This window comes from Urocampus carinirostris, chromosome 4 (genome assembly GCF_059441175.1).
Source record: "Urocampus carinirostris isolate Australia breed hairy pipefish chromosome 4, RoL_Ucar_1.0, whole genome shotgun sequence".
Lineage (NCBI taxonomy): Eukaryota > Metazoa > Chordata > Actinopteri > Syngnathiformes > Syngnathidae > Urocampus > Urocampus carinirostris.
Genome location: NC_142352.1, coordinates 47828405 through 48116762, shown reverse-complemented (window position 1 = coordinate 48116762; position 288358 = coordinate 47828405). Strand labels below are relative to the sequence as shown.

General features: G+C 40.6%; 3 protein-coding genes and 1 pseudogene across 6 annotated transcripts in view; 2 read left to right on the top strand and 2 right to left on the bottom strand.

Annotated features, from left to right (window-relative positions):
• Positions 1 to 63793, top strand: part of kif26ba (kinesin family member 26Ba) — a 234885-nt gene extending 171092 nt beyond the window's left edge. The window contains exons 6-28 of the mRNA XM_088334902.1: positions 6913 to 7128; positions 8695 to 8788; positions 14713 to 14858; positions 20896 to 21012; positions 22457 to 22643; positions 24007 to 24193; positions 35128 to 35299; positions 38880 to 39196; positions 39252 to 39426; positions 39702 to 39831; positions 39945 to 40176; positions 40244 to 40345; positions 40481 to 40608; positions 40815 to 40994; positions 41064 to 41329; positions 41610 to 42165; positions 42552 to 43414; positions 43494 to 43726; positions 43809 to 43958; positions 44102 to 44328; positions 46594 to 46850; positions 51641 to 51791; positions 54790 to 63793. Of these exons, the coding sequence (XP_088191028.1) occupies positions 6913 to 7128; positions 8695 to 8788; positions 14713 to 14858; positions 20896 to 21012; positions 22457 to 22643; positions 24007 to 24193; positions 35128 to 35299; positions 38880 to 39196; positions 39252 to 39426; positions 39702 to 39831; positions 39945 to 40176; positions 40244 to 40345; positions 40481 to 40608; positions 40815 to 40994; positions 41064 to 41329; positions 41610 to 42165; positions 42552 to 43414; positions 43494 to 43726; positions 43809 to 43958; positions 44102 to 44328; positions 46594 to 46850; positions 51641 to 51791; positions 54790 to 54938 (5235 nt within the window). The 3' untranslated portion in view covers positions 54939 to 63793. The remainder of the gene's footprint in view (positions 1 to 6912; positions 7129 to 8694; positions 8789 to 14712; positions 14859 to 20895; positions 21013 to 22456; positions 22644 to 24006; positions 24194 to 35127; positions 35300 to 38879; positions 39197 to 39251; positions 39427 to 39701; positions 39832 to 39944; positions 40177 to 40243; positions 40346 to 40480; positions 40609 to 40814; positions 40995 to 41063; positions 41330 to 41609; positions 42166 to 42551; positions 43415 to 43493; positions 43727 to 43808; positions 43959 to 44101; positions 44329 to 46593; positions 46851 to 51640; positions 51792 to 54789) is intronic.
• An 11343-nt stretch (positions 63794 to 75136) lies between these two features.
• smyd3 (SET and MYND domain containing 3) lies at positions 75137 to 241685 on the bottom strand. Its single transcript, XM_088334760.1, has 12 exons — positions 241489 to 241685; positions 200390 to 200453; positions 200205 to 200312; positions 199341 to 199389; positions 199110 to 199264; positions 99280 to 99347; positions 89829 to 89931; positions 89637 to 89747; positions 84628 to 84715; positions 82051 to 82225; positions 75326 to 75434; positions 75137 to 75254 (listed from the first exon to the last, which is right to left on the bottom strand). The coding sequence occupies exons 1-12, from the start codon at positions 241647 to 241649 to the stop codon at positions 75156 to 75158; spliced, it is 1290 nt and encodes a 429-aa protein (XP_088190886.1). The 5' UTR covers positions 241650 to 241685; the 3' UTR covers positions 75137 to 75155.
• On the bottom strand, positions 186795 to 186886 carry LOC148368052 (U2 spliceosomal RNA; annotated as a pseudogene).
• Positions 241686 to 241692: 7 nt separating the features above from the next.
• il4r.1 (interleukin 4 receptor, tandem duplicate 1) lies at positions 241693 to 278282 on the top strand. 4 transcript variants are annotated; one of them, XM_088334757.1, is made up of 10 exons: positions 241693 to 241834; positions 242978 to 243090; positions 250049 to 250157; positions 261057 to 261205; positions 264007 to 264152; positions 264237 to 264414; positions 267953 to 268046; positions 268130 to 268205; positions 268296 to 268369; positions 274352 to 278282. In XM_088334757.1, the coding sequence occupies exons 2-10, from the start codon at positions 243069 to 243071 to the stop codon at positions 276201 to 276203; spliced, it is 2700 nt and encodes an 899-aa protein (XP_088190883.1). In that variant the 5' UTR covers positions 241693 to 241834; positions 242978 to 243068; the 3' UTR covers positions 276204 to 278282. The 4 variants fall into 4 exon arrangements, with proteins under 4 accessions (XP_088190883.1, XP_088190884.1, XP_088190882.1 ...); XM_088334758.1 differs by lacking the exon at positions 242978 to 243090; XM_088334756.1 differs by lacking the exons at positions 241693 to 241834; positions 242978 to 243090 and adding an exon at positions 245148 to 245357.
• The last annotated feature ends 10076 nt before the right edge of the window (positions 278283 to 288358 follow it).

The window sequence follows — 288358 nt, the reverse complement described above, 5'->3', positions numbered from 1 at the left end:
CATGCTATTACCATGCTCCACCCACGATTACCCGCTGAAATTTCCCGTCCTACCCATGTGTAACCACGCCCTGGCCGCGGCCAGAGCACGTCGTTCCGCGTCATTTCCGCGTCATTACTTCGTGTTGACCACGTGTGCGGCACGCGGTTTAACACGAGCTCAAACTTTTGAGCAGCTCAAAAGTTTTGAACGCGGCCAACCACGTGAAAATTTCCTACCGCGAGTAAAGCACTGCTCTATCTCGTCTATATGGCGGTCTCAAAACGTCCAACAGCGCCCAACAGCATCTGCTTCACGGTCAGAAATTTCTGGCCGTGGTTCAGCCTCAATACGCTCGTGAAAGGCTGTGTACCCGCGCTCTGAAGAATTGAACAGCGAAAAACTTTTTCGCGCTGCCACCCGCGCGCGAATTTCCGACCTCGTGTTAAGCACCGCTGTATCTCGTCTGAATGGCGAACTCAATGCGTTCAATAGCGTCCGCCTCAAAGGCAGAAATTTCTGGCCGTGATTCAGCCGTAAATGTCTGTGTGACCGGCCCCTAAGCGCCGTCGGGATGAAGGTGAAGTAAACATTATTATACGGGACGGGAAAATTATTGTCAAGCCGGGAAATGCCTAAGGTCGCCTTCGCCTTTATTGAACAGCCCCTTGATTCATCTCATTAATGCCCAATGTTTGACTTCTAAAGCAGATGACTTGGTCTCGTACATCAATTTCTACACCCCTGATATTTTGGCAATTACAGAAACTTGGTACTCCGCTGGTGACACAGGGCCAACTATAGAGAAATATCAGTCCATTAGAACTGACCGTAAAAATGCCCAACATGGAGGAGTTTTGCTCATGGTTTCTCATGGTATAACTGTGTTTTCTGTCGCTAATTATCAATTCGATAGAATTGAGTTATTGAGATGTGATATTCTTATTTCTGGGGTGAAGCTGAGAATAGTGCTTGTATATCGCTCTGGTCTGAGCTCTTTTCAGGCCAACGTCGCTATGTTCGAACATCTGAATTCTATTTTTGATACTAAATTGCAAATTCATAAGTAGATGGGTGATTTTAACTTTCCTGACCTTCACCACAGTTTTCTTCAAAAATCTAACTTCAATGTTCAAAAACTTGGTTTCAAATGCAGGTTTCTTTCAGCATGTCGATAAACCAACCAGGGGGTCCAACGTATTAGACCTTGTGTTTTCCACTGACAGATATCGGATTAAAAACATTGACGTTGGGCCGAGTTTCTCTACCAGTGATCACGATTCTGTTACTTTCCAACTTAACCTGGCTCTTAAAAAAGACACCGCTGCTCAGAATTACATAAATTTTAAAGACTGTGATCTACATGGCATGAGATACTTTCTGTCTAGTGTCAACTGGTACCTCTTATTTGATAATTGTGGGAATATTGAAGAAATGTGGGCAATATTTAAATCTGTTGTTTACACTTTGATATCTGTATACGTACCCTCAGTTGCTGTTACACCTCACGTCAACCGTGATATAGCTGAATTGCATAGGCGAAAGCAGTTTATTCACAAGCTTTATAAACGTGATCAGTTGGCATACTTGGAAAGTTATCAAGATGCTTCAAGGGAACTGCGGAGGGCCATAAGGCGGGAAAGGGTGGCTGAGGAAAATAAAGTTTTAGAGGCTAATAATACTCGTAAATTCTTTTCATACATCAACCGTAAACTAATTTCTAGGGCATCTATTCCCAACCTGAAGGCATCTGACGGTACCGTTGCTACAGATAATGCTGACAATGTCCATATATTAAATGATCAGTATGCCAGTGTTTTTGGTCGTGACAATGGTGTTTCACCCGACTTTCCCAGCAGAACTTCAGCTGTTCTAAATTCTGTGGAACTTTCAAAGGAGTTAATTCATAGATACTTGATAAAAATTCCCAGCAAATTTTCAGCCGGCGCTGACAAAATTCCAAATTTCTTGCTTAAAAAGCTAGCTGACTTTTTATGTGAACCATTATATTACCCGTTCTCTAGATCTTTTAAGGATTCACAGCTGCCTGAGGACTGGCTTAGTGCTATTGTCATACCGATTTTTAAAGGGGGGAGCACAACAAGTGCAGCCAACTATAGACCAGTTAGCTTGACTAGCTGCGTCTGTAAAGTGTTTGAGAAAATTATCTCAGATGCCATATGGAAATTTATACAGGAGCACAATCTTTTTACGTTTAAACATCATGGGTTTAGGTCCGGACATTCTACCATGACTAACTTAATAGCTCATTTGAATAATATTACCAGTATGTTTTTTGTTCACAATATGGCTGGTCATGTTGTTTACTTAGACTTTTGCAAGGCTTTTGATAAAGTGTCTCATAACAAGCTTTTACAAAAACTGAAATGCTATGGTATTAGTGGAAAACTGCTTGAATGGATAACAGCATATTTGTCAAATCGTAAACAATGCGTAAAAATTGATGATGTTCTTTCAGCGTGGTCAGAAGTTTGTAGTGGGGTACCGCAGGGCTCAGTACTAGGACCATTATTATTTCTGTTTTTTGTGAACGACCTACCTGAGGCCATTCAAAGTAGTGACATCTCAATTTTTGCCGATGATGCTAAACTGTCGGCTTTTTTACCAAAAACCCAGGTCACAGGAACAATTGATTCTCTCCAAAATTACATTAAATCAGTTTTTCTTTGGTCCGAAAAGTGGCAACTGCAATTGTCATCTCATAAATGCTTAGCACAGTCGTTTTTACATAGTTCTGTTCCGCTGTATAACATTAATGATCATGATTTGCATGTTGTTACTGAACATAAGGATCTGGGTGTCACTTCAAACTTAAAGTTTATCACGCATATCGCCAAAATTACCAACAAAGCCAATAACATAGCATCAAACATTTACAGAAACTTTTACAACAAGAACCCAGCATTCTTAATTCGAATGTTTTGCGTTTATGTTAGACCCGGGTTAGAATATAATTGCGTTGTGTGGAACCCTTACTTACTCAAGGACATTAACCTACTGGAAGGAGTTCAACGACGGTATACGAAGCGGATACCTGGGATGCACAGCTTGTCATATCCGGAAAGACTACAAAGACTGAACTTGGACTTTTTGGAGCTCCGTAGAATTCGATTTGATTTAATTTTTGTGTTCAAAGTACTGCATGGAATGATCGATGTGCCTTTTGATCAATTTTTTTTAATTCTGTCGTGTTGATGGTTTACGTGGTCACAGATATAAGTTACGGGTGCCTAGACCTACCAGCAACTTGCATGGAAACTTTATTTCTTTCAGGATACCAAAAATTTGGATTTTTTTGCCTGACCGGGTTATTAGTGCAAATACGGTGCAAACCTTTAAGCAAAGGTTGGCAGAAACAGATCTGTCAAATTTCCTTAGGGGAGGGGGCGTAAGGTGACCATATTTGGCCATGCTCACTCTCAGCATTAGTTTTTTCTTTGTGTCATGTTTTGATTAATGTATCCAACAATACCTTCAATAAACATTTCATTTCATTTCAATGAAGATTGGACTCTGAATAATGTCTTGAGCATAGTCAATATGAATACAGTATATTAATAATATTTTTAAACATGAAGTTATATAGTGCAAGCCAGATGGCTCAAGTTTTTCATGACCCAATGCAATGGACACTACCTAACTGGTGTGAAGGGCTTCCATTTTGATCATTATTAAAATAACAATGTATGTTATAAGTATTTTGTTACTATGTTATAACTTGTGATTTTTAGAAATAGAGTTAAAATAGGTTTAATCATCTTCAAAAACATCTCAGTTAGAAAAATTCAATTACCGTAAAATCCAGACTATAGAGCGCACCTGATTATATGCCGCACCCACCACTTTTTATGTGAATTTCCACTTTTGTACTTACACAAGCCGCACCTGTGTATAAGCCGCGTGCGCCCGCATTAAAACTTGTGACACGATCACAAGTTTAACCCAGACCAGGCTGTAAGTTCCACGATTGTGATTTTGTAGAGATTTATTATTCTATATTCTTCATCAATTATCCATTGACCGTCAAATCATAATTCACTACAAAGCCAATAGGCTGAGACACTTGCTCACAGCCAAGAGGCTGAGTCAAGGTTCTAGCCTCCTAGCCTCCTACCGACCCAATCCAAAAGTCAATAGTACACAATCCTAGAACCACAGTCGGCATCATGAATGGAAAATGATACCCGTAATAAACGTATGATGCAGACTTGTAAAGTCCGTGTCCCGTTGAAAGTAATCCAAGGAGACAAAATGTATATTTCCAAAGTTAAGGGTGGGAAAAATATATATATACACTATTGTCCGCTGCGACAACAGACTGATCTACCGGTAACTCAGCTTTACCCCACTTCCCAACAGCCCGTATTTGCTACGCCCCTTCTTTTTGATTCGCCAGTAGAACACATAACAGAATAAATCTCTAAAATAAATACATTACAAAAATATACAGTTGCAAATACATATTATACATGGTTACACATATTTACGAAGAAAGACGGTACACCGAGAGAGTTTTCAAAGCTTTAATAATAATAATATAACTTTCATCCCAAACCGTGCCTTTGAAAGGTACCAACACGCTAGTAGGATCACGCTCGCAATGCATCAAACGTGCCTGTCAAAAAAAAAGCATCCCGTAATTGTGAAATCCACAGTAGATCGTCCTCAACTTCCTCCTCATTACTATCGCCATCAAGGGCGTCTTCCTCATTATCGGAACGTACATTTACTTAACAGACAATGTATGCATAAACTTAGAGGTTGCAGTCTCTTGGCGCACATATTCTACTGGTCTTAATCTTACCTTTTATACTCCAGCGCCGCTGGTGGCCGTTAGAAAAATTACATAAATTGGCCGCTTCACTGAATAAGCCGCAGGGCTGAACATTTGGGAAAAAGTAGCGGCTTATAGTCCGCAATTTACAGTACCTAGAGAATCACATTGATCCATCACTCGTGACCTATTAACAGAAACTGTCAGCAGGCGACTCGGATGTTCTTGGGGGATACCTGTTGCCCACAGGCTGGAGACCCCTGGCCAAATTATACAGTGGGCCTGATACATAGATTAAAAAATTGCCGCCTCCCTCAAAAATGATTTAATAAGGAAACTCACACTGTGATCTTCATCGAAGGTTCTCCATTTTCTATCACATACATTGGGAACTTTTTGAGACGGCAGGGTTGTGGAATGTCTTGGGCAAGCTGAAGTGATGACGCAGTGTATTGCGCCCCAGCTATCAAAGCAAACAAAGGCAGCTGTCAACGGCCTAAATTGAGGCTCTTAACAGTTTGCGATGCGAGTGGGAGGAATGGAAAAGCTGCTTAAAGAGGATTCTGATGATTAGGAAAGTGGGGAATTTGGAAAGGGAGCAGGGGTCGAAGAATAATTACTGGATGTATTAAATTTATAAGCAAACTGTGGCAACTAATAACTTGTTGTGTACAACCCTAACCCTAACTCAAAAACAAAAAAGGACGTAGTTTCCTATACAATATGAATAATCTGGCAGATCGCCAGGGTTTAATTGGTCCTGCCAGAGTCTCAAAAACTTGTATTATTAAAATGTCTAATAATACATTTTTGAATACATACATGTGTAAATTTGAATTGATTCAAAACAACCTCTAGATTTTTCATTATAAGGATGATTGCAAACGCCATGGTGTGTATTTGGTCAGTCAGCCCCACCGTGCTAAAGCATGCACTCTGTGTTTGTCCCCACCCCGCCTGCCCTCTGATTAGATGGCTTGGTAATATGTGACATTGACGAGTGTCACATTTTCCGCAAGTAGCAAATTTTTCAGGAAAAAAAAGGTTTAGTGCTGAGCCTTCAATGCAGAAAAACTGCGGAGCGCTTTGACGCACTGCCATTTTTTTAACAGAGCAAAAAAAAAGCGAGAGATGCAATTGTAAGGAACTCGAAAAACACACTCAGAGCGGGAAATAGAAGTTGTCCTTCATAGTTTACTGGTTGCACTGAAAATTAAATATTTTAACATTTTGTTGTGTAGTTTGATTTTCAGGGATTCGGTGTCTCTAGACTTTAAAGTTGCATATTATCATTAAGTTAAAAGTTTAAAAAAGACAATGGTTCACTGCAGGGTAATAAAAATGGAGGCTATAATAATGATTATGGTAAAATGATAGTTAAAGCAACAAAAAAATCTGAATACCCTTTTGGGAGCCCAAAGACCTTGCTCTTTTCAGTGAACCGATCCAAAAGCTAGTTCCCTAAAAAGAGTTTCCATTACTATCACGAAAACGTTTTGGTGGACACGGGCTCTAACTGTAGCTAATAAGTTGTGCGTTACAGTAAATTTCTGTAAAACATCAAAGAAGAACTGACATCCGTTCATAGGAACAATCACAAAAGTAGTTGTACTGTACCTCTGATTGGAGTATTAAATTTCATTAAATTTAAAACTCAAATTGGTGATTTGGACTAGCTGATACGATACCTTAAAATTACACAGCATCGGCATCGGAACAAAATTATTTTTAGTCTAATTAGATGTAAAGCAGATTTTTTTTTTGTACTAAACTCCTGTCTTATTCACCATGCTTTGTGGATGTGACTTGTTTGCTTTGTCATTGCCTTTCATAACTAGCTTATTTCTTATTCAACTGTTTACAAGGGCACAGATTTATCATAGATCTAGCTTCTTGATTTTACTTTAAGATGCACCAGATCAATCCATTTTAATTTCAAATGTACACCATATGCTTCCAGGAGGGCATGTCCTCTGACCCACCTAGACTGACAACATTCTACGGTAAACAAAGGGATATAATTATTAAAAATCTTAATAAAGGCAATATTTTGTGTAAGTGTTTGGATATATTGCTTGAGAGTGCACTTACAGAATAGTTTTATGTTTGTAACACGTAATGACGTTTGTGGCCCTCAGGTGAAAGTGATGGTGCGTGTGTGTCCAGCGTCTCAGTCTGATGCGGCGGAGTCCAGTTCTTTCTTAAAAGTGGACCCAAGAAAAAAGCAGATTACTATCATGGAACCATCATCCAATCAAACACCAAATGTTGCCTCTCAGAAGAGAGCTGGGGCAGGACACGTCCCTCCCAAAATGTTCACCTTCGATGCTGCCTTCCCTTCTGATTCATCGCAGGTCAGCGAGCGGGCTTATCCATTTACCATATCTACCTACAATGTCTATCTACCATATTTACCAGCTGTCTACCTTATCAATACCATGTATATATTTTTGTAATGCATCTTATTTAACTTCTTATAAATCATCACTGTATCTATGACGGCACCTACACTATGGCCATTGTACCTTGCCTAAGCAGGCTAGCTGTTAAATTCCGGATTTTAGATGTAGTGTGAGCACGGCATGTAACTTTAGTTGGGCAGGATTCTGCAACAAGGACCAGAGCTCGGTACTATTGTCGGAAAAATTGCACATTTTCAGTTATTGTTTTATGTTATCATATGCATCATGTAAAATATCATTATTTTATTTTAATTTCATTTTTGTTTATCTTTAGTTACTGAATCTATCGCTTAAATCTAACTAATAGTATTTACCTTATGTACCTTGTATAGAGTGACATGGGATAAGGTTTATGTCTGGCAAGGCAAAGTCAGAGTTACAAATTAATGAACCTACTGTACGTATTTTTGTCATTTGGCAGAACAAGAAAGCAATACTGGTATAATAACTGTAACATAGGAAAAAATGTTTCATTGTCTTACGTTAAAGCCCCAACGTGTCATGTTTGACCATTTGAGAGCACTGTTGTCTAATGCGAAGGAAAACCACTGTTAAATGATCACTGCGTAGCAGCTAATTGCCAGACAAACATGGCGCTGACTATTGGGTATGGATTTCAATATGTAAAAAAAAAAAAAAAAAATTCTCGACCTATGCTTATTATAAAAATTACCATTGGTCATTGTTTTGTTTTACTGAATGAAAGTTTTGTACCACTATGAGTCACTAAATATTAAACACAGTCAATTTAATTTATGAACAAAGTCTATGTGCTGCTGTTTTTTAATAAAAGCATCGAGTAGATAGGTAATCCTCCTTATAAAGAAAAGTCCATGCAACGTCAAAATAATTCTGGAGCCTTAGCATGCTGTCAGCTTGTTAGTATTATCACAAATTCCATTGTTGGGAGCTGATGTGTGCGCCAAATCAGAATCCTTGGGCTCACTATCGCCCTCTGCCAAGAGGAAAGAGAATTGCGTTCTTTGCTCTGCATCTCAGCAAAATAATGTTGTTACGTATTAAACATATTTATAATATAATGTAAAAAGTCTGGAATTTTGAAAAAGAAGATCGAAATACTGTGAATTTGAATACCAGTGAATTTTAATACTGAATGAAAATAAGGATTTAATATATTTTAATTAAATATTTCCATGATGACAGGTGAGGCACAGCTTATAAAATACTTTTGTAACTGTGTACCACTATATTTATCTCAAGTACAACTGTATCTAAAATTATTTAAACAAATGTATTTTATCAATCTACCCAATCTATTACATCTATCTATTGAATGTACAATATTACCCAACATTTATCCCTCTTTCTTCATCTTCTAACATAATGTTGCAACATGAGAGAGTTAAATAGGAAAAACACACAACATTAGATTTTGTCAGACTCTTGACCTCAGCTATAATTGGTTCTTGATGACTGTACTGCCTTACCTGTTGCTAGGCGGAAGTGTGCGCAGGAACGGTTGCCGAGGTGATCCAGTCAGTAGTGAATGGAGCAGATGGATGCGTCTTCTGCTTTGGACACTCCAAACTGGGTAAGACACACTTTCGCAAGCACACGTACGCTAGACAAAATAGAGAGTGTGTCTCGGCTGGCTGTCATTGATCAGCGCGAGAAGGAAAAGGATTAGTGTGTCATTTTGAGCTTTCTCTGTCTTCTGTTTTCCTAATCCTCCTAAAGGCAATCTTAAAAGGTTTGGGACCTCTTTCTGCACACTAAAACAAATAAAAAACAACATGTCCCTTCACTATCAAAGTGTGTAATCTCCTAGGACGGGGGCCAGGGACCTACGGCTCGTGAACCTGATATGGCTCTTTTCATTAGTTTATATGGCTCGGAGATAAAATTTGAGTCGTGCAATTTTCATTCAAAGCGGTCCAATATTGGTAAGCGTAGAGTCAAGTTTAAAATGTGAATAACCAACGTAATACAAGTACCTTAAGTGGTTCGGTCCGATATATAAAGGGCACAGTACCAACTAAAGTTTAAATTGTACTTTGCATTTTGTTTTCCCTTCTTTTGTCTTCTGGTTTAGGTATCTTACTCATTTTTGTTCTATTTTTACATGTTTTTGTTTTGAGAAATTAGGCGCGCCACACGTTTTGAAGAAAATTTGATACTTAACTCATTCAGGACCATAACGTATAAAGAAGCATTATCCCTAAGTGCCAAAACGTAAAAAATTGTTTTTGTTTCATTTAAAAAGAATATATTACACAGGCATTGGCACAGCTCATGAGTAGGTATTAAGCATCAGGGAACAATTTCAGTATGAAAAATCCCCTTAAACTGATAGGAGTGGTTTTGATCAGAACTTTGTCCAAACATCAAGGAAGCACCCACTTCCTTGTATTTCTTTCTGTATCCAACGTGTGACAGTTTGTGGTGAGAAAAGCGAGTCAAGACAGCTAACGCTTATAAGTTTTTTTATTTAGAAAAACAGAAATGAGAAAATCCCATTGTTGTGCACATCTGTGATCGCCATAAGGACCGAAATTGCGTGATCACGTCACCGGAAACATAGGGCGCTAAATTTTTCTTGCAAAGTTCATGCATAAGTTCAGTGTTCTTGCATTAAACTGTTATTTTGCAATTAATGTTCCCTTGTGTTTATGGAAAGCACTGTTTAGATATTGGAGGTATCATAAATGCAAAAACTACATGTGCTTGCGTGGGTTTCCTCGGGGCACTCCAGTTTCCTCCCACATTCCAAAAACATGCATGTTAGGTTAATTGGCCGGTCCGAATTGTCCTTGGTGTGAATGAGCAAGCGAATTGCCTGTCCCTGTGCGCCCTGCAACTGGCTGGTAACCAGTTAAGGGTGTCCCCTGCCCACTGCCCGAAGATAGCTGGTTTGGGCTCCAGCACCCCTGCGAACCTACCGAGGATAAGCAGTGCAGATAATGGATGGATGGATGGATAAATGCAAAAAAAAAAGCACTAAAGTGTAAGTGCTGCTTGAAATGCATCCTTTTACAAAAATCCGTTTTTCTCAGAAGCTTTCTTGGAAATTAGTATTTTCAAGCAACTTAAAATTATTTGGCACTTTCCCATTTGAATGGCATTGAATGAGTAAAATGTACGCATTATGGCTATGAAAATCCGGTAGCAGTGGGGTTCTACAGGGTTTGAACACTAAATGTAACTGTTGGAACTTGTGAATATGATTCCAACTTGATTCCTTGTTTCCTACCACATTGACACGCTTTAACTGTCAAGGTCAGGTCAATTCCTGACATGTTTAGAACCCTATAAAACGGTATCTGGTATTTTTACCTGTATTCCTGAAAAGGTGCACCCAAAGTAAAACTGAATCATTTGGAGTATCAGAATAGTTTTGGTCTCTTTTTGAAAACAACACTTTGAGGTTGTCTTCTACAGTCAAAATCTATTTAAGTACTACTGGCACTGAATTATAGAAGTTTGAATTAAATAAAAAAAAATCTGGTTTTGTGTCCTCTCATTTATTTCTCTCCACCCACTCTCCATTCGCCTGGGGTTGTGCGACTGAATAACACAATATGAGTAAAGCCCAATACTACAGAAAAATGAGCATTTTACACAAGCTTTTCTAATGAGACGTCCATGTGAACCAAAAGTGCCATTTGAGAGACCCTTTGGAACTCTATTCTGGAATGCTTCAAAAGACAAAAATTATCTTGGGCTCTAATAAAAGGTATGACTTGCGTATTCGAAAAATGTATAGGGGTCAGGCTTGTTTGGACCAACTATATTACTGGAATACTTTTACTGGACCCTTGTCAGCGTAATATGAGTATTGATAATGGATTATGAAATTGTGTCGGGCGTTTATGGGGCTAATTAATTTTTTTAGCCATTAGTTGCCTGCAAATATGATTTTATCTTATAATAGTACCATTCAAATCTGCGGAAACTCAACATTCTAACACAATATATTTTCAAATTGTTCTGTAAATACTGACTTTTCCTGAGCTATGACACCACTGGCCCACTGGTGGTTTATAGGAATAGGAACAGTTTAATCCGGGGGCTCAAACCGAGAATATTGCTTTTGTCATTGCTCAATTGCACTTGATAAATGATGAGTGAGTCGTTTTAAATCACGGTCGCATCTATCAAACCACAGACACCGTTGCTCTTTCAATCAATATTTCTGTTCTACGAGGTGAGATTGAGCCGTTCCGACCTTCACAGTTCGAACGGCTATAACAACTCATGAGCACTGATGTAGTCCCCCGACGGGCATTCATAGTAATGAGGCTGCATTACAAGGGCATTAAGTTTTTCGCTAATTAAAAATCGAGAAAGTAACACAAAGAGGGTTTGTGGCGAGCTCTTTGGCTGTCGGCTGTAGACTTATGCTAGCTGACATTGTCTACTTTCATAAAATTTTCAATGAAGCAGAAGAAACGGCTAAGTCCAAATGTGACTGAAATTAGTGGTGGACCTTTAGGAATGCAAATCATTCTCTCTTGCAGAAAATATTTTAAAGTCCCAGTAGTTGTGGTGCAGGGGTGGCCATCTGTTTGGATTCACGTTGGGTTAAAAATGTGACCAAGGAGCTAATACTGGATACCTATCCCTTTTATATGAATACATATAAAAGCAGACACCTACGTGTTATATCTTTTATATTTGTTTTTAAATGGGTTTTAAAATGCTCACAGTTACAGTAAAGAAATACATTGGGTCCATGTTTTAAGCTCTAAATTTGATATTTAGTTTTATAGTATTACTTTAGTTGTATTTATTTTAGTATTTCCGTAGTATTTCTGTAGTATATCTGTAGTATTACTGTTGTTTAATTTCTGTAGAATTTCTGCAGTCGTATTTTTTGTTATATTTTTGTAATATTTCTATTACATTTTGGAGCATTTCTGTTTTAAGATTTCTGTGGTAAATATTTGTGTAGTATTTTTGTATTATACTATTACTGTAGTAGTGTTTTGATAATATTTCTACAGTATTTATTTCTATTCAGAATAAAAGCAACATGACACAGTTTTTAAGCACTAATATTGTTTCTAAATATCACTATAGTAATTTTGTAGTATTTTTTAGTACTTCTGTAGTAGTATTTTGGAGGGACAATGGGGTTACCAAAAACATCGTAATTAGTAGTACTTTATTTAATATTATATATATCTGTCATTATATGTTGACCATTTTCATTTTGCAGGCCAGATGAAAGAGCCTGCCAGGCTAATACGGCCCACGGGCCATAGTTTGCCCACATCTATTTTAGGGTAATATTGGACAGTGTATGGTTATTGCCATTTTAGTATGGAATAATGTGACACTTTTTGGAATTTTACTGAGAAGTGGTTATTCCTATTTAGTCTTACACTAGAAATGGTTGCAGTTGCTTTCTATGCTACAACAGCTATTACTAACATGATGATAGTCACATTTGCTGAAACAACCAAACCAGAGTCAAGTTTTAACTTTGTGAAGAGATAATCTTACATTGAATATTTTGGACTGGTTCCAAAACATTATAAAAATTGTTTGGAAGCTACAGTTCCGAACTGGACTAGTTTATGTCTACATGAGAAAGAAAACAGGAAATGCAACGACACACTATAAAAAACATACAGACATCTAGGGCAGGCATGTCCAGAGTTCGGCCCGGGATCAAATTTTTACTGTCCCGCAGCCTCTGTGAAAAGGTGAAGCAACTGGAAGCTTTTTTTAATGGCACAGCAGTGCTTTTTCACAAATGAAAATGCTACAGAAGCCAAGCCCTGCAAACGAATGTTTATAGAATGCCAGGATGAATAGTCGGCCCACACACATTTTCAGCTTACCAAATCTGGCCCGCTTTCTGAAAAGTTTGGACACAACTGGTCTAGAGTAATTTTAATGGAATTTCCTCAATACAAAGTTTTGTTATCAATAAATCCTAGCATGAAAACACAGGGGTGTATATCATCGAACAAAAGCATGCTTTGCGTAGTTAGAAACAACAAAACCAAACTGTTCAATATTTGATTTACAAACCCATTTTTGAAAAACGTTCTCCCAAATGTTCTATCTTTCTCCAAAATCCAGTGCATTTGTTTGTTGATGAGAACCCATTTAGTTTATTTACACTTAAAATCCATCATAATTACATCGAAGTGGATAAGTTATGGTTGAATAAATCTCAATTTCTTGCAGTATTTAATCAAATCCACACAAAATTTAGCAATATATGATTTCATAAAAAGGTAAAGAAGTTATCCTTGAAGCCTTGGATTTTCAGGGTGGTCACCATAGCAGCAGTCGAGGCCCTGTTTTAGCCCAGACAGAATGGGATGAATCTGTCAAACTACAGACGTTAATAAATATTCAAATGGGGATGTTGCACAAGGATTTCACACTTTTTTTTTGAACAGACAACTGCAAGTGTAGTACTTATGTTTTTGAAGGTTACAGCCTGCAAGGTCTGACAACTTTGTATCAATATAAATGACTAAAAAATGTTCATAAATTGAAATGAACATTCTCACATCTGCAATCATCTTCTTTAAGTCATCCAATGCCATACATTTCTTTTAAATAAGAAGTGCGGGTGGCCGCCAATTTTTGCCATTTTGACTCATTTTTCAAGGCCCACAAAAAATTGAGTTTTATAGCTATATAGGCATATATGAAAATACAAGAAAACTGAGAATAACGGCTTTTTGTTAAAGGATGCATTTCAAGAAGAATTTTCACTTTGGGGCTTTTTATTTTTATTTTTTGGGATTGTGATACCTCCAACAATGTTAAGTCAAGTCATGTTTATTTGTACAGTATAGCCCTTAATCACAAAGAGTCTCAAAGGGCTGCACAGACCACAGATTATTGCAAACCACAGACTATTATTACACTATCCCCTGATCTAAAACCTAGAGGGCAAGGAAAAACTCAAAAACCTCACCATGAGGAGAATGAGGAAACCTTGAGAAGGATGACCAGGCTGCAATGGATGTTGCAATCACAAACAATACACAGATATTGTCAACATAAAATATAGGTTATTCATATGCTATAGAATAGAAGTATGTTTTAAGCTTAGACTTAAACATTTCCACTGAGGTAGTAGACCAGCATTTTCAGAGCGAAGGCTCCGGACCGTAACATAGGGGGAAATTAAATCTGAAAGATATGAGGGAGCAAGTCCATGCATGATTTTGTATACTACCAACAGAACCTTAAAATCACATCTTAAGCTAACAGGGAGCCAATGCAGGTTATCTAAAATCGGGGTAATGTGATCAAACTTTCCTGTCTTAATTAAAAGCCTCGCTGTTGTGATTGTATATTCAGTGCTTCTGGCTAGGACTTTATCTTTCATGGTGTCAACTGAACAAATAACACATTTCACATTGTTCATGTTGGGGTGTCACATTTTTTGGAGGTAGATTTTGATCTGACTGTAACATTTGAAGAGTGTTATTGTGCCCAAGGGGTAAAATTTACAAAATTTCACTGACTGTCTGTCTGATCTAGGCAAATCTTACACAATGATTGGCTGCCACGATTCCCTGCAGACACTTGGAATCATCCCCTGTGCCATCTCGTGGCTCTTTAAGCTCATTAATGAGAAGAGGGAAAAAACAGGGGCACGCTTCTCGGTTCGTGTCTCTGCAGTGGAGGTAAGTGTTGCTCGGGCCTGACACACTGCAGTCTCTTAGCTTGGATGTACTGTATTTCCCAGACTATATGTCTCACTGGAGTATAAATTGCACCAGCCAAAAAAATGCAGAATTAAGAAGGAAAAAACACATATAAATTGCACCTGGAGTATAAGTTGCATTTTAGGGGGATATGTATTTGATAGAATCCACTACCAAATACATTCATCTCATCTTGAAATGCAATTTAAAAAATAGAGACGAACTAGCTCAACTCGTTTGTACGTCATACGAATGTAACGTTACATGATTGGCATACCTGTTACTATCAGCAATGACATAACATATTCAGTAAACTCTAGCATAAAGAACATGCTTACTAAACTATCAGTGTCACTCCAAATCACAAAATCCGAATACAATTTAATCCTCTGTGTCACAGTAGATGATGCGCCGCTTCCTCTATCCGCCTCTATGTCACTTACGTCAGATGTCCGTTCCGCTTCTCGCCAAAAGCTTACAAGCGTTACAAACTTTCTTTCTTATTTTCGGCTGCACATTTCACGACTTGCAGCTTGTAATCTGCAGAATATGATTTTCTTTTCGGTGCCATTTTTATTCACTTGTTTTTATAACCAGTGTTGCGCCTGCTTGAAATGTAGCGTGCATACGTCACTAGCGCAAATGTCGCCAGCGCAAACTTCACTAAAACAATTTTGTATCTCATTAGTTGGGGAAATGTAATGTGACAGTAAAGCACAGAATATTTGTTCCCTGTAAAGAAATACATTTTGAGCAAGTTGTAAAATATTTACTTTGGCGAATTGACTCTGTATCTTCTGAATGATCTTGTCCCAATTGGTGAGAAAAGGGAAACAACATGGCAAGGTTGAAATTATTAACACAGGCCTAGAAAGCCTGCTTGCGGTTTAGTGTGCAAATAACGTGTGAAGTTATATAGCTGGTAAAGATGTGTAATAACTTTACAGATAAGTCGTCTGCCAGACTATGCAAAAAATGCGACTTATAGTCCAGGTATATGCAGTATATGTCACTTTTCTAATTTTACTGGACCACATCTTGAGTTACGTGACTTTTTCTCCCCAAGAAACAAATTTATAAAGCAGCTGGCAGATAAATGTATTCGGTCTTTTGGCCAACAATCGGAGCTCCTTTTCTGTACACCTCTAAGAAATCAACTGTGACATAATAATAATAAAAAAAGAGAAAGTTATGCAAGGTGTTTGGTCCTAAAATTTTCTTTTTAATGCTTAACGCGCTCGGCACTCTTATGAAATATGGAAAATATAACATAATAGGCTAAATTATATCACATAGCGGATGGTACACAGCATTGTTAAAGTGTTTTAACCCCTCGAGTGTTCTTCCAACAATGGACGGAGTAAAAGGGAACAAAACAACCTCCATAGTGTGTAAAAAAAACAAACAAACAAAAAAAAACACGTAGACATAAGTTGAATTTATATCATTCCAACATATTAATTTTAGAGTTAATGCAAAAACAATTGGGGCAAAATACAACTCCAGTGTAGAAAATAATCAACTCTTTAAAGTGTACAAGTCAAGTCAAGTCATTTTTATTTGTATAGCCCTTAATCACAAAGAGTCTCAAAGGGCTTCATTCACAGGTTATTACGCAGACTATTTTTTCAGACTATTATTACACCATCCCCTGATCTGGAACCTACATGAGGGCAAGGAAAAACTCAATAACCTCAACATGAGGAAAATGAAGAAGCCTTGAGAAGGGACCGCACATGTGGCATCCCCCTTTCAGGATTACCAGACAGCATAGGATGTTGCAATCATGAAATAATACAGGGAGTGCAGAATTATTAGGCAAGTTGTATTTTTGAGGATTAATTTTATTATTGAACAACAACCATGTTCTTAATGAACCCAAAAGTCTCATTAATATCAAAGCTGAATATTTTGGAAGTTGGAGTGGGGCTTTTTTAGTTTTAGCTATTTTAGGAGGATATCTGTGTGTGCAGGTGACTATTACTGTGCATAATTATTAGGCAACTTAACAAAAAACAAATGTATACCCATTTCAATTATTTATTTTCATCAGGGAAACCAATATAACAGCTCAACATTCACAAATATACATTTCTGACATTCAAAAACAAAACAAAAACAAATCAGTGACCAATATAGCCACCTTTCTTTGCAAGGACACTCAAAAGCCTGCCATCCATGGATTCTGTCAGTGCTTTGATCTGTTCACGATCAACATTGCGTGCAGCAGCAACCACAGCCTCCCAGACACTGTTCAGAGAGGTGTACCGTTTTCCCTCCTTGTAAATCTCACATTTGATGAGGGACCACAGGTTCTCTATGGGGTTCTGATCAGGTGAGCAAGGAGGCCATGTCATTAGTTTTTCTTCTTTTAGACCCTTTCTTGCCAGCCACGCTGTGGAGTACTTGGATGCGTGTGATGGAGCGTTGTCCTGCATGAAAATCATGTTTTTCTTGAAGGATGCGGACTTCTTCCTGTACCACTGCTTGAAGAAGGTGTCTTCCAGAAACTGGCAGTAGGACTGGGAGTTGAGCTTGAGTCCATCCTCAACCCGAAAATGCCCCACAAGCTCATCTTTGATGATACCAGCCCACACCAGTACCCCACCTCCACCTTGCTGGCGTCTGAGGCGGACTGGAGCTCTCTGCCCTTTACCGATCCAGCCACGGGCCCATCCATCTGGCCCATCAAGACTCACTCTCATTTCATCAGTCCATAAAACCTTAGAAAAATCAGTCTTGAGATTTTTCTTGGCCCAGTCTTGACGTTTCAGCTTGTGTGTCTTGTTCAGTGGTGGTCGTTTTTCAGCCTTTCTTACCTTGGCCATGTCTCTGAGTATTGCACACCTTGTGCTTTTGGGCACTCCAGTGATGTTGCAGCTCTGAAATATGGCAAAACTGGTGGCAAGTGGCATCTTGGCAGTTGTACGCTTGACTTTTCTCAGTTCACGGGCAGTTATTTTGCGCCTTGGTTTTTCTACACGCTTCTTGCGACCCTGTTGACTATTTTGAATGTAACGCTTGATTGTTCGATGATCACGCTTCAGAAGCTTGGCGATTTTAAGAGTGCTGCATCCCTCTGCAAGATATCTCACTATTTTTGACTTTTCAGAGCCTGTCAAGTCCCTCTTCTGACCCATTTTGCCAAAGGAAAGGAAGTTGCCTAATAATTATGCACACCTGATATAGGGTGTTGATGTCATTAGACCACACCCCTTCTCATTACAGAGATGCACATCACCTGATATGCTTAATTGGTAGTAGGCTTTCGAGCCTATACAGCTTGGAGTAAGACAACATGCATAAAGAGGATGATGTGGTCAAAATACTCATTTGCCTAATAATTCTGCACTCCCTGTACAGAGATATTGTCCAAGAAAAGTATAGGTAATTCATATGCTATAGAGTAGAAGTGTGTTTTGAGCTTAGATTTAAACATTTCCACTGAGGTTGCAAAACGGATCTCAGGGGAAAGAGCATTCCACAGCACCGGTGCCCGGATGGAGAACGCTCTCGAACCAGCGGAACACTTCTGGGCTCTTGGGATCACCAGAAGACCGGCGCTCTCAGAACGAAGGCTTCGGACCGGAACATAGGGGGAAACCAGCTCAGTAGCCTAGATGGTAGTGTGCCCGCTTTGAGACTGGGAGGTCGCTGGTTCGCGCCTCGACCGAGACATACCTAATTGGTATAATGGCGGCGCCCTCTGGCTGCGGCTGCATCGACCCGCTACAACGGGTCAGGTGTATCGACATTTCGTTCTGTGTACATTGTTACAAAGAATGACAAAACAAAGGAAATTATTATTATTATTATTATTATCAGATCTGAAAGATATGAGGGAGCAAGTTCATGTATTATTTTGTATAATACTAAGAGAACCTTGAAATCACATCTGAGGCTAACAGGGAGCCCATGCAGGTTAGCCAAAATCGGCGTGATGTGATCGGACTTTTTGGTCTTAGTTAAAAGCCTCGCTGCAGCATTTTGTACCAGCTGAAGACTCTTAATTCTGGACTTCGGGAGACCGGAGAGTAGTGCATCACAGTAATCGAGACGGGAGGTAACAAACGCGTGAATTATAATCTCTGCATCCGACTGAGACAGTATAGGACGAATTTTAGCAATGTTGCGAAGATGGAAGAAAGCGGTTCTAGTAATTTTCCTCACATGTGTTTGAAAGGACAGAACGGGGTCAAATATGACACCTAAATTTTTAACCGAGTCACACAAACTGTGTGATGTGACATTTGTCAATGTTCACAGCAGTTTTTGAGAATAAGTCACGGCATATAACGACCAATAACTAACATTTCGGTTTTTTTAGAGTTAAGACGCAAAAAATTGAGTGACATCCACTCTTTTATCTCAGTAAGGCAGGCCTCCAAATTTCCACAATTTAGTGTGGCAGATTCCTCCAACGGAAGATGTAGTTGAGTGTCATCTGCGTAGCAGTGGAAATTGATATTATACTTGCGAATAATATCACCTAATGGAAGCATGTAGATGCTGAAAAGAAGGGGGCCAAGCACTGAACCCTGCGGAACACCACAGGTAACACTAACACGCTCAGATGTTATTTTGCCATATCTAACACAGTGCATCCTATCTGAGAAGTAGGATCTGAACCATGAGATAGATAGATAGATAGATAGATAGATAGATAGATAGATAGTTTATTCATCCCCGTAGGGAAATTCACACTTCCAGCAGTCTACCCCGTTGTTTATTAACAGGTGAACATGATGCCCTAGGGGTGCTTGTAGCGGAGTGGATGACGTCACGCCAGTCCAAAAGTTCGACATCCCTGCGGCAGATGGAAAACTTTTCTTTGTGAAAATCAAGGGATACACCACCTCGTGTTAGCAAGTCCGCCTCCTCTCCGATTCCCCCCGGCTTTCGTGTCTCTGTTTAGCGGCGTTGAAGCCGGATTGCTCCGGGTAGCTCCGGGTGGCTACACGTTAGCGTCCGGAATGCTAAACGTGAGCCACGTTTCCGCAACTGCGCTCCCTGTGCGCTTCGATGTTTTCCACCAGCACTCGATGATCTTATTTGGTCGTGAGTTCGCATTTACCATGATTACGGATGGTACCGGAGACTTATAACGCCGCTAGCCGCTTCGCTAGCTCCGGCTCTTCTTCCACGATAGGCCCCTTCATCACGCCGGCACGAGAATTCTTCAGGGCAAGGAGTTGAAATTCCTTGAATACACGCATTTTTTGTGCCTGGACGGTTCCTGAGAGACCAATCCATTTTTCCAGCCGTTCTAGTAGGATATTATGGTCCACTGTGTCAAAAGCAGCACTAAGGTCCAGCAGCAGCAAAACAAACAATTGACTCTTCGAAGAGAAGAACATATTTGACTGTAAAAAGTTTTACCCTGCTCTCTTAATTCTGAAGTCTTGGGTGGGACTTTTCACCGAGTTTAAACTTGACTAACACTCCTTATTGCAGTTTAATGTAAAAAAATTAATTTTATCAGAGTAAGATTAAAACTCCGAAAAGCTCTAACTTTAGTGTAAATTTTATACTGTGTAGAAAGGAACATTCGTTCACTGGGGCTGTTTCAAAATGTACTCTTTAGGTGTTAAATCAACACTAGTTATTTTTTAAAATACATTCTACTAGAATTTGATAAGAAATAAGCAAAAGTAAGAAAATGAGTGAGCTATTGGATCAGTCAATTTTGCCTGTTTTAAGTATGATGTTCTCACTTTACTAAAAAAAAGAAAGAAATACTTTAAAATTAGAAAAAAAATGCACTAAATTGTATTAAACTAATTTTCCGCCAGTGGGTAATTTTTTTTTTTTTGCAGTTCTGGCAGGGCTGACTGCAGATGAAAAGCACATTTTACCTTAGTTTGAAACATAAGCCTACACAACACCTTATGTGACATGATTATGGTCTGTGTGCGTACAGTAAATATACAATTTAAAATTAAGCATTATTGTATGGTATGGTAAATCCAATGCACGACTGTTCTTTCATTTTTCCCTGTGGGTGTGTTTGTTACAGGTTTGGGGCAAAGAGGAGAACTTGAAAGACTTACTTTCTGAGGTGGCGACTGGCAGCTTGCAGGATGGACAGTCGCCCGGCGTCTACTTGTGTGAGGATCCCATTTGTGGCATGCAGGTAGAAACTCCAAACAATAAAATCTATCCAGTGCATCAATGTGTGACAGATAGCATCTCAATCAGTTGATTGCAAGGCCCATGTAAACAATGAAGCCTTTAAAATGAATTATATATACTCATTTACGCAATCAAAATTTTATTTTTTTAGCCTTTCGTGTATATTTTTAGAACTGCTTGTAAAAATCAAAGACAACTACTATAAACTATATAAACTATATAATAATCTTTATTTAGGGGGTATCTTCATTATTTCTGTAAGTGCAGGGTTGGCATCCCAAAATGTTGAAAGAGCCATATTGGATACAAAAAAGAAAAATATAAATTTGTCTGCAGTTGCAAAAAATTACAAGCCTTAAATAAGCCTTGTAATGAATGCAAGACAAGCCGGGGAGAGCAGCACTCATACAAGCTGATCTTCTCTCTCTCATCTCATAGTTACCCCTTGTCTAAATGTATTATTCATTCTGCGCATTTTTACAGCAAGGGAAAAGTTTACAGGTGTTGTAAGTCCTTCTACAGAAACTATATTATAACAAAAATATATTAGCATCCACCATCTTTTTCAATTTTTAGAAAAGTGTCAGGGAGCCACTCGGCAGCGTTAAAGAGCTGTATGCGACTCCTTAGCCGTAGGATGCTGACCACCTCTGTAGGAAAACTGAATTCAGATTAAATTGTGGGTCCGATATGATATCGTTATTGGATTAGGGAATGTGATACAGGCACATTTAATTAATCCCCCACTAATCTGACATAATCTCATCAGGATTGATACGGCATCATAAAGCAAGCGTGCACACACACTAACACAGACACAAAAAGCACCTCGTAAAATCAGGTGATGATTCAATATGCCATCATATTAGCGCTTATTAGGTGGTGTCTGCCATGCATCGGCATTAAAATGTTACACGCACTTTTTGTTCTGGCAAATTAAAAGCATTTTTCCCTTACATCTAAGACAGGGATCTCAAGATCGCGGCCCGGGGGCCAATTGCAGCCCCCAGGATGACAGATTGAGCTCCCTGCCTTCATATGAAAGGTTTAAGGACAGTGTGTATTATTTGACAGCTGCATTGTGTCGTGCAACTTGTCTTTCAGATATCTCTTCTTCTTTCATTTTTTCCTTTATGTTTTAGTTTGAGCTCTTATTTTAAAAAATATATAGTTATAAAATAAGTAATTTCGTCGTATTTCCTAAAATAGACCCACCTGTAAGCATTGTTGAGTTTTAATGTTTCATCACAATTAAAAATAATGATGATAATAATAATAATAGGTAGCAATGCACAGAAAAACAGAGTGTGACAAAAGGAAACATGATGGATTGCGGTCAATGCTTCAAAATTCTCATTATGAAAACATGAAAAAGGGAGGGGGGCTGTGGAAAAGAAAAGGACTGAAAGCTGTCCTCCTTTAAGCTCATGCTAATGCCACTGCAGCTCCAAAACCAGTCTGAACTGCGTGCACCAACACCAGAGAAGGCCGCCTGGTTCCTGGACGCCGCAATTGCGGCTCGTCACAGCACCCAACGTGCCGATACCACCGAAGAAGACCACAGGAACTCCCACATGCTGTTTACCTTGCACATATACCAATACCGCATGGAGAAGACCGGCAAGGGAGGAAGTAAGTTCTGAAATGTCTATAGACCTTTAGCCAGGCATGTCAATCATACAGCCCATGGGACGGACCTGGCCCGTTGATTTCATTCGGCCTAACATCAATTTCTGAATACTGGGATGTCTCAATTATTGGGTTAATAATGACTAGAACCACCCACAAAAAGTGAAGAGCCACGCAGTAATGTCGTACCTTTGTAAAAGCCCCAGGGCCAGACTTACTGGGAGATGACGTGGTGACGGACTGAGAGTATACGACTGTAACAGAACAACGATAGATCTACAAATCCAAACAAAGAACAAATAATTGCAGTTTAATGAATGGCCTTTTTTGTCATTACACAAACCTCACCTTTCCTGTAAGAAAGCAATGTAGATAGTGATTGGTCAGCTGCCTGCTCGCATCGGATATCCTCAAGTGTAGCCAGGCCTCGAATGTAGCGGTTTACCACAAGTTCTAGCTCCCTGTCATCTGTTTCATGGATAATGGATCTGGCATTGGTGAGATACAGGCTGCAGGGGTAGCTATTGAGGGTTCTTATGTAGCTTAGTTAGTCAGGGCAAAACATTTGTTTTTGCATTGCTCCTGCTTGAGTTTGTACAGCGTGGTGAGTTAGTTCAGGTATAAAATTGCATTAACTATCAAACTATTAAAATAATCCCAGATGACGCATTCAGTGCCAAACATTGAAATCGCTTTTTGTCAATTGTTTAGAAAAGAATGTGTAAGAAAAGGTCCCTTGTCATCCATGTTATAATATTTAGGGTAGGCTAGTAAAGTAGTCTGAATGATAAAACAGTTGAGGTTTGTAAAGCGTGTAGAGCGTGGTGAGTTGCTTCAGGTGTAAGACTGCATTCATTAAACCAGTTAGGACATTCATTGCCAACCAGAATCCCCCCCTATTGTTTGTAAAAAAATGTTTTATGCTTAGAAAAGATCCTTTGTCATCTAGGATTATAATATGTAGGGTAGGCTACTAAAGTAGTCTTAATGATAAATGTAAATGCTCTGCATTTATAGAACGCTTTTCAAGTCAATCAAAACCTCCTAAAGCGCTTTGCAATGTGCTTCACACTTTTACCTTTTACACGCTAACTAACCGATAGCAGCGTCCGCCATGCAAGGCACTTACCTGCTATCGGGGGTATTAGGGATTCAGTGTCTTGCCCAAGGACACTTCCACACATAACACAGAGGAGCTGGGAATCGAACATGCGACCTCTTGATCCCAAAGCGAGCGCTCTACCTCCTGATCCAATGCCAAGCATAGTACTACAGTATATATATCGTGTTTAACCTGGTTCTGGTGTTAAACTTCACATCATTGCCTTAAATGATTGTTTTCAAATTTCTTTCCCCACCTCGCAAGTGTCGGGAGGCCGAAGTCGCCTCCATCTGCTGGACCTGGGCAGCTGCCATGTTGGCGTCCTTGACGGAGGGATAAGCGGGAAAGGCAGAGAAAATTTGTCGCCCAGCTCGCCTCAGTGCCTATCTTTGTCAGCTCTCGGCAATGTGATCCTGGCCCTGGTCAACGGGAGTAAACACATCCCTTACAAGTAAGCTTCAGTGCGTAGTATAGCGTTTATTATGGGTAACCAAGTCGGAAGAGATGGGTTTTGAGTCCAAATTTGAAGATGGACAGGAAGTGGAATTTCATACATCATGTGGTAATGATTTCCAGAAGGGGGGAGGGGGAGGTGGTTGCAGAACCGCTGAAAGCTCTGCTCCCCATGGAGCTTAGACGGGCAACGGGTACGGTGAGTTGGAGAAAAGAGGTCTGATACTATTCTTGCCCATCAACCAATAACAGTAGTAACATAACAAGAACAATCATAATAAGCCTAAATCTGCTGTGTTATCACTAGATCAGTATTTGTCAACTTTTTGGGGGTTTTGGCACACGTTTTTCCTCAGAGAGATCTCAATTTCGTCAAAAATTAATATTCAATTCGGGGTATTGAGTTTCATGTTTGTTTTTCATTGCTTATATTATTAAGATGCCTAAATTCACAGTTTAGATTTTCCCATCATTTGTGGTCACATTAGTTCAGGAAGGAATAATAGAATAGAATAGAATAGAATAGAATAGAATAGAATAGAATAGAATAGAATAGAATAGAATAGAATAGAATAGAATATACCTTTATTGTCATTGTTACAAAATGGGTTGAACATATTGTGACAACGAAATTGCGCGTGCCACGCCAGGTTCACATTTGACAGTGAGGATAAAAGAAAGCAAAGAAGATAAAGGAACAAAGAAGACAAGGTTATAATTTACACAATATAAAGGAACAAAGAAGACAAGGTTATAATTTACACAATATTTACATAAGAAATGTGGGCATGTAGGATGTTACATACAGTTTGGGGATCGTATTAATGCAATATGCGTTAAGTGCAAAAATAGTCAACATTGTGCAAAAAAATAGTCAACGGTTATTTTGGCAATAATTTTGCTGTAGATTTTGAATTTACTATATTTTTTTAATCGTTTTTTTCAACAATCTATGTTTTTATCCTGTTTTTCCAAATTTTCTGTTTATAATCTATTTTTTCATATTTTTCATATTTCTACCTCTTTAACTTGTTATTCTAGAAAAGAAAATCACAAAAGTAATACTTAAAATTAGCAAAACTCATCTCTTAGTGGAATACATTTTTTTTAGTACACTCTAAATGTTCTTTTTTTTTAATCGCTGGTTAATCCCAAAAAAAGTAACCCGTTTATGGGTCCATCAATTGATATGTCACGAGGCGAGGTGGGGGGAAGGAGGGGTGACCGGACCAGAACGGAGGCAGGAGGCAGGAAGGGAGAACTCAATTGCGTAACGATCCAAAAGTTTTATTTAACAAAATAAAAGTTGTCCAAAACTCTGGGACATGACGAAACAAACAGTTGATTCTTCCAACTCAACTAAACAGGACAAGGCATAACAGAACGGACAATGTTTTAAACTAAAACAGGACAAGGCATAACAGACCGGGAGTGTGTATATGTAATGAGCCCGCACCCGCAAAGCCCAAAATCCAGCCTTAAATAGCAGACACTCGATTAGTTGAACTGCTTCAGCTGGGTCCAGGGGGCGGGGCAGACCGGTCGCCAAGGCGACCATGACAGAGCCCCCCCTTTAAGGGACGGCTCCCGAGGTCCCAAAAAGAAAAAAAAAAAGAAAAAAAAAAATTACTACCTCGCGCCCCGGAATGGTTCGACGCTCACGATTGGGGCAACCCCGCTCCCTCCTCCGAACACGCAGGAACGGGGAGAGGCAGGCGCCATCTGCGTCGGGCGGATCGGAATCGGCGCTCGGCAGGGGGGGTCCGGCGGGCAAACTGGACAGGCGAAAACAGACAGACAAACAAGGGAGTCGAACAGGCAGGCAGGCCGGAGAGTCGAACAGGCAGGCAGGCCGGAGAGTCGAACAGGCAGGCAGGCCGGAGAGTCGAACAGGCAGGCAGGCCGGAGAGTCGAACAGGCAGGCAGGCCGGAGAGTCAAACAGGCAGGCAGGCCGGAGAGTCGAACAGGCAGGCAGGCCGGAGAGTCGAACAGGCAGGCAGGCCGGAGAGTCGAACAGGCAGGCAGGCCGGAGAGTCGAACAGGCAGGCAGGCCGGAGAGTCGAACAGGCAGGCAGGCCGGAGAGTCGAACAGGCAGGCAGGCCGGAGAGTCGAACAGGCAGGCAGGCCGGAGAGTCGAACAGGCAGGCAGGCCGGAGAGTCGAACAGGCAGGCAGGCCGGAGAGTCGAACAGGCAGGCAGGCCGGAGAGTCGAGCAGGCAGGCAGGCCGGAGAGTCGAGCAGGCAGGCAGGCCGTAGAGTCGAACAGGCAGGCAGGCCGGAGAGTCGAACAGGCAGGCAGACCGCGGAGTCGGAGTCGGACTGGCAGGCCGCAGAGTCGGAGTCGGACTGCCAGGCCGCAGAGTCGGAGTCGGACTGGCAGGCGGCAGAGTCGGAGTCGGACTGGCAGGCGGCAGAGTCGGAGTCGGACTGGCAGGCGGCAGAGTCGGAGTCGGACTGGCAGGCGGCAGAGTCGGAGTCGGACTGGCAGGCGGCGGAGTCGGAGTCCGACTGGCAGGCCGCGGAGTCGGAGTCGGACTGGCAGGCCGCGGAGTCGGAGTCGGACTGGCAGGCCGCGGAGTCGGAGTCGGACTGGCAGGCCGCGGAGTCGGACTGGCAGGCCGCGGAGTCGGAGTCGGACTGGCAGGCCGCGGAGTCGGAGTCGGACTGGCAGGCCGCGGAGTCGGAGTCGGACTGACAGGCCGCGGAGTCGGACTGACAGGCCGCGGAGTCGGAGTCGGACTGACAGGCCGCGGAGTCGGACTGACAGGCCGCGGAGTCGGAGTCGGACTGGCAGGCCGCGGAGTCGGAGTCGGACTGGCAGGCCGCGGAGTCGGAGTCGGACTGGCAGGCCGCGGAGTCGGACTGGCACGCAGGGGAGACGGAATAGCAGGCAATCGGCACGGGAGTCGGGCAGGCAGGCATGAGAGTCGAACAGGCAGGCGTCAATTCTTCCCGGGACCCCATTCGAGGCACAGCGATGGCCACGACGGGCGGGGCCGTGGTTCGAACGGGCAGGGAAGGTTACCTCTGCTTGCCAAACGGCGTCCTCCAGCTCTCCCCAAATCGCGCAGGGATCGTTCGCTGAGTTCAAATGTTGGCGGGCTCATTCTGTCACGAGGCGAGGTGGGGGGAAGGAGGGGTGACCGGACCAGAACGGAGGCAGGAGGCAGGAAGGGAGAACTCAATTGCGTAACGATCCAAAAGTTTTATTTAACTAAATAAAAGTTGTCCAAAACTCTGGGACATGACGAGACAAACAGTTGATTCTTCCAACTCAACTAAACAGGACAAGGCATAACAGAACGGACAATGTTTTAAACTAAAACAGGACAAGGCATAACAGACCGGGAGTGTGTATATGTAATGAGCCCGCACCCGCAAAGCCCAAAATCCAGCCTTAAATAGCAGACACTCGATTAGTTGAACTGCTTCAGCTGGGTCCAGGGGGCGGGGCAGACCGGTCGCCAAGGCGACCATGACATGATAAGAAAGGGTGAACTCCTTTTTCGAAAATAAGCATCATCAAATTCCTCAAAAGTGATTTCTATACAAGGCGCAAAAGGTCTGTGCTTTACTGGTCCATTACTTTTCCCAAAACGAGATACTAGTTATCTTAGTGTCGTTTGCACGAGTGACGTATGCTAAAGGAGGGCATTTTACACGAAGGACATTTTTTGGCACAGGACTGGCGATGTGCAAATTCTTGTGCTTGGGTCTGAAAATAACATATGAAATGATACAGCCGGTAATAATGTGTTAATAATTTCACACATAAGCCTCACTAGAGTATAAACCGCAACCCAGGCCAAACAATGAAAAAAAAACCTGCGATTTATAATCCGAACAATGTCGTCGTTTCTTTGCCCAAGGTTTACGGGAGTCACTGTCAAAAACAACACCTGCTGTTGCATATTCATCTCTGTGGATTAGTGATGAGAGCTAGAAGGAGCTAAAAAGACCAACTAAAGGGGGAGGACAAATTATAAAAGAGCAAAAAGGCAAACATTTTTCAGTAGGCGTTAGCGGTGTAAACTATGCAAATCCTTCTTTGTCTGTACGGGGTCCTTGTTCTACCTTCCTTCCTGCTTTTTTTCTGGCGGCTATGTGGCTGCGTGCGCTGTGCTGGGTTAATTAAATCACCAGTGCTTATATTTACATATTAAAACTAGCTCACTGAAGCCAGAGTTTTACTTTGGTGGCTCCAGATTATGTGGGATCAAGAGGGGATATGGACTCCACAAGACTCAAGTGGGAGGATTTCATTTCAGGGTTTGACATTTCGTTCTTACAAAGAAGACAATACAAAGGAAATTATTATTATTATTATAGCATGGGATTACTTGATGGCAATTCGGATTCTGTTTGGTGAATCTTTGGCCATAACCGTCAGAAAGCCACAAGCTGTACATGGAATAACTACTCTCACTAGACATTTAGGTAGCGTTGCTACTTGGCCAATTATATGTGTATTAAAAAACTTAGTAAAATATTTATCCTATCACTACAGAAAGTGGTGCCCAGGCGATTCAAGCCAAAGGCAGACAGAAAGAGTGTACATGACTATCTCAGAAATTTGAATATTGTCATAAAGTTTCCTCTATTTTCTGTAATATAAAGTAGGAAAACAAGTCATACACTCTGGATTTATTAGACATTAACTGGAATATAGCAGGTAGTTTACTATTTTAATATTGCTGATTATGGTAAAAACTCAAATATGCCATCTATTGTTACAATGTACTTTTTTTCTATTGCCTTATTAGTGCAATTTAGGTCACTCTCCAGGCACTAGCTTATAAATATTTGTATTACTATTCATCCTGACTTTTTTTCTCCCATTTTTGTCTTTTAAGTGTTTATTACGTGTTTCTCCTGGCGTGCCTTGTCTAATTATGTTGCAAATAATGTCCCTACCTTGTTATCTCGGACGATAAAGACAATTCCTTCCATCCATTTTTTCACGCTTATCCGAGGTCGGGTCGAAGGGGCAGCAGCCTCAGCAGGGAAGCCCATAACTCCCTATCCTGAACCACTTCATCCAACTAATCTAGCGGGATTCTGAGGCGTTCCCAGCCTAGAGACATAGGCCCAATCCCATTTCTCTCACTCGGCCCTGAGGACCCTCCAGTGAGGTCCCTCGAAGAGGAGTGCCCTCCGCGAGTGAAGTGCAAAGCGGAAAAGGTTTGGACAAGACTTGCAAGGTTCCACCCCTGTCCAGGAGATGGCGGTAATATTAATTGGCTGTAGACCTCAGTGACGTATTGGTCTACGTCACATGTAAACAACTCGAGTCTCAACTTGTAGTGTGTCAGTTGGAGAGTTCGTGCAATGTTAAAAATGCCCGCTACTGCTGTGTTATTACCGATTGCCTGAAAGCTCATCATCTTTTCCGTGTCTCCAATAAACGGAGGAGAAATGTGCTATACTGAAGACAGCTTCGGCGCTATGTAGTGCTGATTCATCTTTACAAGGTACGTACACTCATTAAAAAAATGACCCGTTCGGTCAAATACAGTAAAAGTTAACATACAATGCACGTTCACATAATACCTTATGTTTGTGTAGACATAAATGGCAATCTACTTATTAGTATCTTAATGCCATTTTATGACATATAGTAGGGGTCTTTAGTGTGTGACATGATGAAAAGTAAACAAACACAAGAACAGTCCACCTGACCCTTAAGCTGACATAATATCGTCACCAAACTTCCCTGTACGACCCAAAAACCTTGGTTCATAAGGAATTTAATCCAAAAGAGTTGTCATTGGATATAAAAAAGCTCATTTCAACATGTTTTCATGATGCTTACATCATCTATGCCCACATTTATGTCTAAATTGTCTGTTATCTATTGTGTTCCAGAGTGGCTGTCCCATAAGCGTGGACAGGTTGGACAGGAATGTTCCCATCCTGTGCTTATGGTTCGATGTGAAGTCAAAACTCATTCAGGACTTAAGGTTGAGCAAGAAGGTCATGTGGGCCCTGCAGGAGCTGCTAAAGAGGGAACAGGGCCATGGCTGGAGGGCCTATACTGGCTGGCCCACGGTCTGTCCTACCGTGTGGTGTCACGGGTCTTCAGGGTTCCCAGGTCCACGATACACAGAATTGTCCACAGTTAATATGGAATAAATTGCCCAAAAGCCATGTTTTAGGCTTTGGAAGTCAGACCCACATTTGCATTCCGTGCTTTTCTGCATTACTATTCAATAAACATCTTTATTTTGAGTAACACCTTGGTGGTTTATTTCATAATGATGTGAGATACTGTGTGTGAACTATGTGACTGTTGGACAGAAAACAACTACAAATCACTCCAGTTTAAATAATAGTTTACTTTCAGAAAAACAAAATCACATTGGGCCGAAATACATAATAGTAAATAAATAATATGTCACAAATTGTAACAAAAATATACCAATACTTCCATAAAGCTGGAAAACACAAACTGGAACTTCATTGAGTTCTTAATAAAATAAAATATTTTCCTTTTATAAAACAAAGGGAAACATTGCAGGGATGTCACTGTTCTGGAAATTTGTCCACGAGCTTCCCAAAAAGGACGGGAACCGCTCAGTTTTGGCCACAGTTTCCTCGAGCCTTTTCCTCACTCCGGCAGACTCCGCTTTCAAAAAGTCAAGGAGTGTATCGTGCTTCCTTTTTTTTCTGGGTGATTTGGGGTTTGGCGCCGGATTAGAAGATGCCAACGACGTGCCCGTCGGTGTGGATGGCGTGGTACCTGTGATGGTGGCCAGCTCTTCCACGGGACGTTCTACATTGGCCTTTAGGTTGGGTGGAAAAAACAAGAATTACTTAATGCTTGTGTATTGCACAAAAACAACTGTGTATAGGATGCTCAACAAGTTGATGTGAGAAATTATAGGATGTGTTCTGGATAATTATTTGATAGTGAATAGATACACAAAATTGACATGTTATTCTTATGGCTGTAAGAGCCTTCTATTGGCCAGCATCACATATGCTTTAGAATTGTCTCCACATTTGGACAACATTTTGAAAAGGTAATTAGTTTACTTAATATGTGTTTACAGAGAAGGCAGTGGACTGTGTGATAGTAATTTGTTTCAACTGTATTTCCACGTGAAATTCGGAGACATTACTCATAATGCATGATGAAAACTAATGCATTCTGATCTCACATGAAATAATCATATTGTAAATAAAACACGACACCCGAAATTGTGTGCAGTAAACAAGCGCGTATGTCCAGAACGTTATTCTGACTATGCTCCTTTAGCGACTGGCCATGTACATGTAAAAGCACGACTCGTTTAAGATACAAACAGGGATGGGCTGAACCGTGATTTTCTGCAGTTATCCTACTTTAGAGTTTGTAGCGTGAAGATTATTTTTTGGCAGCTCCCTTGGTAGATTTGTGCACTTCGTAAAGTAGCGATTTTGCAATGTTCATGTTTTAACGCAAAAATACGATTTTCTATTGCATTTACGTCCAACTAAGATATCTCAATACATTTTGTTGCAAATACATGCGTGGTTGTGGAAAACTACTTACATTTGTGCGGTTCCTTTCCGGGCATGTTTGTTGATATTGAGAATTCGCAAAGCCTTCTGGGTAGTCACTTCGCTGCCAAGGGAGGTCGAGAGCCCCCTCGGTCTTGAAGTGGCTACGACATGGTTTGAGGGCACTTCTGCCTCGGTCTTGAGAGTATCGGGACACACCCCATTTTCACGTGAACGCGCAAACCGAGTGACTAGGGCACATAGCGAGTGAAAGTGCGAAGAATGGGACTCAGCCATAGTCTCTCCACCGTGTCCTGGATCATCCCCGGGGCCTCCTGCCAGCAGGACAGGCCCTGAACACCTCTCGAGGAGAGCGTCCCGGAGGCATCCTTATCAGATGCCCGAGCCACCTCAATAGGGTCCTCTTAATGCGTCCCTACGCTGAGTACCTCTCTGATATCTGAGCTTCTCACCTTATTTTTAAGGTATAGCCCAGCCACCTTGAGGGGGAAACTCATTTAAGTTGCTTGTATCCAGGATCTTGTTTTTTTACTCATGACCCACACTTCACCCACAGGGCTCAACCCTTTCTTCACCACAATAGACCAGTACAGGGTCTGCATGACGGCAGACGCTGCTTCGATCCGTCTGTCGATACCCGTACCATCCTAACCTCACTCGTGAACAAGACGAGATAATTAAGTTCCTCCACTTGGGGCTGTATCTCATCCCCAATGTTGTGAATTGGTGGGCAGAATACATCGGAGACATCCTCAATCCGACCAACATTTCTTCCTCTGAGGAAGCAGAGCCAGGGGACTCTAAGGTGGGTTGCCATATCTCTTGGGTTAAAGTCACTGAGGTGTTTAGAGAGCTCCTTTGTGGCAAGGCCCCAGGGGTTGATGAGATCCGCCCAGAGTTCATTAAGGCTCTATATGTTGTGGCCAGTGGGGACAGTACCTCTGGGGTGGCAGTTCCCCTTTTCAATAAGTGGGACAGGAGATTGTGTTCCAACTACTTAGTGAGGTCTATTCGGGGGTACTGGAGAGGAGGGTCCATCAGGAAGTCGAATCACGGATTGAAGAGGAAAAGTGTGTTTTTTGTCCTAGCCAGTGGACAAGCTTTACACCCTAGCAGGGTCCTTGAGGGTGTTTGAGAGTTTGCCCATCCGGTCTACATGCTTTTTATGGACTAGAAGAAGACTTTTGACTGTGTTCCTCAGGAAGCCCTGTGTGGGGTGCTTCGGGAGTTTGGGGTACCGCGCATGCCCTCTATGCCTGGTGCCAGAGTTTGGTCCGCATTGCCGGCAGTAAGTCGGATTTGTTTCCAGTGGGAGTTGGACTCCGCCAGGGCTGCCCTTTGTCACAGATTCTGTTCATAACTTTTATGTAAAGAATATTTAGGCGCAGCCTTGGTAGGGAAGGGGTATCGGTTTGGGGAGGTTTAGCATCGTATATCTGCTCTTTCCAGATGATGTGGTGCTGTTGGTATTCTAAGGGCATGATCTTTAGCTCTTACTAGAGCCAATCACAGCCGAGTTTGAACCGGCCCGGATGAGGATCAGCACCTCCAAGTCTGAGACCATGATACTCAGCAGGAAAAGAAGGAAATAATCTCCCAGGTTGGGGATGAAATCCTGCCCCAAGTGAAGGAGTTTAGGTATCTTGGGGTCTTGTTCACGACTAAAGGTAAGAAGGAGCAGGAGATCAGGCGGACAGATCAGTGCAGCATCTGCCGTCATGCGGACCGTCGTGGTAAAGAAGAAGCTGAGCCGAAAGTAAAAGCTCTTTATTTACCAGTCGATCTACATTCCTACCTTCACCTATGGTCATGAACTGTGTGTCATGACCAAAAGAACACAATCCCGGATAAAATAAATTATTACACATCTACCGTAAATTTCGGACTAATAATATAATAAAATCTATATATTCATTCAGTTTTAATCATCAAATTATTAATTCATTTTCTGCATCAAATTATTGTTAGTAATATACTGATTAAAGGAATAACCACAAACCTGTCTTTTTTTCATTTTCTTCTTTTATACTTCCTTTTTTTCTTAACTTCTTTATACAACATCATCATTCGTAACATAATGCATCAAAGCAAGTGAGCCGTTTGAGAGCTGGCTCTCTTGAATGAGTTGGGCCGAAAAAGCCGGTTCTCTAAAAAGAGACGGACTTTTCACTACACAACTCGAGATCGGCGTGTAGACGAAAACTCGAACCGCGAGACCAAAACAACATCTGCCGGATCTGCCTGACGAAAAGTTTGGAGTGCGGTAAATCTTTGTTTAAAAAAAAAATTTAATTGGGTAATAATGTCAAAAAAAGTTGCGTCTTGAGGACGCACGTTGTTTTGAGACTATGCGTCCCCAGCAAAAATGATGCGTCTAGGACGCAGGGACACGGGCAAACGAAAACACTGTAACACGAGTATTGTATGTACACACAAAAAAAATGATTGATGGCCTCAGTAGCATCACAATCTAATTTCCAGTCAGCAGATCAAATTCCTTTAATAGATATGAAATGTCTAATATAAGTTTAAGTAATTCCTACAGTGCTTTCCTTAAAGGATTTGTGCTTGCCTCTACTGATTCTTACCTGAATGAAAATCACAGGGTTCGTGTTGTTGCTTGAAATACTTGAAAATGCTCAAATTTTAATCTTGGATTTTCAAGGATTGAAAGGTGCACGAATTATGCGTGGAGTGCTTGCAAATGCTTGGAATTGTTGCCATGTTTCTCAACGAGTCTGCTTGAAAATGACGCCGACACTCTCTCGTGGCTTCACTTAGCCATTGTGTTTCCTCTTCCCTAGTAGTTGACGGCAGCTGGTATTTATTTTTTTGGTATTTTCCTATGAAATGTCATTGTCCCCTACGGGTCATGCCCAATTGGAAAGGTGCATGCTACACTTGGACAGTGCATGAAGAAATGTGTATTAGTGAAAGGATTCCGAATCAAAAATCTACATTTATTATGGGCTATGCAATAAATCATGTTTCCCCAGTGGTAATTTGTAATGGGAAGAATAAATGTAAGCTATTTTTACCCAAAGTATTTTATTTTTACCCGTTTTTACCCAACAAATTTGTGGGGAGCGATTTGTCTCAAAAATATCCACACACGTATTGTTTACTCAAGATTTAAAAATAATTTGTCTTGATAAATGTATAAATTGCATATATAAATCACAAATGTATATGTGGCTTTCAAAATATGCGGTTCACACCGGATTTCTTCTTTTAACAGTACAGGAGAAATTGGAAATTTGGCTTAGAAAGTCCTTGAAAAGTGCTTGAATTTGCCCATGAAAAAGGTGTACGAATCCTGAGCTCTGCATAACTAGCTTATAGTTTGCCTGTGCAATGATGGTATTGATTTCATCAAAGAATGTGTATCTATACATTTTTGTGTGCTGTTGTCTGTGTGTGTCACAAGGGACAGCAAGCTAACCATGTTGCTGAGGGAGTCGCTAGGCAACATGAACTGCCGCACCACCATGATCGCTCACATCTCGGCCTCGCCGGGGGATTTTTCGGAAAGCCTCTCCACCATCCAGATCGCTTCTCGTGTCCTACGTATGAAGAAGAAAAAAACCAAGGTCACAGTGGTGAGTCAATAAAATCTTTGCCTCTTTCCTGCATTTCAAATTGAACCTGGTTCACCTCCAGAAGGCGACTCAGTGATTAAAAAGCTTCCAGCATTATCCAGCGGAATCAGAATCACCTTTATTATCATTGCATTGCCACAACGCAATTACGGTTGCGCTAGAGTTCACAAAAATACACTATTTAAAGACTCATGAATAGAAAAATATAAAGTGTTCATCTTTATTATAAAATATTAACATCTGAAATAAAAAACATAGACAACTGGGATATTGCACTTGGAACCAGTATATTGCACATAAAACTGTAACAAGTCAATATGACAACTGAAAAATATTCAATTTAATTTAAAATTTTGCAAATGAAGTGAAGTGTACATAAAGTAAAACGTACAATGTAAAACATACAACAGTACTATAACAAAATAAAGTACTTCTTCTGCCATAAAATACTTCGCCACAACAGTTTTAAAATCAAGTCAAGAACATCTAAAATAACAAAACTGTACATAACCGGAATATTGCACTTAAAAACCTGGGTATTGCACTTTAAACCGGGGTATTGCACTTAGAACAGGGACAGGAAGTGGGGTTGTTGCTCGGCCTTCTTTATCACCACCGCGATATTGCCCTACTAGGAAATTTCCTCAAGATCTGCATGCTGCTATGTGAAACCATCAGCCCCGAATTGCTAATGAACTAGTGACAGTCATGTGTTTTTGATGTAAAAACTGACACATTGACTAAATATGGCAAACAACTCCACTGATGAATAAGTCAAGCACTTTTTATGTTTAAACTCACGTTGCAATTTTGTGACATAAATTAGACTAGACTTTAGACCAGGGTAAACTAGGTCTAATTAGGGGCCTTGAATGTGTAGGGCAAGGGTCCGAAACCTATGGCTCGTGAGGCGTACATTGGTCTTTTCATGAGTGCATAAGGCTCGGAGATAAAAATGGAATTTGCATAATTACTCAATGTTATGTTCCATATGGCGCGGATTGTCGCACGCGCGAAGCTGAGACAATACTGACTACAAAAAGGGTTTGGTTCAGTATATATAGGACATAATTTTAACGACAGCTGGAGAAATGGGCGGAGCTGTCTGCACTGAAAGTAAATACGTTGGTATCCTTGTTTGCAGTATTGTGTGACATTGTGTGAAAAACTTTTCTTTCACTTTGTTTTGCAACTATTATTTAGGACAAAAATGACAGTCAAAATAAGCCTGAACGAATTAACACAGGCAACCAATTCAGGGTGTCCCCTGCCCACTGCCCGGAGATGGCTGGGATGGGCTTCAGCACCCCCCGCGACCCTACTGAGGATAAGAGGTGCAGATGATGGATGGATGGATGGATGAATTAACACAGGCTTTGGCATCATTATTATTTCATGAATTTTATCAAATCTTCAAATGTCACACAGTGAAACAAATTGTGCTGAAGGATTAGCTTTTGTCTGGAGAGCGGGTTTGGCGATTTTGTTGAATTTTGTTTTACGATTTTGTGCGTGTGGTTCTCTAAAAATAGATCAAAATACTTTGCTTTCATGGCTCTTTGGGTCCAAAAAGTTCACGACCCCCGGTGTAGGGAAATGTCCATAACTTTAATCCATTTGCGTGGCAAATGCTGTTTTGATATAAATGTATAGCAAAACAGCATGGATTTAAATCACAATACATACACAAACATCGGCACGCTACAGTTTAACTGTACGGGTCAGGTGTATCGACATTTCGTTCTGTGTGCATGGTTACAAAGAATGACAATAAAAGTAAATTCTATTCTATTCTATTCTATATTAAATCCCTCAAATAATTACCATCTTCATTAATTATAATTAAATACATACTAGAGTGATCTGGATTAAAGGATTTCTCTACTACCCCACTTTCACAACGGTGAGATCTGCTTTAAGTCCCTCATAAACCAAGCACAAGATCTTTCCATAAATGTGTACTTCCACAGTGCCACAAACTATGCAGAGCCTTCCTGTGCTCAACTTAGAAGAGATTTACAGGTTGGTTTTGCCTGCCAGGCGATGAATTGGTTCACTCATACAACAGTACATCAAAATGGTATCGGCTGTTATGACCTTGATAAAAGTGTAGAATTACACTGTTTTATCTTGCCCCAAAAACGCTCAAAGAAGCGAGGGTGAAAGCAGAAGCTTTTTCTGTTCTCAAAATAAATACAATAGACAATCATTGTCATTAGAATAACAATCTTTCATTGTTCCTTAATACAAATCATAAAATGAGCTATGAAGCGTTAACAGTAAGTAAATATTCTTACCAGTTACTTGGATAAATATTGGAAATAGAATTGCTCATTCGTTTCCTGTGACTTCTCTGTGAAGTACAAATGCAATCCAAAATCTGTCAAACTCATTTTAGCTTGGGGGCTATATGGTAAAAAAACATTCTCAGGAGGGCCAGACTTGTAAATTAATGACATAGATACTGTGCCTTAGCTGGACAGCTGGGGGTCATTTCGGAGGCTCACAATCAAATTATAATTCTGGTTGTAGGATTTCATTATAAAAGGATTATTGAGGGTTTTTTCCTTAATATATTTTCCTTCAATGAGACTTAATCTGTAGTAGTGTTTTATCAACTGTGCATTTGTTAAAAGAAAAAGAAAAAAGAAGCAAAACAAAGATTACATTCATTTCCAATGACAGTTTTATTCAACTCATGCAGACTAAACAGGGCATAAAAACAATCATTTTAAATGTTGATTTAATGGTTAAAAAGTCTTTCTGCTTATTTTTTATTATTATTCTTTCTTATAAATGTTTACCTGAATAGAGGAACTTTGCTGCTGTTACTTTGCTGTTTCATATTCTAAATCTAAAATGCTAAATAAACCCAGATAAATATGTGTGTGTGCGTGTGCATGTGCGTTTGTGTGTGTGTCCATGTGTATGCCTTCGTATGAGATTTCGGCTCTGAATAGGTTTAACCGATCTTCTTGAAAATATACACAGTTGTACTGTAGGCCTCTGAAAGTTTCTTTAGCGAGGTTTCGTATTCAGGCAACCCCAATAAATACCAACAAATTCGATAAACATCTGCTTTCATGTAGAAGCAGCTCTGGAGCTGCATGTGACCGTTTGGCGTATCCTAGTGGCTCCCTGGAACTTTTTCAACAAACCACGGCCACAACAACCTCACCTTTCTAGAAGAGCCGGCAATGCTGGGCCATTATGCTTGTCTCTTTTAGAAAGGACCTGGAGCTTCTTTAAACTTCTGCAAAGACACCCAGATGTCATTTTTTTCATTTTGTATTTTTTGTATTGCCTTTAACAGCTTATTTTATTTCAAGTAAAATATAATGGGTGGGTCTCCTCAATGCTCTCTAGTTAATTCATTTTAGTCAGCAAATACCGCATTGGTTCTTTGCAAGTGGGGTATGTCATTGTTTGACATTTACATCTTGTGTTGCTCTCTGCATTGTCTGGCGGGCCATATAAAATTATGTTGTGGGACACATTTGGCCTGCGACTCTTGAGTTTGCCACATGTGTTGTAGAAGAATAACCCACTTTTAGTGCCTGTCATGATCATCTGCCATCAGCAGTACACCTCCAGCTCCTCTGGAGGCGAGAGCTCCTGCGAAGAGGGTCGCATGCGTCGGCCAACCCATCTGCGGTCTTTCCATCACCGCGGCGACCCCAACTCGGACCTTCCACACCTGCGCCTGTCCGTAGACCAGGAAGAGCAATACTCGAGCAGTGAGCAGTCGTGTGACACTGTTATCTATGTGGGTCCCAACGGCGCTTCAGTGTCAGACCGAGAGCTGACAGACAACGAAGGGCCGCCAGAGGTCGTTCCGATAATTCCCGCCCTGCTGAGAGCAAAATCAGAGATGCCGCAAAGTCAGGCAGTACAGAAGGTATATAACATTGGACATAAATGATCTGATAATTTATTCCTCAAGTTTTTCTTTGCGTGTGCAGCCCGAAGCTGAAAGCCAGAACCAGCAAGGCGGCCAGGCCCACGCTGCTCAGTCAATAATAGGACAGCCGTTAGCTCCCGTGCCAGAGGAGGGGGCTGAGTGTCTAAAATGTAACACCTTTGCTGAGCTGCAGGAGAGACTGGACTGCATTGATGGCAGTGAAGAGGTAAGGAGTACCACTGAGTTACACAGATGCAACCCAAATTATGAACAGTTGAAAAAAAATTGGGAAAGAGAGCATCCGTTTGAGGATTATGAGGAAGATATGTTTGGAAAAAAATGGTCATATCAACTCTTGGTGCCGAGCTAACTAGATAATTGCTAAAACAGATTTTTTTTTTGTACCTTTGTCTGTTTTTTGACAGACTCTAAATTTGTATACAAAAACTAACAGCACTGGCTATCTAACATGAAAATGAATTTTTCCTTTATTCTTTTCAGGTGGTCAAGTTTCCTTTTGAAGAAATTCCCACCTTCAAACAAGGATCCAAAAATCCATGTTTACTTTCTGAAAACTCTGTCACTACTGAGAATGGATGTGTAACTCCAGTAAATATAGAGGCTAAGACAGGTTAGATATTTTCATTAAAATACTAATATTGCCATTACGGTACCGGTATTCTTTTTCTCTGGGTGCATGATATATTTCATGAGCACATTAATTCTTGAAAAATATTTCTGCAGGTGGTATAGTCCAGCTATCATCGTCATCAACAGAAACTTTCAGAAGGAAGACTAATGAAGAGCAGTTGCAAGATATCAATGAGGTGGTAGAAGAAGCAGAGTTGGCTCAGACCATGATCCAAAGTCTGGCACAGAGTTCTGGTTCCATCCTTATATCTGGGAATAAGAATGTTACAGGAAGCAATGCCTCGAACCTTCTGCAAATGACCAAAATCACACATCAGCATGACAGGTGAGATAGGACTTTTCATTTTACAGTATTTTGTTATCGACTCAAGAATTTCTTCTCATCTTGACAGTCGCGAGAGTCTGAACATGGGGGTTATCAATGAAGGGAAGACTCGACCACTTGGATCCCCTCGCCTTGGCATCGCTAGCTTGACAAAAACCTCAGAATACAGGTGATGTTCAATATGAAACAAGTAAAATTCCTTCTTGATAATACAAAACTTGTTTTCAGTTTTCTGTGATTCTAAGAAGCATTTGCATGTGGACTTAAATAAATAACTATGATTTAAAACTTGGGGTGTCAACAGACCTCCGTCTTCACCATCACAGCGGTGTAAGGTCTACACTCAGAAGGGAGTGATACCAGCAACATCACCACTGTCTTCACATACATTGGTTCAGGATGGACAAGCTACCGAAGCATTAACCTCTGACAGTAAGTATTTGTGCAAATCCTTTTAATTATCTATCATCACAATGTACATTTTAAAGTTATTTCTCTGTGATTGGTTGCTCACATGTCTAGGGTAGAGCTTGCATCCTGTCCCAAATCAACTGAAATTGGAGAAGTGGCATAAAAAGCCACAAGTGGTTCTTGGACCATTAATGAATTCTAAAAAAAAAATTTTTTCTGCAATGCAGACAGCCTGGCTGCAGACAGTGGTCGCTCCTCTACTGAGTGTCCACTATCCAGAACATCTCCTCTTGGTATGAGTCCTCAAGTTAAAGATCCAACTCAATCCCTGTCTGCCAGCTTGGGCTCAGCTGAGACACTCTGCGATGATGACGTTCCTCAGATCCCCTTGGATACACAAAGGGAGGGTGAGCAAAATGTTGCTCGATGAATTGATACTTAAGTGTTCGTAACTGATACACTTTTTACTGGTGCAGGACTAGCTGCACATCACTTGCAATGTTATGATTCTTCAGCATATACTGAGGCTGCAGAGGAAGAAGCTCTTGATGACAAGGCCTTTATGACGACTCAGCATCTAACCTGTCGCCCACCAAGCATTATCAGCTTCAATAGTGACTGCTGCTTAGTGGGCGCTCAGCCAAGTAGAGTTTACACAAGCCCTATTGAGGACGGACCTGCAGAGAACTATCACGTAATTGCAACAAGCTCTGCGGTTACAGAGGTTGTCGCCATGGCAGAGGTTGGTGTGGATGACCTTTTAATGACCTTAATATTGTTTTTGATTAAAAATGGAGGAGGTTCGCGGCCAGTTCTCCTCCTTGATTATACTCTGTGTCTGATTTTGTAGCTTGAACAGATCAATTATTCTTATTTACTACAATAAACTCAACTTATTTACTACGATACATGTATGATATAATCCCTTCACATGTGTTTGTGTTCAAAATGTTAATCAAACCCAATACATTACACATAAGGACTCACACATATTTATTTTTGTCAATGAATTTATTTTACAGGTGGCCATGGCCAAGCTGCGCATGGAAGGGGATACGATAGTCTCTGTTGTGACCCCAATTTCTTCTTGGATGAGTGATCTGAGTGGGAGCAGTGAGGGTGAGCACTCCCTTCACAGCTTCAGCCAATCCCAAAGTCATCTGGGGGAAGCTTTAGCTGAACCCAACCAAATGTCCTTGGGATCTGATGCATCAGGAGACAGTGTAAGCAATGGACATTCTAGAATAAAGAGTCAGAAGGAATCACTGACAGAGAATAGAGCGGAAAAGGTAACACCAACCAAGGACAGATTGAGAAAAACGCCTCCATCTATGGCTAAAACGAACATCCAGTCTTTGACCGTCATTGGGAATTTCCCTGCCTTCAAGACCCCAATCAACCTATTTATACCTACAAAAACTCATATGTGCTCCTCACCAACAAAATTCAACACGGAACAATTAGCTTCCATATCAAGTAAGATGATCTTTGAGGATCCATGGCTGATGCGTGGTACAGACAATGGAAGGCTCAGTGAAGCAACTGGAAATGGAAACCTTGAGAATTACTCCCAGGATGGTAAGAAAATACTACTTTGCCTACACCAAGCATATTATGAAACCTTTATTTTCTTCTTATGGTTTGAAATACCGCACAAAAGTCATGGGAGGAATGGTACAATCAGTTTTTCTATGCACATTTTCCTGGCTAGCTTTAGGAAATTCAGGTCCTCCGGAACTATTGTCTTGCCTTTTTTTCATGCTTTCCACTTTAATTCTGCTCATGAAATCAACTTTTTTGTGCATGGGAGACATGAAAAACGGGCATTCCACTGAGAGACACATAGTATCATTGACTTTCATAGGAAAATTAAGTGCCACAGTAGCTATGCTTGATTATGCATAATATTAACAATGTAGATTGTCTGTGGAATGTTGATTACACATTTCTAATTATTTCATCAGCAGCCGGTATTGGTGGTTCTAATCCAGGTGGAGAGGTTGTGTCATCTCCAGACTCCTTCAACAGAGTGGTGGACAGTTGTGAGATGATCACTGGCATGAGCCAAGGACAACACTTGACTGAGAACTACAACCCAGAAATCCACCGAACTGCCAGTCTCCCTCGTGCTTGGCATTGTCTGAATCGTCAAAATGGCTTGGATAGCACAACGGAGTACAAAAAAATCAATTCTCCCTCTTCAACTCCCTGCAGTCCACGTGCCACACTTGATCGCCGGGGATGGACTGGAAAACAAGGATTTTTCTCCCATAAGAAAGGAGGGGTACCGCCTTTACCACCTGTACGCAAGTCAAGCCTCGACCTGTGCAACAGGGCATCAAGTCCACTGCACCAGCCCATCCATGAGGTGGACAGCTGTACAGATGATACATGTGGCACCAGGCAACGTGTTTTCAGTATAGACAGTAGTAAACTCTTTAGCGCCAAGCTGGAGCAACTTGCAGGTCGAACTAATTCTCTTGGGCGAGCCCACAACGGCTCCCACCACTACGACTGCTTCTCGCCTGAAAGGGCCGAGAGTAGTCGAAGGGGAGTCTCAAAAGGAGATGGCACTATACCTCGTACGGGTCGCAGCCTAACTCGTGCCGGGAATGGCTGTGGGGGGAGTCCCGGTACGAGCAGTGCTCCGCAGTCGCCTGCCAAATCGAGCACTCAGTCAAAGATTTCAGCTGTCAGCAAGCTGCTGATGGCCAGCAGTCCCAAATCCAGGAGTCTGTCTGCCTCAAGTACCAAGACTCTCAGCTTTTCAAACAAGTCTCTGAGCCAAGCCTCGAGTAGAAGCTCAAGTCTTCCGCCAAATGGGAAGGTACTGCTTATCATCCATACAATCATACCTTGACTCATAATTGCCTCAACTCGTTAAATTATGCTGTTGGTTTCCATAGCCACAAAGCACTATCCAGGGCCCTGTGCAGCACTTGGCACCTTCTCCACCATCATTTTCTACACAGTCTCTGAGCCGCAGCCAAAGAGGAAGTTTGGCTGCAAAGCTGCCTCTACGGGCAGTCAACGGTCGCATATCAGAACTCCTCCAAGGAAGCAACAGTTCACGTTCCAGGAATCATGTTCAGGGAGGAGCTGCAGATCCAACAGAGGACAAAGGGCCTGGAGGAGCAAGGTTGGCTTGTTTTGACCATTCCAAAGTTACCTTTAAAATAACAATGAAAACATTTTACAACCATGTTTTTGTCATTTGGCAGTGGAGGGCCACTCATGGCAGGAGGTGTTACTGGGAGTGGACCAGGAGAGGAAAGAACAGCATCGGCTCAAAGCCTTCCCTCTCCTTACAGCAAGATCACGGCTCCGCGACGACCACATCGATGTAGTAGTGGCCATGCCAGTGATAACAGGTATTCGCATAGCTGCATATACCAACATTTAGTAAGGTTATTGATTGTTTAAAGAAACCAGACATTTTTCCGCCTTGGCTCTATCTTGTTCCCTAAAATGATCTAATCTAATATGCAAAATACTTTTTTTCTTACTTTAACAGTAGTGTACTCAGCGGCGAACTACCTCCAGCCATGGGGAAAACGACCTTGTTCTACCACAGCGGTGGCAGCAGCGGCTACGAGAGCATGCTAAGAGACAGCAGCGAAAACACGGGAAGTACTTCCTCGGCACAAGACTCACTCAGCGAGCACAGCTCAGCCACTGCCTCCTCTAGACGCAGCATCAAAAGCAACAAAAAGAGCAGGAGCAACATTGGTCACTTTGGAGGTGAGTTGTGCATTTCATTAGCGCACTAATTGAATTATTGCTTGACCCTAGTTAATTTTAATAGACAGTTGGGGTGGCAATCTTAGTTTATGATTGCATGAAGGGCTTTCCTTTATGAATTTAAATAGTAATTAAAAATAACTCATATTGTAAAAATAGGAAATAAGCCATGAATTTGCACTGAGCATTAATAAATAAAATGGCCTGAATCCAATTCACGAGACTTCCTTATTACTATCCTTGCTCGCATGTATTGCTGTAAAGATCAAATTTACCCCCGATTTATCATATTCTATCTATTCCAGGCATTTGTCTCACAAAGACAGATGAGGTGCCCTTCGACCTGTTCTGTAAATAGCTCACCAGTGGTGGGTCATCATGATTTTCTAATAAAATAATTGTATTAGTGATTGACTGAGTCTATTTAATTCTACTTCCAAAATACTAATACTAAACTAATAACATAGACCACAACCAAGTAATAACAATTATAGATAAGTGCTGTATAAAACTGTTTGTACAATAACACAATTAAACAAAATAAATCCCTTTCTTTATCCCCACCCAACAACCCAAAACACCACATACACTGACACACACAATGGTTAAAATGCAATAAAAACAAAATAAATATGAATAGAAACAAAATATGATGATCCTCATTCTCTGAACACAGCTGGTTATTTTTTGTATTGCAATTATTCATCATTTCACTTGTTAAATAATAATAATCATCTTTATTTTATACACTTATGAAAATTAGCATTTTAATATTCTTTCAATTTTAGTGCAAGGCTAGCATGCTCACTCAGCATTTCCTTCAGCATAAAGGATTGTGCTTCTGTCCGGTATCTCAGAAGATCGATTGGAAGCTGTAAAAGTCCACACAGTGACAAAGTGTAGTGTGGTGTGTTGAAAAGCAGTGGAAATAGAAATAAAAAGAAGTGTACTTGGTGTGTGTGTGTGTGTGTGTGTGTGTGTGTGTGTGTGTGTGTGTGTGTGTGTGTGTGTGTGTGTGTGTGTGTGTGTGTGTGTGTGTGTGTGTGTGTGTGTGTGTGTGTGTGTGTGTGTGTGGCGTTGAGCAGTGAATGAATGTGCTTGCACCAGAAGTCAGGTAGGAAAGGTGACCTCAACTAACCATGTGTGAAATGGTCGAGGGAAGCTGCTGCTGCTGCTGGCTATAATGAATCCACATTCCCCAGCACATTACCAAGGAGTTTTAATACGGCTGCTGAGGCGCACGCTGCTGCTTGAGCATGACAATGGATATGTGCATCAAATCAGCTTGGACACGGGCAGTTCAGCACATTGTGGGCCTGATTATTGATTTAAAATGGAATAACCTTTTGGGTGAGGTACTGACGTACTGAATCGCCTCTTCCAGTTTGGGTTTTGTATGGACTTGCTGACCTTTTCCAAAGCTTGCTCACTGTCATCGTGATAATGCCTAAGTGAGGTTTAGCTAGCGTAGGGTTAGTTACTGAAAAAGGGCAATTAGTTGCAGTTACTTCATTTAAAAAGTAAATATGTTACGCCCCCAGATTACTGACCCCAAAAAGTAGCGTGCCACTCTGAAATTTATAATCTAGTTACAAATTACTGTATACACTCAAATTGAAGCAGACAATCTACATGTGACACAATCAAATATGCACATATTAACTAGCCCTCTAATTTCATTTTATTCTATAGTTGCTAATAGATAGATAGATAGATAGATAGATAGATAGATAGAGAGAGAGAGAGAGAGAGAGAGAGAGAGAGAGAGAGAGAGATAGATAGATAGATAGATAGATAGATAGATAGATAGATAGATAGATACCATATTCATCCCCATAGGGAAATTCACACTTCCAGCAGTATACTTGTGTTGAAAATAAAACAATAATAAAGTAAAAGGAATATAATACATAAATACCCAATATAACGTGTTGCTATAGAGTATTTAAATAGTGCTATATAAAATACACACTGTAATAAAGATAGAGTAATATGCAATGTGGGCTTGGATGCGAGTATACACGGTAGAAAACGCATCAGAATATTAATAGGGGTAAGTTACGCGTTCTTGTACTGTGCTTAAGACAGCGCCACCATAACTGTCTTTAATTGTATTCTGTACGTAGATATGAACACGCCCACCCCTTCTAAATCCAAGTGTGATTTTCTTTTTTTTTCTAATAAAGAAAGTACTTGAGGCAAAACTGAAAACCACCTAACAATACCTATCTTTTAATACTTTTTCCTGAATTTAAACATTTTTAGGTCTTCAACGTCGTCGGCTGATGCCAGCCCTTATTTTGGACTCCTCCACACCTCCTCACAACTCTGCCAAACAAGCCGCCACGTGCTCCTCTTCTTCTTCCTCCAGCCTAAGTGCATGCTGGGTAGACGGACCGCTCGGCCCGCCTGCCTCCACAAACACGCGCGGTTCCGGAACCGCGACAGAGTTTGAGATCAAAGTCTATGAGATTGATGATGTTGAAGGCTTGCAGAAGAGGAGGGACAAGGTGGGGACAAAGGTGAGATTGTCCGGGCCCCACTCGGTGGTGCAGAAGTACAATGTAGAAACACGGGTTAGTACAGTGGTCTTTATTTCAGGCTGGGGTAGGTACACATGGAATCAGATATCGGGGCAACGATATCTGCATCACGAGAATTAGCAGTTGTGATCCAAAAGCCACACGAGGGGTCGGTGATCGAGCAGGCAGCAAAGGTGGCAGTCCAAGAGTTCAGCAGGAAGTTCTCGTGAGCCAGAAGGCCAAAAGAGGGGCAATACATTGTATTGGCAAGGTCTGTGGAAATAAAACTTGGAAAGTGACAAAAAAGACAACGAACTAGCACGGAGGCATGGATATAAAGTGTTCAAAAAGTGAAGAGGGAGAGGTGTGATTAGAGGGTAATCGGGACAAGTGACACCAGGTGTGAGGAGTAAATCAGAGCTAGTAATTAAATGACCAAACGAGGTAAAGGCAAGCAAGTGGGGGGGGGGGGACCAAACCTGAGTGCAGGATTTTGTCAGAAACAGATGTGTATTTTTACATCTTGAAACATTTAATGTTTCAATTCAGTGGAACAGTGCATTTTTATTTTTATTTTTTTCCAATTGATTATTTCTTTAACATCAATGATATTGCAGCATAGGTTACACAGCTGAGGCTACTGCACGCCAAAGCGTCATCAGGTCGCTCTCCAGCACATGTTTGAAAATCTGTCCAGGCACTGAGATTACAAAGCAGCCCCCATCATAATGTCACCCTGCACCATAGTTCAACGAAGGGTGTCGGCTCTGATGGACAGGGGCTGTTGAACTTTTTTTTCAATTAGGTTTTGAGATACTTCTGTGACTCCTTCAATATTTTATGCAGGTTATGTTTTTGTGATACTAACCGCCTGATTATCAGGCACAACACGATTTCATAAAAACTTCTGAGGACATTTTTGGGAAAAAAGATACATTTCAAGCTGAAGTCTTACTTCTGTGCTTTTATTTTTGCATTTGTGATACATCCAATATCTATACTGCGTTCCATAAACAGAGAGCGACTTTGCTTGCAAAAAAAAAAAACACATTTTATTGCAAGAACACTGAAACTGAGTAATGACTTTGCATGGACTTTGCTCGAACTTTTCAGCGCCTGATGTTTTCATTGAAGTGAATGATGGTCAAAATGAGCCTCAACACTTAAATCCCCAGTGTGTAATATTTGACCGCTAGATAGCACTGTTGTCTAATGCAAATGAAAACCAATGCCACTACAAGCAAAAAAAAAAACACCAGAGAAACATGCCTGACTACTATGAATAGGATTCCACTATGATTTTTTTTATTACGTTGGTATACTAATTCGTGTTCAGTGGTACCTGTACTTTTGAATTTAATTTGTTCTGGGAGTAGCTTCATAACTTGAAACATTTGTAAGTACAGAAGGCTTTTGAATGGAAATGATCTAATCCATTCCAAGCCCCGCAAAGGTATGATATTTTTGTTCATAAATTTTAAAAGAGATCAGAACATGCAACAAATACGTAATAAAATTAAATTACCGCACAACATAAAACGAGAGGCACATCATAAAAAAACAATAACAAAAATAAAAGAAATAATAAAAATATGAATTTACCATTTGTCTACTGGTCCTCAGCCATGCTTTTTGCCATGCGTTTCTAGAAACGCTGACAATGACGTCTGCTTTTGCCAGCTTTTGAGAATCCGGCAGAAACGTGCGAGGCAGACGTCATCATAATGAGCAATAGCCCGACCTGTCAACACTTTTTTGGGTGATTCCTTTCCACAAATTCTTAAACTTCATGGAATTTTGCCAAAATGTCTTTAATTTGGGCTGGTGGAATGATGGCTGCACACCTCTTCCCTTCTCCTTGTCGTCTCTGAACTTCTCCTGCCTGCCGATGTGTGTTTTCGTACCTTTCTATTATCGCTTGCTTTGTTTTGATTGCCAGAAAAAGTATCTTCCTCTTCTTTTCTCCTTTTCCACTTTATTGCATGTCTTTCGTAGGGTTCATTGTGAATGATAGCTCTTCGTACCAGTACCATACAGTAGGCGGTTTACAGAGCAGGAAGGGGACACCAAGCGCATTAACAAATTCACGTCTACGGACCGGTTTGCCATGTAGAATTCTGGGAGCAGAAAATGGCAGCGCGTACTGTACTGTATTTTTGACTAAGTATCCAGAAACGCCTTTGTAACTATATTTTCCGGTTCAGGTAGTTTGTAACCTGAAACTTTAGTATATCGAGACTTTTGTAAGAGGTACCACTGTATTTTGCCTAGTATTCAAATCAATGTTTTTTTTAACTGAATAAAGGTTTTTTTTGCACCACTAGGAGGGAGTAAATATTGCACACTGTTCCTTTACGTACATGAGAGAAAGAGACAAATTTTAAGTGGTATCTTTGTATTGATACGGTACATAGGCTCTGGTATTATTGTTGTTTTATAAATTTAATCAAATTATCAAATGTCACACAGTGAAATGAAATGTAATGAAGAATTAGCTTTTGTCTGGAGTGCGGGTTTTGCAGTTTTGTTGAATTTTGTCTTAACTTTAACGGTGTGGCTCACTCCCCTAAAATTATCAAAATATATTTGCTTTTATAGCTCTTTGGGTCAAAAAGGTTTCCGACCTCTGCATTAGACCATATCTCATTATCACACTATTGTTTTTTTCACAGTTATTGACGCTCAGGAGAAGAAGTACATGTTATTTACCCCAGTTTCTATTTCCATTGCATACATTTTTTTTAAGATTTGGGTTAGCAGCACATATTAATGCATTACTGTAGTTCTTACTGTAGTCTCGATTTAATGCGATTTACAGTCCAGTGCACTGGAAGTATGAAAAAATATGACAAAAGACTGCTTTTGGGGGGGCAGCACGGCGGCGCAGTGGTTAGCGTGTGTGCGGCACAGTTCTAATGTCTTGGGAACCTCCTGTGTGGGTTCAAATCCAGCTACCGGACTTACTGTGCGGAGTTTGTATGTTCTCCCCGTGCTTGCGTGGGTTTCCTCCGGGCACTCCGGTTTCCTCCTACATTCCAAAGACATGCATTTCAGGTGGATTGGCCGGTCCAGATTGTCCCTAGGTGTGAATGAGCGAGCGAGTTGTCTGTCCCTGTGTGCCCTGCGATTGGCTGGCAACCAGTTCAGGGTGTCCCCTGCCCACTGCCCGATGAGTGCTGGGATGGGCTCCAGCACCCCCGTGACCCTACTGAGGATAAGCGGTGCAGCTAATGAGATGAGATGAGACTGTTTGTGGGGGTGCGCCCTTTAATTGTATAGCGCGGAAAATACAGTACATTAAAGAACAAAACTATGGAGAAAAAAAAGAGTTAAGCTATCCACAAGAGTTGTCCATCCATATGCACGTGAAGTTGCGAAAAACACACAGCTTGGACAATCCACTTTTTTTCGCCTTTTGAACCTGTAATTTATTTCGTACATGGATTCAATATCCTTCAAAAATTGACCTTTTTGTTTGCTGGAAATTGCATTTATAGAAACGTTCATAAGTAAAGACACCACTTTATGTTTTCCCCACCACACTTAATGTGATGTGAAAACATTTGATTCGTGATTAGTATTGTTCAAATCAGTGTTGGAAATAAGACTCTTAAAAATAACGCCGTTTCGTAATGGCTTTATTTTTTTCAGTATCGGTGTAATCTACCTAATTATTTTTTCTGCCATTACAACGTCGTTATTATTACTGTCAGTCAAAAGCAGTGCGTTACATTGAGACAAGTCGTGTTGGCGTTGACGGGTGTTTAATTTCGTGTCACTCGCAAGAAAACCGTAAGATACAACTGTTAACATTACCAACACACCAAACATGCTCAGTAACAATGTGGTATTAGTAGTGTAGTTATTTTGTTACTAAGCAAAAAAAACATCACATAGGGATAGGGATTGGAGAGTCACTTTATAGTGTTTTATTGTTGACTTTTTTGTAAACAAAGTATTTGATGTGCAGTTGGCCATTTCTACTTATATAGTGTTTCAGGTTGTGAGAGTTTTGATTTATTTTACACTGCAGTGTTAAACAAATACTTAAAGTACAGTGGCATATGTTTACTTGACCAGTTGTCTGACTAGAGATTTTGATTTATTCCATAAAGTGAAACACACTTTATATTTTTTACAGTTACTTTTGTTTTGAACAAAATATTTGAGGAACAGTAGAATATGTCTACTTGACCAGTTTTCTCAGGTTGTGAGAGTTAAGATTAAATTTATTAAACCCACTTTATATTGTTAACTGCTGATTGTTATTTTATTATATTGTGTGCTGTTTATTTTTGTTGCACTTCAAGTGTATGATAAATATGTTACGGGTGAGGAGTTAGAGGTGTTCTTTTCGATTTAACTGACTCGAATACTGCTCAAAAATTTTCAAATTCTTTGACGTACGACAACTTATTTTTAAAGTATTGAAAATAGTTACTTTCCCTGGTAACTAGTTACTTTTACAATGGACTAATTAATGCATAAGTAACTATTTGGAATAAGTAGTGAGTAACTATAACCAATTACTTTTTCAAAGTAACATACCCAACACTAGTCAGAATGTGATTGCACAGATTGGTTCGATAGGTTCCAAAACATGAAATAAGAGTCAGTTTTTTAAGAGGAACACACTTTAGCTACTCATGTTCAGCTGCTCACTACCTCTCAATTGCCACTGCAGCTAAAAAACACTGTCTGAAAAGTATGATTGTGTGGAAGTCTGCGAGTACGGAAGTACAAAGGCTGTTGGTCTTCCCAAACACTTATACACTCAATTTTTGTATCAGGAGGCGGTGTTCGTCAGTGGCAAGCTTCGCCTGCTAGAGCATCGTCAGCAGCGCATCTGTGAAGTCCGAGCCAAATACCAGTGTTTGAAGAAAGAGTTGGAACAGACCAAACAGCATTTGATGCTGAAGCCTCAAACGTGGACCGCTGAGTGTAAGTGAAATTTTCAGAGTACGTACAGTATACACCAGTGTTTATCAACCAGCGTGCCAGGGCACACTAGTGTGCCATGAGACCTATTCTAGTGTGTCACATGAAATTTCCCAATTACGGCATCTTTTGTAACCATTCCATGTCAGTTACTTCCAAGCATTACATTTTTAGTTGTCTCTGTTTTGAATGCTGTAAAGTGATTTAGCACTCGCACAAATGCATCATTAAAAAGCTGAATGCAGGAATAATATTCATTTCTAAATAAAACATGTCCAGGACAATGAAGGCATTACAAGCACAGAGTACCAGATAGCTGAATTTCTCCTCAATTAAATATTCTGACTCCAGCATGAACTCTTATTTAGGCTTAACTATAAATTAAAATACTTAAATCAGGGGGTCAGCTTGGTTACTTTTGTGTTGGACCTAGGGTTAGGATTATGTTTTTTGTTGGAGAGAGTGGTAGGCTTCTAAGCAAGCACACCTGTTGCTACCTCAACTGGTAAGAAACCTGATTTCTGCACAGGGTTGTGCGTTTAATCCGCAGTGAAGCCAGGAAAAATTCTAGGGTTAGGTTGTTGTTTTGGAGCCATGTTTAGTGGCTTAGTGTTGGAGTTAGGATTTCACCGTTAACTGAGGTTATCGTGTTGGTTGGAATTAGGGTACGAGTTTTGGTTTGAGTCAGACACAGTTTTGGTAACTCAACTGGTTATGGTTTTGATTGGAGCTAGGGTTTGGGTTAAAATTTTGGTTTGGAATCAGATGACGTACCGGTAGCTCTACTGTTAAGATGCCTGTACCACTCTTGCAAGCTAGTGGGTTAATCCGCAGTCAAGCCAGTATAAATTTGGGATTAAGGTTTTGGTTGGGTTAGGATTTTGGTTGGAGCTTAGTTTAAGTTTATGGATGAAGCTAGGATTCAGGTTTTAATTGGATTTAGGGGTTTTGTTGTGTTTAAGTGTGGAGCCATTGTTAGTTGGTAAGTGATATTTAGAGTGTTAGTTGGAGCGAGGGATAGGGTTGTGTAAGGTGATCAGATCATTAGGGAAATCACTGGTATATCAATTGGTAAAATGCCTGTCTTCCACACAGGAACAAGTTTGGAGCAAAGTTTATGTTTCAGGTTTTAGTTGGCGTTAGGGTTAGGGGTTTTGCTGTAACTGGGATTGAGCTGTTGAACACTGGTAGCTCAACTGCTGAAGCAGTACATATTCCAGTGTTTTGGTTGGAGCTAAAGTTACGGTTTTATTTCTTTTTTACTGGTAGTTCAACTGCCTGATATCCGCAGGCATAATTGTTGTATCAACTCACTAGTAATTCTAGTTTTACTTGGTTAGTATCAAAGTTAGGGTTTTGGTTCAACCTAAAGTTATGGTTTTGGTTGGAGCGAGGGTTACGGTTTTATTCTGGAGAAAGGGTTAGGGTTTTGGCTGGAGCTGGAGTCTTCCAAGCATTCATCATCACTGGTAGCTCAACTGGTAAGCTGCCTACTTTCCATCCATATCTGCTGTGGGTTGTATCCCCAAGCTCACAAACAATTTGGAATTATTTGACATGTATTCATGATCAAAATGTGATTAACATGAGATGAAACAGATATTCTTTGGCCAGCCGAGAAGGCTTTGATGTACCAGTGTCACATAGATAATGTGACAGCAAATGTATATATGAAATAGTCATAATGCAGAATACATTTCTAAGATAGTGGTGCATAGAAAAAGTACATTGTGATGTACGTACGATCATTAAATAAGATTAAAAGCATCAGCATCCTAGATAGCCGACATCAAGGATAACAACTCAATAGGGAAGCTTGATTAGAATCCCTTGGGCAGAGAAGCGTGATGAATGCTTCTCCAGATGCCCTTGCTTGAGGGTTACAGCGAGGGCAACAATATCATGGTTCGCCAACTGGATGTGCTGCATTATTTTGAGCGACAAAGAAGATACAAAAACGTGATCTGACTTAGCCAGAACAGCGCGATCAAATCAAAAGGGACGTTACAGTGCATTAGAACCTCATTAAAAATATCAAATGGTTGAAAAGAAAACATAAACTGGAGCTTCTACTGATAGTAAAGCAAATCGAGGGTGTAGTTTTGGCATGGACGGAGGGAACGTGTCCACACTAATATCAAGCAATCATTGTTTTGTCCCCATTAATACTACATGACGAATTTAAAATAAAAATGGTGTGTCCAATTCAAAGACCGAGGGCCTGCATCCCAAAATGTTGCAAGAGCCATATTGGACCCCCCCCAAAAAATTGTCTTGAGCCCCAAAAATGTAACAGCCTCCTACTTTTTGCATTTTCGATAGTAAATCTTCATTCTGCATTGTGTTCTACAGCAGACAACACACAGTAAATGCTATTACAGAGGCAGGTTATGGAGGGCTGTTTATTTTTGTATGTGTGTGTGTATGCAGGGTGGGTGGGGGTCACAGCTGCTGAGTGGTAAGCGCATCCGCGTCACAGTTCTGAGGTCATGAGTTCAAATCCAGCTACCAGCCTTCCTTTGCAGAGCTTGCATGTTCTCCCCGTGCTTGCGTGGGTTTCCTCCGGGCACTCGTTTCCTCCCACATTTCAAAAACATGCATGTCTGGTTAATTGGCCGGTCCAAATTGTCCCTAGGTGTGAATAAGCAATTGTGATGTATGACTCTTTGTGCCCTGTGACTGACTGGCAACCAGTCCAGCGTGTCCTCTGCCCCCTGCCTGAAGATAGCCGGGATGGGTTCCAACTATGTATTTATTAAATTACTATGTGGTTACTATGTTATTACCAGGTAATTATTGGAAGGAGGATTAAATAGACTTAGTCAACGACTAAAAAAACATTTTACTAGAAAATCACAAAGACCCAGCACTGGTAGCCTATTTTCATAACAAGTCACCTCAGCTGTACTGAGGGGCACCCTGGTGCCCGCAAGCACCAGGTTGGAGATCCTTGCACCATAACTACTTCGCTTTCATGATGTTCTTCTCTTCTTTCATGCAGTTGAGTTGCAGCAAGTATATGAGGTGGATTCTCTGGAGTATCTACAAGCTCTGGAGTCGGTGACGTACAAACTAGAGAATCGGGTCAACTTCTGCAAAGCTCACCTCATGATGATCACGTGCTTCGACGTCTCATCCAGACATCGGTAGACGTAACTGTCAATATGGAAAAATCTTCCAAATAAACGTTTCTCATTTGGGCTTCTGGCGATGGATTGAGCCAATGATCCTTTTCAAAGCGGTTCTTCTTTGCTTGTGGGTAAACAGGACAGGTGACGGATGAATCAATTAGATGGCCCCAGATATCTAACCGGACATTGGGGAGATGGTGTCTGTTTCATCTGGAGGCACGGAACAGCTGAACAGTCAGTTTACGAGGAAGCTTTCTGGCCACACAGAATCTTACGGCCTTTTCCAAAACAAGAAACTGGGGCCCACAGCATGCCCTATCGGGCAGTTATTAACAAAGACCAGTCAGTCAGACGGACGAATAAACAGGAGGAGAAAAAAGTGCCTTGTTAACATTTCAACCACACAAACACCCCTTGGCTTTGTCTACATAGAATATGGTGCTAGTATACAGAAGTTAAACAATAGCAATGTGTCTGTGATGGGTTCCTCGCCATCTAATAATGGGACGTAAAGTCTGTCACAGTTTCCATTTACAATCAAAAATCCTTTGTGCAGGGTTCAAATAGGGAGCTGGGAAACGGTGTTGTCTTCGGATAGTAATTGACTTCACAACTTCAAAATATAATAATACAATTTATTTAGTCCCGGGAGGGAAAATCATTTACACCAACCGTATCGAGGGGTACAGTCAGTGCTGTGGCAGCAGTGCGTGCGCTAAGTTAACTATTACAAAGTGGTCTTCCATCCAAGTACTAACCAGGCCTGACCCTGCTTAGCTTCCCGAGATCAGGTGATCTTAGGTTGGTATAGTCGTTAACAGGTAAGGTATTTATTTTTCAAATCCACTTATCTTAGAGAAATGAGTGGAAACAACGAATCTGTTTTCATATCCAACCCAAAAAGTACAAAATAAGGTAGTACGAAATAAAGTAGTACTTAGTGTACATATTTTTCCACTTAATAAAGTCTAAGTAAACAGTGTGTGTACTATGATATCCTTTTTGCTGATTTGTGAGGCACTCTGTTTCTGCAATATTTGCAACGTTAACAGTTAAAATGAAAAAATTAGTCTTGTCATATTACCAGTAAAGGGTGTTTGTGGGGAGTTTATGTAGTAATTTGTAACTCAAAATGTAATACTTGAGCACTACCAGTTGAGGCCATAAATTGGCCTTTTTGCATTTACCATTATGTGTTAGCAGTAATGTGCATTTAGGGGAGGCACGGAAGTGAAACATTAAAAATATATTAAATGGTTACGTTTATTCAGCGTTATTTTTCTCATTTATCTTTTCAACTTTGGATTTTCTCTTTTAAAATACCAGAATATTCACATTTCTGATATTATTAATACAATTAAAATGTAAAGTATTACTGTGCTGAGCGTCTGTGGATGCAGTGTGAGGCACAGAGGTCTCTAACCTCATGGCAGAGGGCGATAGTGAGACCACAGATTTTGATTTGGCGCTCATCCCAGCCCCAAACTATGCTTTTATGGATGCTTTTATTCAAAAGGAGCTGCGCATAGACTTTCATTCATAAGTTAAGGTGAGACAATAACATATTTTTTCCTATGGTACAGTTTATAGATTGCTTATTTGCTTTGCCAATCAAATGATGAATAAGATATACCGGTAGGTTCACTTATAAGTAAAACTCAGCTGTGCCTCACCATATAAACATAAATGCACCTAACTTGCTCATGAGTTTATAAGTAAAATTATGTGGATGTCTCTGTACAGAACTATATTTTCACTGTGCAAGGCTCACATGTAAATGTGCTGTTATCATTAAAGGAAAAAGGGAAAAACATGTTCCTAACTCATTCAATGCCAGACGTTTCTCTCAGATGGAAAGTGCAGGTGCCAGCCAACTTTTGTAATTTTGACTCATTTTTGAAGGCCTACAGAGAAGTTAGTTCTGTAGCCATATACACATAGGACATATCAAAAGAAAGCTTGAACCCTAATCTTTTCTTAGAAAGAAGTATATTTTTAGCCATTACCATCTAAACAATGGTTTCCATTAACACAAGGGCACTTTGCTTTAATGATAACGTTTTATTGCAACAACACTGAATTGATGAATGATGCCTGATCTTTGCAAGAACTTTTAGCATCAGCTGTTTCCGGTGACGTGATAACATGATTTCGGTCAATTGGGGGCCGCCCACACACTCTCAATCGCTGGATAGAGGAAGCAAAATAACACGAAAAAGTGGGGCTCCTCAATGTGTGGACAAAGATCGGACTAATGCCATTCCTGCCATCTAGTGGTGATTTAGCATACTGAACTCATTCTCAGGGGCTTGCTACTTACTTGTGAGCATCTCCAGAGCCTTTAGAATAGTTTTTCTAAATTAAATCAAACCGAAACGTTTTGGCACTCAGGGACAATATTGATATGTTATTGCACTGAATGAGTTAAAAAACACCTAAAAAATCTGGTGGGGTCACTTGTATTTAAAGGCAACATCATGTGTTAAAACAAAATGGGTTGGTTTGTTTTACGCTATCCCATCAAGCTCGATCATGCCCTTACTTGAACCCTGCTCAAGGAAGACAAAACCTTAATTTAGCAGCTAGAAATAAACTGGAAAAAAATGAACGGAATCAGGTTATTTATAAAACGGGACCAAATATGTGATGAAACCGTCCAAAAAAATCTGGTTGATGTTTGTGTCGTTTCAAACTCGACTTTCTACTCTCAAACGTTCCTCGGCTGCTCACTGATGTCGTGAGGATGTGATTGCATTGTCGTGTCCGCAAAGCAGCTTGGGACAATTTTTTCCGCAGAGCATCCGTCGGTCGATGCTTGTCTGTTATTTGTATCCGTGTTCGCTTTTTGTAAAGAAACTCGATAAATTGTTGATGTGCGTGTTTTTCTAATAACCAAAGGCAATGGGACCTCGTAGAGATTATCGCCACATTCTTCTTGCTCTTGGGGGAGATTATTTCTTCTTCTTGGTTTCTGCGTTTGAATCCAGATGACGGTTTTCTCTTCGTATTTGTCACAGATAGGCTAATGAAGATTTCACACAGACATAAATTTCACATTTGGTGAACGCCTCAGAGGCCGTCAATTGGAGTAAGCCGTAAAGGAGCTATTAGTCATGGAAAATAGAGCTTGGGTTTAATTGAAAAATGTCTTGTGGAGTGCCTAGTGAAAGTATTGCCTCCCCCAGGAACTTTTTGTCAAATTTCTATATTTCCAGCTTTGATACTAAAGCTAAGAAAATAAATACTGTATATTTTCTAAGATTCAACATCATGAGAGACACAATAGTTAGGTAACCAAATTATTTTCATCCATTTTCTGCTCCACTTTTCCTCAATAGGGTCACAGGGGGAGCTGGAGTCCATCTCAGCCCTCTTTGAAATAATACCATAACAATGCCCATTTGGTGTTCGCAAGATGCCCCATTAGAGACACAAATAACGTGGAAGAAGGTGCTCTTGTCAGATGAAACCAAAATTGGACTTTTTAGTACAAATGCAAAGCTTTACATTTGGCGTAAGAGTAACACTGCACATAACGCACATCCACTGTCAAACATGGTGGTGGTAGCATTATGCTCTGGGGTTACTTTTTTTCAGAAGAAACTAGGATAGTTGGAGTTGATGTGAAAATGGATGAAGCCAAAAACAGGGTGATTCTGGCAGAAAATCTGTTGGAGTCCGCACGAAAACCGAGAATGGAGGACTGTTTTATCTTCCAACAGGAAAACGACCCTAAACATAAAGCAAGGCAATACTTTTGAAAGGCACTGTATATTATCACCGGGACAAAGATTTTAGTCTAGAAATGCAGAATGCGAAGGAATTACAGCCAAAACAAAATGTTATATACAGCAACGTAGATGAGTTGCAAAAAAGAGAATCTGATGAGAAAATGAATATATGAATATATAAATAAGAGGATTAAAGTTGGGCATTGATCTCTGCTGGGTTCCATGTCTTTTACTTGATTTTATATCCTCTATCGTGCTTGGGATGTTTATGCTCTAAATGTTTGTACAGATATAAATTTATCAGAGTGGTTTGTGTCAGAAATAACCATTAAAGAGAGGGAAAAACTTGATTACTTTAGCACAGTGGTGGGCAAACTTCAGGTGGTGGACCAGATTGGGTGAAAAGAATTGGCATGGGTTTGACCAGGAGGGGGAAAAAAATGATCGATTTTTTTTTGTGTGTGTGTCTGCCAATACAGTCTCGATCTGATTGCTTTGCATTGCATGAGGGGAATTAATATTTATCAATGAATAGATTTATTTGATCAAATTCATTTTCAAACATTCACAAACAAAGTAATATACTTGCATTTTTCATCTTAATTTAGATTGTTTTCACATGTTTTTATTATCATGGATACTGGTAATGTATATCTTAAGCACTAAATTTGGCAATATGCATTTAAAAATCTCAAAGCAAAAGTGTTTTATTTTGCATGACATTTTGAATAAGGATCTTGACAAATAAACAAAAATATCTCATTCAGAAAAACGCAAACATAGAAAAATGCACATTTAAAAATGTTCCATTTACATGATTTACGTTAGGGCTGTAACAAAAAATCGATAAAAATCAATTGTTATAAGAGTTGGATCTGAATTTCATCAATTTGTTGTGTCCTGCGATTTATGCACCACTGAGCACGTTCACTCAATGCAAATAAGAGCGAAGTTGAGGGGAAATGCCTGTAGTAGCAGTTTGGTGCAGCAGAGGCCACCTCAAGACTAGTTATATATATATAAAAAAGTATTTGCAGGTGAATAGAAAACATTTAATATTGTGTTTATGATTAAAGCCCCACTGTGTAATATTTGACTATTAAATGACACTTGTCTAATGCGAACGAAAACCAGTGCCAAGAGCACAGCGTAGCAGTAAGATGCAAAACAAACATGGCGGTGTCTTGCAGGTAGGGATTCCACTATGTAAAAAGAATACAAATTCCCCGACCTATGATTTTTTTTGTTGTATAAAAATTAACATTAGGTATAATAGTTCATGTATTTTTGCTTAATATTAATATCATAGTTTTTTTTTACTTCATTAGTTTTTTGTAACACTAGGAGGCACTAAATATTACACATTGTCCTTTTAAGTCAACCACTTTGACACTCTCATTGTTTTATACGACAGAGCATTCTGTTGTTTTATTCACTAATTTTCTATCTGTCCAAAAATGTCAATATTTGAATAGAGGAGTAACGCAAAAGGTGATTTTTAAAAATCCGAGTCATCGATTAAATGAAAAAAAAAAAAGTTGTAGCGATTATTACAATAATCTTTAGTTGCAGCCCTAATTTGAACGTATGCAATGTGGGAAAAAAATATTCTTATGGATGGGGCCACAAATGTTAAATGGACTCCAAGTCAATAAAGACCTTTTAAAGCACTTTACAATGTACTTCACACTTACCCTTTCACACACACACTCACACACCATTAGGGAGACAGCCATGCACGCCACATACCTGCTTATTGGGAGAGAAAGGCACACTGGGGACAAGACTGGCACCAAAACTTTTTTTTTTCGGTCCAATTTTTTCTAATAAAATCTTTTAGCTCAGTGGTCCTGATTGAAAAGCCTGACTGGCCAGTTGTGGCCCATAGGCTGGAGTTTGCCCACCCCTGCTTTAGCATCTTTGGTAGGTCGCATCTCTCATATTCCTGAGGCGATTTGTTCCACAGTGTACTACGTATGCCAAATCGGAAATGGGCTTAAAAATACTTAAGCAGGAAATAAAGTGTGTGCAGTTTTGGACCTTTTGGTGGCGGGCAGAAAGAATGAAACGGGACTGTGAAATACTCGAGTATGTTTGATCAACCAGCCTGCAGATGTGTTTATATAACATTGGAATGGTTCGCATTTCCTTTCTTGTTTTGGATCAAAGTCTATTTATTTCTGCTTTTATGTGTATTTATTTAAGCCTTATCATATTTTACTATGCATTTAAGAGAGTAAAAATGAGACATGAATCTGTAAATACTTTGCCAAACACATGAAATATACTGAATGAGATGTAAAACCCCAAAAATATTCCTAAACTGGCCATATTCCTGGTGCGGTGATGGAGATTTTTTTTTCCTTCTGAATATTATATGATAAAGGTAACTACTTTAAGTGCAGTACTACCAAAGGTAAACGTAACAATATTCCAGTGTAAAGGGACAGTGTGTATTACTTAGTGCCCCTTAGCGATAAAATCTTCATTCATAGGGGGAAAAACAATAATAGAATTAGAATTGTCTTCGATGTCATTGACATCAACGTTGTGAAACATTGTTATGCAACAAGATTAGACATGGCACTCAGGGTAAAACATGTAATTTTGAAGAGAAAAATGATAAAAGACTATCAGGATGAAAAAGCAAAAAGTAGTAATAGTTACAACATAGTGCTTAGAAAAACTTGCCTTAGTTATAACAATAATAATGCAATGAAGAAGAATAGTGCATTGTAACAATAGAGAAATAGGGCAATGGAAATAAGTGCAATAACATTTTGCAGCAGCAATTTGAAAAAAAAACCCAATATATTCACAAGGTTTGTTTTTATATACATTTTAAGCAAAAATACTTAACAAGCATTGTTTTAACCAAAAACATAACAACGTTTGGGTAGTGTAATATCGTAATTAGTTACAAAAAATTATAGTTACAAAGATAAATGAAAACAAAACTCATCAAAGCTTGTCCAGTTTGGGACTTTTCCTTCTTTTTAAATCCCACCGTAACCGGCAAGTCAAAAAAGAAAAAGAAATATTTGGTTTTCCAACTCCAAGCAATGTTTGGTAAAGATTGATATAAAAATGGCAGCTTCTGCCTGTTGTCTAGGATGGCGTGTGTGTTCTGACCGCAGTAAGCAATGATGAAAGACTGGCTATCAGCACTTGCTATGATGTTTTTAATTTATATGTCACTCGCTTTTTAGGTGGTTTACACATAATAATAATAATAATAATTTCCTTTGTATTGTCATACTTTGTAACAATGTACACAGAACGAAATGTCGATACACCTGACCCGTTGTAGCGAGCCGATGCAGCCGCAGCCAACAGAGGGCGCCGCCATTTTTACCAATGTTAGAAGTCTTAGGTATGACTCGGCCGAGTCATATGAATGAAAACCAAAACATACGATGCGGTAAAGGTCTCTTTGGTGTATCTAATGATAAATCGGATGTTGAATGAGATTAGATAAATAGTAGCTGCGTATATACAACGTTTGTCACTTACAATGCTTAGGTTGAACGGAGATAAAAGAAAAGACATTTTTATACAGATTTTAAATAAAAAATTAGGAGTGCTTGTTATACACGAGTGAGCGAAATACACAAATAAATATGGTAAACGTGCATTTTTTTTAATACTTGTATGTCAAGAAATTTGCATTAACTTTACATATCATGAGCTTCACCAGGAGGGAGCTGACATGTCTGCCATCTTGCTGCTACGGGTACCCCCAAAAGACAAAATCCTTGCAAAAGGCTGTGCAGAAAATTGAGACGAAATGATGCGGTTTGGTCATTTTGAGCGTCTGGATACTCTTCCTTGTGCTTTTGAGCACTCGTTTTTGGTTGTACTACACAATCAGCAACATCTATTGGGCAAATAATACACACTGCTTCTTTAAGAATGAAATAAAAAGAAATATGGAAAGAAATTTTTGACTGTCTTTAAACATGATGTTTTCACATTTTTTTGTGTGATTTCTTGTAAAAATATGCCCAGGATACAGAAAAACTGAGACTTAACCGTGAACACGTATCTTTTAGCACATTTTGACATGAGGATTTTTGATGCCTAAAATGAAAAAGTTGAAAATGCATTCTATAATTTTTGAATATTTGAAACCGTTATCTAGAGCAGTCTTGTCAACTGGTCTGACCAGAGAACGCACCATTCTACCATGATGACAAGATGCAACCCCAAACCAAGAATCGAATTCTACTTTATGGAATGAAAGGATTGTGTAGTTTAAAACAGAGATAGAACACGTTCTCCTTTTTTTCTCAAAAAAACAAAATAACCAACAAAACCAAAACGACTTCAAATACCATACTCGAAATAAAGTCCACATCGTATATAAGTGACCGAGTGAAACGGCAAAAAACATCACATACGAAAAGAAATATGTACTCAAATGTGAACCCAAGCAACAAATTTATTTATGTTAATACAGTAGATATTAATGATTATTACGGTGGTTAAAAAAAAAAAAAACATTTACTGTACCTTCAAGCAGGGCTTTAATGGCAGACACCGTTTTTGTATTTCACAATCGTTTCCTTCGACTCGATTGTTATCACTGTTTTCCAATTTTCGGTTCCCTTATCAATAACCTTCTTGGGAGGAAATAAAACAAACTAAATCACAATAAAATAAGATCTGTTCCTTCTCAAACACAATTGGGATTGCACCAACTGACTGAACAAGAATAAGAGATCGAGCAAGGCATTATCGCCATCTACTGTTGAGGAGTGTAATCTACACTCTTTTTTATTAGCATTAAGCTTGCCAAGGCAAAGGCCTGCAACCCACAGAAAAAAGGTCCCAAACATGGGTTGCGACCCACCAGTTGAGAAATAATGATCTAGTAGAGGACAGTCAGGATTGTTAATGGACAAATCTGATGTAAGTGAATATTAAATTGGATTACCCATTAATTTCCAAAACAAGAAAACATTAACTTTTATTTGTACAAGTCTTTTTTTTTTTTCAGACGTTAAGTGCCAATCTGCTGACCATATAAGTCAACAATGTCATAACGGGCGCTCAGTGTGATTGTTCATATGTGTGTCTAATGTGATATCCTACATGCATGATTTGAAGTTGGAACTCTCATTTGATGAATAAAATGGCCGAATGTAAATAAAGGAATGTATTTGACAAATCTGAGGTGTGTTTGCTTCACTCTAAAAGAAATTCACTGACCTTTCTTAAGCTTAAAGCTACTTTTTAGTTACAGTTTAGTGCAAAGTGTTACCAGTTTAATATGGATTTATAAAATAACATGTTATTACTAAGTTCCTACTATGTCATTACCAGTTTATAATTACCGTATTTTCCGCACTATAAGGCGCACATAAAATCAGTTTTTTTTTTTAAAAAAGCTTACTATGCACCTTATAATCCGGTGCGCCTTATATATGGATCAATATTGAATTACAAGGTCTCGCAATTTATGGTAAGCAGCCACCGACTCCATTTTTCGCGTAGAAGAAGTGCGCTGTGCATACTGGGAAATATTAAACAAATGTCGATTCTCTTTTATTTGTGCGTCTGTATAAAGACCCTGAAATGGCTCCTATTAAGAGACACGCTTACAACGCAGAGTTTAAACTCAAGGCGATCAGTCACGCAGTAGAACACGGGAATAGAGCAGCAGCGAGAGAGTTCAACATTAATGAATCGAACACGAGAGTGGCTCGAGCCGGCAGAATTAAGAGTCCCCCTAGGAACTCGCTAACTGAACAATGGTTCCATGGGTGAATTATGTAAAACCCACTACAACGTTTTACATTTTACAGTTATAGTGTTATTGCTTTACTGTTATTGTTTTGCACTTGTTGTTTTTGCACATTACAAGTGTCAATATATTGCGATTGCACTAACGTTTAATTTACCATCACAGTATCAGACGTTTCATTTTGGGAGTGAATGGAGTAGTGGAAAGCTTGTTTGTTATCTGTTAATAAAGTTTGACTGACCTATCTGACTGTTTTGTTAGCACGGCACCATCTAACGGTTGCATAACGTAACTACATCCTCTACTGTAGCAAAGTCAAGTTAAGTCACATTTATTTATGACGCCCTTAATCACAAAAATGTCTCGAAGGACTGCACAGGATTACAATTACAAAATTGCACAATTACCTGATCTTAAACCAGCATGCACTTATAGCGCCTTATAAAGGGGTGCGCCTTATGTATGGAAAAAGTTTAAAAATATATCATTCATTGAAGGTGCGCCTTATAGTGCGGAAAATACGGTATGCTAACTCTGGCAGTGAGCTGTCGCGAGCACTCAGCCCTCAAGTGGTTGGATTTGGAAATTCTTGTAACTTTTTTCCTTTGTATTTCGTGCAAGGTGGCTCAGGCATCTGATGAGGATGCCTCACTCCGGTGGTGTTCAGGTCATGTGCCACTGGAAGGAGGTCCCGGGGACGACCCTGTGACTATTATGTCTTCAGACTGGCCCAGGAACGCCTCGGGATTCCGTCAGATGAGCTTGACGAAGTGGCTGGAGATAGAGAGGTATAGGCTTCCCTGCTGAGGCTTCAACCCCCTGACCCCGGATAAGCGGAACATAATGAAGGGATGGATATCCGGCAGAAACGGTACTTTCACTACGCTGTGTTAGGCTTAATCGAACCCGTTAATTAAGAAAATACGCCCATTCCCTCTTTGTCGGTTTTCTTCCGTGTCTACTGTGTGAGAGCCAGCTTTTCTGCCCAGGAGCCCCACCATTATTCTAAAGTAACAGTAATTGAGTAACATTTTGGCTACTATAACCACCTCTCATACACAGATATCATTTTTTCACTTTGTCTACCCCTTGATTTGCAATTTCTTCTTCATCTCACTCACAGTATCAACTTTTGGTACCGAAAGTATAATAAAAAAAAAGAGTTAATCAGCATTTGATTAACCTGGTAAGCCGGTTTGTCAGTCACTCTTGACCCTTTTGATCTTGAAGACTGATCTTGTTGAACATGTGGACTTTCAGTTTGTTCAAGGTGTTCTCAATTGTGGTTATCCGTTAGGCAAGGCGCTCGGCCAAGTTAGCATCCAAGCACTGAAGCAGGATCTCAATAATGCCAGCCAACACTCCCATCAGCTCGTCCGTCATTTTTATCAACCATGGCAACACATTCCTACACTGACAAGTGTCACTTGATGCATAATGACGATCAGTAAATAAACATCTTCTGCATCTTTAATATTTAAATATATTTCCAAATTATTAAACGGGCCAAATGTGAGGAAATAGTAGTTTTTTTATTTTCATAAAATCAGTACATTCCAATTACTTTATGAGATAATGCATTTTGAAAACAGCATGTCTTGCCATTGCCATCCTCATCTGTGACGTCATCAGAGGAACCCCCGGAACCCAAGTAAGCCAGTCGCCATATTTTTTCAGTGTTAATCAGTCAAAGAAGTTATTGAGGGTTATCGAGGGAAAGTTTTTGTAGTTTTGCTGGGCATTGTGTAGTAAGTGGATGCAGTAACGGTACAAAAAAGGCAGGCAGCTAAAAGGAGGATAACTGGCAAAAAATACACAGAAAGCTGCCAATGGGTGGGTTAACCAACTGCTACACACGTGGCAAAAAACAGAAACAAAAAGCCATAATCCACAATATGCATTGGAGGAACACCAGCACCCTATCAAGCCAGTCGCCAAATTATTTTAAATGTTTTTGAGTCAGAAAAGTTATTGGTGTTTTACAGAAGTTTTAGTAGTTTTGCTAGGCCTTGTGTCGCAGGTGAATGGAACAACAGAGGGCGAACAGCCAAAAAGAGGCTAAATGGCAAAAAAAAAAAAAAAACACAAGGAGAGCTGCCAACGGGGGGCTAACTGGGACCAATAATAAAAGGCAGTCGCACCTTTGGCAGAAAAACGCAAGGCTGGCCACCCAAAAAAAACACGCAGTAAGCAGCCAGGCTAACCGGGAACCAACAACAAAATGCAGCAACAGCTATGGCGATAAACGCAAAGCTGGCCGGGTATAAACCAAGGGACACGGTAAAACTGGAGCTAACACAAACAAAAACCTACAATCGCCTACTTCCAAGCAGAAATTAGCAGTTTGCAATCCTTATTTACTACAATCACTGCTGTTTCAGAGCTGCCTCACCTATTGTGTTAATGGGATTTGCCATTTTTAATGTGTTCTTCAACGACATAACAGCTCGAGACGAAACAAACCAGATGTGTCAACTTTGGGACTAATTTTCTCAAGTATGTGGAATATTTTGCAACATATCTGAACATTTGCGGGAACACTACATTTGCTGTGCTTAATTGACAAAAAAAATCGTTTTGGGAATATAATAATATAAGGGGGCTGAGCACAATCCCCTTCATTTGTCCCATGAGTCCAAAACAGCCAGATAGAAATGGTTTGTAGGACAGGCCTTCTCATTATTTTCAATTCCTCTGGTAGCAAATCCATCAAATGCTTAATTCCCAATTTATAAATTTTATCGTGAGTGTCAGAAGTTTACTCCACAAGTTTGAAGTAAATTAACAATTTCTAATTTAAATTCCCTTAAGCTTGTATGTTACTGTACATCATTCTAAAAATTGGTGCAAATGAAAAAAGAATAAATGCCAACCACATACTTTTTAATCAATTTCTTCTTAATAGTGAGTACAGCTACAGTGCAGTGAAAAAGTATTTTCCCCCTTCTTGATTTCTGTGTTTGCAGATCTCTCACTCACATAAGGTTTCAGATAATCAAACCAATTTTAATATCACACAGAAACAACACAAGTAAATACAAAATACAGTTTTGACAGGTAAGTTCAATTTATTAAGGCCACCTTTGGCAGCAATAACAGAAATCAAATGTTTATGATAATTTGTTATGAATCTTTCACAACAGCCCCTGACAATCGTACTGCCACAACCATTCTTTTCTGTTGGCATGAGGTTATTTTTGTCAAATACTGTGCCATTTTTACGCCAGGTGTAGCGGAATTTTTTTTTCGACTCATCTGTCCACAGAATGTTTCTCCAAAAGTCTTGAGGGTGATCAAGATACTTTTTGAAAAATGTGAGACAACTCTTGTGTCTTTCTTATAGTGAATTAATTAAAAGTAAATGGTCTGTGGCTGCTTTGCGGCACTGTACTAGTAAAATATTTTAGCAAACATTGGAATAAACAAGAATGATCAGAAAATTCAGATGAATTGCAAATTGCCTCCTGACAAATAGCTCAGTCTTCTGTGTTCCAGATAAAAAAGTGTCAGAAAAGCAAAACCTTTGGTTTGTAAGAGCAGGCACAATGTCACTGTAATCCTTTCATAAACCTTAAAAACACACTTTACCCTCCCAGAGGAAATGTTGTCATCCTTTTTAGAGAGGCAACAATCTAACTGTGTGTTTTGTGTGAATCCTGACCACATTCCACCACAGACAACTTTAACACACATTGACAGATTCAGTCACAATAGAAGGGATTACCACGGGAAGTCCGTGTGATGGATATGTGGTGAAGGGAACATAGATGTTTAAACACATACACACACACACACACACACGCAAGTCAGATTTACTGCAACGGAATTCAAAGATTACAAATAAGACAAGAGACTTCAGTTGTTTTTAGTTTTGGCCCCGTGACATCACACGTTCTGTATTTTCCACACTATAAGGCTCACTGAATTATAAAATTAACCCCCAAAAAGTCTTTGGGGTGAAAAATTCATACAAGAACCCTTACATTTGTTTGTAAACATTGTGACGTATCTGGTGGGTGGGGCTTAGCCTGGAGGCAAAACAATACTTGCGCGGGTCAGTTGTGTGCCGAAATCGGAGATGAAATCTCAGTGATCGCAAATTTAAGTTTTACAGGATCCCAGAGGACACTCATGATCAAAGCTAAAGAATCAAAGCCACTCGCACGCTTCATTTCAGGTAATAGACATCAAACGTTTATGATTGTTGCTATCAAGTCCATATTCCTTCTCATATCAGAAACATATTTTATTTTCTTAGCTTCAAAATGCCAATGGTAACCTTGTAAACACCGCGTGGGTTAAACATGAAAACATGCACGCATTGCAAACAATGGCTGAGCACATAATCCAAGTATTTCATTAGACACACAAATAATTAAACATATTTTAAAATTTTATTTAGCAGAAGCATCTCTTGGTGTAGGGCAGCACGGCGGCGCAGTGGTTAGCGCATGTGCGGCACAGTTCAAGTCAACCTCCTGCGTGGGTTCAAATCCAGCTCCAGACTTCCTGTGCGGAGTTTGTATGTTCTCCCCGTGCTTGCGTGGGTTTCCTCCGGGCACTCCGGTTTCCTCCCACATTCCAAAAACATGCATTTCAGGTGAATTGGCCGGTCCAAATTGTCCCTAGATGTGAATGAGCGAGTGAGTTGTCTGTCCCTGTGTGCCCTGCGATTGGCTGGCAAACAGTTCAGGGTGTCCCCTGCCCACAGCCCGATGATTGCTGGGATGGGCTCCAGCACCCCCGCGACCCTACTGAGGATAAGCGGTGCAGCTGATGAGATCTCTTGATGTCATTTAGGCTACACGCCAACAGTCGTCTTAAGCTAAAAAAAAATAACAAGATACTTTTGCTATAATAACAGTGTGAACTCAATAGCAACGATCAAAAACTTTTTTTCTCTTATCTGATATGAAGTGTGCGTTGCAAACATGAGCATTTTTGATGGGTGCCTTGGTCCAAACTCTCTCTTTATGTATACATACATACACTATATATATATATATATATATATATATATATATATACAGGGAGTGCAGAATTATTAGGCAAATGAGTATTTTGACCACATCATCCTCTTTATGCATGTTGTCTTACTCCAAGCTGTATAGGCTCGAAAGCCTACTACCAATTAAGCATATCAGGTGATGTGCATCTCTGTAATGAGAAGGGGTGTGGTCTAATGACATCAACACCCTATATCAGGTGTGCATAATTATTAGGCGAACTTCCTTTCCTTTGGCAAAATGGGTCAGAAGAGGGACTTGACAGGCTCTGAAAAGTCAAAAATAGTGAGATATCTTGCAGAGGGATGCAGCACTCTTAAAATTGCCAAGCTTCTGAAGCGTGATCATCGAACAATCAAGCGTTACATTCAAAATAGTCAACAGGGTCGCAAGAAGCGTGTAGAAAAACCAAGGCGCAAAATAACTGCCCGTGAACTGAGAAAAGTCAAGCGTACAGCTGCCAAGATGCCACTTGCCACCAGTTTTGCCATATTTCAGAGCTGCAACATCACTGGAGTGCCCAAAAGCACAAGGTGTGCAATGCTCAGAGACATGGCCAAGGTAAGAAAGGCTGAAAAACGACCACCACTGAACAAGACACACAAGCTGAAACGTCAAGACTGGGCCAAGAAAAATCTCAAGACGGATTTTTCTAAGGTTTTATGGACTGATGAAATGAGAGTGAGTCTTGATGGGCCAGATGGATGGGCCCGTGGCTGGATCGGTAAAGGGCAAAGAGCTCCAGTCCGCCTCAGACGCCAGCAAGGTGGAGGTGGGGTACTGGTATGGGCTGGTATCATCAAAGATGAGCTTGTGGGGCCTTTTCGGGTTGAGGATGGACTCAAGCTCAACTCCCAGTCCTACTGCCAGTTTCTGGAAGACACCTTCTTCAAGCAGTGGTACAGGAAGAAGTCCGCATCCTTCAAGAAAAACATGATTTTCATGCAGGACAACGCTCCATCACACGCATCCAAGTACTCCACAGCGTGGCTGGCAAGAAAGGGTCTAAAAGAAGAAAAACTAATGACATGGCCTCCTTGTTCACCTGATCTGAACCCCATAGAGAACCTGTGGTCCCTCATCAAATGTGAGATTTACAAGGAGGGAAAACAGTACACCTCTCTGAACAGTGTCTGGGAGGCTGTGGTTGCTGCTGCACGCAATGTTGATCGTGAACAGTTCAAAGCACTGACAGAATCCATGGATGGCAGGCTTTTGAGTGTCCTTGCAAAGAAAGGTGGCTATATTGGTCACTGATTTGTTTTTGTTTTGTTTTTGAATGTCAGAAATGTATATTTGTGAATGTTGAGCTGTTATATTGGTTTCCCTGATGAAAATAAATAATTGAAATGGGTATACATTTGTTTTTTGTTAAGTTGCCTAATAATTAAGCACAGTAATAGTCACCTGCACACACAGATATCCTCCTAAAATAGCTAAAACTAAAAAAGCCCCACTCCAACTTCCAAAATATTCAGCTTTGATATTAATGAGACTTTTGGGTTTATTAAGAACATGGTTGTTGTTCAATAATAAAATTAATCCTCAAAAATACAACTTGCCTAATAATTCTATATATATATATATATATATATATATATATATATATACTTTTTTCCAAAACCATCAACCCTGTGGCTTATTCAGTGATGCAGCCAATTTATGTAATTTTTCTAACAGCCTCCAGCGGCGCTCGAGTACAAAAGGTAAAACTTAGACCGGGTGGAATATGAGCGCAGAGGAAAAGGCACATCACGTAACTTTCATGCTAAAAGCAAATGAGCAGTCCGATAAAGACGGGAACAGGGCTACTGCACGTAAACTTCACTCTGCCAGTGTATTCTTGAATAAGGGAGCTCGGAACGACGTCTCATGACAATGTCTCTTTCCCATATTGGGGAAGACGACTTTGATGACGTCAGTTGTGAGAAGGAAGATGGGGACGGTTTACCGTGGTTTCTACAAGTACGGTATGTTTGTTTTAACAGATTCGTTTGCTGTGTTGCGAGCGTGTTTCTAGTAGCGTTTTGCTACCCTTCACAGGCACGGTTTGGGATAAAAGTTTTAATATTATAATTAAAGCTTTGAAAACTCTCTCTTTCTTTCTTTGTAAATATGTGTAACCGATGTATAATATGTATTTGCACATGTATATTTTTGTAATGTATTTATATGAGACACTTATTCTGATAAGTTTTGCGAATTAAAAAAGAGGGGCGTAGCAAACGCGGGCTGACGGGAAGTGCGGTAAAGGTGAGTGAGACATGTTGTCGCGGCGGACAATAGTGGATATATATTTTTCCCACCCATACCTTTGGAAATATAGACTTTTTTTCCTTGGATTAGCTTCAACGGGCACCCAGACTCTGCAGGTCTGCTTCCAACTAAGTACCGGTATCATTTTCTGATAATTTTGCCGCCTGTAATTTGAGGACTGTGTACTTTACATTCAGTTACAATCGGGGGTAAGCCGGTTTTGAGCCAATTTTGCGATTGTATCACATGTTTTAATGTGGCAATTTTGCGATCGTATCACATGTTTTAATGTGGGCGCATGCGGCTTATATACAGGTGCGGCTTGTGTAAGTACAAAATAGGTTTTCCCCTTAAAATGTGGTGGGTGCGGCTTATCACGTGCGTTCTATAGTCCGGAATTTACGGTATATATATATATATATATATATATATATATATATATATATATACATATATATACAAATACTGTACATGTTTACTTATACCGTATTTTCACAACTATAAGGTGCACGTAAAAGCTTTTATTTTTTTCAAAGGCTGACCATGCAGCTTATAATTCAGTGCGCTTTACATATGGATCAGTATTGAGTTAGAAGGTCTCGCAACTAAGGCAAGCAGCCGCGGACTAGATTTTCCTCCGTATAAGTAGTCCGCGGTGTATGCTGGGATATATATACACCGCTGTTACATTTCCTAACCAATGTGTCAATCATCATTTGAATTGGTCACTATTGGCTAAAGTTATTCGAAGGTAAAGGAGGAGGGTCCTTTTTAGCATTTACATGCTCGCATAGGCTAAAGTGGGGGAAAACAAAGCCTGCAATTGGCTAAAAATATGAATTATATGTTTGGTTGCTCTATGGCCTGGAGAAAACATTTTTTACTACTGTAGTCATTTGTAAACAGGAATTGTCGGGCTAAACAGACAGCTAGCAACAAGCAACGTCCATCGATGGAGATGATTCTTGACGGATTTTTTCTTTTATTTGTCGGCATCATTGCTTGTTTTGAAGTGTGTAAAACTTTTACATGGTTCGATGTACTACACTCGGATGTAAGAGGACCATGGTTGGTTGCGTATTATTATTGAACGTAATGGCTGCAAGACGACTTTGGTGAGCTACCCGGCTTTATATTTTCCCAGTATCGTGTTTCAGACGGGTCTTGATGTTTCTGTGATGAGTCTATTTTTAAATTCAATTCAATTCAAAGTGTTTACTGCAACAACAAAGTACCACGTTTCCCTGCACAATTAAATTGTTACTTTGCTGTCCACACAGTTGCCAAAAGAAAATAGAAACTAAGAAATGGTTGGCATTTCTTTAATCAAGAGATCAACCTTCCTAATGATATGTGGAATGACGCATTTGAATGATTGGTGACATTGAACTTGCTTCTTTGCAGGCCGTCAGAATGATAGGGGGTTAATAAGTTTGACTGAACTATCTGACTGATTTGTTGACGTTCCCACTGTAGTGTCTTATGTATAGAAAATATATCACAAAAAACTATTTTTTGTCACTATTTTTATACACACATACATATACACACATACATATACACACATATATATATATATATATATATATATATATATATATATATACATATATACTGGACTGTCTCAGAAAATTTGAATATTGTGATAAAGTTCTTTATTTTCTGTAATGCAATTAAAAAAACAAAAATGTCATACATTCTGGATTCATTACACATCAACTGAACTATTTCAAGCCTTTTATTATTTGAATATTGCTGATTTTGGCTTACAGCTGAAAAAAACTCAAAAATCCTATCTCAAAATATTAGAATACTTCCTCAGACCAAGTAAAAAAATGGTTTTATAACAGCAAAACTAAATCAAACATTTGAAAATGTCCATTGATGCACTCAGTACTTGGTTGGGAATCCTTTTGCACGGATTACTGCATCAATCCGGCGTGGCATGGAGGCAATCAGCCTGTGGCATTGCTGAGGTGTTATTGATGCCCAGGATGCTTCGATAGCGGCCTTCAGCTCATTTGCATTTGTAGGTCTGGTGTCTTTCATCTTCTTCTTAACTATACCCCACAAATTCTCAATGGGGTTCAGGTCAGGGGAATTAGCAGGCCAATCAAGGACAGTGATGCCATGGTCAGTGCACCAGTTACTGGTGGTTTTGGCACTGTGGGCAGGTGCCAGATCATGCTGGAAAATGAAATCCTCATCTCCATAGAGCTTTTCAGCAGATGGAAGCATGTAGTGCTCTAAAATCTCTTGGTACACAGTTGCATTTACTCTGGACTTGATGAAACATAGTGGACCAACACCAGCAGCTGACATGGCTCCCCAAACCATTGCTGACTGTGGGAACTTCACACTGGATTTCAAGCAACTTGGATTTTGCTCCTCTCCAGCCTTTCTCCAGGCTCTGGCGCCTTGACTTCCAAATGAAATGCAAAACTTGCTTTCGTCTGAAAAGAGGACTTTGGACCACTCTGCAACTGTCCAGTGCTTCTTCTCCATAGCCCAAGTCAGACGCTTCTTCCGTTGTCTTGAGTTCAGAAGGGGCTTGACCATGGGAATACGGCTATTGTAGCCCATTTCCCGGACACGTCTGTGAACTGTGGCTTTTGATACCTGGACTCCAGCTTCAGCCCACTGTCTTTGAAGCTCCCCCAAATTCTGGAAGCGGCTCTTCTTCACAATTTTGTTAAGGCTGCGGTCATCTCTCTTGGTTGTGCAGCGTTTCCGGCCACATTTTTCCCTTCCAACAGACTTTTTGTGGATATGCTTTGAAACTGCACTCTGTGAACAGCCTGCTCTTTGAGAAATTTCTTTTTGTCTTACCCTCCTGATGGAGGGTATCAATGATGGTCCTCTGGACAGCAGACAGATCAGCAGTCTTCCCCATACTTGTGATTTAGTTTACTGAACCAAGATGAGTGTTTTTAAGGCTCAGGAAACCCTCGCATGGTGTTTCGAGTTAATTAGATGATTCAGGTGATTAGTTGAATAGCCTACTTGTATACTTTTTCATGATATTCTAATATTTTGAGATAGGATTTTTGAGTTTTCTTAAGCTGTAAGCCAAATTCAGCAATATTCAAATAATAAAAGGCTTGAAATAGTTCAGTTGATGTGTAATGAATCCAGAATGTATGACATTTTTGTTTTTTTAATTGCATTACAGAAAATAAAGAACTTTATCACAATATTCTAATTTTCTGAGACAGTCCAGTATACACACATATGTACATACATATACATACATATACATGCCCGAAGACAGCTTGCAAAACTACTGACGATGAGCGGTGCAGATAATGGATGGATGAAATGAATATATATAGTTTATTCCCTCCGGAAAAAACTTTTACAAAATCACTTATTTTGAACATTTTTTTAAAATTATGATAGCTTATGAACTTAGAATTTCAATGGCACTTTTTTATGCTCTGACCAATTCAACTCAATGAAAAAAACTATTACAGCCACATTGAATATATCAAAATTATTTATTGATCCATCTCAGAGTGACATTCTTCTACCTTGACCAGCAAATCAGCCACCAAGGGATGCTCAACACCATGCGTGAGCTTGAGGATCTCCAAGGCCTGGCAGTTAAATAACAGAAAAATGTATTTATTATGTTAAAATTTGAGGTGAAATATTTTTACATATTTACCTGCTTGAAGCTGTCCAGGGCATCTTTATGACGCTCTAAAAAATGCTGCACCTTTGCAACTCTCATCAGCTGGATTCCGTGGACGGGATGAGGATCAGGATAGTAACGTCTTCAGAACCACAAGAACAAAAGGTTAGACACATTCGGTCTCTCATGCAGTGATTGAGAAGGATGGAAGTGAATGCATTTTCTCAACCTTTTTTTGAGGAAAAGCACACCAACAAAAAATAATTCAAGAGACACAAGCGAAAATGTTAAACCCCTTAACATTCGAGTGAAGTCCCAATCCTTTTTTCCCCCAACAAGTATTATACAATTAAATATTCTACTACAAATTGAAATCAAAGAACAAACCCTATTTAAAGGGTCCATGTTTTTGTCTCATAAATAATTACTTTATAAATGTGTTCTTTTTTTTAACAAAAAAAATCTGTCAGGTTAGAATTTTGATCATATGTAAAACGGCGGTTTCAAATTCCGGAGTTTAGACCACCCACCGCAACCAGAGAAATTGGATTGAACGGGAGGAAATTAAATATGATTCTGAAAAATATACTAACTAAAGTCAGACAAATTCAGATCCATTTCACGGCTTTTCCGAATGAGACGGATGTTATTGTTACTCGACTAATCACTGAAAAAAGAGGTAATTGCACGTTTTTGTCATGATTACTGATGTGAATCACCTGTGCTCGCTCCTTTGGCGCTATCTGCCTCGGACTCTGATTGGCTCCCTGTCCCAATTTAAACCCACTCCTTTCTGTCACCTGTTGTCAGTCCGTCTGCGAACCTCAGTTTACTATAGGCAAGCTTTTTGACCCTGACTCACTCCTGTTTTTGCTCCAGTCTGTTTCCCAGCTTCGACCCTTTTTTTGATCTTGACCACATCTACTCTCCTCTCCTGGCTTTCGATTCTTTGCTGATCCCAACCACGTTTTTTGTTCTCCTGACCCGTTTTTTCCGTTCCTGACACCGCCATCCCTCGCCACAGAAGTGCCACTTCCACGTTCAGAGCAACCTGCTTCCCGCTACCAGCGATCACCGGATCGTGTGTGCAATCCTTTCCTTTCCTCCCAATAAAACTGAGAGAAACGTAATGCAAGTGGGTCCTGTCTCCGTTCTGGTCTTGACAGTTTTTTTGTCAAGCTAAAATTGGGACATTTCCTGCCGAGAACACTGAGTCAATACCTGCCGAAACAAATACGTGATAAAATAATACGCAACAAGAAATAGTGTTTAGCCCTTTTCGAATTAGTGCATAGTTTTTTTCGCTTCATTAAATTTAACAAGTGTCAAGAACATTTTTGGGTTTTCTTAAAATGTCAGAGAAAGTAAACAAAATATTCAGGCTATTTCAACACTTCAGACTATTTAAAATTTGTACGATTCAATCAAAAACAAAGGCATTCCATCTTAATGTTAAATTTTTGGGGGAATAAATATGAACAATGACCATATTTAGACATTGGAAGTGTTAGTACTTCCAGCACAAGCTTGCAGAAATTATGACACAGCGTTTATATGTATTAATATTTAATAAGATTATGATATTTAATCATATTAATATATAATCATATTAATTTGCAATTACATATTTATACATAATATCTTTATAATATTTTTTGGAGGTCCCCCTCAATTGGCTGACCTAATCTCTCTTCTCTAATCTCCTTTAATTCTTTGAGCTATTATGATGCTTGCCTTCAGGGCACAAGGATTAAAGCTGTGGACACTCTGTTCTCCCTTCTTAAGCCTTCCTATCCGTTTTCTTGACTTTCTGAGCTAAATGCTTCAATGTAACCTTGCTTGAGCCACAAGAAACATCTCAAGCAGAGTGAGACTAAAACCATTCTCAAGTGGCCGGAACAATCGCTGCTATTGTTGAATAGATCAGGGTCCCTCCTGGATTTTTCAAACTTTTTAAGACTTTTTGAAGGCCACATTCAATGAAGTTTAAGACCAAAATGGCACTTATTTGGCATACAGATAGGATTGTCTTCAGGTAAATAAAATGAAATGATGAAATGAAATGATCTGCATTTACATAGCGCTTTTCAAGTCAATGACTTCCCAAAGCGCTTTACAATGTGCTCCACATTTCCCAATAGCGGCCTTGCAGCCATGTAAGGCGCTAACCTGCTTATTGGGGGCATTAGGGGTTCAGTGTCTTACCCAAGGACACTTCGACATGTAACACGGACGAGTCGGGATTCGAACTGGGATCTCTTGATCCCAAGACGAGCGCTCTACCTCCTGAGCTACTGCCGCCCAGGTAGCGGCTGGCGTTTAGTTTGCAAGGGCGGCCGGACAGCGCTGGCACAAAGGACGGACTGGCCTCCGACCCAACCACGGACAGGCCTGCACTATGTTTGGGACTGAGACCTCGGGGTCGAGGACGGACCAACACAGGCGCCGGGACGACTTACGAGCCTCCGCAGAATGCAGAGAGACAGGATGACCCATGTGGTGGAACCTAATCGAGCCAGCGACGACCCCGCCGAGCCAGCCCCTAAGTCCCGCGTGTGCTCCCGGTCCTCTTAGGCTCCGGGCAACAGTTACCGGTCGACTATGTGACGGCAAACTGTAACCGTTTGGTATGTCAAACAGACAAGCTTGTGACAGAGGTCTGAACACGACTGCCGCTATTACCACGCCGCGGCAGCAAAAGGTTTCGGCGTCAGCTGAGTGATCCCTCCCACTCATTCCCCATTACATCCAGAACCCAGTTCTACTTGAAATCACTCAAGCACAATGGGTTAAAAGGTACACGTTCCCATTCCATAGTTACTCCGACCACTGTACGTAAATCTCCAACGTAATGCCGCTTTTTTTAAGTCCTCGGGGGAACCTTGATAAATGTAGTGCAGCGGTTTGGTTTGAATGAATACCGTTCACAGTAAACCTTAGTTTTTTGAAGGGTTGTGTTCCAAAAAAGTCCTGCGAAAGTAGAAACTTTTACTTATTAATTGATTGATTGACTCTCTTGTACATTAAAACCAAAGAACGAACACAATTCACAGGCTCGTGCCTTTGTTTAACAAAAAGTACTGTACTCCAGTTTCGGTTTTGTTAATGAGCATCTCTTACCTATCTTTATAAACACATTTCAACATTTCACTAGATATCAAAGTATTATGCATTGTGTTCTGCATCAGACAGCACACAGCAAATGCAACCACGGAGCATGTGTGTGTGTGTCCCGACGGATCACCACCTTATCGTGGTGGGGCACTTTGCGCGTCTCCATGACCCCTAGAGCTACGTCGGCGGGAGTCTCGTACTCCTGGTAGGGTTACCCAAGCCGAACAGGTCGAAGGGTAGAGTCCAGACTAAGAGTGATCCCAAAAGCTGGTGGCGGCACGCTTTGAGGCAGTTACCTACAGACCTGGATCCCATTAGCCGCCTGCAGTTGTAGAAAGATGCCGGTCTTCTAGGGTCTCCCTTGCCACTGGAACCATCTTCTTTACAATCAAGATAGTGGCGTTGGGGAAAGCGCACCCGTTACGCCACTTTAAAAACCATCATTGCGCAGGTATCCTCTTTTACCTGAGTCTCCGACCAAAATCCAGGATCGGACTGTTCAAACATCAGCAGACTCACAAATAAAAGAAGATGGTCATCATCGAATCGATGGACAACCCCAACGTGTGTGTGTGTGTGTGTTGGGTGGGCGTGACCGTCTGTGTGCGTGACTGTGATAGGCTGGTGTATGCTGTCAGATAAACAGTGGGGTGGGCGGACACACAAGTCAACGTGTCCACTAAAACGAACTGCAAAGCACGACAACAGCTAGTTGCTTTAGCGGTTTGTCACATTGAAAATAAATTAAAACTCTAAAGAAAGTCAGAAGAGCGCCAAGATATTCTGATAGACCGTAAATTCAACTGCAATTCTGTGTTCTATGTTTACATTTGTGGATCCATGGATGTAATTTCTGTACAGTCGTCCACTCTCAGTTGGTAATGACGTCATCTCGAGGTAAACTTGACCCTTGGGGGCTTATATGCGGGGGCTACTTCACGGATTTTCTTTTTTTGCATGGGGTTCTGGTCCCTATTAACCCAAGGGATTATTGTAGTGGAAGAAAAAATGACTTATCAACTAATTCCTGATTGATGATGGAATCCCATTGTATTCTCCACCAATTGGTTTCATCTTCAAAAATCCCCAAAACATGAATATTAAAATGTTAATTGAACACTGGAACGTAATTCACTCTATTGACTAACGTCTGTGCCCCATAGTGCCTAAAGGAACTTTTTTCCCTTGGTGAAATTGTGTTTTTAATTTGTAATTGAATACTGTCAGAGTAAACGCTTTATACTGTAATTGAAAACCGCAACAGTGTTTGATATTATTTTCACTAACTGGCCAATTGTTATTACCTCCGAGGCTAACTGGCTAATTGCGCAGCCAAGCAATGATTAAAAAAAAAGCCCCCTGTCCCTGTTAAGAACATCGGCATTAAACAGAAATTTCTATCGATGTTTGTGCAGAATGAATAATAACGAGTTAAAATATTGATTTAATTAGCTAGGCGGCTAGTCAAGCGGCCACATCGCGCAAATAAACACAAACGAGGAAGCGGTTCCAATTATGTTTCATCTTTGTATGAACACATTGGCAGTAATTACAATTGTTCCATTACGTTACTGCCGTCCTGCAGAGCAAAAGAGTCCCAGCTCCGAGAAGGAGAAGAGGGCACAGAGGAGACGTAAACGCTCGTGCAAGAAGGCAAAGCGAGCCTTTCCAGGGAAATCCTATGGAAAAAAATATTCCAGTCAAGCCGTTTGTTAGAGGAAGGCAAGGATTATTCCTGAATGCAAACGTGGAGGAGAGATTAGTTACAGTCTTCTTAATTGTCTTCTTTATTCTGGCCAAAGCTATAATGTATGCAGACTTTGTTCAATTAACAGGGTTTGCACGCCTTCTTCATGGCCAAATTCAAGCACTTTTCAAGCACTTTAAAGGCAGATTTTTTTAATGTTTCCCGTACCCTAAAGGTAGGAATCCAGCGCCGATCGAAACGTTTTTTTTTAAAGGCCTTGACTTTGTCGAATAAAATAAGATAAAATCTTGCTGCTAGCACATACTTTGTGCTATTTTGAGCTGTTCCTTTGTATGATCTACAATCTTTTAGTGTCAATGGGCTCCTGTAAACTGACACGAGTTCTGACATTCAGCTTCAACAATGCACATGTATTGCTCCATTTGTAGGATTGTCTTCAGAGTGGGAAATAATATGAAATGTAACTAAAATGTAAAAAAGTAAAAGTATTTTCTTTCTTTTTTTTCTTAGCGGACAGGCAGAGAAGACACAATTTAGATGAACAACAACATCAACAGTGAGGGCAAAATACAAATTGATAGAAAGGAATACTAAATGAGGGGAAAGATGCTTGGAGCAGAACAAACTCTTAATAACAATATACAGAGAGCCCTCGTTTTTCGCAGTTAATGGGGACCAGAACCAATCGAGAAGTGAAACTCCGTAAAGCCCCCGAAGAATTAAACTTACCTCGAGATGGCATCATTACCGACTCAGAGTATATGACTAATAAATAACAATTAGAGATCTACAAATAATAATAACACTCGACACATAATTGCAGTTGAATGAATATTTTTTTGTCAGTATACAAAAGTAAAACAAAATGTGAGGGCTTCCTCTTTCATTGAAAGACCGAGATTTAGAGAGTGGCTGGCTAGCTGCACGCTAGCATTAGGTCTCCTCAAATTGAGCCAGATCTCTGCGATACTTCAAATAAAATTGTCCTGAATGTAGCCATTTCCCACAAATTGTAGCTCCAGGTCATCCGTCTTATGGCTAAAGGACCTGGCATTGGCAAGATACAGGATTAGCAGTAATGGCTTTGAAGATTTGTTAGCCTAGCCGTAGCAATAAGCTGGACCAACATCACCGATCTTGCCTTATATCCAACGCCGCCCCAATCCACAGAGCACCCGCTAGTGATCACCATTTCGGTGCACTTTAGACTTTACTCCGAGTCAGATTTAATCAACAATCTTTTTAATGTGGCGAGACGCTAAAAGCTATCTTGCGCTAAACTGCAGTTTGTTTTGGGATGCAGCAGCTCTTGGCCCGCCCACTGTTTGAGTGACAACATACGCCAGCCTATCACAGTTGCAAAAACAGTCACATTCACTCAGCACAAAACGCCTTTCTTAATCTGTCTTCACTGTCTGTCTATCAGAACACAATGCACGATATGTTGATATCAATGACAATAAATAAAAGTTCAAACAATTAAATATCTGCAAGGGAGTGAAACGCGAAGTAACAAGGCATTATAAAATGTGTACTTACGCAAAACCTGCCTTCCGGGTGAACTTTACAGCACTTGTAATAGTTTTTCATACACTTTAGTGCTTTTTTATACTATTTTATAATGTTATATGCTTTTTATACTTAGAATACACTTTTTACTTTTTTTACATTTCATTTTTTGTTCGTACTTTTCAATACATTCTCATACTTTACACTAGTTTTTGTATGTTTTAGATGCTTTTTTTTAGTACCTTTTCATATTTTTTAGTTTTCTTCTATCTTATTTTGCTTTGCAATACTTTTCATATTTTTCTGATTTTTTTTTAACCATCTGGCCCTGAGGAAAAATTACTTTTACACCCCTAAATTATGTTATTTGGCACTTGATATCTCGTTTCACATCTGCACATTTTATGTTCGAGCATAATAAACCTACCTGTAAATTGGAAGAGTCTTCTTCCCGTGTTTTGCCGCCTCCTCCCACTTCCCAAGGTGAACAGCGGAATCCAGCACCATATCAGTCAGTCGAAGCTTATAGAGGTTTTCATCGGGCACAGCAGCACTTTCAGTCCGTAAAAGACGTGTACAATTATCGTAAAGGGTCTGCCAATCTGTGGAGTTATGTGAGAAAAAGAATGTATTACCTACATTTAACTGTATAAAATTTAATGAGGATACAGTGCCCCCAAAAAACGTTGTCAAATATCTATATTTCAGGATTAAAATCAATTTATGTATTAAAAAAAAAAAACTCAAAATATTTATTAGGAATCAGCAACATGCCAGACACACACATAAGAATGAATCAAATGTATTCAACCTTTAGATAGATAGATACTTTATTCATCCCCGCAGGGAAATTCACATTTATTATTGTGCTAACAAATAAAAAAATGAATAGGTGTTGCAAAAATAGAGGCCTTCATTAACTTAATACTTCATACAACCTTCTTTTGCACCGATCACAGTCTTTTGGGTATGTCGCACATAAGTTTTGGACATCTTGAAACCAAATACACTATACACCTGTTCTTCCTTACAAAATAGCTCAAGATCCCTAAGGTTTGATGGTGATCAATTGTGCAAAGTGTTTTTCAGAACTCCTCACAAATTCTCAATAGGAAAGAGGTCTGGGCTTTGGCCTGGTCATAATCTAACACTTTCATATTGTTAGTTTTAAATAATTCCAAGATTTTGGGTCATTGTCCTCTTGGAAAGTGAACTTGCGCCCCATTCTCAGAACTCTTGCAGATTCCAACAGATTATCTGCAAGAATCGCCCTGTATTCGGCTCCATCCATCTTCCCATTAATTCTAACGATTTTCCCAGTCCCTGCTGAAGAAAGGACATGATGCTGCTTCCCCTTCACAGTGGGGATGCTGTTTTCAGGGTGATGTACAGTGTTACTGTTACACCAAACAAAAAGCTTTGCATTCAGCCCAAAAAGTTTAATTTTGGACCCATCTGACCAAAACACCTTGTTCCACGTTATTTCTGTCTCCCATGTGGCTTTTTGCAAACACAAAACGGGCCTTTTTAAGGTGTTTCAGAAAGGACTTTCTTCTTTCCACTCTCCCATAAAGGGCAGTTTTATGCAAAGTAAAACTAATAGTTTTCTTATGCACAGATTGTCCAATTTTAGCTGTGTATACTTGTAGGCCATTCAATGTGATCATGGGACCTTTGGTTGCTTCTCTGTGTAGTGTTCTCCTTGTTTGGACCAAAAGTAGGGTGGCTAAGTCTCTGTTGGTTCGCAGTGGTTTCATGCTCTCTCCATTTTCATATTGGTGTTCAAACAGATCCATGAGATGTGTAAATGTTGTGAAATCTCCTCATATCTCATTCATGCTTTGAACTTTTCCATAACTTAATCCCACACCAATCTGGTGTGTTCTTTGGTCCTCGCAGTGCTCAGGTGCATTTAAAGTAAGAAAAAATAAAACACAGTTGCACTCTGTCATTATTAATCATTTAGGTCAACAGTGAATCATTCAGAAGTCACCAGGAAATTTCTGGAGTCAGTTGGCTACACAGAGAGAACCGGGAACAAGAATTTTTGCAACACCTACTTTTCAGTTTTTCGTAGTAAATATAATATTAAATGTTGAAATAATTTGGTTCCACTTCACAATGGTGTCTCACAAGTTGATTCTGAGACAATGCCCCCAGCCGACTACACCAACTACAAATGGCCATGCACAGGAAGTGACCAGACCATCTAGCTGTGTGATAAAGATTTGAAACAGCAAAGTGTTCATTTGTAATCAAAAGAGTAATGATCTGTATCTGTGAGTCATGTACATGCCAATAATTAGTTCACCGCAAGGTCAAAGTGAATTTTTGCCTATTATCAACACCTCTAACTATTATAATAATAATAATCAACCAGTTAGAAAACCTTTTTTGGAAAGCATCAACAGGAACTCACCGGTGACTAAGACCGCACCTCTTGACTGGAACATTCTAGAACATTCTTTTTATGTAGGTATTTTTTATTACTTCCCACACATACTGGGACTTCTAGGCTAACTTGACACATTCTTGGAGGAGGGGACCATGGCGACCAACAAGGCTGAAAGCTACAGCCTTGTCCCCCCAGCCAGAAAACATGGAAAAACCAAGCCATGGTTCTCCTTTTCCCTATCCCTTGGCTGAGGGATTCGCAAAAGGATGGAGAGAACTTTCTGAGGAAAGGGGGTTTTAACTATGCGGCCAGTTGCACAACCCCCCACCAAAACCCCCCACCCACCTAGGCTGAATCGGTAACCACCGAATTAGACTCTGAATTAACTTAAGATAATATAAAGCAATTACTGCGACTGCCTGGCAACCAGTTCAGGGTGTTCCTTGCCTACGGCCCGAAGACGGCTGGGATTGGCTCCTGCACCCCCACAACCCAACTGAGGATAAGCATTGCAGATAATGAATGGATGGATAAAGCAATTAATCTAAACTTCTTCATATGTGGCAAAAGATTTTTGGGGGTGCCCAATACTTTTGCTAGGCACTGTACCCGAGGCTGCTTTGAGTTCTTCAAATTTTGGCAATGCCTGCATCAATCTGTGCCACGATGCCCGTTCACCTGACAGCATCAGTTTGTCCTGGAAAAAAGCAAAGTTTTCAGAAAGTGAAACAAATGTTGTTGCATTAAAAAAAGAACATGTACAGCAAAAGACCCAATTAGTTTAAATTTGTTTGGAGAAAAAAATGTTGTCGGTAGGGCGACCACTTTGCCCAAATGTCTCATTTAATTATATCCTGAATTAATGTTTATGTCTCAATTAACCAGAAAAAAATATGAAATAACAGCAACATAGGAAATACAATACTTGAAATTAGAGTGATTACCGACACCAAGTATCTTACCTTATGCTATCAGTATTCATATTTGCTGTTGTCTAGTGGTCTTTTCATAATCAGGAACTATAAATTGACAAATGATTGGCTTTGATTTTGTGATATTTTAAGAAACAAATGATGGGAATAAAAGTATATATTTGATCACATCAGCATTTCCTCAGGGGTTTTGGGACCAATGATATCTTGTGTTGATACATAGATGCATTGCAGTATCATTAGGACCATTATCAAATAAAATATCTTAATTTAAGACCTACTAGATTTCAAATATTTGATACATTTATCAAATGTCTTTTTTTTGGTGAATTGAATGAAATAAAATGATCTGCATTTATATAGCGCTTTTCAAGTCAATGACTTCCCAAAGCGCTTTACAGTGTGCTTCACATTTCCCAATAGCAGCCTTGTATTGCAGCCATGTAAGACGCTGACCTGCTTATTGGGGGTATTAGGGGTTCAGTGTCTTACCCAAGGACACTTCGACATGTAACACGGACAAGACGGGATTCGAACTGGGATCCCTTGATCCCAAGACGAGCACTCTACCTCCTGAGCTACTGCCGCCCCGGTGAATCACTTTTTTTTAAAAGTATTTTAAGACTTAATCTAAGATTTTTTTTTTGTGGTTAAAAAAAAAAAGACTACGATTAATGTTATGCATTTTTAGCAATAGAATATTATTTTCCTATTTTACAGTTAAGAATGAAAAATTTTTATTTTATATTATTTTTTGTTTGTATACTATACTATTTAAAATGACAAGTATTATCCTGCCAGTGGAATAAGAATATTTATATTGAAAATATAATTATTATTTTTATTTGACTACATTTTTCTGGCTCAATAGTTCTTCATCCACTGCCAACGTGTATCAATGTTAGTTTTTTTAAGGATTATTTTTACTAATAGAACATTCTTTTTATGTAAGTATTTCTTATTATGTTTAGTAGTTTAAAATTGTCTTCATGTTTACAGTTTAAGAAAGATACTGTTATATATCATTTATTAGCCTATTTTTTTCTTAAAATTATATTCAAAAGACCCAATATTATATTATTATAATATAATAGTAATATATAAAAAGTAAATGTTCTTGAAAAAGACTACTTAGTTTCTGCCTTTTTTTCTGCCTCAATAGTTTTCAGTGTAAGTCATGACAAGCATGTAGCTATTTTTGTTTATTTTAGTAACAGAACAATATATTCATGTAGGATTAATACTTTATCCTAAAGAAGCAAGTGTTTGCAGCCAACATCCCAATGCCAACCCAGCCATTTTCCTTTCATAACAAACAACGGCACATTGGATGAACTGCATGGTTGGAAGGAACCTTTAAAGGGACAAGGTGTAACATTTAGTGCCTCCAGTGGTACAAAAAACTTTCATTCAGTTAAAAAAAAATGGAATACTAGGCAAAAATAATTGATCATACAAATATAAGATTTTATTAAAAAAAATAAAAGGTTGAAAAATTCATATTTCTTTCACATAGTGGAATCCCTACCTATGGTCGCAGCCACGTTTATCTGGCAACTTCCTACCATGCTGTGCTCGCATTAGACAATACAGTGCCATCTAGTCGTCAAATGTTTCATACTGGGGCTTAAACCCTCTTATTACGTCTGACAAGCGCTATTTAAATTACCGCAACTCCACGACAGTTATGAAAGAAATATCAAAGTCAGTCAAAGTAGTTCTCCAAACACCGACAAGGTGGAAGCAAATTCCTTCAATGGCTTCTCACAGGCACGTAGCAACAGACCAATCACAGATTATATAATATATATATATATATATATATATATATATATATATAGACATGACACAATAAGTAATGCATATTGTAAACGTTTTTTGTTATCTGTAAACAATTTAAAGAATAATTTCTGATTTCTGACTCTTTCTTGGCAAAATAACGAAAAATTCCAGATACCCTGTATGATATTTGGTCAAAAAAGGGATAAAAACTGCACGAATACCATAAAACTGCAAAAATCTATTTTACAAGCGCTGTGGCTTACTGTATTTTATGTGCACATGCAGACACAAGCAGAAGCACCTCAAGCGTATAAGCGAATGTTTGATGTCAACTCGGGGTCGCAACCCAGCAAGCAGCCTGCCATCGTCATCATCATCACAAGATTAAAGAGAGGGGCGCAGCAACAAAAAAAGTCACAGACTGCTGTACTCCGGAACAAAGGTTGCTTGGATAAAATCAAGTCAGCGGAATATAAAAGATGCATCAAAAGTGCATGCATGTCGCCTGAGAGTACAAAAGATAAACGCACAAGTAGTCAGGAGTCAGACTACAATGCTTACCTAGTGTAAGTATTTTTAGGAATCGACAACATGTGAGACACAATAGTGAAGTGGAACCAAATTATTTTAACATTCCATATTGTATTTACGGTGAAAAACTGAAAAGCAGGTGTTGCAAAAATATTGGTCCCCTGTTCTCTCGGCTCAGCCAACTGACTCCAGAAGTTCACTGAAGACTTCTGAATGATCCAATGTCGACCCAGATGACGAAGAATGTGCAGGTTCACCTTTCAACAGGAAAACGACCTCCCCAAAAAGGAAGACTACAATGGTGTGGTTTAAAACTACTAGTATAAAAGGTGTTAAAATGGCCAAGCCAAAGTCCAGACCTCAATCCTGTAGAGCATTTGTGGAAAGCTCTGAAAGATACAGTGCACAAATCATATTTTTGTTTCAAGATGTGCAAAACGTATAGAGACATACCCAAAAACACGTGTGGCTGTGATCGCAGAAAAAGTAGGTTGTACCAAAAATCAACTCAAAGGGGGAACATTTTTTTGCAATGCCTACTTAATTTTTTTTTGTTAAAGCACAACATAAAAAGTTAAATAAATGTGGATTCATTTCACGATTGTGTCTCCTATGTTGTTGATTCTTAGAAAATTTTGAATTTTTTTAACTAGGATTTTAAAGCCTGTAAAATTGCAATGTGTCAAAAAGCTATTTTGCATGGCACTGTAGTACAAAACTTGGCAAGACATTGAGTGGATTGGATCAAGATAAATGAAAAGAAAAATACAGGTGAGAAAAAAAAATGCTCCACCGCGAGGCAGTCAGTCGGAAGAGGAAGCACATGGCACGATTAGGTTGTGAAAAAAGAGTGACAGAGAGGAAAATGGGAGTGTTCTGCCTGGATACACTCGGATGAGAACAACACAGCAAGTGGGTTTTTCCTCTACACTCAACACATCAACGATGGTTGATTTATTGTTTTATTTTATTTTTGTTATAGTAAAATAGATACAGTACCTGTATTTGTGGGAGTTCCAAAATAAAAGTGAAGGCACAAAAGCAGGAGTCTACGGAAATATGAAAACATATCTGGAAAAATCTTTTCGACAAAAGGAACTGCAAAATTGAGTGAGGACCAATCAAGTAAATAGTCAGCCTTATTTTGAAGTATTGTTACCCGCATGGCAATTTGGAATCAAGATTCATTTATGTGTCTGGTACAAATATGGAATAGTTATACATTTCAGTAATTTTCTGCAATTTTAATGAAAAATGCACAAGTTGTTTTACTTAAAGCAGGCATATCCAAATTGAGGCCTGGGGGCCAGTTACAGCCTGTGATCATATTTTTACTGGACCGCGGCCTCTGTCATTAAATTAATATGTTGTCTGCCAGTAATGTTGACCGCAGTTTAAAATTATTTTGTACCCAAAAAAAAAACATAAAAAATAAAAATTAAAAAATTAAAAAATCATAATTTCACCAGATGATGGCAGTAGCCCTTTGGCAACCTATGCCTTTGTTATCTGAAATAATTTTAGCCCACCCCATTTCCGACATGGAGGATTTAAATGACAAAGATATGAAAGTTGACCGTGAGGGCCATCGCTTTCGGGAAAAGTGGAAATTGGAGTATATTTTCAAATTGGAGAGCAGGAGTGTCCAAACTTTTTAGAAATATTGTATTATTATTTCACACTAGTTCAGTGTTCTTGCAATAAAATTGCGTTTAGCAAACGAAGTGCCCTTGTGTTTATGCAAAGCATTGTTCAGATATTATCACAAATATATTTTTTTTAAAAAGTACCTAAGCGAAAGATGCCTCCTTTTTCCATGCCGTTTTTTCTCAGAAGCTTTCTTCGAAACGAGTATTTTCAAGAAACTTTGTTTAGAGATATAGAGAGAGAGATATAGAGAGAGATAGAGAGAGAGATAGAGAGAGAGAGAGAGATAGAGGGATAGAGAGAGAAAGAGATAGATAGATAGATACTTTATTCATCCCCGAAGGGAAATTCACTACACAATGGTAAAAGCTAGTAGCCCTTTTTTCCTAATGAAAGATGAGGGTCGAAGCTTTCTCTCGATGTGTCCCTATGCCCATATAGCCACAGAGCTAAATTTTCTATAGGCCTTCAAAAATGAGCCAAACTGGCAAAAATTGGATGGCACCTGCCCTTCCCATATGGCACTGAATGAGTTAATTAAAAATACATTTATCACAAAAACGATAGTAATCGAACTGCTGTGTTTGGAAAGTTAGGGTGGACAGTTATAGTCAGGAAATAATTTTGGTTGCCTTTAAGAAATAAAAAATAAAAAAGAGATAATTTCATCGGGACAGCAGATGAGTGGTGAGCACATCCGTGTCATTTGTGTCTTTGAAGTCTTACTGTGTCTTGGGATTCACATTTGTGGCAGCGGCAAGTGAAATGGTACTGGTCCTCTAGCTGCTTTTGACGTTCTTCCTTCAACGATAGCGTCTCAATGTAGCTGATTGTGAGCTGCACACCATAATAATATTTTTTTTAATTGTAATTTAAACATACAGAACAACTGTTTCTATATTCTCACGCACACAGTACCTCCTCCCCCGGCTTGATATCACGAACAGCTCTCAGGTGTAGCTTTGTTCCCTGAAACGTCGGCACACAGTTTGGCCTGCAGTCGTGGTTCAATAGGGATAAACTGAGATGACATCACGAAGAGTGAGGCGGGGAAGTGCCGCAGGGCGGGAGTGGGCCGCAAAGAGTGAGAAGAGACAAGATAATAAGTTAACTTGGAACAGACACTAAGGCAATTGAAAAAGTTCATGACTTAGAAACCAACTGCTTCTGGGTAGATATCGTATGAGTATATAGTGGTACCTCTTCTTACGAGCTTGATTCGTTCCAGAATCATGCTCCTAGCTTGAGTTACCTATGTAACGAGTGGAATTTCTGAATATGGAATAATTAAAAACTATTTGGTCCACTCTTGTCCTCCCAAAAGCATACAAGTGAACCCTAAATTGCTATAAAATACGTCTTACTGATCACTTAAAATAAATTCAAATAGTAATTGAAGAAAACAAACACAGTAATGTGATAAAAAAAAAAAAAAAGATTATAATGAGCGCCATAACGAATGATTGCTCGTCCTGCAGATAAAGGGGCAGTGGGCGTAAAATAGATTTTTGCAGTTTTATGGTATTTGTGCAGTAACTGGGATCGCATAACAACTTATAGGTTTTACCATATTTTATACGTTTTTTTTTTAATTTCATATTGTGTATGCCGCAAAGGAGAGTTTGGATGGGGGATTTTTTTTTTTAAAAAAGATCAATATCGCCTTGCCCATTTCCATTCTAATCCAGATCACCTTTGTCCAATGGTTGCAGATGACCACGTCATTGTAGATTGCTACTTTTGTCGCCGTATTCTACATAATCTTTATTGCTGTGAGTAAATGGGTGTTGCCTTGTTGCAAGGGTTATCTTCGTTTAATATAGAAGATTTGCAATCTTTAATAAAGAGAGTACTTGGCGGAGGTTGATGGCTATGAGATCGAAACACTGTTGATGATACGCAAGCACTTAAAATTGCTGTAACCATAAATAAAAATAAAAACGAAAACATTTACATCATTTTTTTAAATTTTTGAGCTGTCGTAGTTTAAATGCGCTAAATGAAGGAGCTAATGCTGGCGGTAAACAATCACGAGCGGTCTCGAGCGGTCTCTGGTGGTAGCCTTTAGGACTGCTTCAGTGTTCATTTTACCTCTGAAAAGTGATGGGTCCCGGGGACTCGCATGCTCAAAAATATATGGGTCCCAACAGAGATCTATGGGTCCCCAAAATTTAGTGTGCTCCATGCCCTTACAAACTGTCGTATTTTCCCTTACAAAATACATAAAAATCTTTTTTTTTTTCAAACATGTTTATTTATGTAGTTTAACATGTTATATTGTACATGTGTTTCCTTATATCATATATATTGTTAATGAACATTTAGTTGTGAGACACCGAGTTGCTCGACATGAATGAGGTTTATTATAAAAAAGTTCAAAAATTAAGTTGCTTGAACGTTCACTGTAGAAGGAAAAAATACATGCAAATATAATTTAGTAGAATAGTACACTTTCTTATTCAAATATTTAATTCATTTTCTGCATTAAATTATTGTTGGTAATATACTGATTAAAAGGGCTAACCACAAACCTGTGTTTTTTCATTTTCTCCTTTTATGCTTCCTTTTTTTTCTTAACTTCTTTATACAACCTAATTATTCGTAATATAATGCATCAAAGCAAGTGAGCCGTTTGAGAGCCGGCTCTTTAATGAGTTCAGCCGAAAAGCCGGTTCTCTAAAAAGTGATGGACTTTCACTACTCAACTCGAGATCGGCGTGCAGACCAAAACAACAATGGCGGATCAGCCTGACGAAAAGTTTGGAGTGCGGTATATCTTTGTTAAAAAATTATAATGACAATTTCGTGTCAAAAAAGTTGCGTCCCGGGGACGCACGTGGATTTGACACGATGTGTCCCCAGCAAAAATAATGCGTCTAGCACGCAGGGACGCGGGCAAACGAGAACATTGCTGCTTGTGAACTGGAAATTTACTTTGTATAGTGAGGTAAATTTTGATTTGAAAAAAAAAAAAAAAAAAAAAAAAAAAAAAACCCTATACCATAATATGAAATGGGTAACACTGTATATTTAAATTTGTGGCTGTTATATTTACCCAGGATGCGCCATGAACAAAGAGTTGATTGTGACAGTGAGTCACAGTTAATGGTTGTGACCAGAGTCGTGTGGTCTCTTTATTGGGTGTATAAATGTCCAGTAAAAAGGCTAGTCTCAATGAAGTGCACCGACCTTTAATGTAGGCTATCTATTTCCACTTCTGTGAAAAACTGCCCTTGTTTTATTATCCCTTTCACCCTGCATGTGCCCATAATGTCATAAAATTTGCTACTGAAGGGAAAAATGGAATCAAAGGCTCTTTTAGACAATACCAACCAAAGTCAGCATGAACCTCTTAGTTGTTTACTCTGACAACAATCGATAAATCGCATTATAAGGCATTTCTGTGTTTGGTGTATTCACAATTCTGATTAGATGTCAGAATCATCGAGCTCCGATTGATAAATAAAGGAGTTGAGGACATGCACACCAATGCACAATTGGGACAAGATTCTTGCTTCTACCACGGCGCATGTCATTTCTTATTTTTCCTTCTGTCAATTAGAACTGACTATTAGCACACACAAGCAAGCCGAGAGACAGCTACTCCATTTCTGTCAAAACAAAATATATTTCCCAAATGCAGATTCCCATTTCAAAACTGTGTCAACAAACAAAAAAAGGATCGACTGCCAAAGGAGTTTTATGATGTTACGATTTATTTATTCTAAAAGGATAAACAAGGACAAGGACAAATAGATAAGCAATGCCATGGACATATTTTACAAAACAAATCTAGTTTTTGGGGCTTTTAAAATCCCTATTATTCACTAAAATTGCAATAAATTCAGTGTACTGCTATAATCAATTGTTTTGGAGAAATCGAGCAATAAAGTCAAGCTTAATCAAATCACAGAGACTGTGTCTTTTTTGGAGACAAAATTATAGTGCCACACTTGGACTCATCTTCTTTCAAATGACTTAAGACTGGATTCTGGACCTGCGCTTTGATAATTTTGAGACAATGGAAGCTCCCAGATAACCCAGCCATAAATATTTTGAAAACGCTAATGATGGTTAAATTTCTTGTGAAAAAATGCTTGGGAGTGTGAACCGCTAGAATGGGACTAATAAGCTTTGGGAGGACTTTGGGAACGTTTTATCTACAACCACAATCTGCAACGCCCCATAGCGCATAACACCACACTTCTTGGTAAGTGTACTGTTTATTTATTTTTATTTTATTCTACATGATCAACTATTCCTTTGCCAGTAAGTCTTTAGTTTTGCTTGGGGTGGGATTTTTACTTTATTTTTGTATGGAAAACTGTTAAAAACTCAATAAAAATTGTGAATTATGAAAAAAATGTCAAGCTAGTTTGAAGGGGGGTCACCAACATGGTGCCCTCTAGGGACAGCTAAGGTTCCTGCGGGGCCTTGTAATTTTCTAGTAAAAAAAAAATTGGGGGTTATAGATTTTTTTTTAACCCTACTTCCAATAACAATTGTTTGAAGTGTCCTTAAAAAGTTAAATTACTTCTCCATTAAAAATGTGTTACACAATGACCAACATAATTCAAATAGCCCTTATGCTTTATTTTCTATTGCGCCCATCTTATATCATCTTACTTGTATGACACCCCATTAGGTTCGGAGCAGACCACATTAGGTTTAAGGTTCTATTTGTCAGTGGAGCATAAAAATGATAAAAGCAAGAAAAAGCCTGCTTCTAGTAGAGTCTAAATACCAACCCAAACTCCAAATGAAAATAATAAGACTTCATTCGAGTGCGTATAAGAAACACATGTACTTGGACGCATATCATGAACAGGCTGCATTCATAACTTGAAGCCAGGAGATGGCGATAGAAAGTAACAAACTTTTCAAATCCCGCACCCCAACTTTTACCTGGTAATGACAGTAACAACATAGTTATAATATGATAGGTTGTTAGTTCAGAAATACATATCAAACTGGGTGCCCTTTTTTGCCAATTTGTAACAAAAAGTAGCCCCTGGCTTAAAAAGGTGAGAACCATCGGACTTAGACCGTACCTAGATGTCAAACATCTGGAAGATAACTGGAAAATAATATAATAATAATACTCAGATACCAAAGCTTTTTCTTTAGATATTTGAAAATACTATGACAGAATTAGTTCAAAAGAAATACTACCAAAATACAACAAAGATTTTTTACAAAAACAGATACAGATACAGATGTATTACAAAAATACTGTTATGGAAGTACTACAAAATACTACAACAGATATATTACGAAAGAAATACGACTACAGCAATACAAAAATTCTAAAGTTGTACTAAATAAATACTACAATGGGAAAATTACAAAAATACTATTACAGAAACATTATGAAAAAAAATACAAAAAACTTCAATGAAAATTCTACCAAAATAATATTGCAGAAATGCTACAAAAATACAAAAATACTTCAGAAAAAATATAAAGATCTGACTGTAGACATAGTAAAAATATAAAATAAAGTACAATTGCGCTGATACTACAAAACTAAATATCATATTTAGTGCTTAAAAAGGGTCCCGAATTATAATTTTGCTTTAATTCTGAGCGTTTCAAAACCAATTTGATGAAACAACTCTGTTCAGAAATAAATATTACATGTAGATGTCTGCATGTACATTTGTAATAAATAAAAAATGGTAAAATCTTTCTCCAGGATTAGCCCCCTGGCCAAATTTTTTAACCCAATTCCAAATAGTTGCCCACACCTGGCTTAGAATGACAGAATATTTCTCTCTAATGCATTAAGGTAAAACTTGCCTAAACTACAACTTAGGTTTCCCACCATTTCATGGTGGAGGTAACAACAACAAAAAAGGTAAAAATTGGTCATGAGTAAAAGCACAACATGAATGCACAAATAAAAGAAGTGTGGTTCATTTCTGAGACATGACATTCTATTAGTCCTTGCTCGTTTATTGTGAAGTGCAAAAAACACCCAGATAGGCATTTTAGGAGCTGGCCATAAACAGGGGATCCTTTCAGTATTGTATTCACTGTGTTTGCAAGTGTGAGCGCACGGTGGCTTTGTAAAACCATCTGCAGCCCGCTGGCTCTGTTATGTAAACTACAATACCAATGTTCCAGGTTGAATATACACGAGGAATAAAGGCCTCCGCACAATAATTTTATCTGATGGAGAAGCAGCTCATTTGCATAATAATTAGATTAATGAACTTAACGGCAACTATTGCCAAGAATGTCGACTGGCGGGCTTTCAAAGCTAGTTTGAAGGACCATTTTACAAATACAGTTAATCCCTTGTGTATGTGGGGTTGCGTTGCAAAAAATCCAGCGATAGTAATAACACGTAGTATAATAAACATTTTTGACTGTAACAAAACAACAACTATAGATGTACAAATAAAACCACATCACACAAAACTGCAGTAAAATGAAAAACCTTTATTGTCAACAATAGTATAAGAAAATTGAGGGGTTCTCCTTTCAGTGTAAGAAAGCAATAAAGAGAGCGGCTGGGTAGCTGCACACTAGTATCGGGTATCCTCCAATTGTGCCAGGTCTCCGGGATAATTAAACGACAAAAGTAACACATGGAGCGGTCTCCCATGAGTTGTAGCTCCAGGTCATCCGTTTTATGGGTAATGGATCTGCCATTGGTGAGATACAGGACCCTCGCAGAAGTGGCTTGTGAGAGTTGTGTCTTTTGTCTCACAGGAGTGGGCCGGACTTACAGCTCCCAAAGACGCCTAAGAATCTTCCTGGACCGGATAACAATCCACGGAGCACTCACTGGCGATCAGTGGGTTTTTTTGCGCTCTTCTGACTTTCTTCAGATTTTGATTTTATTGATGAATTTCTTTTTAATGTAACAACCTGCTAAAATACTAGCTTTCTCCGTCCTTTGCAGTTTAAGGTGGATACATTGACTTGAGCGCCCGCCCAGCTCTTAGAATCACAGCAAACACCACACAGTCATGCCCATCCAACACATACAGAGCCATGAAAAAGTAATTGCCCCTTCCTGAATTCTGTTTTTTGCCTATTTATCACACCGAAAGGTTTTAGATTATCAAACCAATTTTGATATCCCACCAAGACAACCCAAGGAAATTAAAAATGTAGATTTGAAATCTTGATACCATTAAATAAAATAATTCAATTATGCAAAACCAAGCATTTTGCAAAAAAGTCTTTCATGTTGGCGCTTACCGTTATTATTACGTCTGATGATTTCACAATACTTTACATACCAAAACATTCAATATAAGATCATGTCAGCACAATTTGAAAGCCTCATCATCATCAGATGCCAAGTCGCAGCTGTGCAAAATATTCTGTTGTTGAAATGTTCTTTTTTTTTTAAAGTGTGATATTCTTGTCGCCATCTTTGGACCTATAGTGCTGCTAAAACTAGCCCCTCCGCGACTTCTGTGTTTTTTTTGCATATTTATCAATCACAAAGGTTTTCAGACCATCAAACCAATTTTAATGTCACACAGGGAAACCAAGTGAGATACAAAAGGCAGTTGTAAAATGCTGATTCCAATAATCAAGGCACACACAATTTAAAGCCTACCTGGCCGGTGTGAAAAAAGTAATTGTCTCCTCTAGTTAAATGACAAAGTAACAGTGACGAACCACAGTTTTGAGAAAACGGAGTTCAATTCCACAGGCCACGCCCAAAATTCATTGCCACCACCTGTGTTGAATCAATAAATTACGTAAATTGAATATGTTAGACAAAGTGAAGTAGGCTACATAATCTTAAGAACACAGTTGACATGCTATGATCCTAAAAAATCCAGATGAAATTAGATAAAAGGTGATTTAAATCTATCAGTGTGGAAAAGGTCACAAAGCTATTTCCAAGACTGTATGGGTCCAGCAAACCAATGTCAGAACCATTATCAATTAATGGAGAACAATGGGAACAGTGGCAAACCTTCCAAGGAGTGGTTGACTAAGTAATGTTACTACAAGAGTGTAACGATATATAAAAAAAAATAATTTTTGGGAAGGTGTGCAGCCCGTTACATCTGGTGTAAAAACGGCACAGTATTTGACTAAAAGACTATTTACCAACAGTACAGCATGTTGGTTGCAGTGTGATGGTCTCCGGCTGCTTTACTGCCTAAGGACCAAGATAACTTGCTGTGGTTCAAGGAAAAATGAATTTTGGTGTTTACTAGAATATCCTGAAGGAGAACATTCAGCCACCAGTTCATGCCCTTTAACTCAAGTGATCATGCAGCAGGACAAAGATCCGACCTCTGGCTCCAAAAAACAAAACGAAGGTCCTGGAGTCAAAGTCTCAGTGTGATATTAAAATTGGTTTGATGATTTGAAACTTTTGTGAGTGATAATATGCACAAAATACAGCAATACAGCGAGGGATTACAGTATAGAGAAATCGGTAGGAATGTAAAGGCCATTCTTCAACAGCGTTTTCAATTGATATTTAAAGGTTAAAGATACCCAAGGTTAAATTTGGACTTTTTTTGCGATGGTATTTAAACATGTCTGGAACGATTTCATTTTGCTCGAGGGACATAAAAATAATCAAGAGGCAGTAAGTACAAATCGTACCAGGGCAATGTACTTGAGTTTGACTGCCGGTTTAGCGGGAGGTCGTAGACTCAAGGATAAAGTACATGTTTTTTTTAAATACCAGCACAGTAATAAACGGGAAAAGCTACACACAATAGCACCTCACCTTCACAGATTGGGCTCATCGTGATAGTGAAGCTCCTCATACAATATGTTGTAGTCCTTCACTCTTATTTATTCAATTTATTAACCCTGTTTTTAAACCCTTTTAGAGGCAGGGCACACTTTTTCATTGAAAAATCTCAAAGCAATGTGCTCAACGTCTGTTGAAAATGGTTCCTGGCACCAGTTTATGTTTTTTTTCGTACAATGTAAGCAGGGGGAATTTTAGGTTCAGAGCGTTTAGGGGTGCCGAGACCCCAGATCAGGGGTCAGCAACTTACGGCCTGCAGGCCTTATGTAATAATTATGTAATAATTTCAGAGTAACCTGTTTTGGTATAGCATGCACTTGTCTGTCCTTTTGGGCACAACCCGTAAGGGTGATGACACTTCATAAGACAATGCCGAACAAACTAATGGCAGCTGCAATGCAACCCGGGAAAGAGAAGGACAACATTTACAACTCTTTCACAATGTCTAAAAATTCATGGTTGCGGAGGTTTGATAGCTGTGGATTCCACTTTTGGGAAACACCTCGACATACCCTTAGAAAAATGTGAAAAACACTATGTTTAGTTTTACAGATTGTGATCAAATTTGACCTAGGACCAGGTAAATCTTCACGCCAGGTGTTTCCCAACTGAGATGCCCATGCTACACTCTTCTGCAGGCATGTGATTGCAAAAGAAATTCAGGCAAGAATAAAAACCTTCTATTCTGTGTGTTCCAACTTAGATTACTCAATATTAGTCGCACTTGCACCGATGAATTCAGTTGGGGACAAAACCTTTAGAGTCATTCAAAATAGACCAAAACAGTCCATATTCTCCAAATGGTTTGAGAACAGTATTTAATTTACTTCAGGTACGTCTTGGATTGGGATTTTAGGCAAATTTTATAGTATTGTTAAGTGGTTAAAAAAATGAGAAAAAGCGATGGAAATATTTAACGATGAGTTTCGGGGTACAGAAGGGATGGAAAAATGAACAGCGCATCACCCATGTAATCCCTCTTCCCTTGGCAAAACCACGGTTGCTAAGCAACACAAAATATAAGTAGGCAGGGGACCATCCTGGGTAAAGGCCCATTTTTAATGGACAACACACACACGTACCGACACACATGCGGTGGCTGTGATTGAGCTACTGTGACCATCTGACATCTCAAAGCTGGCCAGATGAACTGGCTGCGCTACCTGCAGCGTGCATGAGTGAGTGTGCAACACAACCGACAACATGCAACAGAGGGCCAATTTCCATTCTATTCATCCCAGTCTTCAAACTTGGGATTACAGTAGATCCTGCCTTTCCCAAACAATCTGCACAATCTGTCCAATATGAGTTTTCAACTTTTCTCTTCGAATCCAAACAGGAAAAACACACCCTCGCTACTGAGCACTTCAAAGGGCTGTCAGCATAACGTTGAGATCGGGACGAGACGAATTTCTGCAAGTGAGTGGGTTAAGGATACGTAGGGTTGTTTTTGTTTGCCGTGATTTGGCACCCAAGCTGCATTTGAATTTGATGCTAATATTTTGTGCCTGATGTGAAATAGAGCGCTACTAAAATTAGGAGTTATATTAGAGCTGAAGCTATTTAGTTATGCATTCTACACAAGGGGCTCTGAGTGTACATGTGTGCGTGTATGTGTGGATATACCTGGGATACAGCCCAACTCCAATCTCTTGAAGTTCCCCGTCACTTATGGTGAAGCAATTACACGTCACCTGAAGGACAAAAACAGGGAGGGAAATAAACAAGATAAACAGAAGAAACTGCTTCAAAGAAAAACACCTTTTATGATCTGCTTTGATTATTTTAAGACAGATGTACGCACTTCTCAAAATCTTAACATTTATTGGACTTGACTTGTCAAGAGGAATAAATCTCACCTCTAGTAAAATGGCACGTGCAGATAAACAACATTCATGGTGGCATTTGTTAATTCAAAAAAATATTTTCAATCTAAAAAAAAAAAAAAAAATCAACAATCTACCTTCGAAGTAGTATTGGAACGAGAAGTAATAACTGGCTTGAAAAAATCCTACCCGACCTGGGCTGCAAGTATTAAAACATGACCCAAACCCGACTAGTTAACTTGACTGGCAGGAAAGTGCCAAGAGCAAACCTGAAATTTCATATTTTTGTCGGGACGCCACCGGACCAATTAACTTGATTTTACAGGGCTGAGCCTGAATGAAGTTAAATTAAATGATCTGCATTTACATGCCCAGAGAGTTCGGAAACGCCATTGATGTTATTGTTTACATCCCACCGCCGCTGATGCGGAAGTAGCGTGTGACGTCATCCACTCCGTGGTGGCAAAGCTACAAACACAACACCCGGAGGCTGCAATGTTAATCTCTGGGGACTTCAACCACGTGACTATTGATAAGACATTGCCCTCTTTCGTCCAGTATGTGGACTGCAAGACCAGGGGAAATAGGACTATTGACCTTCTGTATGCAAACATCAAAAATGCATACAGTGCAAAACCACTGCCTGCCCTTGGAAAAGGAGACCACAACCTCATTCTGCTTAAACCACAGTACAAACCAAAAGTGAGGAGGCTACCAACAACCACACGCTCTTTTAGAAAATGGTCCACCGAGGCAGAGCAGGCTCTGAGAGACTGCTTTGGACGTACGGACTGGGATGTCCTGCTAGGGTCCAGCAGTGGGGACATTGAGGAGATGGCAAACTGCACGACTGACTACATTAACTTCTGCATGGACAATGTTGTTCCTATAAAGACTGTACGCTGCTATGCCAACAACAAGACCTGGATCACGAGCGACATCAAGTGCCTTCTGAACCAAAAGAAGAGGGCCTTTAAAAATGGTGATCAGCAGGAGCTAAAACGAGTACAGAAGGAGCTCAGAGTCCAGCTCCGGAAAGGGAAGGAGCAGTACAGGAGGAAGTTGGAGAAAAATCTGCAGAACAACAACATGAAGGAGGTGTGGGAAGGGATGAAAACAATTACTGGCTGCAGCACCAAGCAGGGTGAGGCTGTGGATGTAGATGTGGGGCGAGTCAACCAGTTGAACAACTTTTTCAACAGGATTGACCACTCCACCTCATCCTCACCCCTGAGTACTGCAGCTGTCCTTCCCCCTCCCCCTCTGGACACTAGCATGGAAGACATCCCCCCACTAAAAATAACTGCAGCCCAGGTGTGTGGAGAGCTGAGAAGGCTGCGAACCAGCAAGGCAGCTGGTCCAGATGGAGTATCCCCCCGACTGCTGAAAGCCTGTGCGTCTGAGCTGGGAGACCCTCTACAGCGCATCTTCAACCTGAGCCTTGAACAAGGGAGGGTCCCTAAGCTGTGGAAAACATTGTGCATCATCCCAGTCCCAAAGAAATCAAGACCTGAGGAACTCAACGACTTCAGGCCGGTTGCCCTGACGTCACATGTGATGAAAACCATGGAGCGGTTGCTGCTGCACCACCTGAGGCTACAGGTCCGTCACGCCATCGACCCTCTGCAATTTGCTTACCAGGAGAAGGTGGGAGTGGAGGATGCTATAGTATACATGTTACACCGATCCCTCTCTCACCTGGATAGGGCTAAGGGGGCTGTGAGGATTACATTTTTGGACTTCTCCAGTTCCTTCAATACCATACAGCCTCTGCTACTGAGTAGGAAACTGACGGGAGTTAGCTCACACCTTGTAGAATGGATTACTGACTACCTGACAGGCAGGCCCCAGTATGTGAAACAGGGGGGCTGTACATCGGACACGGTGGTTAGCAGCACAGGATCTCCGCAGGGGACCGTGCTCTCTCCGTTCCTATTCACTCTGTATACATCGGACTTTAAGTACAACTCTGAGTCCTGCCATGTGCAAAAGTTTGCCGACGACACTGCGATCATGGGATGTATCAGAAATGGGAAGGAGGAGGAGTACAGGAAATTGATTCCGGACTTTGTCCGATGGAGCGACGCAAACCACCTGCACCTGAACACCACCAAGACCAGGGAGATGGTGGTGGACTTCAGGAGAACTAAAACTCACCGGGTTCCTGTAACCATCAAAGGAGAATTTTTTTATTATTGTATTGTTCTCAGGTCAGGGATGCTGCTGGAAATGTGAAATTCCCTTCGGGGATGAATAAAGTATCTATCTATCTATCTATTTATATAGCGCTTTTCAAGTCAAGACTTCCCAAAGCGCTTTACAGTGTGCTTCACATTTCCCAATAGTGGCCATGCAGCCATTTAAGGGGGTATTAGGGGTTCAGTGTCTTACCCAAGGACATTTTGACATGTAACACGGAGGAGCCGGGATTCGAACTGCGATCTCTTGATCCCAAGACGAGCGCTCTACCTCCTGAGCCACTACCACCCCTGAAGAAAAACCCAATTTCATATTTTATTTGTGAGTACTCGGGATGTAAACACTTTTCTTTTATGAACAGCTTATGGAATGTCTTTGCTTATCAAATCACAAGCAGAATGGTCCGGCGTTGCCGGGCACTCTCCTTGAGCGAAGTACCGTATTTTCCGCACTATAAGGCGCACCTAAAAGCCTTTATTTTTTTCAAAAGATGACCATGCGCCTTATAATACAATGCGCCTTATTTATGGATCAACATTAAGTTTTCCAACTAACTTGCAGCCGCCGACTCGATTTTCCCCCGAACGCCAAGTAGTACGCGGTGGATGGTGGGATTTATTTACCGGCGTTTCATTGGCTAACCAATGTGTCAATCATCAGTTGAATCGATCACTATTGGCTAAAGTTATTCGGAGGTCAAGAGGCGGATCCTTCTTATCATTTACAGACTGCCATTGGCTCAAACGGCAAACAAAGCCTGCAATTGGCCGAAAAAGATGTGTCAATCATCAGTTGAATCGATCACTATTGGCTAAAGTTATTCGGAGGTCAAAAGGCGGATCCTTTTTATCATTTACAGACTGCCATTGGCTCAAACGGCAAACAAAGCCTGCAATTGGCCGAAAAAGATGTGTCAATCATCAGTTGAATCGATCACTATTGGCTAAAGTTATTCGGAGGTCAAGAGGCGGATCCTTTTTATAATGTACAGGCTGCCATTGGCTTAAACAGCGAAACAAAGCCTGCAATTGGCCGAAAAAGATGAATGCGTATAGCATGTGGCCGATGGCATAGAGAAAGCATTTTTTTCTATTCTGTATTTGTAAATATTGTATTCTCCTGGATTTACTACCCTAACGGATATAAGAGGACATTGCCTGCACATTATTATGAACACAATGACTTCGGTGAGCTATTCCCGGTTTTATATTGTCTTGTTTCAGACTGAACTCAATGTTTCTGTGATAAGCGGTGCAGATAATGGATGGAATGGAGTGTCTATTTTTAAATTAAACTCAATTCCAAGTGTTTATTGTCATATGCACAGTAAAGTTGCGAGCGAAAAAGAAAATAGATACGAAGGAATGGTTATCATTTCTTGAATCCCAAGACTTTAACCTTCCGAATGATGGAACGATGCATTTGAGTGACATCTTACGGACACCGCATTCGCACGTGTTCTCGACACGTATTTGCGTCTTTGCAAGCTTTCGGAATGTTAAGGGGGTAATAAGTTGGACTGAACTATCTGACTGTTTTGTCCACGTTCCCATTGTAGCGCCGTATAATCCGGTGCGTCTTATATATGTCAAAAATAGGACCAAAAACTATTTTTTCGGGGTGCGCCCTATGACCCGGTGCGCCTTATAGTGCGGAAAATACGGTAGTTGAGGTTGTTACTGAGCCGAGCCAAAAGTGCCGCTTCCTGAGAAAGAGCCAGAATTCTAATCACTAATCGCTCGTACAAAAAGGACCCAGCGTAACTAACTGAACAACTCGAACGACCTGCTTGCGATTCGTATCACTTTTTGGACCAGCAACAGCTTGCAGAAGTATGGCTTCCCCCTCCACTAAAAAATAAGCGCAGCATGGAGCAAATGGCTAACAAAACAAACAGATGCCTTGTTTTTGCCTACAATTAACCACACATAACCAGTGGGTTGAAAAACTATTTGGCCCCCTTGAACTTTGTGACCTTATGCCACATTTCAGACTTCAAACATCAAGATATAAAACTGTAATTTCTTCTGAAGAATCAACAATACTGTAAGTGGGACACAATCATGAAGTGGAACACACTATTGGATATTTTAAACTTTTTTAACAAATAAAAAACGAAAAAGTGGGTGTGCAAAATTATTCTGCCCCATTCGGTTAATACTTTGTAGTGCCATCTTTTGATGCGATTACAGCAGCAAATCACTCTGGTTATGTCTCTATCAGTTTTGCTCATGGAGAAACTGATATTTTTGCCCATTCCTCCTTGCAAAACAGCTCGAGCTCAGTGAGGTTGAATGGAAAGCATTTGTAAACAGCAGTTTTCAGTTCTTTCCACAGATTCTCAATTGGATTGAGGTCTGGACTTTGACTTGGCCATTCTAACACCTTGATGTTTTTTGGTGAACCATTCCATTGTAGCTTTTGCTGTTTCTTGTTGGAAGACAAATCCCCGTCCCAGTCTCAGGTCTTCTTCCAGAATGGCTCAATCCATCTTCCCATCAATTTTGACCATCATCCCTGTCCCTGCTAAAAAAAAGCAGGCCAAAACCATGGTGCTGCCACCACCATGTGACTGTAGGGATGGTGTGTTGAGGGTGATGAGCTGTGCTGCTTTTACGCCAAACATGTCTTGGATTGTTGCCAAAAAGTTTGATTTTGGTCTCATCTGACCAGAGCTCCTTCTTCCACATGTTTGATGTGTCTCCCAGGTGGCTTGTGGCAAACTTCAAACAACACTTTTTATGGATATCTTTAAGAAATGGCTTCCTTCTTCCCACTCTTCCATAAAGGCCAGATTTGTGCAGTATACGACTGATTTTTATCTTATGGACAGATTCTCCCACCTGAGCTGTAGACCTCTGCAGTTCATCCAGAGTGATCATGGGCCTCTTGGCTGCCTCTCTGATCAGTTTCTCCTTGTATGAGCTGAAAGTTTAGGGGGACGGCCTAGTCTTGGTAGATTTGCAGTGGTTCTTCATGATGCTCTCTGTGCTTTAAACAGACCTCTGAGACCATCACAGTGCAGGTGCATTTATACAGAGACTTGAATACACACACGTGGAATCCATTCATCTTCATTAGTCATTTAGATCAACATTGAATCATTCAGAGATCCTCACTGAACATAGTTTGCTGCACTGAAAGTAAAGGGGCTGAAAAATTTTGCACACCCACCTTTTCATTTTCTATTTGTTAAAAAAGTTTAAAATATCCAATAAAGTGTGTCCCACTTCATGATTGTGTCCAACTTATTGTTGATGCTTCACAAGAAATTAGTTTTATATCTTGATGTTTGAAGTCTGAAATGTGGCAAAAGGTCACAAAGTTCAAGTTTCGCAAGCCACTGTACGTGCACCAGCTCGGTCCGATGGCCAATTGTAACAAATACGTTTCAGCAAACCACAGCTACCAAGTAGAATGCCCGGGAATGACAGGATACGTTTATCACTTTTGTTGTTGTTTATTGGGGTTGCCTAGACACGTAAACTAGCTAAAAACACTCCCAGAGGCTTAAGGTACAATTTTCTTGTCCAGAAATCGGGGCCTTTAAGTCACCTACGAATACACACATACACACACCAATCGGGACTTATAGACAGGTTTAGATATATAGCATGTATGCAATGCAACATAACGTCTTGTATCTATTGTTATTATATATTATAATTGTTTCTTAATGAGGTAAATGGTCTGCATTTATATAGCACTTTTAGAGTCACTCGAGACAAAGCAGTTTACAATGTTTTTCACACTTACCCACTCACATATACACACTCACACACCAATAAAGGAAACAGTTAAGTCGGGGCATTAGGGGTTTAGTGTCTTGCCTAAAGACACTTCGACATTTAACTCAGAGGAGCCAGGAATCGAACCTGCGACCTCTCAGTCCCAAGAATATAATCAATTAAAAATCAGGTTTTGCTTAATTTACTTTTATTAACCGTACTGAAAAATCTTTTGATAATATAGCAATGCAGACAAAAGCTACAAATATAGTAAAAAAGTAAAATCTGCTTAAAAGAAATATAAATGTACATTTACTCATGGATTTATTCTTGTTTTCAGTGCATGAATATTTTGATAAGCAAGGAACCAAAAACATTTAGAAAACCAGACAGTTGACATTTCTTGTTACGCCAGAAAACTTTTGTTCCGTTACACTCGTCGGTCCCTCCAACCTCTTGCCTTTTCATCCTAAACTTACACGATGATAATAAAGAACCATCAGAATAGCAGATCCTTGAAGGCATTTTGCTTTCAATCAATCTTAACTCAATAAATTGAAATTCTTTATAATGAATAAAAGGATACCCGAGAAAACAATACAAAAAAATACACCTTTACTGCAGCCAGTTTTCATTGCATTTTACTGTGCCTGATGGAATTTGTGCTTCTGTACACACAACTCTATTATACAGTCTCTCCACTATCACAGCTTTTGTGTTTGGAAGGCTTTTTCTTCCAAAGGAGGCTTTAAATCTTAGCGCCTGAACCAGCTCATTGCGTCGCCTATCCTTTGTGATGTCGGCCACACATAATGTACTTTATGTGCTCTTGATGTTGGGTGAAGAGATGATGGATGAAGGAGGAACAAGGACGGACGAGTAACTGAGCGGAGGGTGGGGCGAGCAGCTCGTGGTTTCAAAATGCGTGTCTGGGGCTTTAACAACTAACTACTTTGAAAATGTCACACACTGAGGGCGGAAGAAAACACAAAATGTCACATTTCCTTTCGCTTTTTATGCATTTTTAACCTTAATTTAGCAGTTTCTTGTAAAGTAAGCTACTTTTAGTTATTGTGCGTTTCTCAGACTCCTATGTTACAAATTAACTTAATATGAAAATAGCTTTTTTTAACCTGTTTTTTAATTTTTTAATACACAAGTAATTATTCACACACGCACACGCACACACACACGCACACACACACACATACACACACACACACACACACACACACGGCGCATGCGTGACTTTTCAATAAATGCAGCTACTGAAACCGGAAGTGGTCAGAGAGATCTGGTCAGATGAACGGGCCACGTTGCTCCGGCTGGCGAATCGTTCTCCTACAACACTAGCCTTTTTAAACTTCAATTCCTGCCTCTGCCTGAATTCTTTGGTCAGCCATGGGTTTATATCTTTATAGACTCGACATTTTTGGTGCCGAAAGCCGGGGAGAGTGTTTTTTTTCTGGGCAGATGGTCGCGGATTGAAGATGCACACGCGGCCCGATTGGAGAAAAAACAAAATGGCTGCGCCTCCATGTTAAGGGAGACGGACCTTCTCATCTGACCCCGGTCGTCGGCCCAGACCAACACCTCTCACCGAAACAGGTTGACCTCGGCATTCAGGTATAGTGCATTTATTGATCTAAAATTAGAATAATAATATTAAGAGAAGCCATTTAAAGTAAAACAACATTAACGAGTGGGACAGTGAGTGGGACAGGGCGCGCCACAGAAAAAAAAAATTCCTAGGTATATATTACCCGTTCACCCAAGAAAGTACGAATTAAAGGTACTTTTAATTTTTGAACTATGCTAGTAGTTTAAACGGGATCTGGTGTCCGGGTTGAGGAAATTAAAAGTTATGTAAGTATGGAGTAACTTGCACCAAGAGAAAGAGAGTCCGCTCACTGGCCCAAAATACACATTTTTGAAACAGTTAAGTTCCGCGGGAGGGTAGACTCCCCTAATTTAAAGAAATTAGATAAGTTGCGGTTGATGGTGGACGCATCAGGTTAGCACTGCTCGTTCTATGCGTTTATACTGTCATTGGCGTCGGTTTTAAGAGTATTGTTAATTATTAATTTTACAATTCTAACCATTTTAACATAGTTAGAAGTAAAGCAGCCGAGTCCTGCCATGGCCGGGCATTATACCGGCGGGCGGAGACGTAACTGCGTGAGATTCTTGCTCAAAGATGTTGTGGCAATTTCGGAGGGAATGTCAAGGACGGATTTTATTAACAAGTTTGTTGAAAAGATTCTGAAGTTTAAAAAGGAGGAGTTACATGCTGTCATAAAAATGACTTCTGGCAAAGGCTTTGATGTGAGTTTAGAAACGGCAGCTCTTTATCAAGAGTTTTGGAATCGCTTTGAGGGAGTGAGGTCCCAGTTTTCAGGATTTACAGTGGAGAAGCTGACTGATAATGCTAACAAGATTGTCGTTGTTAGAATGTTTAGTGAAATAATCAGTGCTGATGACGTCTGTTATTGGTTGAGTAGATACTGCTCAGTAAAAGGCCAGGCTATGAAGGTGAGGTGTGAGAAAGGCTATTGGACTGGTGCCTGGAGGGTACCAGTCCAACTACGGCAAGATCCTCAGGGCTTTCAGGGACTGAAACAAATCCCGTCGACTATATTCCTGGGGGAAAACCGTGGCTTTATCCACTATCAAGGGCAACCGAAACTCTGTCGCAAATGTGGTGAGCATGGGCATCTGGCTGAGGTATGTGATCGAATTTTTTGTGGAAAGTGCAGAACAATTGGACATTCCTTTGAGGAATGTATCAATAGCAGAAAATGCAATCTCTGTGGAGAAACGAATCACCTCTTTAGAAACTGCCCGAATTCGTTTGCTAACAAATTGAAAGCTAGGAAGGCAGTTAACAAAGACAACAAAGACAATGAAATGATGTCAGACAACATAGATAATGAAATGAATAAATGTCACAAAGACAATGAAGTGAATAAAGATAACAAAGACAATGAAATTAATAAAGTCATGGAAATACAAAATGAAAATGAACAAGAAATTAATGAAGTTATAGAAATACCCAATGAAGATGAACAGGAAATGAATAAAGTTATGGAAATACCCAATGAAATTGATCAAGAAATGCACAAAGAAATTGGACAAGACAAACAAATTGAAAAAACAGATGTACCTACCAAAACCCCTGGAGCAGAGACCAGAGAATCAAAATTGAAACAGGAAGAACCTGGAAATTCTAATTCGATTTCTCATAAAATACCTGAATTTGGACATGACAAACGAATAGAAAAAGCAACTGCCACTCCGAAAACACATATTAATCAGGAAGGGCCTGGAAGAGAGTTCAAATTAGCAAATTTGTTTGCTACGCCATTGCCGGGATTTGGAGAAGACAAACAAATCGAAAAGGCGAATGACTCTCCAAAAACCCATACGGGCACTGGAAAGAGGAGTAAAAGTAAGACAAAATTGGGAGTGGTGAAAAAAACAGAAACAAAGATAAGAGATTTAGAAGAAAGCCGATTGCCAGTGAATAAGCCCACAAGGGAACTGTATGAAGTTGAGACGGAGGAAGTCGGGGAGGGAAAAAATCTGACCCTTTGTGGGCAAGGAAGTAAGAGACCCCTTGATAGGTCCTCTGGCTCACCCCCTAACCCAGAAAAAAGGGGAAGACCTGGAACCACAGACAGAGAGTCAGAGGGTCCCAGAGTTTTCCCCGGTGAGTCTCAAAATGAGGTACTACTCTTAAGTGATGTGTCTGACACAGGTGACACTCTCGATGATCTCGATGATCACCAAAGAATGGACTCAGATCCCCCGGTTTTGTCTAACTAGTTTAAATACTTTAACAACAATTATGAACATTACATTCTCTACTATCAATGTGAGAAGTGTGAGATCAAAGGTTAAGGCTCACAGTGTTTTATCGTTCTTAAAAACTATCAGAACAGATGTGTTTTTACTACAGGAATGCTGCATCCCCTTTCTGAAAAATGATAAACAGTGGGAAGAGATTTGGCCATATCCGTCATTATGGAGTGGCTCAAATGAAAACCGTAACGATGGGGTAGCCATTTTAATAAACAACCCTCAACTCATCATAAAGGGGAGTACTGTGATGAAAGACGGACGCGCAATCTTAGCAAGACTTTCTTATATAGGCTTCACCTGGTTCAGTAGTGACAATGCCAGAGCCTCTCGAATAGACTACATATTTACGAGGGGTTTAGCACAGAGTGATGCAAGATTAATTCCAGTTTTTTTTTCGGATCACTTGCTACTGTCCTGCTCTTTCTCATTTCCTTCAGGTATGACTGTTGGGAAGGGTTTGTGGAAGTTAAACTGCTCCCTGCTGGAGGATGAGGCTCTAGCCGCACAATACAGGGAGCTGTACAAAGACTGGCAGACCCTTCAAGACTCGTATGATTCACGAGCACAATGGTGGGAAATGACAAAGAAACGAACACAGACCTTTTTTAAAAATGCAGGGAAAAACAAGAAACTTAAAGAGATGAAACGCATGTCGGGACTACAAAGAAGACTTCAACGCTATTTCATCCTAACAGAAAAGGGGATGGACTTTAATGATGAAATCAAAGAGACCAAACAAGAACTAAACGCTTTGGCGGAAATAAAGAGCAAAGGCATCATAATAAGAAGCAGAGAAAGAGAAATAAAAGAAGGGGAAAAATGTACACGCTACTTTTTAAAAAAAAATATGGGCAAAAATGAGGGGATTTTTAAACTTCAAAACGAAAACGGGCAAATAACAAAGGAAAGTAGTAAAATAACCAGATTGGTCGAAGACTACTACAAAAAATTATTTGAAAAGAAAGAAACATATGAGAATGAAATGGGGCATGTATTAGATCATACTTCAAGATCAGTGCGTCAAGACCCCTTTTTAACATCGGACTTTACCCAAGACCAACTGAATGATTGCATAAAGACTATGAAAAAAGGCAAATCACCCGGGGAGGACGGACTCAACCTCGAATTTTACCGGACTTTTTGGGATATTTTAGCACCAGATCTGTTAACTGTTTTTAACGAATTTTCCAGTCGAGACAATATGCCAGACAGTTTCAGAATAGGGATAGTTACTCTATTGCACAAAAAAGGAGACAAAATTGACTTAAAAAACTGGCGACCCATAACGCTTTTAAACGTGGACTGTAAAATTTTCAGCAAGCTTCTAGCAACACGAATGTCTGTTGTCTTGGGAGACTTGGTAAATCCAGACCAAACCTGTGCCATTGTGGGAAGGAAGATCAGCGACAGTCTCATGCTGATCCGTGACACCATTTGTTATGCAAGAGACAGAAACATGCGACTAGCGGTCCTAAACCTAGACTTTGAAAAAGCCTTTGATCGAGTCTCGCACCAATACCTCTTCAGGGTATTGCAAAAATGTGGTTTTCCCCAAAAATACATCAAGTGGGTAGGACTGCTATACCGAGACATCTACAGCAAATTCATGATTAACGGGAATTTATCGGAAGCAATCGAGATCAACTGCGGTGTACGTCAAGGTTGCCCTATGTCTCCCCTTCTCTATGTTCTTTGCATTGAACCTTTGGCACAAATGTTAAGAAAAGATAGATTTGTCGAAGGCATCAATATCCCAGGAAGTGGGGGACAAATTACCAAGTGTGTTTTGTACATGGATGATTTTAATATTTTGTGTACTGACCGCGCATCTGTTGAAAGAGCCCTTGACTTGACTGACCTGTTTGGGAGGGCGTCTGGGTCAAGGCTAAATAGAGAAAAATCACAAGTGAAGTTTTATGGAATGTGGAAAGAGACAGAAAAGGCAGGACTCCCGCTGACGGTGATAAAGACAGACCAGAAAATCCTAGGGATAAAATTCAATGCGGATGGAGGAGGCGAGACCAACTGGGATGACGTGACAAGGAAAGTTAAGCAAAAACTTGTTTTTTGGTCACTAAGAAAACTGACAATAGAGGGGAAGGTCCTAATCATCAAAGCGATCATCCTCCCAATGCTTTTGTCAATCAGTTTAATTTTTATGCCTAAAAGAAACGTGCTGTTACAACTGGACCGAGCCATCTTTCGCTTTGTCTGGGGCTCAAAGTGGGAAAGGATAAAAAGAGATACAATGAAAAAGAAAAAGGAAAAAGGGGGGAAAGGAGTGCCTGACCTCCAGCTTTTCCTGGGAAGCAAATATGTCTCTCTCCACTTCCAAAACGCTGTGGGCCCACCCAACAACCCGAAAAGTCAAGCAATGACCCGTTTTTGGATGGGCTCATATTTGCGGAAGCTAAAGCTTGTACCAGACAATCGTTTGATTCCAGTTTCGTTTAACTTACCACCAACACATCTCTTTATTCGGGATTTTTTGAAGAAGTTTGATTTGGAAACACAAGAATGTCACACTTTACAAAACCACAGGGCCCTTATTGCTATTGTGCAAGAGCTACAGTAAGCCCTGTGCGGGGGCTTGCGTTTGGCGAATCCACAACGGTTTGGAGCAACGTCAATCATCCTGCCCTCCCAAACAGACTACGAGACTTGTCATGGATGGTGGCTCATGAAGTTCTCCCAGTCAGAGCTGTAATGCACCACCGAGGAATGTCAGCGACTTCGACGTGCCCTCGACCTGGCTGTGGCGCCCAGGAGTCGGTGAGGCACCTTTTTTGTGAGTGCAGCGCTGCCCAGGTCTTGTGGACAATGGCCGAACAACTAGGAAAGTTCCCGGACTTGCCAGCAGGAGAGGTCCCTGATGCACAGTACGTGCTTTACGGGGTGAGTCGGTCGAGGAGGCCTCGGAACGACTTTGCCAGGGACTGGCTCACTCTCGCCGCCATCAAGGACGCCATCTGGACCTCCAGAAACCTGCTGGTATGGAGGTGCAGGCAGATACCCCCGTGGCTGTGCTCCAAATGGCTGCAGATACCATACAATCTGCGAGCGGCGGGCCTAGGACGCAGCCATAAAGAAGACTCGTCTGCACCCACCCGGAGGGGGGAGCCGGAGCTACACTGTGGGAGTCCCGGCAGCAACGGCCTGGGTTGTGGAACCCAGAAGGGAGAGGACCCACGCAGAAGGGAAAGGACCCACACAGAGGACTGGAAGAATGCTGCTTGGGAGGGTGGGATGGCAGAGCTATGCCCTTGCACAATAGTATTGCCTTTTACACGCTGGTTAACTACTGTTAAAAGAAAATAACTCTGAAATTGTTTAATTGATGTTGAAAATGTCAGGAAAAAATGTTAAAACGTCATATCGTCACGTCATATTGTCAAATATAAAAAAAATGTGAATATGCTTGATGGCTGTGTTTTGCTGCTGTTGGTGTCGGTGGATTTGTTCAGACCGAGGACAATCGACTTTGGCCTGGACGGATCTATTGACACTAACAAAAATGTTATATAATGAAATTGTGAATATGTTTGATTTTCGAGAAGGTTTGTTCAAACCTCACTTTGTGTTTGCTGTTAAAATCGTAATATTGGAATATAATATTGTGAATGTGCTTAATTGCTGTTGAGATTGTCATGATTGTTTTCTGTTTTTAGTGTCAATAAATTTGTTCAAACCAAAAAAAAAAAAAGATAAGTTCTACAAGGGAGGGCGGAGTCCTCTGAAACAGTTAAGTTCCGCGGACGGCGGAGTCCCCTGTTGAAATAGTGTACGAATAAAAAACGATTAAAATAAAGCACGTAACTTCAGTGGAGAGAAAGTTAAGTCAGTGTGCACGTTTCAATTTAAACACAGAGTTAAAAGAAATTATAGGGAAACCTAAATCACTAAATTTTGTTAAAATTAATTAGAAGTTTGTTTGTCTGGGTCCCGTGTATGTCTTATTCGTTGGCATGTGAATTGTCCATGTCGACTTTCCTATAAATCTTTTTCCTCCATCTGTGTGTGTTTTGTGTCGCGCATGCGCTTAGAAAAAACGGCTCAAACAAAGTACTCCTGAGAGGTGCAAAACATTTTTAAAAATAGCGGGGATTGTTTAAAAAAGTGATGTTTTAAGAGGAATTGATAGAACATATCATAAGGAGTTGAAAAAATTGACTTTTTGAGAAATTGGTGTTCAACGCGGACTGTGCGCAAAATAGGGAACGCGGGCTACAGATGGCCCCGGACATTTTTGTTGGGGTTCGAATTTTTTTTTATTGAAATTCGATAAATTAAAGAGTGAGAAGTTTAGGAAAAATATGAGTGAGTGATTTTAGATGCGTTAAATCAAGATAATGCCATAATAATACCGAGAAAGATAAAATATTCCTGTTGTTAGTTTAAAATTGGAAAATTAAGGACTGGGAAGACTAGGAAAAATCTATTTGAGTGAATTGAAATAGATTTATTTTAGGTAAAGAAATTTTTATAGAAAAATATTATAAATCGCGAATACTTTCTTTTCAAAAAAAAATATGGAATGAAAATGAGTAAGATAACTTGTTGCATTAAATAGGTGAAGCTAAAATAGTAGATTTAATTGGTTTGAAGGAAAATTAAAATTAAGTGAGATGATTATACGTCATTTTCGCATTAAATTGATGAGCTAAAGAGCCCGTATGAGAGGGCGCGTAAGGAAGGAATTTTATGAAGAAAATGGATTGTTGGCAAAGAAGGTAGAACGAGAGGGGAAAGTAAAGTAAAAATTAATGAAAAGAGAGGCAAATAGGATACAAGAAAAAAAGAGAGAGAGAGAAATTTACAGGGGAAACATTTAAAAAGATAATTTGTTGAAAATTAAGTGACACTAACCGTAATACCATAGATGTTAAATATTATCTGTTAAATATTAGATCGCTTGCTCCTAAAGCTTTACTTGTTGATAATATTATTCGTGATTACAAACTTAACTTGATTGGTCTATGTAAAACTTGGTTGAGACCGGATGAGTTTTTACCGTTAAATATAATAATATAAGGACTGGCACAGTTTCTGAGCTCTCTGATCTTCTTTCAGGAGCAGTTGCGTCCTTTCCTTCATACAAAGGCTCTATCGACTCACTCATGAGTTTAATGCTACCCTGGCTAGTGTCCTGGATTCAGTAGCGCCCATACGGCTTAAATTACACTAAAAGACGCACGCCTTGGTTTACTGATGAAACTAGATCCCTTAAACAAGAATGCAGGAAATCTGAAAGAAAATGGCACGCTACCAAGCTAGAGGTTTTCCATCAAACCTGGTGTGACAGCTTGTTAAAGTATAAAGCGGCCCTTGCCTCTGCAAAATCAGCCTACCTTTCGAAGGTGATTGCGTCACAAAAGAACAACCCCAAAATCCTTTTCGACACTGTAGCATCGCTTACTAGGCAACAGATTATCCAAGATAGTTCTACCCATTCAGCCCATGACTTTGTGGTCTTCTTTAATAAGAAGATTCAATGCATACAGGAAGAAATTTCTAAAGACAGTATTAATACAACACATACTAAAGGGCTGAAATCTATAGATGCAGGACATGGTGGCTGTCCAGGGAATTTGTCCCGATTTAGTGAACTGTCACTCGATAATCTTAAACAGGTGGTGAATACGGCCAAACCGACGACTTGCCTGTTCGACCTGCTTCCAGGTTCGCTTATTAAAGGTCTTTTTGGGGTCCTTGGACCTTCAGTTCTAAATATTATAAACATATCACTCTCCTCAGGTGTAGTTGCAGCGGCTTTTAAGTCCGCTGTTATTAAACCTACACTGAAACGACCCAACCCTCGATCCAGAAAGCTTATGTAATTATAGACCTGTGTCAAACCTACCGTTTCTTTCTAAAGTACTTGAAAAAGTAGTGGCACAGCAGCTGAACGTTCATTTCGAATCAATGCAATCAGGATTCAGGGCTAACCACTCTACTGAGACAGCTCTGATTAAAGTAACCAATGATCTCCTACTGGCAATGGACTCTGGCGCTTCATCACTTTTGCTGCTGCTGGACCTTAGTGCTGCTTTTGACACTGTGGACCATAATATCCTACTAGAACGGTTGGAAAAATGGATTGGTCTCTCAGGAACCGTCCTCTCATGGTTCAGATCCTACCTCTCAGATAGGACTCACTGTGTTAAATATGGCGAAATGACATCTGAGCCCTTTAGTGTTACCTGTGGTGTTCCGCAGGGTTCAGTGCTTGGCCCCCTTCTTTTCAGCATTTACATGCTTCCATTAGGTGATATTATTCGCAAGTATAATATCAGTTACCACTGCTACGCAGATGACACTCAACTATATCTTCCGTTGGAGGAATCTGCCACACTAAATTGTGGAAATTTCGAGGCCTGCCTCACGGAGATAAAAGAGTGGATGTCACTCAATTTCTTGCGTCTTAACTCTGAAAAGACCGAAATGTTAGTTATTGGACCATCTAAATGCCGTGACTTATTCTCAAAAACTGCTGTGAACATTGACAAATGTCACATCACACAGAGTGACTCAGTTAAAAATTTAGGTGTCATATTTGACCCCGATCTGTCCTTTCAAACACATGTAAAGAAAATTACTAGAACCGCTTTCTTCCATCTTCAAAACATTGCTAAAATTCGTCCTATACTGTCTCAGTCGGATGCGGAGATCATAATTCACGTGTTTGTTACCTCCCGTCTCGATTACTGTAATGCACTACTCTCCGGTCTCCCGAAGTCCAGAATCAAGAGTCTTCAGCTGGTAACAAATGCTGCAGCGAGGCTTTTAACTAGGACAAAAAAGTCAGATCACAGCAAGCCGATTTTGGCTAACCTGCATTGGCTCCCTGTTAGCCTAAGTTGTGATATCAAGGATCTTTTAATATTATACAAAATCATACATGGACTTGCTCCCTCATATTTTTCAGATCTGATTTCCCCCTATGTTCCGGTCTGAAGCCTTCGTTCTGAGAGCGCCGGTCTTTTGGTGATCCCTAAGCCAAGAAGTGTTCCGCTGGTTCGAGAGCGTTCTCCATCCGGGCACCGGTGCTGTGGAATGCTCTCCCCCCTGAGATCCGATCTGCAACCTCAGTGGAAATGTTTAAATCTAAGCTTAAAACACACTTCTACTCTATAGCATATGAATAACCTATACTTTTTGTGGACAATATCTCTGTATTATTTGTGATTGCAACATCCTTGGCGGTCTCGTAATCCTGAAAGAGGGATTGCTACATGTGCGGTCCTTTCTCAGGGTTTCTTAATTTTCCTCATGTTGAGGTTTTTGAGTTTTTCCTTGCCCTCATGTTGGTTCCAGATCAGGGGATGATGTAATAATAGTCTGAAAAATAGTCTGTGTAATAACCTGTGCAGCCATTTGAGACTCTGTGTGATTTAGGGCTATACAAATAAAAATGACTTGACTTGACTACCATGGAAATACTTCAAAATTAAGTCTACAGTAACACTACTTCACGAGCACTACTTATAAGTCCTAGAGGTGGAGCCAGATAACAATGAGATGCGGCCCCTCCTGTCTCATTTGGACTCCACATGGTGACCCCCATGGCCAGACCAAGGAGGTACATAAAAAGAAAAACAAGATGTAGGAGGTAAGAAAGTCGATATCAATTTTGAAGATAATCAATATATTAACAGAATCACAGAAGATAGGAGAACCAGGAAATGGAACGAAGAGAAAAGTAACAATAATACAGGTAAGTAAATAACAATGATGACAAAATTAAATGAGTATGACAATGACTAAGGGTGTTAATAGGTGAAAAACAAAAAAAAATGTTTAATCTGTTTGTATTCAGCCAGTATGAACCATAAACATGATACATATATATACATATATATACATATATATATATATATATATATATATATATATATATATATATATATATAAGAAATCATTTGACACCCGAACTTTCAAAAATGATAATATGATAGATGTAAAATAATAGAGTAATAGAGATATTGTAGTGTATAATACAAAGTACCGTATTTTCCGCACTATAAGGTGCACCGTGTTATAAGGCGCACCTTCAATGAATTATATATTTTAAAACATTTTCCATACATAAGGCGCACCCCACTATAAGGCGCTATAAGTGCATGCTGGTTTAAGATCAGGTAATTGTGCAATTTTGTAATTGTAATCCTGTGCAGTCCTTCGAGACATTTTTGTGATTAAGGGCGTCATAAATAAATGTGACTTAACTTGACTTGGCTACAGTAAAGGATGTAGTTACATTATGCAACTGTTAGATGGTGCCGCGCTAAAGGGAATGTCAACAAAACAGTCAGATAGGACAGTCAAACTTTATTAATAGATAACAAACAAGCTTTCCACAACTCAATTCACTCCCAAAATGAATAAACAGCCATTTTATTATTTTCTCTGAGGTAAAGCATTTTCGTGACAGATCTTTGAACAACAGCAAGGCATAACATTGTACTTTTCCTCCATTTAGTCAACACGCAAAAAAACGTCTGATACTGTTATGGTAAATTAAACGTTAGTGCAATCGCAATATAGTGACACTCGTAATGTGCAAAAAAAACAAGTGCAAAACAATAACAGTAAAGCAATAACATAATAACTGTAAAATGTAAAACGTTGGAGTGGGTTTTACATAATTCACCCATGGAACCATTGTTCAGTTAGCGAGTTCCTAGGGGGACTCTTAATTCTGCCGGCTCGAGCCACTCTCAGCTTTTGTTGGCACCTTTGTTTGACACTCCGCCTACGACTCCCGTCTCTGCCCGCTACAACGTAAACACACACCAAGTAGGACCACCTCTGAATTCTTTAATTAAGTTCCCATGCCAGCGCTGTTGCCTTCATTCTACAGGGAGTGCAGAATTATTAGGCAAATGAGTATTTTGACCACATCATCCTCTTTATGCATGTTGTCTTACTCCAAGCTGTATAGGCTCGAAAGCCTACTACCAATTAAGCATATCAGGTGATGTGCATCTCTGTAATGAGAAGGGGTGTGGTCTAATGACATCAACACCCTATATCAGGTGTGCATAATTATTAGGCAACTTCCTTTCCTTTGGCAAAATGGGTCAGAAGAGGGACTTGACAGGCTCTGAAAAGTCAAAAATAGTGAGATATCTTGCAGAGGGATGCAGCACTCTTAAAATTGCCAAGCTTCTGAAGCGTGATCATCGAACAATCAAGCGTTACATTCAAAATAGTCAACAGGGTCGCAAGAAGCGTGTAGAAAAACCAAGGCGCAAAATAACTGCCCGTGAACTGAGAAAAGTCAAGCGTACAGCTGCCAAGATGCTACTTGCCACCAGTTTTGCCATATTTCAGAGCTGCAACATCACTGGAGTGCCCAAAAGCACAAGGTGTGCAATACTCAGAGACATGGCCAAGGTAAGAAAGGCTGAAAAACGACCACCACTGAACAAGACACACAAGCTGAAACGTCAAGACTGGGCCAAGAAAAATCTCAAGACGGATTTTTCTAAGGTTTTATGGACTGATGAAATGAGAGTGAGTCTTGATGGGCCAGATGGATGGGCCCGTGGCTGGATCGGTAAAGGGCAGAGAGCTCCAGTCCGCCTCAGACGCCAGCAAAGTGGAGGTGGGGTACTGGTATGGGCTGGTATCATCAAAGATGAGCTTGTGGGGCCTTTTCGGGTTGAGGATGGACTCAAGCTCAACTCCCAGTCCTACTGCCAGTTTCTGGAAGACACCTTCTTCAAGCAGTGGTACAGGAAGAAGTCCGCATCCTTCAAGAAAAACATGATTTTCATGCAGGACAACGCTCCATCACACGCATCCAAGTACTCCACAGCGTGGCTGGCAAGAAAGGGTCTAAAAGAAGAAAAACTAATGACATGGCCTCCTTGTTCACCTGATCTGAACCCCATAGAGAACCTGTGGTCCCTCATCAAATGTGAGATTTACAAGGAGGGAAAACAGTACACCTCTCTGAACAGTGTCTGGGAGGCTGTGGTTGCTGCTGCACGCAATGTTGATCGTGAACAGATCAAAGCACTGACAGAATCCATGGATGGCAGGCTTTTGAGTGTCCTTGCAAAGAAAGGTGGCTATATTGGTCACTGATTTGTTTTTGTTTTGTTTTTGAATGTCAGAAATGTATATTTGTGAATGTTGAGCTGTTATATTGGTTTCCCTGATGAAAATAAATAATTGAAATGGGTATACATTTGTTTTTTGTTAAGTTGCCTAATAATTATGCACAGTAATAGTCACCTGCACACACAGATATCCTCCTAAAATAGCTAAAACTAAAAAAGCCCCACTCCAACTTCCAAAATATTCAGCTTTGATATTAATGAGACTTTTGGGTTCATTAAGAACATGGTTGTTGTTCAATAATAAAATTAATCCTCAAAAATACAACTTGCCTAATAATTCTGCACTCCCTGTAATAGTTATTGTACTGACACTTGCTGCTCTTTGTTCAACAACCCACTGTTCAAGTGTGTCCTCTAACTGTGGCCATCTCGCTTTTATTGCCACGGAAACTTTTTTTATTCTTCCTTACTTGGCCATCGAATCATTAATGTTGAACTCTCTCCCGTGTTCTACTGCGTGACTGATCGCCTTGAGTTTAAACTCTGCGTTGTAAGCGTGTCTCTTAATAGGAGCCATTTTAGGGTATTTATACAAACGCACAAATAAAAGAGAATCGTTGTTTAATATTTCCCAGTATGCACAGCGCACTTCTTCTTCTACGCGAAAAATGGAGTCGGTGGCTGCTTACTGTACCAAAAATATTTATCAAGACATGATTTTTAGATATTGAGAAAATCACAAATATATTTGTGGATCTGAAAAATACATGTGTGAATATCTTTATGAAGATTATCTCCCCATATAGGTGTTGGGTAAAAATAACGGTAAAATGTAGCTTACATTTTCAGTTGCAGCAAGTTCTTCCCATTACAATCAACCACAGAGAAACAGTACCTTAATTTTTTTGCCTGGACCATTAGGAATGTTCCTAATTGATCAAAATTCTTGGACTACTACACATTTAGTAGTGGATTGTTTAGGTGTAGCATGCACCTGTCATCTTAGGGGTGATAACGTTTCATAGGACAATGCTGTACAAACTAATGTAAGCTACAGTTAATCTCAAGGGAAGAATAAATGCCATGGCAAAGCAAAGCCACCAGAGAGCAGTGATGGCGTCATTTTATGAAGACTTTTTGAGAAACATGGCAACAACTTCAAGCATTTAAGAGCACTTCACCCTAAACTATTCCAATTGATGAAAACACAACTTTAAAATTCAAGCAGTTTCAAGGATTTCAAGCACCAGTACGAACCCAGACAATGGCATGGTGCACCTGCACACCTGTTTTCAGCTCTACTCCAAGCTGTTAATGTCACCTTTTAAGATTATGATAGCATTCAAAATAGTGGCTACAACAGAGTCCAATAGCGATTATGAAGACGAACAAATAGTTCTACTGCATTGAAAGAAAAAGCGGATTGGGGATGTGTCGCATAAAATACAAGCCATTTATTTCTAGACAATTTCTTGAAAAGTTCTTTCAAAGTCTTGAATGGAAACATCTGGAAAACATCTGGTAAATTTAGAGACATAGTAATCTGTAAAGTCTGCAGGAGTTTAGATCTAGTTCAGACTATTTTTCCAAATCTTATTGTTGATAGTTAGGAATCATATATGGGTGTCAGACTTGGATTGGAGCGGTGACAAGCGATAAGACCGGTCTCGTATCGAATTCGCTTGGCTCGCTTCTGTCATGTCATTTCAAAGACATTGTGAGATGATAGTTTATGTCAGTAATGGGAATGGAATCGGGTAGCAGACCCACTTCCTGTCAATCTGACAAGCACTACAAAGGCCATTAGATACCATCAGCACTTGTGTGTGGGAGTGCTCTGATAAAGTATTTATGATTTAATCGTTGCTTTCTGTTTTCTCTAAAGACTAACAAACAAACCCATAAAAGACTAAACAGATCATCGTCAAGCCGTCCTTCTCGTAAACAGCACGTCCAATTAGGCATTTTATTTAATTTTTTTTTGTATATATCTTTGTTGTCTCTTGTCTCCCTTACAGGGTTTAGACACCATTTACACAACCAAGTTCAAGTCAAGTCATGTTTATTTGTATAGCCCTTTATCACAAGAAGTCTCAAAGGGCTGTACAGACCACAGAATATTATTACAACATAAGACAATGCTGTACAAACTAATGCCAGCTACACTTAATCAAAAGGTAAAATCAAAAGAAAAAATGCAATGCCAAAGCAAAGCAACCAGAGAAACATGGGAACAATTTCAAGAATTTACTAGCACTTCACCCAAAATCCAATCACTTTTCCATCCTTGAAAAACACAGTGTTACAATTTTCAAGGATTTCAAAAACCCATACAAACTCTACCTTTATGAGTTGTGTTGACTTTCTGTCACTGTTCCAAAATTATCACAAAGTATTTTTTTTTTCATGTTTGTAAAAATAACAGAATCCTGCTTTTGCTCCTTGAAACAGTAGCTGTTCACTTCCTTTTTCTGACAATCTGGGAAAAAAAGCTATCATCCACCTAGCTCCAGGGTCGGCAACTGGCGGCACAGGAGCGGCAGGAGCTTTTTGGCGCTGCCAAGTGGCTTCCTGGGGCTTTTACAAAAATGTTTACAAAGATGAGGGAGTGAAATATAGTTTTGTCTTAATAATCTTACGTTTTCCAATGTAGTAAAAATGTGTACGTATTATAATTCAACTATGAGTGTAATTATGAGATGAAAGGGAAGATGAGTTGGTACCAATTTACGTCATGGGTTTGACTGCAACTCTCTCACTGTGGCCGGGTTGTAAAAACACAGGATACAGGTTGTCGTCTCTATCTAGTCCTTTATTGTGATGTGAAGTGGTGACTCTTGGGATTGAACTCCTGCCTGGAGAGCTTAGCTGCAAAGCAAAAACTCAGAAGAATTTCTTCTTCGGATGTTTTCCTCTCTCCTGTATTAGAGCTGAGCCATGTGGGCCCAAGCACCGCCCCTTTTAAAGGAGCAGAGGTACAATGTAGGTCTGCCTCTTGCTACACCCCTAATTTAAATATAGAGGTCACATTGAATGGGTGAGAACAGAATCCTGTCGTAGGCGATTGTTTAGTAACAAAGAAGCCGTTTTATTAAGTGACTTATGATTTTTGTCAGTACAGACGCTGCCCTACTTACAAACGAGACGATCGTTCGTAAGTTGAATTCATTCGGAAGTTGCTTCAGTGCTACCTTTTGTATGAATTGTATGTTTAAGGTTTATATAAGTATGTTTAAGGTTTATAAAGGTATGTTTAAGGTAAATATAAGTATGTTTGAGGCTTGTATAAGTAACCTTTATTGTTTTGTAATCAAAAATAAACATTCAAAGATAAAGATAAATACAGTTAAGTTTAATTAATTTTGGAAGATAAGCTTCAAGAGTTAGGCAACTTTCTCCTCCGTGGTAAAAAGCGATTCAACCATTTTCTCAACAGCATCAAGCTTTCATATTCCACTTTCATTTCAAATGAAACGGCTCACATCTTTACATTTTACACCAACCATATTGAATAGATGCACGAGATATTAAACAATAAAAATGTCAAAGTTCTTAGCGCGCTGGAGATACAGTATAGAATGTTTACAGTAAGAGGAAGCCGGATTTCTTCTTCGGGGTGGATGCTCGGTGACCTCTCACAGCGCCACGTGCCGGTAGCGATGGAAAGAAGCACTACAGTACTGTCCTTTACCCGGAAAAGGGTGCACACAATACAAAATCTAACAGCAATGTCCGGATATTTGTCGACATCCCCCCAAAAATGTTCGTATCTACCATTTTTCGTGAGTCGAATGGTTGTAAGTATGGGAGTGTCTGTACAAATTTAGAATGACACTTTTTGTGTTTTGTTGCGCAGGCCCGGGCAGCACGGCGGCGCAGCGGTTAGCGCGTGTGCGGCACAGTTCTGTGGTCATGAGATCGAACCTCCTGTGTGGAGTTTGCATGTTCTCCCCATACTCGCATGGGTTTCCTCCAGGCACTCCGGTTTCCTCCCACATCCCAGAAACATCCATTTCAGGTTCATTGGCCAGTCCAAATTGTCCCTAGGTGTGAATGAGCGAGCGAATTTTCTGTCTCTGTGTGCCCTGCCATTGGCTGGCAACCAGTTGAGCGTGTCCCCTGCCCACTGCCCGAAGATAGCTGGGATGGGCTTCAGCAACCCCGCGACCCTACTGAGGATAAGCGGTGCAGATAATGGATGCTCAGGCCCGAGGATGGAGCGTTTATTATGTATCATGCACTGAGTTTTTTTACATTTCAAACTTAAACTGTCTAAATTTGATTTTATTTCTCTTTTCAAAATATTTATGTCTTATTTGTATGAATGCACGCTGCATTTTATTGCCCTGTTTTTCTTACCCAAATAGTGGGAACGATATGCTTTTTTCTATGTCCTCAAAATTAAAATGACATGAAAATTGGATTTCTTTCTTTGTTTCTTAATTGCATTTCTTTAAATTAATCAACGCAAGTGAACATACCATAATTTATTTATATATCAACAAAGTTAAACTTGAGGCAGTAAACAAAACAGAGTAGTCACTTGGTGCATTATTCTCCACTTGCGCTGCATCCAAATGAGTCATTTGGATGTTATGCAATTATACTGTAACTATTATGGATACAGTACATACAAAATGTGTTGCATTCATTAAAAGCTTTGAGGAAAGCTTTTAATTTTTTGCGGCTTTAGAGAAATTTGTTTTTCTGGTCCAATATAGCCTATTTTGAGTTGCCGACCACTGACCTAACTTTACATTCGAACTAACAAGACATTATTCTCTCAATTGCAGGCAAGATACTAATGCAGTAATGTAAAAGGACACAAACATACCGTGCATTAAACTTCACCTTACGGCCAAGTACACAAATATGTACTTTAAGTGAAATGCATGCATCAAGAAAGACGATCTAATAGAAATATCTTGGCCTGGAGCTTAAGTGGCAGAGCACATGGTTGCATCTCTAGTGACTCATTCTTATGTTGAAAGTGAATCATCTCAACAATATGAAAGGAAAGGAAAACTGTCATGTTTTGTCAACTGGAAAAACATATGAATACATTTGAAAATATTAAAAATGGAAATCAGCAAGAGCAGGAGTCAGGAGCCTATGGCTCGCAAGCCATATATGGCTCTTTTCATTAAGTCATCAGGCTCGGAGATAAAATGGAAAATGCGCATTGGTATACTGTTTTGATGCATGCGGAGCAGATAGTGGCACTTGCGATGCCGAGACGTCACGGACTACCCTTTAGGTTTGGTCCACTATATCCAGTATACGGCACAGTCTTGACAACAATTCACAGTCAGGGCGTCACAACAACAGAACCAGTGTTTTGGCTGTAAATTACTTAATATTACTTTATACAGAAGCTCATTAAACAATCAATGTTTATTGTTGAGAAACTTTATTATGAAAAGCTGTAGACTTTGGTCACCCAAAAGCTCTATTGAAGCATCCAGAACAATTTCATTGGGTCAACGGTAGGAATAAGCAGAGCTATACACACAGCCCGCGTGTTCCTTCTCCTTGTCCAGCACCGTCTGCACTGAAGGTAAATACGTTGGTATCCTCGTTTGCTGTATTTTGTGACATTTTTAGAAAATAAATATGCTCCTAACTTGCTTTGAAAACAAAATTTAGGACAAAAATGATCCTATAAAAGCAATTCTGTCAAATCACAAACGTCTCACAGAGAAATAAAATGTGCTGAAGAATCAGCTTTTGTTTCAAACATGTTTGGCTAGCAAAATGAGTCACAGTGAGGCAAATAGCAAATATTCCGTTTGCTATCAATGGAAAGTAGAAGAAATAAGCTTTAAAATGATACCATAGTCAAACATTTATGATGAACTCAGTGTTCATTTTACCTCTGAAAAGTGATGGGTCCCGGGGACTCGCATGCTCAAAAATCTATGGGTCCCAACAGAGATCTATGGGTCCCCAAAATTTAGTGTTATCGAGAAATATATAACATAAATCTATGTATTAATTCAGTTTTAATCATCACAATTATTGGGAACACAAATCAGTTATCACTTCAAGATTTTCCTCGAAGCCGTTCGGAAGTCGGCTTCCATGGCCTCGCCAAACTCCTCCCATGGCCGAGTTTTTGACTCGGCAACCGCCAAAGCCGCATTCCGCTTGGCCAGCCGATACCTGCCAGCTGCTTCCAGAGTCCCACGGGCCAGGAAGGCCCGATAAGACTCCTTCTTCAGCTTAACGGCATCCCTCACCGCCGGTGACCACCAACGGGTCTGAGGGTTGCCGCCGCGTCCACCATCCGACGTCTTAGGGGGGGGGAGCGGTGTGCCATCGACACTGTGTATAGTGCCGATGGGGCGCTGCTGACCTCGACCCGGGACGTTGTGAATCGGTGGGCGGAGTACTTCGAAGACCTCCTCAATCCCACCGGCACGCCTTCCTCTGGGGAAGCAGAGCCTGAGGACTCTGGGTTGGGCTCTCGTATCACTGGGGTTGAAGTCACCGAAGTTGTCAAAAAACTCCTCGGTGGCAGGGCCCCAGGGGTCGATGAGATCCGCCCGGACTTCATTAAGGCTCTGGATGATGTGGGCGTGTCATGGTTGACGCGCCTCTGCAACATCGCGTGGACATCGGGGACAGTGCCTCTGGACTGGCAGACTGGGGTGGTGGTTCCCGTCTTTAAGAAGGGGGACCGGAGAGTGTGTTCCAACTACAGGGGAATCGCACTTCTCAGCCTCCCTGGTAAGGTCTATTCAGGGGTACTGGAGAGGAGGGTCCGCCAGGAAGTCGAATCTCGGATTCAGGAGGAACAGTGTGGTTTTCGTCCTGGCCGTGGAACACTGGACCAGCTCTATACACTCTTCAGGGTCTTTGAGGGTGCATGGGAGTTTGCCTGTCCGGTCTACATGTGTTTTGTGGACTTGGAGAAGGCATTCGACCGTGCTCCTCGGGAGGCCCTGTGGGGGGTGCTTCGGGAGTATGGGGTACCGCACAGTCTTATCCGGGCTGTGCGGTCCCTGTATGCCCGGTGCCAGAGTCTGGTCCGCATTGCCGGCACTAAGTCGGATTCGTTCCCGGTGAGGGTTGGGCTCAACCAGGGCTGCCCTTTGTCACCGATTCTGTTCATAACTTTTATGGACAGAATTTCTAGGCGCAGCCTTGGCGGGGATGGAGTCCGGTTTGGGGGCCTCAGCATTGCATCACTGCTTTTTGCAGATGACGTGGTGCTGTTGGCTTCCTCAGGCCGTGATCTTCAGCTCTCGCTGGAGCGGTTCGCAGCCGAGTGTGAAGCGGCCGGGATGGGGATCAGCACCTCCAAGTCCGAGGCCATGGTTCTCAGTCGGAAAAGGGTGGTATGCTCCCTCCGGGTCGGGGAGGAGGTCTTGGCCCAAGTGGAGGAGTTCAAGTATCTTGGGGTCTTGTTCACGAGTGAGGGTAGGATGGAACGGGAGATCGACAGACGGGTCGGTGCAGCGTCTGCCGTCAGTCGGACCCTGTACCGGTCCGTCGTGGTGAAGAGGGAGCTGAGCCGAAAGGCAAAGCTCTCGATCTACCGGTCGATCTACGTTCCTACCCTCACCTATGGTCATGAACTTTGGGTCATGACCGAAAGAACTCGATCCCGGATACAAGTGGCCGAAATGAGTTTCCTCCGCAGGGTGGCTGGGTTCTCCCTTAGAGATAAGGTGAGAAGCTCAGTCATCCGGGAGGGACTCTGTGTAGAGCCACTGCTCCTCCGCGTTGAGAGGAGCCAGTTGAGGTGGCTCGGGCATCTAATAAGGATGCCTCCTGGACGCCTCCCTCGGGAGGTGTTCCGGGCATGTCCCACCGGCAGGAGGCCCCGGGGGCGGCCCAGGACACGTTGGAGAGACTATGTCTCTCGGCTGGCTTGGGAACGCCTCGGGGTCCCGCCGGATGAGCTGGAGGAGGTGGCTGGGGATAGGGACGTCTGGGCTTCCCTTTTAACGCTGCTGCCCCCGCGACCCGACCTCGGATAAGCGGAAGACAATGGATGGATGGATATATTTTCATTGAGTTTTAATCATCACAGTTAATTGGTAATACAAAGCAGTTATATCTTCAGATTTTTCAGTTCATATATTCTTTGTGGTTTTCTGTCCCGCCACAGTTGTAATGCTTTCTCAAGGTCCAATCCATTATCATCCCCCTCATATCGTCACCAGGAATATAATTTAGTCCATTTTGGCAGAAAAGTCCTTTTCTTGCTGGGAGTATTCTTTTGTTTATTATCTTTCGTCGAATTGTTCGCTTCAACACACGTGTTTTCCTTGCCTCCGCGATCTTCGGAAGAATTTCTCCGACGTTTTTTTTCGTGCCGGAATTATTGCCGTTCTTATCACTTTCTGCATTATGTTTCGACTTATTACTGACACTGAAGAAATGACCAATTTTTGTTGATTTTCACCTAATACTAACTGTCTTACTTGACATGAATGAGGTTTATTATAAAAAAAAAGTTCAAAAATTAAGTAGCTTGGACGATCACAGTAGAAGGAAAAAAATACATGCAAATATAAATAAGTAGAATAATACATTTTCTTATTCAAATTATTGATTCATTTTCTGCATTAAATTATTTTTGGTGATATACTGATTAACGGGATAACTACAAACCTGTCTTTTTTTCATTTTCTCCTTTTATACTTTCTTTTGTTCTTAACTTCTTTATACAACATCATAATTCGTAATATATTGCATCAAAGCAAGTGAACCGTTTGAGAGCCAGCTCTCTTTAATGAGTTGAGCCGAAAAAGCCGCTTCTCTAAAAAGAGACGGACCACACAGCTTGAACTGGTTTGACTTGATTGATTTGCCGTTTGGTGATAGTCGGTGTATACCTAATGGTACCCATCATTGAAAATTTGCATTTTTCTGTACAGATTTTCTTGTACGTCGTACACGTCTTAAAATGCAAAATAAACGTACTTTGTGCGGCAAAAACGTACAGGTTAACAGGTATGCATACTTGACCTTCACTCAACGACAAGCACCACAACAATGACGTAATCTCGAAGCAACGAGATCTCGTTGGCCGAGATCGGCGTGCAGACGAAAACTCGAACCGCGAGACCAAAACAACAATGGCGGATCTGCCTGATGAAAAGTTTGGAGTGCGGTAAATCTTTGTTTAAAAAAAATGTAATCGGGTTATGACAATTTTGTGTCAAAAAAGTTGCGTCCCAGGGACGCACGTTGATTTGACACGATGCGTCCCCAGCAAAAACGATGAGTTTAGGACGCGGGGACGCGTGCAAACAAGAACATAGCGAACTATTTTTAAGATATAGCCATTTGAATTACAGAAATCCATCCACCTTATTCCGATCAAAATCGTGAGAAGTTTTCTTTGCCTTTTTAGCACATATTTATTCAACTAAACATTTTCTAAAATCGCAAATATTGAACGCAATAGCTGTTTTGGTATTCTCTTCCCCGAATGCCATATCTTTAAAAAATAAAAAATTACAATTTTCATGGTTTTTCTATTTTTTTTTCTAAGTTATAGACCTGTGGTTAAAAATAGAATGTTGCTACTTGCGACTCATATGTTGGCGACCCTGAAGTCAGTCCAGGAAAGATACAAATCAGGGGTATGAAGTGTGACTGAAGATAATGTAAATGTGATATTGTTTTGAGAGTAGTGTTCTATTAGAGGTAATCTTATTGTTCTGCATGACCACTACCGTCTAGTCAGAATGAAAAGCCCTTTCATTAAATGTGAAGGCGGCACTCGCTCTCACTACCGCATCATGCATCCATCGCCTGAGGTGAGCCCCGTTACAACTGAATTGCTACTCAACTATACAGAATGTGTCAAGCGTCTCTGTTTGATTGAATTCAGGATGATATACTGTATGAAGTACAAACAGCGTGCTCTTCTACCACTTTCAATAAGGTGGATTTGTGGCAGAGGCTGAAACTGGGAAGAGAATTTTCAGGATATATCTAAAAATACATGAGATAACCCCAAGGCATGTGTGGTTAATGTTAAAAATATTCATCTTTTTAATTATTAAATCCCTTCTCCCTTAAGTATGTGTTAAAATACAGTGTATTTTTGTTTGTTAAGATCAATTTTGCTTGGCAACATCCACACAGATCTTAGGGGCCGGTCACACAGACATTTGCGGCTGAATCACGGCCAGAAATTTTTGCCTGTGAGGCGGACGCTATTGGACGCTTTTGAGATCGCCATACAGACGAGATACAGCAGTGCTTTACTCGCGGGTACACAGCCTTTCACGAGCGTATCGAGGCTGAACCACGGCCAGAACTTTCTGGCCGTGAAACAGACACTGTTGGGCGCTGTTGGACGTTTTGAGACCGCCATATAGACGAGATACAGCAGTGCTTTACTCGCGGTCGGAAATTCACACGCGGTTGGCCGCGCGAAAAAGTTTTGAGCTGCTCAAAGGTTTGAGCACGTGTTAAACCATGTGCCGCACACATGGTCAACACGAGGTAATGACGCGGAAATGACGCGGAACGACGTGCTCTGGCCGCGGCCAGGGCGTGGTTACACATGGGTAGGACGGGAAATTTCAGCGGGTAATCGTGGGTGGAGCATGGTAATAGCATGTTCTGCGCCTGTATCGCGGTGTTATTACGTGAAATTAGCGTGTTACGCGTGTGACAGTCAAACGCCTTTCTCCGCGTATATACAGCGAGATTTGCCGAGCACACGTCAGTTGTGCTTGAGACGTCAAGGGGGTGAACATGGATCCCCGTCAGCGTAGTGACCTCGTCTTAATCCATTTTTATTTCTTGACATTTCTTTTCAAGATAATAAAATAAAAATGATGCCATAGCTTGAAATCTTGATCTTCACGGGACTGTGTCTTGAGTGGTTATGATTTCTACAGCCCGGTGTTATCCGAGAAATGCATCCCTGCCGAGATTTGCATCCCCTCGCTACTACAACCACTTTTACCTCGTTTTATCTCACTTTTAGAGAATGTAATGGCGAACATATAACCAAAACCACTTTGTCTTGCATTTGTTGGGAATGTAATACAACTTAAACCATTCCGTCTTTGTTTTTGTTGTGAACGTAATCGAACGGTAAATCCTCCCCCCCTCGCGTGAACGCGCATTCTGCTGCGCTTCCAACAAAAGCGATCGTATTCTATCTAAAACGCTTATTAAAACAATAAAGCGAGCTAATTATAACAACTGGGAGATCCTAGTCTATATAACGCGTTTATTTAAACAATAAAGTGCGATCGTATTCTACAAAATGTGTTTAACGCGGATGAAAAAGTCAAAAGCGATCGCAGCAGAATGTGCGTTCACGCGAGGGGGTGGGGGGTGGGGGTGTTGCGTAGGAGTCGGATTTGGGAACAACACCGGCTCGGGAGCTTTTATACCCGTGGTCCACACGAGAAAATGACGCAGAAATGACGCGATGAGGAAGCGGAACAGTCGCCGGCGTCTGTTTTGCGGGCATACCACCGATGAACCGCGGGTTGGCCAATTTTGCGCATTTTCCATCGCGGGCAACCACGGGCAAAAAAAAAAACGCAAAATTTTAGCCGTGATTCAGCCGCAAACGGCTGTGTGACCGGCCCCTTAGCTATCAAGTACTACAAGATCTTCCACAGCGATCTAGAATCGATAACTAGGCTCCTTGGCAGCAAGATCCCAGAAAGAATCCCAAATAAGTAGAAAGATATATTTTTCATCGTTTTGCCCTCTTGTTTAGGGTGACAATGGCCATCAGAGGTGGCTAGTAGCCAAAAAATGTACTCAAGTAAAAGTACTGTTACTTCAGAAAAATATTAGTCAACCAGAACTAAACATAGCCATCCAAATACTTTCTTTAGTAAAAGTAAAAAAGTACCTGGTGAAAAAATTTACTCAACGTCATAATTATTGACATCAGATTGGTCTGGAAAATTAAGATAGTCTGCTCACAGGCCCAAAAGATACACATTTCTAAAACTAGATAGCCCATGAATTCGAACAAAGGTCACATTGCATATTGTAGGTTGTGTTTGGCCCCCTTTTCAAGAGGAACATGCTTTTGATGTGTGGCCACGGGTGCTCCTCCTCTTCTGTGTATTCATAGTCTGTATTGCTATGCGACGTTTTTGATCTGTTTCATCCGTAAACAACTTTTCCCCCCGCTGAAGTTGAATAAAGTCACGTGATGAGGCTGCTACGTTTGATTGGTTAAACATGGTAGAGACTGGCGGAGTTCTGCGTCAAAATAAATGCGCTTTAGCGGAGACACACAAACGCGTACATACACGGAGGGGATTTATTAAGTAACGAAGTAACGACTTCATTGTTGCCTAATGTAGCAGAGTAAAAGTAACGTTTATTCTTCACAAATTTACTCAAGTAAAAGTATAAGAATTTAAAATTACTCCTAGAATTACAAAATTTCCCAAAATGTACTCAAGAAAATGTAACGGAGTAAATGTACTCCGTGACTATCCACCTCTGATGGCCATATATGGTTACAAAGTGAAGTTTGACAAAACTTCTTACGGAAGGCATTGAAAATATGTCTTGACTTAAAATACTTTTTAAATTTTTGACAAAACATAAACTACATTGAACAAGATAAACACAACAATTACTATTTTTTGAACAAAATTTGGTTTGTGATGGATAGTCTACACACAAACCAGATTCAGATTCAGATATACTTTATTGTCATTCGTGTATACGTGTATACAACACAACTATAGATGTTTGTTTTGGTCTAAATTAAAAGAGCAATTTAGATTTTGGGAACAGATTTTCTGAACGTAATTCTTAACGTGTTCAGGTTTTGAACAGTTAAAAGGTTTTCCATGCCCTGATGCGGCAGTTCATAGCAAAAAATAATGTATTTTTCCATCAAATTAATGGGTTAAGTGGTTTGCTTCACTATGTCAAAAAAATGACTCCTCGAATGCATAGACTGTTATCTTTATGACGTGTGACGATATACTAGAGACTTGAAAAGGGTGTGTTCAATGTGGAAGCACCTCATGATTAGCTGACCTCTTATTTGATAGCAGCAATTTGCAGTGGTGTATTCCCGTCAATCAAAAGGTCGACAAACCCCCGATTCATCTGTAATCTCCTTAATTTGAAATAGGCCAATGGACATTAAAAGGAACACCATGCTGCATGAGAAAGACATGAAAACTAGCGACTGAGACCAAAAACTCATTACAAACCTGTCAAACAGAGTAATGTATTCAAAGACAGGGTCTTTCTCCTCTGGGTTTTTACAGTAACACTGCTGTGAAAAAGTATTTGCCTCCTTTCTGATTTCTGTGTGTTTATCATATTTATCACTTCAAATGTTTTCCATAATTTACAACACTTTAGGGGAATTTTGGACCACTCTTCTTTGCAAAATTGTTTCAAATCTGCCATAGTGTTTTCTAGCATGAACTGCCCGTTTAAGGTCCCACCACAGCATCTCATTTAGATTTAAATCCGGATTTTGACTTGGACACTCCAAAACCTTGATTTTGTAATTTTGTTTTTTTTTTAGCCTTTCAGATGTGGAATGCTGAAGTGTTTCTAACTGTTGTCCTGTTACATGTTCTAAGAGCTCTGTTGTGGGCAAAGAGCTGGACAGCCTAACAACAGTAGCTGAGAGACGAGCACTGAAAAAGCTGAGGTCAATCATGGACAATCCATCGCATCCACTACACAGCATTATCTCCAGACAGAAGAGCAGTTTCAGCGACAGACTGCTGTCACTGTCTTGTACTACGGACAGACTGAAGAGATCTTTTCTTCCTCATGCCATGAGGCTCTTTAACTCCACCCGGCAGAGTAAAGGCCCACATTAAACCACACCACCTACATTGGATATTACCGAATCTTACTGCAATATGTATTCTGTGTAGCACTATTTAGTTACTCTATATAAAACACTGGGTATTTGTATATTGCATTCTTTTGGCTTTATTATTGTACTGTTCTCAGCTCAGGGATGCTGCTGGAAATGTGAATTTCCCTTCGGGAATGAATAAAGTATCTATCTATCTATCTATCTATCTAAGAGCGCTTGAGACTGGGAGGTCGGTGGTTCGCGCCTCGGCCGAGTCATTCCTAAGACTTAAAAAGTGGTCGGCGGCGCCCTCTGTTGGCTGCGGCGGCTTGCTACAACGGGTCAGGTGCAATCGACATTTCGTTCTGTGTACATTGTTACACAGAATGACAATACAAGGAAATTATTATAATTATTATTATTGAGTTTGAGGGCACAAACTAATGGTCGGACATTCTTCTTCAAGATATTCTAAAAAAAAACACCAGGTTTTATTACTCCGTCAACACAGAAATTTGTCCTTGTCCTGAAGCATTAAAGCAGCCCCAGACCGTCATAATTACACCACAATGCTTTACTGTTGGCGTCGTGTTCTATTTTTTTCAAATGCTGTGCCATTTTTTCCCCAAATGTAATGGGCTGCACACCTTCCAAAAAGTTCAATTTTTGAATTAACAGTCCACAAATGTCTTGAGGATAATCAAGATGCTTTTCGGAAAATGAGAGACAACTCGTTGTTTTTTTTGTAACAGTGTTTTTTGACTGAGGAAATGGATGCCATTTTTGGCCAATGTCCTTCTTATAGTGAAATCATTAAAACTGACCGAAACTGAGGGCAGCAAGGCCTGCAGTTACTTGCATTTTTATCAAGCTTCTTTTGTTCCCTCCTGGATGAGCTGTCATTGCATTCTTGGAGTAATCTTAGTTAGTCAACCACTCCCGGTAAAGTTTGCTACTGTTCCCAGTTTTCTCCATTCGTGGATAATGGGTCTGACAGTGGTGCACTGGAGACCTACAGCCGTGGAAATGACTTTGTGACCTTTTCCTGACTGATAAATTTTAATCACATTTTTTCAAATTACTTCTGAGATTTCGTTGGATTGTGGCATGCCAATTGTGTTCTTTGGACTTTGTCGAACAGAATTAATTTAGGGGGTTTCTAAATTCCAAACAGGTGGTGGCAGTTAATTGGTGATCAAATCCACTTTAACACAGCTTTCCCAAAACTGTGATTAGTCCGTTACTTTGTGATTTAAAAAGGGGGTTAATTGGTGAAGGCAATCAATTCGAATTTAACTCAGCTTTCCCAAAACTGTGATTAGTCAGTTACTTTGTGATTTAACAAGGGGATTAATTATCATATTTTCACGACTATAAGGCGCACCGAGAAGCTTTAATTTTTTCAAAAGCTGACCATGCGCCTTATAATACGGTCAACTTATATATGGAACAATATTGAGTTTCAACAGGTCATAATAATAATAATAATAATAATAATAATAATTTCCTTGTATTGTCATTCTGTGTAACAATGTACACAGAACGAAATGTCGATTGCACCTGACCCGTTGTAGCGAGCCGATGCAGCCGCAGCCAACAGAGGGCGCCGCCGACCACTTTTTAAGTCTTAGGAATGACTCGGCCGGGGCGCGAACCACCGACCTCCCAGTCTCAAAGCGGGCGCCTTACCATCTAGGCTACTGAGCTGGTATGCAACTATGGTAAGCAGCCGCCGACACGATTTTTCCCCTGTAGAAGCGGTGCATGCTAGGATATATACATGTATATATTATATATATATACACACTGGCAATTCATTTCCCAATTAATGTGTCAATCTTTATCTGAATCGGTCACTCATGCCTACAGTTATTGGGAGGTAAAGGAAGCGGGTGCTTTTTAGCATTTAGAGGCTTAAATAGGCTTAAGTGGGGTAAAACAAAATATACAATTGGCCGAAAAAGATGTGAACCACAATTTAGCATGGTCTACTGCGTAGAGGAAAATAATTATATGGGGCTAAACAAACAGCTAGCAACAAACAACGTCCATCGATGCAGAGATGCTTTTCAGCAATTTTTAATTTATTTTTTTGTCAGCATTATTGCATATTTAGGAGTATGTAAATATTTTACACGGTTGGATTCACTACATTCACAGATGTAAGGAGACCATGGTTGCGTATTATCATCAAATGTGGTGAGCTACCCCAGCGTTATATTTTTCTGGTATCTTGTTTGGTGCATCTGCAGCACAACCTTAGCAGTGATGAATCTACTATTATAAGGATGGGTGAGAACTGACACCAGTTATTGGTCCCAGTACAGGTAACATCATGTAACATCATTTTTTTCAAAGCAAAATGCTACTTTTTTTTAGCGGAAGCTCTTCATTCTCTTAATTCAACGTGTGGCACTACTTTGGGTAGCAGCCTGGCAACATCCATCCATCCATTATCTGCACCACTTATCTTCAGTAGGGACACGGGGGTGCTGGAGCCCATCCCAGCTGTCTTCGAGCAGCAGGCAGGCGAAACCCTAAACACTGCTTTTATTTACCATCATCATTGATATGCGACATCAAATGTCTTCATTGTATTGGTTTACACTCTGTGACACTTACCATGCAGATTGCCCTTTACACCAGAGAAAATCAAATTGCTGTCATTAGCGTAAAGACGTACAACCAGAGATTTAGCTTAGGATGGAGTAGTGTAAATACGAACAACATTAAAACTCATTCATTGCCATAACCTAAAAATATGTTTTCAAAACGTAATTTTTTTTTTTTTAAATGAAACTATTTTAAAGGCTTTGACGCGTCTAATCAGTAAGTATCAAGCCTCTGGGAATGATTTAAGTATGATAAATCACCACTTGATGGCAGGAATGGCTTTGATCAGATCTCAGTCAACACATTGAGATTTCCTTGTGTTGCTTTGCTTCCTCTATCCTGCGATTTAGAAACATCGAAACCGGAAATGTTCTTTCAAAGTTCATGCATCGTTCATCCATAAATTCAGTGTTCCTGCAATAAAACTATATTTTGCAAGCAAAGTGCCCTTGTTTTTGTGAGAAGCATTGTATAGACTATCACAAAGGCAATAAAAAGCACAGAAGAGAAAGTTGTGAATAAAATAAATCCACAAAGACGTGATAGATGTTTCTTAGGTCTTACGCAATTATTCAATATATATACAGGGTGTCTCAAAAAAATGTACTCACTCTTAGAATGACGAGAAAACCTTTATTTATGAACATAGAGTGAAGTGAAATAGCATCGAATACATGAGACAAATGTAATTGAAGAATCATGTTCGCAAATGTTCAAAGTGATTACCATTATTGTCCAGACAACGCTGATAACGCGCACCAAGGGATTCGCAAACGTCGCGAAACATGTCATTAGGAATATCATGACATTGTCTTTCAATTTCCAATTTCAATACAATTCCAATAGCATTTCAGGACAAACTTTCTCTCTTCGAAACTAAGTTGATTTCCTGCCAGTAATTCAGGAAATCTGCAACACATAAAAAGAGTGAGTACATTTTTTGAGACACCCCGTATATGAACCTAAATGTAGTTTTTCTCAGTTTTTTTAAAACCAGTATTTACAAGAAACTTTCCTTGAAAAAGCCACACCATATATTTAGAGGCAAAATTCAATAACATGCCAGACCCGCTCTTCAGAAAAAAAGCTAATTCTTCAGCACATTTTATTCCGCTGTGTGACATTTGAGGGTTTCATAAACTATATGAAACAATAATAATGCCAGGCCTCGTGTCTCATATTATTATACATATACCACTCAAAATTTTTCTCCCTCCCACAGTTACTTAAGAGTGTTAATGCTCATTTTGACAGTCATTTTTGTCCTAAATAATGGTTTCAAAACAAGGTGCAAGTAACGTTCTTTTGTAAAAATGTCACCAAAATACTGAAACGAAGATATTGTTGTGGAAAATAGACTTGCATTTGTAGAATAGAGTTGCATACATTTAGAAATGTAGAAAGACTTGCTTACATTGCTTACAGTAGTGAGGGAATGTTGACATCATTCAAGAAGATCCTTGGCAAGACAGTTGAGTTTCCCTAAAAGGGCATGAGACCTGCAAGGCCTTTCTTCAAGGACTCTCTGAGCGAACTGAGGCGAACAACATGTCCTAATAAGGGTACGACAGCATCTTCCTTGTTGATTACTGAGGACTAGGGACCTGGGTTGTACTCAAACTGAAGCTATAAAAGCATTGTTATGTCTGGAGTTCTCTGAGTTCTTTTGGGATGACGAAATAAAAGGCTCCCCCTCATGGCTGGTTCCCGATGTACTTAATTCAATCACGAAAGAAGACTTAAAAGATTATCGAACCTACATTTTCTCCTACAATATCAACCTATAAACTTTCAGTCCAGACGGCGCTGGGCGAGAATAAGTGCGTGTGTCCTGTCCTATGTACAGCTCCAGCCATTCCTACCGCTCAACAAATCAAACTGCTTTAGATGCTTTGCTAGAGCTTCTGGAAAAAAAAGTTTGTTTTGGGTTACAGTATGCCTATATGTACTGCTTGTATCTATATATTGAATAATTGCATAGGTTTGATTCTATCTCTGAGCAATATTTACTCATGAAAAGAGCCATAGGTTCTGACCTCTGCTATATAGCTACAGAACTTAATTTTTTGTTAAGCCTTCAAAAATGAGTCGAAGTGGCAAAAATTGGCTGGCACCCGCACTTCCCATTTGAGAGAAAAGTCTGGCATTGAATGAGTTGATGTAAATCTTACTAGAGAAAATGATCATGGAGTGCATTGAGCCCTGGCCAAGATCAGAGAAACCTGATGGTTATAATGGGATGTTGTGTGCTGAAATAGTGACCGCAGTGGCTGCAGATTAAAATAGTACAAATGTCTTGAATTGACATGAGAGACTGCCCACTTTGGAAGAGGAAAAAAAGATGTGAATCCAGCACAAAGAAAATGACTCTCGTTAATCTCTGAAGTGCATGGAACTTCTCATGAAACTGATGTTGGAGTCACATCAAAGCAAGACAACTGTAACATTTTGGTTTATCCTGGCTATAACCACAAAAACAATTGTTGAATGTCTTCATTCAACATCAAAAAAACAGCTCGTGAGTGTTTTACTCTTACTTCACAAGACTATTGTGCAGTTAAGTAAATAAGCATGGGTGCATAATTCATTAGTACGCATTGCAATGTTGGTTCAATGGTGGTGCTAGGCCATTCAAAATTCATGGCAATCAATAATTCATTTATCTATTCAAACTTGGCTTATTTAACTCCAACGAACAAATGCAACAAATACAACTAAGCTCTTGCTGACTGTTACCCTAGGAGGGACGCACACAAGCGCATCTTCACACATGCACAATTGTTAATTAGTGGAAAGTCGCAAATGATATTTTTGTCACAGGAACAAATGGTGAAGCCCGTGGGCAGAGGGGAGAAAACAGATGCAGGCTGTGATGAGCAGAAACGGGTGAGCTAGGGAGGCACCAAGGAGAAAAAAGTGATGCATAAAATGTATTTAAGAGTGTCAATAACAAAGACCAGTTGGGACAGTCTATGATTAGAATGAAAACTTTGTTAATTTTGTAAAGTGTCGTTGGATTTGAGTTGTGTGACATTTTCCCAGCCTTTGTGTTTTGTTAACGTTTGATATTTTGCATTAAAATTGTATCCAGATAAAATTTTACAATTCAGTAAATTCAACGCAAACTATTATTGCAAAATTGAAACGTGACACTTATATACAACCGTTCCCCGGCAGAATGAGAGCCATGACGGACGGCAAAAGTCACTTGAGCGCACGGCACTTGAATAGGCAGTTGAGTTGAAACATTAACCAATAACCACGACAGAAGAATATAATCATGACCTTTTACATTGGTAATCAGATAGGGGAGACAATTAAAACCCCCCTGCATTAAATTGCCAAATGGTTTAGTCTATTCAGCCATCATGGCTCAGTCCGTTTTTCATCATTGCGCCTTGTTTATGTTTCCAGCCATGGGTCCTAAAAAAAGAGGAGAGGATAAGAGCTTATGATCGAAAACAAGCAAAATATTATCGGAAAATCTTAAATGGGGACGGCAACAAATACAGAAATGAAAAATCTTCTTATGATTTGGAAACGAGAAAAAGACCTTGCTGGGGACACGATCACGTTATTGGCAGAAACTAAGGAAGCATTCGCCTACTGGGAAAATTGCAGGCTTTTAACACAAAACGACATCCTGATGAAGCCAAAAACGAACGGGCAATGAGGTGTTTGATGAAAACTGTTTGAAACATTTTGAAAACATAAGATCTAGAAAGAAACAACAATTGCTGGATCGCTATTTCATGCCTCCAGCGACTGAACTGGCACAGTGAGTCTGTAAAGTTAGCTATTTTTAGTTGTGTATTTCTCAGACTCCCATGCTATGAAATTAACCTGTTTTTATATTCCTAATGTACAAGTAATCATCACACACACACATAGTCACATTTCAAAGATCAGTCTAAGTAATCATCACACACACACACACACAGTCAAGTTACAAAGATCTAGCTATTTTTATTATTTGTAATACGTTTTCAGTCTAATTTCCATTTTAATGTACCGTGAAATCCGGACTATAGAGCGCACCTGATTATAAGCCGCCCCCACCACTTTTTAAGTGATTTGCCACTTTTGTACTTACACAAGCCGCACCTCTGTACAAGCCGCGTGCGCACGCATTAAAACTTGTGACACAATCATAAGTTTGACCCAGACCAGGCTGTAAGTTCCACGACTGTAATTAAATGAATAGTAGACAATCTTAGAACCACAATCAACATCATGAATGGAAATTGACACCCATAATTAACGTATGATGCAGACTTGTAAAGTCCGGGTCCCGTTGAAAGTAACCCAAGGAAACAAAATGTATATTTCCAAAGTTAAGGGTGGGAAAAATATATATCCACTATTGTCCGCTGCGACAACAGACAGATCTACAGGTAACGCAGCTTTACCCCACTTCCCATCAGCCCGCGTTTGCTCCGCCCCTTCTTTTTGATTCGCTCGCAGAACACATAACAGAATAAATCTCTAAAATAAATACATTACAAAAATATACAGTTGCAAATACATATTATACATGGTTACACATATTTACGAAGAAAGACGGTACACAGAGAGAGCTTTCAAAGCTTTAATAATAATAATATAACTTTCATCCCAAACCGTTCCTTTGAAAGGTACCAACACGCTAGTAGGCTCACGCTTGCAATGCATCAAACGTGTCTGTCAAAAGAAAGCATCCCGTAATTGTGATATCGTCACGTCATATTGTCAAATATAAAAAAATTGTGAATATGCTTGATGGCTGAGTTTTGCTGCTGTTGGTGTCGGTGGATTTGTTCAGACCGAGGACAATCGACTTTGGCCTGGACGGATCTATTGACACTAACAAAGATGTTATATAATGAAATTGTGAATATGTTTGATTTTCGAGAAGGTTTGTTCAAACCTCACTTTGTGTTTGCTGTTAAAAACGTAATATTGGAATATAATATTGTGAATGTGCTTAATTGCTGTTGAGATTGTCATGATTGTTTTCTGTTCTTAGTGTCAATAAATTTGTTCAAACCAAAAATTCACTGTAGTTCGCCAGTACCTCCGGGAACGGTGCATTCGCAATGATCGCAGCAAGGCTTTAGGGCTAGGACCTTAGCTTAGCTTTTTGGCTGAGAGTAAGTGTCCCGGCTCCTAGGCTTTGTAGCGTATTATGAACTGACGGATAATGGATAATGAATAACGAAGATAGAACAATAACCCTTAAAAACCCCAAACCCCCCCTCAACTTCATCCCCATAACTATCGCCATCAAGGGCGTCTTCCTCATTATCGGAACGTACCTTTCCTTTACAGACAATGTATGCAAAATCTTAGAGGTTGCAGTCTTTCTTGGCGCACATAGTCTACTGGTCTTAATCTTACCTTTTATACTCCAACGCCGCTGGTGGCCGTTAGAAAATTACATAAATTGGCCACGTCACTGAATAAGCCGCAGGGCTGAACATTTGGGAAAAAAGTAGCGGCTTATAGTCCGGAATTTACGGTAATATGACACTCATTTGTGACTCCATTTCCTGCTTATGTGTGACGTCAATAAACCACGCCTACTGACCGGATGTGTCAGTACATTGTACATTTCATCCTTTTTATTTTGTGATTGTTGTTTTTTTAACTGCTCTTGGCTAATAAAGCTTTGAATACAGCAACATTACCTTTTTCATTTCTTTAAGACCTATTTCTTGTTTTATTTATATGATGTGGTATATTCATGAACATTGACTCAACATTAGTGCAGCTAAAGGGCAGTTGCTGTTGATTTAATGGAGGTTTGGTTGCATTTGATGACCTTGGGACGTATTAATCCAGTTTAAATTTAATTAAATGGGAAAACATGTCTTGATTTACAATGGTTTCAATATACAATGCCATTGCTGGAACCAATTGAATCCGTGAGTTTTTCAGTAATTTAAATAACATATTTTTCCAAACCTTCTATTCTCAATACTTAAAAGACACACTAGCCATCAAGTTGCCGCATCGATAAAAGAGGTCACAAAGTAAAGCAGGGCTAAAGGAAGAAGAATAAAGAAAAAAATACAACTCGAAGGTCTTGCTTAAGGCTGCATGAGTATATCACCAGCTGGCAATACAGCTCTCTAACACACACACACACACACACACACACACACACACACACACACACACACACACACACACACACACACACACACACACACACACACACACACACACACACACACACACACACACACACACACACACACACACACACACACACACACACACACACACACACACACACACACCTGCAGGGTGAGCTTAGAACTTTTGCTGGCAGAGGTTAGAAGAATAATCCTTCGCTCTTAGCATCAGAGACACAGCCTCAATCCTCTCCTGGAAATTAAAGACTAAGTGTGATTCACCAAGCTGCCTCCTTTGTCAACGTAATAACACTGCCTGTCAAGTGCTTGAGCTCCCAATGCAGACTCACAGCGATACAACTTGAGGACAGAGCCCACACAGGAGCAACTGGTGCAAGCGTGTTGTCGGTTGGACCTCATCCTAGGAGATCCCCTTCCTTTGCTTTTCAGTAGCGTTTACATGCCACAGCTGTACAATTTTCTCGGCAAGTTTATCCTGTCAACAGCAAGAATGTCAAGTTAGAGTGTGTGAATGTGTCTACAGCAGGGCTCTCCAACCTTTTACAAGTGTCAAGCTACTTTTTGTTACTCACCAGCACAAAGGGGATCCAGTTTGATATGAAAATTTATAATAACAACTTAGCTAGATGGATTGCCTAATAGCTAAGAAGGTACCCGGATAGTTCACCAGAAAGGTAAACAGGTAAAGGACTAAGAGAAAAACAGGTCGATGGCCGGGACGGAGGAGCAGAAACGTAAACGGGTTCAGAAAAGAGGTCGGCGCCGGGAATCAAACGAGATACAGGACAGGATTGAGTCAGGAGTCAAAAAGTGCTTGCCAAGTGTGGGGTTGAGGTTCGCAGACGAACCGACACGCGATGACAGGAAGACGGGGGTTTGAAAAGCGATCAGCAGCCAATCAGCGTCTGTGGCTGTTGGCGACCAAGGAGCCGACTCAGGTGCCTCGCATCAGTAATCATGACAGAATTTGAATTTCTAAAAAAATTGTATGAAAACTATTATTAAGAGATAATGTCAAATAGACTTAATAAAATAGACCAAAAAAAAATAATTTAACTGGAAAATCAAAATGACCCAGCACTGGTGAGCTATTTTCAGAACACTCAAGACAGCTGAGGTGCCCGCGGGCACTATGTCAGAAACCCCTGCCCTATAGCACGCCCCATTTTGTCTGGATGGATTGTTATTGTTTATTTATTTTTAGATTGCCTTAGGAACTGATGGTTTGACGAGATGCAAGAAGAATGAGAAACAGTCGGAAAAAAAGGAGCAAAAATCCCTTTGACATTGTGAAGGTGTGTGCTTTCTAGGTTATTGATTCATAGCTCCCCCCAAGGAATAGGATATTGATGCTGACCTCTACAAGAAATCAGCATGAAGAAAAAAAAAGGTTGGTAAGTGCTCAGGATGGGCAATGAAGAATACGTTTAGGCAACTCGGTAATGTAATTTTCAGGAAAGATGTGTTAAGAGTGGGGTGCGGCGTTTGAAGTGTCCTTAATAGATTTGGGGCGGCAGTAGCTCAGGAGGTAGAGCGCTCTTGGGATCAAGGGATCCCAGTTCGAATCCCGGCTTGTCCGTGTTACATGTCGAAGTGTCCTTGGGTAAGACACTGAACCCCTAATACCCCCAATAAGCAGGTTAGCGTCTTACATGGCTGCAATACAAGGCCGCTATTGGGAAATGTGAAGCACACTGTAAAGCGCTTTGGGAAGTCATTGACTTGAAAAGCGCTATATAAATGCAGATCATTTCATTTCATTTCATTGATAGTCAAATATTTTGTCTATTAAGTATGTGTTAACAAACCCATCTTAGTTTAAAGAGCACTTGAAGATCTTTCCCACCATGCCCATTTGCCTTTAACGTACTTTTAGCAGTGCTGTTCGGGCCACTGAATGGGGTCAAGGTGGGAAGGGTTTGAAAAGTGACCTGATGATCGTCAGCAAGTGAGAAAGTTACAGAATTTGTACAGAACCTTTAAAGACAGATTGGAGTTTGGTATTCTTTTTTAGGGTTTAAATACAATATTGTTATGGTTGTGTTTCTGGTGAAGCCTTGCATACCTCAAGCCTTTACACATACCTCTACAACTAGCGGCCAAATATCTGCTAGCCAGAGGTTACTGTGCCACACACCGTTGTCAAGTGATACATTTAGTATATCATTACAGTATGACACTGTCAAGATTGTGGCAAACTTAACATAGGAACGAGGCATACCTCAATACAGAGATTCCGGTTAGTGGGGACCAGAACCACCCGCGAAAAGTGAAAATCCACAAAGTAGCGTCGCACCTTAATTAACCCCCAAAAGGGTTAAACTTACATCGCAATGACGTCAACAACAACTGAGTGTATACGACTATAACAAAAACAACAACTTTAGATAAACAGTACAAATAAAAACACAGAACAAATAATCAGTTTAATTTATGATTTTTATTGTCATTATAAAAGTGCAGCCAAATAGGAGGGCTTCTCATTTCAGTGCAAGAAAGTGACTTAGAGAGTGGCTGGCTAGCTGTACACTGGCATTGCTGAAATACAGGCTCAGCAGGGGTAGCTTGTAAAGGTTGCCCCATAGCTTAGCCAATAGCAGTTGGACGGACCTGCCTCTTCTCTCCCAACACAGCCACAATTGTTTCCTGAACCAGATAATAATCCACAGCACAACCGCTGGTGATCGCAGCAATCCTTCGCGCTCTTCTCACTTTTCTCAGAGTCCTGTTTAATTGATGAATTTATTTTAAATGTAACAAGCCACTTCGAACACATTGATTTGTGCCAGCCCGCTGTTTGACTGACAGCATAAAGCAGCCTGTCACAGGCATGGACACAGACAGTTTCACCCACTCAAAATACACACGTACAACCTCCCCCATGATATCTGTGTGCTCTCTGTCTGAACAAAATGAACCATATTTTGATATCAATGATAATAAAGATCATTCAATTCAAAATCCATGAAATAGTGTACTAGATATAAAAGATATAGAAGCGAGGGGTCTCTGTACATGAATATTAATAACAATAGTAAGAATATGCATGCTAGACAGACCGATTATCATTCAGGCCCTTTATTATGGGAACTGATATTTAGCATTATAATCGTCACATGTGTTGAGTTTTAGGGGTGATGGACCCATGTGGGGAAACTGGATCTGTAGGCAGCGGTGGTTTAAAAGAGGAAATGCCTTTAGTAATGGAAAAAGTACAATGTGACAAACAAACATTCACAAAACAACTAAATGTCCAATGTACAAACAAAACAAAACCTTATAAGGTCCAAATCAGAAAAAAAACTGAAAATGGAAACGGAGCAAAGTAACAAAGAAACCAGAAACAACCTCATCATGTGATGTTCAAAATGTACTTATAAAGGGTTTGGGATAAATGGGCAGAGGTGTGAGGTGATTTGACATACCTGTGCCCAGGGTTGGGACCCTCTTGTGGTAGGAGGCCTATCAGACCCTAACAACATGTCCACATCAGTCATTTTATGAAAATGGATTGAGGCAAGTCCTTGACCCAGGGTATTCTGATTAGTTTCCAGATGCATGTAGAAATTTCCTCAGTCACATTTCTTTTAATTACAACAAATACAATTTAAATAATCATGATCGATTCACAATCGCATTTTGAGACAGTATTAAAATTGTTTTGATGCCTGAAAATAAAAACACACTATCATTGGCTTAAATGAGAACTTAAAAAGATTAAATCATACTGAAAACTTTGTCTACTTTAGAAAAGTGAGGTTTTCATGTGATGTTATAAGCCACTTCCTGCAATTTTTGATACCCCTTTTTGAAATTGCAATTGTACATTTACACATTTCAAAACAATACGTTGCAAATTTGGAAAGGAAGATGACCTACAAAAAGTGTATCAGTCCATTGCTTCAAATGCCAAGCATGTTAGGTAAATGGATTATACAGGGAGTGCAGAATTATTAGGCAAATGAGTATTTTGACCACATCATCCTCTTTATGCATGTTGTCTTACTCCAAGCTGTATAGGCTCGAAAGCCTACTACCAATTAAGCATATCAGGTGATGTGCATCTCTGTAATGAGAAGGGGTGTGGTCTAATGACATCAACACCCTATATCAGGTGTGCATAATTATTAGGCAACTTCCTTTCCTTTGGCAAAATGGGTCAGAAGAGGGACTTGACAGGCTCTGAAAAGTCAAAAATAGTGAGATATCTTGCAGAGGGATGCAGCACTCTTAAAATTGCCAAGCTTCTGAAGCGTGATCATCGAACAATCAAGCGTTACATTCAAAATACTCAACAGGGTCGCAAGAAGCGTGTAGAAAAACCAAGGCGCAAAATAACTGCCCGTGAACTGAGAAAAGTCAAGCGTACAACTGCCAAGATGCCACTTGCCACCAGTTTTGCCATATTTCAGAGCTGCAACATCACTGGAGTGCCCAAAAGCACAAGGTGTGCAATACTCAGAGACATGGCCAAGGTAAGAAAGGCTGAAAAACGACCACCACTGAACAAGACACACAAGCTGAAACGTCAAGACTGGGCCAAGAAAAATCTCAAGACGGATTTTTCTAAGGTTTTATGGACTGATGAAATGAGAGTGAGTCTTGATGGGCCAGATGGATGGGCCCGTGGCTGGATCGGTAAAGGGCAGAGAGCTCCAGTCCCCCTCAGACGCCAGCAAGGTGGAGGTGGGGTACTGGTATGGGCTGGTATCATCAAAGATGAGCTTGTGGGGCCTTTTCGGGTTGAGGATGGACTCAAGCTCAACTCCCAGTCCTACTGCCAGTTTCTGGAAGACACCTTCTTCAAGCAGTGGTACAGGAAGAAGTCCGCATCCTTCAAGAAAAACATGATTTTCATGCAGGACAACGCTCCATCACACGCATCCAAGTACTCCACAGCGTGGCTGGCAAGAAAGGGTCTAAAAGAAGAAAAACTAATGACATGGCCTCCTTGTTCAACTGATCTGAACCCCATAGAGAACCTGTGGTCCCTCAATAAATGTGAGATTTACAAGGAGGGAAAACAGTACACCTCTCTGAACAGTGTCTGGGAGGCTGTGGTTGCTGCTGCACGCAATGTTGATCGTGAACAGATCAAAGCACTGACAGAATCCATGGATGGCAGGCTTTTGAGTGTCCTTGCAAAGAAAGGTGGCTATATTGGTCACTGATTTGTTTTTCTTTTGTTTTTGAATGTCAGAAATGTATATTTGTGAATGTTGAGCTGTTATATTGGTTTCCCTGATGAAAATAAATAATTGAAATGGGTATACATTTGTTTTTTGTTAAGTTGCCTAATAATTATGCACAGTAATAGTCACCTGCACACACAGATATCCTCCTAAAATAGCTAAAACTAAAAAAGCCCCACTCCAACTTCCAAAATATTCAGCTTTGATATTAATGAGACTTTTGGGTTCATTAAGAACATGGTTGTTGTTCAATAATAAAATTAATCGTCAAAAATACAACTTGCCTAATAATTCTGCACTCCCTGTAATATATAAAAAATATAATTTCCTTGTATTGTCATTCTGTGTAACAATGTACACAGAACGAAATGTCGATTGCACCTGACCCGTTGTAGCGAGCCGATGCAGCCGCAGCCAACAGAGGGCGCCGCCGACCACTTTTTAAGTCTTAGGAATGACTCGGCCGGGGCGCGAACCACCGACCTCCCAGTCTCAAAGCGGGCGCCTTACCATCTAGGCTACTGAGCTGGATTATCTCACTAAACAAGTGTTTACTAACAAAGATGAAGACATTTGGGAACCATATTTAAGATAAATTAGCCTTTTCTTAAATCTTTGTGAAAAAGGGAGACTTAAAAAACTTTCTGTTAACGTATGTGGTAATGACGAATATTAAATACACTTACTCGACAGACACCTATTAAAGTTCTATCATGTATCATGAACTGCATCATACTGCATCTGCTCAGCATGCTAGAACCTGATATTTTTTCTTAAAAAAAAAGCGTCAATAGCCAATTTGCTCACGTTTCTGATTCTCTCCCCTTCCCCTCGAGCTCTTCGTCGGCTCATTGCAGATTCCTTTGGAGAGGTGGATGCCTTCAATAAGCACTCTGCGCACAATGATGAAAGGACGAAGGAGAGGAGGAGGGGAAGCAAGGACCTTGGGGGATGGGCGTGGTGAGCAGAAATTGTGACTGGGAATAAACGATCACAATTTAATCTGGGAGATGTCAGATAAATGGCGGAGTGCGGGCAACCACCCCCACACTGGAAAGGAGGCTTTTAATTTTACATCAGCATGTTAGAAAAAAAGATTACATAAGGTTCAGGTGGATTTTGTTTTTCCATATTCCTTTAGATCTTTTATCACGATAAATGATCTGGATTGATGAGAGCCAGAGTTGTATTTTATTATATTAATTCAGAGGTCACTTTGTTATGTAGAGCAGTGTCAAAAATTTGCTAATCATTAAAATCATAAATTTAAGTATTTCAAATCGCTACTCTGTAGTTCCTCCTCCATTTTTCCCAACCTTGGGAGAAAAATAAGTTTTTTATCCTTCACCTATAAAGCTAGACGCCCTTGACCTGAAAAGACAACGTAACACTACTAAAATATGTTGGTGTGGTCATGTTCTGTCAATGAAAAACTAGTTCATAACCCACAAAGCAGAACCTCCTTCTCAATCTGTCATTCTGCTCATATGTGCCCATGCCATCACAGTCTGAAAGTCATCATCATGAGGTTGAAAATTGGTTCGCCTCTGGCCTATGGCTGATGACATTCACACCACAGGTCATGCATTTGAATATTTCAAAACATTTGATGATTGGAGGCTCATGTTCTAAAGAGGGTCATCAAAAATTTTGCATTGCTAGCTAAAAGAAAACAAGAAATTAGTAGGGATATTTGTATGGCTTTATGTGTTAGGGTTACAGGACAAACCTTGTTTATTGACTCAAAAAGCAAAAAGTGCGGTTTGTACACGTTCTTCATGGGCAAATTCACTTTTAAAGCACTTTTAAAGCCAATTTTTCCATTTTTCCAGTAACTTAAAAAGGAAGAAATTCAGCACCAATCAAAAAAACGTTTTGTTTTTTTAAATTGCTTTGATGGCTGAAATAAAATTGTTATCTTGCTGCTACACATACTTTGTGCTACTTCAGTCTGTTTCAATCTATGATTCATTATCTTTTTGTGTCAATGAGCTGCTATAAACTGAAATGAACAATGTGCAACATGCGCTTCATGTCCCGCGCTGCATGTTCAATTCAACATCCGAGATTCCGCGAGATATTGGGACCAAGAAACAAGACCTTAAGAGAGCATTTCTGTTGAATACTTGAAACAAAATATGAAATAAACAGAATATTCTAGAATTGTACTTCCCAAACAGGCATCGGCAAAAGGGGGGAAAGGCGCGTGGTTTGAAAAACGAAACTTAAGTGAAGTGTGATTTACCAAGTCGGGAAGTCCAAGCTTTACAACAGACCTTTGTTAAGACTCGGTCTGGATTTTGCAGGTGATCTCCTGACTCGAGTAAGAACACTGGTTGTTCTAACTCAACTAATGTTGAGAAAGTATAACCACTGAATGATGTCAAGTGAATATAAAAATATAAGTAAATAATTCATTCAAGTATATGGATATGCATAAGGTGCATTTATTACAATAAATGAAGAATGTGATCAAAATGATGTGGTGATTAAACAATAAATCCAAGATAGATGAAAACTCATGCAATCATGACCACATATTTAGTGACACATTTTAATAATTTAACAGCGTCTATCAAAGAACACTGTGTTGTCAAGGAGTTGCTGAAAAAGGAAAAAAAAGATGTCCAAAGACATTATAAAAAGGGAGCATACCCAGCTAAAAAGTATTTCATGGCGTGAATTCAAAGACCAGAGGAGATTTCTGGGTGACGCTGCCTTTAAGGACTATAAAGTGTTTTTTTTGTGCTCAAAACAATATTATAATGCTTTGAGTGCTATTTATTAAAAATTCATTGTACTGTATTGATAGTTCAGCTTTACAGTGGAATTGCCTGCAGTGCAAAAACATTAGTATTGGACTGTGACCCCTAATCTTTTTACTGAGATCGTTTTTCCGAGTGCTTTTGAATGCATCGCAGCAAGGACAGGAGAACGCAGTGTAATGGAGTTGGGTGAAAGGGGTGAATGTTGACTGTAGCCCTGTCCTATTCGTTTAAAAACATGCCCATTATCTAATTGTAATTGCATCGGGTCAGATGCAATCGACATTTCGTTCTGTGTACATTGTTACACAGAATGACAATACAAGGAAATTATTATATTATTATTATATTATTAATTCATCTTGCACACAGCCACAGGATACAGAAATGAACAGTATTTTAATCTAACTGCTGAGATTTGACAATAATATGCACTGATCCTTATGAGGAATTAGATCATCAGCCTAAATAATGCCAATATTGTTCATTTGGTGCTGTTACAAATAACGCGGACTGAAAGTTGCTAAATGGAGCTTTAAAGAGGGACTCTTATTGCCTGATACAAGATGTTTTACCTGGTATGGTTTGTAGAGTCCAACAACACTGAGGAACTAGCCTAGCCCCTGCTCAAGGTATGAGATGCCTAATAGAGTAAGAACATCTTAACAGAAACACACTACAATTGCTTCACAAAACAGATTTTCGGAGAAGCAGCAATTGTTTATTAAAGTATCTCCAGGGGGATTATCTCGCTCCCTCTCACACAAACACACTGCAGACTCAGGGGCTTTGCGGCTGGAGTCAATTAGAAGCGCTCCCTACTGTAATTACACCGTGTTACATATCCCGGACCATAGGGACGCTGGTTTTAGTGTTTGTCCTTCCTCTTGACATCTTCCCGAGTAATGGTGAATGGAGTTCCATAAAAGTTATACGTGTTTATCAAGCAAATAGTGCACAGGAAATAAAAATCTTCAATTGCACACATACTCACAAACAAGGTCATAGCATAAGTACCTATTCATTCATTTGTTACACCAGGGTTCGGGAACCTATGGTACATGAGCCATATATGGTTCTTTTCATTAGTACGTATGGCACAGAGATAAAATGCTAATTGAAAAAATGTTCAATACAGCAGTCAATATTGATAAGCTAAAAGTGAAGTTAGGTGACTTCATAGCCAGAGTAACGCAAATAATGGGAACTGTTCCTTTATATGGAAGCTCATTGAATAATGTATGCTAATTGTTGAGACACTATGATAAAAACCCACAAAAAAAAGTGTAATTACCCATAAACGCTAGCCAGTCACAGAGAACAATTCGTTTGTGTGAGCAGTAGGGAAGAGCACTCCGCCCACTCTCTCACACACTCCCACTGTGCTGAAGGGAAATACAGTGCATCTGGAAAGTATTCACAGCGCTTCTCTTTTTCCATATTTTGTTATGTTACAGCCTCATTCCAAATTGTATTAATTTAATCTCTTATCTCAAAATTCTACACAAAATACTCCATCATGACAATGTGAAAAAGTTTTTTGTTTTTTTTACTTTTTTTGAATTTATTAAAAATAGAAAACTAAGAAATCACATTTACATAAGTATTCACAGCCTTTGCTTAATACTTTGTTGATCCACCTTTGGCAGCAAATACAGCCTCAAGTCTTTTTGAATATGATCCCACAAGTTTAGCACACCTATTTTTAGGCAGTTTTGCCCATTCTTCTTTGCAATAAGTCTCAAGCTCAATCAGGTTGGATGGGAAACGTTTGTGCACAGCCATTTTCAGATCTCTCCAGAGATGTTCGATCTGATTCAAGTCTGAACTCTGGCTGGGCCACTACAGGACATTCACGGAGCGGTTCTGAAGCCAATCTTTTGAGATCTTGGCTGCGTGCTTTAGGTCGTTGTCCTGCTGAAAAATGAACCTTCGCCCCAGCCTGAGGTCACGAGCGCTCTGGAGCAGGTTTTCATCCAGGATATCTGCATTCATTTTTTCTTCTATCCTGACTAGTCTGCCAGTTCCTGCTGCTGAAAAACATCCCCACAGCATGATGCTGCCACCACCCTGCTTCACTGTAGAGATGGTATTGGCCTGGTGATGAGCAGTGCCTGGTTTCCTCCAAACATGGCGCCTGGCATTCACACCAAAGAGTTCAATCTTTGTCTCATCAGACCAGAGAATTTTGTTTCTCATGGTCTGAGAGTCATTCAGGTGCTTTTTGGCAAATTCCAGACGGGCTTCCATGTTCCTTTTACTAAGGAGTGGCTTTCATCTGGCCACTCTACCATACAGGCCTGATTGGTTGATTGCTGCAGAGATGGTTGTCCTTCTGAAAGGCTCTCCTCTCTCCACAGAGGAACGCTGGAGCTCTGACAGAGTGACCATCGGGTCCTTGGTCACCTCCCTGACTAAGGCCCTTCTTCCCCGATCGCTCAGTTTAGAAGGCCGGCCAGCTCTAGGAAGAGTCCTGGTGGTTCCAAATGTCTTCCATTTACGAATAATGGAGGCCACTGTGCTCATTGGGACCTTCAAAGCAGCAGAATTTTTTTCTGTATCCTTCCCCAGATTTGTGCCTCAAGACAATCCTGTCTCGCAGGTCTACAGACAGTTCTTTTGACTTCATGCTTGGTGTTTTTGCTCTGACATGCACACTCAACTGTGGGACCTTATATAGACAGGTGTGTGCCTTTCCAAATCATGTCCAATCAACTGAATTTACTGCAGGTGGACTCCAATTAAGCTGTAGAAAGATCTCAAGGATGATCAGTGGAAAAAAGATGCACCTGAGCTCAATTTTGAGCTTCATGGCAAAGGCTGTGAATACTTATGTAAATGTGATTTTTTTAGTTTTCTATTTTTAATAAATTTAAAAAAAGTTCAAAAAAACGTTTTCACATTGTCATAATGGGGTATTTTGTGTAGAATTTTGAGATAAGAGATTAGATTAATACAATTTGGAATGAGGCTGTATCATAACAAAATGTGGAAAAAGTGAAGCGCTGTGAATACTTTCCGGATGCACTGTACATCCCAAAACATTTCTTTTGCAGTTTTTTGTGACATTTTTACCAAAAAAAACTCTGCTTGCACCTTATTTTGAAACCATTATTTCGGAAAAAGATGAAGGTCAAAATGAGCCTCAATGATCTTAACCCCTTGAAGATCTGACGGTGAGAAACAAAGTCACCAGTCACTTGAATATGTCATGCCACATATCAAAAAGCTTTTAACTCTTGGGATTCAAGATATGATGACCATTTCAGAATATACTCATCACAGAAACATCACGATCAGTCTAAAACAAGATACCCAAAAACTATAAGGCCGCTACTGCTCACCTATAACGTCTCCTGGGAGTCAGTTCATGATACAATTCCCCGTAAATATGGCGTGGTTACATTCACAAAAGTCCAGTGGATCGAACAGTGTAAAATATTTACTCCAAAACAAACAATAATGCCGGCAGATTAAAAAAAAAATGTTCGTTTCCAAATGGCAGCTTTCGGGACCACCTAGACCTACCAGTAGATAAATGTGTACAGTACAATGTTTAGTTTTTCCGATTGTGTTAAAATTTGACAAGGTACTAGGTAAGGCTTCACGCTCTTGTCTCACCTCTTTTCCAGCTAAGACTCCCATGCTACACTCTTTTGCAGACCTCTGATTGCAAAAAAAAAAAAAAAAATCTGCACGTTCCAACACGGATTACTTAATGTTGGTTACCCTTAAAAGGGACAAAAAGCATCCATATATTCCAAAAAATTCAAGAACCGCATTCAATTTACTTTGGGTACGTCTTAGATAGGGATTTTAGGCAAATTTTACAGGAATGGTGTGGGGTTAAGTAACTTTGGGAGGCAGACAAGTTTTAAGTGGTATATTTGTTGATAAGGGATTTTATAAAATCATCCAACGTCACACAGAAAAATTAGCTTTTGTATGTTGAGTGGGTTTGGCGGTTTGGCTGAATTTTGTCTTACAATATATTTTGTGGCCCTCTCTCAAAAAAAGGCAAAATATGTTTGCTTTTATGGCTCTTTGGGTTCAAAAAGGTTACAGACCCCTATGTTACACTATCGTGTTCTGATGGCCTTGGGTGAGAAGAAAAGTGCTGGCGACATCAAACGTGTGTTTTAAGAGGCGATCAATACCAAGGAACAAAACAAGAACTCCCACACGTATGCACTTTTAAAACAAGCAGCATTGTAAGTAAGAGAAGATTCCCATTGGGTGATCATTGCACAGAACAGTGAGATATGAGCAAATTTAAGATTTGAAAAGGTTTTTGGGGGGGAGACCTTATGCATAGATTTTATTTTCTGTATCATTTACATCCACAATATCCAAATAGCTAACAAATGCTTCTCCTCATAAAAGTGCCAAAACATATAGGGGTGGGTGATACTGAAAAACTATAATTTCAAAATTTATTTTAAAAAGACATTGTGTATTAGTGTCTTTTTTTGGTAAAAAAAAAAAAAAACAACCTCATTCATAAAAATGTTTTAAATAATAAGCATGAATACAAGAACTGTCATACAAACGTGCATTTATTTAAGAATACTCGTAGGTTGAGATTTTTGTATTCATTTTACATAAAATTAGCCTCACCTAGAAAGAGCTGACTTAATTGTCAGCCATCTTCTTGCTACAGTGACTCAAATTCTTTCAAAATAAATGGGCAAAAATTAGAGGTAAAATACTGCTTTTTGGTCACTGTAAGTCACTGTAATTTGTCTTACTTGTGCGTTTTGCTCTACACAATACAGTGACATCTAGTGGTCAAATAATACACATTGTGTCTTGAAAACAAAATCTCCATTTAACAAAAATTCTTTGGGGAAGAAAAACATTTTTGATACCAATTAGCATATTTTTGATCGTTTTCCTGGATGGAAAAGTTTAATATTTTAGAATATGTACTATAAGGACTGCACGATTTTGGAAAAAGCAAACCTAATTGCGATTTTTCAGACTAGTAATGGAGTTTTGATGTGATTTTCAATTTTATAAGGAAAGTGTGTTTTCTTTGCTAGTTTTGTTTTTGTGAGTACTTAACCCTTAGATTCATGACCTACAAGTTTTTTTTTTGTGTAGAGTAGGGCTTCTCTCTCTGTGACCTTTTTTCCGTTTTTTTTTTAATTATCCATCCAGGCTCTACACGTTTGCGTGCTCATGTTGCGTTGCCCGAAAGAGGGACAGAATCAATCGTATCCTCCACAGAGGGGGTAAAAAAAACTAAGAACAATGACAGAATGATGAAATGGGCCGTTTTTTTTAAAAAGTCACCGGAAGAGAAGTCCAGCCCGCCCGAACACTAGGTAATGATTGACATTTTAGGCCTGAGCTCGGGCTTGAGGTCTTATGACAAGGTCTACATTCTCTTCAGGGTTAAGTGCAATTTTTTAAATCAAAATTTGGATGATTAAACTTCAGGCATTGACACCAACATTAGCGATTATCAACCATGTCTACAACGCTAGCAATAGTTGTTAAGATCCGTGACATTAGTCTTATCTGCTAAATTTATTCGAATTAACTTATATGTATATTGATGGCAGGATTTAAGCTAGCCAACAAAGCGATGCTCTTAGTAGCGGTTTTCTTTAGTAAAGTCTGTGTTATGTCCAGGTTGATAAAGCTACCACACTTTCCATTTTTTGTTATTACAATCTTGTTTTTTTTCCCTTCACGATTTTATCTAGCTATATTGCCCACATTTAGTTACAGGTGAGCCTGAGGATGACATATTGTTTGACAGAAAGAGCCAAATCTGTGGGCTCCCACACAGTTTGATGTTGGAATATACCATAATGCATGAATTGTCTCAGGTCTGACTCAAGGACAATTTCATATAGTAATATACAATAAAGAACATAGGGAGAGCCTAGCTGTAAACTAGAATCTGAACAAACCAATTTAGCAGCAAATCTAATAGCATGCAAATGAAAGAGTAATAAATTGGTTGAGAAGAGTCTTTGTCATCACCCTGAGGTTGCCAGGCGACCTGCCACAATAGAAATTGGCATCACCATTCTACATAAAACCAAAAACTCACATTTATGCGATTTGAATTATGTATTTATCAAACAAATGAGATGAAATACGGCCAATTAGTTTTTATTCATTGGTGTAGCGCGAGGACGGCTTTCCATTTGGATTTGTTGGGTATAGTCTGGTTAAGTGCATTGCCAAATTAGGTGACTGTGCCAAAAGGAACATGCAAATGGAAATTTCACTATTGGATAAGTGCTTGGAGTTTTACTGTATTACTGTAAAATGTAAAAGGGAGTCATTTCTGGCATTGTGTATGAGACAGAATGAATATATTTGGAGAAAATCCCAACATGTAATATTAGGGTATGTGATACTGGCTGACTTTGCTATTATTTTGCTGGGGTTTTGAGTTTATCCTCGGCCTAATGTACCGTACCGGGCGCACCGGGTTATAGGGCGCACCCCCCAAAAATAGTTTTTGATCCTATATCTTCCTTAGATAAGGCGCACCGGATTATAAGGCGCTACAATGGGATCGTCGACAAAACAGTCAGATGATTCAGTCAAACTTATTACCCCCTTAACATTCCCAAAGCTTGCAAAGAAGCAAATACGTGTCGTAGTTAGTGCGGATGCGGTGTCCGTACAATGTCACTCAAATGCATCGTTTCAAATATCATTCGGAAGGTTAAAGTCTTGGGATTCAAGAAATACCAACCATTCCTTAGTTTCTATTTTCTTTTTCGCTCGCAACTTTACTGTGCATATGACAATAAACACTTGGAATTGAGTTTAATTCACTCAACTCATCACAGCAACATCAAGCTCGTTCTAAAACAAGAAACCGGGAAAATATAAAGCCGCATAGCTCACCTAAGTTCTCACGTTCAATAATGATACGCAACCATGGTCTTCTTACAACCGTGAGTGAAGTAAATCCAGGAGAGTAAATTATTTACAAATACAGACTAATGAAACATGTTTCTTTATGGCGTACTTTAGCAAGCTTGCTATTCACAGTCATCTTTTTCGGCCAATTGCAGGGTTTGTTTTGGCCTTCTAGCCTATCCGAGGCTCCGAATAACTTCAGCCAATAGCAATCGATTTAACTGATGATTGACACATCTTTTTCGGCCAATTGCAGGGTTTGTTTTGGCCCTCTAGCCCATCCGAGGCTCCAAATAACTTCAGCCAATAGCGATCGATTCAAATGATGATTGACACATTGGTTAGCCAATGAAACGCCGGTATATAAATCCCAGCATACACCGCGGACTACTCCACGTTCGGGGGAAAATCGAGTCGGCGGCTGTTGCGTAAGTTGCGAGACCTTGCCACTTAATATTGAGCCATATATAAGGCGCACTGTATTATAAGGCGCATGGTCAGCTTTTGAAAAAAATTAAGACTTTTAGGTGCGTCTTATAGTGCGGAAAATACGGTAGGTTTTAGATCAGAGGATTGTGTAATAACAGCCTGTAGTCTGTACAGTACTTTGAGATTTCTTGTGATTGAGGGATATACGAATAAATATGACCTGAATGTTTTCAATAACACAATAATTTGTCATAAAAAATTGCTTGCTCCCAGAGCCAAGGAGTTGTAGTGATAAAACATTGCGCTGCCGCAGAGGTGTCAAACTCGTTTGAGCTTGGGGGCCACGTAGTAGAAAAAACACTCTCACGGGGGCTGGAATATTAGATTTGAGAGAAAGAGACAAAGGGAGAACATAGAACAAGAGTAACAAAGGAATAGAGGGAGAGAGAGAGGGAAAGGGAGAGGAGAAAAAGAAAGAAAGAGAGAGGAAAAGAGCCAAAGAAAGAGGGGGGTAAATAAAAACAGAAAGTAACAGAGAGTCAAAGAAAGAGAAAGAGGAAGAAAGAGAAAGAAAAAAGTGGATATAGAATGTAAGAGAGAAAGAAAGGGTGAGAGGAAATATGAGAAAGAGAGCAAGGCAGTGAAAGAGAGAAAAAGAGAGAGAAAACAAAACAAAAGACAAAAAGGAAGAGAGGAAGAAGAGAAGAAAATGGAGAAAAATAAAATTAAAAAAATAGAGAAAGAGAGAGAGAGGCAGAGAAAGAAAAAAATGAAGAGAGACAGGGAAAGAGAAGAAGAGAGAAAGAAAGCGAGAGAGAAAGAAAGAGAGCTACAATTGCTATGCGAGAGGCGCCTGGCTCTGGCAAAAAAAAATTCTTGAGCTTCTCTCACTGTTGCCTCACAGGCCAAATTAAAGCTGTTTGCAGGCCTGGTACGACGTTTCACACCTATGCGCTACAGTTAACATTTTAAAATCTACAGCTGCCAAATAAAAAAGAAAACAACAATTGCGGTTCGAGTCTACCAGTGTGTCATCTGCTAGGAGGATGAAAGTTAACATCAGCATCCTCATTGATGAGCTGCTGATTTTTAACAAGGGAAAGCTTAGTGTGAAACGATCATTAGAATGGCTAGAAGAGAAGTGGCCAGTGCAGACAGCAACTGGGTTCAGCATCACCACCGTGGGAGGAAATTCACTCAACACCAGAAAAGGGACTTTTTCATTCAGTGTTGAGGTAATAGGATTTGTATAGGATGGCATTCAGTTTTTTGAGAAAATTTTTAAATGAGTCAGGATATTTGAATAGGTTGTGAATAAATGTTTCACTGTGGTTATGCAAACGAAAAAAGGGAGATGAGAAGCAGCCAACCCTGAGGAATCTCATTTATATTCTTGACGGGAATCAATGGCAATGGGAGATCTTTGTTGCTTGATGCTTTCCAGGCAAGTTTCGTTTCTATAACTCGTTAATGAAAAGCGGATAGTAAGAGGTCAGGAGGCAGACGTGAGTATGTATGAAAATCCTCAGATGAGACAAGTGAAGCAACCATTAAAATGTAGAGTACAACAACACATGTGTATTTTTACAACTATAAGGCGCACCTATAAGCCTTTTTTTTTTTCAAAAGCTGACCATGCGCCTTATAATACAGTGCGCTTTATCTATCTATGTATCTATCTACCTTGGTCATATCCCTCAAGAGGAGTGACCGACAGCAAGACACACACATACAATAACAAATAAAATAAAAGGGAAATGAATAGCATAAAAAAAAAAAAAACACTAAAATTTTTGGACCATGGCCAACCCAATTGCCCAAACAAGTTAGGCACCTCGGCACCCAAGTTGGTCATGCTTTCGTCCCTCCAGATGAAATGGGACACCAGAAAGCGGCCATGTCACTCGAGTCAGGGTGACACAACACACTCTTTTGTTCAACAGCAGGGCCCGACAGCTTTCACTGGTTTACCCCTGCCGCATCATACGGGTGCCCAGCCCATCCTTAAGAACGCGTCCACAATCCCACTATCCTTTCACAATACCTCTCCACTCCTTTCGCTTTATAAATGGATCAATATTGCGTTGCAACTAAGGCAAGCAGCCGCCGACTTGATACTCCCCCATAGGCAAAATAGTCCGTGGTGTATGCTGGGATATATTTATACCGGCTTTTAATTTCCTAACCAATGTGTCAATCATCATTTAAATCGGTAACTATTGGCTAAAGTTATTATGAGGTAAAGGAAGCGGGTCCTTTTTAGCATTTACAGGGTCGTATAGCTAAAGCGGGGAAAAACAAAGCCTGCAATTGGCCAGGTTGCTCTACAGCAAGAAGAAAACATTTTTTCTAGTCTGTATTTGTAAAAATTAATTATGGGACTAAATAGACAGCTAGCAACAAGCAACATCCATCGATGCAGATGCTTCTTGGCGGATTTTTTTCTTTTATTTGTTGGCATTATTGCGTGTTTTGGAGTGCGTAAATATTTTACACGGTTGGATTTACTACACTCACGGATGTGTAAGAGGACAATGGTTGCGTATTATTATTAAACCTGATGGCTGCAAGACGATTTTGGTGAGCTACCCCGGCTTTATATTTTCCCAGTATCTTGTTTCAGACTGATCTTGATGTTTCTGTGATGAGTCTATTCTTCAATTAAATTCAAAGTGTTTATTGTTATACGCACAGTAAAGAACCAAGTTTCCCTGCACAATGAAAATCTTACTTTTCTGTCCACAAAATCGCCAGCGAAAAATAAAAAAAATAAAAATTAAGAAATGGTTAGCATTTTTTGAATCCCAAGAGTTTAACCTTCCCATTGATATGGGGAGTGACGCATTTGAAAGATTGGTGACATCGTCTTATAGTCCGGTGCGCCGTATGTATGGAAAATAGGACAAAAAATATTTTTGGGGGGTGCACCTAATAACCCGGTGGGCCTCATAAACCTGTGCGCCTTAAAGTCGTGAAAATACGGTACATAAGCTCAAAATTCCTTCTATTTTATACACAGCCCATTGTCAGTTCACTAGTGTGCCGGAGCTATCCCCAGCTGACATAAAATAAGAAGGGTTGAACTAACATTGCACCTACACATAAGCCCACAAGATTCTGCTCGTATGATAACCATGAGAAAAAAAACTCACGGTATTAAAATTACAGCAACAATATATTTTCTGAAAGGACCACAGTAAACAAAAACAGCCCATTTTTGCTTAATGTTCTTCGTTTGATTGCAATATTGTTACAATGCACTACAGACGCTCCCCTACTTACGACCATTCGACTTACGAAAAATGGTAAATACGAACATTTTTTTCGGGATGTCGAAAAATATTCGGACATTGCTGTAAGTAGAATTTTGTATTTTGTGCACCTATTTCTGAGTAGGGGGCATTACTGTAGTGCTTCTTTCCGACGCATGGCCCTGTAAGAGTTTAACCAGCATCCACCAGAAGAAATCTGGTTTCTACTTCCTTGTTCGTGTTTAAACATACTGAACCTCACTTTTAACTTCACTATATTTGTCTTAATAGAGCATATTATTTCATTTAATGTTCATTTTTTAGTACAAAACAATACAGGTTACTCATACAAGCCTTAAACATACTTACATAAACCTTAAACATACAAAATGTAGCACCGAAGCAACTTATGAACAAATTCAAATTACGAACGACCATCTTGTTCGAAAGTAGGGCAGCATCTGCATTCTTTTTCATTGCACGGTTATTATTACACAGGCCAGCCTCCAAGCACTACGTTGTGAAGTTTTTTTTGCAGTTTATCCTAACAGCCTTATCTTTTTCTCTTTAGTGCATGTTTACGCTGGAGTCTCATGTATAATCTTGTTGCATGCAAAGTTTTCACAACATTGATATAAAAAACAATGAAGATTCAAATCAAATCAATTTCCCAATGGCACACAACCAATTTAAAAAAAAATCAGTACATTAATAATCATGAACTACAGGGGTCAGGAACCTTTGTGACTCAAAGAGCCATAAAAGCAAAATATTTTTATTGTTTTTTTGTTGGTTTTTTTTCGGGGTGAAAGAGCCACACCATATATTTTAGGACAAAATGCAACAAAATAGCTAAACCAGCTCTCCAGACAAAAGCTTAATCTCCAGTACATTTTATTTCACTATGTGGAGGTTGATGATTTGATAAAATCTATGAAATATTAATAAGAATAATAATGCCAGAGCCTGTGCCCTATATAAATCTACCACTTAAACCCCGAAACCCTCCCACAGTTACTTAAGAGTGCTAAGGCTTATTTTGTTTGTCATTTTTCTCATACTGGATTCACGTGCGAGCAAAGTTATTTTGTAAAAAGAAAAAAGGGAGTGCTTAAGCTCTGTGTATAGCTCCGGCCATCCCAACAAAACCTTCAATCACATTTCTCTTGTGGTTTGCTGGCGATTTAGGATGTTTACAGTTTGATTAGTGGGTTTTCATCATAAAGTATCCCAAGAATCAACATACAGCATTTTATAGGAAGGAATTCACTTTTTGCATTGGTCAGGTATAGATAGCAGCGTAAATAAAATCAATGTTGATAATGTTAACCTAAATTGTCTTTAGGAACCAAAATTGTCCAAATAAAATTATAGTGTGCCCAATTCCTATGGCTGTCATATCTGTAGTGTATCGGAAGTGAAAAAGTTGTGGTACTCACATTCTTATTTTATTTCTTAAGTACAATGGAAACTGCAAGGGTGTGCCTCCTTCACCTTACCGCATTTGAACAATTGTAGGGTTCCTTATAAAGGCTCTTAATTTGAAACAAAGCCTTCTCAAATAGTAGTAAATCACATGCTGCTGCCCGGCAATACTGAGGTCCGGCTCATCTCTGAACAACAGAATGATACTCTACACCGAAAAACAACGGCGACCAGATTATGAAGGTAGTGCATCCGAGTCAGATCAGGAGGCTTCTCCTGGTACAGGTAACCACGGAAACAAGTACTCTCCGTTTCATGTAGGGGAGAAACCCCTACCACAAAAAACATCCTGTAGAGGGGATGGGCTTCGCCAGGCTATACTCGCCCAAGACACACCACTGGAAATGGTGCCCTGATAATCCTGACAGTTAAGGGATCTTTAAAGCTTGAATTTGATATTGTGAAATCAGTTATTATTTCAATAACAAAGAATTGGAAAGAAAATGACACCGGAGGCAATAAAATGCATTTATGGCAAAAACCCTCCGGAGAACATTGAGGAAATTAGAGATAACACAAACATAACAAATATGCACACATCGGTATTATTATAACAGCCTCTCTCCCTGTTTCGATCTACCAGAGCAAACTAGCACAAAACAGTAATCACGTAAATGCCGCAATGGCATACAATGCAAGCATGAATACAAGCATGCCGAGAACGTGTGTGGGAGGACAATAGATACAAGGCGGTAGATGTCGCAGTCGGAGTCAAAAGTTGTCTATTTAGAGAGACCCTGCACTCAGACACAGCATAATCATCCAAACCCAGGAGGAAGGAACCTTGGAATTAAAAAGGAACATCCCTATATGCTTTTTCAATTCACTTTCCAAAAAATAACAAACAAACCCTTTTGGCGGGATGTCACATCGTGAATCTAAATCAATTAACACCTGATTTTTATCCTCCTTTCCAATAAAAGTCTGACTTGATTCATGATGGACAGGCAGCGTTAAGCTGTGCGTGTGGCTAAGACCATGCACAATTATGTAAAGCCGTAGCTAATTAGACAGACAGCCACATCGGCAAGCGGAGGAAAGGTTGGTGAGATAAGGATGAATTCACACCGAGATTATTGTAATGAGTTTGCACACTCGCATACAAGGAGACATTGGGACCAAAGACTTTGGTTTAGTAGTGTGCTGATACAATACTTTTTCACTTACGATACCAAAAAGCAGGGGTGTCCAAACTTTTCAGAAAGCGAGAATGATATTGTAAGATGAAATTGTGTGAGGGCCAACTATTTAGCCTAGTATTCTTTCAACAGTCTTTAATAATCTCACCCTCGTGAAAGGTTTGCAGTGCTTGGCAATCAGTGTCACAACCTCATAGCTAACTTTTGTAGCATTGTCATTTGACTCAAAGGATCTTGAAAAAGTGCTGCTGTGCCATTAAAAGTTACCAGTTGCTTCACCTTTTCACAGTGTTGGTTTACAGTTTTGTAGTCGGAATTTTTCCGTCTGACAGTGCCTTCTTTTTAAAAGAGCCGACAACTTATGGCAAATTATGCAGACGCAGATGTTTCGGATTTCTGTGAAAAAAATACTCAAATTTCCACTTGTCCTGGAAGCAGTGGCCCTCAGAGTCAACTTTCCTTTTATTTATTTTTTACAGTCGCCATGTCAGAAATGGGGCGACTAAAATTTTCAGAGAAAGCCAAGGGCAAGTGGCCAATGAGCGACTTCGCACATGACCGCTATAGTGATTCACGGTTCACGGTTCCGTCGGGTTTTCGGGGCCCTACATTCTGTGACCTGTCTCGGGCAAGTGCATCCTGGCAACGCCGATCCATCTCCAGGCTGGTTTTTGGGTAGGGCTTAAGGCACTCTAAAATATTGTGCGATACAAGTTTATCTTCAGAAACTATATAGTAATATGTTTTATTTTAACCCTTCTGGTATCATATAAATACATAAAACATCATACACATTTTACAAAAATTGTAGACGTATTTTACGTGTGATAACCAAGTTTTTCTTGATATTTTTTTACTTTCAACTTCTCATGGTGTTCAGTGGCATCAGGCTATTTATATACATACTTTTTTTTCTTTGTACTTAAGCCCTCTTTTGACAGTAAAAGTAGTCCTGTGCTATGACCAAAACCAGCTTTTTTTGATATACAGTATGTAACTAAAGTGAGAACACCCCTCACATATCTGCAGAGATGTCATTATAATGTTCAAAATAACTGAAGAAACATCGCTCAGGAGGTAGAGCGATCGTTTTAGGATTAAGAAATCCCAGTTCGAATCCCGGCTTGTCCGTGTAACATGCCGAAGTGTCCTTGGGTAAGACACTATACCCCCAATAAGCAGGTTGGCGCCTTACATGGCTGCACAGATCAAGGCCGCTATTGGGAAATGTGAAGCACAATGCAAAGCGCTTTGGGAAGTCATTGACTTGAAAAGCGCTATATAAATGCAGATCATTTCATTTCATTAATTTTACATTTTTTGAGGAACAATAACTAAGTCATTACTGATTATTTTTATTAAATTTCAACCACTAAAAAAGGTCAGTAGGATCGGAGCTATCCGTAAATAAGCTTGATTTTTTTCAGTTTTGCTGCAAAGGAGTACTGATGCGAATAAGTTGTCCACTGTTATTGTATGCTTTTCCAGCGTGTCAGTGAGTCCAAGCACCACAATCGGTTGATCTCTATAAACCTCCAATGAGTCATTGCGTTTGGGAACATGAACAACTACTCTTGACGCCCCACAAGCTACTCATCACCTCATGTTTGGACTGGTATATTCTAGGCAGGATCAGCTGCCTGTTATGCGCCTGCAGCTCTTGGGGTGTTATGTTAGACTAGTTTTTTCTTATTCTGAGTCCTTGGAGGTTGGTCATTTAGACTATTTTGGCAAAGAGCTCCTAAACGACCAAAATGCTGTCTCCAGGCTGCTTATCCTGGCTGCTGCATAAAACGTAGGGCCACGGGTGGAAAGTCATGACATAATTTCCAGCCACTTTGTTAATTGGATTCCACATCACTTTTTTCATTTTTCGAGCTCCAAACTGAAAGATAAGCACTGCCCGATTATCTTTTTGTGAAGGCAGTTGCCTTAAGTTTCTTTAATACATTTAACGGCTCTGCAGCTAGCAAATTATGGAGGGAATAAATTACTCCTACACACCAACATTAAGTCACACGTAAAGATCTCCACATCTGTCCACGGAGTGTATCACACCTACGCATTTATTTGCGCATGGTATACGACTAGAACAATGCCAACACGCTAAGAATTAGACTGTAAAATGCTGTGTATGTGCTTTTGATACATTTTTTGTGTTGGATATGGATACTGGTCCTTCCCGACCACATCATCTGAGGCTCCCTCCTCTTCTTCCCATTTGGAGCTGTCTTAGTCGGTGTTGTTGTCAGCATCAGGCTGATAATTGGGCAAAACAGGAGAAAACAGGACTTGGATGTTTTATACCACTTTAGAAATCAACTTGTTGATAAAGATCATAAATACATACGGTATTTTGAATATGAGGAGAAACAAAGGCCCAACACAATGTACACTGGATATCAAAATTAGGCTAAGCGGCTAGCAGCGAAGTAGCGATATGAGCCCACGGTACCGTCCATAATCATGGGGAATGTCAACTCCCTACCAAATAAGATCGACGAACTGGCTGTGCTTGTGAAAGACATCAAAGCATACAGGGAGTGCTGCTTGCTTTGCTTTACGGAAACGTGGCTCACGTCTAGCATCCCAGACGCTAACATCGCGCTAACCGGCTTCTGCGCTGTTCGGGCTGACAGAGTCACAAAAGTCAGTGGGAAGAGCAAAGGAGGGGGACTGGCTATCTACCTGAACACGGGGTGGTGTAACCCCGGGCATGTGAAAACAAAGCTTTCTATCTGCTGCCGTGATGTCGAACTTTTGGCCGTAAGTCTGCGTCCCTATTACATGCCCAGAGAGTTCGGACACGCCATTGCTGTCATTGTTTACATCCCACCGAGACTGCTTTGGACGTATGGACTGGGATATCCTGCTAGGGTCCAGCAGTGGGGACATTGAGGAGATGGCAAACTGCACTACTGACTACATTAACTTCTGCATGGACAATGTTGTTCCTATAAAGACTGTACGCTGCTATACCAACAACAAGCCCTGGATCACGAGCGACATCAAGTGCCTTCTGAACCAAAAGAAGAGGGCCTTTAAAAATGGTGATCAGCAGGAGCCAAAACGAGTACAGAAGGAGCTCAAAGTCCAGCTCCGGAAAGGGAAGGAGCAGTACAGGAGGAAGTTGGAGAAAAAGCTGCAGAACAACAACATGAAGGAGGTGTGGGAAGGGATGAAAACAATTACTGGCTGAAGCACCAAGAAGGGTGTGGCTGTGGATGTAGATGTGGGGTGAGTCAACCAGTTGAACAACTTTTTCAACAGGTTTGACCACTCCGCCTCATCCTCACCCCTGAGTACTGCAGCTGTCCTTCCCCCTCCCCCTCTGGACACTAGCATGGAAGACATCCCCCCACTAAAAATAACTGCAGCCCAGGTGTGTGGAGAGCTGGGAAGGCTGCGAACCAGCAAGGCAGCTGGTCCAGATGGCGTATCCCCCCGACTGCTGAAAGCCTGTGCGTCTGAGCTGGGAGACCCTCTACAGCACATCTTCAACCTGAGCCTTGAACAGGGGAGGGTCCCTCAGCTGTGGAAAACATCCTGCATCATCCCAGTCCCAAAGAAATCAAGACCTGAGGAACTCAACGACTTCAGGCCGGTCGCCCTGACATCACATGTGATGAAAACCATGGAGCGGTTGCTGCTGCACCACCTGAGGCTACAGGTCCATCACGCCATCGACCCACTGCAATTTGCTTACCAAGAGAAGGTGGGAGTGGAGGATGCTAAGTATACATGTTACACCGATCCCTCTCTCACCTGGATAGGGCTAAGGGGGCTGTGAGGATTACATTTTTGGACTTCTCCAGTGCCTTCAATACCATACAGCCTCTGCTACTGAGTAGGAAACTGACAGAGATGGGAGTTAGCTCACACCTTGTAGAATGGATTACTGACTACCTGACAGGCAGACCCCAGTATGTGAAACAGGGGGGCTGAACATCGGACACTGTGGTTAGCAGCAAAGGATCTCCGCAGGGGACCGTGCTCTCTCCGTTCCTATTCACTCTATGTACATCAGACTTTAAGTACAACTCTGAGTCCTGCCATGTGCAAAAGTTTGCCGACGACACTGCGATCGTGGGATGTATCAGAAATGGGCAGGAGGAGGAGTAAAGGAAATTGATTCAGGACTTTGTCCGATGGAGCGACGCAAACCACCTGCACCTGAACACCACCAAGACCAGGGAGATGGTGGTGGACTTCAGGAGAACCAGAACTCACCCGGTTCCTGTAACCATCAAAGGAGAATGTGTAGAATTCGTCCAGACCTACAAATACCTGGGTGTGCAGCTGGACAACAAACTGGACTGGACTGCCAACACAGAAGCTCTATGTAGGAAAGGGCAAAGCCGACTTTACTTCCTCAGAAGGCTGGCCTCCTTCAAAATCTGCAAAAAGCTCCTGAAAATATTCTATGAGACAGTTGTGGCAAGCGCCCTCTTCTATGCAACAGCGTGTTGGGGAGGCAGCGTCAAGAAGAAGGATGCCTCTCGTCTCAATAAACTGGCTAGGAAAGCGAGCTCTGTTGTGGGCAAAGAGCTGGATAGCCTAACAACAGTAGCCGAGAGACGGACACTGGAAAAGCTGCGGTCAATCATGAACAATCCATCGCATCCACTACACAGCATTATCTCCAGACAGAAGAGCAGTTTCAGCGACAGACTGCTGTCACTGTCTTGTACTACGGACAGACTGAAGAGATCTTTTCTTCCTCATGCCATGAGGCTCTTTAACTCTACCCGGCAGAGTAAAAGCCCACAGTAAACCACACCACCTACATTGCATATTACCGAATCTTATTGCAATATGTATTCTGTGTAGCACTATTTAGTTATTCTAAATAACACGCTACAGTGGGCATTTGCACGTCACACTGGGTATTTGTATACTGTATTCTTTTTGCTTTATTATTGTATTGTTCTCAGCTCAGGGATGCTGCTGGAAATGTGAATTTCCCTTCGGGGATTAATAAAGTATCTATCTATCTATCTGTCTATCTAGTCTCACACACTGCTCTGGTTTGATTTTGGTCCGTTCTTATTCCAGCCTCCTGCACACTTCGGTAAATGTAGTGGGTTTATTCACCATAACTTTGTCGCCAAGGATTTTCCAGAGGCTCTCTATGGGGTTGAGATCAGGACACTGGGCAGGCCATGCAACTAATTCAATGTTTTCACCCTCAACATAAATGCTTTACCCGTTTTGCTGTGTGACATGAAGCATTGTCCTGGATGAAGACTGCAGGCTGATAAACACAAACGAAGAACCACGTGCTGTTGAAGGTTCTGATACACATTTGCCTTCACTCTGCCATGTAGCTGTAGAAGAAGCCCAACTTCTGCTGTAGAAAAAAATGCCCCAAACCATGACACTTCCTCCTCTCCACCTTTCACTGACATTTTTACACACTATGGGTTTCGTCTTTTTCCAATGTGGTGCCGACCATGCTTCCTATCAGACCCTAATAAATTAAATTTGCTTTCATCACTGAAGTAAAGTCTGGACCAGGTCTCCTGTGTCCACACAACATGCTCCTCAGGGAATCTCAGTCTAGATTTTTTTTTTTTTTTTCCTGGTGAGAGGTTTGGTCACTGCACTGTGGACCTTCAGTCCAAATGCTCTTAAACGGCGAGACACTCACTGTATGGCGAGACATAGCCTTATAATGTTCAGCCCTGAACTAGCGAGCAATTCCAGCTGCAGTGTGGAAATGAATTACCAATTGACATTTCAAAGTCAGTGAAACTGGCAGTTACAATGCCAGTTTAATTCGAGTTGACAAATAATCAAATAAATCAGCACCATGTCCTGGATTATCACCATTAAGTTGGAGGCACCTAAAAGTGTTATCCAATTTTGTTTAGTGGATTTTTGGTAAAATACAGGTTTTTCGTTGAAATGCCTTATCGTTTTGTGAAGAAAAAAAAAAGTGTTTAGTATCATGGTAGGGACACAATAGACATAGACGTGTCCTTTAACTATTAATTGTTCAATTTTTTTAAAGGTTGTTCTCCAATTTTGATCTCCAGTGTATGTTTAGGTTCAGTCAATAGAAGTAGAAAATATCATCCATCCATCCACTATCTGCACCGCTTATCCTCATTAGGGTCGCAGGGGTGCTGGAGTCCATACATGCTATCTTCAGGCAGTGGGCAGGGGACACCCTGAACTGGACGCCAGCCAGTCACAGGGCACATAGGGACATACAACTCACTCGCTCATTCACACCTCAGGACAATTTATTTTTGGAACTTGAAAGACAAACATTTAATGGTGGGCATAACCCACTATTTTTTCAATTCATTTGTAATATTGCAAGGAAATCCAAACTTTTTTTTCAATAAGGCGAGTGTTTGCACCAGGAATCAGAAACCTTTTTAGCTCAACGAGCCTCCTCCTATTTGAGCACGTCATTCTCGTTCACTCCTGGTCTGTCTGTCTGTGAACCTCAGCACATGAAATGCAAGCACTTTAGAGTCTGACTCCCGTTTCGATCCAGACATGTGTCCTGTATTGATCCCCGATCCAAGCTCCGTTCTCCTGTCCCGGCTACCCGTATCCTGATTCTGTTTCCTGTATCGATCCCGATCCAAGTTCCCTTCTCCTGTCCCGGTTACCCGTATCCTGATTCTGTTTCCTGTATTGATCCCCGATCCAAGCTCTATTCTCCTGTTCCAGCTACCCGCATCCTGCCCGATTCTGTTTCCTGTATCGATCCCTGACTTCCCGTTGGTCCCGGCTGCCCAAATTATTCCGATCTCCCACCACACTCCGTTCTCCCGTCCCAGCTGCCCGACTTGTTCCGATCCCCGACCACGCTTCATTCGCGAGGGCTTCCCGCTCCTACTGGCCAGCGAACACCAGATCGCTGTCTTTTTCCTCTCGCACTGACTTCCCCGATCCCTTCATAAAGCATTGTGTGAAACGTTACGCATTTGGGTCCCTTGCATGTACCGGTCGTGAAGCACTGTGTTAGATGATTTTATCGAATTTATAAAATAATAATAAAGCCAGACCATGTGTCCCATATCAACGAATATACAGTGGAACCTCGGTTCTCGACCATAATCCGTTCCAGAACCCTGTTCGAAAACTGATTTGTTCGATGACCGAAATCATTTTTCCCATTAAAAATAATGTAAATCATTTTAATCCCTGAACGTTTACCTTGAATGTTTAACGTAATCTTAAAGCTAACCCAGGCTAATCGTACGTTCGTGTTATCGTAATCTTCCGTACGAAAGATTACTTTAACATGAACGTGTAAAAATAAAAAAATCAGGTCGTTTACAAGTCATTTAGTACCCAGGTCTCCACAACAAGCGGTGAGCGGTTCATTGGAAAGGGGGCTCCGTTCCAACACCCTCAATGTTGGGCTCTGTTCCAACACCCTGAATGTTTACTGAATGTTTAACGTAAACTTAAAGCTAACCCAGGCTAATCGTAAGTTCGCGTTATCGTAATCTTCCATACGAAAGATTACGCTAACATGAACGTGTAAAAATTTAAATAAAGCATAAAGAAAAGAATTATGAATAGGATTTCTTACCTTTGTGGTGGTCAGCAGAAGGCGCAGACAAGATCAGCAATAGTTGTACACACTACTTTTCTTTTTTCACCTGTAGCAACTTTGCTGCTTGCACTGACTTTCTTCGGAGGTATAATTAGGGGCTAAAACACCCGTACGCCGCTAGGCATCGCACCCTAGCGTACGCACTCACGCATTACCGGCGTTCGAACTCCGATTTTTTGACCGAACAGCGAAGCAAGAATTTATCTAAATTTTTGGTTGGACTCCGATTTGTTCGAACTGAGAGGCGTTCGAAAACCAAGGTTCCACTGTACCACTTTAAACATGTCTCCCTCTCACAGTTACACAGGATAATCGGTACTCATTTCGACCTTCATTTTTTGCTAATAGTGGTTTCAAAACGAGGTGCAAGCAGAGTTCTTTTGTAAACATGTTGCAAAAAACTGTGAAAAAAAAGGTGGATGTGTTTCCCTTCAGCGGAGTGAGTGCATGTGAGAGAGAGGGGAGCGTGCTATGTGAGATCCACCCACCCATACTGCCTACCCAATCAAATTGTTCTGTGTGATTGAATAGCATTTGTGGGTAATTACAGTTCGTTGTGTGCATTTCTATCATAAAGGGTCCAAACAGTGAACATACATTAATTAATGAGCTTCCATATAAACAATTAATTAGTGATGTGCAGCCAAAATGGGGTCTGTTGTTGTGACACCTTGACTTTGAACTGTGTGTAAAACTGTGGACCCATTATGAATTCAGTGCCACTCTGGATATGCAGGCACCACACCAGACATTGTGCTTACTAAAGTTGGAATGCTGTTGAGGAATTTGAGCAAGTACCATCACATTGATCACCGAGCCATATGTACCGATGACATGAGCCATATATGGTTCGCAAACCATGGATTCCCAACCCCTGGTTTACGCACTCCAAAAATTAAATACAGTCCAAAACGTTAATAACAATATCACTTCGGATCCGGATATATTGAGTCTCAAAACTAGATGTCAACGGTAAAACCCAAACATCCACCACCCTTAATAATAGCTTTAACCCATTCTTTCATCAGTCTTTGTCAGAGATGTGACTGCAGCCTCCCGGTTGCAGTTTAAAGCTGTTTAAGCCACAGGGAGAAGGTAAGTGATGGAATGTCAGTGTCGTAGATTAATGATAGCCGGACGTAAAAGAGCAGAGCAGACAAAGGGAAAGCAGAGGAGCACATGGAGTCGTTTATATGTTTGCTGATTTTATGAGGCGACATGTCGGTCCAGCGAGCTGCATGAGCAATGCCTTAGCACTGTGGGGGCGGTTGCACCATAACAACAAGTTAACAAACAATAGCTTGCACCACAGACAAAAATATTTGCCAATTTAGTTGAAATGGAATTTTACTATTTTGGGGATGGCCTTTGTTATTCTATTTGATGAATCAAATAAAATTTTATTGTGTAATTATATATATATATATATATATATATATATAATAATAATAATAATTTCCTTGTATTGTCATTCTGTGTAACAATGTACACAGAACGAAATGTCGATTGCACCTGACCCGTTGTAGCGAGCCGATGCAGCCGCAGCCAACAGAGGGCGCCGCCGACCACTTTTTAAGTCTTAGGAATGACTCGGCCGGGGCGCGAACCCGAACCTCCCAGTCTCAAAGCGGGCGCCTTACCATCTAGGCTACATTGATATTTAGATTATATATACACGAGTATAGTATTTCTATAAAAAAATCATGATTTAGGGTTGGTTGGCGAAATACCACTTCCTACCTGAAATTCCACTGGCAATTTCACAAAGCAGAAAGTGCTAAAACGGCACAAATAATACAAACTGGCCATTTCAACAGGTTTAAAGCTTTTAAAGCGGCGCTGCCACGAGCAGCTGCCTTTTCCAGCAGCTGCCCTATTGTTTTATTGTCTGCTCCTATCTTGGTGTTTTTTCTTCCCGTTTTAAAACCACACTACGGATTACTCCTATCCTATGGACATGGGTTTTAGCGCACAAAAAATGCGTGTATTCAAGGAATTTCAACTCCTTGCCCTGAAGAATTCTCGTGCCGGCGTGATGAAGGGGCCTATCGTGGAAGAAGAGCCGGAGCTAGCGAAGCGGCTAGCGGCGTTATAAGTCTTCGGTACCATCCGTAATCATGGTTAATGCGAACTCACGACCAAATAAGATAATCGAGTGCTGGTGGAAAACATCGAAGCGCACAGGGAGCGCAGTTGCTGTGTTTTGCGGAAACGTGGCTCACGTTTAGCATTCCGGACGCTAACGTGTAGCCACCCGGAGCTACCCGGAGCAATCCGGCTTCAACGCCGCTAAACAGAGACACGAAAGCCGGGGGGAATCGGAGAGGAGGCGGACTTGCTAACACGAGGTGGTGTATCCCTGGATTTTCACAAAGAAAAGTTTTCCATCTGCCGCAGGGATGTCGAACTTTTGGACTGGCGTGACGTCATCCACTCCGCTACAAGCACCCCTAGGGCATCATGTTCATCTGTTAATAAACAACGGGGTAGACTGCTGGAAGTGTGAATTTCCCTACGGGGATGAATAAAGTATCTATCTATCTAATATTGTGCCACTACTATGACGGGACTGTCTAATATTGCTCCTTGAATACTTTAACAAACACCTACAACTGAAACATAAAACAAGCTGTTCACATTGGCTTCATTCATAAGCATGCATGATTACAGGTGGACCAGAAACTGATGCAAATCCTACAGAGCATGAATTGCAGTCTGTAGCACAAAGCATCGTTGCAGACAAAACGCCGGTCTACACTGCCAACGTCCAAAGCACACAAGAAAATCCCTCTCTCCCTCATTAGTCATCTGGGATTACAAAGAGCAGTAATAATGCAGTTGCATTAATCCATTCCACATGTCAGGAGTGTTTTCCATGCACTGCAAGACTATTGGTAAGGTGGCGACCATTAGCATAATGAATGATGTTATGGCACAAAACCCTGCCAGTCAAACATTACTCACCGTAACGACCGGCATGGTTAAGCACAGGGAACAGTTCATGTATACAATATTAAACTCCTCATTTGTTGGCAGAGGCAAAGGTGTGTGAGCAGCAAAAAGGAATGTAAATGTAAATCGTTGTGATGCACTTGGAAGGGATTTTTTTTTACACAGTGATAATCAGCAAAGACTCCCAGCCTTCATTCCTCAGGCAGAACAGATCGATGCATGCAATCACAGTGCCCTCTAAAGGTGGCCAAACACCATTTACAACTCCCACTAAACACATTATTGAACACAGCTAGACTATAAACATGGCATTTGAAATAGCTCAAGCAAATGTCCCTGAAGTAATTGTTTTTTAATCGGTTACCATGGAAACCCCACATTCATCCCATCTTGAGCACACACAGCCCCATCACAAAACCACCTCTAGAGATGCATGACGCCATTGGCGTCATGCATTGTGTAATTACTTAATTCTACCGCACTAAGTTGTGATGCATGTATGCATGCCAGCCACTGCAGTTAATTTGGAAAACACCGGAAGCGGCTCCCAGCAGGGTACTTCGCAATCTGCACAGCTGAAAATCACAGGCTCCATCAATATTTGAAAGGAGACACATGTACTGACTGTGCACAGAACAGGCAGCCAGATATCGCAACATTTTGAACCAAGGAACCATAGAAGCAAAATATTTCTATTTTGTTTTTGAGAGAAAGAGCCATACCATATGGTCCAAGAAAATATTCAGCAAAACCGCCAAACCGCTCTCCAGACCAGAGCAAATATTTCAGTGCATATTGTGTGATGTTAGCTGATTTGAAAAAAAAATTGTAACAAGTATAATGCTAGAGCCCTAAAACTTATACCACATTAAACTTGTCTCTCCCTCGAAATTACTTCGTCGAGGCCCTTTTGACCTTCATTTTTTTTCGGAAATAGTGGTTTCAACACAAGGTGCAAGCAGAGTTATTTTGTAAATATGTCACAAAAATCTGAAAACAAAGTTTATAAATGCATTTCGCTTCAGGCACGTGTGAGAGAGAGAGGGAAGCGTGCTGTGTTGCATAGCTCCGACTACCCCTAACGCTCACCCAAACAAATAGTCCTGTGTGCTTGGCTAGTGTTTGTGGGTAAATACAGTTTGTTCTGTGGAGTTTCATCATAAAGTGTCAATAGTGAACATAGATTATTTAAAGAGTTTTAATATAAATAGAATAGAATAGAATATACCTTTATTGTCATTGTTACAAAATGGGTTAGCATATTGTGACAACGAAATTGGGCATGGCACTCCAGTTCACATATTCACAGTGAGGATAAAAGAAACCAAGAAGATAAAGGAACAGAGAAGATAAGGTTATAGTTATAATTTACACAATATTTACACAAAGAAATGTCGGCAAGTAGGATGTTACATACAGTTGGTATCGTAATAGTTTGGTATTGTAAGGGTTGTGCAATATGCGGGATTATTTGGTGCAAAAATAGTCAACATAGTGCAAAAAATAGTCCACATTGTGCAAGGTGAGCAGTAAACATTGTGCAGTCAACATTGTGCAAGAAACATAGGCATGAGTACCATTTTACGTTCGTATGAGGTAGTGGGAGTTTTCAGTTTTTTGTGCGGTGTGTTGTAAGGTATATTAAATCTAGTTATTTGTAATTTTCTCTGTTATCTCTATTATTCACGTCACAAATGGCTCTGATGGAATGTACTTGAGTTCATACTATTTTTATTACTTATTCTCTATTTTTCTACTCTTTTATATGATTCTGTTTAAAATATATGCACACTTTCAGTCTTTATTTTGAAGGATACAGGAAAGTCATCTTGGTATGTTTTTACAACTGCTTGACTTCTTCCAAATAAAAACATTCAGGTCACTGGGCCACGGTGAGAAAAAGGGAGTCATTCAATGGAGTGGGTCCGTTTTTCTCCCCGCGGTTACTGGAGGCCTCCTGTTGATATCAAACCTGCATCTTCCTTGACTCTCATATCAGCCAAAGATTAATATCCCAAATTAATCTGTCATTTTGGTGCCGAAACCCGGGACGTGACCCACAGCAGTCGTCTGACTGAGGAACGGTCTGGAGGGAGAACTTTTCAACAGTTTTTTTTTTTCAAACAAAGGACCACCTGACTGGTTCTTCTTTTTCTCTCTCCCATCGAGTTTCAGTCAACGACCTGGGAAAACCGTTCTTCGAACAAGGGGAGGCTGATCTGATCAATCAGGTGGGATGCATTTTTGATATTAAGATTAAAAATAATTAAGGAAAGCCATAAAATGAAATAAGAGGTTGACAATTGAGGATTCATTAGCGAATTATTAAATTGGTTCGAGGGTTGTGCCTCACCGAGTCAAATATGATTGTGTATGTCCATATATATGTATGATACATATATATATGTGTGTGTGTGTGTGATTCATATATTGACGAGCCGATTATCGGATTCGAGGATTCGCCTCATCGCTAACGGTGTCGGTAGCCTGTACGATTGATTACTAGTCTCAATCGAATGAAACTAGAGGAATAGGCCTCGTTTCAGTTGCTGTTAACGGAAAGTTAGACGGCACTTTTATGATATTACTAGAGGAATTTGCCTCGTAAATCAGAGAGAGAAGACAGGCATAAAGTGGTTCGCTTTTGAGAATATATATAATCTCTGCAGTCGGCAGAGTCCTCTGTTTGAAATCGTCTTAAAATGAGCAGGCCAAAATAAAATAACCCAGAATAAATACGTGGCTTCATTAAAGTGGGGAGTATTATAGGAGTCTGTCTGTGGGCCCTATGTCTGTCTGTGTACGTGATTTATGTATCTGAGCTGTTAGTTACTTTTTGCATGTCCCTAACCCCTCCCGCATTCCTCTGGTGTCCTTTGTCTTATGTGTTGTGTACTGCGCATGCGCTCGCCGGCCCACGGAATTATTCCTGCGTTTTGGAGGGGGGGAGAAAGAGAGGCAGAACAAAGGATTCCTTTACACTCTCCTCTCCTTTTTCACTTGAAAATTGATAATTTAAGAAAGAAGAAGTTAGGTAAAATACAATTTGGTAATTTTACACGGATAAATTAAAAGCAATACCAGGAAATAAAATTAATAAAAAAAAAAATTAAAAAAAAGGCCATTTTTAGTTTAAAATTAGCAAGTCAAAGTTTAATAAGATCAGGAATAAGCTATTGAGAGATACTTTTCTTTGTGGGTGACATTTGTTTAAGAAAAAATGGGCCAGGCCCAAAGAAAGATGCTAGCAGAGGACCCAGATGTGAAATTTATGAATAGAATACACCCTGATAGTTCAAAATATTTGGAGAAATGGCTAAAGAAAGGTTTTAATCAAAAACTGAAGGAAATAGAGACAAAGCTCGAATTGAAAACTGAGTTAATTCACAGGAGAAAGGAAAGGGCTAGGAAGGGAAGAGACACAAGTGAGATAGACTCACAGATAGGAATATTACATCTGTGGATTGATCAGAGTAAGAAAAGAAGGATGGATATTGCTAGCAAGGAAGAGAGAAAAATGTTACGCATGAAGATTGAAGCAGAAGAAGAAACTGGGGTGAATGGAGAGATAGTCAGGAACAGAGTGAGGAGAGAACAGGAGCAGAACGAAGCGAGGGTTAGAGAAGAGGAGTATCAACGTACGGCTGTCAGCGACAGGCATAAGAGGGATGAGCGAGCAAAAGGAGGAAAAGTTGGGGGTGAAGAAAGAGAAATTGAAAAGCACCACTCTCCAATGGGAGGCCGCACCAGAGGCAAGACTTTTCAAGCAAAGAATGAAGAGATGAGTACATCCGCTCCAAAACAAACGGCGAGGATCAACATAACCACCACAAAACCAGCCAACTTGTACCCCCAACTGCCTGATTCGTCCATACCAACAAATCCTATATATCCAATGATAGCTGTTGCAAATCCAGCTTTCGGAGTTTTGGGCCAAGAAAGACAAATTCACGTTTATCGCCCTTGGACCCAAACTGAGATGAAAGAAGCCTGTGCTTCCATCCCTCCTTTAGAGCAGAACGTGGGAAGATGAATTGAAGCACTTAGGGAGCTTGTCAACAGCTACAGGTTAAATGGCCCAGAAATTGTGACGGTCCTCAGATACCTTTTAGGATACAGGGTAGGACGGGTTATGGGGAACTTCAACCCCCTCGATGTCAACCAAGTCGCACGTCCATATGGAGATGATTTGACTGCGGATTTCACCCAAATTATGGACCGAACAAGAGAAGCTTTCACCAAGCCACCTGATTTTAGCTTCGTCACCCAATGCCGCCAGGAAGCAGGAGAATCAGTCAGGCAATATGTCGAAAGGCTGACGGAGAAAATGAGAAACTGCAGTGGAGTCCAAGAAGCTGAAGCCCCGGATACACCTTTCCAAATCATGCTAAGGTCGGCTTTCCTAGATGGTCTGGAAGACAGCATCGTCAATAATATAAGAAAACATCTGATCACCTGGAGAACAGCCACAATGAGTGATCTAGTGACACACGCCATCCACGCTGAAGATCTGAAGAGGAAGAAGCAAAGCCAGACAGCTGTTTTCACCATAACAACACTACTTGAAGGTCTTTCCGCCGCTGGAAACACCCCATCTGCGCCGATGTATTATGAAGAAGGAAGAAGAGGTCGTGGAAGAGAGTACAGCCGGTTAACCGGAAGAAGGAAAAGACGTCCAAAGAACAACAACAACTGCTACAATTGTGGAAAATATGGACACTTCGCAGATGAGTGCAATTCCAAGCCGAAACCAAGACATTATCATAAAAATAATAATCCTCAATCATCCGAAGATTGACTAACCGACAGAGAGATAGACAAGGAGGAAGATGAGGAGAACTTTGATGAGACTAAAGATCTGCTACCAACTCCCATTCTGGATCTCAGTGTATAGTACCGTTAGGATTACAAACCTATTTTAAAAATGTTTGTAGATCTTGTTTGGTTTGTTGCCGACACAACGTCCAAAGTAACATTAGGCCAAAACGAGGGAAGACCCCAGCTGGGACTTACCCTTTTGAAATCGTACATATGGATTACATTGAACTGTCTAAAAGTGGTCCATATAAATACTGTCTTGTGCTTGTTGATTCGTTTTCAAAATGGGTAGAAATTGTACCGTCAAAATATAACAATGCACTTTCAGTTGCCAAAGCCATTTGTAAACACATCATCCCAGAGCATGGCATTCCAAGAGTGCTCTGGAGTGATGTCAATGACATTATTGACAACATGGCTACCCATCTGGGTATAACACTCAGATACCACTGTTCCTATCATCCACAGAGTGCAGGGCTTGTTGAAAGAACTAATGGGACAGTTAAACTAAGACTCAAAAAGACAATGGAAGAAACAGGCAAACCATGGCCTGAATGTCTAAGTCTAGTTAAAACATATATGAGAATTACACCAATAAACACAGGCATCACACCATTTGAGGCTGTGCATGGCAGACCTTTCCACCTTCCAATGTGGGAAGGTCAGCCATTCTCAGAAGAAAAAAACCAAGCAGATCCAATGACAGAGTGGTTATGTAAACTATTTAGAGAGAAACAAGTTGTGTCTGCAAATGATCTGCCGCCTGGTTCTATTCCTTTGTTTCAGGAGACAGTGACTCCTGGTGACCTGGTGCTCATAAAAGTGGTGAAAAGAAAGAGCTGGTCCAGTCCACGTTGGGACGGGCCATATACAGTCCTGCTCACCACGCCGACAGCTATCAAGATAGCTGAAAGAGACACCTGGATTCACCAGAGTCACTGCAAAAAAATCACCGAACTCAAATAAACATGCTTGTCACCATCCTAGGGTGGGGACTCATCCTCACCCTGCTCCTCTTGCCAGCCCAATCGATGCAAGCCAACATCCGCACGAAAATTTGGGGTCCAGAAAGCCAACAAACGACATGTCCTGTCATAAAGCCAATAGAAGGGGAATACACCTGGTCTGGAGGTCCGGTATATCCCTAATCATGGCCCTCCAGACCAGGATGGCAGTTGACCTCGCTCTGGCCCCTCAAGGTGGTGTATGTGCACTGATAGGAGAACACTGCTGCACCTACATCCCGGATGAAAACACATTGACCCAGGAGAAGGACGTTCAGCCGGGATGGCTCGATTGGCTGTACTCTGGCAGCTGGTCCCAGATTCTGGTGAAGATCCTGGCACCATTTGTCGGAATCCTAGTGATCTTTATTCTCCTGTGTGGCGTATGTTCTTGCTGCATCGTGCCCATGACAAAGAAGATGGTGTCAAGAATGTTTATTGCTCATATGTACCATTACAAATTGATTTCTGTCCCACAATACTCTGATGATGATGATACTGACCCAGACAGCGTTGTCTAATGGACTTATCCCTACGAACTAAAAGGGAAAACCCCCTCACTGTATACACCACTGACACACGAAGATCCGAGTGGGTAAGGCCGGTCGGGCCCCTGCTTACACCGTCGTCGGCAGGCGACCTACGATGTCACACAGGCTCGGGTTAGGCCCTGTGGGGACCAACGCGCAGGCAGGATTTCGTTTTGTTTTTTTTGTTTTTTGTGTGTTTTGGTTTTTGTTCGTTTTAGCTATGATTCTTAAAGTTAACCATCACTTATTACTACTATGTTTTCTATGTTTTATAAGAAACACTCTCGACCTCATAAAAACGAGGTGGGAGGAGGGGATTTTTTTCCTTTACGAAGGTTTTTCGCCCCTCCACAAAGCTACCTACCTGATGGATTTCTTAATGATGTGTAAACTTGAAACCTCTGGTATTGTTTTCACGGATGTTCTTCGAAATTTACAACAGGGGGGAAATGTAAGGTATATTAAATCTAGTTATTTGTAATTTTCTCTGTTATCTCTATTATTCACGTCACAAATGGCTCTGATGGAATGTACTTGAGTTCATACTATTTTTATTACTTATTCTCTATTTTTCTACTCTTTTATATGATTCTGTTTAAAATATATGCACACTTTCAGTCTTTATTTTGAAGGATACAGGAAAGTCATCTTGGTATGTTTTTACAACTGCTTGACTTCTTCCAAATAAAAACATTCAGGTCACTGGGCCACGGTGAGAAAAAGGGAGTCATTCAATGGAGTGGGTCCGTTTTTCTCCCCGCGGTTACTGGAGGCCTCCTGTTGATATCAAACCTGCATCTTCCTTGACTCTCATATCAGCCAAAGATTAATATCCCAAATTAATCTGTCATTTAATCTGTCATGTGTTTAGGGTGGTAATGGCTCTGGGGAAGAAACAGTCTCTGAGTCTGTTTGTTTTTGTTTTGTGTGACCTGTAGTGCTTGCCGAAAGGCAGCAGGTGGAAGAGGTGGTGGCCGGGGTGAGAAAAGTCCTTGATGATGTTTTCTGCTCTGCTGAGGTAGCGAGAGCAGGCAATGTCCTCCAGACTGGGCAGAGAGCAACCGACGATTTTCTGGGCTGTTTTGATGACCCTCTGGAGCGTTTTCCTGTCTGCTGCTGTGCACCCAGCATACCACACCGTAATGCAGTATGTTAGAATGCTCTCCACTGTGGTTTTGTAAAAAGTCACCCGCAGCTGCTGTTTTAGATTTTTTCCTGAGCACTCTCAGGAAATGTAGTCGCTGGTGGGCCTTCCCTACCACCGCTCTGGTGTTTGCAGACCAGGAGAGGTCGTCGGAGATGTGCACACTCAGGAATTTGAAAGAGTGGACTCTCTCTACACAGTCTCCTTTTATGATGAGTGGTGCTGGATTCCTGCCATTCCTTCTGAAGTCCAGTATCAGTTCTTTTGTTTTTGTGGCGTTCAGTATGAGGTGGTTTTTCAAACAGCACGGTGTGAAGTGCTGTGTTTATGGCGTCGTCAGTGGAGCGGTTTGCCCTGTAGGCAAACTGGTGGCGGTCCAGTGTGAGTGGCAGGGAGTTTTTGATGTACTGAGACACTAACCTCTCTAAGCACTTCATGACCACAGGCATAAGAGCGACAGGCCTGTAGTCGTTGAGGCTTTACACTGCTGACTTTTTGGGGATGGGAATGATGGTGGAGGTTTTGAAGCAGGGTGGGACGGTCGCCCGTGACAGGGACTGGTTGAAGATGGTGGTGAAGACCCCAGCCAGCGGATCGGAACAGTCCCTGAGTACCCTGCCTGGTGCTCCATCCGGGCGAGCTACCTTCCTGGGGTTTACAGTTTTCAGCACATGCCTAACTTTATGCTCCTGAAATGTGAGTGTGTTGCTGCTGGTTGTTGGTGGGTGTGATGTGGCTGTTTGTGGCCTTCCAGCTTCAAAGCGAGCAAAGAACTGATTAAGGTCCGCAGCTAGTGAAGCATCAGCCTCAACCGTTGCCAGGTTGTGGCCTCTGAAGTTAGTGATGTGTTGAAGACCCTGCCACATCCTCCTCCATTTTTTTTACAATTTTACCGTACCTTCTAGAAATTATTAAATGACTGACACTCAAAACCATTTTCGTATTTAACAATTGTTTCCTATGTTGTTACTTCCCTTATAATTAACTTTCTTGGGACCATCCCTGGCACCGTGACTAAACATAGTGTGATAATGAGATATACTGGACTGTCTCAGAAAATTAGAATATTGTGATAAAGTTCTTTATTTTCTGTAATGCAATTAAAAAAACAAAAATGTCATACATTCTGGATTCATTACACATCAACTGAACTATTTCAAGCCTTTTATTATTTGAATATTGCTGATTTTGGCTTACAGCTGAAAAAAACTCAAAAATCCTATCTCAAAATATTAGAATACTTCCTCAGACCAAGTAGAAAAAATAATTTTATAACAGCAAAACTAAATCAAACATTTGAAAAAGTCCATTGATGCACTCAGTACTTGGTTGGGAATCCTTTTGCACGGATTACTGTATCAATCCGGCGTGGCATGGAGGCAATCAGCCTGTGGCATTGCTGAGGTGTTATTGATGCCCAGGATGCTTCGATAGCGGCCTTCAGCTCATTTGCATTTGTAGGTCTGGTGTCTTTCATCTTCTTCTTAACTATACCCCACAAATTCTCGATGGGGTTCAGGTCAGGGGAATTAGCAGGCCAATCAAGGACAGTGATGCCATGGTCAGTGCACCAGTTACTGGTGGTTTTGGCACTGTGGGCAGGTGCCAGATCATGCTGGAAAAAGAAATCCTCATCTCCATAGAGCTTTTCAGCAGATGGAAGCATGTAGTGCTCTAAAATCTCTTGGTACACAGTTGCATTTACTCTGGACTTGATGAAACACAGTGGACCAACACCAGCAGCTGACATGGCTCCCAAAACCATTGCTGACTGTGGGAACTTCACACTGGATTTCAAGCAACTTGGATTTTGCTCTTCTCCAGCCTTTCTCCAGACTCTGGCGCCTTGACTTCCAAATGAAATGCAAAACTTGCTTTCGTCTGAAAAGAGGACTTTGGACCACTCTGCAACTGTCCAGTGCTTCTTCTCCATAGCCCAAGTCAGACGCTTCTTCCGTTGTCTTGAGTTCAGAAGTGGCTTGACCATGGGAATACGGCTATTGTAGCCCATTTCCCGGACACGTCTGTGAACTGTGGCTTTTGATACCTGGACTCCAGCTTCAGCCCACTGTCTTTGAAGCTCCCTCAAATTCTGGAAGCGGCTCTTCTTCACAATTTTGTTAAGGCTGCGGTCATCTCTCTTGGTTGTGCGGCGTTTCCGGCCACATTTTTCCCTTCCAACAGACTTTTTGTGGATATGCTTTGAAACTGCACTCTGTGAACAGCCTGCTCTTTGAGAAATTTCTTTTTGTGTCTTACCCTCCTGATGGAGGGTATCAATGATGGTCCTCTGGACAGCAGTCAGATCAGCAGTCTTCCCCATACTTGTGATTTAGTTTACTGAACCAAGCTGAGTGTTTTTAAGGCTCAGGAAACCCTCGCAAGGTGTTTTGAGTTAATTAGATGATTCAGGTGATTAGTTGAATAGCCTACTTGTATACTTTTTCATGATATTCTAATATTTTGAGATAGGATTTTTGAGTTTTCTTAAGCTGTAAGCCAAATTCAGCAATATTAAAATAATAAAAGGCTTGAAATAGTTCAGTTGATGTGTAATGAATCCAGAATGTATGACATTTTTGTTTTTTTAATTGCATTACAGAAAATAAAGAACTTTATCACAATATTCTAATTTTCTGAGACAGTCCAGTATACCTAATGCCTATTCAAACGCTCTTTATGTCCAAAGTGGCCTGATGGTTCGTATTTGGCGCTCTCCTGGTCCCTATCTATGTTCAATCCCCATTGCCACCATTGTTATGCAATTGTGGTCAACAATTTGCAATTTTATCTTTCTATAAGGCGCATCAGATTAAAAGCACACGTTTAAATTTCTGGCCAATTTTTTGTTTTTTTGGGTGTGCCTTATAGTATGGCAGGTAGTTTTCAAATTTTGGACAGGTAGTGATGGAAAAGAATAATCCAAGCGCAACAAGACAGAAATGAGCTGCAAAACGGCACTATGACCTCAACCAAGAGATGATTTTTATTTTTTTAAATCTATTGATTTCTCTTTTTAACTAAACTTTTATTTATTTATGTATCCAGTAAGATATTCAAAATAATATTTGGTTCATCTATTGATAAAGGTAAGCCTGCAAAAAAGAATTATCTTATTATTTACTAAATTCAGATTAATTAAATCACAGTACTCTCAAACGGAATTTTATACAAAATAACAGTGTAGAAAACAAATTAATAATCAAGCACTTGATTGGTTGTTAATGTGTCAGAAATTAAAGTAAAAGCTAATTGCAGCTGAAACCTCTGCGTTGCGGTTGCGTTTACTGAGACTTCAAAAACAACTCTATCAAGATAACAATTTTACAACTAATTTCAAAAAAAAGAAAAAAAAAACTACGACATATAATGGATGACCATTATTATAGATGTATATTTACAATACGTATGTTAATTTATCATTTTTATAAGTATATTTAAAAGTATTTTAGTTTGGTTGAGTCCAATCAAGATTTGTTCCAACGTTAGCTAAAGCTTTATTTTGATTCAACACACAAAAAAACACAGCGGCATATGAGGGTTGACCATTGTTATAGATATATAAATTATAAATATATATATACATTTGTATATCGTAAACATGTACGTACGTATATTCTAAAATATTTCAGCCTAGATTTGGTCGAATGTTAGCTTAAGTTTTATTTTGATTAAACCCCAAAAAAAACACAGCGGCATATAAAGTTTAACTATTAATATAGATATATAAATTATAAATACATATAAACTTGTATTATGTAAACATATGAGAATATTTTAAAATATTTTAGTTCGATCAAGATTTGTTCCAATGCTAGCTCAAATTTTATTTTGATTCAACACAAAAAAAAAAGAAAAACACAGCCTCATATCAAGGATGACCATTATTGTATATTTATGTTTACATTAGGGCAGCACAAAGGGGCGGTGGTTAGCGCGTGTGCGACACAGTTCTGAAGTCATGAGATCGAACCTCCTGTGTGGAGTTTGCATGTTCTCCCCATGCTTCCGTGGGTTTCCTCCGGGCACTCTGGTTTCCTCCCACAATCCAAAAGCATGCATGTCAGGTTAATCGGCCGGTCCAAGTTGTCTCTAGGTGTGAATGAGCGTGTGAGTTGTCCGTGTCTGTGTGCCCTGCGACTGGCTGGCAACCAGTTGAGGGTGTCCCCTGCCAACTGCCCGAAGACAGCTGAGATGAGCTCCAGCACCCTTCTGAGGATAAGCGGTACAAATAATGGATGGATGGATGTTTACATTACACATATAAATGATTAACAAATATAAATATAAATATATTCTAAAATATTTAGTTTTGTTGTGTCCAATTGAGATTTGTTCCAATGTTAGCTCAAGTTTTATCTTGATCCAACAAAGTTAATGATACTTAGTAGTGGAGTACACAAAACAGACAATATTTACTGCACGAATGAGAATAGAGAGAAATTCAAATAAAAAAGGTTTACAAATAGTCAATTAAGTCAATTAAGCATATACAGTGGAACCTCGGTTTTCGAATGCCTCTCAGTTCGGACAAGTCGGAGTCCGACCAAAAATTGAGAAATTCTTGCTTCGCTGTTCGGTCAAAAAATCGGAGTTCTGGTAATGCGTGAGTGCGTACGCTAGGGTGCGATGCTGAGCAGCATACGGGTGTAGATCACTCTTTTCGTGACCAACTGTTATCGCGTGCGGACGTGCTTCGTTTTGCTTTTGCTTTTAATATAGGTGTACGAAGTGTTTCAGCCCCTAATTATGCCTCCGAAGAAAGTCAGTGTAAGCAGCAAAGTTGCTACAGGTAAGAAAAGAAAAGTAGTGCGTACAACTATTGCATTTAAGAGAGAAATAATGGCAAAATATGAAGGAGCAATAATTTTCCTTCCTCCTCCATCCCTCTCCCCACCGCCTACCTGTGCCTTCTGCTGACCACCACAAAGGTAAGAAATCCTATTCATAATTATTTTCTTTATCCTTTTTTTTTTTTTTTTTTTTTACACGTTCATGTTAGCGTAATCTTTCGTACGGAAGATTACGATAACGCGAACGTACGATTAGCCTGGGTTAGCTTTATGTTTACGTTAAACATTCAAGGTAAACATTCAGGGTGTTGGAACGCATTAAAACGATTTACCGTGAATTCCAGACTATAGAGCGCACCTGATTATAAGCCGCACCCACCACTTTTTGAGTGATTTGACACTTTTGTACTTACACAAGCCGCACCTATGTATAAGCCGCGGGCGCCCGTATTAATGCTTGGACACAATCACAAGTTTAATCCTGTCCAGGCTGTAAGTTCCACAATTGTAACTTCGGGGGGGGAGGGGGGATTTTGTAAGGTTTATTGTTCTATATTCTTTATCAATTATCCATTATCCGTTATCGGTCAAATCATAATACGCTACAAAGCCCAGGGGCCGAGACACTTGCTTTCAGCCAAGAGGCTGAGTCAAGGTCCTAGCCACAGAGCCAAGCAGCGATCATTGCAAATGCACCGTTCCCGGAGGTACTGCAATACCGGGCCGATGCGTGGAGTGGACAGAGCAATCTTTTATTCCACAATTGTAACTACAGGGGTTTTGGGGTTTTTAAGGGTTATTGTTCTATCTTCGTTATTCATTATCCATTATCCGTTATCGGTCAGTTCATAATACGCTACAGAGCCTAGGAGCCAGGACACTTACTCTCAGCCTAAAGGCCAAGCTAAGGTCCTAGCCCTAAAGCATTGCTGCGATCATTGCGAATGCACCGTTCCCGGAGGTACTGCAATACCGGGCCGATGCGTGGAGTGGACAGAGCAAGCTCTTATTCCATCTCCGGATTGCAAAAATCAAAATCCAGAAAACACCCAGCTCAACAAGCTCTAGAGCTTACTCCAATCTACTAGACCACTTGTGATTTTTTGGTTTGAATAAATTTATTGACACTAATAACAGAAAACAATCATGACAATCTCAACAGCAATTAAGCACATTCACAATATTATATTCCAATATGAGGTTTTTAACAGCAAACACAATGTGAGGTTTGAACAACCCTTCTCGAAAATCTTATTAGCAATCAATGATCTTCCTTCCCACGATGGCACAGGTTTGGTCTGGATCAACCAAGTCTCCCAAGACTACAGACATTCGTGTTGCTAGAAGCTTGCTGAAAATTTTACAGTCCACGTTTAAAAGCGTTATGGGTCGCCAATTTTTTAAGTCAATTTTGTCTCCTTTTTTGTGCAATAGAGTAACTATCCCTATTCTGAAACTGTCTGGCATATTGTCTCGACTGGAAAATTCGTTAAAAACAGTAATCAGATCTGGTGCTAAAATATCACAAAAAGTCCGGTAAAATTCGAGGTTGAGTCCGTCCTCCCCGGGTGATTTGCCTTTTTTTTATAGTCTTTATGCAATCATTCAGTTGGTCTTGGGTAAAGTCCAATGTTAAAAAGGGGTCTTGACGCACTGATCTTGAAATATGATCTAATACATGCCCCATTTCATTCTCATGTGTTTCTTTCTTTTCAAATAATTTTTTGTAGTAGTCTTCGACCAATCTGGTTATTTCACTACTTTCTTTTGTTATTTGCCCGTTTTCGTTTTGAAGTTTAAAAAGCCCCTCATTTTTGCTCATAATTTTTTTTTAAAATAGCGTGTACATTTTTCCCCTTCTTCTATTTCTCTTTCTCTGCTTCTTATTATGATGCCTTTGCTCTTTATTTCCGCCAAAGCGTTTAGTTCTTGTTTGGTCTCTTTGATTTCATCATTAAAGTCCATCCCCTTTTCTGTTAGGATGATATAGCGTTGGAGTCTTCTTTGTAGTCCCAACATGCGTTTCATCTCTTTAAGTTTCTTGTTTTTCCCTGCATTTTTAAAAAAGGTCTGTGTTCGCTTCTTTGTCATTTCCCACCATTGTGCTCGTGAATCATACGAGTCTTGAAGGGTCTGCCAGTCTTTGTACAGCTCCCTGTATTGTGCGGCTAGAGCCTCATCCTCCAGCAGGGAGCAGTTTAACTTCCACAAACCCTTCCCAACAGTCATACCTGAAGGAAATGAGAGAGAGCAGGACAGTAGCAAGTGATCGGGAAAAAAAAAACAGGAATTAATCTTGCATCACTCTGTGCTAAACCCCTTGTAAATATGTAGTCTATTCGAGAGGCTCTGGCATTGTCACTACTGAACCAGGTGAAGCCCTCCTCTCCTGGATGTATGGATTTGAAACAGTCCACCAGTTTAAATGTCCGGCACATGTCTTGTAATAAAGTTGATGTTTTATCTACTTTAAACTCCTCATCGGTCCTCTTTCTATCCTTCCTACTTAGGATGCAATTAAAATCTCCTCCCACGATTAGTGGTTGATGGCCTAGCATATGCGACTGGATGTCCTCTAAAAGTTCGTACCTGAGTTGTCTGTCGGCATGGCCGTATATGTTAATGAGGTTAAAATCATTCCCTATATAAGAAAGTCTTGCTAAGATTGCGCATCCGTCTCTCATCACAGTACTCCACTTTATGATGAGTTGAGGGTTGTTTATTAAAATGGCTACCCCATCGTTACGGTTTTCATTCGAGCCACTCCATAATGACGGATATGGCCAAATCTCTTCCCACTGTTTATAATTTTTTAGAAAGGGGATGCAGCATTCTTGTAGTAAAAACACATCCGTTCTGATAGTTTTTAAGAACGATAAAACACTGTGAGCCTTAACCTTTGATCTCACACTTCTCACATTGATAGTAGAGAATGTAATGTTCATAATTGTTGTTAAAGTATTTAAACTAGTTAGACAAAACCGGGGGATCTGAGTCCATTCTTTGGTGATCATCGAGAGTGTCACCTGTGTCAGACACATCACTTAAGAGTAGTACCTCATTTGGAGACTCACCGGGGAAAACTCTGGAATCCTCTGACTCTCTGTCTGTGGTTCCAGGTCTTCCCCTTTTTTCTGGGTTAGGGGGTGAGCCAGAGGACCTATCAAGGGGTCTCTTACTTCCCTGCCCACAAAGGGTCAGATTTTTTCCCTCCCCGACTTCCTCCGTCTCAACTTCATACAGTTCCCTTGTGGGCTTATTCATCGGCAATCGGCTTTCTTCTAAATCTCTTCTCTTTGTTTCCGGTGTTTTCACCACTCCCAATTTTGTCTTACTTTTACCCCTCTTTCCAGTGCCCGTATGGGTTTTTGGAGAGTCGTTCGCCTTCTCGATTTGTTTGTCTTCTCCAAATCCCGGCAATGGCGTAGCAAACAAATTTGCTAATTTGGACTCTCTTCCAGGCCCTTCCTGATTAATATGTGTTTTTGGAGTGGCAGTTGCCTTTTCTATTTGTTTGTCATTTCCAAATTCAGGTATTTTATGAGAAATCAAATTAGAATTTCCAGGTTCTTCCTGATTCAAATTTGATTTTTTGGTCTCTCCTCCACTTGTGATACATAGATAGTATACAAATTCAGAACCACAGTTGACATCGCATATAGAAACTGATACCCGTAATTAAGGTATAATGCAGACTTGCAAAGTCGGGGTCCCGTTGAAAGTAATCCAAGGAAACAAAATGGATACTTCCAAAGTTAAGGGTGGTAAAAATATATATCCACTATTGTCCGATGCGACAACAGACAGATCTACCGGTAACTCAGCTTTACCACATTTCCCATCAGCCCGCATTTGCTCCGCCCTTTATTTTTGATTAGTCCGCAGAACACACAACAGAATATATCTCTAAAATGAATACATTACAAAAATATACAGTTGCAAATACATATTATACATTGTTACACATATTTACGAAGAAAGACGGTACACCGAGAGAGTTTTCAAAGCTTTAATAATAATAATATAACTTTCATCCCAGACCGTGCCTTTGAAAGGTACCAACACGCTAGTAGGATCACGCTTGCAACATATCAAACATAGCTGTGAAGAAAAAGCGTCCTGTAAATGTAAAATTCACGAAGCTACAATTGTGGAAATTAGAGCCGAAATCGTAAGAATCGGCTGTGATTTTTTTAACTGTGTGCTTCAATGAAGGACACTATCTATGGAGTTACAGGATTGTGCTCAGTTGATTTTTGCAATTGGGAGATGGAATAAGAGCTTGCTTTGTCCACTCCTCGCATCGGCCCGGGATTGCAGTACCTCCAGGATCAGTACATTCGCCTTGATCGCTGCTTGGCCATGTGGCTAGGACCTTGACTCATCCTCTTGGCTGGGAACAAGTGTTTCAGCCTCTTGGCTTTGCAGTGTATTATGATTTGACCGATAACGGATAATGGATAATTGATTAAGAATATAGAACAATAACCCTCTACAAACCCGTCCCTCACGGTAGATCGTCTTCAACTTCCTTCTCATAACCATCGCCATCAAGGGCATCTTCCTCAGTATCGGAACGTACCTTAACTTTACAGAAAATATACGCTAAAACTTTTGATTGCAGTCTTTCTTGGCACACATGTACTACTGGTCTTAATCTTACCTTTTAAATCCCTGCGCCGCTGGTGGCCGTTAGAAAAATTCCATAAATTAGCCGCTTCACTGAATAAGCCGCAGGGCTAAACATTTGGGGAAAAAGTAGAGGCTTATAGTCCGGAATTTACGGTACATTATTTTTAATGGGAAAAATGATTTTGGTAATCGAACAAATCGGTTTTCGAACAGGGTTCTGTTTGTTGCTGTGGCTATTTTTTGTTGTTGGCTCCCAGTTATCCTGAATGCTTTTGTTTAGCCAGCCTTATATTTTTCCACCGATTGGTAGCGGTTAGCCCTCTTTAGCAGCCAGCTAGGCATTCTCCACCAAAACTTGGCTTAAAACACTCAAAACCTTTTCGACTAATCAACATGCAAACCAAGATCGTGCCTGGCTTGCGATGGGGCCGGTGTTACCCTAAAGACGTCACAGCTCAGGATGACAATGACAAGACAGTCTTTCTTTAAAATGCTTTATGTCTGAAAATAATTGGAATATACAAATAAAATATTCATAGATATTATACAAAAAAACCATGTACTATTTTCTCACATTTTCTATGTTTTAGAGTTTGGGTATCCCTTTGAAAGTCAATTTCAACTAAATGTGACTTGTAAGTGATCTCCTGTGTAAATGCGCTCATTCTTTGTGAAAGTACTGATTGATGGTAACGGTGGAGCATTTTCGTCCCCCAAATTTCAATTAAATCCAAAACCTCACTTTCCCTTCGTTGAATATTGTTTGTGTGGTTTTATTTGACGCTGATGCTATGTTGGCTGTTCCATGAGTCACAGAATTAAACTGTACATGTTCCATGAATGTGTATTTTAGTGTTTTTGTCCACCATGATTGTTGATTTGCATGAGCATCCTTGCACCTCATTAAACACAAAAGAGTGATATCTGCTTCCTATCTATGACGTGCAGGTCGTCTAAATAAGTGTCAACCATTCACACAGAAACCGCACTTCAAAAAATCTGATATGTATCGGATTTAGGACCACATATGAAAGTGGCCTTGGTCTGGTGTGAAAAAAAACGGTTATATGCCGTTCAGACTGACATAAGTCGTGTTTTGGGGAAAAAAAAACAGACTTCCCTACATTGTGAACCAGTGTTTAATAGTCACTGTATAAAAAAAACCATGGGAAATCAAATATTTTTCCCTAGATGAATGTTTTCAGTCAATCTTTTAATATTTCAGCAAGTGTTGCATTAAAACATCCAGCATAAAATGATCACATTATAAAGCGCAATAAAAACAGCGCAATTCACAGCTCCTGAGAAAAAAGGGATTTAGACTCGTTCTCGCTATATAGGAAACAAATGGCCATGAGACATATTTAAGCCTTAAACGGCCTATTAATAGCCTTAAATACCTCAACAATGCGTATGACTCCACATATACACACTCCAGTTAACACACTGTGAGTGTACACAAGTGCTTGACTGCAGCAGAAACTTTAGAGCGTTTGTTATAGGATTACGTGTTGTGGAAGCTCGGAGAGATAAACGCATGAATGGGGCCAAGTGACTTGGTTGGAATTTGCATTGCTGACCAGCCAACATCAGAGTGTGGTGCTGCTACACATGGGGAAACACATGTAAACACATCCAAAAATATATTTTGGCAAAGCCAGCACAGCAAACTGAAGATCTAATGGGTTGGATACGAGTGCAGCACACTTTTATGTACGAATGATTTGAAGGAAATTAATAGATGGACATTTCAAAACTAATTTGCTGAGTCATAAAATGAGTGCATTAATGGTCCAAGGAACGGTGTTGCATTTAGAATTAGATTAAATATCAACTTTATTTTCATTGATATCAACGTTGTGAAACATTGTATGAAGCGAGATTGGATATTGCACTCAAGGGTAAAACATGTTAGTTCACGGATGAAACCAAGGAAAATATTTTTTGATTGCGCTACAAGTTTGACTTGGAATTTGCTACAAAGATAAAATGACTACTTCTGGATTAATTTACTAGGTTCCCTGAAAAAGATGAGAATTTTATGTTGACAATTTCAGAATAGAATAGAATAGAATATACCTTTATTGGTGTACCCCAGGGATCTGTCTTAGGTCCTCTTCTCTTCATCGTCTACCTCTTGCCACTTGGTCATATCCTCCGCAAATTTAATATCCACTTTCACTGCTTTGCTGATGACACCCAACTCTACCTCTCCTGCAAACCAAACTCCATACTCCCACCTCCCTCCCTCACCTCTTGCCTTTCCGAACTCAAAACATGGTTCACAACAAACTTTCTTAAATTAAATGCAGACAAAACAGAAATCCTCCTTCTTGGCACCAAATCCACTTTATCCAAAGTAAACAATTTCTCTCTCAACATCGACAGCTCCTTAGTGTCCCCCTCCCCCCAGGTCAAGAGTCTGGGCGTCATCCTGGATAGCATGCTTACCTTCCACTCACATATCAACACCATCACCCGCACTGCTTATTTCCACCTCCGCAATATTACCAGACTCCGCCCTTCCCTCACCCCCCGCACCACTGCTATTCTCGTCCACAGTCTTGTCACATCCCGCCTTGACTACTGCAATGCTCTCCTCTTCGGCCTTCCTCAAAAGTCCCTCCATAAAATTCAGCTGGTTCAAAACGCCTCTGCTCGCATCATCACAAAAACATCTTGCTAGCAGCACGTCACCCCCGTTCTCCAACAGCTAAACTGGCTTCCTGTTCAGCATCGCATCAGCTACAAACTGATCCTATATACATATATGGCCATTCACAACCTGGCTCCTCCTCACCTGTCCGACCTTCTCCAGGTGCACGTCCCCCACTCGCTCCCTCAGATCCTCGTCCTCCCTCCGACTGTCAGTGCCCCCTGCCCACCTGAGCACCATGGGAGCCAGAGCCTTCAGTCGCGCTGCTCCCAAGCTTTGGAACAATCTACCTCCGGACCTCCAAAACTGCACACCTCTCTCCACTTTTAAGTCCCGTCTAAAAACACACCTGTTCAGGACTGCCTACAACACATAGCTTCTCCATTTCCTATGTTTTTATGATTTTATGTCTTATTTTTATTTATTATTTCGCTTACAACTTTTTAAATTGTATTTTTTTCATTGTCCGTACAGTGTCCTTGGGTGGCCTGAAAGGCGCTTTTAAATAAAATGCATTATTATTATTATTTATTGTCATTGTTACAAAATGGGTTAACATATTGTGACAACGAAATTGGGCATGACACTCCAGTTTCACACATTCAGTGAGGTAAAAAACCAAGAAGATAAAGGAACAGAGAAGATAAGGTTATAAAACAAGAAGGATAAGGTTATAGTTATAATTTACACAATATTTAAACAAGAAATGTCAGCATGTAGGATGTCACATACAGTTTGGTATCGTAAGGGGTTGTGCAACATGCATTTGGTGCAAAAATAGTCATCATAGTGTAAAAAAATAGTCAACATTGTGCAAGGTGAGCAGTAAACATAGTGCAGTCAACATGTGCAAGAGACATAGACATGAGTACCATTTTACGTTCGTATGAGGTAGTGTTTTTGCAAGACTTTTTCAGTTTTTTGTGTGGTGTCTGTTCAGGGTGGTAATGGCTCTGGGGAAGAAACAGTCTCTGAGTCTGTTTGTTTTTGTTTTGTGTGACCTGTAGCGCTTGCCGGAAGGCAGCAGGTGGAAGAGGCCGGGGTGATGATGTTTTCTGCTCTGCTGAGGTAGCGAGAGCAGGCAATGTCCTCCAGACTGGGCAGAGAGCAACCGACGATTTTCTGGGCTGTTTTGATGACCCTCTGGAGCGTTTTCCTGTCTGCTGCTGTGCACCCAGCATACCACACCGTAATGCAGTATGTTAGAATGCTCTCCACTGTGGCTTTGTAAAAAGACACCTGCAGCTGCTGTTTTAGCTGGTTTTTTCCTGAACACTCTCAGGAAATGCAGTCACTGCTGGGCCTTCCCTACCACCGCTCTGGTGTTTGCAGACCAGGAGAGGTCGTCGGAGATGTGCACACCCAGAAATTTGAAGGAGTGGACTCTCTCTACACATTCTACTTTTATGATGAGTGGTGCTGGACTCCTGCCATTCCTTCTGAAGTCCAGTATCAGTTCTTTTGTTTTTGTGGTGTTCAGTATGAGGTGGTTTTCCGAACACCCCGTTGACAGTGACTCCACCTCATCCCTGTACGCCGCCTCGTCCCCTTCAGAGATGAGGCCGATCAAGGTGGTTTCGTAGGCGAACTTAATGATTGTGTTTGTGGGGTGGGTCGGTGAGCAGTCGGAGGTGTAGAGGGTAAAAAGCAGGGGGCTCAGTGCACAACCTTGGGGGGAGCCAGTGTTCAGTGTTAAGGTGGGAGAGACGTGGTTACCGAGTTTCACGGACTGTGGGCGGTTTGAGAAGAAGTCCATTATCCGGTGGCAGATGGAGGGAGAGAGTCCTAGGTGTGTGAGTTCCTCCACCAGGATCTCCGGGATAATGGTGTTGAAGGCTGAGCTGAAGTCCAGAAAGAGCATTCTGACGTAGCTCCCCCGGTGATCCAGGTGTTTCAGCACAGTGTGAAGTGCTGTGTTTATGGCGTCGTCAGTGGAGCGGTTTGCCCTGTAGGCAAACTGGTGTGGGTCCAGTGTGAGTGGCATGGCGTTTTTGATGCACTGGGACACTAACCTCTCGAAGCACTTCATGACCACAGGCGTATGCGCGACAAGCCTGTAGTCGCTGAGGCTTTCCACTGCTGACTTTTTGGGGATGGGGATGATGGTGGAGGTTTTGAGGCAAGGTAGGACGGTCACCTATGACAGGGACCGGTTGAAGATGGTGGTGAAGACCCCAGCCAGCGGATCGGAACAGTCCCTGAGTACCCTCCCTGGTACTCCATCCGGGCCAGCTGCCTTCCTGGGGTTAACAGTTTTCAGCACTCGCCTAACTTCATGCTCCTGAAATGTGAGTGTGCTGCTGCTGGTTGTTGGTGGGTGTTATGTGGCTGTTTGTGGCCTTCCAGCTTCAAAGCGAGCAAAGAACTGATTAAGGTCCGCAGCTAGTGAAGCATCAGCCTCAACAGTTGCCAGGTTGTGGCCTCTGAAGTTAGTGATGTGCTGATGAAGACCCTGCCACATCTTCTCGGGTCATTTCCAGCGAAGAGGTGCTCGATCCTCCTCGTTTAGGCTGCCTTTGCTTTCTTAATGCCTTTCTTCAGGTCAGCCCTGGCCACACTGTAAAGAGCCTGGTCTCCAGACCTGAAGGCGGTGTTGCGGTGTTTGAGGAGGGTGCGCACCTCGCTGGACATCCAGGATTTTTGGTTTGGGTAGACCTTGATTTTTTTATTTACTGTGACTTCATCCGTACAGTATCGAATGCAGGATAAAACAGTGTCAGTGAATTTCTGGAGGTCATGGTGTTCAAATACCTCCCAGCAAGTTTGATGAAAACAGTCCTGCAGCTGAGAGAGGGCTCCCGCAGGCCACGTTTGTGTTGTCCTTGTTACAGGCTTTGTTTTTCTCCGGATGGGGGTGAATGAGGGGGTGAGGGAAAGACATAGGTGATCGGAATTCACTAGGTGGGGGAGGGGGGGAAGCTTTATATGCGTTTTTGATGTTGCTGTATACGTGGTCCAAAGTTTTCCCCCCCTTGTTGCACAGTTCACGTGTTGAAAGAATTTTGGAAGTACAGTCCTTAAACATGCCTTATTAAAGTCGCCAGCGATAATGAAAGCTCCGTCGGGGTGTGCAAGCTGTTGTTTGTTGATGGCAGCCAGCAGGAGGTTTAGTGCTGAGCTAGCGTTAGCATCCAGAGGGATGTAAACAGCTATCACAATGAGCACAGTTAGCTCTCTCGGTAGATAGAATGTCTACACGATACTGCTATCAGAAACTCAGGAGGACGGATTCAATGGCAACGGTTATGGCACGAATACAGACGACGAGAGGGCTTACCCAAACCACACTAACAGGGGATGTGTTAGAAGCAAAGTGCCACTGCGGGAAAATCAGCAAAAACGCAAGGCGCCTCAACGTACATCAACCCGGGACTATCTGTGGTAAAGGGGAAAGCAGATGCAGTACATGGTGGAAACACTCAGTGAGACGTAGGAGGACTCCAGTCAGTAAGCATCCCACAGTACAGGAGACCTCTCCGCATCTGCCGCACTCTCGACCACAGAGTCCTATGTTACACAACCCTGGTGGGGTAAGCCGGCTCTGGATTAGGAGGGAGAAATTTAGCTGGGGACCAGGAGAAGATGGGCAGTGACTGGCTATCACTGCCGGCCCGCTAACTTGAGGGCGTTGTGGTTCAGGGTTGAAACGCCCAGTGGCGGTTGGACACCATCTGATGACATCTTCTCCTTGTTGAAAGCTACAGTCACTTTTTGGGGTGACTGTTAAGAGTAGCACTATTTTGTGTATGTTACAATTAGTCAGTTGTTGCTGACCAAAACAAGACAAAAAAGATCTGTTTATCGACTCAAATAATGCCTAAAATACTTGATTTAAAATCAATTAAAATTTAAGAAAATAAAAACAGGATTACATACAATAAATATTAGAAAAACTGACAAGTACGAATGAAAATGGACTGACTACATTTTAAAATGTTTTTTAAATCAACTTGAAAAAAAATGATTTCTCCCACAATAACTTGTTATATGACTTAAAATTGCGAATAAGGGGTAAAAAAGGAAACATTTTGTGACAATATACTTTGCTGGGAATATTCCAACTCTAAACTTGTCTAATATCCAGTGTATAGCTTTGAATGCCTTTCCTCAACCTTTTGCAAGAACACACAATTTAGTACAGGATTTTTTGTAATAAATCAGGCCCGACATGTCTTGTAACTTGAGACTCTCCTCATTCTTTAAAAGGAAAAACATTTTTCTTTTTTTTTCTGTGAGAAACTGCTTAAAAACTGCGACCCTCGGCAGGATATTTACTCCACTTGTTTCTGTTCTAGTAACACATGGTTTCCTGCTCTTTAAATGCTTCTCCAAGTTCTTGTGATCTGCTCATTCATTCCTCATCCTCCCTTCCTTTAATCCAAACAGCCTTGCTCACTCCTCACCTCCTCCAACAAGGTTCCCATCGGAAATCCCAAAACGTATTCAATCAGCAGCTTTTCCTGCCTTCAGAATGCTTGCTCCCAAAATACACACAATATCTCACCCGAGATACGGTGCAAATGCACATGCTCACCTCAAGCGCAAGGATATTTAGTCAAAAATGGAAGGACATAGAAACAAATCTGTCATTATCTTTCAGATATGGGTGTGGCTGGGATACCATTTTTGTCCTCAACAGTTCTGAGCTTTAGCTCACATTTTAACAATCTTTTAGAATTATTTTTTTAACCTTCGGGAGGTATAAAAGCTTAAACCCTTTTTCCAGGTGTTAAACAGCTACGAGTTGTAGCTTGTGCCCGTCACATGCTTTTAATGATTACACATGTATGGAACTATTTGTCACTACTCGGGGGAGATTTCAAATAATATACAGTCCTGTGCTTAAGTGTGTAGTGATAAGTTACATTTACTCTCTTACATTTACTTGAGTACGTTTTGGAACATTTTGTACTTCTAGTAGTATTTTAAAATCACTATACTTTTACTTAAGTAGGTTTGTGAAAAAGACTCTTTCTGTGCTACATTACACAAGCTTCATTGAACCCGTTACTTAAGGACGCACATTCCTCATTTGATTGTTTTCTCCAGAGTCCAATGTGTGAAAGCCAGCTTTACCAACCAAGCTTCACCCCCTTTAAAGGTCGAAAATAAGCGTGTGTGTGAGAGATCAACCAAGGACCCCAAAGGTACAGAGAAAAATAAATGCACAGAACTCAAACCTAAACTGTATTAATGTGATTTTATTTACTTTCCCTTTTCAAAGGTTGCCATTTTTCTTTCATAAATGCATGCTGCATTTATTTGCAGTTTTTCTTGCCCAGATAAGGGGCACCTATTGTTTTATCCAATCCTTGAACTAAAAATGACATAAAAATTGGATGTCTTGATTTTCTTTAATTTTTTCAAATTAAACATTCCGTGATTCATTAATATCGTAACAAAGTTAAACTTAAGGCGGTATCATACGACAGAGTAGTCACGTCATTCCCCATAAGATGTGTTGTGCTGCATCCAACATAATTTTGGTATTAGGCTAATATATAAGTAATAATTTGGATGGCTACTTTTTATTGTTACTTGACTCATATCATTCTGAAGTAATAGTACTTCTACTTGGGTATATTTCTTGGCTTACTCTACCCACGTCTGGTTCTGTGTTGATTAAAATAGATCATGGTTGTAAAATCTTCAATAGAGCAAATTCACCATTGACTGATTTGGGATCCTAGCCAGACAACCACGGCCTACAGAGAAGTTGTAATGAAATGCGGTTTTAATCCTAGAGAAGAAACAACCTAGGTTGTACTGGGAATATACACACACAAACACACGTGGAGGGTTCCAGCTACAGATGCAGAGACGATCTAGGACATATGTTGGGGTGCAAGCCAAACACAGCAGGGGACATTAAACACAAAAAAATTGCTGGTTGCGGTCTGTGGTTCTTTGTGTGCGGAGGTTGGTTACTTGAGCGCTTTTACAAAACTGTTTTGTTTGCAAGCATTAGCCTACCTTTGCAATCATGTCTAGAGGATGTCTGCAGGACCCGGGCAGCACTGATGTCATTTCCAGAGCCAGGTCAGGCACTTCCTCTTGTAGGTAGATCTCCAGCATGGATGCCAGCTGAGCTAAACCTTGCTTCTTCTGCTCAGACATGGAGGTCAGATCTATGGACATTGACCACACAGCAAATTAGTGACATACCTTAATTGAATGTACTTACAGAAAGGAGGGGGAACATACGTGATTGGTGTTCATTTAAACAGTAGAGCTCCTCACTCATTGGATTTTTCTAAAAGATGAAATAAAATCGTTTTTTTCTTAGCAACAAAAATATCCCTTTACTCACTTTCCCCAAGAGGACAATTTTGTAAAAGCAACAGATGGGCCATTTGAGTCTACTGGTAATAGTAAAAACATGACTGATGTGAAACATGCAACGTAGGACAAATCCACAGTCAAATAAATACTATTACCTCTAATTGATCATTATCCATCTGTTTCGGAAGTCCATTAGAGCAAAATGTTACAAAATATATCAGAAGGTGCCAGAGCAATCCGAAAATAAACATAGATTGAACCAAATAAACCCCCAACCCCTAACTGCGTCCAGTAAACTATACATTTAAATGAAAATTGAGAATAATTATATAACAAACCTTGATTTACAGAACAGTATTGTTCCTATACTGACGATCTAAGGCCTAGGAGCCAGATTCCAGCAATTACATTTAAGTTCATGTCAAATTACTATTGCCTAATTATTATAAAAACACCACACTACTTTGTGGTGAAACATAAGTCGACACCAGTTTTCAGCAAATACAAAATCTTGTTTGAACCTTTTTTGAAAAGACATGCCCAAAAAAGAATACGGTGCAGGAGACAAAATGGCGATCAAGACGCAGGCGTCACTCGATACAATAAAGAAAACAAAACAAATAACTAAATAAAGAATGAATTTGAAAAAAGGTGGGATGATATGAGAAATTATCACAGATCTGTATCCCTTTTAAAGGAAAAAAAGTAGGAATACTGTTAATTGAGTGTGTTGTGAATAGAAACCTTCTTGTTTTGATCTGGACTTTAATTACCCAAGAAACGTACTAAGGCAAAAATGATTCTTGCAGTCAGTCGGACAGAGTCGGTTGGAACTCTGGGAAGGATGCTCCGCAGGCAGTTGCACTCCCTCTTATGCTCAGACCATGCTTTTTTCTGTGGGGTTGAATTATTATAACAGATGACAAACAAAATATTAAGGAGACATGCTCATGCACACATCAGTTTAATACCTGGCAAGTGATGTTGCAGTAACGAGCCAATTTGCATCGGGAACACCGCAACATGGTTTCATGCCTGTGGACAGGAAACAGACATAAAACAATTATTTAAAAGGTTTCAATTACTAAATGGAAAAGTTGGAAGTCCTGAAAATTTGGAAAAGTTTTGATGCTGTCACGTGATGTTTTTTGAAACATGTTACATTTTACTTTTTTTTTTATATATATATATTTTATCATTTTCACAATACTGAAAAAAACCCTTTTCTGGCTGTCATGTAACAAAGAATGTTGGCGTACCTGTCACAAATCATAAAAGGAAGAGGTTTTTTTTTATTCATTATTTAACTCTGATCAGATAATATCAAAATGATGTAAATCTGTTAACAAAAACCAACAAATACACATGAAAAACGAGTCCTATTTTTCCACTCACACAAGCGTATTTGATTTTGCAAAAGCGAATCGCTTCTCAATCTAAACACCTAAAAATACTTCTTTACCGGAAAGTTGCAAATTTTGCTTCTTCTTTGCAAAAAGAGATTGTATGTATGTATGTATGTATGTATGTGTGTGTGTATGTGTGTATGTGTGTGTGTGTGTGTGTGTATATAACTGCAGCTTATGTTTAACTAAATCTAGTGACCATGATGAATAGACATCAATGATTAAATCGGATTTTATACAGTCACGCAATGTTTTTACGAGCTATATTGCATTTATGGTTTTCATTAGTGAACTCGTAAGATTGCGAAAAACCATCAATGTAACTTAATCATCGGATTACATTATATACATTTTTGCTAAAATCTCACTTTTAGAATACACATTGATAAAAAACAAATTGAGCATTAACTGTTATCTACCAAACTTTGGATTTTTAAAAGAACCACAATATCAGCACTGTTCAGTCGGTCCCTCAGTTAAATTGATGTTTGTTATTATGTCTGCCTCAAAGGAGAATTACCAGTCTAATTCAGGATGCTTGTTTTTCTGATAACAGCCCACAGCACAACAGTATTTGCCCACTCCCTCAGGTCAAATATAGTAGCTGGGCAGAGCATTGCTTGAAACCCTCACACAGGCGCTAATTCTCAAAAACTCTCGAGACTAAGAAATAGTAGGACGGCTGACTTGTACAGGTATCATACACAAACAGTGGACCCACCACTCAAAACCCGAAGAATAAAATTCGTTTTCAAAGTTGAACAAATGCCCAGGGACTTTCTTCCTCCTTTGTGTGTTCTTTTCCAATCTGTAGGTTCTGTTCTTTTCATAGAAATATATGGCTTTGTCCCTGTTGCTTGGTCAAATACTGTTTGGCCACCTTACTAACAAAATCCCTAGGGAAAAAAAAGAAAAATACACACCAGAATTAACTGTGACTAATTTCCAACATTAGCTATTAGTACTTGTTATTGTTATTTTACTAACACATTACATTTCAGTGGTTGGAAGCTTTTGTAATGGTATGACTTTTTTTTATTGTGAAAGACACAAAAGGAGTTGATTTCAATTTTTTTCTTTTAAATATAGTTATTTTGTAAAACCCGACCCAACTAAGGACGGGTTAAAAGATGGTGAAAATACATTGAAAAGGCCATACAGTAGATGTCTTTATATGTTTAAAAAAAGAAAGGTTGGAAAAATATTTTCCACCGTGTGTTTACTTTATGTAATGTAATTAAAAATTTGCTTTTACATTTTTTTTGATTAAACATTTTAAAAGCAAATTTTTAATTACATTACATAAAGTAAACACACGGTGGAATGGTTATCCCACTTTTAGACGTCTATTTTATTCCTAAAACGGACAAGTCCAGATTCAGCTCCAAATCTAAAATTAAAAAGATACCTGAAATTGATCAAACTGTGATATTAATATTAAAGTAATTTCAGCAATTATATATTATAATTGTTTTGAGAGTAAATGCAAAGAATCTTCAGAAACCAAAGCTGAGACTAATAACGTGGGGTGCTGGAGGGTGACGTCATGCTCATCCCAGCAGGTTTTTTTGTTTCTATTAGTCAGTGTAGCATGAAAATGTTGAAATAAGAGAAGGCCTTTTTTAGCAGAGTCCTAATACCAACCCAAACTACCAAAAATATGAAAAAAGAAGAGTTTATTCGTGTGCGTGTAGGAAATAAATGTACTTGCATCTTAAATGAGCTGAGTGAGGCAAAGATCATGACTCTAAGCCAGGAGATGGAGGCAGAGAGTAAAAAAAAAAAAAAAAAATGTGAAACGGATACAATTAGGTTATGTTAAAATATTTTTAATACACTAGCAGATTTTAGTTTTTTTTCCTTTTCTAGTAAATTCTAAAAATACCAAATGAGCAAAACTATTTGTATCTGATATGGCAGATCAGTCTACTCAGTGGAACAAAAAAAAATGAAATCTGGAAATATAAGTTTTAATTATTTTACTATGTTTGTCTAGAAGTACTTGTCATTCTAACAAGTATCATTTAAACTTTTCTCAAATGCCAATTTACTATGAAAACATTCTTAACATTTAAGATTGTGTTGTCTTTAGTATTTCCTCTATCGACCTATTAGCAGTGTCGAACTGGACCATTGCATTTGGCCCTCCAGAGTCAACCAAAAGCAACTTAAACGCTCTCTTTTTCTGCCCCTTACTTAAGTCATTTATCTTCATACTCCATCCATCTCCTCCTGTCCTCCCTTTCCAATGGCAAATTTATGGTTGCCAAAAACAGCTATTCTTGTCACCCTGAGTCGGAGCAGAAACTCAGAAGCCACCCACGGTTTGCAAAACTAATGGCGGCGGCGTGAGACAAGAGGCAAGAATAACAGCAGATTACGAGACAGACCTGAACTGGCCACGCACTGCACAACTTCATTTTGCTAGCGGAAGTGCCAAGTTCCATCAATAGTTGAATGTAACCTTATTTGGGCAAGTGTTTAGAGGTCAACCGATTATTGGACAGGCCGAAATTGGTGAATTTGATGGATATCGGTATCTGCATTTTTATCTATTCAACAGGCCGCAGCAGAGACTTGCTCTCCCTTGCTCCTACTCCTCCGATCCTCTCCTCGCTACCCACCCCGCGTCTTCTGACTGGATAAGCGACCTGGGGCAAAGCCACTGAAGCAGGAACAATAACGTTAGCGTGGAAGCCCACCTATCTAGTCCTGACATGCCTGTGTCCGTGAAAGAAAAGTGTCTTTGAGATTAAGGGATAGCATAAAAAGTGTAGTTAGCTAGTTGTAGAGAGGCAAGTTCAGGTGGAGACGTATATAATAGTTATATAAGTTCGTCAATCTGGTTCTAAAAAACGGGAGTGCCCACACTTTTGATTTCATGAGCTCTGTTAAAATTTCGATGCACTTTTTGCTTTCTGTTAATTCAAGTGAAGTTGGTTGTATTGACAGATTGATGTTTTGTTGTCAAAATGTTTTGGGTTTTTATGTATCTTTATAGAAGTTGGTGCTAAGCCTATTTTTTATGTCCTGCACTGTTAGTTTTTGGTTGAAGGGAAAAAGTATTTTTGTTAGTTGTGTTGAAATTTTAATTTAATTACTACGATATGTTTCAAGGAGCTATTTAAGTTTAATGTACCTTTATACGAGTTGCTGCTAATCCTAATTTATTTCCTGCACTGTTTTTGGTTTAAATAAAGGATTAGACATGTCAGTTTTGTTGACATTCTAATTTACTGTAAAAAGTTTCAGAGAGCTACTAAAGTTTTATTGGAATTCATAATAAATATTCTGTTTCTTTTTGCATTATTAAAATGTTCTTACGCTGACTTTAAAGCTTTTACAGGATATGAATATCAGCTCCAAATATCTGTAATCGGCCTTCTCTAATAACTAATAACATTAAAAGAGATAATCTTTTATTTCGCTGCTTTTCTTCAACTGCCTCCTTCATCACCCATGATGCTGTCGTCTTTGGGGCCTTGTGAATTTGACGCCACGCAAGAGGCAGGTCCAAGATAAAAACTCATGAATAACATTAGATGGCTTTCATTACAAACACTGAATTACAAGGAACATTGTCGCACTGCCTCATGGTCTTTATTTCAATCTTTTAATCTGTATAGTGAAACAGTTGAAAGTGTTTTTTATTGCAAATGTTTAAAATTAGAGGGGAAAGCAACCCAAAATGTTGAAAGGGCCATATTGGATGAAAAAAATAAAACAAAAATTTGCCTGGAGCCGCAAAACAATAAAATCCTTATAATGTATGGAACATCTCCTGTTTGTATCTACAGTGCATCCGGAAAGTATTCACAGCGCTTCACTTTTTCCACATTTTGTTATGTTACAGCCTCATTTCAAATTGTATTAATTTAATCTCTTATCTCAAAATTCTACACAAAATATTTCATTATGACAATGTGAAAAAGTTTTTTTTTTTAACTTTTTTTGAATTAAAAAAGTCAAAAGTCTCAAGCTCAATCAGGTTGGATGGGAGACGTATGTGCACAGCTATTTTCAGATCTCTCCAGAGATGTTCGATCGGATTCAAGTCTGGACTCTAACTGAGCCACTCCAAGACATTCACGGAGTTGTTCTGAAGCCAATCTTTTGAGATCTTGGCTGTGTGCTTTGGGTTGTTGTCCTGTTGAAAAATGAACCTTCACCCCAGCCTGAGGTCAAGAGCGCTCTGGAGCAGGTTTTCATCCAGGATATCTCTATATATTGCTGCATTCATTTTTCCTTCTATCCTGACTAGTCTGCCAGTTCCTGCTGCTGAAGAACATCCCCACAGCATGATGTTGCCACCACCATGCTTCACTGTAGGGATGGCATTGGCCTGGTGATGAGCGGTGCCTGCTTTCCTCCAAACATGGCGCCTGGTATTCACACTAAAGAGTTCAATCTTTGTCTCATCAGACCAGAGAATTTTGTTTCTCATGGTCTGAGAGTCATTCAGGTGCTTTTTGGCAAAGTCCAGACGGGCTTCCATGTTCCTTTTACTAAGAAGTGGCTTTCGTCTGGCTACTCTACCATACAGGCCTGATTGGTGGATTGCTGCAGAGATGGTTGCCCTTCTGGAAGGCTCTCCTCTCTCCACAGAGGAATGCTGGAGCTCTGACAGAGTGACCAACGGGTTCTTGGTCACCTCCCTGACTAAGGCCCTTCTTCCCCGATCGCTCAGTTTAGAAGGCCGGCCAGCTCTAGGAAGAGTCCTAGTGGTTCCAAATGTCTTCTATTTATGAATAATGGAGGCCACTGTGCTCATTGGGACCTTCAAAGCAGCAGAATTTTTTCTGTATCCTTCCCCAGATTTGTGCCTCAAGACAATCCTGTCTCGCAGGTCTACAGAAAGTTATTTTGACTTCATGTTTGTGCTCTGACATGCACACTCAACTGTGGGACCTTATATAGACAGGTGTGTGCCTTTCCAAATCATGTCCAATCAACTGAATTTACTGCAGGTGGACTCCAATTAAGCTGTAGAAAGATCTCAAGGATGATCAGTGGAAAAAAGATGCATCTGAGCTCAATTTTGAGCTTCATGGTAAAGGCTGTGAATACTTATGTAAATGTGATTTCTTACTTTTCTATTTTTAATAAATTCAAAAAAGTAAATTAAAAAAAAAAACTTTTTCACATTGTCATAAAAGAGTATTTCGTGTAGAATTTTGAGATAAGAGATCAAATTAATACAATTTGGAATGAGGCTGTAACATAACAAAATGTGGAAAAAGTGAAGCGCTGTGAATACTTTCCGGATGCACTGTATATTAGCTATGTTAGCCTACTCTTTTTAGGACTAAGTTGGATTCAGCGCATCCTGTGGACAACGATCCACCACCTGACTACTCTGTTCAGAATACCACCTCAAGTTTAAACTTTAAAACTAATAAATTACAGTATTTTTTTGCCTTGATAAATTCTAAGAAATGCAATAAAGAAACCTATTTTTTCATGTCATTTTTATTTTGAGCTCACATTGTTTATTTGGTGCCCTGCGATTGGCTGGCAACCAGTTCAGGGTGTCCCCTGCCCACTGCCCGATGATTGCTGGGATGGGCTCCAGCACCCCGCGACCCTACTGAGGATAAGCGGTGCAGCTAATGAGATGAGATGAGATTGTTTATTTGGTGTTAATAGTGTCAATAAAATTGTTTAAACCAAAAAAAATAATAATATTTTGAGGATTCGAAAAAAAATACAAAATGAAACTAAATGTTTACGCTTATCTGGACAACAAAAATAGTCCGATAAAACACAGAATGTATAAATAAAAATAAAACTGCATCATCTTGAAAAGCTAAATAAAATAAAAATAATACAATTTAAGTTAGATTTCTGTGCATATGTCACAAGACAGTTTGCATGGGTAAAACGCAGCCCCATTCATTGTCTCTCTTTTGATACCAAATCAATGTACCAATCTTTGCAACAAAACACAAACCTTATCTCTAAGTGTCATTGAAATATACACCGACAAAAATCCAAAATTACTGAATAAAACAGCTACTTTGTTAATAAAAAAAATAAAATTGTATCTCTACCCCTTAAATGTGTTGAAAATAGGGCTGTAGCGAGAGGTTGAGCTATGATTTATATTGTGATGCTGCCCCTTTGTCAGAGAAAACACCGGAAAGAAGAAAACAAGCAGGAGGAATGTAATATTCATTCTACACCTTTTTACAGCATTGGAAAGCGTTGAACGTGTTTGTCCTCCTAAAAAAAACATATTAAAGAAAAATATATTTCCCTCCCCCAACTTTTTCAATTTGTAAATATTTCTGGAAAAGTGCCAGGGAGCTACTCAGGAGCGCTAAAGAGCCGTGTGCGGGGCGAATAGAAAATGGAAGACGTTGTCATGAGGCTCTGGAAAAGAGCAAAGAATAACAAATAGACTGAGCATTTGGTCTCTACATTAATATGCAATTGGCTGAAATAGTGCATTTAACTAGAATACACGTTTTTTTTTTTTCAAGTCCATCCTATCAGATGCCTAATTAGGCCTACCTCAGCATGTCTCTCTGCGTGTGTGTAGTGGGTGTGCTGCATGATAATAAATTTCCCGAGAGTACAGACCACCATGTTGTTGAAACAGCGAGACTCGCTTCGTTGCATGAGCATGTTTTATATTATTAATTTGCAGGGTCTTGTTTTCTGAGCTGTCCAGTCGTGCAATGGCGCATTTTCTTATTTGAAGCATGTATAACTCGTGTTAGGGGAGATTGGACAAATTCTAACGAGTCACAGTATCAAGGATCACGTAGATTAGCTTTTTGATACCCGATTACCATACATTCCGGACTACAGAGCTCACCTGATTAACATCCACATGCGCAGGATTAACAAAGAAGCTCATGCTGAGGTTTTGAATTTTTCCTTGCCCGTATGTTGGCCTAAGATCAGGGGATGGTGTAATTGAAACCTGTGCAGTCCTTTGGGACATCTTGTGATTAACGACATACAAATGAATGTGACTTGACTTGACTTGAATTGGGTGAATAAACCAGTGACATTGAATAATGTCAAAGTGTTTAAACTTGGTAGCTCCACTACCCAGTTAATAAATCCTGTATCTGGTCTTCCACCACCCGCAGATGACAACACAACCAATAAACTTTTACACCATATGGGTGGGCATATTCACACTTAATGGCGAACATATTTAATTTTAAACCTTTTAAGGACACCTAAAACTACGCATCCCACTGTTAATGATCATGACATTAACGAGCAAAATAATTGGTAGCGATCGATACTACACTGTGTTTACTTGAATTGGATCGATACTAAAAATCATGGTATCGCCCACCCCTAGTATACAGCAGGATGGAGCCAATATGTTTGGTATTACTTTATACCAGTGCTCCACACTAATCTTGATTTAATTGTATGAATGGCATTCTTTCGAGGATGGACCGGGATGGGTTTTTCAGGGCCTACACCAATACGGATCTTTAGTACTCAGAGGAGGCCGACAATTGATATTTGCAACCGATATACATTTGCTGTAAAAGCTTAAAAAATGGCGTAAGAAATTTTTTATAATGCAAAAAAAACAAATAATATTTGTAACAAATTTGAAGAAAAACATTACTAGCAAAATGAAAACTTTTACACGTCCTAAATTAGAATTTCCACACAACTAACATGACTAATCTTTCACGTTCGTAAGTGTGGTGGTTTACACAGGGAAATCAAATAAAACCAGTGTGTCGGGCACAATTATAGCATTCTTAAAACTTTTATTTTCTTAATATTGGACAGAATGAGCTTAAATATGATGAAAATGCTAAATAGAAAAAAAGGAAAAAAAAAAACAATGGTTCAGTCCATTTGATTTCTAGCATCGTGTTAAGATGTATTCTGACAATTATTCATTTTCTCCTCAATTGTTGGCCACATAATCATCACATAATGGATTATCTATTAACCATTGACTATTAAAACCATATCAATTGATAATGATTTTTATTATACTGAATTCATATCTTCTTGTTAATAAAACAGTTTGTGTTGAGAACACGGAGGTCGATTATTCATTTATATATTTATTATTCATTACTTGTTTAAATGAATGAATTAATATGTTTAATAATAATAATAATAATAATAATAATGTATTTTATTTAAAAGCACCTTTCAAGCCACCCAAGGACACTGTACAGACAATGAGAAAAATACAATGTAAAATGACTGAAAGATGTTTGTATGTGGATGTTGGTGTAAAGGGAAAGTGAAATGACGTTCCGGGTGCTCAGCACCCCCAAATCTCTAAACCTAAAATCGCCCCTGGTCGTGAATATTATAGCGTAAAGCTGCACTGGGTCGCCTCCAGTGTTAGTGACGTTCACGTGAATGTCTTAATAAACACTTAAATAGACAACAATTGTTTTTTTTTTGTTTTAATCACGCCGATCAAAATTCCTTATCAAACATATTATACAGACTATGATCGCAACATTTGATCTATTGAAAGCGCAGCGCTGAAAAGCATCGGAAAATCTAAGATGTGTTCACGCAAAGGATTCCTGCATAGGTTTGTGCGTTGCTGCACGTTGACGACATTTACTCGACATTTTGGTCAAGGGTGCAAAATTCTCACATCAACTTTGTGCCCGTGGTTGCCCGCGATGGAAAATGCGCAAAATTGGCCACCCCGCTGTTCATCGGTGTATGGCCGCAAAAAAGACGCCGGCGACTGTTCCGCTTCCTCATCGCGTCATTTCTGCGTCATTTTCTCGTGTGGACCACGGGTATAAAAGCTCCCGAGCCGGTGTTGTGCCCAAATCCGACTCCTAGGCAACACAACCACCCCCCCACCCCCTCGCGTGAACGCACATTCTGCTGTGATCGCTTTTGTTGTCATCCGCGTTAACAAACGAATTTTGTAGAATACGATCGCACTTTATTGTTTAAATAAACGCGTTATATAGACTAGGATCTCCCAATTGTTATAATTAGCTCACTTTATTGTTTTAATAAGCGTTTTATATAGAATACGATCGCTTTTGTTGGAAGCGCAGCAGAATGCGCGTTCACGCGAGAGGGGTGGGGGGGTGGATGTGTTGCGTTCGATTACGTTCACAACAAAAACAAAGACGGAATGGTTTAAGTTGTATTAAATTCCCAATAAATGCAAGACAAAGTGGTTTTGGTTATTTGTTCGCCATTACATTCCCTAAAAGTGAGATAAAACGAGGTAAAAGTGGTTGTAGTAGCGAGGGTATGCAAATCTCGGCAGGGATGCACCGGGCTGTAGAAATCATTACCGCTCAAGACACAGTCCCGTGAAGATCAAGATTTCAAGCTATGGCATCATTTTTATTTTATTATCTTGAAAAGAAATGTCAAGAAATAAAAATGGATTAAGACGAGGTCACTACGCTGACGGGGATCCATGTTCACCCCCTTGACGTCTCCAGCACAACTGACGTGTGCTTGTGCTCGGCAAATCGCGCTGTATATACGCAGAGAAAGGCGAAAGACTGTCACACGCGTAACACGCTAATTTCACGTAATAACATCACGATACAGGCGCAGAACATGCTATTACCATGCTCCACCCACTATTACCCGCTGAAAATTCCCGTCCTACCCATGTGTAACCACGCCCTGGCCGCGACCATAGCACGTCATTTCCGCGTCATTACCTCGTGTTGACCACGTGTGCGGCACGCGGTTTAACACGTGCTCAAACTTTTGAGCAGCTCAAAAGTTTTGAGTGCGGCCAACCACGTGTGAATTTCCGACCGCGAGTAAAGCACTGCTGTATCTCGTCTATATAGCGGTCTCTAAACGTCCTACTGCGCCCAACAGCATCTGCTTCACGGTCAGAAAATTCTGGCCGTGGTTCAGCCTTGGTTGTTGAACTGAGTGCTTTATGCGCCGATCAGGAGAACCCAAATGTATCGGCACGTGGCCTTTTGGCTAAGATTCGCAATAATCGCAGCAAGGCTTTAGGGCTGGGACCTTAGCTTGGCCTTTTGGCTGAGAGTAAGAGTCTCGGCTCCTTGGCTTTGTAGCGTATTATGAACTGACCGATAACGGATAATGGATAATGAATAACGAAGATAGAACAATAACCCTTAAAAACCCCAAACCCCCCCTTGATACGCTCGTGAAAGGCTGTGTACACGCGCTCTGCAGAATTGAGCAGAGCAAAATTATTTTGCGCTGCCACCCGCGCACGAATTTCCGACCTCGTGTTAAGCACTGCTGTATCTCGTCTGAATGGCGATCTCAATGCGTCCAATAGCGTCCGCCCCAAAGGCAGAAATTTCTGGCCGTGATTCAGCCGCAAATGTCTGTGTGACCGGCCCCTTAAAATGACTTTTATTCACCGACCCATGAATTTAAACATCACTAGGAAACAATTACCCAGCACAATAACCATGTTTTTTTAAAGAGAGAGACTGTACAGCAGGGGTTGGGAACCTTTTTGACAAGCCCCATAGATAGCCACACCATATATGTAAAGACAAAATTCAACAAATCCGCAAAAGCAAATTTTTCAGCACATTTTATTTCACTGTGTGATGTTTGACGATTTGATAAAATCTATAAAATAATAATCATGCCATCGCCTATGTCCCATATCAATAATATACCACTTAAAATGTGTCTCCTTTATTCAGTTACTAAAGAGTGTTGGGCCTCATTTGTCCTATATAATGGTTTTTAAATCCAAGTGTGAGCAAAGTTATTTTTTACAAACGTCACAAAATACTGTAAACAAGGATATCAACATATTTCCTTCAGTGCAGACTTACATTGGGCGAGGAGGAAAAGGATTGTGCGTGCCCTGCTTATAGTTCCGTCCATTCCTACCGCTCACCCAATCAAATTGCTTTAGGTACTTTGCTAGAACTTCTGGGTGTATAAAGTTTGTTCTATGGGTTTTTATCATAAAGTGGCTCCAAAATGAACAGATTGTTTAAAGAGCTCCCATACAAAGGATTGTTTAGCAATGTACATGCCAAAACAAGTTCTGTTTGTGTAACACCTTGACTGTAAACTGTATTTAAAACGACGTCCTACATATATACATATATATACACACATATATATATATATATATATATATATATATATATATATATACACACACACACACACACACACACACACACATATATATATATATATATATATATATATATATACACACACACACACACACACACACACACACACACACACACACACACACACACACACACACACACACACACACACACACACACACACACACACACACACACACACACACACACACACACACACACACACACACACACACACACACATATATATACATGAAAATCTGCAAAGATGCGAACCGCAATAGGTAAACCGTGATAGAGCAAAATCAAAGGACCAACATTTGGCTCCATATACAACAGTAAATTACGTAATTACTCGTTTCCCATTTTATCTATGAGCCATACTCATGAAAAAGCCATATATGGCTCGCAAGGCAAAAGTTCCCAACCCCTGCTGTAATAGGCTTTAGGTGAAAAAATGCATGCCAGCTGCGTGACATTGAAAGCAATTAAGCTGCGTTGTGAAGGCTGTTTGGTGGATGATTCACTCACACCCGAGGGGATTTATATGAAATGAAATGTTTATTGAAGGTATTGTTGGATACATTAATCAAAACATGACACAAAGAAAAAACTAATGCTGAGAGTGAGCATGGCCAAATATGGTCACCTTACGCCCCCTCCCCTAAGGAAATTTGACAGATCTATTTCTGCCAACCTTTGCTTAAAGGTTTTCACCGTATTTGCACTAATAACCCGGTCAGGCAAAAAATTCCAGATTTTTGGTATCCTGAAAGAAATAAAGTTTCCATGCAAGTTGCTGGTAGGTCTAGGCACCCGTAACTTATATCTGTGACCACGTAAACCATCAACACGACAGAACTCAAAAAATTGATCAAAAGGCACATCGATCATTCCATGTAGTACTTTGAACACAAAAATTAAATCAAATCGAATTTTGCGGAGCTCCAAAAAGTCCAAGTTCAGTCTTTCTAGTCTTTCCGGATATGACAAGTTGTGCATCCCAGGTATCCGCTTCGTATACCGTCGTTGAACTCCTTCCAGTAGGTTAATGTCCTTGAGTAAGTAAGGGTTCCACACAACGCTATTATATTCTAACTCGGGTCTAACATAAACGCAAAACATTCGAACTAAGAATGCTGGGTTCTTGTTGTAAAAGTGTCTGTAAATGTTTGATGCTATGTTATTGGCTTTGTTGGTAATTTTGGCGATATGCGTGATAAACTTTAGGTTTGAAGTAAGAGTGACACCCAGATCCTTATGTTCAGTAACAACATGCAAATCATGATCATTAATGTTATACAGCGGAACAGAACCATGAAAAAACGACTGTGCTAAGCATTTATGAGATGACAGTTGCAGTTGCCACTGTTCGGACCAAAGAAAAACTGATTTAATGTCATTTTGGAGAGAATCAATTGTTCCTGCAACCTGGGTTTTTGGTAAGAAAGCCGACAGTTTAGCATCATCGGCAAAAATTGAGATGTCACTACTTTGAATGGCCTCAGGTAGGTCGTTCACAAAAAAACAGAAATAATAATGGTCCTAGTACTGAGCCCTGCGGTACCCCACTAGAAACTTCCGACCACGCTGAAAGAACATCATCAATTTTTACGCATTGTTTACGATTTGACAAATATGCAGTTATCCATTCAAGCAGTTTTCCACTAATACCATAGCATTTCAGTTTTTGTAAAAGCTTGACATGAGACACTTTATCAAAAGCCTTGCAAAAGTCTAAGTAAACAACATGACCAGCCATATTGTGAACAAAAAACATACTGGTAATATTATTCAAATGAGCTATCAAGTTAGTCATGGTAGAATGTCCGGACCTAAACCCATGTTGCTTAAACGTAAAAAGATTGTGCTCCTGTATAAATTTCCATATGGCATCTGAGATAATTTTCTCAAACACTTTCAATATCAGGGGTGTAGAAATTGATGTACGAGACCAAGTCATCTGCCTTAGAAGTCAAACATTGGGCATTAATGAGATGAATCAAGGGGCTGAAAATATTCTATGAGACAGTAGTGGCAAGCGCCCTCTTCTATGCGGCAGCGTGTTGGGGAGGCAGCGTCAAGAAGAAGGATGCCTCTCGTCTCAATAAACTGGCTAGGAAAGCGAGCTCTGTTGTGGGCAAAGAGCTGGACAGCCTAACAACAGTAGCTGAGAGATGGGCACTGAAAAAGCTGCGGTCAATCATGGACAATCCATCGCATCCACTACACAGCATTATCTCCAGACAGAAGAGCAGTTTCAGCGACAGACTGCTGTCACTGTCTTGTACTACGGACAGACTGAAGAGATCTTTTCTTCCTCATGCCATGAGGCTCTTTAACTCTACCCGGCAGAGTAAAAGCCCACAGTAAACCACACCACCTACATTGCATATTACCGAATCTTACTGCAATATGTATTCTGTGTAGCACTATTTAGTTATTCTATATAACACGCTACAGTGGGCATTTGCACGTCACACTGGGTATTTGTATATTGTATTCTTTTTGCTTTATTATTGTATTGTTCTCAGCTCAGGGATGCTGCTGGAAATGTGAATTTCCCTTCGGGGATGAATAAAGTATCTATCTATCTATCTATCAGACGCAGCTAGTCAAGCTAACTGGTCTATAGTTGGCTGCACTTGTTGTGCTCCCTCCTTTAAAAATGGGTATGACAATAGCACTAAGACAGTCCTCAGGCAGCTGTGAATCCTCAAAAGATCTAGAGAACAGGTAAAATAATGGTTCACATAAAAAGTCAGCTAGATTTTTAAGCAAGAAATTTGGAATTTTGTCAGGGCCGGCTGAAAATTTGCTGGGAAGTTTTATCAAGTATTCATGAATTAACTCCTTTGAAAGTTCCACAGAATTCAGAACAGCTGAAGTTCTGCTGGGAAAGTCGGGTGAAACACCATTGTCACGACCAAAAACACTGGCATACTGATCATTTAATATACGGACATGATCAGCATTATCTGTAGCAACGGTACCGTCAGATGCCTTCAGGTTGGGAATAGATGCCCTAGAAATTAGTTTACGGTTCATGTATGAAAAGAATTTACGAGTATTATTAGCCTCTATAAAGCTTGTGAATAAACTGCTTTCGCCTATGCAATTCAGCTATATCCCGGTTGACGTGAGGTGTAACAGCAACTAAGGGTACGTATACAGATATCAAAGTGTAAACAACAGATTTAAATATTGCCCACATTTCTTCAATATTCCCACAATTATCAAATAAGAGATACCAGTTGACACTGGACAGAAAGTATCTCGTGCCATGTAGATCACAGTTTTTAAAATTTATATAATTCTGAGCAGTGGTGTCTTAAGTTGGAAAGTAACAGAATCGTGATCACTGGTAGAGAAAACTCGGCCCAACGTCAATGTTTTTAATCAGATATCTGTCAGTAGAAAACACAAGGTCTAATACGTTGGACCCCTGGTTGGTTTTTCGACATGCTGAAAGAAACCTGCATTTGAAACCAACACATTGAACATTGAAGTTCGATTAGTATCAGAGTTTTGAAGAAAACTGTGGTGAAGGTCAGGAAAGTTAAAATCACCCATAAGTAGAATTTGCAATTTAGTATCAAAAATAGAATTCAGATGTTCGAACATAGCGACGTTGGCCTGAAAAGAGCTCAGACCAGAGCGATATACAAGCACTATTCTCAGCTTCACCCCAGAAATAAGAATATCACAACTCAATAACTCAATTCTATCGAATTGATAATTAGCGACAGAAAACACAGATATACCATGAGAAATCATGAGCAAAACTCCATGTTGAGCATTTTTACGGTCAGTTCTAATGGTATGATATTTCGCTATAGTTGGCCCTGTGTCACCAGCGGAGTACCAAGTTTCTGTAATTGCCAAAATATCAGGGGTGTAGAAATTGATGTACGAGACCAAGTCATCTGCCTTAGAAGTCAAACATTGGGCATTAATGAGATGAATCAAGGGGCTGTTCAATAAAGGCGAAGGCGACCTTAGGCATTTCCCGGCTTGACAATAATTTTCCCGTCCCGTATAATAATGTTTACTTCACCTTCGTCCCGACGGCGCTTAAGTTCGTCCTGTAGTTCCCTGTCGCGTTCCCTTTCTTTTGGTGTCATATCTGGACGAACAAATCCAGAAGACAACGTCAGGAAGGTACTTTTCACCTGATTGAATCCACGGAGAAACGCCAGCCTTGATCTTGTATTCTGGAATCGGATCTTCACAATCCTGAGTTTACCATCATTCCTCAGCCTTCCATCACAAAAAACTTCCAGAATGTCCTGTTTCTCTACTCCCGGGACTGCTTCGGCGACTTCCTGAAAGAGCTGGGTATCCTGGACAGCTTCCCCATTTTCTCGATGTGTCTTTGCTCCAACCACCACGAGATTATGCTTCCTAGCCTCCTTTGCTAGCATTTCCTCCATTAGGCTAGTCGACATTCTGGCAACTTCTGGCATCATCTGCGTCATGATCTCTCGGATCAAAGTTGGTACCATGGCCTTCACGGTTTCACGGACAGTGGAGACCAAATCAGCAGAGTTCAGGGCACAGCACGGCCCAGGCGACCCGGATAAAGGCACTGGAGTGCTATCCACGTAGGTGAACACCGTTCCAGAGCTACTCAGAGAGGCGTAAGAATCCTTATCAGCGGATAAGCCGGGGACGCAGGACTTGCAGATGTAAGTAGCTTGCTTATCTTGAATCGCGAGGCTTGGTTCTTGAACTGACAGCCCAGAGCACTCGTAATGAATGTAGTGCTTGCAGAGGCTGCATTGAATCATCGCTCCATGGTCCACAGCACCGCAAAAACATGGTTTAGAGACTGCCTTTCGAGGCGCCATATCAAATAAATCAAAAACTCAGTTCAATTATTGAGCAAAACAAAACAAAAACTTCAATTCGACTTCAAAATACGGCATTTAGGACCCGCCGCATTTAGCGTGCGTTTGCGTGCCACTTCCGCGTATCTGCCACTCCTTCCTGCCAACCTCTCTGGGCTTGTGATTTTCCTAATGACGTGAAGACAAGTTAAACAAACATACACATGCATGCACATACCTGACCTTCAAGAAATGATCACCTTACAGCAATAAGAATTTGTTGTACCTATTGTACAATATTAAGCATGGCTGTCAGTCTCACTGGAAGTCCAGGTCTACCTAATTTAAAAATAGTAACACAATAATGTATGGCTTTTAACTTATTCAAAGCCAATCCAGTAAGAACGTTGATGTCTATATAGAACAATGGCGGTAAATTATTCTGTGGATTTTTTATGTTTGTTACTGTCACTCGCAATGAATGTATTAAAAATTGTGTTGCATCAGTTCAAACCATGAGCAGTAAACACATTATGGCAGGTATATCCAAAGTTTTTAATGGCCCGAGGCCTCAGTCATAAAATTAAAAATATGAGCCTGCCAGTAATGTTTACCGCGGTATAAAATAAATTTGTAGCCGAAAAACGTAAACCATTTCACCAGATGATGGACCTAGCCCTTAGGCCACCTTGCCCTTGGCTTTCTGTGAGAATTTTAGCCCACCCCATTTTCGACATGATGACTGTTAATAAAAACAGGAACGTTGACTGTGAGAGCCGCCACTTTCAGGAAAAATGGAAATTGGAGTATTTTTTACTGAAATCTGAAACAACTGCATCTGCCTAAATTTCCAAAAGATTGTAACTGTTTTTAAAGAATATAATATCAAGAGGCACCCGGCAGACAAACACTGTGAAATGGTGACTCAAATGGAAGCTGTTTTAATGGCACAGCATTGTTTTTAACGAAAAAATGCTTCAGATGCTGATCAGCAAGCACTGCAAACCTTTCACAAAGGGTGAATTTGTTAAGAACAGTTCAAAGAATACCAGGCTGAATAGTCGGCCCTCAACCATTTGCAAATCTGGCCTGCTTTCTGAAGGATTTCCGTTTTTCTCTTCCTGCAATCTTCTTTTAACCTGTTTCCTGAAGCTGAATAAAAAAAGGAAAGCATTAAATAAATGACTAACTGGAGAAAAAAGTATACACGGACCCCTTGCTACTTAGCCCTTCAGTTATTGCTTTGCCGATTTTTAATTGTATTTTATATAATTTGTTTTGTCTTTATTGTCATCACGAGCGACATCAAGTGCCTTCTGAAGCAAAAAAAGAGGGCCTTTAAAGATGTGATCAGCAGGAGCTAAAACGAGTACAGAGGGAGCTCAGAGTCCAGCTCCGGGAAGGGAAGGAGCAGTACAGGAGGAAGTTGGAGAAAAAGCTGCAGAACAACAGCATGAAGGAGGTGTGGGAAGGGATGAAAACCATTACTGGCTGCAGCACCAAGCAGGGTGTGGCTGTGGACGTAGATGTGGGGAGGGTCAACCAGTTTAACAACTTTTTCAACAGGTTTGACCGCCCCAACTCATCCTCATCCCAGGGTACAGCAGCTGTCCCTCCCCCTCTGGACACTAGCACGGAGGACATCCCCCCACTCAAGATAACTGGAGCCCAGGTGTGTGGAGAGCTGAGGAGTCTGCGAACCAGCAAGGCAGCTGGTCCAGATGGAGTATCCCCCAACTGCTGAAGGCCTGCCTTGGAGCTGGGAGACCCTCAACAGCGCATCTTCAACCTGAGCCTTGAACAGGGGAGGGTCCCTCAGCTGTAGAAAACATCTTGCATAATCCCAGTCCCAAAGAAATCAAGACCTGAGGAACTCAACAACTTCAGGCCGGTCGCCCTGACAACACAAGTGATGAAAACCATGGAGGGGTTGCTCCTGCACCACCTGAGGCTACAGGTCCGTCGCGTCATCGACCCTCTGCAATTTGCTTGACAGGAGAAGGTGGGAGTGGAGGATGCTATAGTCTACATGCTACACCGATCCCTCTCTCACCTGGATAGGGCTAAGGGGGCTGTGAGGATTACATTTTTGGACTTCTCCAGTGCCTTCAATATCATACAGCCTCTGCTCCCGAGTAGGAAACTGACAGAGATGGGAGTTAGCTCACCCCTTGTAGAATGGATTACGGACTACCTGACAGGCAGACCCCAGTATGTGAAACAGGGGGGCTGTACATCGGACACTGTGGTTAGCAGCACAGGATCTCCGCAGGGGACCGTGCTCTCTCCGTTCCTATTCACTCTGTATACATCGGACTTTCAGTACAACTCTGAGTCCTGCCACGTGCAAGAGTTTGCACTGCGATCGAGGGATGTATCAGAAGTGGGCAGGAGGAGGAGTACAGGAAATTGATTCAGGACTTTGTCCAATGGAGCGACGCAAACCACCTGCACCTGAACACCACCAAGACCAGGGAGATGGTGGTGGACTTCAGGAGAACTAAAACTCACCCGGTTCCTGTAACCATCAAAGAAGAAGGTGTATATTCTATTCTATAATATATACTGGACTGTCTCAGAAAATTAGAATATTGTGATAAAGTTCTTTATTTTCTGTAATGCAATTAAAAAAACAAATGTCATACATTCTGGATTCATTACACATCAACTGAACTATTTCAAGCCTTTTATTATTTTAATATTGCTGAATTTGGCTTACAGCTTAAGAAAACTCAAAAATCCTATCTCAAAATATTAGAATATCATGAAAAAGTATACAAGTAGGCTATTCAACTAATCACCTGAATCATCTAATTAACTCGAAACACCTTGCGAGGGTTTCCTGAGCCTTAAAAACACTCAGCTTGGTTCAGTAAACTAAATCACTGCTGATCTGACTGCTGTCCAGAGGACCATCATTGATACCCTCCATCAGGAGGGTAAGACACAAAAAAGAAATTTCTCAAAGAGCAGGCTGTTCACAGAGTGCAGTTTCAAAGCATATCCACAAAAAGTCTGTTGGAAGGGAAAAATGTGGCCGGAAACGCTGCACAACCAAGAGAGATGACCGCAGCCTTAACAAAATTGTGAAGAAGAGCCGCTTCCAGAATTTGAGGGAGCTTCAAAGACAGTGGGCTGAAGCTGGAGTCCAGGTATCAAAAGCCACAGTTCACAGACGTGTCCGGGAAATGGGCTACAATAGCCGTATTCCCATGGTCAAGCCACTTCTGAACTCAAGACAACGGAAGAAGCGTCTGACTTGGGCTATGGAGAAGAAGCACTGGACAGTTGCAGAGTGGTCCAAAGTCCTCTTTTCAGACGAAAGCAAGTTTTGCATTTCATTTGGAAGTCAAGGCGCCAGAGTCTGGAGAAAGGCTGGAGAAGAGCAAAATCCAAGTTGCTTGAGATCCAGTGTGAAGTTCCCACAGTCAGCAATGGTTTGGGGAGCCATGTCAGCTGCTGGTGTTGGTCCACTGTGTTTCATCAAGTCCAGAGTAAATGCAACTGTGTACCAAGAGATTTTAGAGCACTACATGCTTCCATCTGCTGAAAAGCTCTATGGATACGAGTATTTCATTTTACAGCATGATCTGGCACCTGCCCACAGTGCCAAAACCACCAGTAACTGGTGCACTGACCATGGCATCACTGTCCTTGATTGGCCTGCTAATTCCCCTGACCTGAACCCCATCGAGAATTTGTGGAGTATAGTTAAGAAGAAAATGAAAGACACCAGACCTACAAATGCAAATGAGCTGAAGGCCGCTATCGAAGCATCCTGGGCATCAATAACACCTCAGCAATGCCACAGGCTGATTGCCTCCATGCCACGCCGGATTGATGCAGTAATCCGTGCAAAAGGATTCCCAACCAAGTACTGAGTGCATCAATGGACATTTTCAAATGTTTGATTTAGTTTTGCTGTTATAAAATTATTTTTTTTACTTGGTCTGAGGAAGTATTCTAATATTTTGAGATAGGATTTTTGAGTTTTTTTCAGCTGTAAGCCAAAATCAGCAATATTCAAATAATAAAAGGCTTGAAATAGTTCCGTTGATGTGTAATGAATCCAGAATGTATGACATTTTTGTTTTTTTAATTGCATTACAGAAAATAAAGAACTTTATCACAATATTCTAATTTTCTGAGACAGTCCAGTATATATATATATATATATATATATATTATATATATATATATATATATAATTTGTCCAGACCTACATATACCTGGGTGTGCAGCTGGACAACAAACTGGACTGGACTGCCAACACAGAAGCTCTATGTAGGAAAGGTCAAAGCCGACTTTACTTCCTCAGAAGGCTGGCCTCCTTCAACATCTGCAAAAAGCTCCTGAAAATATTCTATGAGACAGTTGTGGCAAGCGCCCTCTTCTATGCGGCAGCGTGTTGGGGAGGCAGCGTCAAGAAGAAGGATGCCTCTCGTCTCGATAAACTGGCGAGGAAAGCGAGCTCTGTTGTGGGCTCAGAGCTGGACAGCCTGACAACAGTAGCTGAGAGACGGGCACTGGAAAAGCTGCGGTCAATCATGGACAATCCATCACATTTTTACACAGCATTATCTCGAGACAGAAGAAAAGTTTCAGCGACAGACTGTCACTGTCTTGTACTACGGACAGACTGAAGAGATATTTTCTTCCTCATGCCATGAGGCTCTTTAACTCCACGGCGGAGTAAAGGCCCACATTAAACCACACCCCCTACATTGCATATTACCGAATTTTATTGCAATATGTATTCTGTGTAGCACTATTTAGATATTCTATATAACACGCTACAGTGGGCATTTGCACGTCTTGTTGGGTATTTGTATATTGTATTCCTTTTGCTTTATCATTGTATTGTTCTCAGCGAAGGGATGCTGCTAGAAATGTGAATTTCCCTGCGGGGATGAATAAAGTATCTATCTATCTATCTATCTGTCTATCAATGTCTCAAGTATTGCATTATGCATCACAGACTGATTAGGAAGGGCGCTCTATCTGGGTAGGTGTGACTGTGTCCACCACTCTGATTAGCTGGTGTATGGAGTCATTCAATTAGCGGGCGGGTGCCGCCTCTGAAAACAAGCTGGGATACATAGCGACTGCTAGCTTTTAGCAGTACGTTACATTGAAAATAAATTCATCAATTACCGTAAATTCCGGACTATAAGCCGCTACTTTTTTCCCAAACTTTCAATCCTGCGGCTTAGTCAGTGATGCGGCCAATTTATGTAATTTTTCTAACGGTCGCCAGTGGCGCTCGAGTACAAAAGGTAAGATTTAGACCGGTGGAATATATGCGCCGAGGAAGACTGCGACTTCTTGACTTGTGCACAAATTAAATTAGCGTAAACATACCCTTATCATGCAAAATGCAAAAAGAAAGGCACATGACGCAGTTTTCAAGCTAAAAGCAATCGAGCAGTCCGATAAAGAAGGAATATGAGCTACTGCACGTAAACTTTACCAGACCCGTTTACTGTGTTGCTAGCGTGTTTTGGAATAAGGGAGCGTGGGACGACGTCTATATGACAAAGTTTCTTTCCGACACTTAGAAAGACGACTTTGATGGCTTCAGTTCTAAGGAGGAAGATGAGGACGGTATACCGTGATTTTTACAAGTACGGTATGTTTTTTTAACAGACCCGTTTACTGTGTTGCAAGCGTGTGGCTAGCGTGTTGCTACCATTAACTGCCCTGTCACAGGCACCGTTTGGGATGAAAGTTATATTATTATAATTAAAGCTTTGAAAACTCTCTCGGTGTACTGTCTTTCTTTGTAAATATGTGTAACCATGTATAATATGTATTTGCAACTGTATATTTTTGTAATGTATTTATTTGTATTTATTTTAGAAACTTATTCTGATATGTTTTGCACGGGCGAATGAGAAAGAAGGGGCGGAGCAAACGCGGGCTGACGGGAAGTGGAGTAAAGGTGAGACGTGTTTGTGGGCGCGGTGGACAATAGTGGATATACAGTGGAACCTCGGTTTTCGAACGCCTCTCAGTTCGAACAAATCGGTTCTCGACCAAAAATTTCGAGAAATTCTTGCTTCGCTTTTCGTTCAAAAAATCGGAGTTCGATGCTCAGCGGCGTACGAGTGTAGATTGCCCCCACCCCTCGAGAAGAACTGTTGTCACGGCGCACTCCTCTGCTTTCGTTTTTCAAAAGCGGTGAAGGGAGTGTTTTAACTCCTAATTATGCCTCGGAAGAAGGTTGGTGCAAGCAGCAAAGTTGCTACAGGTGAAAAAAGAGGAGTAGTGCGTACAACTATTGCATTTAAGAAAGAAATAATAGCAAAATATGAAGAAGGTGTGCGAGTTTCCCTTCTTTCAGGAATACAGCATGGCTTCTGCAGACAACCGCCAAGGTAAGAAATCCTACTCCTAATTCTTTTCTTTATCCTTTAACCGCTCACCACTTGTTGTGGAGACCCGGGTGCTAAATGACATGTAAATGACCTGATTTTTTAAATTTTACACGTTCATGTTAGCGTAATCTTTCGTACGGAAGATTACGCTAACGCGAACGTACGATTAGCCTGGGTTAGCTTCATGTTTACATTCGTGGTAAACATTTAGGGTGTTGGAATGGATTAAAACAATTTTACATTACTTTTAATGGGAAAAACGACTTCGGTGATCGTACAAATCGGTTTTCGTACAAAGAAATGGAACAGATTATGGTCGAGAACCGAGGTTCCACTGTATATATTTTCCCACCCTTACCTTTGGAAATATACACTTTTTTCCTTGGATTACTTTCAACGGGACCCGGACTCTGCAGGTCTGCATCAAACCTTAAGTACTGGTATCATTTTCTGTTCATTTTGCCGGCTGTGATTTTTGGACTGTGTACTTTTTCAAACCTTGCTATTAAAAATGTCCGAAAAAAATTGTTAAAACTTCATATCGTCAGATATAACGAAATTGTGAATATGCTTAATTGCTGTTAAAATTGTCGAGAAAAATTGTTCAAACCTCACATTGTTTATTTGCTGTTAATAGTGTCAATAAAATTTTTCAAACCAAAAAAAAAAAAAAGGAGGACAGAGAGATCAAACAAGAACTAAAAGCTTTGGCGGAAATAAAGAGCAAAGACAGAATGTCACACTTTCACTTTATCTCCAGAAACCTTGTTATAATATGATATGGTGAAATTGTGAATGTGTTTAATTACTGTCAAAAGTGTTGATAAAAATTGTTCAAACCTCTTATTTTTAGAATATGATATAATGAAATTGTGAATGTGTTTAATTGCTGTTAAGTGTCAATAAAATTGTTCAAACCAAAAAAATTCAGTTTCAATCGCGGGGTTAATTTTGTGTTTGTGTTACATTTTTCAATGTGGGCGCATGCGGCTTATATACAAGTGCGGCTTGTGTAAGTACAAAATCGGTTTTCCTCTTAAAATGTGGTGGGTGCGGCTTATAATCAGGTGCGCAATATAGTCCGGAATTTACGGTAAATCAAACTCGGAAAGTCAGAAGAGTGCAAGAAATACTGGCGGGTGCTATAAGGCTACATTGAAAGGGGAAGCAATAGCCTGGCTGCAGGTCCGACCTATTGCTAACGGCTAGGCTAACGAAGAAGCCCTCCAATTTAGTCGTACTTTTTTATATTGACAATAAAAACAATTATTCAAATACAATTATGTGTTATTTTTTTGTAGATCTATAATTGTTATTTTGTTACGATTGTATACTCTCAGGCGGTAATGACGTAATCTTGAGGTAAGTTTAACCCTTTGGGGGGTTTATGAAGGTGTCGCGCTACTTGGCAGAATTTCGCTTTTCGTTGGTGGGTCTGGTCCCTATAAACCGCGAAAAGTGAGGCATCTCTGCATCTCCTTTTCAAACGTAAACAAACACAAAATGCAACATTTTCCTTATTTGAAAAACGGACAATAAATGTTTTATCTGTAATTTTTATCTTGACCAGAGTTTCTACAGCTTAAGGCAAGTAAAATTCAAGACTTTTAAAGACTTTTTAATGGCTTTTGAATTCAAAGTTAAGACCAAATCGACAAAAAAACACAATTCAAACAAATAAACAAAAAAACACAAATATTTCTTGCACACAATACATCGTGCCTCATACACATTACCTGGCACAGCTTTTAGCAAAGGTCAGACTGACACTTCTGTGGTGTCGTGTAATACACTCCCCTTCCTGCAGTGTCGCTGTATACTAATGTGCAGCCTTGTACTTGTGCTGGAGAACTACCGAGGAAGAAGTTAAGTAAACACTCTATGAATGTACCGTCCGTGCCTGTCTTGAATCTACTACAATCCTACTACATACACAACATATTGGCGACGAGGATGACTTGTATCGGAATCTCACAATCCCCTGCTTTGCTTGAAACCCCGGGTGAGCCTACGATCTTGTACACCACGTGGATTCAGATGTTCGAAAATTACCTGCTAGCATTGACTGCAAACGACATGCCGGACAAACGAAAACGCGCACTACTGCTGCACTGTTTAGGCACAGAAGGGCAGAGAATTTTTCTTTCCCTTCCCGACACTGGCACTTCTTACAAATCCGCCTGTGATGCGCTAAAAACTTTCTTTGTACCGAAGATGAATGTCGTGGCTGAGCATAGCAAGTTCCGTCGGCGAGACCGGGCGAGACCACTGCTCAGTTCATTGCCGCATTGAGGGAATTAGTTACTAACTGTGACTTTGGCACGTTTGCTGATGATATGATTAGGGATCAATTCATTGAGAAGGTGTCCTCTTCGAGGATCAGAGAACGCTTGCTGTTGGAAACGGACTTAAAACTTGACAAAGCGATCACTATTGCTACACAAATCAAATCCGCTATGACAGAAGCGAAGGCTATTGCTCCTGTGCACGTGCCCGACGCTCCTGTGAAGTTCGTGCAACAGAGAGAAAAGGAATCGGAGCAGCACACATACACAGCACTCTTCTCAACACAAAACCTGCTACCGTTGTGGCTCCAACTCTCATCTAGCAAATTACCCCAAGTGCCATGCTAAAAATGCAAAATGCAACCAATGTGGAAAAATCGAACATTTTGGTAAAGTGTGTGCCGCAGCGCAATTCCTACTCGATCAGTGAGAGAAGTTACTGTCCCAGACCTAACTGTGTGTCATGTAGCCCCTACAGCTGCAGTCTCAAAGCGCCTTACGTGTACAGTTGCTCTCCATGCGAATGATGAACAGTCAATTACTACTGACCTGCTTGTGGACACTGGTTCAGCAGTCTCAATTCTGCCAGAGAGAATTTACAGACATTCATTCATGCATGTGCCTCTCTCAAAGCCTACTGTACGCCTGTTGACCTACATGAAGAAGCCAGTTCCAGTGTTGGGCTGTCTTCAACTTACTGCTACATACTGCAACCAGAGTGCACATACTGACGGTACTCCACTACTGAGAATGGACCTGTTCACTGCACTTCGCCTTTACACAGATTGCAACACCTGCCGCATCGGAGATGAGTCACACTGTCAACACTACAAATGCTTTAGGCGTTGCTACAGGTTTTATACACAAAGTTAAAGTGCGTGCTGACGTGCCTCCAGTCCAGCAAAAGCTACGCAGACTCCCATATGCCGTGCATGACAAGGTGTCGGAGGAGCTGACGAAACTGGAAACTAATACAAAACCGGGACATGAGAATGTTACTGCAGAATGCTTGTCACGTTTGCCTCTCCCCATCACAGACGACCACGAGGAGATGGCGTTGGAGATGGTGGCTGCTGTGTCTCCTGATTTTGCTGCAGTCACTGCTGATGAGCTCTCCAGTGCGTGTGAGGAATGTCTGGTGCTACAGAAGGTGCGACACTACATGCAGAAGGGATGGCCTCGTACTGCAAAAGGCCTTGACCCCCTTCATCGTGCCACACTTCCATGTGCAAAATGAGCTTGCCGTGCAGAACAGCGTCATTGTGCGTGGCACTCATCGTGTTGTGATACCACAACAGCTACAGGAAAAAATGATCCAACTTGCTCATGCTACACACCAAGGGATCGTCCGCACAAAACAAAGACTGAGAGACTTGTACTGGTGGCCTGGAATGGATTCTCACGTTGAGCTCGCCATCAAATCATGCACCACCTGCTTGCAGCATGACAAAACCGCAACCACACGTACTGCTCCGTTACAGCCTGTGCCTACCCCAACGGCTGCCTGGGAAAAGGTTGCTGTGGACATTGTTGGTCCTATTCACTCTGCGCCTGCTGATTGCCGCTTCGCCATCACCCTCATTGACTATTACAGCCGATGGCCTGAGATTGCCTTCCGCTCAAATGTTACTTCTGCCTCTGTTATGACTTTTCTTTCCATTGTGTTTAGCAGAGAAGGTAATCCACAGGAAATTGTTACTGACAATGGCCCTCAGTTCGTGTCGACCGAGTTTGAAGCATTCCTTAGTGACAGGAACATCACACACCGTCGCAGCTCTGTGTACTACCCACAGGCCAACGGTGAAATTGAGCGTTTCAACAGAGTCTTCAAGGACTGTCTACAAACAGCCAACATCGAAGGTAAACCACTGAAAGCCTTCTTCACTGAGTTTTTACACACCTACAGAGCCACACCACATGCCGTGACTTCAGTGTCCCCCGCTGAACTGTTGCATGGTAGACCACTGAATACAAAGCTTCACATCACAGGTCTTCACTCCATGCGCCCCACTGCTGACAAAGGCAACATGCTACAAAACATACAAAACAAACAACGTAAGTCAAAACAATACACCGACAAACGTCGTGGTGCAAAATCACCCAGCTTCCAGATTGGCTCTGCGGTTCGCATCCGCAAACCTGGAATCATTGCCAAAGGACACTCAAAGTTCACCAAGCCACTGACAGTGGTAGCCCAAAAGGGTCCAGCCACTTATCTGCTGTCTGATGGAAAGGTGTGGAATGCTTTCCACCTTGCCCATTCTTCCACCTGTGCTGCTGCTTCAGCGCCACAACCTGCTGATGCTGATGCTTGTCTCCTGCCAAGCAACCAAGGTGCTGAGCCACCTGAACCTGAAACTGTACCCTCACCACATCCCTCTCCGAATGCACCGAGAATACGACATGCTCCTGCATGGCTTCAAGATTACATGACTTAAAAAAAAAAAAAACATACAGAAAAGATGTGGTGATGTTAAAAAAAAAAAAAAAAAAAAGACATGATGAATGTTCATTGTTTAAAAAATTGTCATGTTTGTTTATGATGTGATCCTCATACAGTCTGCTTACGTTTACAAGGTTTACACACTTTTGCTTACCGATATTGACAGTATAGTTCCTTACAATATTGCTTACCGTTGATAAATATTTACCTCTAATCTGGTAATGAATATTGAAATGTATGTTTTCTATAAGCTCATACTTACCGAAGAGTTATTGCGTATTTCAGATTAATGCTACTGTTTGTGTCCTATTCTAACAAAAAGCGAATATGTGGTGTCGTGTAATACACTCCCCTTCCTGCGGTGTCGCTGTATACTAATGTGCAGCCTTGTACTTGTGCTGGAGAACTACCGAGGAAGAAGTTAAGTAAACACTCTATGAATGTACCGCCCGTGCCTGTCTTGAATCTACTACAATCCTACTACAACCCTACTACATACACAACAACTTCTTGTTAAAATTACACTTTCCCATGGTCCAAAGTAAACGTCTCTGTCCGAAGTGGGTAGACTTGAGACATGCGTCTGCTCTGAAAGGCCCGACTGAAGCCACATCACTCTTTTGTTAGTTCCTTTATTGTACTCACGTGATTTTGCGACAAAAGTGAATCAATGAATTACAAAATGGTACTGATTTGTTTTAGTTTAAACAAATATAAATTGAGTTGATGTGATTACATCTTTAAGACTTTCGAAAATTGGATTCAAGACATTTTTAAGGATCAGACTTTTTAAGGTTCTGTGGGAACTCTGTTAACAAAGCATTACAAGACCGAAATACAACAATTCTTTCAAGTGTTTTATAAATCAGTTAATTAGTCATCTATAAGAATCTCAGTTATTGCGGTCTGTCTTGAGAAAAGAGATGGAAAATGCTGAACTTTTAACTCCTTTAACCAATCAAGAGTAATTTGATTCAGAGCATGCTTAGCTAGTTATGCCAACGAACATTGTCGGACGTCGGATTAAAAAATAGCGATCTTAACGGAACGCCATAGATTGCTCAGCCATTTGCAGGCACCTCAGTCACTAGCCATTATATTTCTTGTTAGTAGCTTACATTATATTTCCCCCTTCCACCAAAACCATCAAACAACAGAAATAGACTGTGTTTGCCCTGAAGGCCACTTTATTCAATAAGCCTTTAATGAAAAAAATATTGGCTGTGACTGGCTTTACGGCGATAGACTGCAAACTGCAACCTTTTCTACAAAAACAGAACAATAATGCAAACATTTGAAATTGGGCTTAATTGCCATCATTATGCATTTTCCACATTAAGAGTCCAATGTAGATCAGTGACATATCCAAATTACCGTAATTTTCGCACTATAAGGCACACCCCCAAAAAATAGTATTTTGAGATGTTTTTTTCATATACAGTATAAGGTGCACCGGAATATTAGGTGCATGGAATTAAAATGATGTAAGACCCAGGCTTGCAAAAAACACAAAAAGGGATGTATTTAGGCATTGATTACTCAGTCAGAATTTATCACTGACTATAATTGTATACAATTGCATAACATTAGATGTAACGGGAAGCGATTCCAGGTTGCGGCATGGAGTGCGCCAGATCCCATCAACGATACCACTACGGATACAGATGGCAAGACATGAGGTCTTATCTCATCACCACTCTATTTCTACCTATTTGTTGATGATAATATTGTGCCGCGCCGTGAGAATACGAAACATTAAACCCTTTCGTGGTACAGCCGACTCGCAAAATCTTGATATAGCGCACGAGAATCTAAACTGAATGGCAAGAAAGGCATTGTGGGAATGATTCAGCCGTTCTGAACTGAATGTGGGGCAGCACGGCGGAGCAGTGGTTAGCGCGTGTGCGGCACAGTTCTAAGGTCTTGGGAACCTCCTATGTGGGTTCAAATCCAGCTACCGGACTTCCTGTGCGGAGTTTGTATGTTCTCCCCGTGTTTGCGTGGGTTTCCTCCGGGCACTCCGGTTTCCTCCCACATTCCAAAGACATGCATTTCAGGTGGATTGGCCGGTCCAAATTGTCCCTAGGTGTGAATGAGCGAGCGAGTTGTCTGTCCCTGTGTGCCCTGCGGTTGGCTGGCAACCAGTTCAGGGTGTCCCCTGCCCACTAACCGATGATTGCTGGGATCGGCTCCAGCACCCCCGCGACCCTACTGAGGATAAGCAGTGCAGCTAATGAGATGAGATGAGATGAACTGAATGTAGGGATTGCCATTGTGGGTAGTAATTCGGTCGTCCACAAAAATATAAATGAATGCATGGAGGCACGTATACAAAAGGTTTGTCACTTACAATGCTTGGTGAGAACTGAGAAAAAGTGAACGATTATTTTCTCTAACATATCTGGAACTGTGCCTAAAAATAGTGTGATTATAAGATAGGATCCAAACCCTAGACGGGTGTTGTCTGTATCCTATGTGGTGTAGTGCACTCAACTGGTCTGACTTGAGGACCCACCTTTCTACTCTAATGACAAGCTGTGACCTAAATTAAGAATAATTTTCCACTTCTCAAATGTATTAAATGAAGCATCTTTTAAACCAGAAATAGAATATCTTCCCTTTTTTAAAAATAAAATGATCAGCAAAACCAAATCAATGCTCAATTATCTGCATTTAAATGAAATCCAAAATGCTTGAAATGCAACGAAAAAGCATGAAATGAAGAAGTGCACATTTTGTTGGGGCTGGCTGCTCTTTTGCTGTCCACCAAAAAGTGAACTGCACTCGTGCGGCCGTGATCCATTATCTTTGATGATATATTGCTGAGAGCAGAGGCTGATAGAGCATTTTCTTAGAGGTTTCTTGCCAAGGCAAAGGTTTTACTGAAAACAGGCCCACGACCCACTTTTTGGTCCCAACCCACCAATTAATAAACATTAGAGTTGTGGATAGAAAACGGCACTCTTCTTGTTGTGATTTGGGTCCAATTCCTATTGTTTTTGATGTTATGCAATTGTGAACAACTTTTGGTATTTAGTATGGCTGTAACTAACAATTATTTTCATAATCGATGATTCGGTTTATTGTTTTTGTTTTTTTCAAGGAATCGGTGAATCCGATTTCCAAAGACATTTTTTTTTAATTTCCTCCTCCTTTCTCAAATATTGAAATTTTACGCGGATAGAAAAATAGTACCCACAACAGAAGAGAATATAACATTCCAAATTATAAAACAATAAAAAGGTGTTTGTCAATTAAGTTTATAAAAAACAAAAATACATAATCGAATAATAACCAATTTTGATCGATTGGTTGTTGCAGCCCTAGTAGTTAGAAATCGCTATACAGTTTAATCGCCGTTGCTATCATTGTTATGTAATTATCATCAGCAATTAAATTTATCGACCGTTCAATAATTGCACAAATATAGGAACGCATTACCAATTTTGTCCGCATATCAGGTGCCCATTCAAATTTCTGGCACAATTGGAATTTTGGGTCTTGCAGTCCGGAAAATATGGTGCATTTAGAGATTCGGGACCAAGAAATGTTGACAAAAAAATAAATCAAACAATTGGTCTTTGTGTAATAAACAGTAATAAAAGGGGGAAAGGAAGATGTGAATGCATGATGGATACATGTGTGGGAGGGATAAGAGGAAAAAAGGCAGTCAAAGAGCCTTGTGGTAAGGCGCCCGCTTTGAGACTGGGAGGTTCGGGTTCGCGCCCCGGCCGAGTCATTCCTAAGACTTAAAAAGTGGTCGGCGGCGCCCTCTCTTGGCTGCGGCTGCATCGGGTCAGATGCAATCGACATTTCGTTCTGTGTACATTGTTACACAGAATGACAATACAAGGAAATTATTATTATTATTATTATTGTAAGCCAGAAGAAGCAGATGGGAGAATAAATCAAGCCAATGCGGCGAGGGATGGGGTGAGGCGGAGAACGGGAAGTGCTAACTTGCACGGTTTCCCTCCTATCATCTTTTCCTGTAAGCTATCTGACATTCTGCATCTAAAGCAGCAATCTGTATGCTTCACGTGGCACTGCATCAACACACACTTACCAGAAGGCGTGGAAGTGAGAAAGTGCAGCAAACGGAATGCACTAAATTGGTTTTGCAAAATACAGTGGTACCTTATTTTACGATCAACCCATCTTACGAATGTTTTGATTTCCGAAGTTCGCGTACCCCAAAAATCTTCCACGTCATACGATCAGTTTTACAGTATCCGAAGTCAGTAACGCTACCACTAAAGGTTCAACCAGGTACGCACCAACAACTTCCTGTGTGGTTTATCAGCTAGGCCCTTGCAGCCCACCTACATTAAATGCCAAATGGTTAAATCTGTTTTCATTGGCAACGGGTATCACCGCTTCATCAAGCCAGTGGACGGGAATAAGGGAAGGTATGAAAAAATTTCGTATTATTTGGAGCTTAAAGAAAGAGCTTGCTGGGAACACGGTCACTTTATCGAAGGCAGAGTTTAAGGAAGTATACGCCAGCTGGGAAAAAAATGCATGAGGGGGCAATGGAGGCACAACAGGACTGCTTTGAATGCACAGATTGGGACATGTTTAAATCGGCTGCCACTTACAACAAAAAAAATATAGATGAGTACGCCATGTCTGTGTCAGCCTACATCAGTAAATGCGCAGAAGACGTCAGCAATATCAAAACCATCTGCACCCGTGCCAATCAGAAGCCCTGGATGACTGCTGAGATACGCAAACTGCTAAAGGTACGGAACCTTGCCTTTAAATCCGGTGACGAGGAGGCGCTGAGATCAGCGAGGGCTAACCTGAACCGTGCTATCAGACTAGCAAAGCGATCGCACAGTCAAAAAATCCAGGACCGTTTCCTCAGCACAATCAACACCAGGGATATGTGGAAAGGCATTCAGGCCATCACCAGATACAAGCCAACCACCGCCCCAGTGCAGGACACTAGCATGGACTTTCTGAATGACCTCAACAAATTCTTTGGAAGGTTCGAGGCACAAAACGGCACCCCTGCAGCGAAAGCGGTTCCAAATCAGGACGAAAGAGCACTCCCCCTGGACTCAACTGACGTGAGGAAGACCCTGAGAAGGGTCAACACACGGAAGGCTCCAGGCCCGGACAACATTCCAGGGCGGGTCCTTAGGGAGTGCGCCGATCAGCTGGCTTGTGTACTAACAGACATTTTCAACACCTCGCTAGAGCAAGCCACAGTACCATCATGCTTCAAGATTGCCACCATCATCCCAGTGCCAAAGAACCCCCAGATCTTATCATTCAACGATTACCGGCCCGTTGCACTGACTCCCATCATAATGAAGTGCTTTGAGAGACTGGTTAAAGAGCACATCACCTCCAGTCTCCCCTCCTCACTCGACCCCTTTCAGTTTGCCTACCAGATAAACCGCTCCACCGGGGATGCCATCTCCTCTGCGCTTCACCTGAGCCTGACACACCTTGAGGAGAAGAACACCCATGTGCGGATGCTGTTCCTGGACTTCAGTTCAGCATTCAACACCATCATCCCACAACACCTGGTAGACAAAATGAGACTCCTGGGTTTCAACACCCCCCTGCGGAACTGACTGCTGGACTTCCTCACTGACAGACCCCAGTCAGTGCGGATTGGTCAGAACATCTCCGATGTCATCACCCTCAGCACGGGCTCCCCCCAAGGCTGTGTCCTGAGGCCCTTGCTGTTCACCCTGATGACACACGACTGCGTCCCTAGGTCCGCCACAAACCACATCGGGAAGTTTGCGGACGACACAAAAGTGGTGGGCCTCATCAGGGACAACAACGACCTGTCCTACAGAGAGGAGGTGGAGCAGTTGGTGGGCAGGTGCAGGGACAACAGCCTGGTCCTGAATGTTGACAAAACTAAAGAGATCATTGTCGACTTCAGGAAAAAACAGCCCAACCATGCCCCACTTTTCATCAACAACAAGGCTGTGGAGGTTGTCAGCAGCATCAAGTTCCTAGGGGTGCACATCACAAACAAACTCATCTGGTCCGTGAACACTGCATCACTGGTTAAGAGGGCACAGCAGCGCCTGTACTTCCTGCGGAGGATGAGGAGAGCCCACCTGCCCCCACCCTCCCTCATCACATTCTACAGGGGCACCATAGAGAGTATCCTGACCAGCTGTATCTCTGTGTGGTGTGGAGGCTGCAGCGCTTCCAACTGGGGTAGTGTGAGGAGGGTGACGAGGACATTCAGGACATTGGCCAGAAGCGCTGCCTATCCCAAGCTAAGAACATTATCAGGGACCCCTCTCACCCCCATCATGGACTGTTCACTCTGCTAGCCTCTGGGAAGAGGTACTGCAGTGTGCGGTGCAGGACCACCAGGTTCCACAATAGTCTTGTCCCCCTGGCCATTAGACTGTTAAATGGTCAATCAAACACATAGTAAATCTAAACTGCTGCTAATCTGTACATCTGTTGGTTTTGTTTGACTTTTTGCACTACTGGCAGTTCTTTATAGCTAGCCACTCCTTGCACATCTGTTTCTCTGCACTATTGTACTTACAGTGTTATTGTTACAGTGTTATTGTTACTGTTTACCTGACTGCCCATTTTGCACATCTGGTTAGCTGCTCCTCTTGCACTATTTGCGCTACTGTAAAATACTATACATAGCCATAATTATTTAGTATATTATTAGTACTCAATACTCCAATTCAATACAACATTTTATTTATATCTGTACATTCAAGGAAACTGCGGGTCAGATGTATCGACATTTCGTTCTGTATACACGTGTACTAGAATGACAATAAAGTAGATCTGAATCTGAATCTCTGTTCCACAAGTGCAATTTTGTCAGAGGCTTCAATGATTTCTATTGAGGCTTACAGTACAGTAATCCCTTGTTTTTCGCTGGGGTATTTTCCAAAAACATGCCGCAATTGTCAAAATCCGCGAAGTAGAAACCTTGATTTCTTTATTCATTACTCAAGAACAAACCCAATTTATATGCTCAAGAATTTGTTAAACAAAAGTTGTTTTTTTACAAATAACTTCTGTACTGTGAAATTATAATTCTAAAAATAATCCTACCGTTTTATTGTACAGCTGTATGGATTAAGGACACGATCAACTTTACAAAACAAGCAGAAAGGGGGTGGGGCAATGTCTTAACAAATCAAAATGCAGAACACAATGCAAGATGAAAATCTGCAGTGCAGCAAAACCGCGAAAAAAAACCACGATACAGCAAGAGATTTCAAAAGTTGACTCTTTAACAGATTGAAGATTCAAATAGAAGGAGAAAAGGATGAAGTCAGATATTCGTACATATCGTTGCTGCAATTTCAAAAATACTTTTTTATTAGCACTTTTTTATTATAAAAATCCATCCATGCAAAAAAAATGAAAGTAAAAAAAATTACATATGTGCTTTTAAAGAAGCAGTGACAATATACATACAGTATGCAGATATTAATTTAAGCTTAACAGCATTTACCTCTTAAATTAAGCTTTAACAGCATTTACCTCTTGCCTGTATCACATGTCTTTATAAAAATAACATTTAAAAAAGATGTTTGTTTCAGTTATCTATTCCCAGTTTTCGAAAAATATCATAAATAATAACTGGGAAATCCAATTTGGTTGATAAACAAATGCTTTATCTAATGGCTCAACTTACTGTTGAGTCAAAACATAACAAAAATAACCACAACATATAGCAAAAACAAGACAAGAAAAGATCTCCATGTTTTTACTTTTTGTTGCCCAGGCCCCAGGGTGCAACCAACCACACATTTCTACTTTTTTCTTAAAGAGATGGTGTGCATAGAGTTGCGTACTTCCTAGTGTTAAGTCATCATCATAAAAAATAAAATAAAAAGAAAATATGTATTCAAAAAATTAGCAAAATTACAGAACAATCATATAAATGTGCATTTTTTAAAATACTTGTAGGTGGAGAAATGTGTATTCATTTTACATATGAGGCTCACCTAGAGGCAGCTGACATGATTGCCATCTTGCTGCTAAGGGTAGGCCGAAAAACAAAAAACCCTGTGACAGGGTGAGCAAAAAAAAGGGGAAAAATGGTGCGGTTTGGTCACTTTTGAGTCTTGATTTTGTATTCTTCCTCGTTTTTGGTTGGACTACACAATACAGCGACACCTAGAGGTCAAATATTACACAGTGTACCTTTAAGAATTTATAGATAACTCAGGTACACTTTGTGGTTAAATCCACATTCAATGAGCACAATAATACTAACCAGGACACTGTGTTTACTATAGGGCAAATATAAAAGCATTGTTGAAAATAAAATGTGTTTAATTTAACTTATGCTTTGAATTTACTTTTGTATTTGTATTTACTTGTGTAGATTGTTTCCAGTTATACAATTCATTAACCTGACGTAAAAAAGGCAATGCTGCCCAAAACAAAAAAATTGAAAAAAAAGCTAAAACTTGTTACATTTGGAAAACAACAGTTGCACTTAGTCTTATATTTAGAAATAACTAATTAATTTGTATTGAAACCTCACAATGAGTTTGTCGAAACAGTTGCAAATTAGTAAATAATTAATCAAAACCTTTTTTCTCTGATTTAGTGGACTTACTTTTTACAGATTTATCATGCAATAAAGGCCTTACTAACATCAGCCTTACTAACATCAGTTTGTAAGACACATCAACAACAAAAATAATGAATTTCAAAATGATATTGTATGAGATTATGGAGTAATAGAACGTCAGAATGGCCATTATCACAGACTACGTAGGGAAGGAGTTAAGGGCTTATCGCACGCCAACAGTTGAATTATGTAATTTAGAAAAGTAATAATCGTGATATTGAAAAGTGATTTAAAACATGAATAGCTGCCTCCCATGCATAAAACCAAAAATTGTGAAAAAAAAAAGTCAGTGGTGCCATTTTCGCATGAGGTTGACGAGAGGGAGTCAAATGTTTCAGCTGTTAAACATCTGACATTATTTGCTTTAAATTCAATGCCGCACTTTTAAAACGGTCTTTGGAATCAGATCAATCAAACTCAGAAGCACTTTCTATCTTTAGCCCTCCTCGTCACACTGATGACATTTCTAATAGTTGACCTTGGGCTTTATCCATTTTTTCCATGCATGTGCGCTTCAACGTGTATTCGCTTAAAATGCATCACTCTACATTTTAGCCTTCGGGGACTGTAATTAACTCTAACTTTGATGCCCCCGCACTAACACCTGCACAATTCCTGCACTAAAACATACGCTCACAAATACACACAAGATGAGTTTGGTATCTTTTCTGCGGGGAGCCTAATTGTGTGCACAGACACACACGCACACACACATCATGATATCATGCTGTTAGGTTAATGATGGATTAATGACAGTGGAGAACAGACACTTTACTTATTGGGCCAATCTTTGCCCTCAGCATGTGTATAAGTGTTACCTATCCAGCTGTTGATGGCAGCAGCCCATCTCTCACTAAGATTAAATTATTGAATGCCTCAGGGCCTCACCCTAAATAGGGTCTTAATCAGGGACGTCAGGATCTATTTGGCTTTGGGGCCGGATAGGTAAAAGACTCTAAATGTTTTGTGCTTCAGTATTATGCTTTATCATTCAGCCTACATTAATAACCTACTCAACATATTATACATCAGGGGTCTGGAACCTTTTTACCCAAAAGAGCCATTAAAGCAATCTCCAGACAAAAGCTAATTCTTCAGCACATTTATTTCACAGTGTGATGTTTGATGATTTCATCAAATCTATAAAATAATAATAATCCCAGAGTCTGTGTCCCATATCAATAATATACCACTTAAAATAAGTCTCCCTCAGGTACTTAAGAGTGTTGAGGCTCATTTTGACCGTCTTTTTTGTCCTAAATAATGGTTTCAAAACACGGTGCAAGCAAAGTTTTTTTTGTAAAAATGTCTCAAATAACTGCAAACGACATGGATATCATCGCATTTCCCTTCAGCGCAGACTACACTGAGCGCTCACCCAATCAAATTGCTCTGAGTGCTTCGCTGGCGCTTTCACGTGTTTACAGTTTTTTCAACATAAAGTATTTTAACAGTGAACATAAATACGTTAAAGAGCTTCCACTTAAAGCAATGGTCTCAAAATCAATTGACTCGTGCGTTTGTCAGAGCTTGGGTCGGGATGACACTGGGCCGATTTGGGTTTTCCACAGTAAATCTTCTAATAAAAATTGTCCACCGTTCTCCCCAAAAATATATAGAGAGAGAAATTATACATATTATATATATTTATATAAAGATATACGTTTAAAAAACACCAATAATTAATATGAAAATCAACCAATCAGTAAAGGTTTACGTGGGCTGCAATTATATTTAAGTAGCAATGTGTTCTATTTGACCACTAGATAATGTATTGTGTAGTGCAGCCGAAGTTTTAGAAAGCATAACGAAGAATACACACTATGGAGACTCAAAGTGACTGAGTCTCAGAATTTTTCTTCACAATTTATTGCCAAGCCTTTCACAAAGATATAAGAAAAAAAGAAGGTGAAAAAAGAAAAGAAAAAAAAGGAAAAAGAAAAAAAAATAGGGCTATGGTCGGATCTTTGTCCACACAACAGTTCCAATTCCATTTTCCAGCGAATTAGTGTGTGTGTAGGCAGCCTCATGCAGTGAGTAGGCATACTGAAGCAGTATGGTATAACTTGAAAAGCATATACAAGTGTGCAACAGAGCTTCAAGAGAGCTTTTTCCCCCTCAAATCAGGTGACTAAGTCCCTTCATTATCGTTTGGTCAATGAGTGATGACATTTCTTGCACCCCTGAGGGAACGAGATCGCCCTGGTGAATAATATCATGATATCACTCCACCAGAAAAATCAGGCACTGAAAGGTTCTTGCAAAGTTCATGCACTGTTCGTGCATAAGTTCAGTGTTCTTGCAATAAAATGGTATTTTGCAAGCAAAGTGTCCCTGTGTTTATGGAAGCACCAAAGTGAATGTTCTGCTTGAGATGCAACCTTTCACAAAAATCGTTCTTGGAAGTTTTCTTGGAAAAGAGTATTTTCAAGAAATTTACCATTATTCAACTGTTGATTACTTAACAATGGTAAAAGCTAGAAACGTACTTTTGTCTAATGAAAAATGAGGGTTGAAGCTTTCTTTTGATAGATCCCATGTCCGTATAGCTACAGACTGGAACTTTCTGTAGGCCTTTAAAAAGGAGTAAAAATTCCAAAAATATACTGGTGCCGCCTCTTCCCATGAGAGAAGGTCTGGTATTGAATGAGTTAACACACAATGACCAAAACAAACACACAAATGCACACCTAACTACACACATAACTATAATTGAATTCAGGGAATGTGCAAACCATTATTGATTCCTGTTGTGTTTACTCCATCTTAGGATGTGAGAGGGTACATTTGTTTAGTTTTTATCGAGTAACGTTTAGAATTAATGTAAAAGCTTGTATTTAATAGTTATAGTGTTTCCTCCATTTCCTGTAACAGTAAGTAACCTGACAGTGTTGTTAAGCAGAGCACACACCTCCCCTTAATTAAAACCAATGTGACAATTTTCACACTATTGTACTTCAAATCAAATTCTGCAGAGGCCAAATTAAGGGATGCATTTAAGTGAAGTGTGCTAAAGAATTACTGAACACCCCTATGATGTAAGAAATGATCAAATCAATAAACTGTTGAAAAGACCCCAATAGGTGATGATAATCAAAAATGAGCTGACCCCCAAGCAAATAAACATGAATGAGATTAAAACAGGTGAAGTGTACTGGATAAACCAAATGAAATTTTAAATATGTATTTAACCCTTATGTTGTGTGAGAGTCTCCAGTGACCCATTTGAAGCTTATAAAATGTAATAACTGATGTGTCTCAGGGGCCATAAAATCAAAATACAATGGGGATAGATGGCTATAGATGCATATAATGTTTTAAGGCTACAGTATCAACAATTTAGAGTACTCCTTTGGATTTGGGTTAGACCTTCAGTTCAAATTATAGATCTGCTAGCCACTTAGTTGTGCCAATTCCTAACTCAACATGATGGTTAATATTTTGTTGTTGAATACAAAGTAATAAAGATGAATTATAATGACAAAAAATAACAACACGAATGAATAACAACCTTTATCATTGAAATGTCCTTTTCATCGTTGACAACAATGCAGTGAACGTTGTTTCCAACTAGATAAGACATGCTACTCCAGGATAAATATGTAAAGAATGACTCAAAAGAGAAAAATAAGATACAATATTCCAATAAATACGCAATTTTTCACAAGATAGTGCATGTAGACTGACCAAAGTTGTAAGACCATCAGAAGAATAAAAGTACCAACATTAGCAGCAACATATTTACAAAATAAGAGTAGAGAAGTTAAATATTCTTCACAGTTGTGTGTGCTTGTTTAGGGTGGTGATGCCTCTGAGCCTGTTAATATATATAAATTGAATATTACGTGCGGTCAGGGGAGGCATATGAGGCTGTGCCTCACTTGTCATCACGGGAAAAAGAGACTGTGCGTGAGTGCTGGAAACAAATGCTGAGGAATCCCGATTAAAAAAAATAGCGCCATGATCCTCAAACACGGTCGTTTATCACCAGGGCCATTGCCAGACATGCGTCTCAGGGCGTGCATATCAAATGCATGGGGGGCACAACTATTATTACCCCCACAGGACTGTTTTCAGTGTTTTTCAGAGATTACCTTTTTTTAATGTATATTTTATTCTTCTATTTTGTAATTTATTTGTTGTTGCACTGAAAAGTAAATATTTTTCCTAGACATTTTGTTGTGTCATGCAGGGATTCCAGGTATAAACAAGTTGAAATTAATCAAAAGTTCACGGCAGACTGAAAAAAATAAACGTTATTGAAATTTAGTAGAATCAGAGATTCTTTGAAAACGTATTAATTTATTTAGTATTAGTATACTAAAAAAGAGACCCCCCCAAACCTGTCTTACTACTTCTTTTATTTTAGCCTCAATTCTTCTTTAGTCACTTTTTTCCTAGCGTTTTAATTATATTGTCTTGCTTTTTCTTCATTTTCTTATATTTGCCTGCTTTCTGTTTTCTCTTATTCCTTTTTCTTTTTTGTTGCTTTATTATTAATCATTTTTCCCTTTTTGTTTCTTTTTTCTGTTTTTTTTCCCTCTTTTTCTGATTTTTTTCATGCTTTTTAGTCTTTTTCTCATTTTCCTTTTTTACATTCTTTTGATGATTTAGACCCAGCCTTTTCCTTCTTTTCCTTGATTTCTTTAAATTCATTTTTTTTCATCTCTCTTGTTTTTCCTTCATTCACTACTTTTTGGGGTGGGCAGAGCGTATCTGCGGGTGTGCACTGCCCACCCCTTGCCCCATCTGATAAAGCCCCTGTTTTATCACCATGGTTTAACCTAGACATTTCGTTCTGTGTACATTGTTACAAAGAATGACAATACAAAGGAAATTATTATTATTAGTATTCTGCAGCTTGCCTCCGATAATCAGTTGACCAATGGTGCCATCTTGCGGCCTTAAACGGACAGAAAAAGGAAGTGACTGCAGGTTTTTCTTCATAAACTATTTATAACCGCACCAGAGAATTACAAGCTAGCATACAAACTACTACAGGAATCGTTTTTGCGTCAGATACACATGACATACTTTGCAGAGGACAGCAGGAGTCTCTTACCTGACGAAACAGCTATGGCACACATCTCTGGCCATTTTGGTTGACACACAGCTCGCCAGTGGCTTGGAAGAGAAAAGCAACTTTCCACATTTTATTGCAGCCGTCGCCCGCAAGCCGTTACCTTTACCGGGGCTCTCGAATCGCTCCAACAAGGACGCCATTATGGTTTGGAATCCCGCGTGAAGGTGACGTAGGTTACGTAGACACGTCGTATGCGTCATGGCGTCATCAGTAGGGCAGTTCGTGCGGATATCGACTTAGTCAGCTCGCTGTGGCGGCCACATTGGTCGGGTCAGCGTACATTGAAGATATATCATTGCTTATTTTACAACAAATTTTCGTGAAGGTAACTTTTTCGTCAATGTTGACACGTGCTGTTGTTACAGTAAATGAATTAAAAACATATATATATATATATATATATATATCCATCCATCCATCCATTATCTGCACCGCTTATCCTCAGTAGGGTCGCGGGAGTGCTCGAGCCCATCCCAGTCATCTCCGGGCAGTGGGCAGGGGACACCCTGAACTGATTGCCAGCCAGTCGCAGGGCACACAGGGAGACACAATTCGCTCGGTCATTCACAACTAGGGAAAATTAGGACCGGTCAATTAACCTGACATGCATGTTTTTGGAATGTGGGAGGAAACCCGAGTGCCGAGAGGAAACCCATGCAAACACAGGGAGAACATGCAAACTCCGCACAGGAAGGTTGGTAGCTGGATTTGAACCCATGACCTCAGAACTGTGCCGCACACGCGCTAACCGCCATGCTGCCATCTATATATATATATATATATATATATATATATATATATATATATATATATATATATATATATATATATATATATATATATATATATATATATATATATGTATATATATATATATATATATATATATATATATATATATATATTACTAATTACACAAAATATAATCTAAAAAAAAATTAATATGAAAAACAATCAGTAATAATTTACATGTGCTGCACCTATATTTGAGCACTGCATGTTGTACAGTATTGTGTTGTGCAGCCTAAGTGCTAAAAAGCACAATGAAGATTACAAACCATGCAGGCTCAGTGTTACCAAAACCCAGCATTTTTCTTCTCAATTTGTTGCCCAGCATTTTGCTTTTCTTTAAATCTATTTTTTCAGTGTTGATATTATCAATGTTGTAAAACAAAATTGTATGCTACAAGATTATACATGACATAGCCAGGGTAAAACATTTAATCAAGACTTTGAAGAGAAAAAAGAGAAAAGACAAATAAAAGGTCAGCAAAAATGTGAAAAACTCTTTGGGACTCTTTGTAAGGGCTATACAAATAAGCATGACTTGAATTGACTACAAAGTAGTACTGAGAAACTGACCATGTTATTATAATAATGTAATGGAAAAACGAGGGCTTTATGAACTCAGTTGGGTATTGTTAACTCATACTTGATCTATAAAATACTCTGCTTTTAACTTCCTAAGGACACCACAAACTGTGCACCCCTCCTTTAAATGGTGATGTCCGGAATTTGAAAATGTGGTGCTCTCTGACACCATCTCCTGGCTTAAAGTCATGATCACAGCTTATGAATCAAGTACGTACACTTTTTAGTTTTTCTCAAAAAAAATCTTTTTTTATCTTTCTGGGAGTTTGGGTCGGCATTTAGACTATATTGAAACAGGACTTTTCTTACTTTAAGCATGTTAATGCTACACCAACAAAATAATTTGATACGAGCATAAAGTCACTCTGCAACCCCAGGCCCACCACCTTCCTTTCCTCCAGCATATTGTGTTCTGCAGCCAGAACAGCTTTGATAAAAGTAAGAAAAAAGTAGATAGGCAATGTACAACATTTTTGTAAAAGCTTTATGAACTCAGTTGGGCATTTTTAACACATTCTTTATAGAAAACACATTCTCCTTTCAAGTTAATAAGGACACCTGATAGTGGTACAAAAATAAACAATTCAGTGAAAAAAACATTGTTTTAAACACTAGGCTAAAATACCTGAAGAATTATACCATCCATCCATCCATTATCTGCACCACTTATCCTCATTAGGGTCACGGGGGTGCTGGAGCCCATCCCAGCCATCTCCTGGCAGTGGGCAGGGGACACCCTGAACTGGTTGCCAGCCAGTCGCAGGGCACACAGAGACAGACAACGCACTCTCTCATTTATACCTAGGGACAATTTGGATCGGCCAATTAACCAGACATGCATGTTTTTGGAATGTGGGAGGAAACTGGAGAGCCCGGGGGAAACCCACGCAAGCACGGGGAGAACATGCAAACTCCAGACAGGAGGTTTGATCTCATGACTTCAGAACTGTGCCACACACGCACTAACCACTGCTCCGCCGTGCTGCCCAGAATTATACCAATGTTATTTAAAAAAAAAAAAAAAAAGGATGGTGGGCGGCACGGCAGATGAGTGGTTAACACGTCCGCAACACAGTTCTGAGGTCATGGGATCAAATCTAGCTACCAGCCTTCCCGTGCGGGGTTGGCATGTTCTCCCCATGCTTGCGTGGGTTTCCTCCGTGCACTCCGGTTTCCTCCCACATTCCAAAAACATGCATGTAGGGTTAATTGGCAGCTCCAAATTGTCCATAAATGTGAATGAGCGAGTTGTCCGTCTCTGTGTGCCCTGCGGCTAGCTGGCAACCAGTTCAGGGTGTCCCCTTGCCCACTCCCCGAAGATAGCTGGGATGGGCTCCAACACCCCCGCAACCCTACTGCGGATAAGCGGTGCAGATGATGGATGGATGGAAAAAAAGATTGTCGAGAAGTTTGTATTGCTTTTGCATAGTGGAATCCCTACTTAAAGTCGCCGCCATGTTTGTCTGTCAACTTGCTGCTATGCTGTGCTCTGTGGCACTGGTTTTCATTGCCATTAGACAATACAGTACCATTTAGTGGTCAAATATTACATACTGTGGCTATAAAGGGACAGTGTGTAATATTTAGTGTCTCTAGTGGAACAAAAATGAGTTTCATTTAGAAAAAAAAATGAATACTATGCAAAAATACATGAACTATCGTACCAATGTTAATATCTATAAACAAAAAAAATCATTGGTCGATACATGTTTATTTCTTCTACACAGTGGAATCCCTACTTAAGTCACAGCCATGTTTATGTGCCGTGTTGTTGCTTGCTGTGGCACTGGTCTTTGTTCACATTAGACAATGCAGTGACATCTAGTGGTCAAATATTACACACTGGGACTTTAAAGGTTTTTTTTCTATGCTAGAGATTATATATTGCTCTCTAGCTCTGCCAATCAAATTATGAATACTATATATTATATAGGTTCATTTGTTTGTAAATCTGACTGTGCAAACACAATCCTAACAACACGTCACTGAATCAGGTCTTTATTCAGGCTACTAATATTATGATTACAATCGTAATTATTAGTTTGTTTTTAAATGTTACCTTCGTTGTCACAGAGTACTTTTTCATCAAGACAAAGCTTGCTTGATTAAGTCAGAAAACAAACTATCAAAAGTATTTGGATTGACACATGAACAACAAGTGGTTTGCTTTTCAACCCCAATCCTCGATCGAGTACTGTAGTTCGCTGGAAATGGGAGCGCCATTTGACTGGAATCAACAAGGCACGTCATTCCAGTCAGACCTTCCCCTAATAAGGAAGTCGCTTTGCAACACCCGCGGTCATCCCCGCAGCATTTTTCGAACAAAAACACTTCTTTCAATTGGAATGTTTTTGTATTTTTTCAATAAGCATTTGAACTGGACTTCCTTGATTTTGAAAAGAAGAAAGCGTCTTTTTAAAGGATGTTCGTCTTCCTTCTTGTTATGGGAAACATCGTCACATCTGGCGCTCTTCCTGGTAAAAAAAATCCCTCGAATCGCCACCAATTGAAAATGTGTCAAAAAGGAGCTTATATTATTAATTTAAGTGTTCAAAAATATTATCGAATGACGTTATATTATTTGATCTCGAATCGTTCACGCAGCCGAAAATAGGACTACAGTACACGCTTTTGTTTTTTGAAGTAAAGTGTTTTTCGTTTGCAGACGGCGTTTAAAGTGACCGTGTTTAATATTTAGTGGCTCCTCGTGGAACAAATAACTTCCATTTAGTACAAAAAATGATTTGAACACTAGGCAAAAATACATGAACTATCAGAGCAGTGTTTTTTTTTTTTTTATAAAAACCTAGATTGAGAAATTATTTTTTGTACGTAGTGGAATCCCTTAACCCAGGGGTAGGGAACCTATGGCTCAGGGGCAATATATGGCTCTTTTCATGAGTACATATGGCTCCGAAATAAAATGTAACTATTGCACATCTCTCTGTGGCGTTCCAAAGTCAAGTGATTTCATCCCGATTTTGGTCCATATAATAATAATAATAATAATTTCCTTGTATTGTCATTCTGTGTAACAATTTACACAGAACGAAATGTCGATTGCACCTGACCCGTTGTAGCGAGCCGATGCAGCCGCAGCCAACAGAGGGCGCCGCCGACCACTTTTTAAGTCTTAGGAATGACTCGGCCGGGGCGCGAACCACCGACCTCCCAGTCTCAAAGCGGGCGCCTTACCATCTAGGCTACTGAGCTGGTATATAAAGCCGAAGCAACATAATGCAGAAGTTCGATAAGAAACCATTCAAACTGATAAATAAAAATGCTGGCAAACGACTTTGATTGGGTGAGCAGTACAGGTGGGCGGATCCCTGCACACAGCGCAAGGCATTTCCTTCTCTCTCTCTCTCTCTCTCTCTCTCTCTCTCTCTCTCTCTCTCTCTCAGTGCAGTCTACACCGAAAGTGAATATGACGATGTGCTTATCGTTTGCAGTAATTTGTGACATTTTTACAAAAGAACTTTGCATGCACATTGTTTTGAAACCGTTATTAAGGACAAATTCATGGAAGAAAATTGCCTCAACACTCTTAACTTAAGGTGGAAGACAAATTGTAAATGGCATATTTACATTGATTTGGCATTATTATCATTTCATACATTTGATTAAATCATGAAATGACTAGAGAGCGTGTATGGCAGTTTTTTTCGATTTTGTCTGAAAATATATGATGTGGCTCTCTCAATTTCTTTTTAAAACATTTTTTGCTTTTATGGCTCTTTGGGTCAAAAAGGTTCCTGACCCCTGCCTTAACCACTGGGATCGTAGGGGTACCTCTTCCTGTGGTGTGTCTTGGGCAAGTACAGCCTGGTGGCACCCATCCCTATCCAGGCCAACTAATGTTTCCACACGGTCTCGAACCCTGGACCTTTCGCGTGTCTACATGTATACACTGTCAATTGATTGTAATCTGTAGCATCGTGGACCTTTGAGACCGTTTGTAATTAAAGAAATGGTTTGTAATATTTACTGCCTCCTAGTGGTATAAAAAAACTTCCATTCAGTTAAAAAAAAAACCGCAACGTTGATTTGAACACTATGCAAAAAAATACACGAACTATCATACCAACATTACATTTTGTTTAAAAAAATCATAGGTAAAGAAATTAGTCTTTTATATAGCGGAAGCCATACATTGTCTGGTAACTTTTGCTGCTATGCTGTGCTCTTGGCACTGTTTTTTGCTCCCATTAGACAACAGGGCCATCTAGTGGTCAAATAATACTCAGTGGGGCTTTAGGGCCTATACAAATAAACATGACTTGACTCCAGTATCCTGTTAATCAGGCCTGCATATATTGTTATTTCAATAAGTGATTCATTCATCTGTTGGTACTTATCTCCATTACCCAAATAAACAAAACATGTTTTCATTTCAATCCATCATTTGAAAACGTAACATTATTTAAAGTAGGGGTGGGCGATTTATACTGGGTATTGATCCGATCCAAGTAAACACAGTGTAATATCGATTTATCATACCGATCATACTTTTTGTTTGGAATTGTCTTGATCATTGATTAGTTGAACCCCTTCCCTGAGTTAGTTTATACAGTCACTAAGATAAAACCAGCCTTGAATTTTCTATTTTTATTAGATAACTTCAATGCCAACTTCACAGTGTAGAAATAAATAAAAATATTTCCATGACAACTGTTTAAGGACAAATCTCAAGAGCGTCATAGAAAAAAAAACAGTAATTTAAGAAAAATACAGTATAAAAATGGTAACAAGACAGTTAGCAAACCTTCCATTGAAATGAAAATGAAATGATCTGCATTTATATAGCGCTTTTCAAGTCAAGACTTCCCAAAGCGCTTTACAATGTGCTTCACACAATAGCGGTCGTGCAGCCATGTAAGGTGCTAACCTGCTTATTGGGGGCATTAGGGGTTCAGTGTCTTACCCAAGGACACTTCGACATGTAACACGGAGGAGCCGGATTCGAACTGCGATCTCTTGATCCCAGGACGAGCGCTCTACCTCCTGAGCCACTGCTGCCCCATTGCACAATATTTTGAAAATAAGTCAGTTGTGTAAATAAAGTGTAAACACAATTAAGTTGAATTTGAAAGTCATTATATTTGCATAACCTTACTATTCACCAACAACATTATCATAGTCAGGGTTGGGTAGGTTTACTTTAACTGGATTACTTTCAATTACTTTTGGATTACTCCAATACCAAATATGCTAATAAAAGACAAAATAAATTAAATATGAATAAAATTATGACTCACAACACGTGGTAAGCTTTCTCTCCTGGCTTTGATCTCTTTGATCTCCAGCAAAACTAACATAAAATGCGACAGAAACAAAATGAAAATGAATCCAAAAAGCTTGCCAACATAATTTTTGCCGTTACATGTATTCCGTTACTCCCCAAGCCTGCACAAAATTTAGTAATTTTATTCATATTTAGTTTCTTTTGTCTTGTATTAGCATATTTGGTATTGGAGTAATCCAAAAGTAATTGAAAGTAATCCAGTAAAAGTAACCCTACCCAACACTGATCATAGTTTTAGTTGTAAGGGGAACATAGTATCAAACTAATCCAAGTACTAGCTCAGTATCGATAATATTGGTATTTCGATCGATCTGCATACCCTTAGTGTACAGGTCAAGCATTTAATGCAAAAGTACTGTATCTTAATAGTTTATGTAGTAACATTATTTAACAATTAATTTGACCTACAATAGGTTGGTGATTAATCAATTAGTTGTTGTATCATTACAACATTTCATTTCATTTCATTATATACTGTTAAAGAGACAGTGTGTCTTATTTAGGGCTGCAACTATTATTATTTGAGTAACTGATGAATCGGTCGATTTTTTTTTTTCAATTAATCGATGAATTTGATATTTCTTTTAAACTAACTTTACATTTAATAAAATAATAATAATAAAGACAAATACATACAAACAACTCGCTCGCTCATTCACACCTAGGGACAATTTGGACAGGCCACTCCACCTGAAATGCATGTCTTTGGAAAGTGGGAGGAAACCGGAGTGCCCGGAGGAAACCCACGCAAGCACGGGGAGAACATACAAACTCCGCACAGGAAGTCCGGTAGCTGGATTTGAACCCACACAAGAGGTTCCCAAGACCTTAGAACTGTGCCGCACACGCGCTAACCACAGCGCCGCCGCGCTGCCCCAAAGGAAAATTATAAAACATAAATGACATTTTAAACTTATGTTTAAACTTCCTAATAGTTTTCTCCTACAATCGAATCAATATTCTATATTGCCCTTATATGAATTTCCCCAAATCTCTATACAATAAATTAAGTAAGGCAAATTAATAAACTGTATTTTATATGAAGGGTTTGTTGGTCAAATATATGTATTCATCTACTTATAACTGCAATGTCTGCATCCTATTGTAATATTTTTTTATATAGCACTTTTTGTTTAAGTTCAGTATCTGAAAAGTGCTATATAAATGAATGTGGATTTGGCTGTAAATGATCTGGTGCCAAATAGGGCGTCCTCTGCCCGACCAAACCGGTACTACAGTTTTCTCATTCGCATTGAATAGACTCTTAAACCGATGATTTAGGTCGTTGCCAAAACTTTTAATAGTCGATTTTAATCGATTTGATCGATTCGTTGTTGCAGCCCTAGTTACATTTATCACCTCCTAGTGGTAGGAAAACGATTTTTTTTTTAAAGAAAACAGTAATGATTCAAGTAATACACAAACAGACTTTTAAGTTCTTTTTTTTTAAAACTTGTAGGTCTAAAAAATTGCATTTACTTTATATATCATGTCTCACCTATAGAGAGCTGACATAACTGTCTGTCATTTTGCTGCTACGCATACCCTGAAAAAACAAAAACCTTGCAGAAGGCTGGGGTGGGAAAATACAATAGAACTGGTGCGGGTAGTCACTTGGAATCTCTGTTGTTTTTATTTATCCCCCGTGGTTTTTAACACTTAGGTTGGCCTACACAATGCAGTGACATCTAGTGGGCAAATCATACGCACAGTTCCTTTAATAAAAAGATTGTGACATGCACTGTGCTATAAATCCATATTCATGGGAAGTATTATGTCCTCTCAAATGTCATATCTGATCAATAAAGACAATATATGTAGTCTAATATTGTAGTCATATTTGTTATTAACCTTCTGTGACAGGAGTGAACCTGGAGTGTACCAATGATTTTGAAAAAAAGATGTTTTGTCACTTCGACGCCCCAAACTGCTCTGACTACAATGTGACTCTGTGGAGCCTCGACGAGTACGGGTAAGTTTACTGTATTTTTCGGATTATGTATCACTAGGGATTACAAATTGCACCGGCCAAAAGACACACAAATTACAAAAGAAAAAAATATGTCGAAGAGGCACTGGAGTCAGGGTTCGTACAGGGTCTTGAAATCTTTGAAAATGCTTGAACTTTAATATGATGATTTCAAGGTCAAGAAAATGCTTACATTTTGGTTGAAGTGCTTGAAAATGCTTGAAATTGTTGCCGCTTCCATGTTTCTTGCCAGTTTGACTTCATAGACCACACAATAAATGAAGATTTTTTTTTTATAGTCAATGATGCCTTCTTTGGTGGCTTGTCATTATTGTGTTGTCATGTGAAGCCTCACCGCTTCCTACTAGTTGCATGCAAAAGGACAGCTCGATTTGGAAAACCGTCTCTTTTGGCTCGGCTCCTCGGATTATCGCGGTTAATGGGGACCAAAACCACCCGTGAAAAGTTAAAATCCGACGCCCCTTCAAAAATGCTTATAAAAAATACATAATAATAATATATATATATATATATATATATTTTTTTTTTTAATTATTTTATTTTATTATTATTATTTTTTTAGACCCGCGAAGCTCTGAACTTGCGAACCTGGAACCGCGAAGTAGCGAAGTCCCACTGTATTATCAATAATAGAACATGCACCAAATTTAGTAATTAGTTTTGTCATTATTTTGCACAGGATCCCTGAAAAATGAAATATAAATGAAGATATTCACAGACGTACAAAAAAAAGTAAAATACAAAACAATTTTAGCTTTTTACACACTGAACAGATTCAAGTTGAACAGCAAAAGCATAAAATCTGTGAAAATGCAAAACAATAAAATAAAAGTCAAAAATATTAACTCTAAAGTGCTCTAAATAATTGATAAAATGCAAAAAAATAACTGTTGCAATCCTATTTTCACCAATTTAGACACAGATCCTCATAAAAACACGCTATAGATATATATATATATATATATATATATATATATATATATATATATATATATGTAACGGGTGTAATAATAACTTTTATTTTATTGAAATTCCTGCTAAAATATGTGTATAGTTTTTGGTAAATGTCCTGCAATGCTGAGTCCAACAGTGCCATCTGCTGGTATGGGGTGGGGTTTGGTTTTGGCTTCTAACATGTGACCAGGAGGCGGGGTTTTGTCAGTTTAACCAGAGTACTACAAAGAGATCAAAGAGATCAAACCCAGCAGAAAAAGCTAATGTTGTGACTCATCCATTTGCAGAAACTGTAATAATAAAAACCTCATCATCCAGTCCAGCGTGAATGTGGATCTTTGGTGGGACACGTACAACGCGGTTACATTGGTGCCGTGACCCGTGACTTCTATCAAGCTCTCCGAACCGAGGACTGTCCTACCTGCCACATCATTTCATAAAGCCATCAGCTCACAGTATTTAAAACTGCTATACAGTGACGTGTTACGCAGGCGATTTTGACTTATTTACATCTTTGAAACATGTTTACTCAGAGCACAAGTGACGTTTCTGAGGGTGTAGCTGATCAGATGACAAATATTATTCAGGAGATAGGACATAAATTGGCTGATAGCATATTCACAAATATACAGTCACGTAATATAGTAGCACCTAACGCTGCTGCCACACAAGATGAAGCAAACAGATTGAGTCAGGTGGTAACGCAGAGAAAGGTTAAGGAACCGCCGTCATTTATTGGGGATGGCTCAGACTCAATAACAATACATGAGTGGGAAGATCTAATGAGGACATTTATAAAAAGGAGTGATGTGAGACTTGAAGAGCAAGCAGAGGAAATCCTTATACATTTGAGAGGAAAAGCTAAAGATGTAGTTAGGTTTAGCATTAGAAACAGTAATATAGACGTCTATACCCGCCCTGACATGATTTATAGTCTTCTCAGGAAATACTTTAGCTGTACCAAGTACTCTGCTGTCCCTTTAGCTGACTTTTATTCAACTTTGCCCAAAGACCAGGAAGACCCCTATGACTACTGGCTGAGACTAAACAGAGCAGCTGACCTTGCCTCTGAGTGCTTGAGTGAGCAGGGCAAAACATTTGACAACCCTGAAATAGAGGTTACTCGCATGTTTATTCGGAACTGCCCATGCAAGGAACTGGCACTCACTTACAGATCAAAAACCATCGAAAAGTGGTCAGCATGTGAGGTACTAGAGGTGCTGAATGAATACCACGCTGAGAAGAGCTACAAAGCAGATTCCCTACAACAACCTGCGAATAGAGCGGAAATTGCCGTACACAAAGCTGAGGTGAACCATGGTCCAACCCTCGTGCACGAGCCACCTCAGACTTCGAGCCCACAGTATGTCTCTCTAACGGACGTTATTAGTATGTTGGAGAAAGTTCTGATACGTGTTACTTCGAACCAGTTTCAAGAGAGAGGGGGAGCTCCAACCAGGCGACCTGGAGCCAGAATAAATGGTTTCACTGCCAAGCCATGTATCATTTGCAAAGAAGTCGAACACAGTGCTCTCTCTCATTGCCGAGACAAAAACCTTTGCTTTCACTGCCATGCCCCAGGGCATTCTCGACGTGATTGTCCAGTGACGAAAGTTGTCCCGCTGCCTCAGGGAAACTAACTGATCTGCGCTTAGGGGAGAACAGTGCAGATCAACTGAGTAAACCTCCCACCACTAATGTGAAGCCTGACATGCAAGACAATAAATCAATTTATGAGTTGTATAGCAACAAGATACCTCCATCGAAGAAGCTGATCTTTCAGGGGTTTCAGAGAATAGCGGAGACTGACGAACTGTTTTACACACCTGTACTTGTGCAAGAAGGCCCCACTTTCAGAGCGCTGTTGGACAGCGGGTCGATGGCTTGTACAGTAAGTGAGGACACGGCTAAGTCCCTCCTGCAGCAATTCCCTGATATGATGAGTTACACGGCCGATGATTATGTCATTGTAGGCTGCGGTGGACACCAAGTTTCTCCCAGAGATATGTACGACATTCACGTCACAGTTTACGGGTGCCAAATGATAATACCAGTAATGGTTGTGCCAGGCCAGACCGAACAGATGATCCTTGGCAGCAATGCCATCAAATATATTTTGACTCAATTGAAAAGTACTGATGGCTACTGGAGATTAGTTTCCACTCCTGACAACGGTCTGTCCGATAACCACAGTCAATTCCTGTCAATGCTTTCTAACACAGAGAGATGGAGAGGTGACTGCATTCCAGACAAAGTAGGGACAGTAAAAATCAAGAGTTGCGTGACGCTGAATCCACGGACCGAGTACGTTATTTGGGGCAAGTTATCTGAGTTGGCCGGGACGTCTGTGGGCAGCACAGTGGTCGTTGAGCCAACCCAATCAAAGGCTGCGCCCAGACAAGTCCTTGTCGGACGAGTTGTTACTCCACTCTGGGGAGATGGATGGGTGCCTGTTAAAGTCTTTAATCCCACGGACAGAGTTGTGGTGCTGAGAAGAAACAGGAAAATTGCAGATGTGTCTCCTTGTATCGCAGCGGAAGACCTGCCCAATGCAGAGGAGGTCAAGTGCAACGTGCAGAGTGTACAGAGCAAAGAGGTCCGACCCAGGTCAGAAGAGGACATGATGCGTGCATTGGAAGCTCTGGGACTGCAAGACATTGACCTGAAGTCATGTGAGGTTTCGCTGCAGTGTAAAGACAAGCTCCTTCATATCATCGAACAATTCGAGTCAATCTTTTCTCGCCATAAGATGGACTGTGGAGAGGCCAAAGAGTTTGTACATCGTATCCACCTTGTTGATGATAAGCCGTTCCGTCTACCCTACAGACGTATACCACCAAGTCAGTATGAAAAACTGAGGACGACTCTGAACGAGATGGAAGAGAAAGGAATTATTCAGAAGTCGACTAGCGACTATGCATCTGCGCTTGTTCTCATATGGAAGCGGAATGGAGAACTAAGGGTATGTACTGATTTCAGAAGGCTTAATGCAAGAACCATAAAGGATGCCTACCCACTACCGCATCAAGCTGATGCTTTGGCCGCACTTGGGGGAAATGCCTTTTTCTCCACAATGGATCTGACGTCAGGCTACTACAATGTCCCCTTGCACCCTGACGACAAAAAGTACACGGCATTCTCCTCACCATTCGGCCTTCACGAGTACAACCGGCTCCCTCAGGGACTTTGCAACAGCCCAGCAACATTTATGAGGATGATGATGTCAATATTTGGTGATCAGAATTTCATGAGCCTATTATGTTACCTCGACGATCTGATGGTGTTTGCCCCCACAGAGGAAGTTGCACTCCAACGCCTGCAGATGGTGTTTACTCGCCTTAAGGAACACAACCTCAAGCTCGCACCCAAAAAGTGTTTTTTCCTCAGACGGACTGTGAAATTTCTTGGGCATGTCATCAGTGAGGATGGAATTCGGACTGACCCCGAGAAAGTGAGAGCGATAAATGACGTAAAAGTCACTGATCTAATGGAGTCGGATGGCAAGACGCCATGCCCTAGTAAAATCAGATCTTTTCTAGGCATGGTGATGTATTTCCAAAGCTTCATTGAAGCATGTTCTGCGAAGGCAAAACCTCTGTTCAGGCTCACATCTGAATCTGGTGACAAGCATAAGCGCAAGAGAGCCCGCAAGAAAGGTCAAGTGAAGCTGACGCCTGCAGATTGGTCCGATGCATGCCAGAACGCCTTTGAAACACTGAAGCACGACCTTGTGACAGGTGTCACTCTGGCCCACCCAGATTTTGATGCGCCGTTTATTCTGGCTGTCGACGCATCCTTTGATGGGATTGGAGCAGTCCTGTCACAGCTGCCACCTGGTGGAAAAGTAGCCAGACCAGTCGCCTTTGCAAGTAAGACGCTCTCTCGCTCCCAGCTCAACTACCCTGCACACAGGCTCGAATTTCTTGCCTTGAAATGGGCGGTATGTGATAAATTCAGCCATTGGTTGAAAGGAAGACACTTTACCACGTGGACCGACAATAACCCACTTACATACATTTTGACCAAACCAAGACTTGATGCGTGTGAACAGCGGTGGGTAGCGAAGCTAGCTGCATACAATTTTGACCTGAAGTACATTCCTGGACCAAAGAACATCGTAGCCGACGCTCTGAGCCGTGAGCCATTTGTACGGTCATGTGTGGGTCATCGCCTTGTTACCGAGCCCTATACTTCGCTCTTGGACCAAGTCAACAGGGTGAACAACAGTACTGTGCAAGAGGTGTTCAGAGTATCCAACAATTGTCACGCTGTTGTAGACGAGAGTGCTGGGACATCAGACGAGTTAGTAAAAAGGGCTAATCCATCAGGCTCCAATGGTTCTGTGACATCAGAAGAGGTTGCTGCTGTCTTCAGTGCTCAGTCCACTGGTGGCGTGGGTCAAGTGATGGGAACAGACGCCAACTTCAATCTTCTGCAGAAGGGAGATCAGTCAACGGCACTCCCACAGAGTCAGCTTGTTGGTTTACAAGAACACGACAACACAATAAGCAGGACCATGTACTTTGTGCATAGACACAAGAGACCTACCAGGCGTGAGAGAGCTGTCGAGTCGCCTAGTGTGATGAAACTACTGAAGCATTGGAGCAGACTCACCATACAGAATGGCATGCTCTACAAAATAAGGAAAGATCCTCACATGGCCAAGAAAATCTTCCAGTTTGTGGTGCCTGATTCATTGAAACAGAAAGTCCTTCAAGGTTTACATGACTCAGCAGGTCACCAAGGCCAGAACCGTACTTTGTCTCTGGTGCGGCAACGATTCTTCTGGAATGGCATGGAACGTGATGTTGTGAATTATGTCAAATCCTGTCAGCGCTGTGTAGTAGGGAAAACACCGGAACCACACAACCGTGCACCACTCAAGAACATAGTCACCTCTGAGCCTATGGAGTTGGTCTGTATAGACTTTTGGACTGCTGAGCAAGAGAAGAAGTCTGTAGATGTCCTGGTCGTAACTGATCATTTCTCCAAGATGGCGCACGCCTTCCCTTGCAGAAATCAAACCGCCAAACAAGTTGCTCGCCGTCTGTGGCAGGATTTCTTCCTTGTCTATGGTTTCCCACGGCGTATCCACTCTGATCAGGGAGCTAATTTTGAGAGCAAACTGATCAAGGAGCTTCTAGAGATGGCAGGGGTGCAGAAATCCCATACCACTCCGTACCACCCCATGGGAAATGGCATCGCAGAACGATTCAACCGAACATTGGGAGATATGATCAGAACCCTTCCCCCTCAGCCCAAAGCAAAGTGGCCACAAATGCTGCAGCAGCTCACATTCTGCTATAACTGCACAGAGCATGAGACAACAGGGTTTGCACCGTTTTACCTAGTGTTTGGTAGGATCCCTCGTCTCCCTGTCGATGTCATGTTTCAACATGCTAATACCAATGATGCTGTTGTCAGCTACTCTGACTTTGTACGCCATCTGAAGAAAGATCTACATGAAGCTGCTCAGATTGTACAGAGGAATACTCTCAGAGAACAGACTCGTCATGCCAAGCTGTACAACCGTAGGGCCAAAGGATCACCTCTCGTCGTGGGAGACCGGGTGTTGATCGCCAACAGAGGTGTCCCGGGGAAACGCAAAGTTGCAGACAAGTGGGAGTCAACCCCGTATGAAGTCATATCAGTCAAGCCTGATCTCAATGTCTACAGAGTCAAGGATTGTCTGACGGGCAAAGAGAAGGTAGTTCACAGGAATTTGCTGCTCTCTGTTAGCTTCTTGCCCTGTGAGGATGATCTGGCCAGCGAATCTGAACACTCAGAGTCTGACGCTGCTATGCATGGAAGTGATGTATGCCCTGATTTACCTGACGCGGTTGAAGACAGTGATGTCCGTACAGTAAACTGGGTGATACAGGCAGGTGAAGAGCAAGTTCATCCAGAAGTGAAGGATAACTCACTAGACAGCAGATCTGATGCCCAGTCCGACTCTCTCACAGATGATACATCCAGTCGAGGAAGTCAGCACATCCCCGAACAAGATGTTGACCATACTTCAAGTGACAGTACGGAAAGCCCATCACAGTGCTCTGAAAACATGATCCCTTTGGGTATGGGTCTCCCAGACGAGACCCCATTGAACACTGACCATCTGGACGCAGACTCCCCTGATACTGACTGTTTAGACTTGACTGCCCCAGACCTTCAAGCTCAGGTTATTTGTGCTCAACCTAACCGTTATGGTCTTAGGGTCCGCCAGTCCATCAGGCCTCCTAGTCGTCTTATTTGTCAGATGAATGACCATGTGGTAGGTGACAATCATCTGTCCGCAATATCTGCAAGTTCCTAGTTTAAGTTCAGTAGAGATGCACTTTCAGTTTGAGTAACAAAGCTTGAGTAAGAAACAAGAATTGTGCCTATGTGAGCACTTACAACTACAGGAACAATGTTTGATATTTCAGAGATGTAACAGGCATCTTTGAGTCTGTGCTTAGTTAGGAGTTTGCTCGCCTCCTTTCTTTTCACACTCCTTTTTGGGAGAGTTTTAGAACTGACATGCACTTCAGTTTGTTCCTTGTAATACTGTACCAGTTTTCGTGTCCTCTTTTTCATCAGTATTTGCCTTTTTGGCATGTGATTTTTTTTCTTTTTAGTGTAGCACTCCCATATTTAGCAGAATTTCAGGGGGGTGTATGTAACGGGTGTAATAATAACTTTTATTTTATTGAAATTCCTGCTAAAATATGTGTATAGTTTTTGGTAAATGTCCTGCAATGCTGAGTCCAACAGTGCCATCTGCTGGTATGGGGTGGGGTTTGGTTTTGGCTTCTAACATGTGACCAGGAGGCGGGGTTTTGTCAGTTTAACCAGAGTACTACAAAGAGATCAAAGAGATCAAACCCAGCAGAAAAAGCTAATGTTGTGACTCATCCATTTGCAGAAACTGTAATAATAAAAACCTCATCATCCAGTCCAGCGTGAATGTGGATCTTTGGTGGGACACGTACAACGCGGTTACATATATATATCATCTCATCTCATTAGCCGTACCGCTTATCCTCATTAGGGTCGCGGGGGGGCTGGAGCCCATCCCAGCCATCTCCGGGCAGTGGGCAGGGGACACCCTGAACTGGTTGCCAGCCAATCGCAGGGCACACAGGGACAGACAACTCATTTGCTCATTCACACCTAGGGACAATTTGGACCGGCCAATTCACCTGAAATGCATGTTTTTGGAACGTGGGAGGAAACCGGAGTGCCCGGAGGAAACCCACGCAAGCACGGGGAGAACATACAAACTCCGCACAGGAAGTCTGGAGCTGGATTTGAACCCACGACAGGTTCCCATGACATGAACTGTGCCGCACAAGCGCTAACCACTGCGCCGCCGTGCTGCCTATATACTGTTATATATATATATATATATATATATGTCATGGTTGCCATGGCGCCCAATTGGCCGCACCCGTGTGTGTGTGTGTGTGTGTGTGTGTGTCGCGGTTGCTATGGTGCCCGATTGGCCCCGACCGTGTCTGTCATGGTGGCCATTGTGCCCAATTGGCCCCGCCCGTGGGGCGCCGGCTGCGGCTCGTTGAGAGATTGGATTTCTGTCTATATAAAGCTCAGCGCTCTCTTGCTTCGGGGGTCTGCCCCACAAGACGTGGGTTCTGACCCGGTCCTGTTTTCCTGTTGTATCTTCTATTGTTCTAATTTATTTTTGTCTTGTTTAATTTCGGGTTCCAGCTTTGTTTCCGTCTATTTTGGTCCTGTTTATTAATTTCCCCAGTTTTTGTTCCCGTTTAGTTTCTCCTGTTTATTTTCGTGATCCTGATTCGTTATCGATCGTGTCGGTCTCTGGCTTCCCGTCTTTCCACGCCAGACCGGCTGCCCAACGTGCATGACTCCCCGATTCCCGTAAAATAAAGGCTTGTGTGAGAACGTCACGCGATTGGGTCCTGATCCTGTTCTGGTTCCTGACAACATTAAAATCAATGAAACAAAGAGCAAAAGACCAGCAGTCTTAAAGATTAAAAGATTGAATGCACTCTGCTTCAAAATCAGTATAACTAATCCATTCATCCATTATCTGCACCGCTTCCCCTCAGCAGAGTCGCGGGTGCCGGAGGCCATCCAAGCTATCTTCGGGCAGTTGGCAGGGGACAACCTTAACCAATGTCCCCTCTAAGCTGTGTGTGCGCGCAATTGCGCACCGCCCAGAGCTTTTCCGCGCACAAGAAAATCTAGCCAGCTCACAAAAATCGGGGCTCGAAATTGCTGATTAAGAAGCGAATTAAGTCAAAGTTACGGTGCATGAAGGTAAAAATACACGGGATCCCCTGACGCTATGTTATAAATGCAGTATTTTGAAGTCAATGTCGAAGTAGAACAAAGTTGAGTAAAGTCAGTAGAGTTTTTCGAGAAGCGGCTTCTTCGGCTCGGCTCATTAAATGAGCTGGCTCTTTTGGGTCCCAAACGGCTCTTCAGGTTGTTTTTGCTTCTTTAATCCCAACATGAGCAAATATTATGTAAAACTATGCACAAAATGACTTAAAGGAATGGGGGAATAGAACAAGAAAAGAAAAAATACCAAAATGAAAAAGTAGTGAAAAGCGGAGAAAAAAAGAGCAGGAAAAATTCAGGAAAAAACAGAAGAAAAGAAAGAACCAAAGGAAAAAAGGTAATAGAGAACAAAAAAGCAAGAAAAAAAATAACAGCTAGGAAAAAATAAACACAATGAGATTTTTTTTTTTTAAATAATTTAAAAAAGAAAAAGTTTGTGTTTCATTCAAATAATTTCAAACTATATCGAGTCAATCTTCCCCTAAAAAATGTAATTAAATACAGTTTTGTACTGTGCAACCGACTAAATAAGCCCCCCAAAATGTTAGTATTATGCATCAAAAGATACCAGGAAAAAAAAGAAATGGAAATCTTGTGAAAGAATTGTAAAAACAAATGACGTTTGTAGGCCGAACAAGCTTTGCAATTGTACATTAGTCAATTCATTGAAAAGTGAAAAATTATTTTGCATCGCTGGGAACTCAGCAAAATGTGCTTAATGTCAAGTTTTGTTATATTTGATTATGATTTAGTTGCCACACTTGCTGTTGCTCACTGTTGTTTCGAGCGTTGCTCACCGACTTTGTGTGAACGCTCAGACCCGTGGAATATTAGAGGGAACATTGCCTGTCAGGCATGTTTTTGGAATGTGCGGGAAACCGGAGTTCCCAGAGGCAACCCATGAAATCACGGGGAGAACGTGCAAACTCCACACACAGTGATAGCTGGATTTGAACCCATGACCTCACCACTGTGCCACAGACGCCCTGCCGCCCAATATTATTAAAATGAGCCCAAATTTGGCTATTTTTTTCTGCTTTCTGCTACTGATTTTTTGCCCATTCCATGTTTGCTAACAAGGAATGGGCAAAAGGAAGAGAGAAAGAGAAAAGAGAGAAAAGGAAAAAGGGAAGTCAGAGCAAAAGAAGTTAACCATACACAGTGAGAGAAAGAAACAAAGACAGACAAAGGAAGAGAAAAAGAGAGACACAGAGAGGGAAAGAGACAGAGACAGAGATACAACTACTGTATCGTAGTAGTCTTGAAATAGTACCATGTGTAAACACCACAAATATACGTCTATATGTAAAGATGTGTGAAGCCTGTATTAAACGTGTTGAAGCTGCTTGTGCATTGTTGAAGCAGAACGGCAGAATTCATGTCAGTTTATAGCAGCCCATTGACACAAAAAGACTGTTCATTGTAGTTTATAACATCTCAATTAAGCACAAAGTATGTGCTAGCAGGAAGTTAGCGATTTTACTTATCAAAGGTGCTAGATTTCTTCCTTTGAAGGTATTAGAAAAATTGGCCTTGAAAGTGCTAGAAAAGTGCTTGATTTTGCCTTGAAAAAGATGTGTGAAGCCTGTATTAAATTGCTAATGATAAAAAAATTTGTTTCAGTGAGTCCTACTGTCCTCCTGTGCAGTGTGCAAGTGGAAAATGCTGCTGCTCCACTGAAATGATACTCATACTCGAGGAAAATCACACGGCGTTCGTCCGGAGAGACGGACAATATGTGGAATCCAAAAATATAAGCGTTAAACACAGCTGTGAGTGTACATAAGCACTTTTATTTCATTGATTTAATCGCAAGGTACGCCATCTGTAGAAAATATTTTTTAAAATGTTACTCTCGCCTCCAGTTTTGTCAGTTAACGTTTAAATCGGGGATACCACACATGCGGCCTGCAGGCCAGATCAGTCTCGCCAACAGAATTGAATTCGGCACACGAGACGTATTTCCCTTGGATGTTGCCAAAGCCAGGCCAAGCCCACCGCAAAACAACTGTAGCTGTATTTGTTTCTCTTTTTCGTTCTCTTTCTCCTTTTTTTCTCCCTTTCTTTCTTCTCTTTCTCTCTCTCCACTTCTCTCCCTTTTTTCACTCTTCCTGGGTGTCTTATTCTCTCTCACTCTCTCTGCCTCTCACCTTCTCTTTCACTTCTTCCCTGTGCTCTCTTTCTCTCTCTTTTACTTTGTCCTTCTTTCTCCTTCTCTTTGCCTCTCTTTTCTGTACCTTGGTTTTTCTCTCCCTTTTTCACTTTATCTTTTTGTCTTTCTATCCCTTTCTCTCTGTTTTGTCTTTTTATCTGTCTTTTTCTCTCTTTCTCTTTCTCATTGTATCTTTTTCTCTCTCTTTTTATATTTTTCTCCATGTCTCTTATTCTATTTCTGTCTATCGTTTTGTCTTCACTCAATCTCTTTCCTTCTCTTAATTTTTTTCCCTTTGTTGTGCTCCCTCTCTCTCTCTTTTTTCCTCTTTGTTTCTCTTTCTTTCGTCTGTTTTTCTTTCTCACTCGATCTATTTCCCTCACTATTTCGTTCTCTTTCTTTTTCTTTCCCCATTATTTCTTTTTCTCTCTTGTGAGTTATTTTTCTTTTTCTCTCATTCTTTTTCTCTTTCTCTCACTCTTTTTTCTTTATTTCCTTTTTCTTTTTCTCTCTCCATTTCTTTCTTTAGATTTTATCTGCTAGTCAGCTAGCTAGTTGAGAGGATATTTTTTCCATGTGGCCTCCTGACTAAAATAAGTTTGACAACCCGGTTTAAATGATGAAAGTGAGGCTATAATTGAGCCTATTGACAATATAAATTAATACCTGATTTCAATAGGAATATTTTGATGACTCTTGTGGCTGAAAAGGGAGTACAAGGACATTTTGGTTACACATTTTGTCGTAATTTTATATTTATTTCAATTTAACTTGTTCTAGTTTTATGATTTTTTTTTTTATTCTTCCACTAAAAATGATAACTAATACCAGCAACAGTATTTGCTTGTGGAACATTTTTTTAAAGTACCTTATATATATGCATATAAGCCTACATCACTTATAAGCCGATCCACTAAAACAGCTTTAAAATAACCATTCACTTAAACAAAAGTACCCAAAATATTAATAAAACATGTACGACGATAATTATTGAAATAAAAAAAGATTTGTAATCCGTTAAAAAAAAAAAAATAGAACAAGTCTACTATTTTCTATTTCACAATTATTCCTTTATTCCTTTTGACTATATTGTAGTTGTCACTTTTGTCCACTTCTCCTCATCACTAACTTTCTTGGGACGCATAATAATCGTCAAAAAGGCAATAAAACGCTCTGGTTAACATTATAATGAGATGGGCTTTCTTTCAAAAGGCGCCAACTGAATAGAAAAAAGAGATCGGGCGATGGGGGACCATGAGGACACCGCATGGTTAACTGGGTAGCTTGGGTGGCTGTGCCTTTCTTATGCCCCCTTGTCTTGATTTACCTGTATTAGCTGATCCACTGATTTCAGTAATGTATTCTATGGTTCTAAATCCGGTTTATATGCGAGCATATGAGGTAGATCTGATATTTTAGAAATACCTAGCGGTTGCCACCTGCTGGTTATAGAATGATACGACAGTTATTCTATTCATGACGAGAAAACTGCACACCTTGTATCAGGGGTCGGAAACCTATGGTTCGCCCTTCACGAAATGTTCAACCGTACTAAATGTTCACCCGTCACATTTCTTCAGAGATTTTATCATTATGTTTAATTGAACAACACTTAAGACATTTGTAGTGAGTACACGCCAAAGTAAAATTTCCTGAAGTTTTTTGCGTGGCTATCCTAATATCTCAGAACCACCTTAATCCTCCTGGCCATAGATTTCACCAGAGCCTCACAAATTGCCACTGGAATGCTCTTCCATACTCCATGACAACATGACTGAGCTGGGGGATATTTGAGCTCTTACCTCTCTACCTTCCGCTTAGGATGCTCCTAAGATGTTCTATTGGGTTTAGATCTGAAGACATGCTTGGCCAGTCCATCCCCTTTACTTTAAAAGTCCTTGATTATCATAGAAGTGTTTTTAGGGTCATTGTCAGGCTGGAACATTGCCCTGCGACCCAGTTTCTGGAGGAAGGGGGTCATTCTCTGCCCCAGTATCTCACAGTACATTTCTGAGTTTGTGTTTCCCTTAATGAAATGCAACTCCCCGATTCCAGTTGCATTCATGCAGCCTCGAACGATGACATTCCCAATCATGCTTGACTTTAGGCACATTACATAGATGTTTGTACTCCTCACCTGGTTGCCGTCACACATGTTTCACACCATCGGAGCCAAATAAATTAATCTTTGTCTCATAAGACCAGAAGATAACTTTCCAATAAGACCAGAAGATTACTTTCCAGTAAGCCATGGCCTCTGTTGACAGTCTTCATTTATTTATGTCAAAGTGATGTTTCTTCAGTGATGTTCTATTTACATTATAATGAAATCTCTGCAGAATTGTGAGGGGTGTTCTCACTTTTGTCACATACTGTATATCTGCTTTGAATGCCCTAAAAGTACCCCCTGTTTCTCTGTAGACAAACCCCAAACCCCTACCATTGTCTCCGTAAATGAAACCAATGGGAATTTTCAAGTCACCTGGAAGACAAACATAATGAAACGCACAATAGGCGAAATAATAAACACACAACTGACTTACAACAAGAAAGGAGAAACTCAAGAGGTAAGAGAATAGTTTATTTTGCTCACTTCATATTGCCCTTATACTTTAAGAAAAATATATTTAAATTGTGTTTATCTGTGCTAGGTGAGCGTAGTCATCAAAGCTGCACAAGTGGAGAAGCAGATGTGTTATTTTTGTGCTACCACGGATATACTTGGTGCAAAATTGGAACCAGGCACAACTTACCTTGTCTCGGTACAGAACTTATTGCCGTGGGAGAGCCAACCGAGTGACCGCAGCCAAGAGTACGAATTTACAACCAGTGAGTTCTGATCTACTTTGTAAAATATTAAATAACTTTGGCAGTGTTAGAACAGTGGTTCTTGACCTGGGTTCGATCAAACCCCAGGGGTTCTCTGAGGAAGTCTCAGGGGTTGGGTGGAGAGTCTACTGAAGTCAAGACACACTAACTTTTTATATCTATAGACCCTTCGCACACACGTGACCATAAGCACATGACGAAGGTACCGACACCATGACAGACTACAGTAAACCGTAGTAAACGGTGGGTGAGGCCAGTAATCAGTAGACAACAACCACAACAAAAGCTATACTAGATAGATAGATACTTTATTCATCCCCGTGGGGAAATTCATACTTCTAGTAATATACTTGTGTTGAAAAATAAAATAAAAGAAATAGAATACAGAAATACCCAATATAACGTGTTTATATAGAGCAGGGGTGGCGAACAAGTTTGACACAAAGAGCCGAAATTTTTAATTGTGAGAGTCAAAGAGCCACACCACGCACTGACCGGCATTAGACGTAACCTACGCAGATGATTGGCAGTCAGTTATGTGTCCGGAGCAGCATAAAAACAACAAATTTGCCAAATTAATTTCAAACTATTATTTATTATTTGTTATTAACTCTGATGGATTCATGTGTGTTTTAAGAGAGGGGAAAAAAATAAACATGAAATGAGGCAAAGAACCGCGTTCTTATTGATCAAGAGCCGCGTGCGGCCCTAGAGCCGTGTGTTCGCCACCCATACAGATTATTTAAATAGTGCTATATAAAATACACACTGTAATAAAAATAGGGTAATATGCAAATGTGGGGGTGGGGTTTAAAGAGGGCTTTTACTCCCCAGGGTGGAGTTAAAGAGCCTCATGGCATGAGGAAGAAATGATCTCCTCAGTCTGTCCGTGGAACAAGACTGTGACAGCAGTCTGTGGCTGAAGCTGCTCTTCTGTTTGGAGATAATGCTGTGTCAGCTACAGTTGTCAGTCTGTCCAGCTCTGTGCCCACAGCAGATTTTGCTTTCCTCACCAGTTTAGGCTATTCAATACAATTGGCAATGACTAGTCAAACCAATATTGTGCAGCTGTTAAATGAGGTGGCTTACCTTGGCTGAAACCACAAAGAGCGGTAATTGGACAAACTGAGGATAGCAGGGCTCGCTACTTACCCATACTTTCTTCCTTTTTACATATTCACACATCTAAAAAATTGTTCAGTCTACCTGACTTGAGTTCACACGATCTGTGCCACAATGTTGTAAATGGAGTATCCCCATACATGGGTGCTGATCTAAAAGCTTAGAAAAGTCTGGATGCCTACCAGTTCTTTCATGCTGGTTGGCTTACCGGTACACCTTGCTGCGCTGACAGGGGAACGTACTTCATAATGGCAAAGGTAAGACACTAATGTTAGCTGTGTTTGCTAATATGTTTTATCCAGGCTGCTATCAAATCTCAAATCCACTGTAACCAAAATCTGCTTAAATTGATTTTCACGTTACTCGTTAGCTAAGTTGGTTACTAGGCTTCATTAGAAAAGATCTGAGTATCATTTTTTAGCTTCATTAGCAATAGCTAAAATAACCAGTAGCTACTTTAAATGTCTTTGACGTACTTAAACTTAAAATTACTCGGAAATAAATAAAACGTACCTTGTAAAAAATGCTTGCTGCAAGTCCTGGAGTACTTTGATGCCTGCCTGTCACTCCAATTGATTGCAGATATTCATCGTCGTCTTCTGTCTTCATCAATGGTATGGGATATGATAGAATTCCAAACTGGGCTTAGAACATTGCCTGTTAGCACAGCCCACCATACAGCAAGAAACCACCATCATAAAATGTTCTGGTTATATTCTTCTGTCATGGTGTTTGATATCTCTTTCAACTCAACTGCCTATTCAACTTCTGTCTGCTCAGTTGCTTTTGCCGTCCGTCATGGCGCTCAAAATTCTTGCAAATGCAACGTGACGTCAAGTACAAAGGGTCTATCCGCCATGACACGCCATTATCACTGGCTGTGGATGATCATGTAACTTTGCTTGGCCAATTACTGGGCGCGGAATTTAGCTCGCTCAGAAGTGATACATTGTGTGAATGTTCGTTGTCCATTGTATAATTTCTCATACTACAATATAATAATAAATTGTATTATGTCGAGTAAAAAAGACTGGTCCACAAGTACGTATGATATTTTCATGATTTGCAATTGAAGGTTGAGCAACTTTTGCATTGCACCAGTAAAACTCAAAGAACCCTTCGCTAAACTCATAAGGGTCGGATTTTGTTATTTGTTTCTAGTATTAGAAATAACAGTTAGAAATAACGGTTACATAATGGCTTTACTTTTTTAGTAATGGGGTAATCTAAATTTTTTTTCTTCGGCTGTTACCGGTACTGACGGTCATAACCGGTTAGTTACTTTTTCAAGTACAAAACAGCATGTTATCTTTAAGGCTGTGTCAGAGAGAGCAGTCTTTTTGTGCGTAAGAAAGATAAGCATGACGGTCAATCTTTTGGCCGATTTATTCACCAAAAACACGCAAAGTGAACATGGCTCTCATTCTGCCTAACACGGCAGCCATCTACAATAACACAAAACAATGCGGTGCGTGAGGGGCGGCAGTAGCTCAGGGGGTAAAGCGCTTGTCTTGGGATCAAGGGATCCCAGTTAGAATCCCGGCTTGTCCGTGTTACATGTCGAAGTGTCTTTGGGTAAGACACCGAACCCCTAATACCCCCAATAAGCAGGTTAGCGCCTTACATGGCTGCAAGGCCGCTATTGGGAAATGTGAAGCACATTGTAAAGCGCTATAGAAATGCACATCATTTCATTTCATGATGTCACACAATGGAGAACGTCCTAACACACTAAAACAATTCTAAAGGCTTTGGTGCTGCTGGTGACTAAGAAGCAAGCCTCTGGGAAGGATTTCAGTCTGATAAATCACCATTAGATGGCAGGGACGACTTTGATCAGATCTTTGTCCACACATCGAGGAGCCTCCAATTCCTTGTGTTCTGAAATCATGTGATCACGTCACCTAAAATATCAGGCGCTGTAAAGTTCCTTGCAAAGTTCATGCGTTGTTCTTGAAAATCATGTTTTAAAAGCAAAGTGCCCCTTTGTTTTTTCGCAAAGCCCTGTTTAGATGTTTAGCAAAAAAAACACAAAAAAACACCAAAGTAAAAGTTTTGCTTGAAAAACATCCTTTAAGAAAAAACTTTTCTTAGAAACGAGTATTTTCAAGAAACGTAATAATGTTCAATGTTCAACTGCTGTTTACTAAACAAGGTTAAAAGCTTTCTAATGAAAGATAAGGGTTGAACTTTTCTTTTGATTTGTCCTATGTCTATATAGCTTCAAAACTAAATTTTCTGTAGGCCTTCAAAAATCAAAAGTCAAAATGGCAAAAAAATCCCACAAATGGCATTGAATGAGTTATACAGCAAAGCCACAAACTTAGCTCCCCTTGTTGATGAGGGCTTTGCACTTTTTCATTGTTTTAGTAAGACAATAAAACACCATTAATACAATACTTTTTACCATTAACAGCAGCGTCACATGAGGATTTTCTTCTGGCCCTCACCTTAAGCCTCAATCTGCTAGCCATCAGCATCACCAGTGTAACATACATCTGCTACGTGAAGTAAGTCAAAAAACATTCAACCATGTTCTCCGCCATAGGCTGCACTCCAGAGTTTGTTCCTATTAGCCATCCTTTCATTGTAGGTGCAGAAGCAAGTACTGGGACTCAGTCAGAGATCAAAACTCCAAACTTTACAAAATATATCCCAGTGAGAAACAGGTGAAATACATGATGGGGTTCCATTTGTGTTTTCATTTATTTGCATTCAGACCGTACATGACATTTGAATACTCAATTTCTTTTCCGTAGGTTTTGAATCCTATCCCTCCCATCATCTCCCCCATCCATGTTGAGACCCTCAGTCCAGGTGACGTCAAACCATGGTAGGTTTACAACGCACACATCAGCTTTGCAGATTCTTCGACAAATTATAACCAATGAGTGACTTAAGTGCCTTAAAGAGGGGGAAATACTTGAATGTTAACACTCAAAGACACAGAAAACATAAATCAAAATACAGACGCTGCCCTAATTTAGGGCCCGGTCACACAGCCATTTGCGGCTGAATCACGGCCAGAAATTTCTGCCTGTGAGGCGGACGCTATTGGACGCTTTGAGATCACCATACAGACGAGATACAGCAGTGCTTAACACGCGGTCGGAAATTCACGCGCGGTTGGCAGCGCGAAAAAGTTTTGCGCTGCTCAATGCTGCTCAATACTTTAGAGTTCGGGTACACAGCCTTTCACGGGCGTATCGAGGCTGAATCACGGCCAGAAATATCTGGCCGTGAAGCAGTCGGTGTTGGGCGCTGTTGGACGCTTTGAGACCGCCGTATAGACGAGATACAGCAGTGCTTTACTCGCGGTCGGAAATTCACACGCGGTTGGCCGCGCGAAAAAGTTTTGAGCTGCTCAAAACTTTGAGCACGTGTTAACCGCGGGCGGCACACGAGGTAATGACGCGGAACGACGTGCTCTGGCCGCGGCCAGGGCGTGGTTACACATGGGTAGGACGGGAAATTTCAGTTGGTAATCGTGGGTGGAGCATGGTAATGGCATGTTCTGCGCCTGTATCGCGGTGTTATTACGTGAAATTAGCGTGTTACGCGTGTGACGGTCAAATTCCTTTCTCCGCGTATATACAGCGCGATTTGCCGAGCACACGTCAGTTGTGCTCGAGACGTCAAGGGGTGAACATGGATCCCCGTCACCGTAGTGACCTCGTCTTAATCCATTTTTATTTCTTGACATTTATTTTCATTTTATAACAAGATAATAAAATCAAAATGAAAAACTATTACGATAATAACATATTGGCTTCTTCTGTGCCATAGCTTGAAATCTTGATCTTCACGGGACTGTGTCTTGAGCGGTTATGATTTCTACAGCCCGCTGTTATGCCGAGAAATGCATCCCTGCCGAGATTTGCATCCCCTCGCTACTACAACCACTTTTACCTCGTTTTATCTCACTTTTATATCACTTTTAGGGAATGTAACGGCGAACATATAACCAAAACCACTTCGTCTTGCATTTGTTGGGAATGTAATACAACTTAAACCATTCCGTCTTTGTTTTTGTTGTGAACGTAATCGAACGGTAGTGCACACCGTATATAAAATCCTCCCCCCCTCGCGTGAATAATAATAATAATAATAATAATTTCCTTGTATTGTCATTCTGTGTAACAATGTACACAGAACGAAATGTCGATTGCACCTGACCCGTTGTAGCGAGCCGATGCAGCCGCAGCCAACAGAGGGCGCCGCCGACCACTTTTTAAGTCTTAGGAATGACTCGGCCGGGGCGCGAACCACCGACCTCCCAGTCTCAAAGCGGGCGCCTTACCATCTAGTGAATGCGCATTCATTCAAATATAGTGCTCACTTCTTTTGCCAATCAGCCCTCATTCACCTTTTCTTTCATCATTAAGTACTATATTTGTAATCGCTGTATAATTACATGATAGTTGCTATTTTGAATGGTGACATTTTTCGAAAAGACTGACAAACAACTCGGGGAGAGCGGAAAACCTCTTTATTCAAAGTAATGCACCGCTTTCGATTTTTAGTAACAATATGGGTTTGTAACGGCAGAAAAATAGTTTGTTAGATTAACCCGTTACTGAAAAAAATAATGCCTCAACCCTGTCCACACGAACATTGCAAAGTTTGAATTTGGAAGTTTTCGTACAAGGAGAATATTTGAATGCCGTCTAGTAGAGAAAATGTCAAGAAACGTCTTATTCCAGACCGTAAAGTAGGCGTCGAGAACCTTTTTGACCCAAAGAGCATAATGGCGAAATATTTTGATTTATGATTTGATAGAGCCGTCCCATATATTTTAAGACAAATTTCAGCAAACTGCCAAACCAGCTCTCCAGACAAAAGCTTGTTTTTCAGCGCATTTCATTTCACTGTGTGATGTTTGGTGATTTCATAAAATTTATGAAATTATAATAATGTCAGAGCCTGTGTCCCATACAACAAATATACCACTTTGAATTTGTCTACTTCCCGCAATGACTTAAGATCGTTGAGGCTCATATAAACCTTAATTTTTTTCATAAAAAATGGTTGTAGAACAAGGTCCGAGTTATTTTGTAAAAATGTCACAAAATACTGCAAACGAGGATACAGACATATTTACCTTTGGTGCAGAAGCTGCTTTGCAGTGTGCTGTGTGCATAGGTCCCCCAACCCTGCAGCTCAACCAATCAAAATGTGCTTGGCTGGCGTTTGTAGCTGTTTACAGTTATTCTGTTTGTTTTCATCATAAAATGTCTCAACAGTGAACCTAAATTGTTTAATCAGCTTCCATATAAAGCTTCAATAACCATGTAAAGCCAAAATAGGGTCAGTTTGTGTGACATCTTGACTGTGAAATGTAGTGGGGAGTATGCTCTTTATATACTGGACCGAACCATTTGTACTATTTGTACGTCAGCAATTCGTGCACTACTGTAGACTCGACCCCCAACTTATCAGACATGGAGCGCTATAGATGGGATTAAAATGACTACCGTATTTTGCGCACTATAAGGCGCACCGGGTTATAGGGCGCACCCCGAAAAAATAGTTTTTGGTCCTATTTTTGACATACATAAGACACACCGGATTATAAGGCGCTACAATGGGAACGTGGACAAAACAGTCAGATAGTTCAGTCCAACTTATTACCCCCTTAACATTCCGAAAGCTTGCAAAGACGCAAATACGTGTCGAGAACACGTGCGAATGCGGTGTCCGTAAGATGTCACTCAAATGCATCGTTCCATCATTCGGAAGGTTAAAGTCTTGGGATTCAAGAAATGATAACCATTCCTTTGTATCTATTTTCTTTTTCGCTCGCAACTTTACTGTGCATATAACAATAAACACTTGGAATTGAGTTTAATTTAAAAATAGACACTCCATTCCATCCATTTTCTGCACCGCTTATCACAGAAACATCGAGTTCAGTCTGAAACAAGATACAGGTGTCACGAGACGTGGTGGCGAGGAAGGTGACCGGACCAGAACGGAGGCAGGAGGCATGAAGGGAGAACTCAAATGCGTTGACGATCCATAAGTTTTATTTAATAAAATAAAAGTCGCCCAATACTCCGGGGCAAAACAGAACAATACAGAGTTCCTCTGGCACGAACTCAACAGGACAAAGCATAACAGACTAAAACAGGACAAGGCATAACAGACTAAAACAGGACAAGGCATAACAGACCGGGATTGTGAATAATGAGCAATGAACCCGCAACCGCTGAACCCACAATGCAGCCTTAAGTAGCAGATCCACAATTAGTGGAACTGCTTTCAGCTGTTGCCTAGAGGGCGGGGCAGACTGGTCACCAAGGCGACCGTGACAGAGCCCCCCTCTTAAGGGACAGCTCCCGAGGTCCCCAAAAGAAAAAATTACAACCTCACGCCCCGGAATGTTGACGCTCGCGATTGGGGCAACCCCGCTCCCTCCTCCGAACACGCAGGAACGGGGAGAGGCAGGCGCCATCTGCGTCGGGCGGATCGGAATCGGCGCTCGGCAGGGAGGGGTTCTGGTGGGCAACTGGACAGGGGATAACAGACAGGCAGAACCGACGAGAACAGGACAGGCAAAATCAGAACAGGTAAACAGGACAGGCAAAATCAGAACAGGTAAACAGGACAGGCCTCTACAGAAGAGTCGCACTCAGGACAGGCCTCTACAGAAGAGTCGCACTCAGGACAGGCTGATGCAGAAGAGTCGCACCCAGGACAGGCCGATGCAGAAGAGTCGCACCCAGGTCAGGCCGATGCAGAAGAGTCGCACTCAGGTCAGGCCGATGCAGAAGAGTCGCACTCAGGTCAGGCCGATGCAGAAGAGTCGCACTCAGGGGGTTCAGGTTCAGAAGAGTCGCACTCAGGGGGTTCGGGTTCAGAAGAGTCAGACTCAGGGGGTTCGGGTTCAGAGTGGCAATTCAGACAGGACAGGTGGAATCAGAACAGGCAAGACATGAGAGAGTCAAAATCAGAACAGACAAGACATGAGAGAGTCAAAATCAGAACCGGCAAAACAGGAGCAGCGGAGTCGGACTAGCAGGCAGCTGAGTCGGACTGGCACGCAGGCAGCGGAGTCGGACTGGCACGCAGGCAGTGGAGTCGGACTGGCACGCAGGCAGCGGAGTCGGACTGGCACGCAGGCAGCGGAGTCGGACTGGCACGCAGGCAGCGGAGTCGGACTGGCACGCAGGCAGCGGAGTCGGACTGGCACGCAGGCAGCGGAGTCGGACTGGCACGCAGGCAGCGGTGTCGGACTGGCACGCAGGCAGCGGAGTCGGACTGGCACGCAGGCAGCGGTGTCGGACTGGCAGGCAGCGGAGTCGGACCGGCACGCAGGGGAGACTGAATAGCAGGCAGTCGGCACGGGAGTCAGACAGGCAGGCATCAGAGTCGGAGTCGGCCCGACGGGCAGCGGAGTCGGACTTGCACGCAGGGGAGAGGGAATAGCAGGCAATCGGCACGGGAGTCGGGCAGGCAGGCGTCAATTCTTCCTGGGACCCCATTCGAGGCACAGCAAGGGCCACGACGGGCGGGGCCGTGGTTCGAACGGGCAGGGAAGGCCAACTCAGTAGGCGCCTGCCGAACTGCGCTCTCCAGCTCTCCCCAAGTCGCGCTGGGATCGTTCGCTGAGTTCTATTTGTTGGCTGGTTCATTCTGTCACGGTCGCCTTGGTGACCAGTCTGCCCCGCCCTCTGGGCAACAGCTGAAAGCAGTTCCACTAATTGTGGATCTGCTTTTTAAGGCTGCATTGTGGGTTCTGCGGGTGCGGGTTCATTGCTCATTATTCCCAATCCCGGTCTGTTATGCTTTGTCCTGTTTTAGTCTGTTATGCCTTGTCCTGTTGAGTTCGTGCCGGAGGAACTCGGTATTGTTCTGTTTTGCCCCGGAGTATTGGGCGACTTTTATTTTGTAAAATAAAACTTATGGATCGTCAACGCATTTGAGTTCTCCCTTCATGCCTCCTGCCTCCGTTCTGGTCCGGTCCCCTTCCACGCCACCACGCACTCGTGACAACAGGGACAATATAAAACCGGGAATAGCTCACCGAAGTCGTTGTGTTCATAATAATGTGCAGGCAATGTCCTCTTATATCTGTGAGGGTAGTAAATCCAGGAGAATACAATATTTACAAATACAGAATAGAAAAAATGCTTTCTCTATGCCGTCAGCCACATCCTATACGCATTCATCTTTTTCAGCCAATTGCAGGCTTTGTTTCGTTGTTTAAGCCAATGGCAGCCTGTAAATTATAAAAAGGATCCGCCCCTTGACCTCCGAATAACTTTAGCCAATAGTGATCGATTCAACTGATGATTGACACATCTTTTTCGGCCAATTGCAGGCTTTGTTTGCCGTTTGAGCCAATGGCAGTCTGTAAATGATAAAAAGGATCCGCCTCTTGACCTCCGAATAACTTTAGTCAATAGAGATCGATTCAAATGATGATTGACACATTGGTTAGCCAATGAAACGCCGGTAAATAAATCCCACCATCCACCGCGTACTACTTGGCGTTTGGGGGAAAATCGAGTCGGCGGCTGCAAGTTAGTTGGAAAACTTAATGTTGATCTATAAATAAGGCGCACTGTATTATAAGGCGCATGGTCAGCTTTTGAAAAAAATAAAGGCTTTTAGGTGCGCCTTATAGTGCGGAAAATACGGTATACCATATGTATTCATGAAACGAACCATACATGGTTCGTGAGCTAAAGGTTCCCGACCGCTGCTGTAAAGTGAAAATGTCACAAGGCGATACACTACATCCCAGTGGTCTACTGTAACTTGAAACTCTTGCTGAAAAATTTCTTTTAAGCAATTGGACATTTTGTTCCAGGTCAAAGGGCTTCCTTGTCGAAAGCAGCACAGAGAGTCTTCTTGAAAGTAGCGGAATCAGCAGCGGGCCACCTTCCCTCGGTTATGCTTGCACCGAGGCTTCAGAGATCATCGCCGGTGTCCAAGGAGCACTGAGCAAAGCTTTGATGAACATCGTCCCACCATCATCTTCCACCAATCGTCTTTTGACAGAGTCTAGTAACCCCACCCGTGATTTGTCCGTAAGCCCAAGCCAGTGCCAGCAGCATTCAGGTTCCAAAAATACAATAACATACTCCTTAATCAGGCCTAGCTTTCCAGTTCAGGTAACAGACACTTTGAAGAGTCAGGATAAACCCGAAATGGAGTGCCAACGCAGGTTCCAAGACACTTCCATCTCATCCACTGCTGAGGACAAGCAAGGATCGACTTGCGAAGAAAACACATTCCCGACCTTGGTGTCCTCGTACACACTGACTTCCAAGTCAAACCAGGGGGCTTGCAGGGATTCTGGGAGGTTTTCAACCAGTGAAAGTTCAGACCAGTCCGTTAGCTTCTGTAGCACAAGCCTTTTAGGAGATGAGTGCTGCCAAGAGATGTTTCAAGAGGAATGTGGCAAGCGAGATGATACTTCTAAGCAAAGGAAGGGTCTCCTATGTGTCCCAGTATGCTCACAAGGTAGTTTTGCAGTAAATAATACTTACAAAGCCTTTCAGGTTTTGAAGACGCTCGCTGATAGTCATTTTACTGAGCATACAAAACACAATTGTAACGAAGCATTAGAAATTGACCCACAAAGGTCTAATGATTCTAACTGCTTCCCTGTTACAGTTGATGACACCTACCAAGCATTTCAAGGTTTACAAGTGCACTCTAACAATCAGTTTGAAGAGCAAAAAAGTTGGAAAAAACAAAACCTGGCTGAGGTTTTTGAAAATTCCTCAATTGAATCCTATAAAATGTTTAAAGGCTTGTCAGGGTCTTTTGGTCTGAGGTTTGAGCAGCCACAAAGTGTTGAAAGACGATTCCCAGAGATTATTTCAGAAAATTCTGTTGTTAGTGTGAATAAAAATGATGAATGCAACCTTGCAAACTCTAACTTCACTTTACTAGTTTATGACAATCACCAAGCAGTTCGCGGTTTAAAGGAGCTCACCAAGAGTCACTTTGAAGAGGAGAAAAGCTGGAATCAAAACAAGGACAATATTTTAGAAAAAAACTTAAAAGATGAACGCATGCCTAAGAACTCAAAAGGCAGTTTTCTGCTTGATGACTCCTACCAACCATTTCAAGGGTTAAGGCAGCTCTCTGATAGTCACACTGGAAATCAGAAGACTGTCAACAAAGACTTGAAGAATACTTTGGAAGGTCTTAGTATAAGTGATACCCGCAACCCAACGAAACCAGAGTCTGGCTCTCTCGTTTATGATAATTACCAAACTTTTCCTAGTTCAAAGGAACATTGTGATCAGGTTGGAGAAAGCAGACGTATTGAAAAAAGGAACCTAGCAAAGCACATCAAAAATGTATCCAGCGATTCTCCTGAAGGGAATCAAGGTTTTACTTTTAACCTTGTAAACCCTAAAACGATTCTTCTAATGGAAGATAATTACCAAGTGTCTCTTGGTCTTAGGGAGTTTCCCTATAAGCACTTTGAAGAACAGACCAGTAAGAATGAAGACTTTGAAACGCTTTTTGAAAATGGATCAAAAGGCAATACTCCCGCTCCTAAAAATTCTAAAATGAATTTACCTGTTGATGATCATTGTCAATCCTGTCATGGATTAAGGCAGTTCTCAGGTAATCTTGACCAACAGAAAGTTTTAGATAGTCTACTCGTGCATGACCACTATGAAAAAATCCAGTCTTTTTAAAAAAAATGTGATTTTCACGTAGACCAAAGTGTCAAGAAAGACTTTGAGAAGGCATCAGAAAATTCCCTGCCAAAAATGTTGACTGAACAAGTCAATGTTTGCAAATACTTCACTCTGCCTCAAGCCTCTTTTTTGCCATCACTTTGTACCGACCTAAGAAATTAAATTTTTACTGAGAGTGGCTACACAATGGTGTAACATTGAATTCTGGAGGTATTTCATTTTATTTGTACGTCATGTTTGGGATCAAAACTTCCTAAACCAAGTTTAATCTTTTTTTTTCAACTGCTGTATCTATTGTACATGAAAACCTTGATGAATGTTTTTTGAGATTTTTCTTCTCCTAAATAGTTTTGGTAAAATCATTACAGGGTTCCTACAGCTTAAGACAAGTTAAATTCAAGACATTAAGACTTTTTAATGCAGTTTTAAATTAAGTTTAAATAAAGTTTAAGACCAAGTCGACCAAAAAAACCCACAATTGAAAACAAAAACAAACAAAAAACACATGAATTAGAAGCAATTTTGAACAAAAGTTTTTTTGTTTTGCTTTTTAAATCACATTTTGGTCCAGTTGAATACTTTCCAACCTGAAAAAATGGCACGCTCCAAAGTTTTGGAAAGGAAAACAATGTCTCAAAGGGGGGTTTATAGAACGATGTAGCCACGGTAAATCTGTAAATTACTAAAAAAAAAAGACAATTTATAAATGTTACTAAATATTTTAAGTTTAAACAAATATAAATTTAACTACTGCGACTGGCCGGCAACCAATTCAGGGTGTCCCCTGCCCACTGCCCCAAGATAGCTGGGATGGCCTCCAGCACCCCCGCGACCCAATGGAGGATAAGCGGTGCAGAACTAATAAGTAAGTAAGTAACTAATAAGTAAGTAAATAAGTAAATAGTATATATATAAATATAAATAAATATAAATAAATAAATAATAATTAAATAAATATAAATATATAAATAATATAAGTAATAGTACTAAATAAGTAAGTAACTAATAACTAAGAACTAACTAATGTGATCATATTTCTAAGACTTTCAAAAATTGGATTAAAGACATTTTAATGCCAATTAAGGCTTTATTTTTGGAAAAAATGAATTCAATGGCTTTTAAGAGGCCTGCATCAGCATCTTTGAATACGTTGAAAAGGGCTAAACGTGGTATATTGGACTAAATAGTCTGCTAGCCTCTGCCATGTAACCCACTCATATATATTTGTGTCAGTATTTTTATATACATTTCCACCAAACCATAATTTATGTTTTTTTTTCTCTTGCCAGTATGTTATTTTTGTGGATTCAGCTAGCTGTTTTCTCAATATGTTTACATTTAATGAAATAAGAACTTCCCTGGTGGTTTCTTGTGATTGTCAGTTGCATTCTCATTGGTAATTCTAATGTACAGTTCAATAGAATATATTTGTTGTTGCTATTTTTGTGCACTATTGCAGAAATATTCTCTGTATATTACAGCTGGGCGAGACGCCTGAGCGTAGGTTCAATCATTCACAATTTACTCTACACTATGAATCTGCCGATAATATTGGACAAACGTATTTTTATTTGTTTATCGTAAACAAAATCAGGGAACTATCTACGTTTTTATGTACCTTTTTACGAGTTGCTGCAAAGCCGAATTTTATTTCCTGCACTGTTAGTTTCTGGTTTAAGTGGAAGATTAGTCATTTAAATTGTGTTGAAATGTTCATTTATTTACTGTAAAAGGTTTCAGAAAGCTATTAAAGTTATATTTGAATGTATAAAGAAGAATCTTTGTTTCTGTCGGAGTTGATAAAGATATAAACTCATTGCTGGCAAAAATATTCAAGTCGAGGCATTTATAGTTTAAAACGCCTTCGCGAATGCATCTTGGTTGGCCGACTGACAACATCCGGGTCAGAAGCCGTGTTTATTGAGAGTTCACGCATGAGCAGTGAATGGATGGAGTCGCACATGCGTATTACATTACATACAATAGAAAAACATTGAAAACATATTAAAAACAAAGGAATTAGACTGAAAATATGGATCTTTGAAACGTGACTGTGTGTGTGTGATGATTACTTGCATATTGGAAGGAGAAAAACAGGTTCAACAAGTTGATTTCATAGCATAGGAATCTGAGAAATACACAACTAAACCTAGCTTACTTTACAGTTTCTTATTTCATTTTTAGTAAATGTACGCCAATTTTTAAGCATTTACAACAAAGAATACCTGTATTGGTCTATCCCTGGATACTTCGGATGTATTTTGTCTAGTGTTGTGCATAGTATCCATAAGTGAACAATGAATTGAGTCACATCTTCAATCTAATGCTAACGTTGGGCAATTGCCACCTGTTGTCTTCTATAGAACAGAAGTCATTTTTAGAATGACAAGAGTCGTAATGCTAGGAAGCAACACAGTTTACTCTCTGCGGATAGTTTTACTGGGCTTCCTTTTGGAAACAATCACCAATAATTTTGGACATAATGGCATCGAATACTGGAACTGATTTTAAATGTCTTTACCAAGCAGTTTTATGTAAGAGACAGTGTGTAATATATGGGTGATTCTCTGTAGCAACATTTTATTTCTGCATCGTTCTCTTGCCCTGATTTTTAACAAACAAATCTGCCAAATGTGTATTAAAGTACTTTAATTATTCACTTGAAGTGTTTGCAATCCTTTAACCCTCAATAAAATGCATTTCAAATATTATCTTGTATTTTAGATAACGTTTTGGTGACACACAGGCTCAATTGTATTGTGCCCGCAGTGCAATGTAATCAACTTCCTAGAGTGTTGTAGGGCATTAAACTATAACATCTTTTTTTCAATAATTTGATAACTACTATACTAAATATAATGTCATTATGCAAGTATATTGTTAAAAATTTATATTTTTCCTTGCTATTTTGTTCAAATATTTCATGTCCCAGATGCTCAAGTGAACTGGGTGCAAAGAGGACCTAAATGGGGTACAAAAACTTTCACTCATTAAAGACAAAAAAAAAAAAAAGAAACATGTATATATACATACATATGCCTCACACACCGCCCCTTTTAACTATAATGTGTTTTATTGGCTATTCATTACTTGCTTATTTTAATTTTCGTTTATTGTTGTGTTCTACTCATATGTAGAGTGTGTCCTGGGTGTCCTGAAAGGCGCTTCGGAATACAATATATTGTTATTATTATTATCATCATTAGGGCTGCTCAATTAACCAAAATCGAATCGTTATCGTGACGTCACGAAGTGCGGTAGTGTAACAGCAAAGCACTGCAGTTTTTTCAAGGTTTTGTAGTGAGTGGTGGGGTTTTGTGTCACGGAGGGGGACCAGACCAGAACGGAGGCAGGAAGGGAGAACTCATTTGCGTTGACAATCATAACTTATTTAACAAAATAAAAGTCGTCCAAAACAGAACAAAACATTCTTACACTCAGAATGGGCAAGTACAGGTTTCCTCCGACTTGAACTAAACAGGACAGGGCATAACAGAACGGAAAATGTGTAATGAACCAACACCCGCAATACCCACAACCCAGCCTTAAGTAGCACACATGCAAATTAGCTCATTTACTACAGCCGGTGCCCAGGGGGCGGGGCCAGCCGGTAACCATGGCGACCATGCTGGACACGACAGAGCCCCCCCTTTAAGGGACAGCTCCAGAGGTCCCAAAAAAAGAAAAATTATTACCTCGCACCCCGGAATGGTTCGACGCTCTCGATTGGGGCGACCCCACTCCCTCCTCCGAACACGCAGGAACGGGGAGGGGCAGGCGCCATCGGCGTCGGACGATCGGACTCGGCGCTCGGCAGGGGGGGTCCGGCGGGCAAACTGAACAGGCGAAATCAGACAGACAAGACAGGAAAGGCGAAATCAGACAGGCAAGACAGGACAAGCGAAGACAGACAGGCGAGACAGGACAGACGGAATTAGAACAGGCAAACAGGACAGGCGGAATCAGATCAGGCAAACAGGTCGGCGGAATCAGAACAGGCAAACAGGACAGTCGGAATCAGAACAGGCAGAATCAGGACAGGCAGAGGAGTCGGACTGGCAGGCAGCGGAGTCGGACTGGCAGGCAGCGGAGTCGGACTGGCAGGCAGCGGAGTCGGACTGGAAGACAGAGGAGTCGGACTGGCAGGCAGCAGAGTCGGACTGGCAGGCAGCGGAGTCGGACTGGCAGGGAGCGGAGTCGGACAGGCAGGCAGCGGAGTCGGACAGGCAGGCAGGAGAGTCGGACAGGCAGGCAGGAGAGTCGGACAGGCAGGCAGGGGAGTCGAACAGGCAGGCAGGGGAGTCGAACAGGCAGGCAGGGGAGTCGAACAGGCAGGCAGGCAGGGGAGTCAAACAGGCAGGCAGGGGAGTTGGAGGGGATCGTCCACTGAGTTAAAATGTTGGTTGGCTCATTCTGTCACGGAGGGGGACCGGACCAGAACGGAGGCAGGAGGCAGGAAGGGGGAACTCGTTTGCGTTGACAATCATAACTTTTATTTAACAAAATAAAAGTCGTCCAAGACTCCGGGACAAAACAGAACAAAACATTCTTACACTCAGAATGGGCAAGTACAGGTTTCCTCCGACTCAAACTAAACAGGACAGGGCATAACAGAACGGAAAATGTGTAATGAACTAACACCCGCAATACCCACAACCCAACCTTAAGTAGCACACATGCAAATTAGCTGATTTACTACAGACAGTGCCCAGGGGGCGGGGCCAGCCGGTCGCCATGGCGACCATGCTGGACACGACATTTTGACCTAACACATTTGTTACTGTTCGAGTTTTATAAGTACCGGCCAATCAGAAGCAAGTTTTAATAACAGCACTAACCAATAAAGGCGATTTAAAGTTTGCAAGCACCACACTATGCCACACCCACCGTGTTCATTGAGTCACCATGGCCGATTCCGTAAACTTAGTCCTAGAGTCAAAAAACAAGAAGGAAACGAAGCTTGCACCGAAAAATGGCGGTATCACTTGTTGGAACCTATTTCGGTTCTGATGAAGCGGCCGTGAAGCAGAAAGAAAGACACCAGTTGCAGAATTTGCTTTCGTGTAATCAATAGGTCCAGAGGAAACACAAGTAATTTGTACCAGCACCTTAAGAACTATCACAAATTACAGTACCCGTAGTTGTGATTGAGCATGTCTCAAACTGGCAATGGTGGACATGTTGTTTTTTTTTCTAGCTAAAGAATGTCTACTAGTGTCCAATCCCAAAACTGTATTATAGATTTGAGGTAAGACTTTTTATTTATGCAAATTCATAAGTGAAATGTTATAATATAAGTAAGTTGGCAGGAATGGTGGATTTGAAATAATACTAGAATAGGTTTTTTGCACTAATGAACATGCTATATTAAACTAATTGCAGATACAGTGCATTCGGAAAGTATTCACAGCACTTCACTTTTCCCACATTTTGTTACGTTACAGCTTCATTCCAAATTGTATTAATTCAATTTCTTATCTCGAAATTCTACACAAAATACTCCATTATGACAATGTGAAAAAGTTTTTTTTTAACTTTTTTGAAATTTATTAAAAATAGAAAACTAAGAAATCACATTTACATAAGTATTCACAGCCTTTGCCATGAAGCTCAAAATTGAGCTCAGGTGCATCTTTTTCCACTGATCATCCTTGAGATCTTTCTACAGCTTAATTGGAGTCCACCTGCAGTAAATTCAGTTTATTGGACATGATTTGGAAAGGCACACACCTGTCTATATAAGGTCCCACAGTTGAGCGTGCATGTCAGAGCACAAACACCAAGCATGAAGTCAAAAGGACTGTCTGTAGACCTGCAAGACAGGATTGTCTTGAGGCACAAATCTGGGGAAGGATACGGAAAAAATTCTGCTACTTTGAAGGTCCCAATGAGCACAGTGGCCTCCATTATTCGTAAATGGAAGACATTTGGAACCAGCAGGACTCTTCCTAGAGCTGGCCGGCCTTCTAAACTGAGCGATCGGGGAAAAAGGGCCTCTGTCAGGGAGGTGACCAAGAACCCGATGGTCACTCTGTCAGAGCTCCAGCGTTCCTCTGTGGAGAGAGGAGAGCCTTCCAGAAGGACAACCATCTCTGCAGCAATCCACCAATCAGGCCTGTATGGTAGAGTAGCCAGACGAAAGCCACTCCTTAGTAAAAGGAACATGGAAGCCCGTCTGGACTTTGCCAAAAAGCACCTGAATGACTCTCAGACCATGAGAAACAAAATTCTCTGGTCTGATGGGACAAAGATTGAACTCTTTGGTGTGAATACCAGGCGCCATGTTTGGAGGAAACCAGGCACCGCTCATCTCCAGGCCAATACCATCCCTACAGTGAAGCATAGTGGTGGAAGCATCATGCTGTGGGGATGTTTTTCAGCAGCAGGAACTGGCAGACTAGTCAGGATAGAAGGAAAAATGAATGCACCAATATATAGAGATATCCTGAATGAAAACCTGCTCCAGAGCGCTCTTGACCTCAGGCTGGGGCGAAGGTTCATTTTTCAGCAGGACAACGACCCAAAGCACACAGCCAAGATCTCAAAAGATTGGCTTCAGAACCACTCCGTGAATGACCTGGAGTGGCCCAGCCAGAGTCCAAACTTGAATCCGATCGAACATCTCTGGAGAGATCTGAAAATGACTGTGCACAAACGTCTACCATCCAACCTGATTGAGCTTGAGACTTATTGCAAAGAAGAATGGGCAAAACTGACTAAAGATAGGTGTGCTAAACTTGTGGGATCATATTCAAAAAGACTTGAGGCTGTATTTGCAGCCAAAGGTGGATCAACAAAGTATTAAGCAAAGGCTGTGAATACTTATGTAAATGTGATTTCTTAGTTTTCTATTTTTAATAAATTAAAAAAAGTAAAAAAAAAAAAAAAACACATTCACATTGTCATAACGGAGTATTTTGTGTAGAATTTTGAGATAAGAGATTAAATTAATACAATTTGGAATGAGGCTGTAACAACAAAATGCGGAAAAAGTGAAGCGCTGTGAATACTTTCCGGATGTACTGTATGTCCCGCATACAGCTTTTAAAGTGTGTGGATTATTTTTCTGTGTGCAATGTTTACCTTTTATAGTGTGCAAATGTTCTTAGATTTCTTAAAGAGTTCATAACTTATTTATTTTCAAATATTATATTATTATTATGTTACATGTTTACTGAGTTTGGTGTGGAATATTTTAGTGTGCAATGTTTACCTTTTTATGGTGGATTTGGATAAATACTGTTAGCTTAAAATGTGATTTTAAGGGTTCTGTTGGTATTATACAAAATCATGCATGGACTTGCTCCCTCATATCTTTCAGATTTCATTTCCCCCTATGTTCTGGTCCGGAGCCTTTGCTCTGAAAACGCTGGTCTACTAGTGATCCCAAGAGCCAAGAAGAGATCCGCAGGTTCGGGAGCGTTCTCCATTCCGGCCCCGGTGCTGTGGAATGCTCTTCCCCCTGAGATTGGATCTGCAACTTCAGTAGAAATGTTTAAATCTAAGCTTAAAACACACTTCTACTCTATAGCATATGAATAACCTATATTTGATGTTGATAATATGTGTATTATTTGCCCTCATGTAGGTTTTAGATGAGGGGGGTTGTGTCATAATAGCCTGTAGTTTGCAATAGTCTTTGATCTGTGCAGCCCTTTGAGACTTTTTGTGATTAAGGGATATACAAATGAACATAACTTGACTTGACTGTCACACCAGGTTTGACGGAAAACCTCAAGCTTGGTAGCGTGAGAATATAAATAATATCATTCACTGCTTCCATCTAAGGGCAGCACGGCGGCTGAGTGGTTAGCGAGTCTGCGGCAGAGTTCGCAGGTCATGGGTTCAAATCCAGCTAACAGCCTGTGCGGAGTTTGCATGGCACTCCAGTTTCCTCCCACACTCCAAAAACATTCATTTCAGGTTAATTGGACGGTCCAAATTGTCCCTATATGTGAATGAGTGAGTGAGTTGTCCATCTGTGTTCCCTGCAACTGGCTGGCAACCAGTTCAGGGTGTCCCCTGCCCACTGAGATGGGCTCCAGCACCCCGCGACCCTACTCAGGATAGACGGTGCAGATAATGGATGGATGGGTTATGAAATATGTTCATACTGATTAGTAAAGTGGTTTGTGGTGATTTATTTTTGTATTTTTTGTAAATATTTAAATTGTTTTAGTTATTGAAGCAAATCCCTAACAAAGTAGTTTCGGTTCAAAAAAATTATGATGCATTCCATTAGAGACGATACAGACGGTAAAACCTCAACACGACATTTATTTCCCAATGCAAAAATCATCGACAAAATGGATGTTTTTCTTAATTGTAGGAAAGAAACATTTAATACAGTGCTGTATGGCAAGACACCCTGGAATTTATACAAAACCATAACAAGTTCAGCAAAAAAAAGGAGAAAAAGTGCATTTAAAAAAGAAAAAAAGACATTCAGAAAGGCCTCTAGCATGCCTTGCTGTTTCAGACTTTGTCATCTACAGTGGACAGAAATCGCCAGGATAAAAAAATAATAATTTGAAAACCTTTCCCACAATAAATATAAATCCATCCTAAAAAACAGTGACGTGCAGTCAAGGGAGGCAGGTGAAGCTGTGCCTCACCTGTCATTATGGGTAAATATTTTAAAAGTATATTATCTTGTTATATTTATTCAGTGTTTAAGTTCTTTCATATTAAATCCAATTTTTGCATTTACTTTTTCAAGATTCTCAATTTTTTACATTACATCATGATTACCAGCTCTGTAGCCTAGATGGTAAGGCGCCCGCTTTGAGACTGGGAGGTCGGTGGTTCGCGCCTCGGCCGAGTCATTCCTACGACTTAAAAAGTGTTTGGCGGCGCCCTCTGTTGGCTGCGGCTGCATCGGCTCGCTACAACGGGTCAGGTGTAATCGACATTTCGTTCTGTGTACATTGTTACACAGAATGACAATACAAGGAAATTATTATTATTATTATATTTCTTATACAATTATTATGTAATGTGTTATTGTGCTGCGTGTCTGCAGATGAAGAGTGAGGCACACAATTCTCTTGCCTCATTTTGAGACCAACTATTCTGATGTGGCGCACACCTCAGCCCTAAACAATATAATTCGTCATAGTCAAGCCATACAGTCATTTTTTTCTTGTTGCATGGACGTTTTTTCATAATGGAGGATTAGCAATCTATCGATGCTTTTATTCAAAGCAGTAATTGAGGTATTACTGTACTGAGCATTTGCAGATGCAAATTGAGGCACGCAATTCTCTTGCCTTGTGGCAGAGGGCCAAGGATTCTAATTTGGAGCACACCTCAGCTCCAAAAAATATAATTAGTATTATCGTACAGAGACCCCTCATTACTTTGCGCTTCAGTTATTGCTCGTTCCCTCCATGGTGAATTTTGAATTGAATTGATTTGGTCTTTAGTCATTGATAAACATATTGTGTTCTGCAGAAAGCAGGGATTGATTAGGGAGGGTGATCTGTTTAAGAGGGTGACTGTGTCCGCGACAGTAATAGGCTGGTTTATGGTGTCAGTCAAAAAACGAGCACACGCTGCATTTGTAAACAATATTGGATAGCCACCGCTAGCTTTGGGCAGCTAGTTACCTTGAAAAGAAATTCATCCATTAAATTGGACTCTAAGCAGAGTTAAAAGAGTGCAACAAAACTGTGATCACCAGCGGGTGCTTTGTGGATTATCAAGTTCAAGAAGTAACCCGAGTGGCTTCTGGGAGAAGGGAAGAGCCTACCACTAACAGCTAAGCTAACAACTCTCCGAAGCCAGCGCTGCGGACCTTGTATCATGCTAACGCCAGGTCCATTAGCCATGAAACGGATTACCTGGAGCTACAACTCGTGGGAAACCTCTACATTGAGGACGGCTTTATTTTAATCATCACAGAGATCTGTCTCTATTTGAGGACATCCAACACTAGCATGCAGCTAGCCGGCCGCTCTCTTGATTGCTTTCTTACACTGAAATAAGCCCTCTAATTTCATTGTACTTTTTTATATTGAAAATGAAACCATTTATTCAACATTTTGCGTTATTTTATCTATAATTGATATTTTATTTACGGTCATATAGCCTGAGTCTCTAATGACGTAATCTCAAGGTAAATCCAACCCTTTGGGGGCTTTTATAAAGGTGCGCCACTAATTCTCAGATTTTCACTTTTTGCGGGTGGTTCTGGTCTCCATTAACTGCAAAGACTGAATGATCTCTGTATTAGCAAACTAACAGCTTTTATTCATTTACAAGTAATGACAAGAGAATAAACGTTTTTTCCATGCTAGTTTCTGGGCTATTTCTTTCTTGCTCTGTCAATCAAATGATGAATAGGATGTAAGTATTTATTAGCGAATCTGACTGTGCCTTACCAGACACGACAATCACCACACGTCACTGCTACAAACTGTTGCTAAGCTAGAGCCAGTGGCCCAGACCTCAGTGCATTACACGAAAAAGAGCAAAGATGTTCTGGTAAACATTTTGTAGTTAACCAGGGGTCTCCAACATGGTGTCCCCAAAGGACAGATGAGGTTCCCTCAGACCTGTTCTAGAGCATTGGGATTTTCTAGTAAAATGAATTTCTTGTATTGGTTTGACTGAGTCTATTTAAACTCTATTTCTAAATAATTAACCTGGTTATAACATAGGTACAACATGATAAGTTATTTTAGAAATACAAATCAATAAATTCCAGTTTGTGGGTTTCATGGACAAAAGAAATCGATTCAAGTATTGATCATTATTATTAAGCAATTAACTAAGAGGAAAGAATTGGAACTTTTGTGTATTAAACAAATTTACTCATTCATATATCCATTGATTTATAACAAGCTACATTCCAATGTATGGGTTTTATGAAGCAAATGATCAAAAAAAATGTTTTTTTAGCGCGGTGTCTGGCTAGCTTTTTAGTTTTGTAGCTAACTACATTTCTACCCTATTTAGCAAGCTATCCAGCTAGCTTTTAATATTTTTTGCATGAAAGCTAACATTAATCTTTTTTGGGTAGTTATCAATCTAAATTTTGGCCTACTTCCATCTATCGATTCAGCTTTGTTTTTAGCTTTACTTAGATGTCTTTTTACTCTTTTGGTTTCTTACCTAGGCAGCACGGCGGCGCAGTGGTTAGCGCGTGTGCAGGCACAATTCTAAGGTCTTGGGAACCTCCTGTGTGGGTTCAAATCCAGCTACCGGGGGGCTTCCTGTGTGGAGTTTGTTTGTTCTCCCCGTGCTTGCGTGGATTTCCTCCGGGCACTCCGGGTTCCTCCCACATACAAAAGACATGCATTTCAGGTGGATTGGCTGGTCCAAATTGTTCCTATGTGTTGTCTGTCCCTGTGTGCCCTGCGATTGGCTGGCAACCAGTTCAGGGTGTCCCCTGCCCACTGCCCGATGATTGCTGGGATGGGCTCCAGCACCCCCGCGACCCTACTGAGGATAAGCGGTGCAGCTAATTAGATGAGTTTCTTACCTGTTCACCTAGTAACAAAAAGTGGCTTGACAGTTAAAAAAGGTTGGAGACCCCAGTACTAAACCTAACAAGCAAGTCAATTGTGGCATGGAATATGTAAATGGTCTGCATTTATATAGCGCTTTTCAAGTCAATGAATATCTCCCAAAGCGCTTTACAATGTGCTTCACACTTACACACCAATTGCAGCCGTGCAAGGCGCCGACCTGCTTATTGGGGGCATTAGGGATTCAGTGTCTTACCCAAGGACACTTCGACATAGAACACGGAGGAGCCGGGAATCGAACCTGCGATCTCTTGATCCCAAGACGAGCTCTTTACCTCCTGAGCTAATGCCGCCCCAAAAAAATCCAAAATTACCGAATAAAAACGGCTTCTTTGTTAATAAAAAAAAATGGTATCCCTACCCCTTTAATGTGTTGAAAACAGGGCTGTAGCGAGAGGTTAAGAAATGATTTATATAGTGATGCTGCTCTACATCCTGAGCTAATGTGCAGAGTCCGATGTAACGTGTAAGAATCGGGGCTAAATCTATCAAGGGTGAGCATGTATTCTCTTCACCTTTTTAAAAGCCTTCGTTTACCATCATGTTATACAGGTGAAGTTAATAATGAAAAATGTTTTGGTAATACATTGGCCCTCTATATACGAGAATAATTTGTTCCAG

Coding starts and splice junctions, on each gene's coding strand:
- smyd3 (XM_088334760.1), bottom strand. CDS start 241,649: ATGGCGTCCTTGTTGGAGCGATTCGAGAGCCCCGGTAAAGGTAACGGC. Junction 200,313..200,389: donor ACTGCAACATCACTTGCCAG/GTATTAAACTGA, acceptor TCAACCCCACAG/AAAAAAGCATGGTCTGAGCA. Junction 75,255..75,325: donor CCCTGGACAGCTTCAAGCAG/GTAAATATGTAA, acceptor TTTAACTGCCAG/GCCTTGGAGATCCTCAAGCT.
- il4r.1 (XM_088334756.1), top strand. CDS start 245,303: ATGTTCGTCTTCCTTCTTGTTATGGGAAACATCGTCACATCTGGCGCT. Junction 261,206..264,006: donor TATAAGCGTTAAACACAGCT/GTGAGTGTACAT, acceptor GTTTCTCTGTAG/ACAAACCCCAAACCCCTACC. Junction 264,153..264,236: donor AGAAAGGAGAAACTCAAGAG/GTAAGAGAATAG, acceptor TATCTGTGCTAG/GTGAGCGTAGTCATCAAAGC.